At 47.7% G+C, this 288,358-nt stretch overlaps 2 protein-coding genes across 3 annotated transcripts in view; both read left to right on the top strand.

Moving 5' to 3' along the window:
• The window catches only part of slc12a8 (solute carrier family 12 member 8), a 247,400-nt gene extending 224,305 nt beyond the window's left edge, over positions 1–23,095 (top strand). For both annotated transcript variants that reach the window (XM_038789779.1, XM_038789780.1), the window contains exons 12-14: positions 5,411–5,528; positions 17,369–17,429; positions 21,776–23,095. In XM_038789779.1, the coding sequence (XP_038645707.1) occupies positions 5,411–5,528; positions 17,369–17,429; positions 21,776–21,941 (345 nt within the window). In that variant the 3' untranslated portion in view covers positions 21,942–23,095. The remainder of the gene's footprint in view (positions 1–5,410; positions 5,529–17,368; positions 17,430–21,775) is intronic.
• A 36,956-nt stretch (positions 23,096–60,051) lies between these two features.
• On the top strand, positions 60,052–215,313 carry heg1 (heart development protein with EGF-like domains 1). Its single transcript, XM_038790297.1, has 13 exons — positions 60,052–60,549; positions 155,374–159,531; positions 183,209–183,322; positions 188,324–188,446; positions 193,916–194,001; positions 197,568–197,626; positions 197,757–197,914; positions 200,083–200,217; positions 201,097–201,139; positions 201,236–201,273; positions 206,082–206,169; positions 208,830–209,007; positions 211,012–215,313. The coding sequence occupies exons 1-13, from the start codon at positions 60,279–60,281 to the stop codon at positions 211,153–211,155; spliced, it is 5,595 nt and encodes a 1,864-aa protein (XP_038646225.1). The 5' UTR covers positions 60,052–60,278; the 3' UTR covers positions 211,156–215,313.
• The last annotated feature ends 73,045 nt before the right edge of the window (positions 215,314–288,358 follow it).

Here is a 288,358-nt window from a genome sequence, read left to right as displayed (position 1 = left end):
CCCTGGAACGTTGGCCATTTGGGGCTGGTTTAGCTCACAAGGCTAAATCGCTGGCTTTTAAAGCAGACCAAGCAGGCCAGCAGCACGGTTCGATTCCCGTACCAGCCTCCCCGAACAGGCGCCGGAATGTGGCGACTAGGGGCTTTTCACAGTAACTTCATTGAAGCCTACTCGTGACAATAAGTGATTTTCATTTCATTTGAGAATTGAGAAAACAAGACCTGGCAAGAAGGATGTTTTTCAGCCACTTATGTCCAGTCCATCAAAATTGATTTTGTAGGAGTTTTGCCTGAAAGCCTGGAAACCTGAATTCAAGAAGGATACTAATGTTTGTTCAATGGCCCTCATATTGAATCCAGAAGATGCGGTGAAGGCATTGCTGATGGAATTTATCTCGCACTATTATGTGTCGCTGATCTTCTTAGACAGTCCTTTGGGACCAAAGATGACTTGCTTCCTAAAGATAAAGAAAAATAAATGCTTACTAAAAATAAGGTCTCAGGTGACCAGGGAGTCCTAACGGGTGACCTACAGTCTCTGTCACAGGTGGGGCAGATGGTGGTTGAAGGAGCAGATGGATGGGGTTCCCAGGTTGCCGCATGTTCCTTTTGCTATCACTGATATTCACTCTAGATCTTATTATGGGTCAGGGTTTAGAGAACACCAAAGTATATCATTGAGTTCACCTGACCCACAACTTTTAATAGATTTTGGTTATGGAGAGCATAAGGACCCACTTTACAGGTGTGATGCAACAGAGATCTAAAGTATGTTTAAACAAAAACAATATTTATTCTATGAATCCAGATAACATTTTATAAACACACAGTAAACATCTTATCAACTACCAACACTGATAATCGCCACAGATACAATACTTTATAGATAACCCTTAATAACTTACCGAACAACATCCATAAGTCAAAAACCCTTTTAATAAAGACAGTAGGTTTGCATTCCTTACAGAAATAGGTATTACTTTAAAATCATCAAGTAATCTGGAGACATTCTTTAGTAGGCAGAGAAAGAGAGACCTAAACACCTCCTTGATTTAAATGTAGCTCCCCAACTGAAAATGAAACTAAAACTCAGAGTCAAAAAACAGCTTCCAGCTCAAACCGAAAGTAAAAAGCCAGAAACACAGCTCAGCTCCACCCACACAATGGCATCACTGCAGCTATTTGATAAACACACTTTTCTTAAAGGAACCCTCACATGACAGTCTCAGTGCAGTACAAGAATGTGGTGATGACAACTGTTCTATACACTAGGACTTATGTTGATTTTCGGAGGTCTTTGTTTTCAAACATTCGCTGCTATAGTTTGTAGAAAGCTGAGCTGGCACAGCTGATCCGGTGTTGGGTTTCCTCACCAATGGTGGACCTTTGAGGAAGCTGGTTGCCAAGGTATGGGAAATGCACAATATATTCCAGAGCCTCTCCTTCTACATATATAGCAGGTGGAATATTTAGCTGACCAGGTGTGGGTTAATATGAATTTGTTTTTGCAATATTCAAGAATAGGCCGTGTCTTGTGTGTGCAGAATTGAAGAGAGGATGGATTGCTCCTCTGGTGCTGGGTGGGTAATGACACTGCAGTCATCTGCTAATTGTAGATCATGTATGCCCATTGAAGCCAGCTTAGTTTTGACACGGAAGTGACTTAAGCTCAAAGAATTTTCCATCTAGGTGGTATTTAATACTGATACCAGAAGGCAGTTGAACTTTGATGAGGTAAATAGACACTGTCAAGTAGATTGTAAATAGTATGGGGACTATCAAACAGCCTTGCTGGACCCCGGACGGACTTTGAGGGCTTTTGTTTCAGAACTCCCACTGAATACTACTGCAATCTATTATAATGAAGCAATGGCAGGTTTGTAGTGAGGATTCTTGGACATCCTAATATTTGGAGCATAATCCACAAACCTCATGACTTACTGGGTCCTGACTCCCCTTGTCTAAGTCAAAGTCAGGAAATGGCAAGGAGAATCTTCCCACCCGGAGTCCAATTGAGCTCCTTTTCTTTCCAGTTAATGGGTCTCATGGTGCCATCACTGGCATACAACCAGGACAGAAGGGCCATAGACTATGCGGGGAAGCTGCTCATGAGACCATAAGACACAGAAGCAGAATTAGGCCACTCGGCCCATTGAGTCTGCTCCGCCATTCAATCATGGCTGATATTTTTCTCATCCCCATTCTCCTGCCTTCTCCCCATAACCCCTGACCCCCTAATTGATCAAAAACCTATCTATCTCTGTTTTAAAGACGCTCAGTGATTTGGCCTCCACAGCCTTCTGCGGCAAAGAGTTCCACAAGTTCACCACCCTCTGGCTGAAGAAATTCCTCCTCATCTCTGTTTTAAAGGATCGTCCCTTCAGTCTGAGATTGTGTCCTCTGCTTCTAGATTTTGCTGCAGGTGAAAACATCTTCTCCAGGTGCACTCTATCCAGGCCTTGCAGTATCCTGTAAGTTTCAATAAGATCCCCCCTCATCCTTCTAAACTACAAGGAGTATAGACCCAGAGTCCTCAACCATTCCTCATACAACAAGCTGTTCTTTCCAGGGACCATTCTCGTGAACAGTGGGAGAATTGGACACCCTGCGGCCCATGGAGCCCCCCCTTGGTGGGAAGGGCTGGCCCTGCTGAAGAAAAACCTTAGTTGGGCAAAGATGCATCCTCTCCCTTTCACTTGAGCCTGCACAATGAGCCTGACCAAATTGTCTGTACATTGGAGCCTCCTCCACGAGGCTGATCTGGGGCCTTCGGTTGTACCAGCAATGGCCATCACTCTTGTTGGCACTGCTGGAACTGAAAAGCTAACCGCTCTCTGAATGGCCAGCAGCTCTTCGAGGTGGAATCTCTGCTCTTAAAGGCATGGAAGTCTGATCAAAAGCAGTTAACTAGCTGATTGTCATTGAATTCTGTCAGGGTTTTTGAAAATGGTCATGGCACCTAAATTCAGCCCTGTATTTCTGTCACCTCCTTATCAATCATTCCTGTTATTCTGAAAATGTCCTCATTATTTTCTGGAAAAGCAATTCTCACTTCCAGGAGAGAGTCAATGAATTCTTGCATTGACATAAAATTGTTCAGGATATTTGTCATTTCATAGTTACCCTATAATGCAAGGGATTATGGACTGCACTCTATTTTGGCTGCCCCAAAGGTTTGTCACCATCATCCATGATGACATGCAAGCCATGATCCTGACCAACGGATCCACCACAGACCCAATTCCCGTTGGACTGGGGTCAAGCAAGGCGGTGTCATCGCACTGACGCACTTCTCAATCTTCCTTGCTGAAATGTTCCATCTCACCCTCAGCCAGCTCCTCGCTGGAGTGGAGCTAAACTACAGAACAAACAGAAATCTAAATCTATTCAACCTCCACCTCCTGCAGGCCAGATCCAAGGTAATCCCATGCTCTGATAATGCTTGCATTTGCGCACACTCAGAGGCCGAGCTCTAAGCCATCATCAAAACCTTTGCTGAGGCGTATAAGAGCATGGACCTTACACGAAACATCTGGAAGACAAAGGTCCTCTACCACCTTGCACCTGCCACATAGCAGTGCACCAAAGTTATCAAACTCCACAACAAGATCTTGGACAACGTGGACCATTTTCCTTATCTTAGGAGCCTGCTGTCAACAAGGGCAGACATTGACAATGAAGTTCAAAACTGCCTTACGTTTGCCAGCACAGCATTTAGTCACCTGAGGAAGAGAGTGTTTGAAGACCAGGCTCTCAGTCCCGGCACCAAGCTCATGGTCTACAGCGTAGCAGTGATACCTATCCTCCTTTTTGTATCAGAGATATGGACTATGTACAGCAGGCACCTCAAAGCCCTGGAGAGGTTGACAGCACCGCCTCTAAGATCCTGCAAACCCATCAGCAAAATGGGCGCACTGACATCAGTGTTCTCGCTCAAGCCAACATCCCCAGCATTGAAGCATTGACCACATTCAATCAGCTCCTCCGGGCAGTCCATGTGGTCCACGTGTGTGACATGAGACTATCAAACAAGCACTCTGCTCTGAGCTTCAACTGGCAAGCAAGCTCCAGGAGGACAGAGGTAACCCTTCAAGGATCACCCTCAAAGACTCCATGAAAAAGTATAACATTCCCACCGATACCTGGGAATCCCTGACCCAAGACCACCCGAAGTGGAGGAAAAGTATCCGGGAAGAAACTGAACACCTTGAATTTCATCATCAAGAGCAAACTGAAGCCAAGCGCTGACAATGAAAAGAGTGTATGACAACCCAGGCACCCCATCCACCCGCTCCTCCAACCATCCTCTGCCCCACCTGCGACAGAGACTGTAGTTCGCACATTGGACTCCTCAGTCACCTGACAACCCATTTTTAGCCTGAAAGCAGGTTACCCTCAACTCCAAGAGACTACCTAACAAGAAGAAGCCCCATACTACATCCTGTCAGTTCCTTTGAAGAGCCATGCTATTTCTTTGTCTTTCTACTAGCCTAGATTCTCTCATTGAAGCCTCCTACGATTTCACTGATCAATACCTTTAGAATTTCGGTTTCTGACAAGGCAGAATGTCTCAAGGTGCTGGTATGCTCTATTTCTGAACAACAAGATTGGGTAGTAAGGAATGTATCACACTCTGCTGTGGAGAAACAGTGATTGCTACCTCAATCATAAATAAAATTCGTCAAAGTTGAACAGCAGTCTGTATGTCGGATTGATTCTCTGGGGTCATGAAGCATTTAACTGCACGTCAAACTGGAAAATGCTAGAAAATGATGTCATGTACGACATCCATCAGGCGTTTTTGCTTTTATTTTGTATGTTTGCGGGAGAAAGTATAATTATTTATAGGAAATACTATAAATTACTTGTATGTCCAATTTCAGTGCTAGGTGTTGATTAAATATTGGTGATCTTGTCATGTTGATTTTTCTGTATTTAGAATTGTTGCAACACAAAATTTAAACTAGCTGGATAAATACAAACCATTCGTTACCCTATAATGCGAGGAAGACTCTTCTTGTTGAGATTAAGCCTTTATCAGATAATTTTAGTTGTAAACACTGTCTGTATATCTGTTCAGAGAAAATGCATAGCATTGTACGTACAAAAAAGGCTTATTTTTTTAAAAATGCATATTTCACGTATCTTCAATTTTTTTTATCACAATTCCCTAAAAAGCATTGTGTAATCGGCTCAACTATTTCCGTGAAGAGTTAATTGGAACAAAAATTGTAATCATGCCTTTAATTTCTGCAAATAACTTGAATGTCTGCATAAATATTAGTGATGCTTCTAGACATACTTCTATAAAAAACTACATCCCAAGATTGCTCTTTGTGTACATAATTGGGCAAAGTCAGGTTAAAACACTGCATTTTCTTAACTGATTTTATTTCATTGTTTTTTCATAGGCAATAGTGTCCATTGTAATCATGTTTGTGATCCATTGGATTTATGCCTTAATTAATATTGCTGTGGCATTTTTCATCTACATTTATATTGGACAAATGAGTCCAGGACTTCCACCCGGTGAGTATATTTAATAAATTGTATACACTGTTTTTTTTAACATATTGCAGATTTCATTATTATCTTGCAATTCTATGTGTTTCTTGTGCAATTAAAAGATCATAAGATAGTAGGAAATGGGAGCAGCAGTAAGCTATTTGGCCCATCGATCTTGCTCCACCATTCAACAAGATCATGGCTGATCTGATTGTGGCCTGACTTCACTCTCCTGACCCGTAATCCTTGACTCCCTTCATTCTTCCATTGGTCATAAAGGTAACACTCATAAAATAATGGTGTAGTCATACCGCAACACTCTTTATCTTTGGTTCAGCCATTTGTTTTCCAAGTTAATCCAAATCACTCTTCCAGGTTCGAATACAGTCTTTCGTTTGAAGAAATTTTAGTTTGCAATTTTAAAAAAAAACTTGCTTGCAGAAACCATCCTCTGTTACCATTGTTTAGCTCTGATGGTGTCTCTAATAAAAAGCTGGAAAGCAAGTCTTGACTTCAACTGTGTTCTACAATTATTTCTCATCCAACACAACAATGCTATAATATATATATAAAAGTATATGTATATATATATATAATTGGCATTGGTTCACAGTGTTTAATTGAACTGGAAGTGGGACAAGCACTCTGTTAACAACAGAGTTACTGGAGGGAAGTGGTGGTGAGGTGACACTGGGTGTTTGTAGCATACATGTAGTACATGACATATGTCTTTGAATAATGTCTCCAGTCTAGATGAAAATGAGGAGGCCAAGGATAAGTACACTGGAGACTTCAAAAATACTGGGGGTGGGGGGTTAGAGAACCCAATTGAGCAGTTTCTCTGATTATGACTGGATAAGCAAGAATCTTGCTGTTGATGGTCCCATTCAGTTTGATGAAAGAGGAAGCAGTTCACAGAGGATGGTGAAGTCAGTCATATCAAAGACCACACAGGTTGAGATGAATTATCGGGGATAGTGCATCAGGTCAGCACGGTAGCACAGTTGCTTCACCGCTCCAGTATCCCAGGTTCGATTCCCGGCTTGGGTCACTGTCTGTGCGGAGTCTGCACATTCTCCCCGTGTCTGCGTGGGTTTCCACCAGGTGCTCCGGTTTCCTCCCACAGTCCAAAGATTTATTTACGCAGATGCTGGGAGAATGTGCGGACTTCACACGGACGGTGACCCAGAGCCGGGATCGAACATGGAACCTCGACGTGGTGAGGCAGCAATGCTAACCACTGTGCCACTGTGCTGCCTCCCACAGTCCAAAGATGTGCAGGTTAGGTGGATTGGAGCGACCCCCGAGCAATGGCGTAAATAGCTACGCGACCTCTGAGTGATGGGAATAGAGGAATACGGACCCCGGAAATGTAGAAGATTTTAGTTTACACAGGCAGCATGGTCGGCGCACGCTTGGAGGGCTGAAGGGCCTGTTCCTGTGCTGTACTGTTCTTTGTTCTTTGGACTTTGTAGGTCAACAAATCTGTCTAACTCAGCCTTGAATATGTTCAATGACCCAACCTCCATTGCTCTGTGGGGAAGAGTCCAGTTGTAGCAAAGGCTAGATTATGGGGGCGATTCTCTGACCCCCGCGCCGGGCTTGCACATGTCAATATGTCTGGGGTCATTTTCCAACTTGGCGCTCTTGGTGCAGTGTCTCACCTGCCGCATAGCAGACTTTCAGGCATGTGCTAATTTTAAATGGTTGAAAAATAATACGTATACTTGAATTTTTAACATGTGTTCCTCAGCATACAACGTTCCTTGCTGGGAGCACAAAGCATAAAATTACCCTCTATGTGCATCAACCATCATCTTCTAGGAATTAGCACACTAAAAGATTTGTTTCTTGGGGGTTGGTTTGCAGGATTGAAGGAGCTGGGAGCGAAGTATGGGCTGGAGCAGGAGGAAATATTTAGATTCATGCAGGTTCGAGATTTTACCAGGAAGGAGATGCAGAGCTTCCCGGTAGAGCCGGCCTCCACATTGCTGGAGGAGGTGCTGACGACAGGGGGACTGGAACAGGGGGTAATGTTGATGGTTTCTGGGGCTATTTTGGAAGAGGAGAAGGATGGGATCAAGGCAAAGTGGGAGGAAGAGTTGAAAATGAAATGAAATTAATGAAATGAAATGAAAATCACTTATTGTCACGAGTAGGCTTCAAATGTAATTACTGTGAAAAGCCCCCAGTCGCCACATTCCGTCGCCTGTTCGGGGAGGCTGGTACGGGAATGGGAGAGGGTATGGAGGAGGGGTTCTGATGTGAGGAGCCGCTGGAGGGTGAATGCCTCCACCCTCATGTGCGAGGTTGGGCTGATAGAGTTAAGGTTGTATATAGAGTACACCTTACAAGGGTGAGGATGTGCCGACTCTTTGAGGAGGCAGATGTTGTAGCCTTCACCTTGTTGATCGCCGAAGGCAGATCCTGTTGGGATGGAGATCAACCTCTCCACCCTGTGCCCTGGCGTGGCAGGGGGACCTGCTGGAATTCTTGACTCTTGAGAAGGTCAAATTTGAACTGAGGGGAAGGATGGAGGGGTTCTGCAAATCATGGCCATTATTCATTATGCACTTTCGAAAATTGGATTACATCGAACATTAGGGGGGGGGGTTTTGGGAGAGTTGGGGGGAAGGGGACTGTATGTATTAATGGTGACTATGGGTGGTTCCTGATTCCTTTTTGTTATTTGTTTATGTTAACATGCGGGCCAATATTTGGGGGGATGGTGGGGGGATGGGATTGTTGTTATTGATATAGGGGCCGGGATTCTCCCCTACCCGGTGGGGCGGGGGGTCCCGGCGTAGATGAGTGGAGCCAACCACTCCAGCGTCGGGCCTCCCCAAAGGTGCGGAATTCTCCGCACCTTTAGGGGCTAGGCCCGTGCCGGAGTGGTTTCCACTCCGCCCGCCAGCGCCAAAACTGGCACCAATGGCCTTTGGCGCTACGCCGCCCGGCGTCGGGGCTGGTCGAAAGGCCTTCGCCGGTCCGCGCATGCGCCGGTGCGTCAGTGGCCGCTGACGTCACCACCGGCGCATGCGTGGTAGGGGGGGGTCTCTTCCGCCTCCGCCATGGTGGAGGCTGTGGTGGCAGCAGAAGAAAAAGAGTGCCCCCATGGCACTGGCCCGCCCGCCGATTGGTGGGCCCCGATCGCGGGCCAGGCCACCGTGGGGGCACCCTTCGGGGTCCGATCGCCCCACGCCCCCCCCCCCCCCCCCCCGGGGACCCGCTCGCGCTGCCAATCCCGCCGGCACCAGAGGTGGTTTAAACCACGTCGGCGGGATTGGCCTGTCAGCGGCGGGACTTCAGTCCATCGCGGGCTGGAGAATCGCCGCGGGGGGCACGCCGATCGGTGCGGGGGGCACGCCGATCGGCGGGGCGTGATTCCCGGGTGATGTAGCATTCCGGCCAGGGCGGGGGCGGGATTTACGCCGGCCCCGGGCGATTCCCCGACCCTGCAGGGGATCGGAGAATTCCACCCAGGGATTGACATTGCATTCGTTACTGATTATTGTTTATTGTTGGTGGGTGTAAATTTGGGAGAAAATGTGAAAACGGAGGAGAAAAATAAATAAAACAGCATCTTCTATATCTCTTAACAATTTGTTCACTCCTTTGTGGGGCCAGGCTGCAATGGGAATATGTGTGGCCACTTTGAGAAGAAACTACTTCGATCAAATCTTTCTATAACCCTGTCACTGATGTTAGGGAATGCAGACAGGAGGCCTATGGGCTTGTGAGAATAGTGCTGCTCCAGTATGGTTGAAAAATGTTATTTCTACATACATACATAGATATATAGAAGATAGGAGCAGGAGGAGGCCTTTTGGCTCTTCGAGCATGAACATAGTACATTGAACATAGTACATACAGTGCAGGAGGCCATTCGGCCCATCGAGTCTGCACTGACCCACTTAAGCCCTCACTTTCACCCCATCCCCACAACCCAATAATCCCTCCTAACCTTTTTGGACACTAAGGGCAATTTATCATGGCCAATCCACCTGACCTGCACGTCTTTGGACTGTGGAAGGAAACCGGAGCACCCGGAGGAAACCCATGCCAACACGGGGAGAACGTGCAGACTCCGCACAGACAGTGACCCATTGGGGAATCGAACCTGAGACCCTGGTGCTGTGAAGCCACAGTGCTAGCCACTTGTGCTACCGTGGCTGATCATCCAACTCAGTAGCATAATCCTGCTTTCTCCCCGTAGCTGATCACATTCGCCCCAAGTGCTGTATCTAGCCGTCTTTTGAATATATTCAATGTTTTAGCATCAACTACTTCCTGTGGTAATGAATTCCACAGGCTCACCACTCTTTGGCTGAAGAAATGTTTCCTCATCTCTGCCAAAATGGTTACCCTGAATCCTCAGACTGTGACCCCTGGTTTTGGACGCACCCACCATTGGGAACATCTTCCCTGCATCTACCCTGTGTAGTCCTGTTAGAATTTTATAAGCCTCTATGAGATCACCCCTCATTCTTCTGAACTCCAGCGAGAACAATCCTAACCTCGTCAATCTCTCCTCATATGACAGCCCCGCCATCCCTGAAATCAGTCTGGTAAACCTTCGCCGCACTCCCTCGAGAGCAAGAACATCCTTGCTCTTCTAGTCTTTTCAATCTGGCAGACAGACTCCTGTAGGTACCTATCCAAGATCGAGGAGGTAATGACTGTAAAAGACAGTTTTTCTAATTCACTCACTGCTTTGGGATTCTTGGGTGAAAAGGATCTGAAAATGCCACTAGTTCCCAGGAACAAGTGAGAAAATGATCTTGAACTGACATCTGGGCCGGGATTCTCTGAAATCCCAGCCAAGTGTTGACGCCGGCATGAACACCAGAGTGGTCTACGCCGGAGTCAACGAGCCTCCTGGCCCAGCAATTCAGTGGCTTTCAGGGGGCCAGCACGGTGCTGGAGTGCTGCGCGCTGCTCCGCGCAGAAAGGCGGCCCTGCATTGGAATGTCAAATTTCTCTCTTCCATGATAAAAAATTCCATAGATTTTGAAAATAATGAAATTCCTTTTTTTAAAGTTTATGTTATTTCAGCTTCTATCTTCATCCACATCTTCACTCCAATAACTATAAAAAGTGTGAAAATGCTCTCGCGTCAACAGCTGATGTGCTCTGTATGTAATAAAATATACTTGTCACCTCTCAGTTTTACTCTCTGTCAGAATTCTTCAATGTGATTGGCTGCTTAGCCTGTTGGTGGCATCATTATTGCCAAATGGTAGAAATCCCCTAAAGCTGGTGCCAGGAATCCAAGTGACATTTGGGAAAGGTGAAATACATGCTGCAGAATTCACTAAACCTTTGTCAGCAGCTTTCATCGAGGCCAGTGACAAAACCCCTCATTTGCTACCGACTACAGAAAACATCAGGGGTGGGATTCTCCGAGCCTGCCCCAGGTCGGAGAATCACCAGGGAAGCGGGAAATTCCCGCCACGCCGCTCTGACGCCAGGATGCAATTCTTCGGCGATCGGAGAATCGGCGGCAATTGCACCCACGCGGTTTCCGCAGGGCCGGTCCAGTGGCCCCCGCACCGATTCTCCGCGGTTAATTGGCCGAACTCCTGCTGAGTCCCACCGGCATGGTTCCAACCCGGTACCACCCGGCAGTAACTCGGACCCCCGGCCGCGGTGGACGTCCTGGTGGGGGGAGCGGGGTGGATCTGACTCCGGGGGGGGGGGGGGGGGGGGGGGGGGGAGGGGGGGGGGGGGGGGGGGGGGGGGGGGGCTCCACGGGGTCCAGGCCCGCAATCGGGGGCTTCCGATTGGCGGGTGCCCGTGATCTGGAGGGGGCCTACTTCCTTCCGCGCAGGCCCGCTATAGGTCTCCGACATGTTGCGCGGTGATGCATTTAAGCAGAAGCGATAGGGAGAGGAAATATAGAATTAATGGCACAATTCTAAAGACTGTGTTATGGAACAGAGGGACTTGGAGGTCCATGTGCGTAGATCTTTGAAGGTGGCAGGACCTTTTCAGAGAGTCATGAGCGATGTATATGGGATCTGATGCTTCATAAATAGAGGTACCTGTATTGAGTGCAAAAGCAAGGATGTCATGCTGAACTTTTGTAAACCTGTTGCTCTGTTTACTTGTTATAAATATGGCGGTTAATAAGGTCGCCTTTCTTAATTCTAATTATAAGTATACTTTCAGAGTCGCCAGGTATCTCTCGATACCGCCACAAGGTTCAACCCGAATACCGATCAAAGAGCCAATACACCAGTTAGTTAGTTCAAAGTCAATACTACTTTATTTACACAGTAAGATCTCCTCATGCACAATAACACTACGGGCTAAACTATATCTATCACTAACACCTATACTTAACCTCGGGTGCTCACCTAGGTTGTTCGGATCTGAGGCTGTTGGGTTCGAAGAGGTAACAGGAGTACAGCTAAGGTCGTCCATCTGGTAGCGAGCGTTGACCTTGAACTTACTTGCTTCTGGTGATGCTGGTGGAAGGGTCTCTCCGCTTGAGAGCTGAATCCAAGAGGCTGAGGGGTTTTGCGTCTGTGAGGCCTTCAAGCCATCTTTAGATATTTTGGGGCAACCAGAGCTTGAGCCTCTGTCCTACCAAACACTTCCAGGTCAGAGCCCTGCTGCAGCTTCTCTCCTGAAAGTCAGTTTCACCCCCTTTGACTGTGAGCAGCCTCCAGCTTCATAGTTGAAGGCTATTTCAAATGAAATGAAAATCGCTTATTGTCACAAGTAGGCTTCAAATGAAGTTACTGTGAAAAGCCTCGAGTCGCCACATTCCAGCGCCTGTTCAGGGAGGCTGGTACGGGAATTGAACCGTGCTGCTGGCCTGCTTTCAAAGCCGGCGATTTAGCCCTGTGCTAAACCAGCTCCTAGGATTATATGAAATGAAGGATTAGCCTTGATGCAAAGTGAGAGCACATTGCTCTCCTGAACTCTCAAGTGCCTCCTTGAAGGTGCAGATGCCATGTCACAGAGGATGATTAGTGCACTGCATGTCCAGCAATCTATAATGCCTGAACAGTGTGCCTGAACTCTAAAGAGCATCAGCACCATTGAGGCAGCTGCCAACAATCAAACACGAAAGAGCAGGACTTCACTACTGAGATCTCTTTCCCGGCCAAAGAGTACGTGCGTGGATGAGCGCAGCCTCTCTAATGCTCCTGGCAGAGGTCTGAGGTCTAGGGGTTCCGGGGCCGGGGTTGAGTGTACAGGGTGAGGTTTGCCATCATAACTGGTTCGCCGGATGACATTCTGAGAGAAGGTGGGACAGTCATGGTAAGGGTGGCGGGGAGGTTTGGGGATTTGAGGGTGGCAGGATGAAAGCCCGAACTAATTGTCATTGTCCCTCCTCTAATTTGTTCCAGCTATAATAATGATTCCTGGTGTTGATCCCGTGGAGGCTGCCCTTGCGTTGCTTGTGACAGCCCAGGCAGGCAGATACCGTAGAAGGCGGCAACACCAACTCAGGCTGGAGGTGGTCCCCGATATGCAGGGGGGTACACACCCTGAAGACCCAGTCGCCCATCAGGCTGACGACGGACCCAGAAGGGGAGACCAGTAATAACCCAAGGTGTATAGGCACCGTTGGTCATTCAATGACCTGACGAACATCATGTGCCGCAGAAGACTGTGCCTCAGCAGACAGACAGTGCGGTACCTGTGCAACCTCCTCGCGGACATGGCACCTCATGGAGGAGGAGGACACCGGCTTCCGGTGGCTGTGAAGGTCACCGCAGCCCTAAACCTTTGTGCCACCAGGTCATTCCAGGGCTCGGGCAGGGACCCATGTGGCATATCGCAATGTCCAGCCTAAAGGTGCATCCAGGAGGTGATGGATATTCTGTATGCCCAGGCATCAGAATTTATCATCTTCAACCTGGACCAGACCCATCAAGATGCCCGGGCTGCAGGACTTTCTGCCATCGCCGGGATGCCCCATGAACGGGGACGATTGGTGGCACGCATGTCGTCCTGTGCACACAGGGGCATCAGGTAGTGATGAATGTTCAAATCAGTTGCAACCACCATCTCAGAATCATGCATGTGTGCACGCTTCTCTGGCAGCGTGCATGACAGCTATATCTTGGGGCACCCAGAGATACCCGGATGACTGGTTGGCTCGTGGAGGAAAAGGGATACCCGCTGAGGACATGGCTAATAATGCCGAGGCGGAGGACTGAGACCAAGGCGGAAACCCGTTACAATGAGGCCCATGTTGTCACCCGTGTTGTCGTTGAGCGGAGCATTGGACTGCTCACGATGCGGTTCCAATACCTTGGCTGCTCTGGCGGTGTCCTGCAATACACCAACCAGAGGGTCTCCCACTTCTTGGTGGTCTGCTCAGCTCTCCACAATCTGGCACTGCGGCAGCACGACAAACTGGAGGAAGAGGTGAAGGGACGGGTCCAGGAGGGGCTGAAGGATGAGCCCTTACCTTTCTGTTGCAGGCCAACCTCACTGTCGGAGACTGTTCTCTCCTCAAGCAATCCCGCAATTTCCAGTACCCTTTCCTCATAGGGAGTGAGGACTCAAATCTCTGGGATTCCTCCCCCTGTCTTGGCACTTTCACATTTATTATGGGCTATCTTCTGCGGGGACAAGAGAGGGCACATTGGGATCCGCACACTTGATGGGTCGGGGGGTCTATAGTAGGTGGCATGTGTGGGCACCGCACCTGGGATATGAAAGAGTTGTGCTGGTGGGAGTCTGGGTTTTGAGGAACAAACATGATGATCGGATGTGGGGAGTGTGTGTGGTGTCAGCCAGTGGATTGGGGGGGCGTTGGGAATTTGAGGGGTGGCAGGCGGAACTGATGCCAGGAGAGAGGTGGTAATTTACCTTTGTAGCTCAGTGGAGGCCATTGGTCTTCTTTCGACTTTGGACGGTGTCCTCCTTGACATGCTGCCTCCACTGACAACCACTGCCTCCTAGGCGGCATTGCTGACCCTGCTGCTGGTCCTCCAATCCGCTTTGGAGGTCAGCCTCCCATCCACAGCCTGGGGAAACCTTGTGAAGTCGGCATCCTGAAAGCGAGGAGCAGGTCTGTGCGCTGCCACATTTGTGTCTTGACTGGGAGTAAGTTGTAATGGAGTGTTTAAAGGCAGCCATTGTTAGCGGCAAGCTGCAGAACACAAATAGGGCGAATCAAACGGCGGTGCCAGAAATGTCGTGGTGGTCATTTTTGCGGCTAAGTGCCATTGAATACAGGCTGTAATCTCGTCAACAGGGCCATTGCTAAACTCCCCATCAAACATGCCCAAAACCGGACTTTAACATGAGTCCGCTAAATCATGGCCGATAATGAATACGTATAAACTAAACATGAGAGATATTTTGATCATCTTGCAAAGTAGTGTAAAAGAACTGAGCTATGAGGTCTAATTAAAGTAATTTGAATTTTAAATTTTAACAAAGTTTAGGGGAGAGCATGCTGCAGTATAAACAGTAAATCTTCATGTAGTGTAGATAAGGTAAACCAGAAAGTAGGGTTAGAATTAGTACACAATACACTAAAATACACAAGGGGAAAAATCACTTAATTTTGAATGATAAACATATGGAACAACCTGCCAAGAAATATATATGGGTCAAATGACCTTTTCTCAACCTTGATTTTAATGCTTTGATGTTCTTTTCTGACCATGCTTTCCTTGTGGCCTGATTCCTTCCATGGTCCATTTATCATAGTTAAGACATTACATAGGAAAGGAGTCCATTGGTAACACAGAACAACTGAGGTGACAAATTAAAAATACCAGGCATCTATTATATGAAATCAGGCCATTTTAGAGCAGTCAAGGTTCAGATGTGCCTTGCTTTCATAATATAATAATAATCGCTTATTGTCACAAGTACGCTTCAATGAAGTTGCTGTGAAAAGCCCCAAGTCGCCACATTCTGGAGCCCGTTCGGGGTGCCCAGTACGGGAATTGAACCTGCGCTGCTGGCCTTGTTCTGCATTACAAGCCAGCTGTTTAGCCCACAGTGCTAAACCAGCCCCTTGGTTACAGAAGAAAGCCATTCAGCCTAATTTCTTTCTAATTTACTATTTCATGGATTAGTTATGGTGGGTGTTATTAGCAGGGCCGGTATTATTGCCCATCCCTAATTGCCTGAACAGAATGGCTTGTTAGGCCATTTCAGAGGCCAAGTGACAACCATTGCATTGACGCCAGACCAGGTCCTGTACTGTCCTTAAACGTTAGTGAAACAGATGCTATTTTAGGAAAATCAATAATTATTTCATGGTCATTATTACTGAGATTAGCTTTTAATTCCAGATATTATGAATTACATTCAAATTCCACCAGCTGCTGTGGTGGCCTTTGAACCCATGACCCCAGGACATTAGTCTGGACCTACCTCTGGATTCACAAGTCCAGTAATATTGCCACTATACCACCACCACGTTTCCCCAGGTGCCTCAATTCTGGCAAATGCCTTTGAAAGAAACCACATACTCATTTCATTCTCTGGGCTTAACACATACAAACCTAACAATATGTTTCATGCTGAATGGGTGTAGCTTTCTAATTAATATCAGCAAAATTAAAGTTGGTGCAAATGTTAAACAAGGACAATACAAACTAATATTATGATGCTGAAGTTTTACATCTCTCAATCGTATTTTAAACACATTGCTGGCGAATGCAATCTATGTAATTAAACAAAATAAACCTTTAGAGCCTTTAAACAGTTAGAAATTGCATTTAACAAAAATTGTACTTGATTGCTAACAGTTCCGAAATAAGTAGATGGAAGAAATTGGCAAATGTAACATTTGTTTTTGGTTCTTCTGAGTCACATTAATAATTAAAATGTTGCACTAGGTTATTGCCTGTCAGTGAATGGCCAATTGTAATTAACAGACCAAATATTAGCCACAGCGTCTACATGCAGATGACCTTGTTCAGCCTGCATGGGTTCCCCTCGAACAACTTGTTGCAGGAGTGCCGGTAAAGAGAAACTCTAGGCCAGAATTCTCCGGCCGTTGCGATTCACTGTTCCCGCCAGCAGTGGACACCCGTCTGCAGGTTTCCAGGTGGCATGGGCTGGTTTCAATGGGAAATCTCATTGAAAAGCAGCAGGAGTGGAGAATCCCCTCACCAACAAATGGCGTGTCACAGAGGAACACTCGGCTGGGGAACTGGAAATTCAAGCCCCTAATATCATCTCAGGAAAAATTGTAAGGTATGAAATTAGTTCAGAAAATTACCTTTCATCCTGAGAAATAAAGATAATTTAAGAAAGATAATTAACATGATTGGGGTGTAATAGTAACTGGTTACGTTCATGAAGCATTATGCAGAGCAGCTTCTAACCGCCCCCCTCCCTCCACCTCTGTCTCACCCATGCCCCCTGCAGCCATTTTCAAATTCTAGTAATGAGTTTGATGAGTTTAGGATTGATGAATGTTGTGCAATCCTGCTGTGCGTATTATTAAGGTTCTTTGAGATCCACCAGCAATAGGAGGAAAAGATGCTTGCAAAACAGAATGTGTCAGTTTCCCATTGATTTTCATTTGAAGGTTGTAACACAGCCTGTGGTTGCAATAAAACTTGAGTTTTGCCCTTGGGATTTGTGCTATATTCAAGAGACATGTTGTGATCTTGTAACATACTGTGGTCATTAGCCTGCACACAGTGGGCTGGATTTTAAAGTGCCGATGTGCTGGGAGAAGTACAGGGTCGACGATAGTGTGTGGGAAATCCAGAAGCGTGTGCAGCGCAGATAACAGGGGCTTTTTAACTAAATCATCTTAGTATCATTTTACTGCTGCGAGTAATCTCAACTTTTGTAATTGTTGAGCTTTGATTTTTAATCTGTTTCTCCTCTACAATTATAATTTTTGCATGTTTTCTCCGCAGGGCTCGGTAATAACTTCAACTTTTTTTCTTGGATTCAGACGGTCTTCAGTGAGGCAATGAGGTTTGTAATAGTTTTGCATTTGTAACTTGGGCAAAATATGGAAACAAACTATTCAGAACCTGATTCGGATCATGTTAAAACATATTCATCCGTATGTGGCTCTGCTCAAAGTCAGGTCCTTGGCTCACTGTCAGCTGGTGCGTCATCCAGTGCAGTTTTATTGCTGCTTTTGTCAGTGCCTTCTACTCCCTTTTGATCAATCAGGGGATCGGGGTTATGGGGAGAAGGCAGGAGAATAGGGATGAGAAAAATATCAGCCATAATTGAATGGCGGAGCAGACTCGATGGGCCGAGTGGCCTAATTCGGCTCCTATGTCTTATGGCCCCTTAGGAGCCGGCCAAGGGGGTAGGTCCCGAGACTACCCCAGCCAAAATAGGAATCAAACCATGCTATTAACCTTATTCTGAACCACATGCTAGCCATCTAGCCAAATGAGTTAACGGGCCTCCATTGATTTCTGTAGCCTTTGAAGCTGGTGTGCAGATTAAAATAGGTGCATGTGAATAACTGGACATCCCAGATCATCATAATCGTCTTTAAATCATGCACCGATGATAATATGCAGTAATTGTGTTCCTGAGCATTTCACAATGCCAGTTCATCACTTTACACCCCAACAAATTCTCATTCTGCCATTTGTATGTGCCAGATGGTGCTGTAGAGATATCAGCGAAGAAATTAATTCTATAACAGCTTCATTAAAATACTTGGTGAATTGATTAGGATTTGAGCTTTAATGTGAAGATTTCCTGCAGGATTTGCGATTGCAGAGTTGTGCCATCATTGAATATTTATTATCGTGCTGTCTTTTTGATACATCACCGCGATTTTGAATCTGCATTCTGCGTCTGTGAGAAGCTCAGTGTGGGCTCGAATTCTGGAGAGCATCAAAAAACGTGATTCTCTCCGGTGTGATTGGGTTTTGGAATTCCCCCCCCCCCTCCACCCCCATCTCTGGTGGAGTAGCGCAAATAGTGTTGCAAGAGCCCAGGATCCGCATTTTAAGACATTAGCATGTCATTAACAAATACTCTCTCCCGACCTTCCCTCCCCTCACGGAATATTAATTGGGTGCTGGTGTGATGCTACAACAGGTTTGGCCAGATTTGAGGTGGTCGAGGAGATCCTCCCGAGGGTGCAGACGTAAATATAGCCTGGGGGGGGGAGGGGGATAAAGGGGTAAATGGACATGCTCGGCAGTGCCAACATGTGTCTTGGGCAGATCTTAGTGGGAGCTCCATGAGGGGTGTATGTATGGTGGTTGGGGAGGATGCCGCGATGAATTCCGCGGGGGACAAGGTGCCACCAGTGAATTTTGGGTAATGCATTTTGGGTTGCCGAGGGCCCCCGAGATTTCCGTGATGTGGGCTGGGGTCGTTAGACTACAGCACTGGATGGAGTGCCCTTTGATGATGGCGCCCCGATCTGTTTGGGGCTGGTTTCTGGCTCTTTAAGAGGTCCCGCCTTGCCAGAGTGATGGTGTAAACCACACCTACTCATTTCTTTTGGCAAAGAGGCTCAAACTTCCATGAGAAAGCTGTCGGTGGGATTTGCATTGTATTTTTCACCGGAACTAACACTTTGCCATTTTCTGGTAAGATTCTGAATGATTTGCCGGGAAGTATTCAACAGAAAATGTAACTATCGCGAACACCACAAATATTTTTATATTTCTGTTAGTTGTGGAAATACCTCCAAGCAGTCTTCCTTAACCAAAAACATACATATGACTATGACTGCAATTTTCAAACACCAATTCATCAAGTATACTAAACCTACAGGTAAAAATAAATCACTCTGCCCTCAGCAAGTGTGTTGTCCTAACACAGGATGAGAATTTAATGTTTTTTTGTGTTGGCTTGTCTGCTCACAGTATTTGTAGAATATCAACCTTAATAAAAGTCTTAGGGCAGTATTTTCCGTTCACCCGCCGACCAGATAATCTCGTCTGAGGGCAATGGATTTTTCCATTCCACGCGGCACGCCTGTGGCATTCTAGCGAGGGGCGAGGTGGGAGAATCCAGCCCTTAATTTTGGAGCATGCTTCCTTGTTCCTATTTTCTCTGTCACAACTTTGATTCGCAATTTTATGTCAAACCTTAACATTGTAAACGTATAATGGGAAATCTCTATAGAATGTGCAGAAATGTTCAATGTACGCATATCTATTACTATTAGAAGACATAAGATCAAGATGGTGGTGCACAATTTCCCAATATCCATTCTTTGACCACGATTTCCCGACTCCATTGTGGTGTAACCCACTGTGGGAATGTGGTGGTCAATCCTGGTGGTTCGCCTGGTGGAAAAACCCCACCCATTGAGTGCACTTAGAGCAGAAGCAGAAACGTCACCTTTTCATTGTTCAAGTTAGAAACCAGAACCACTGGAAATGGTGAGAACAGTGGAGACACACAAGAAGCTGCTGATTGGTGAAGGTGTGATGGGAACAATGGCTCAAAAGGAGCCGAGGGCATTTTTGGTACATTCTTCTGGAAAACCCTGTGTCCTCAATACTGTCAAGTACTAGGACCCCAGCCCATCTCTCCTGCCTCACCTTACCTCCCTTCCTTAAACATTTATTTCTATACCCTCCCCCACAGGATTCTCTCTGTACTGGCAAAACTGAAATGACTAAATTTTGAAAAGCTATTTCAAGAACTACCGGACCGTGAGATTTAGGAGGAAAAGTAGACTATTTGGCCCATCGAGCCTGCTCCACCATTCAATGAACTTCTGACTGATCTGATATGATAATCCTCATCTCCACCTTCCTGCCTTATCTACTCTTGATTTCCTTACTGATTAAATATCTGTCTGCCTCAGCTTTGAACATACTTAACAACCAACCCTCCACGGCCTTTTGCAATAAAGAATTCAACAGATTCACCAGCCCCTGAGAGAAGAAATTCCTCCTCATCTTCAAGCCCCCTGAGAATTCTATATGTCTCAATAAGTTTGCCTCTCATTCTTCTAAACTCCGATGAATACAGGCCCAACCTATTCATACTCCCCTCATAAGAAAATCTCTCCATATGTAGGATCAACTAGTGAACCTTATCTGGACGGCCTCCAATGCCAGTATACCTTTCTTTAGATAAGAGGTCCAAAACTCTTTACAGTTGTCAGGTGTCCTAGTTAGCGCCTTGTATGGTTTTAGTAAGACTTCCCTTCATTTATACTCCACTCTCTTTGAAATAAAGCCCAACATTCAATTTGCCTTCCATATTACCCACGAATCTTGCATGCTAACCTTTCTGTGATTTATGTACGAGGACATAAAGTGCAAAACTTCACATTTTCCTACGTTATATTCCATCTGCCAAGTTTTGCTCATTCACTCGTGCTTGTTCCAAGATCCTGGAACCAACTTCAGTGCAAGCAGCCATATAATTAAGCCATTTGTATGGTGCATACTTCCTGACCAGGAATCCACTAGTGAATCAAACCTTATATTTAAGTCCCCCAGTTGTGTCAAGTTCCAGATACCCCTTCAAAATAATATCAGACCATGCTCACAATGGGGTGCAGCCACTTTAGATTTTGGCATCCCATATGTCTTACTGCAATTATTATATATTGCACTGTCTTGTTGTGTATTCTCAGTTTTAATCCCATTCAAAGCTGAAAGTTAAAAGGAAAATGGGTAAATACATTTACATCTTTCACAAGATAATGGAGATAGCTGTAGAATTCATTCTCTATAAACGCCTGGAATACCCTTTACTATATATAACATTTTACTAAGTTAGTCATTAGAAATCAGTGCCTTTTATTCCTATGTCATAAACACCCTAATCTTATGAAACTGTGCATCTTCTGGTTTAAACAAAAAATAAATCGCTGGAATGGTGAAATCCTATTTGGCCTATTTTTCCTCATTTACAAGGTGATTTATTTTTTAAACTTGCTGTTTGACTGTCAAGAGACACAACAATCAACTCCTTGTATTTATAAAACATAAACAGGTCACCGGGTGTCTAACGTCTTAAAAGTTATTCATATACCTATTATTATCACTGATCAGTCACTCATTGTTTCCATTTTCTTCCCAATTATCTTGGTCTCCATGAGTATTGAAATAGCAAACATGGAGATGGATGACTTGTTTTCAAGCCCCTGCCAATGTCACTTTGACATAGCTGCTAAGAGGCTCAGGAAGTCAGCCTGGGCACAACATTTGCCATGATTATCCCTCCTCTTTGGGATGCTATGATGCTATGAAGCGCAGGTTTGCTGTTCCTCGTCTCTATAAATCAGTTCAATTGGATTTTGTTTTACATGCTGGAATATTGTGTTCGCATTTATGCTCAAATATTTAATGCAATTTATTTAATGGTTTCAGGAAAGAATCGCCATATGAAAAACAGGTTATAGTGACACCCACATTTACAACAGTTGGCATGGCAACGACACAACTAACTGAAGAGAATACTGACTTTGCCTCACGAGACCGCTACCATCATTCCTCAGTTATTAGTGGAGAAGTTCTCAGTCGTCATTTGAACTGAATATCAACTCGCTGTTGATTTTGTACCTTTGTAACACGCTGTCTTTGATTGGCAGGTCTTGAAGATTGTTAAAACTGCTATAAAGTTTGCACAGATTCACAATATGGAAGTACATTTTCTTTTACGCAACTTGAGTAAGAATAGAATGAATAAAATATTGGGGTAGTTACAACATTATTACAGAGGAAAGCAGCTATTTTTTACCTAAATCTTTAACAACTGTGAATGTGTGAATTGTTTTATGTGATATTTTATTGTGGGGTTTGTCTTAATATATATATAGATATACTATCATGATTTAATTAAGGTTTTTGCCAAAATATTTGGAACAACTTGAGCAGAAATACCATAACATATTTTTCTATCATCTTCGCCAACTATACCACTAGTAGAAGTTGGCGTATTGCTAAAGTGCATGATGTTAATTTTGGCAGGATTGCTGGCCACTCCTGATTTTGTGGGGGGTTATAATTTAGGGGTCAAAATAAAGCAGACCTTCAGTGTCAAGTTTTATTTTACAAAAATGTTTCAATTCATACTGTGGGCAGGGCTTGAGCAACATGTATTCATGGCAATTTGGGTGCAGGGAACCCTTCTTATTGATAAAATGTCTTTATTCCCACATGTTGTTCCTAGGCTGGTTCTTCCTTTCCTAGTCTGAAGGTGTGAGAATATCTGAAGCCATAATAAAAAAGGAAACATTCAAATAGATTCTATACGGATCTGGAGACCAGATAAAGTTCTCCAGCATATTAAGAGCGCCACTCAGTGAACTCCCTTTACTTTATTAAATGTTGAATATAATAATATAGATATTCTGTAGAACGAATGTGCCGGAAGTGCATCGACACAGTGTGACACTTGTATGAGTGTGAGTAGATTGCAAAATAATTAATTAATAAAATAGAGAACTTTTAATAATATTTACTTTTGCAGTGTACAATACATATTAGAATTACTAAGATAATGTTGGCAGCAAATGTTTCTAAACTTCTTCTCACTTTATGTACATAATACAGGAAAAGTCCACATGAAATGAATAGAAGTAACTCCAAATGTAAGAGGTTTTGCATCACTTTTAAGTGCAATATTTCCGTTACCAAGTAACTGAAATTATCTGGAAAATAAATAAAGGAGAGCAATATTATGAAAAACTGATTTCATGTAGTTCATTGTTCTACAGATGGAAATGAATATTTTCACAGGTTAATGACACTTAAGACGGAATTTTCCGTTCCATTCGGATCGGGCGGGTTTGCCGTCGAGAATGGAAAATATCACGAGAAGGCCAAAGTCTTGTTTCGTGCCAATCTAAAAGCAGTAAGCGGTTGTTTCCTCCCTACATCAGTGAAGGGCCATGTTTCCCAACGTTCAATGTTGGTAACCTTATTTTAATAAATTAACATATAGTTATCAGGCCCATACCCTGGCATCATACTCTACGCCAAAAAATCCATTCATACTGGCGTGATGTCAGAATAGCATGAAGCATGACTGGTGTCAGAAGGTGTGCATCTGGTGAGCAGTACTTAGGGCGAGCTCGACGGTGAGTATAACAGGTGAGTATTACTATAGCTGGATGGTGTACATTGCCAAAAATAAAATGCAACGCCTCACTCTGAACTCAAATTTTCTGTAGCATGCTTCAAATCTCAGGTGCTATGTTCCACAATGCAAGAAGATGAAGTATGTGAGCAATCACAGTTAACAAAAGCATACTAAAATGAATTACAATTCAATAAACTTACTTTGGTTTTATCCCTCTTTTCAAAGTAGGGCATAAATTACTTCTACAATATTTGCATATTCTAATGAATCTAATCAAGATTATCAGTCGGGCTCAGGGCGTGGCTCACGTACACATACTGGAAGCGACATATATTTACAAACAGGGCCCTGTCCTTTGCAGACAGAAGGAGCATGTGCACCCATTGCACCTTTTTCAACTAAAGAAAAGCTTGGAAGGAAATGATTCATTCCCCTTGCCAATTCCTTGACTAATCAAAGCCAACATGTCGTGTTTGAATTTGAGCCAAAGCTTGGCATTTAACTGTTCCCTGCTGCATTCTACATGGCAATGCCCCTCCAATTAGAGCTCACTGTAGCCACCTGGGGTGACCACTGCCCAACACAAAATGGAAGATTGCAAGGAATGCAGGGAAATTGGACATGTTGTAAAAGCAAGCAGCTTGCAAAGCGCTTGTATATTCAGACTACTGCAGAAACCAGTTCTGACTGCTGCAGAAACCAGACAGCACTATGAAAAGAAACCAGTTAACATACTAATGAGGCAATACCGGGTGATCCCCAGGCACAATGGAAACAAGTTAAACACAAGTCGATACATTGAATGGAAGGCCAGACTTCTCGGCGCCAAAGAAGTCCAAAACAATAAGTCCCAAGAACCGCCCCACTGATCGAGCTACTGCCCCGTTATTGGGGAATTCAAATCGATCGATTGGGAAGAGACCCAATCGATTGCGAGAGTATAGAGGGTCCGCCCAGGTGGGCGCAAGACCCTGAGAGGAGTATAAGACAGAGACCACGACCCCAGCTCGCTCTCTCTACCAGCCTCTCCTTGACCAGCCAGCCCTCCCAGCAGAACACCGTTGCAGCAGAAGAACCTTGAGGAGGAGAGGTCTGGACAGTAGCCGCCAGCAAGTAAGTGTCACAACGCACGCTATGAGAGTAGACACTCCTGACCCCCTTTAGTCCATAACTACTGGAAGCCTGCGGACCCATGACAAAGCTAGAGGATGTTGTTCCCTGATCCGGCAGTCCCCTTATCCAGATAAGTATTTGGCCTATTAGTGGTAGGATTAGCCTAGTTTTATAGTTTTATATGCATGATTAGTAGATTACTGTAATATAATAACCGTGTCTTGTTTGAACTTACTAATTGGTGTATGGATTTATTGCTTTGAACTTGAACTTGAAACTTGTGGCGGTATCTTAACGATACCTGGCGACTCCAAAGCTAACGAACGAAACCGAGCCAAATTGAGTGTTAAGCACACTCACCCAGAACAAGCAACATCACTTGCCAACCAATCAACACAATCTCCTCATGCGGTATAAATTGTTGTTCCCTTTACTGTTGGTATTCTTGCAAACTGTCCTGCTGAGTGCAAGATGAAAAGCTTTGACGGCGTGTCTCTTTTTTCAGCGATGCTAATCAAGTTTCCACCCTGCCACAGAACTGAAGTTGCTCGAATGAAAGTCATGAATTACATTATCTGTGACAGTGACCTTGCACTTTCCTCCCTTATTCTCTCTGCATCCTTTCACACAATCAACCTTACCAACCTCCTACAATCCTTCTCCTTTAATGTATAAGATTTCTATTCTTTCCAATCTTACGTATCCGATCATAGATCGAGCATTTCCAGCATTGGGGTCTTTTCTTATCCCATTTCCTCTCCAGTCCCTGGGTATCTATCATTGGCCCCCTTCCCCCTCGTCTACCTGCTACCTCTTTGTAATGTTATCTAAAGACACAGAGTTAGCTTCTACATGTAGACTGATGACACTTCCTTTCCTCCAGCTCTAATGATGCCACCATCACCTCGATGCTATCATACAGTTTTTTAAATAAATATTTTTATTCTCCTTTTTCACATTTTCTCCCAAATTTACACCCAATAACAAGAAAGAATAAGCAGTAACAAATAAAATGTCAATTCCCATATCAACAACAACAATCACATCTTCCCACCAACTCCCAAACAGCAGCCCGCATGCTAACATAAACAAATAACAAAAACGAATCAGGAATCACCCATAGTCACCATTAACACATAGAATCCCCCCCAACCCCCCCCCCCCCCCCCCCCACCCCCCCATGTTCGATGTTATCCAATTCTTGAAAGTGCATAATGAATAATGCCCATGAATTGTAGAACCCCTCCCTCCTTCCCCTTAGTTCAAATGTGACCTTCTCAAGAGTCAAGAATTTCAACAGGTCCCCCCCCGCCTCGCCGGGGCACAGGGTGATCTCCATCCCACAGGATCCTCCTTCGGGCGATCAACAAGGCGAAGGCTACAACATCTGCCTTCGCACCCGTTTCCAACCCCGGCTGGTCCGACATCCCGAATATGACCTCCCGAGGACCTGGGTCCAGTTTCACGTGCACCAATTTAGAGATTACCCTAAAAACCTCCTTCCAGTAATCCTCCAGCTTTGGACAGAACCAAAACATATAAACCTCCCCCGCAACGTTCACACACATCTTCCACCACCTCAAAGAGCCGGCTCATCCTCACCCTCGTCAGGTGTGCTCTATATACCACCTTCAGCTGTATCAGCCCCAACTTCGTGCACGAGGTGGAAGCATTCACTCTCCGGAGTACCTTACACCAGAACCCCGTCTCCATACCCTCTCCCAACTCTTCCTCCCACTTTGCCTTGATCCCTTCCAGCGGTGCCTTCTCCTCTTCCAAAATAGCCCCGTAAATTGCCGACACTACCCCCTTCTCCAGTCCCCGTCTTCAGCATCTCCTCCAGCAATGTGGAGGCCGGCTCCACCGGGAAGCTCTGTATCTCCTTCCTGGCAAAATCTTGAACCTGCATGTATCTAAACATTTCCCCTGCTGCAGCCGATACTTCACTTCCAGCTCCTTCAATCCTGCAAACCGACCCCCTACACAAACTCTCCTCCATTCTGACCCACTGTGAATCAACCCTCTGACCCAGCTCTGCACCTTCTCCACATTTGCCGCCCAGTAATAGCACATCAGGTTCGGAAGACCCTACCCTTCTGTAACAGCACCTTTCTAACTCTGACCACCTTCCCTCCCCATATGAACGAGGTAATGATTCCTTCAATCTCTTCAAAGAATGCCTTTGGCAGGAAAATCGGCAGGCGTTGGAAAATAAACAGAAATCGCGGCAACACGATCATTTTCCGCCTGTACCCAACCTGCCAGTGACAGAGGGAGACCATCCCACCTTGCCAGATCAGCTTTCACCCTCCCCACCAACTAGAAATGTTGTACCTACGGAGCATCCCCTCAATCTCAAGCAACCTGCAACCCCAGGTATCTAAAGTGAGTCCCTGCCGAACGGAATGGCAGTGACCCCCCACCCCTGCCTCCACTCCCACTATTATACTGTTTGACCACTACACAACTTTGGGTGCTCGAAGCCATGATCTTCTGCCACAAATCCGTACCCTTCTCACCTTATCTATTCCCCTCCTGGTCTCAGGCTGAATAGGATTATTCACAACCTTGATTCTCATCCACCTCCTTGTAACTTCTAAACTCGACAACTCCAAATTGATCTGATACCCAGATGTCTACTTTCTACACTCTGCAAATTTCAGCTGACACAACACCTTGGGCTAGATTCTCCATTTCAGCGGCTAAGTGCCAGTGCCAGCGGATCATGTGTGGCCTTTTACAACCAAAAATCGACATGAAACCCTCACCGATTTCTGGACTGGTGAGGGGCTAGCAGCGGCGCTGGGTAAAACACCAGCCTGAAGCACCGAAAACGACCCTAGAATGGCTGGGCCCAAGCCATGGGCACGGCAGACGACCTGCAGCGGTCGCGCCATACAACATGGTGTCGGCCGTGCATGGACCGGACCCACCATCTGTGACCCCACAGCTGCCCCCTGGCCTCTCCCAGCCCTCGCAGAAGCCCCCACGGCCGCGTGTGGCAGCGCTGGGCACAGTCCGAAGTCACCACGGGAGTTCCTGCATGACTGAGACCACACGTGTCCCGCGCCATTGGGAGCTCAGCCCATCGGGGCTGGAGCATCGCGGGAGTGCCGGCTGATGACGCGGCAATGCCGTGGCAGCAGTGCAATTATGCCATTTTGGATGGGATGGAGCATGGCTGACCGACGTCAAACTGGTGCCGGCCACGATTTGGGTGTCAGAGCCCGTTCTCTGCCCGATCACCGAACACGATTTTGCCATCGGGCAACGGAGTATCCTGCCCATGTTTTTATGTTGCCCTGTCCATGTTCTCATAGAATCACAGCCCAAAGATGTGCAGGATAGGTGGATTGGGCATGATAAATTGCCCTTAGTGTCCAAAAAGGTTAGGTGGGGTTACTGGGTTATAGGGATAGGGTGGAGGCGTGGGTTTAAGTCGGGTGCTCTTTCCAAAGGTAGGTGCAGAATCAAGGGGCAGAATGGCCTCCTTCTGCACTATAAATTCTATTCTCCGCTGCCCAAGACAGGGCGGAGAATAGCGGGAGGGCCTTCCCGACATTTTTCCCGACCTCCCGCTATTCTCCCCCCCCCCCCCCACGGCCGCCCCACGACACGGATCGCTGCTCGCCGTTTTTTACGGTGAACAGCAATTCCCCCCTGGCCGATGGGCCGAGTTCCCAGGCCTTTACGGCCGTTTTCACGAACGCAAACACACCTGCTCTCACCGTTCGTGAAAATGGCCGCAAAGTGCCGTCCCGGACAACCATGGCACCGATTGGCACGGCCGCACCACGGCCGTGCCAAGGGTGGCATGGGCCTGCGATCGGTGGGCACCGATCGCGGACAGCGGGTCCGATACCCACGCACCTTTTGTTCCTCCGCCGCCCCGCAGGATCAGTCCGCGGGGCGGCTGAGGGGCATGCGCGGGTTTTACGCATATGCGTGATGACGTCATCCGCACATGCGCGGGTTGGAGCCGTCCAACCCGCGCATGCGCGGCTGACGTCATCGTGCGCGTCAGCCGCCGTGACGCTTGGCGCGCGGGCTTAGCGACTGTCGCTAAGCCCGCGATGCCGTGCTTCACGGGGCCGCGCTGCTAGCCCCGACCGGGGGGGAGAATCGGGTCCCGGGAGGGGCGCGGAGGCTGCCGAAACGGCCAGTTTCACGGCAGCCTTTACGACTCTCCGCATTTGCGGAGAATCGCGCCATATGATTCTATTTGCACCAAATTCTTCTCACTGATCACTCCTGTTCTCATTATCCAACATTGTCAATGCCTCCAATTTAAAATCCTCGGCCTTGTGTTTAATTTCCTTCAGCCTCAGTCCTCCCCATCTCTTTATCCTCCTAGGGCCCCACAACCTTTGCCATTCCTCTCTCTGACTCACACCACTTGGTGCACTTTCTATCTATTGAGATCTGCCTTCAGTGATTAACTCCCACTATGGAATTCCTTCACTAAATCCCTTCTTCTCTCCACCTTTCTTCCTATAAAACTCTTTTTAAAATGTACAGTTCGGACCAAATTTACTTTGGGTTAATGTCCATTTGTGTGAGCTGGCCCTCTGTGAAATGCGGGCACATCTTTCTACATTAACGGTTGTGGTGATATAACCACTATAGTGATGTGTACTTGCAGTAGGGGGATGTATGCCTGTACCTGTAATACAGGTTCCTTCGGTAAGCCCCTGCCGGCTAGCTCCGCCCACAGGGAGCTTGTGTATAAATATGCGTGTGAGTCACTCAGACCCTAGTCTACAGTTGCAGATGGAGGAATAGCATTGCACAGCAATAAAGCCTCTATTATACTTGTCTCTCGTCTTTGAGTATAATTGTTAGCGCCATAATTTATTGCTGTGTGATTTTCAGTTCACCATGGACATCAGAATCAAGCCTGACCGTCTGCAGCTGGATCCGCAGTCGCCTCATGCCAGAAAAGACTTTGTTCACTGGCTCGCAGTCTTCGAGGCCTACATCTCTTCAGCGGACCCTCCCCCGACGGAGGCTCAGAAAAAGCAACTCCTGTACTCCACACTTAGCTCCAGTGTCTTTCCGCTAATTCGAGATGTGACTGACTACACCGCAGCTATGGGACTGCTCAAGGAGAACTATGCACAGTCGACGAACACCCTGTTTGCGAGGCATCAACTCTCTGCTCGCGTCCAGCAGCCGGGTGAGTCAAATGAGGACTTCTGGAGGGCCCTTATACCTCTGGTACGAAACTGCGACTGCCGGGCCCTCACTTCCACGGAACACTCTGACTTACTCATGCGCGATACCTTCGTTACAGGCATTGCATCGGACCCCATCCGGCAAGGACTGCTGGAAGTGCCCGCCCTCGACCTCGTGGCCGCAAAGGCTCTGGCGCTTTCCATGACGGCCGCCTCTCGTAGTGCGCGATCTTACTCCGCTAGCCACTCGGCCCACCCGTCCTACCCCTCGTGGACCCCGCAAACGGACACCCAGGCCCACCCGTCCTACCCTTCTTGGAAACCGCAAACAGCCCCCCAGCAGTGGCCCCCGCGCACTACGCTTGCGCTGCTCGCCGCATCGCGCTCCCCGGGGGTCCCCACTGTTACTTCTGTGGTCAGCAGAAGCACCCCCGCCATCGCTGCCCGGCCCGCACCGCGACCTGCAAAGCTTGTGGCAAGAAAGGCCACTTTGCAGCGGTGTGTCAGTCCCGGACGGTTGCCGCTATTGCGCCCCTGGTCCCCTCGCCTCAACTGCTCGCTCAATGGGCCCCGACGTCGGCTCCCCCCGAATCCACGTGCGATCAGTGGGTGCCGCCATCTTTCGCCGTCCCGTCACGTGCGCTCCATGGGCGTCGCCATCTTCATCCACCACCACCATGTGCGTTCCATGGGTGCCGCCATTTTGTCCACAGGTTCTCCAGACGCCGCCATTTTGTCCTCCCCCGGGACACGGGTCGCTGCCGCTCCTCGTCGGAATCATCTGACTCGACCGCCGATCGCCCGCTACTCGCCTCCATTACGCTCGACCAGTCGCGTCCTTGCAACCTGGCACCTCTTCCACATCGGTGCTGGTCAATGGCCACATGACCTCATGCCTCATCGTCTCCGGGAGCGCCGAGAGCTTCGTCCACCCTGACACAGTAAGGCGCTATTCCCTTGCGGTCCATCCCGCCAACCGGCAGATCTCTCTCGCCTCTGGGTCCCACTCTGTCCCGATCCAGGGTTTCTGCCTGGTTAAACTTACTGTACAGGGCGTGAAATTCGACCGTTTCCGTCTGTACATTCTCCCCAACCTCTGCGCGTCACTCTTACTAGGCCTGGATTTCCAGTGCAATCTCCAGAGCCTCACTCTCAAATTCGGCGGACCCCTACCTCCCCTCACCGTTTGCGGCCTCGCGACCCTCAAGGTCGAGCCTCCCTCACTCTTTGCCAATCTGACCGCAGACTGCAAGCCCGTCGCCACCAGGAGCAGACGGTACAGCACCCAGGACAAGACCTTCATCAGGTCCGAAGTCCAGCGGCTGCTTCGGGAGGGTATTATCGAGGCCAGCAACAGCCCTTGGAGAGCCCAGGTGGTAGTGGTTAAGATCGGGGAGAAGCACAGGATGGTTGTGGACTACAGCCAGACCATCAACCGGTACACGCAGCTCGACGTGTACCCCCTCCCCCGCATTTCTGATATGGTCAATCAGATTGAACAATACCGGGTCTTCTCTACTATTGACCTGAAATCCGCCTACCACCAGCTCCCCATCCGTAAATCGGACCGTCCCTACACTGCCTTCAAGGCAGACGGTCGTCTGTACCAATTTCTTAGGGTTCCCTTCGGCGTCACGAATGGAGTCTCGGTATTTCAACGAGAAATGGACCGAATGGTTGACCGGTACGGACTGCAGGCCACCTTCCCGTACCTCGACAATGTCACCATCTGCGGCCATGACCAGCAGGACCATGATGCCAACCTTTCTAAATTCCTCCACACCGCATCTCTCCTTAATCTCACGTACAACAAGGAGAAGTGCGTGTTCCGCACAGACCGCTTAGCCATCCTCGGCTAGGTAGTCCAAAACGGACTACTGGGACCCGATCCCGACCGCATGCTCCCCCTCATGGAGCTCCCAATTCCCCACTGCCCCAAGGTCCTCAAACGCTGCCTTGGGTTTTTCTCTTATTACGCCCAGTGGGTCCCACAATACGCGGACAAGGCCCGCCCACTTATCTAGTCCACACATTTTCCCCTCTCGGCCGAGGCACAACAGGCCTTCGCCCGCATTCGATCTGATGTAGCCAGGGCCGGGATGCACGCAGTAGACGAGACTCTGCCTTTCCAAGTAGAGAGCGACGCTTCAGATGTCGCAATTGCCGCCACGCTGAATCAGGCAGGCAGACCCGTGGCATTCTTTTCACACACCCTCCACGCCTCTGAAATTCGGCATTCTTTTGTTGAAAAGGAGGCCCAGGCAATCATTGAAGAAGTGCGGCACTGGAGGCATTACCTCGCCGGCAGGAGATTCACTCTCCTCACTGACGAATGGTTGGTAGCCTTCATGTTCAACAACACGCAGCGGGGCAAGATCAAGAATGACAAAATCTTGCGGTGGAGAATCGAGCTCTCCACCTTCAACTACGAGATCTTGTATCGCCCCGGCAAGCTCAACGAGCCCCCAGACGCCCTCTCCCGAGGTACATGTGCCAGCGCATAAGTGAACCAGCTCCGTGTCTTGCACGAGAGCCTTTGCCTTCCGGGGGTCACTCGCTTGTACCATCTAATCAAAGCCCGCAATCTGCCCTACTCCGTCGAGGAAGTACGGACAGTCACCAGAGACTGCCAGGTCTGTGCCGAGTGCAAGCCGCACTTCTACCGGCCAGATCGCGCACGCCTGGTGAAAGCGTCCCGCCCCTTTGAACGCCTCAGCGTGGACTTCAAAGGGCCCCTCCCCTCCACCGACCGCAACACCTACATCCTTAGTGTGGTCGATGAATTTTCTAGGTTCCCCTTCGCCATCCCATGCCTGGATATGACGTCTGCCACTGTCATCAAGGCCCTGGATTCCATTTTCGCCCTGTTCGGTTTCCCCGACTACATCCACAGTGACAGGGGATCCTCGTTCATGAGTGATGAGCTGCGTCATTTCCTGCTTAGCAGGGGTATCGCCTCCAGCAGGACGACCAGCTACAACCCCCAGGGAAACGGGCAGGTAGAGAGGGAGAACGGGACGGTATGGAGGGCCGACCAGCTGGCCCTACGGTCCAGGAACCTCCCAGCCGCTCGCTGGCAGCAGGTCCTCCCTGACCCGCTCCATTCCATTCGGTCGCCACTGTGCATCGCAACTAACAGTACACCCCATGAATGTGTTTTTGCCTTCCCTAGGAAGTCTACATCCCGGGTATCGCTCCCGACGTGGCTCACGACTCCGGGCCCAGTCCTTCTCCGTAGGCATGTCCGGCACCACAAGGCGGAACCCCTGGTGGGCAAAGTACGCCTTCTCCACGCCAACCCTCAGTATGCCTACGTGGAGTTCCCCGACGGCCGCCAGGACACAGTCTCGCTCCGGGACCTGGCTCCCTCAGGTGCCAATCCCATGCCCACGACCCTTTTTCCCCCTGCGCCACCCTCCTTCTCCCCGGCGTCCCCCTATTCGTCCCCACCAGGTCCATCCATCGTCCCCCTGCCCACACTGGAGGACACGGAAGATTTCGGCTCGCCTCGGAGTCATCCCGCCAGCAGCCAGCACCAACACCGTCAGCACCTGCACCATCGTTGCCATCACCGCCTGTGCTGACGTCGCTACCACAGCTATGCCAATGACAGCGGAACGGCCGACCGCCGATTCGGCTCAACCTGTAACCTGCTAACCGGATGGACTCTTGGTTTTCTTTGTTTGGACCCTCTTGTAAATATATCATCCTTTGTATTATAGTTACATGTCACCCCCGCCGGACTCATTTTTTTACAGGGGGTGAATGTGGTGATATAACCACTGTAGTGATGTGTACTTGCAGTATCCTGCCCATGTTTTTATGTTGCCCTGTCCATGTTCTCATAGAATCACAGCCCAAAGATGTGCAGGATAGGTGGATTGGGCATGATAAATTGCCCTTAGTGTCCAAAAAGGTTAGGTGGGGTTACTGGGTTATAGGGATAGGGTGGAGGCGTGGGTTTAAGTGGGGGGCTCTTTCCAAAGGCCAGTGCAGACTCAAGGGGCCGAATGGCCTCCTTCTGCACTATAAATTCTATGATTCTATTTGCACCAAATTCTGCTCACTGATCACTCCTGTTCTCATTACCCAACATTGTCAATGCCTCCAATTTAAAATCCTCGGCCTTGTGTTTAATTTCCTTCAGCCTCAGTCCTCCCCATCTCTTTATCCTCCTAGGGCCCCACAACCTTTGCCATTCCTCTCTCTGACTCACACCACTTGGTGCACTTTCTATCTATTCAGATCTGCCTTCAGTGATTAACTCCCACTATGGAATTCCTTCACTAAATCCCTTCTTCTCTCCACCTTTCTTCCTATAAAACTCTTTTTAAAATGTACAGTTCGGACCAAATTTACTTTGGGTTAATGTCCATTTGTGTGAGCTGGCCCTCTGTGAAATGCGGGCACATCTTTCTACATTAACGGTTGTGGTGATATAATCACTGTAGTGATGTGCACTTGCAGTAGGGGGATGTATGCCTGTACCTGTAATACAGGTTCCTTCGGTAAGCCCCTGCCAGCTAGCTCCGCCCAGAGGGAGCTTGTGTATAAATATGCGTGTGAGTCACTCAGATCCTAGTCTACAGTTGCAGATGGAGGAATAGCATCGCACAGCAATAAAGCCTCTATTGTACTTGTCTCTCGACTTTGAGTATAATTGTTAGCGCCACAACGGTGCAATATAAATGTAAATTGCTATTGTTGAATTGCACAGCATCATTTCTAAAAAAAAAAGTGATTATTTCCGTGACCACTTGCATTTTAATTTGTGGCGGTGCACAAATCATCTGGAACACTGTCAAAGCTCTTACATGAATACTGACATTTTTGATTTGACCGTAAGAAATGGGAACAGGAATAGGCCATTTGGGCCCTTCAGCCTTCTCTGCCATTCAATAGGATCATGGCTAATTTGACATTCCTCTTGCCCACATTCCTGCCCTTTCCCGTAACCCTCGATTCCCTCACTTATCAAGAATCGATCTATCTCAGCCTTAAACGTATACAAGGATCCTGCGACCAGAGGTCTCTGTTGCAAGACATTCCAAAGACTCACAACCCTCAGAGAAGAAATTCCTCCTTGTGGTGAATTATAAACACTAATAATCTATACTGTATTGTACAACATGTGTTGAGCCTGTACCTTGTACTAGGTCATGTGTAGTTGTGCGGCTCTACCCATAGGGGGAGATGAGGAGCTTGTACTGGGCTCCATCTTTGGCTCCGCCCATGGGTCCACCCATGGCTCCTCCCCCTAACCGGAAGTATAAAGGTTGCTGTTGTGAGCCTGCCTGCCAGTTCATCTAGAGTTCATCTCGTTACAGGCAGGCTCTGTTGTAAGACGATTAAAACCACTGTTCACTTCTAACCACGTGTCGCGTGAATTGATGGTTTCATCAATTTAATCGTCTTAAGAAACAGTAAGGAATGACCATGGAATCAGCCCTCAAACCTGATCGACTGGAACTCGACCCACAGGATGCAGAGGCGAAAGAAATCTTTTCACACTGGCTCCGATGTTTTAAGGCCTACCTAGCTGAAGCAAATACTACAGAAACTACGGAGGAGCAGAAACTCAGCCTACTGCAAGCATGGGTGAGCCATCGTATATCTACTCAACTTAATTGTACCGGCTCATATACAGAGGCCCTGGCCCTACTCGTCATAATGTACGTGAGGCCCATCAATGAGGTCTATGCGCACCACGTTTGTACTACACTACTCACCCCACAGAATCGCTAGAAGAAGTCCTAAAAGACTTAAAAACCTTATCCCAGGACTGTAATTACCAAGCTGTAAATGCTGCAGAACATAGGGAACTCGCTGTCCGCGATGTATTTGTTGCAGGCCTCAGATCCAATTACGTGCGCCAGCGGTTGCTTGAGAAAGGGGCCCAAAACTTAGAAGACACTGTAGAACTCGCCACTACTATGGAGGTCTCGTTCCGCAGCCTCACCTCGTTCCCTGCGGACTCCGCGACCCCGTCATGGGCCCCCGACCAGCGACTACCCCAGGCCTGCGCCACGCGGCCACCCAGCCACTATGCTACTCCAGCCTGCCACTTTTGTGGCCAGCCCCAGCACCTGCGGCAGCACTGCCCGGCCCGCAACGCGACCTGCAGCAGCTGCGGTCGCAAAGGACTCTATGCCAGAGTATGTCTGGCGAAGAAAGCCCCAGCCTCTAACCCTCCCGCAGCTCAGAGCACCCATTCCCTGAATTTGCAGGCCCGCAGGCCCCGTAACGCCGCGGCCTGTACTCCGACTCCGCCGCCACCCACCACGTGCGACCCATGGGGGCCGCCATCTTGGCAAACCTCCACCACGCAGCCGGCCACGTGCGACTCATGGGGGCCGCCATCTTGGACGCCATCTTCTTCGCCGCCCACCACGTGCGATCCACGGGGGCGGCCATCTTGGGCTCCATCCTCTCCAATCTCAGCAACCCAGATCGAAGACTGCGACCTCAGCAGGCATTCATCACAGGGCCACTCCAGCTCAGCTGATCGAGCCGCCGACTACCCACAACTCAGCGCGGTCACGTTGGACCAGTCGCGTCCGAAACACCTCCACAACTCCATGATGACCGTTAAATTCAACGGGTACAGTACACCGTGCCTCTTCGACTCTGGGAGCACCGAGAGCTTCGTACACCCAGATCTGGTAAGACGCTGTTCGCTCCCTGTTTTTCCTGCACGGCAAACTATCTCCCTCGCTTCGGGCTCCCACTCTGTTCACCTCCATGGGCGCACCGTCGCGACCCTAACGATCCAAGGCGCTAGCTACTCTAATTTTCAACTATACGTTCTGCCTGAACTCTGCGCCCCACTCTTACTGGGACTCGATTTCCAGTGTAACGTCAAAAGTCTCACCCTCCGCTTCGGCGGACCCCTACCCCCACTCACCATCTGCAGCCTAGAGACGCTGCGAATCTCCCCCCCTCCACTCTTTGCCAATCTCACTCCGGACTGCAAACCCATAGCCACTCGCAGCAGGCGGTACAGCCTGCAGGACAGGGTGTTTATCAGAACCGAGGTCTGGAGGCTCCTACGTGAGGGGATCACAGATGCCAGTAACAGCCCCTGGAGAGCTCAGGTGGTGGTCGTCAAGACTGGGGAAAAATTCCGCATGGTCGTGGACTATAGTCAGACCATTAATCGGTTTACGCTCCTCGACACGTACCCCCTCCCCAGGATTGAAGACATGGTGAATCAGATAGCCAAGTATCGTATTTTCTCCACGGTGGATCTGAAGTCTGCATACCACCTGCTCCCAATCCGCCCGGAGGACTGCCACTACACGGCGTTCGAGGCCGATGGCCGCCTCTTCCATTTCCTCCGGGTTCCCTTTGGCGTCACAAACGGGGTCTCGGTGTTCCAACGAGCAATGGACCGAATGGTGGACCAGTACGGGCTGCGGGCCACGTTTCTGTACTTGGATAACGTCACCATCTGCGGCTATGACCAGCAGGACCATGATGCCAACCTCCATCGATTTCTCCAGACGGCCCAGAAACACAACCTCATTTACAACGTGGAGAAATGCGTTTTCTGCACGACCAGGCTAGCAATCCTCGGCTATGTCGTGGAAAACAGAGTCCTGGGCCCCGACCCGGACCGTATGCGCCCCCTCTTAGAACTCCCTCTCCCTTCTTGTCCCAGGGCCCTCAAACGGTGCCTGGGATTCTTTTCATACTATGCCCAGTGGGTCCCTCAATATGCGGACAAAGCCCGCCCACTATTTAAGCCACACTTTTCCCCCTGTTGGCTGTGGCTCGCCAGGCCTTCAACTGCATCAAGGAGGACATCGCCAAGGCCGCCATGCGGGCGATGGATGAATCCGTCCCTTTTCAGGTTGAGAGCGATGCCTCTAGAGGTCACTCTTGCAGCCACATTGATTCAGGCAGGGAGACCAGTCGCATTTTTCTCCCGAACCCTCTCCGCTTCAGAACTTCGACACTCCTTGGTCGAAAAGGAAGCACAAGCCATTGTGGAGGCTGTACGTCACTGGAGGCACTACCTCACAGGTAGAAAGTTCACCCTCATCACCGACCAAAGATCGGTTGCCTTCATGTTTGACAACTCGCAAAGGGGCAAAATTAAAAATGAGGAAATCCTGAGGTGGAGGATCGAACTCTCCACCTACAAATACAATATCATGTATCGACCGGGGAAGCTCAACGAGCCCCCAGATGCCCTGTCCCACAGCACGTGCGCCAGCATGCAGAGCGACCGCCTGAAAGCCATCTACAATGACCTCTGCCACCCGGGGGTCATCTGGCTCGCCCACTATGTCAAAGCCCGAAATCTACCTTTCTCCACTGAGGAGGTAAAAGCCATCACCAGGGATTGCCCGATCTATGCGGAGTGCAAACCGCACTTCTATAGACCAGACAGGGCCCACCTGGTCAAGGCTTCTCGGCCCTTTGAACGCCTCGTCATCGATTTCAAAGGGCCACTTCCCTCGAATAATCGGAATGTGTACTTCCTGAATGTCATCGACGAGTTCTCCCGCTTCCCTTTTGCTATCCCGTGCCCCGATATGACCTCCCACACAGTCATTAGGGTGCTGCATAGTATCTTCACCCTGTTTGGTTTCCCCAGCTACGTACACAGCGACAGCGGTTCGTCCTTTATGAGCGACGCGCTGCGTCAGTACCTGCTCGACAAGGGCATCGCCTCGAGCAGGGCTACCAGCTATAACCCCAGGGGGAACGGGCAGGTGGAGAGGGAGAATGCGACGGTCTGGAAGGCCGTCCTCCTGATCCTCCGGTCCAGGAGTCTCCCGGTTTCCCATTGGCAGGAGGTCCTCCCCGACGCGCTCCACGCTATTAGGTCCCTCCTATGGACCGCTGCCAACCAGACCCCTCATGAGCGGCTCTTTTTTTTCTCCAGGGGCACTACCACGGGGGCTTCGCTCCCAGCATGGTTGAAGACACCGGGCCCGGTACTCCTCCGGAAGCACATCAGGGCACACAAAACTGACCCACTCGTAGAGAAAGTGCTTCTACTACACTCAAACCCCCAATAAGCCTTCATAGAGTACCCTGACGGCCGTCAGGACTCTGTATTCCTCCGGGACCTAGCGCCGGCAGGATCGAATCCCACTACCACCGCCGAGGTACCCCTCACACTACACCCCACCCAACTCGTCCCAGCTCGGACAGAATCACCCCCTGAATCCGCCATCGTACCCCAACCAACCGTGATCGTCCAGCCACCAGAAGAGGCTGCAACCCCGGTGCTCCGCCGATTGCAACGGACAACTCGACCACCGGACAGACTCAATTTGTAAGCCATCACCCCCGCCGGACTTGATTTTTTCACAAGGGGTGAATGTGGTGAATTATAAACACTAATAATCTACACTGTATTGTGCAACATGTGTTGAGCCTGTACCTTGTACTAGATCATGTGTAGTTGCGCGGCTCTACCCATAGGGGGAGATGAGGAGCTTGTACTGGTCTCCACCCTTGGCTCCGCCCATGGCTCCACCCATGGCTCCTCCCCCTAACCGGAAGTATAAAGGTTGCTGTTGTGAGCCTTCCTGCCAGTTCATCTAGAGTTCATCTCGTTACAGGCAGGCTCTGTTGTAAGATGATTAAAACCACTGTTCGCTTCTAACCACGTGTCGCATGAATTTGTTTTTTTTAAAATAAATTTAGATTAGCCAATTATTTTTTCCAATTAAGGGGCAATTTAGCGTGGCCAATCCACCTACTCTGCACATTTTTGGGTTGTGGGGGTGAAACCCACGCAGACACGGGGAGAACGTGCAAACTCCACACGGACAGTGACCCAGAGCCGGGATCGAACCTGGGACCTCACTGCCGTGAGGCAGTTGTGCTAACCACTAGGCCACCATGCTGCCCTGCGTGTCACGTGAATTGATGGTCTCATCACTCCTCATCTCAGTCTTAAATTGGCATCCCTTTATTGTGAGGCTATGCCTTCCCTGGTCCTAGTCAGCCAGTCCCTCTCAGGAGGGGAAACATCCTCTCAGCATTTACTCTGTCAAGCCCCTTAAGAATCCTCCATGTTTTAATGAGATCACCTCCCATTCTTCTAAATTGCAACGTATTTATCCTTTTCTCATATGACAATCTCTCCATGCCAGGGTTCATCCTAGTGAACTTTCTCTGAACTGCCTCCAATGAAATAATATATTTCCTTAAATCAGGGGACCAAAACTGAGTTCGGAGTGGATATTTATTTATGTTGGAGGGATGGAGAGAGTAGGCGGGGGGGGGGGGGGGGGGGGGGGGGCGTGCAGGGATAAAGAGGGAAAGTTTGGAATTCAGCACAAGATGTGGAGCTTTGAATGTGATTTAAAGGAAATCTGTTAATTAGAAACAGTTTTTCTATTAATATATGTACATCAGAAGTCACTGATGCTAGTCAGTTGGGTTTTATTATCACCTCGATATTCCTTGGATCAGAAGGGAAGAAGTCAGTCTGAGTTTCTTTGTCGGACTGCAATTCAGGGATCTCTGATGAAAAATGTATATGTGACTGTTATGCAATCAAAGGATTGGAGTTATTGTGATCTCCATAATCCATTGCTTGCTGACACTGGGTGAAACCTGAAACATGGCCATTTAGGCAAGTGATCAGAGGGCTATTTGTGATTGTGGAATGCTAACCCAATATGACACAGGCTGTTTATAGAGAACCAGAGAGAAATCTGAGTAAAAATTGAGCAGTCATTCTTTAACTTGATATTCTAATGTCTGGCAATGCATGATAAAGGTTAACGTGACTTGTGAGTTCTTCATTGGAGAATTCTTCAAATAGTTTATATTAAATATAAGTGTGAATACAGCTTCCACAGTAGACTAAATACAAATGTTGTCACAGCAATAAAATAATCTTGGAGAGAATGACCATCTTTGCTTAGGCTAAGAATGCAGTGAATAATTACTGTCTAATGGTTGCCAGATTCTCCCCCGTATCCTTAACTTTCTCTCTCTTGGAGTATATTACTTCAGCCTGTGCTTGACCAGAGTACCGAACAATCTAATTTTTTTTCTACTTGTCAAATTACTTCCATTCTTTGCAATTATTTCTCAATAAAATTTTGCATCATAATTGCGAACCTTTAGTGCAAATGCATTCGGCATCTTTGTGCTTCAGTTGTACAGGGCACTAGTGAGACCACATCTGGGGCATTGTGTATAGTAATGGTCACCTTATTTAAGGAAGGATACAAATGCTTTGGAAGTTGTTGAGAGAAGGTTGACCAGACTAAGATCTGGAATGGGTGGGTTGTTTTATGAGGAAAGGTTGCACAGGATCTACATGTATCTGCTGGGGTTTAAAAGAGTAAGAGGTGACTTGATTTAAAGATAGAAGATTCTGAGGGGTCTTGACAGGGTGGATGGAGAGAGGATGGTTCCTTTTGTGGGAGAATCTAGAACTAAGGGTCGCTGCTTAAAAATAAGGGGGTGCCCATTTAAAACAGAAATGAGGGGAAATGTTTATTCTCAGAAGGTTGTGAGTCTTTGGAACTCTCTTCCCGAAAAGGTGGTGGAAACAGAGGCCGGAATTCTCTGGCTGTTCTCTGGTGCCGCCGGCAGCGCACCCCCACCCTTGGGTTTCCCAGCAGCATGGGGTGGCTTCAAATGGGAATTCCATTGGCAACAGCGGGAACAGAGAATCCCACTGCCTTTGGTGGTGCGACGCCTCCTGTTGCCGAGAAACATGTGGCTGGGTGGCTGGACAATCCCGCCAGGATCTTTGAATATTTTTAACAGAGGTGGATAGATTCTTGGTAAGCAAGGTGATATGTATAATGCAGATTTGAGGTTATTATCAGGTCAGCCTGGATCTTATCAAATGGCTGAGCAGGCTTGAGGGGCTGAATGGCCTACTCATGTTCCTTGTTTGTATGTTCACATCTGTATTGGTCTCCAATTGCAGCAAACAGGCAGATCCAGATGTGAATAAACCACCCCAAGAATTTCAATGGGCAGGTTATAAAAGAAATGATGAGTCGAGTGGTTTGAAAACTAAAATTGAATTTGTCGATTGAAATGAAAATGAAAATTGCTTATTGTCACAAGTAGGCTTCAATGAAGTTACTGTGAAAAGCCCCTAGTCACCACATTCCGGCGCCTGTTTGGGGAGGCTGGTACGGGATTGGATAGCAGTTATGGCAGCTTTGCTCTGTCACAGCTCCATCACATATTTGTTATGTAATAATAAGGGCAGAATTCTTCCAAAAAATGACTAAATAAGATCTCCGGTGGGCAACGTGATGCAATTTCCGTCGGGTGGGTTGGCGTGATCCAGATCGGAATCCATCCAATAGAATTTACCGTGCAGAAGGAGGCCATTCGGCTCATCGAGTCTGCACCAACCCTTGGAAAGAGCACCCTACCTGAGCCCATACCTCCACCCCATCTCTACACCTCCACCCTATCCTCGTAACCCCACCAACCTTTTTTGGACACGAAGGGCAATTTAGCGTGGCCAATCCACCTAACCTGCACATCTTTGGACTGTGGGAGGAAACCGGAGCACCCGGAGGAAACCCACGCAAACACGGGGAGAACATGCAGACTCCGCACAGACAGTGACCCAAGCCGGGATTCGAACCTGGGACCCTGGAACTGTGAAGCAACTGTGCTAACCACTATGCTACCGTGCTGCCAGGGAGGTGGGCAGGGAGATGCCCGAGTTGCGAGTCCTAAACCCTATGCGGAAAAGGCACTGAAGATCACGATGGGAGGGTACAGATCTTACAGTTACTGACAGCGAGGTTGGCCTGCACCAGAGAAGTGATGATCCATTGCACCTTCATCCAGGTGACCTAAGTGCATTGTTTACCTCCCAGATCCACATCCTTTCCATTCACTGAACCCAAGCTCCTTGTCTTTCAGAATCTCCATCAGATGAGTCCGGGCCAAGTGGAGTCGCTGTTCCCCATGCAACCCAAGAGAGCACCTCAGAGGAGAGTTGTGAGGAGGACACCGATAATGCATCACGGCTTTCCATCTACCAGCCCAGAGACGCACACCGCGGTGGGCAAGATTAGCTGACATGTTTATGGGTCACTAGCTGGTGAGCACCACACTGCTGCTGATGCACATCAGGTGAAGGCAGGAACTTTGAAGAGAGAGGACAGTCAGAGGTCTACCTCCCAACCAGATGTCGAACTTCTGGAAAAGTTTCTCCCTCAGCTGCTGGAGATGCAAAAGCAGATCCATGAAATCCAGGAGGGGGTTTAAGTGACACTCCAGCAAGTGACAACGGCAAGGCCAATTGGAAGAGTCTGAAAGCCTTCAGTCACAGGAGATTGTGCCAACACTGTGTGGCACCCAGGCCAGTCCATTAGAAGGGTGGCGGTTGCAGTGAAAACCTGGGGCAGCATGTCGAAGCCATGAGTGGCGATCTCTCAGGCATGGCTCAGTCACTGAGGACCATAGTTGAGAACTTCAACAGCATGGCCCAGTCACAGAGGGACATGTCGCAGACACAGGTGAATACAGGTGGATAAAGCAGACCAAGGCAGGCCAGCAGCAGGGTTCAATTCCCGTACCAGCCTCCCCGAACAGGTGCTGGAATGTGGTGACTAGGGGCTTTTCACAGTAACTTCATTTGAAGCCGACTTGTGACAATAAGTGATTTTCATTTTCATATTGCTGAGGCACTCCAGAGCTTCGCCCATTCACAGAGGACCATGCTGAGGGATCAGGCATCATGGTACAGACAGTGGCAGGCACTTCAGGTCTGCCAGTGCCAAGTGAGTCAGATGCTTCTTGAACTTACTCAAGTCGCCCCTCCATCCCATGGAGAAACCCAGGGGCTCACGAGCACCTGAGGGAGCATGAAGAGCTGGAGCCCATCCCAGGACCTTCCACCAATGAGACCCAGGAAGTCTCCAGCCCTTTTGATGCCCCCCTCTTGACACCGGCACACTTCAGTGGCAGCGAGAAGAACAAGATGGCACAGTGACAAGATTGACACCTGTAAGTCGGCCTGTAAGTCCAGAGGACGCATGCCAAGAGCATCACAGGCCACAGGGTGCATGAGGTATCTCAAGTTCACCCTGGGGAGACACCTAGACATGAAAGATTAAAAGGTTATTCGGGCACAGAGCGGGCACTGGTGAGGTGGGTCACTGTAGTTAGGGATTGGATAATTGAAACTTGAAATGGTTACCACTAAAAATGTTGCATCTGCAAGCTGCAACGTTTCTGTCTTAGACCCTTCATGTTGGAAAAGGGTGATGCACTATCAATTACGACGAGACGAGAGTAGAATGTAATCGTGGCTTTATTACACAGAGATGGGTGGCCTCCTACAACAGCTGACGAAATGGCTGCCGTACGGGGAGCAGACATATTTATACTCTGCCTACTGGGCGGAGCCAGCAGGCAGGGGTCTACTCCCATACCTGTAGTACAGGGGCCTTACCGTAAAACCCATATATATATACCGTATATACATCAGTGGTGACTACCACATTCACCCCCTGTTACAAAATGAGTCACGCAGGGGTGGTGGAGCACTATATACAGACAAGTTACATTTAAAATCACAGAGAATATTGCAAATTCAGGCTGTCCGGTGCCTTGATCTGCCGTCGAGAGCGTCGCAGTGCTGGTGGCGACTCAGATGGCGGATTGGTCTTCGGTGACTCCGGGAGCGTGTCGAAATCCTCTTCATCCACGGGTGAGAGCAAGGGGAGGATGGATTGTCCTGGAGCGGGGGATGCGGTGGGGTGCGCCGGGGGAAGGGAGGGTGGCGCCGGGGCAGAGGGGGTGGTGCGTGCGGAACCAGCTGGTGCCAGGTCCCTGAGGGAGACTATGTCTTGGCGGCCGTCGGGGTACGCTACATAAGGGTACTGTGGGTTGGCGTGGAGTAGCTGTATCCTCTCAACCAACGGGTCTGCCTTGTGGAGTCGCACGTGTCTACGGAGGAGAAAGGGTCCTGGAGCTACCAGCCACGTTGGGAGCGAAACCCCAGAGGTGGACTTCCTGGGGAAGGCAAAGAGACGTTCATGGGAGGTTTTGTTAGTCGCGGTGCACAGGAGTGACCGAATAGAGTGGAGTGCGTCAGGGAGGACCTCCTGCCAGCGGGAGGCCGGGAGATTTCTGGACCGTAGGGCCAGCTGGACGGCCCATCAGACCATCCCATTCTCCCGCTTCACCTTACCGTTTCCCCTGGGGTTGTAGCAATGCCCCTGTAGAGCAGGAATTGGCACAGCTCATCGCTCATGAATGAGGATCCCCGATCGCTGTGGACGTAGGCGGGGAAACAGAACAGAGCGAAGATGGTGTTGAGGGCTTTGATGATGGTGGCAGACGTCATGTCGGGGCATGGGACGGCAAAGGGGAACAGGAAATATTCATCGACCACACTGAGGAATTACGTGTTTCGGTCGGTGGAGGGTAGGGACCCTTTGAAGTCCACGCTGAGGCGTTCAAAGCGGCGGGAGGCCTTCACCAGGCGCGCACGGTCTGGCCGGTAGAAGTGCGGTTTACACTATGCGCAGACCTGGCAGTCTCTGGTGATTGCTCTGACCTCCTCGATGGAGTAGGGCAGATTGCAGGCCTTGATGAAGTGGTAAAAATGGGTGACCCCTGGGTGACAGAGTTTGTCGTGCAGGGTCCGGAGTCGGTCCACTTCTCCGCTGACACATTTACCTCGAGATAGGGCATGGGGGGGGGGGGGGGGGGGGGGGGGGCTCATTGAGATTACCGGGGTGATACAAAATCTCGTAGTTGTAGGTGGAGAGCTCGATCCTCCACCTCAAGATTTTATCGTTTTTGATCTTGCCCCGCTGTGTGTTATTAAACATGCAGGCAACCAACCGTTGGCCAGTGAGGAGAGTGAATCTCCTGCCAGCCAGGTAATGCCTCCAATGCCGCACAGCTTCAACGATGGCTTGGGCCTCTTTTTCGACGGAGGAGTGCTGAATTTCAGGGGCATGGCGGGTGCGGGAAAGGAATGCTATGGGCCTGCCTGCCTGGTTGAGGGTGGCGGCCAGAGCGACGTCTGATGCATCGCTTTGGCGATGTCGGCCTTGATACGGTTGAAGGCCTGGTGAGCCTCGGCCGTCAGGGGAAAAACGGTGAATTGAATGGTTGGGCGGGCCTTGCCCGCATAGTTTGGGACCCACTGGGTGCAATACGAAAAGAACCCCAGGCATCGTTTGAGGGCCTTGGGGCAGTGGGGGAGGGGGAGTTCCATGAGGGGGCGCATGCGATCGGGTTGGGCCCCAGAACTCCGTTCTGAACCACATAGCCGAGTATGGCCAATCGGTTCATGCTAAACACGCACGTCTCCTTGTTATACGTGAGGTTGAGGAGAGTGGCGGTGTGGAGAAATTTGGAAAGGTTGGCACCATGGTCCTGCTGGTCATAGCCGCAGATGGTGACACTGGAAAGTGGCCCGCAGTCCGTACCGGTCAACCATTCAGTCCATCTCCCGTTGGAAGACCGAGACCCCATTAGTGACGCCGAAGGGAACCCTAAGAAAGTGGTAAAGGCGGTCGTCTGCTACGAACGCAGTGTATGGGCGGTTCGCCTTACTGATGGGGAACTGGTGGTAGGCAGATTTCAGGTCCACTGTCGAGAAGACCCAGTATTGTGCAATCTGATTGACCATATCAGATATACGTCAAGTTGCTTGTACCGATTGATGGTCTGACTGTAGTCAACGACTATCCTGTTTTTCTGCCCGGTTTTCACCACCGCCACTTGGGCTGTCCAGGGGCTGTTGCATGCCTCGATGATACCTTCCCGAAGCAGCTGCTGGGCTTCAGACCTGATAAAGGTCCTGTGCTGGGCGCTGTACTGTCTGCTCCTGATGGTGACGGGTTTGCAATCCGGGGTTAGGTTTGCAAAAAGGGAAGGCGGGTCGACCATAAGGGTCGCGAGGCCGCAAATGGTAAGGGGTGGTAGGGGCCCACCAAATTTCAGGGTTAGGTTCTGAAGGTTGCACTGGAAGTCCAGTTCATGTACCAAGGCACCGCAGAGGTTGGGGAGGACGTAGAGGCGGAAGCCACTGAACTCCACACCCTGGACAGTGAGGGTGGCGATGCAGTACCCCCAGATCGCCACGGAGTGGGATCCCGAGGCCAGGGAGATTCTCTGGTCAGCGGGGTGTACCGCAAGGGAGCAGCGCCTTACCATATCGGGGTGAATGAAACTCTCAGTGCTCCTGGAGTCCAGCAGGCAGGGGATCTCGTGCCTGTCGACCTTCACCTTTGTCGAAGCGGTCGCCAGGTTGTGCGGTCGAGACTGGTCAATCGTGACCGAGGCGAGACCGCTGGTCGGCGGCAGTTGCAGGCAATGAGCGGCCTGATGAGGTGCCCGACGGGCAGGGGACCTGTGGCAGGTAAGATGGCGGCGCCCACGGGCCGCACATGTCCTGGGGGAGGCACAATGGCGGCGCCCTCAGGCCGCATGTGTCCTGGGGCAGACAAGGTGACGGCGTCCATTGGTTCTGAGGCAGGCAAGATGGCGGCACCCACGGGCCGCACGTGTTGTGAGTAGAGCAAGATGGCGGCGCCCACAGGTTGCACGTGGTCTGAGGAGGAGAAGATGGCGGCGCCAACTGGCCGCACGTGGGGGGTGCCGGGACAATAGCGGCGATTGAGCAGGCCTGGCACACTGCAGCGAAATGTCCCTTCTAGCCACAGTCCTTGCAGAGGGAACTCTGCGCCGGGCAGCACTGCCGGGAGTGTTTTGACTGTCCACAGAAGTAGCATTTGGGTCCCCCGGGGTTGGTTGGCTGCCGCTCGGCGCAGGCGTGGGGTTGGCTGGGGACTGTCGCTGATGGGGTCCATGATGGGGTGGCCGTCGACGGGGTCCACAATGCACAGGGGGGGGTGAGCCGCGCGGTCGGGCGCATATGCCTAAACGTTGCGTGAGGTGACCTTAAGCGAGAACGCTAGTTTTTTGGCCGCCGCGAGGTCAAGCTTGGCCCCTTCTAAAAGGCGCTGGCGAATGTATTCAGACCCTATGCCCGTAACAAACGCATCTCTCATCAGCAGGTTCAAGTGTTCAGTGGCCGAAACGGCCTGGCAGTCACAGTCTCTAACTAGGGCGAGCAGGGCATGCCAGAAATCTTCCACTGACTCACCGGGAAGTTGGCGATGCGTGGCTAGGAGGTGCCTGGCGTAGATTTTGTTGGTCTGCTGAGCGTAGTTTTCCTTCAGTAGCGCCATGGCCTCTGCGTAGGTCGGTGCATCCTGGACGAGGGGAAAAATGTTGAAGCTCAGCTGCGTGTACAGAATCTGGAGCTTCTGTGCTTCTGGGATTGGGTCTGGCGCAGACCCGATGTACGCTTCAAAACAGGCTGGCCAATGTTCAAAGTTCTTTTTGGCGTTGTCTGCTTGAGGATGCAGCTCCAGGTGATCCTGTCTAGGTGATTCAATCTCACCTACATCGCGCCCTGGCTTCGGGCCTGCCGCCTCGACCTTTGTTTGGCTCCGGCCCTGCTGCTCTGGCCTTCGAGCACGCTGGGCCCAACGCCTCAGCCCCCGCCGCCCGACACCCGCGTGGAGTTCCTCGCCGGTTTTCAAACCGGCCCCACTGGCTGCCCGTGACGGCCCCAAAAGCCGACAATAGTCGGGGGGCGGAGATCGAAAAATCTGGGAAACTCCCGAAAGCGCCGCAAATCATCGCCAGCAGCGGGAGCTTGATGCAGCCGCCCCGCTCGCAAACGCCACCGGAAGTCCGCAATTAGGCTTACATTAACACTGCAATGAAGTTACTGTGAAAAGCCCCTTGTTGCTACATTCCGGCGCCTGTTTGGGTACACAGAAGGGGAATTCAGAATGCCCAAATTACCTAACAGCATGTCTTTCGGGACTTGTGGGAGGAAACCGGAGCACCTGGAGGAAACCCACACAGACACGGGGAGAACGTGCAGACTCCGCACAGACAGTGACCCAAGCCGGGAATCGAACCTGGGACCCTGGAGCAGTGAAGCAGCAGTGCTAACCACTCTGCTGCCCTTAATCTGTAATTACAAAATAATCTATAGAATTCGTGGATTTGAAACTTCCAGGTGGGACGACTGATCTTTGAGACTTTGAAATTTTTAAAGAAAGTTCAGTTCAAGAACTTTTCAAGTTACATGCTCTCACTAATGTTTCGTTTATCAGTTTTACTGCCATGTTATCTGTCTTAATTTATCGAAGATACCTTAAATGTTAGTAGAAGGCTGGGAAGGCTCATTTACAATCAGATTGCTGTTGGTGTGTTTCAATTACACATGAATAAAAGAACCAATCAGTGAATGTTGACATGTTTGATTACATTCTTGTTGCTGCAGCAGTTACGAGGGGAATTCCTGTTTGATAAAATATCTTGCAAGGCATTGTATTAAATTTGAGAGATAGCCGATTACTTGCTGATTTTAAAGTATAAAAATGCAACTTTTAAAATTCGAAACTGACCGCAGTTCGAGTTTGTCACAATCGATTTCCTGTGCATTATCTGTGATCTTTTATGAAGCCATAATGTAATTTGCAGGTAAGCTCAACAGAAGTGATGTTAGAAGATGTGATGGACACAAAAATGGACAGGGACCTGGTGGGTTCATGCAGCATTTTCTTTAAAAAATATATACTTTTGTCTATTCTAGTTTTTCGAGAGTAATAGCTCAGGTGTACTTCGTATTTACAAATGAAGTAATTTGTCATACAGAGGTTTTCACATGTGGTCCCCTCCTTCAGCTTCATCTCCCCCCCCCCTCTCTCTCTCTCTCTCTCTCTCTCTCTCTCTCTCTCTCCCCCCCCCCCCCCCCCCCCCCCCCCCCCCCCCCCCCCCCCCCCCCACCCCCTTCCTTTCCTCCATTGGTAGCTTAATTTCCCTCTTTGTGCTGACTTCTGCCCTGGGCATGACATTCTGCAATCCACTTCTTTCTGTTGTGGTTTTTAGATGTTGTTGTCGGGGGTCTACATGGTCCTTCCCCTCCTCCCTTCCCCCCACCCCATGGTTCGTTCTGTGATTCCCTTGGGTTCACTTCCTTCTCCTTCCCCCTCTGCTCATTGTCCCTGGGTGTATCCTCCTTTGTTTTTCCTCCTTTCATCTTCCCCCCCTCCCCCACTTCTCTTCCTAGTCGCTATTGGCCTTGAACCAGGTCTTGGAACAGGCTGATGAGTGGCTCCCATGCTTTGCGGAAGCCCTCGGCCAACCCTCGGATGGTGTATTTAATCTTCTTGAAAGCAATTATGCAACTTCCGGAAGTGTTCGTACCCATCTCGGGCTACATATTCAATGTGGGCAAAAGCGAGGGAAACCCAGTGAACCCGAATGGGAGAGGGACAGAGCTGGAGGGACTACCATTCAAACTAGCCCAAAACAAACTCTGCAACCTGGGGATCCAGATAGCCCATGACTGGATATGGAGACACAAGTTGAATCTGACTAATTTGACGGAGGAAGTCAAAAAGGACTATAGAGATGGGATGCACTCCCACTTTCCCTGGTGGGGAGAGTGCTGACGATCAAAATAAACGTGCTGGCAAGGTTCCTCTTCGTCCCCATGGTCTTTTTCCACAAGGTAGACAAAATGATCATGCCTTTTGTCTGGGGGGGGGGGCGGTAAGAATACCCATGTAGCATTTTCTATCTTAACAGAATGCGCAGCCTCTAATTTCCCGATGCAAACCGAAGGAAGAGTCTCACCTATGTCCAACTTAGCAGGGAGATTCTACTGCCAACTATTTTTATTCTGGCAATGCAAACAGCCTTTTTGTAATCATCACTCAGCAGTTCGAGTTGTAGAATCATAGAGGTTTACAACAGTGTTTTCAAACATTTTGTCCCGGGACCCACTTTTACCAGCCAGCCGGCCTTTCAGACTCACGCCGGCTGACCTTTGCGACCCACCCTGGATGACCTTCATGACACACCATTTTTGCTTAATTTTAAATAAACATTTTATTGAGGTATTTTTGGTATTGTAACCACAACAAAATAATTAATGTACATGAAACTATAAACAGTGCCAAAGCTGTCTCTTTTCCTTACAGGTCCCACCTTTATTAACCCCCTACTCTAAGCTAAACTAACCCCCTGATGCACGATCAATTGCACAAAGACGAGAGTTGAATACAACTGAGGCTTTATTATTCGAAGATGTGTGGCCTCCGACAGCAGCTGATGAAATGGCTGCTGTACAGGGAGCACATATATTTATACTCTGCCTACTGGGCGGAGCCATCAGGCAGGGACAACCCTGTACCTGTAGTACAGGGTCTTACCACACATCTCCTAATATACACAACAGTGGTGATTACCACATTCACCCCCTGTTAAAATTGAGTCCGGCGGGGGAGGCGGAGAACTATATACAGAGCAAGTTTAATATACAGAGGCAAAAAAATGTTTTGGAGTCCAGTACATGGTGCTTTAACAGTCCCGAACCTATTACAGGTTTAACCGGTCCGGGACCTTGATGTGACGTTGGGAGCGACGCAGTGGTGGCGGCGATTCCGGTGGTGGTCTGACCCTCGGTGACTCCGGGAGCGTGCCGAAATCCTCTTCATCCTCGGGCGTGGGCAGAGGAAGGACGGATGGTCCTTGGGGGTGGGGGGATGCTGCTGGGTGCGCGGGGGGAGGGGAGGGTGGCGCCGGGCCGGAGGTACGTGTGTGGAACCAGCGGGTGCCAGGTCCCTGAGGGAGACAGTATCCTGGCGGCCGTTGGGGTACGCCATGTAGGCATACTAGGAGGTAGCGTGGTGTAACTGCACCCTTTCTACCAACGGGTCCGCCTTGTGGAGTCGTACGTGCTTACGGAGGACTACGGGTCCTGGAGCTGTGAGCCACGTCGGGAGCGACACCCCTGATGTGGACTTCCTGGGGAAGGCAAAGAGATGTTCATGGGGTGTGTCATTCGTCGCAGTGCTTAGGAGCGACTGAATGGAGTGCAGAGCATTGGGGTGGACCTCCTGCCAGCGGAGATTTCTGGACCATAGGGTCAACTGGACCGCCCTCCATACCGTCCCGTTCTCCCTCTCCACCTGCCCGTTTCCCCGGGGGTTATAGCTGGTTGTCCTGCTGGAGACGATACCCCTGCTGAGCAGGAACTGACGCAGCTCATCACTCATGAATGAGGATCCCCTGTCACTGTGGATGTAGGCAGGGAAGCCGAACAGAGCGAAGATTGTGTTGAGGGCTTTGATGACGGTGGCCGATGTCATGTCGGGGCACGGGATGGCAAAGGGGAACCTGGAGTACTCATCGACCACACTGAGGAAGTACGTGTTACGGTCGGTGGAGGGGAAGGGCCCTTTGAAATCCACGCTGAGGCTTTCAAAGGGGCGGGAGGCCTTCACCAGACGCACGCGGTCCGGCTGGTAGAAGTGCAGTTTGCACTCCGCACAGACCTGGCAGTCTCTGGTGATTGCTCGGACTTCCTCGACGGAGTAGGGCAGATTTCGGGCCTTTATGACTCCCGGGAACACAGGTTGTCATGCAGGGTCCGGAGGCAGTCTATTTGTGCACTGGCACATGTACCTCGGGATAGGGCATCTGGAGGCTCGTTGAGCTTACCTTGGCGATACAAAATCTCATAGTTGTAGGTGGAGAGCTCGATCCTCCACCTCAAGATTTTATCGTTCTTGATCTTGCCCCGTTGTGTGTTGTTGAACATAAAGGGCGCAATTCTCCGGACTTACAAAACATCGGAGAATAGCGGGCGGCGTAAATTTTTACGGGCATGCTGGTCCGACGCCCTTTTGCTATTCTCCCCCCCACGGCCGCCCCCTGACACGAATCGCTGCTCGCCGTTTTTTTACGGCGAGCAGCGATTCACCCCTGGCCGATGGGCCGATTTCCAAGGCCTTTACGGCCGTTTTTATGAACGTAAAACACACCTGGTCTGACCGTTCGTAAAAACGGCCGTAAAGTCCCGATCTGGGGAACCATGGCACCGATTGGCACGGCCGTACCACCCCGCGCACTCTTTCTCCCTCCGCCGCCCCGCTGGATCCATTCGCGGGGCGGCTGAGGGGCATACCGGCCCGCGCATGCGCGGGTTGCACGCATATGCGTGATGACGTCATCCGCGCACACGTGGGTTGGAGTCGTCCAATCCGCGCATGCGCGGCTGACGTCATCTGACGCGTCAGCCATCGCTAACTTTGGCTAGCGGGCTTAAAGAAATTCGTTAAGCCCGCGATGCCGGAGTTCATGGCCGCGCGATGCTTGCCCCGACTGGGGAGCAGAATCGGTTCCCGGTCCGGGGGGGGGGGGGGGGGGGGGGGCGGAGGCTGGTGTCAAACGCGCCCGTTTTTGACGCCAGCTTCCCGCTTTTTCGTAACTCGGGAGAATCGCGCCCAAAGGCTACGGACCATTGGTCAGTGAGGAGAGTGAATCTACTGCCGGCCAGGTAATGCCTCCAATGCCGCACAACTTCAACGATGGCTTGGGCCTCTTTTTCAACGGAGGAGTGCCGATTTTGCTGAGGCATGAAGGGTGCGGGAAAAGAATGCCACGGGCCTGCCTGCCTGATTGAGTGTGGCAGCTAGAGTGACGTCTGATGCGTCACTCTCCACTTGAAAGGGCAACGTCTCGTCGACTGCGTGCATCGCAGCCTTGGCGATGCCGGCTCTAATACGGTTGAAGGCCTGTTTAGCCTCGGCCGTCAGGGGAAAAAGAATGGACTGGATGAGTGGGCGGGCCTTGTCCGCATAGTTTGGGACCCACTGGGCGTAGTAAGAAAAGAACCCCAGGCAGCGCTTGAGGGCCTTGGGGTAGTGGGGAAGGGGGAGCTCCATGAGAGGGCGCATGCTGTCGGGATCGGGCCCCAGAACTCCGTTCTGGACCACATAGCCGAGGATGGCTAAGCGGTTTGTGCTAAATACGCACTTCTCCTTGTTATTGGTGAGGTTTAGAAGAGAGGTGGTGTGGGGAAATTTGGCAAGGTTGACATTGCGGTCCTGCTGATCGTGGCCTTCGATGGTGACATTATCTAGGTACGGGAAAGTGGCCCGCAGTCCGTACTGGTCGACCATTCGGTCCATCTCCCTTTGGAAGACCGAGACCCCGTTGGTGACGTTGAAGGGAACCCGGAGAAAATGGTAGAGGTGGCCATCTGCCTCGAAGGCAGTGTATGGGCGGTGCGCCTTACGGATGGGGAGCTGGTGGTGGGCGGATTTCAGGTCCACAGTTGAGAAGACCCGGTACTGTGCAATCTGATTGACCATATCAGATATGCGTGGGAGGAGGTACGCGTCGAGCTGCGTGTACCGATTGATGGTCTGGCTGTAGTCCATGACCATTCTGTTTTAACGACTACCACTTGGGGCTCCCCAGGGGTTGTTGTTGGCCTCGATAATGCCTTCCCAAAGCAGCCGCTGGACTTCGGACCTGATGAAGGTCCTGTCCTGGGTGCTGTACCGTCTGCCCCTGGTGGCGACGGGTTTGCAATCCGGAGTTAAGTTTGCGAATAGGGAAGGTGAGTCGACTTTTAGGGTCGCAAGGCTGCACACAGTAAGGGGTGGTAGGGGCCTGCCGAATTTCAGCGTTAGGCTCTGGAGGTTACACTGGAAGTCCAGGCCGGGTAGCAAGGCAGTGCAAAGGTTGGGGAGGATGTAGAGGCGGAAGCCGCTGAATTCTACGCCCTGGACCATGAGCGTGGCTATGCAGTACCCCCAGATGTCCACATAGTGGGATCCGGAGGCCAGGGAGATTCTCTGGTTAATGGGGTATACTGCGAGGGAGCAGGGCCTTGCCGTATCTGGGTGGATGAAGCTTTCAGTGCTCCTGGGGTCCAGCAGTCAAGAGGTCTCGTGCCCATCGATCTTCACGCTTGTTGAGGTGGTGGCTAGATTGTGTGGGCGAGACTTGTCAATCGTGACCGAGGCAAGTCGCGGCTGGTCGTCGCTGGTGTCAAACGATGGGGTGCCCGGGGGGCATGGGTCCTGGTATGATGGTGGTGCCCATGTGCCGTGGGGGAGACAAGATGGCGGCGCCTGATGATCTTGGGGATGGACAAGATGGCGGCGTCCACGGGCCGCATGTGGCGGGGGTTGACAAAGATGGTGGCGCCCATGGGTTGCACGTGGTCCGAGGAGGGGAAGATGGCGGCGCCCAATGGCCGCGCGTGGTCCGAGGGGAAGATGGCGGCGCCCACTGTCCATATGCGAGGGTGGGTCGGGGTGATAGCGGGCCTGACACACCGCAGCGAAGTGTCCCTTTTTGCTGCAGGCCTTTCAAAGGGTGCTGCGGGCCGGGCAGCATTGGCGGGGGTGTTTCTGTTGCCCGCAGAAGGAACATCGGGGCCCCCGGGGTTGGCTGGCTGGCACGTGGCACAGGCGTAGGATTGGCTGGGTGAGGCCCATGGTGAGACGGCCGTCTGTGGAGTCCACGATGTGTAGGAGGGATGGGCCGCGCGGCTGGAGGTGTCGGCCTGAATATTGCGCGAGGTGACCATCATCGATAGCGCCAGCTTTTTGGTTTCAGTGAGGTCGAGCGTGGCCTCCTCTAAAAGTCGCTGGCGTATGAGGTCTGATCCTATCTCCGTAATGAAAGCGTCCCACATGAGGAGGTTCGAATGTTCCGTGGCCGTGACGGCCTGACAGTCACAGTCTCTGACTAGGGGAATTAGAGCACGCCAGCAGGCAGGGACTACCCCAGTACCTGTAGTACAGGGTCTTACCATACATCTCCTAATATACACAACAGTGGTGATTACCACGCCCCTCCCCTTCTGCTGACGATTAATTTTCCGCGAAGAAATCGACGAACGGTTGCTACCTCGATGCGAACCCTAACAGTGACCCTCTTAAGGCGAACTTGATTTTCTCCAAACAGAGAAAGCTAGACATGTCCGATAGCCAGGTCTCAGTCTTCGGGGGCTTTGAGTCCCTCCAAGCTAATAATATCCGTCTCCGGGCTATCAGGGAAGCAAAGGCTAGAACATCTGCCTCTTGTCCTGGATTCCCGGGTCTTCTGACACCCTGAAAATCACCACCTCTGGACTCCGTGCCACCCTTGTTTTTAACACCGTGGACATGACATCTGCAAACCCCTGCCAAAGTCCCCTCAGCTTCGGACATGCCCAGAACATGTGGACATGGTTCGCTGGCCCTCCCGCACACTTTGCACATTTGTCTTCCACCGCAAAGAATCTGCTCATCCGGGCCACTGTCATGTGAGTCCGATGAAAGACCTTAGATTGTATCAGACTGAGCCTGGCACATTTTGCGGACGTGTTGACTCTACTCAACGCATCCGCCCATAGACCATCCTCTATCTCCCCTCTATAAACAAATCCCCCATTCTCTCAATCCCCACTCTCCACCATATCCGCAATCCCCCATCCATACTTATTACAGATTGCGGACCAGACCAATGTTCCCTCTGCTCCCGCATGTCTCCTCCATTGCCCCCAGACTCTCAGGGCCGCCACCACCATGGGGCTGGTGGAGTACTGTGCCGGCGGGATCGGCAGAGGCACAGTTACCAACGCCCCCAGACTGGTGCCCTTGCACAAACCCGCCTCCATACGCTCCCATGCCGACCCCTCCCCCACCACCCACTTCCCAATCATGGTTATATTCACCGCCCAGTAATAGTTGCTAAAACTTGGCAGCACCAGCCCGCCCTTTCCCCGACTCCACTCAAGCATTACCTTTGTCACTCGCGGGGTTTTGCCCGTCCAAACGAAGCCAGTGATCACTTTGTTGACCCATTTAAAAAAGGACCGCGGAATAAAGATGGGGGACACTGAAATACAAACAGGAATCTCGGGAGGACCGTCATCTTCACCGTCTGCACCTTCCCAGCCAGTGACAACGGAAGCCCGCGCCATCTCTGAAAATCGGCCTTCATTTGGTCTACTAGCCGGGCCAGATTTAATTTATTCAGCCGGTCCCATTCCCGTGACACTTGAATGCCTAGGTGCCTAAAGCTTCCCCCTACTAATCCAAACGGCAGCTCCTCCAACCGCCTCTCCTGTCCCCTCGCCTGGACCACAAACATCTCACTTTTCCCCATATTTAGCTTTTACCCCGAAAACTGGCCAAATTCCCCTAGAATCCTCATGATTTCTTCCATTCCCTCTATTGGGTCCGATACATACAGAAGCAGGTCGTTTGCATAGAATGAGACTCTGTGCTCCATCCGCATCCTCCGGACCTGCCCCTTCCAGCCCCTTGAGGATCTCAGAGCAATTGCCAACGGCTCTATAGCTAGCACAAACAACAGCGGGGAGAGGGGGCATCCCTGTCTCATCCCCCGGTGAAATCTAGAATAGTCCAATATTGTCCTATTCATCCGTACGCTTGCCACAGGAACCTGATACAGCAACCTGACCCAATCAATAAAGCCCCGCCCAAATCCAAACTGTCCCAGTACCTCCCACAGATAATCCCATTCTACCCGATCAAAAGCCTTTTCTGCATCCATTGCGATCCTACCTCCACCTCCCTACCTTCCGGGGGTATCATGATCATTTTTGCTTACCTTTAATGCAACAGGTGAGCCTGCTTGGTCCTTATGATCTCATTTGCTTTGTCATTCAATGTTGCATTTATGCTAAGGATTTCAGTTGATGATTTAAGTTCTCTCTGCATCCTTTGTGAAAGATTAAGAGGTTTGTCCTCAAACTTACCATGCTCATCTTCAAATGCCTTTGAAGTTTTGAGGGTTCTAAACTCTCATTTGCCAGTACTTCCTTGCATATAACATACATGTTGCACCCTGATTTGCATTGGTACAATTAACAAAGCCATACCTCAAGAAATCATCTTTATACTGCTTTGTACTGGATTTCAGTTTTTTATTTCTTGCCTAGTCGCCAGACGCTCTGGAGCTCTGCACAGAGCTAACACTAACACTAATTTGTCCTGTCATAGACACTCCTGTGCAGCTCTCTCCAGCAGATTCACCTGTGAGATCCTGGCCTGATTGTGTTTCTGGTCCTCTCTTCCTTATCGATCCTTGTTCAGTTCTTCAGTCCTGTTGACTTGCTTGCTTGCAGCTAGAAAATGTAGGAGTCTCTCCTCTGATTTTTTTGTGCCGAAAGCACGGATGTACCAGGTGTGTGCTGTCAATGTATGTGCCAAGCCTGTGACCTGCTCTCTGCCACTGCTTCTGGCAGGAAGACTCCATTGTTCACATTTAAAACGTGGTCACAGCCAGCATTCTCTTTTTGTAATCCATTTTTATTAGGAATGCCAAAAATTACAACTTTAGAAATCACAATCAGACACAATGATTGCACCTCAGAAACGTGGCACTTCTTTTTTTGAAACTGTTAAAAATTGTTAATTGGGCCAATGAAAGAATGCACATCACGAAGCTTTAGGCACTAACATGTCAGCTGTATTATATAGAACATAGAGTGCAGAAGGAGGCCATTCGGCTCTTCGAGTCTGCACTGACCAACTTAAGCCCTCACTTCCACCCTATCCCCGTAATCCAATAACCCCTCCTAACCTTTTTGGTCACTTATGGTAAATTTATCATGGCCAATCCACCTAATCTGCACATCTTTGGACTGTCGGAGGAAACCCACACAGACACAAGGAGAACGTGCAGACTCCGCACAGACAGTGACCCTGTGGGAAATCGAATCTGGGACCCTGGCGCTGTGAATCCACAGTGCTATCCATTTGTGCTACTGTGCTGCTCAGGTTTCTTCAATCCCAGGTTTCTATGAAGATTCTAGCTTCATTTTTTCAATGTAGTCAGGGAAAGTCTAGAATTTCTGCCTTGATTCTGAGATTCTTTGCATCTTGGCCAGTTTTCCAAATCCACCTCTGCCAGCGTCATAATCTGCGCTATATTCATCACGTACCTGACCACCAGATTTCCCTCACCCAAACTGTCTGCCTTCTTTGAAGCCAGTATCCCAATCTGTTCTGATTATTCCATCATCCAAGCATGTTCCATTAATAAATCTAATGCACTGTTCAGCATCACTATGTCTGTAATATTCCACAAACCAGAAACCGCATGAAGTTTCCTTAATTCTGTCCAAACCCATGATGATTCGCTTAACATCACAGCTTTTTCAGAAGAGTTTATACATCTGTTCCTCGGAAGTATAAAACGGCAGCTCCATGTCAGAGTCACTGTTGAGGACGTTCAGCACCACAGACATGGCGGCGGAGAGGAGAGCCACGGTGGTTAGCAACCAGAGCAAGGAGATCATCCACCCGTGACTGGAAACCAGCCCCTCGTGGCCAGCATTCTGAACTTTAAAAGGCTGACTGTGGGCAGCATTCTTTAAAACTAGTGACACCCGTTGGGTGCTTCTCCCGCGAACGGGAATGTCACGCCCGATCGTTCCGTGACCCTCCCGACACCAGCCCATGGGTCATGACCCAAGTTTGAAAAACCCTGGTCTACAGCACGGAAAAGGCCCTTCGGCCCATCAGTTCTGTGGCGGTCAAAAACACCATCTAAGTAATCTAATCCCATTTTTCAGCACTTGGCCAATAGCCTTGCATGCTTTGGCATCACAAGTGCACATCTAAATACGTCTTAAATGCCCCCGCCACCCTTTCAGACAGTGAGTTCCAGACTCCCACCAACCTGAAAATGAAATGAAATGAAAATCGCTTATTGTCACAAGTAGGCTTCAAATGAAGTTACTGTGAAAACACCCTCTGGGTGAAAAGGTTATTCCTTACATCCCCTTTGTAGTTTATGCTGTAGTTTGCCCGGAAAGCCAACATGGTAGACTTTCACTGCTTTACTAAGAGGCTTCAAGTCACATGGGGAAATGAAATAACACTTAGAATGCAGATATGTTGCAATATGAACAAAACAACAGCAAAATATTGCAGGTGCTGGAACTTGCGTTGTGCAAGGCTGACACAATTAGAGCTTTTAAAAAATCAGATCGTGGGTTTGTACTGATTGGTACATTTATAGTTTGAAGGTTTTCACTTCAGTATTGGAAAGCTATTTGAGCTGGTTCCAATTTGATTTCAGAGATTTTTGAAGTTTAAAGGAATCAGGTGCAGCATTGTGAATCCGTGCAGAAATGATACCCTCCTGAGCCTACAATATATGGTTCACACCCAGCAGTCCACCTGTATTTATTTCGCAAGAAAAAAAATCACATTGCTCGTTCCCAGGACGATATATCTTGGAAATGAAGTTCCACATTCTCCACTGAAAAACAAATGCATCTCCATCCTCCTAAGGCATGTTTTTAGTTCCTATGTAGTTTATTTGAGTTTCTGATATGTTAGGATCAGCGTGGCTTCAACTGGAAATCAGCACCGACCCCTAGGAGGAGTCAGTCAGTCAAATCGGCCAGCCTGTCTCTCTGTAGTCACTCGGATGCAGCCGGATGAGTTTTAGTTCAAGATGGATTTTTACCCTGGATTATATCTACATCGGAGCTGCTAAACTAGCTGGGGAATGCGGGGCCAGCTCTGTAAACACACAAACTCAAGATCGACTGTTTGGCACTCACAGATTTGGCTTTAAGGCGTTTTATTCGTGTGTGTGTGTGTGTGTTTTTGTATATTTGTTTGGCTTACGGAATCCAGAGCTCCCGAAGCGAAAAGGCATCATCATGGCAACGTGCGCTTTGATTTGCCCCATCAGTAGCCTGATGCTGCTGCTCCTGTCCAAACCCCTGCACGGCGGAGCGTACCGCTCCGCTTCCACACACCCCCCCGACTCGCCGGACAACCCCGGGGCTGAAAGCACAAGCTGGGAGGAGGAGAGCTCTCCACAGAGCTGGCAGCCCGGCTGGAGGGCTCGCAGCCCCGGGGCGGACTCACTCTTCACTTCGGACCCGGGCTCTATTGATCGGCGGCAGTCACCCCCTCAGCCCGCTGGCGGTAAGTGAACCGACGTGGACAATTCTCTCTCTCTCTCCACCGCAACCACACTTCACATACCCAGCCCATCCTCTGTAACACCGCGACCCCACAGCAGCTGCGCCTGTGTGGGTTTGTTTAAAATCCAAAAGTAACTTTTGTTTACAAACTATCTCGCAGCATGCTTCACCTCTTCATAATCTACTAATAGGCGACGATGTAAAAGTTAGAAATGGGATATCTTTAAAATGAACCTAGAATAGTATTTAGTTGGTGTGTATGGATTATGCTCATCCATTGTCCCCCACATTGCTAACAAGTTGTAGGCAAAGAACGCCAGCAGTTTGCGATGCTGGCACGTAATGTACTTTCTAAAGAGAGTCATGTTCAAACTATATACAGTCCTGAAGGCTTTCTGCACCAAACACACTGACTGGGGATATCCCTCATCCACCAGGACCAATTCACCAGTGAAAGAGCCAGGCATGGACCACATTCTCATTTAAACCCTCCAGAGAAATCAATGGGAATTTTAAAATATCAATTAAAAGTTAGCGTTTGAGGTGATCTTTTGTGTGTGCCAATCAAGTTGTTTGTGACAGGCCAGCCAAAGTACTACAACATCCCAGAAGTTTTAAATCCTGCAGAATACAAATTATATCCAAAGATTTATATTATTGATGGTGTCTTGCCCCTGACCATTTGGCCTTGTTTACCCCGTATTTAATTTGGCGGCGCAGATTTAAACCAAAATGGCTTTTACTTAAACGCTACAAGTACGAGTTATTTTCTCCTGCGATTGTTTTAAGAAAACACAAGTGTAGGTCAGAAACAGAAGCTGAAGATGACGACACTCGGTATTTGAGAGGGAAAAGGCAACCTACCCTTTTAGGTGGAAGACCCTTCAACAGAAATGCTCAACATTCTGCTTCAGATTTCCAGCATCTGTAGTTTGTTTTTATTAATTTGGCTGGACGCCCCTCTAGACTGTCATATATTCTTTCATGCGTGCAAATGAACTTGGAGTTCTATATTTATTTCAGAGGTCGATACAATTACGAACCATTTGTGTAAAATAAACTATGCTCCTGTGCAGTACTTTTACTGTGTGTAGGCGGAATTGGTGGGCGAGTATAGTGTGGTGAATGGATTTGGTCACTTTAACTTAGTATAAACTTGTGCCGGGCTCTTTGAGTTGGTATTTTCATTTGAACAGAATATATACATTAGAGGCTGGGCCTGTTGATAAAGTCGGCACCGTGAGCCATGTCTCCAACTCCTGCCTGATCCATTATCTAGTGAGCTCCTATGGGGAAAGTCACTCTGTGGATATCTGGTGAAGGATGTATGTATTCAGCTCTGATGCTCCTTACTTTCTCATAGCTCCACCAACACTCTGCCCGAACTCACACATTAAACTTCTTGGGCAAGGTGTGAGAGAGCAAATTATACTGTTGTGCACAAACCCCAGCATCTCAGTACTTTGAGTGGAAAAGATACTAATCAAAAACTAAGCAATTGTCTGGGCAGTTTGAAGCATGCCATAGCTGGCAAGCTAGCAGACAAGTTTCATTGGTGACCTCACAACAGAAGATGTTGGAAGATTCTTGAATCATCTTACTTGCTGCGTTTGGAAACAGAAGTAAATATGCAACTTGGCTTGAAAGCTGTGGGTTTAGAATTGTTGACAATAGGGATCCTGGCAGCAAGCATCTGTGAAAGGGTAGACAACATATACCTCCCCAGTGAAGCTCAACGGCAGCACAACAGCACTCCAAAATAAATAACTTGCACTTGTATCACTTACATTATACCATGTCTTCAGGCCATTCCAAAAGGTTTTGCAACCAATGAAGTATGAAGTTTTGAAGAATTATCACTGTTCTTCAGCTAAACTTGTTAAGGTGGCAGTGTGGTGGTAATGTCGCTACATTAGCCATCTCGGAGGCTCATGCAAATATTCTGGGGCCAAATCCCACAGCAGCTGGTGGAATTTAAATTCAATTAATAAATCTGGAATTGAAAGCTAGTCTCAGTAATGGTGATGATTAAATCAACTTCAATTGTCTAAAAACCCATCTGGTTCACTAATGTGCTTAAGAGAAGGAAATCTGCCTTCCTGCCCTGGTCCGGCCTACTTGTGACTCCAGACCCACAGCAATGTGCACCTAGCAAGCCACTCAGTTGAAGGGCAATTTTGCCAGTGGCATCCACATCTCTTGAGAAAATATAAACAAACAATTTGCACACAATAAGATCTCATAATTATCAATTAGTCTGGTTTGATTGTGTTGGTTGAGGAATAAATGCTGGCCAAGATCCTTCTTCAAATAGTGTCTGGGGATTTTTAAATATCCACCTGGATTGGCCAGATGGACTTCAGTTTAATATCCTATCCAGAATGCAGTCAATGCAAGACTCTTCTCAATGCTGCACTATGTGGTATTTTTAAAGAGTAGGCTTGCAGACCACAAAGGTACAAACAACCAAGAGCTTTATTGGAAAGATGTTTACTCAGCAGCTGTTAGGATAGTCTGCCCATTTGCCCGTGCAAACAGTCAATGATGTCATTAATACGCCACGTGATCGGACTCTTTAGGCGATCTTGTTCCAATTAGGAACAAACATGAATACACAACGCTTTCCTCCCCCTTTATATTAGAGGTTCCTGCAATGAAACATTATATAACAGTAACAGTCAAAATTTACATTGTGAACAATTTATTGTCACAAAAGTCAATAAGTTAGACATTTCAGAGGACATTGATTTCAGTGTTGGCAAACCTCAGGCGCCTGCATTTTCATGTGTGACTGCAACCTTTAGTGTTCCTGGTGTTGTTTGGACGTCATCCATAGTTCTCTCAGCCAGAGTTGACGTAGGTTTGGAGGTTGACTCGGTGTTGAAGTGTCCTCAACTGGAATACTATCTTTCCATACTGGCCTCCCCGAACAGGCGCCAGAATGTGGTGACTAGGGCCTTTTCACAGTAACTTCATTGAAGCCTACTTGTGACAATAAGCAATTATTATTATTCCAAAGTTGTTTCTGGTATTGTCAGGTCCTTAGGAATGTCTAGGTCTTCACTTGGCACAGTTTGCTTCAGCCTCTCAGTTGATTCTGTCTCTGGCAAACTAGTTATGGTTGATAAAAGTTGCTCAACTTTTCAACTCCCCACTATATCGTCCCAAGTTTGAACAGTGTAGGAGACTGGTCCTGTCTGTGCTAAGACAATGGCAGGTATCCACTTCTCAATGGTTGCATAGTTCCTTGCCAATACATCCTTTCTGAAAAACACATAATGTAGCCCTATTCTCACATTGCAAAATCTGGCTTTGCTGTTTCCCCTCAATAATTTCTCTTGTCAGGCAGCACGGTGGTGCAGTGGGTTAGCCCTGTTGCCTCACAGCGCCGAGGTGCCAGGTTCGATCCCGGCTCTGGGTCACTGTCTGTGTGGAGTTTGCACATTCTCCCCATGTTTGCGTGGGTTTCACCCCCACAACCCAAAGATGTGCAAGGTAGGTGGATTGAAATTGCCCCTTAATTGGAAAATAAAATGAATTGGGTACTCTAAATTTATAAAACAAATAATAATTTATCTTGTCTTAGGTAGCCTCAGCAGATAAAATGCTGTGCTTAACTAACGTTTTATCATGAGTAAATGCCAGAGAACTTTGGGCTGTTGAATATGTTGTATTCTTGTGTGTCATCAGGAATTGGCTTAGTTGTTTTGACAATGATCCCTGTTCACGAGTTACCTTCAATAAATGCGTCATTGTCTGAACGAACTATTCAGCTAGCCTATTTCTGTCAGGATAATAAGGAGCGGATCAGATGTGTTGGATTCCGTTCTCCTTTAGATAACATGTTCATTCTTGCGAAATGAACTGTGGCCCCTTGATATTCAGGGTATCTGTACTTGCAAAAATCTCACCCAGTCTTTCTATCGTTCTCTCCAAGATATAGTCTTTATAATGGTGACTTCAGGCCATTTCGAATGCACATCTATCACAATGAAAAATATTTGTCCTTTGAATGGTCTGGAATGGTCAAGGACTGGGACTGATGTCCTTGAGGGGGTACTTGTTAGAGTGGTTGGAGAGGGTTTAAACTAATATGGCAGGGGGGGTGGGAACCTATGGAAGAAAAAAAGAAAAACAAGAAAAAAAGACGGCTGGGAGAATAAGAAAGTGATAGGCAGAGGAATCAAGGGCCAGAATCAGATAAGGACACAGTTTTTTTTTTATAAATGTTTTTATTCAGTTTTCATATTTTATATTGAACAAATTACAAATTGTTAGGAGAAAGAAAAAAGAAAAAAAACAAACACGCAAACATTAACATACATATTTACAGGTAAGCATCTTCGTAGTAGTAACTGCGCCCCCCCCCCCCCCCCCCCCCCCCCCCCCTCAACATGTTTATTTAGTTTGGTTTTGGGCCTTAGCTAGCCATCGAACCCCCGTAACGAACCTGTAGCCCCCCCCCCCCTCCCGCTACCTTCCCCCGACTATTCTTCCTCTTGTACATTGGCCACAAATAGGTCCCGGAACAGTTGCATGAATGGCTCCCACGTTCTGTGGAAGCCGTCGTCTGACCCTCGGATGGCAAATTTGATTTTCTCCATTTGGAGAGATTCCGAGAGGTCGGACAGCCAGTCCGCAGCTCTGGGCGGTGCTGCTGACCGCCAGCCAAACAGGATTCTACGGCGGGCGATCAGGGAGGCAAAGGCAAGGGCGTCTGCCCTCCTCCCCAGGAATAGATCTGGCTGTTCTGAAACCCCGAAGACCGCCACTATCGGGCATGGCTCCACCCTCACTCCCACCACTTTGGACATTACCTCGAAGAAGGCTGTCCAGTACTCCACGAGTCTGGGGCAAGACCAGAACATGTGGGCGTGGTTGGCCAGGCCTCTTTGGCACCGTTCACATCTGTCTTCCACCTCCGGGAAGAACCTACTCATACGGGTTCTTGTTAGGTGGGCTCTATGTACCACTTTTAGTTGCGTCAGGCTGAGCCTTGCGCACGTGGAGGTGGAGTTGACCCTATGCAGTGCTTCGCTCCAGAGTCCCCACCCGATCTCCATCCCCAGGTCGTCCTCCCATTTCCTCCTTGTTGCGTCCAGTACGGTGTCGTCCCTATCTACCAGTCGGTCATACATGTCACTACAGTTCCCTTTCTCTAGGATACTTGCGTCCAGTAGGTCTTCCAGTAGTGTCTGTCGTGGCGGTTGTGGGTACGTCCTTGTCTCCTTTCGTAGGAAGTTTTTGAGCTGCAGGTACCGTAGCTCGTTCCCCCCAGCTAGCTGAAATTTCTCTGTCAGTTCGTCCAGTGTTGCGATCCTGTCGTCCGTGTATAGGTCCCTGACTGTCAGTGTCCCCCCGTCCTGCCTCCACCTTTTGAAGGTGGCGTCGGTCAGTGCTGGTTTGAACCTATGGTTGTTGCAGATGGGAGCCCTGTTCGACATTTTGGTCAGGCCAAGTTGCTGCCGCAGTTGGTTCCAGGATTGGAGGGTGGCTGTCACCACTGGGCTGCTGGAGTGTTTTTTGGATGGGGATGGGAGTGCTGCCGTGGCGAGGGCCCGGAGGGAGGTTCCAATGCAGGAGGCCTCCTCCGCACGCACCCACTCAGCTTCTGGCTCCTGGATCCATCCCCTTACTCGCTCGGCTGTTGCTGCCCAGTGGTAGAATTGTAGATTCGGGAGGGCTAACCCTCCCCTGGTTTTTGTTTTTTGTAAGACCTTCTTTGGGATCCTAGCATTTTTACCCCCCCATACGAACGCCATGATGAGTTTGTCCAGCGCTTTGAAAAAGGCCTTGGGGATGTAGATCGGAATGGATCTAAACAGGAAGAGGAACCTGGGCAGTACGTTCATTTTGATCGTCTGAACTCTCCCCGCGAGGGAGAGCGGGAGTGTGTTCCATCTTTGCAGGTCCTTTTTAACTTCCTCCGTCAGGCTGGTGAGGTTCCATTTGTGGATCCCTTTCCAGTCATGGGCTATTTGGATCCCCAGGTAGCGGAATTTATGTCGGGCTTGTTTGAACGGCAGCCCCTTTAGTGCTGCCCCCCCCCCCCCCCCCTTGCGGGTGTACTGGGAAGATCTCACTTTTGCTCATGTTGAGTTTGTAGCCCGAGAAGGCTCCAAACTCTTTCAGGAGCGCGATGATTCCGTCCATGCTGCTTTGTGGGTCCGAGATATAGAGGAGCAGATCATCCGCATAGAGTGAGACTCTGTGCTCTCTACCTCCCCTTCGGATCCCCCTCCAATTTTTTGCTGCCCTGAGCGCGATTGCTAGCGGTTCAATTGCTAGTGCGAACAGCAGCGGGGACAGTGGGCATCCTTGTCTGGTGCCCCTGTGCAGCTGGAAGTATTGGGGATAAGGACACAGTTAAAAAATAGTAGCAATCAGACAAGGAACGTTAAAAATACTAGCCTTAAGGTTTTGTACCTGAACGCTTAGAGCAATCAAAATAAAATGGTTGAATTAGTTGTGCAGATAAATGTAAAGGGATATGATAGAGTTGGGATTAAGGAAACATGGCTCCAAGGTGACCAAGGATGGGACCTGGACATCGAGGGCTATTCAATGTTTAGGAAGGACAGACATAAAGGAAAAGGTTCGGGAGTTGCATTGTCGATTAAAGAAGATATTGATACAATATTGAAGGAAGAAGGCAGATTATTACTTGAATTGGTGTAAATTAAGAGAGGTGGATAGTCAGCGAAACCTTGGTGTTCTGGTGCATCAGTCACTGAAAGTAAGCGCACAGGTACAGCAGGCAGTAAAGGAGGCAAATGGCCTTCGTAGGATTTGAGTATAGGTATAGAGATGTTTTACTGCAATTGTACAGGATGTTGGTAATGCAACACCTGGAATATTGTGTGCAATTTTGGTGTCGTTATCTGAGGAAGGATGTTCTTGCTACAGAGGGAGAGCAGCAAAAGTTTACCATGCTCATTCCTGGGTTGGCAGGACTGTCATATGAGGAGAGATTAAGTCGGTTAGGATTATATTCATTGGCGTTTAAAGTGAGAGGGGATATCATAGAAACTTATAAAATTCTAACAGGGATAGACGGGTTAGATCCAGAACAAATGTTCCCGATGATGGGGGAGTTCAGAACTAGGGGTCATAGTTTGAGGTTAAGGGGTAAACCTTTTAGGACTGAGGTGAGGAGAAATCTTTTCACCCAGAGAGTGTTGAATCTGTGGAATTTGCTACCACAGAAAGTAGATGAGGCCAAAACATGTGTGATTTCAAGAAGGAATTAGAAATAGCTCTTGGGACTAAAGTGATTAAGGGCTATGGGGGGAAGGCGGGACCAGGGTATTGAATTTGATGATCAGCTATGATCATAATGAATGGCAGAGCAGGCTCAAAGTGCCAAATGGCCTACGCCTGCTTCTATTTTCTATGTATGTTTCTATATATAATCTACAATCTATATGAACTCATTTCCACAACCCTTCTGGTCATTCCCATGGATGTCATGGTGCTAGTGGTGGCAGGTTTTGAACCTTGCACAAACCAAACACATCTATAGAACATACAGTGCAGAAGGAGGCCATTTGGCCCATCAAGTCTACAACGACCCACTTAAGCCCTCACTTCCACCCTATCCCCGTAACCCAGTAACCACTCCTGACAATAAGCAATTATTATTATTATTATTATTATTAATATATGGCTTCAACTCCGGGTTAGATCCTGTGGTCTTGTCACAAAGTACTATGTCCATAACTTCTGACAGTCGTGGATTATTTATGCTATACTTCTTCCTTGTCCTGTTGTTATCATCTTGTTAGAAATAGAAAATATTACCACTCGAATTATTGATTCATGACTGGTTAGGTAAAGGTAATCTAGGGAGTCCATAAGCATTCCCATGAGGATTTGATTGACAATATTGTATTGTATGTGCTGACAACATCAAAACCCGTCCCTGCATTCGGCTCACTGCTGGAGATGGAATACCGGTGTGAAGCCCCAGTATCGTCAGTGGTTGCGGGTCTGTTAGTAAAGTAAACTTTCATGCATATAGATATTGGTAAAAACATTTGATTCTGAAAATGATGCCTAGAGCTTTCTTCTCTATCTGTGCATAGCTCATTTCTGCTTTGTTCAAGGATCTTGACGCAAACGCTGCTCTTTACCATTGGACATTATGTGAGAAACTAGAACTCCCATCCCATAAGGTGATGCATCGCTAGCCAGTTGCAATGGTAACTTTGGGTCAAAGTGTGTCAGGACTTCTGGCTTTAGTAGAACCATAGAATCCCTACAGTACAGAAAGAGACCATTTGGCCCATCGAGTTTGCAGCAATCCTCTGAAAATAGACCCACTCCCCTGCCCTAACCCCGTGACTCCACCTAACCTGCACATCTCTGGACACTAAGGGGATATCTTTTAACATGGCCAATCCACCTAAACTGCACATAAGATCATAAGACGTAGGAGCAGAATTAGGCCACTCTGCCCATCGAATCTGCTCCGCCATTCAATCATGGCTGATATTTTTCTCATCCTCATTCTCCTGCCTTTTCCCCATAACCCTTGATCCCCTTATTAATCAAGACCCTGGGTGGGATTCTCCGTTGCCCGACGCCGATATCGTAATCGGCGAACGGGCGGAGAATCCATTCCGACGCTGGAATCGGGCCTGGCGCAGGTTTGCGAGTCTTTGCCCGTTCCAAACCGTCATCATCGTGATTTGCGCTGCGTGCAGTTGCGATACCGTTGGTGCCTCATTGGCCAGCCCACTCTGGATGCTCCACCCCCGATAGGCCGAGTTCCCAATGGCGTGGGACACGTGTCCTCACAAAAATCGTGAACTCAGCGTGGCGGCTGCGGACTGTCTCCAGTGGCGCCACATCCGTGCCGCTGGCCAAGGGTCCTTCAGCGAAGGCTCGGCGGACTAGTGGGGTGGGCACGGGGTGTCCTCTTGGGTCGCACTTTGCGGGTCGGGTCAGCGCACAGCCAGCGCCATATTGCACTGCGCGACCACTGCAGGTCGTCAGCCAAGCGCATGCGCGACCTGGGACCCAGCCATTCTCTTGCAATTTTCTACGCGATCCGCGGGTGTTTCACACGGTGCCGGTGCTGGCCCTTCACCGGTACCGGAATCGATGAGGGGTTTGCTCCAATTTGCCAATCATGAAACACCACGGTTCAAACGCCGGCGTCGGCACTTAGCCGCAGAAATGGAGAATTCCTCCCCCTATCTATCTCTGTCTTAAAGGCACTCAGTGATTTGGCCTCCACAGTCCTGCATTGACCACCTCACTTCTCATACTTGTCACCTTTTTTGCTCTGCCTGAGGTTAGATTCCTGCCACCTTCTTTACTCTCTGTTCTATTACGTGGTCTGGAAACTTTACTAACTTCTCCTGAGCCCTCAGCTCCTTTAACTGGTTGAAAGGCGTCATCATTAATCTGCACTTCTACCCTCTCCTTTAACTTTGATTTTCTAATTCTCCATACAACTGTACCCTCCCCCTGGCTGTTTAGTTTAAAGCCCTATCTACAGCCCTAGTTATACATCTTTGGACTGTGGGAGGAAACCGGAGCAACCGGAGAAAATCCACGCAGACAGTGGAGAATGGAATTTAACCCAAATCCCTGGCACTGTGAAGCAGCAGTGCTAACCAGTATGCTACCATCCGCCCCTAAAGAGTGCCTCTTTAGCTTTCAAGAATGCCTTCTTGCACTGCTCCACCCATTTCCATTTCCTGTTTTGACACAATAAGTTGTGTAAAGGCTTGAGAATAGTTGCTGGATTAGGGACAAATATTCCATAATAGTTTAATGAACAAAGCCGATTTACATTTTGAGGTGTGGATTGCCTCAGTTATGGCTTTTACTTTTACTTTTGAGGGTGATTTGTGCAGTCCCTATGCACCTATGACATGCTCCAGGTAATTAATGGAAGTTTTGAAGAATTCATATTTATCCTTCCGTAAACGTAGTCCATACTATTCTAGTCTCTGGAGTGTGGCATTTAAATTTTGAAGATTCTCTTCTTCATTCTGTCCAGTATCTAAGATAAGTCACTGGACTAAATAAGTCACTGGACTTTTTCAGGTCTGCTTAGAATTTGATCCATGCCACATTGGAACAATGCAGGTGCGGACATGATGCAAAATGGAAGTCTTTTATATCTGAGTAGCCTTTCGTGTTGTTGCTCATTATGTTCTCGCTTTAATTGGCTCTGTTTATGATGGTTAATATGGTCGCTGTCCTTAATTCTAATTACGTTTACTCAAGAGTCGCCAGGTACCTTTCGCTACCGCCGCAAGGTTCAAAACTGAATACTGATCAAAGACTCGATACACCAGTTAGTAAGTTCGAAATCAATACTCATTTATTTACACACACAGTCAATTATACCCATGCACAAACTCTACCAACTAAACTGTCACTACTACTAAAGCCTATACTTAGCTTTGGGTGCCCACTCAGTCAGAGGAACAATGGCCGTTGTCCGGTTCTGAGGCTGTTAGGATCGAACTTGTATGGAATAGTAGCTAGGAGCGTCTATCTCGTAGCGTGCGTTGACTTTGGACTTACTTGTTCTGGTGCAGCTGCTAGGCCGGCCTCTCGTCGCTGAGAGCCAAGGCCAAGAAGAACAATTCTCTCTTGGGGGCTTCTTCTTATACCCAAAGGGGCTTCGCGCGCTTTTGGGCGGTCCTTGAACTTGGTCCCAATTAATTGGACCATATCCTGATCATTGGTATCAATTTCCTCCAATAAAGTGGTGGCTGCACTGATTGCTGGGCGGGCCCTAGGTGGCTGTTGGCTTGGTTTGTTCTAGTCTCCTCTGGAGCCGGGGTGTCTGCTTTGGTATCATTTGCTTAAATGTTTCTCTTTTGTCCCCGGAGATGGCTCATTAGTATGCTAATGGTTTTGCAGTATCGGTCTTGTCTGGGAGCTGCAAACTCCAATCAACAGACAAACCTTGCACCTGCTTGCTTTCTCAGCATTGTCCATTTTTCCCTTCATTCTCTGCAAGTGTCCATGTTGTAATCGGGATGTGGACACCCCAGGTGGCTACACTGTGTCACAATTGTCAAATATTGTTGGCCTCCAGCCAACCCAACAAATAAATCATCAATTAAAGGTGAGTGTACTGTCTGCACACAGAACCGGATTGATGGTGACTTTAAAATCACCGCACATGAAAATGAAAAAAATGAAAATCGCTTTATTGTCACGAGTAGGCTTCAATGAAGTTACTGTGAAAAGCCCCTAGTCGCCACATTCCGGCGCCTGTCCGAGGAGGCTGGTACGGGAATTGAACAGTGCTGCTGGCCTGCTTGGTCTGCTTTAAAAGCCAGCGATTTAGCCCAGTGAGCTAAACCAGTACATGTGTACTGACCCATCTTTCTTCATCATGGGTACAATGGGTATGGCCCAATCAGTTGCATGAATGGGTTTGAAGGCCCCACCTTGATCAGCATCTCTAATTCTGCCTCGACCTTTGGCCTGATGGTGTACAACAACAACCTAGCCTTTAAGCACCTTGCTTGGCCTTTATCCTTAATCTTTAGCTTGACTCAGATCTCTTTCATGATTCCCAGCTTTCCATTAAAGACCATGGAATATTTCTTTAAAATCTTCACTAGGCCTGCTTTGGACTCTGAGATGAGATTCACCCTGACCCAGTTTACATAGAACCCCTACAGTGCAGAAGGGGGCCTCTCAGTCCATCACATCTGCACTGATCCTCTAAAAGATCACTTTGCCCAGGTCCACACCCCCTTCCACTTCACCCCGCAGATTGATCATGGCAAATCAACCTAAACTGTGCATGTTTGGATACTAAGGGATAATTTAGCATGGCCAATCCAACTAAGGTGCAAATCTTTGGACTGTGGGAGGAAACCAGAGCACCCAGAGGAATCCCATGTAGACACGGGGAGAATGTTCAAAGTCCACACAGACAGTCAACCAGGGCCGGAATAGAACCTGGGTCCCTGGTGCTGTGAGGTAGTAGTGCTAACCATCATGCCACCAGTTTAGCTTGATTCTCTCCAATCATCCTCCCAACTAGGGCTGGATAGTTACCTTTAATTATGTGCAGGGACAACTCTGTTGTCTGTTCACTTCGTTGTACAGTTGATTGATACAGCCCTTCAATGGAACTACTTTCCCAGTACATGTTTTAAGAGTTATCTTTGAGGGTTTTAAGGTGATGGCTCAGGTGGCTGTACGAGGGTCCACTTCCTTTTTCACGGTTTTCCTCCAGTAAATGAATGACCTAGTAACGGTTTGTTCTGCCCGCAGTGGCCAGTACATTCAATGACAGTTTGTCATCTGACTGTGACTCTGGTCCCTTTTTGTGCCTTTTTTGTATCACGTGTATCTATTCCGTTTTCCATTTGATACATTTGGTTCTTGCTTTTTATAGTTCTTATTTGAAACCTGTTGCTTATTTCTTCAACATGCACATTCAGTATGCCCCTTTTTACCACAATTCCTGCATTTAGCATCTTTTGCACCAGCAGTCTGCTGCTGCATGATCAGTTTTTGCACATCAGTGGCAATTTCAAGCCTGTGTCTGTCTTCAGATCTCAGCCAACATTGAATGCATTTTAGTGCTTGAATTTAGTTGTTGGGCTTCCTTAACTGCTAATTCATAGAAATTGTGACTTCTAAAGCCTTCTTTAGGTTTAAGTTGCTTTCTGTTAGCAGCCTTTTTTTGGGATAGCTTCACTCCTTAACCCACTCACTAGTCTGTCTCCAATGGTGTCATTCAAGACATCTCCAACTTCACAGTATTCAGCTAATTTCTTGGAAGCAGTTGCAAATAGTGCAATCGATTCACCTTCTTGTTGGTTACATTGGGCTGGATTCTCCGCCCCACCGTGACACATATCTGCCTCGACCCGCCGGCGGGATTCTCCGTTATGCCGATCGGTCAATGGGGTTTCCTATTGTGGGGCAGCCCCACGCCATCGAGAAACCCCCGGGCGCCGGCAAAACGGAGAATCCCGCCAGCGGAGAATCCCACCTATTTATAGAACCCGAACCTCTCAGTGATGGCCAAAGGTTTAGGTAAGAAGTGGCCCTGAAATATCTCCACAATCTCAACATAGATTTTTGAGACTCTTTTTTTTGGCAGCACCAGACTTTGCAGGAGGTTGAAGGTTCTCCAGCCAACCCCCCACCCCCACCCCCAGGAAAGTTGGGACTACAATACCTACTGTAATTTTATTAATTTGAACAAAATAATTGAATCTTTCAGTATATGAACTCCACTTCGCGGTGTTCGCATCATACGGTCCTGTAGTGCCAAATGTTACTGCCATTTTTACTGCAGAAAGGGCTTGCATTAGTACGGTGTGCCACAAAATCATTTTCAAACAAGATACCCCCTGAGCTCAGTGGTTTCCTTCCAACTTTTAGAATACCCCCAGGTCTAAACTGTTGTTGCAGAGTACTTGCTCTCTGTATTGTTCCAGATCTTTCCAGGCAGAGCTTGTGGCAGGCTTCTTTTTGATATTGTTTTCTCCAACATGCATGTTTAAATGTTGGTTCCTTCGATGGCTGCCATCCCTCCATTGCCAGCTTTGGTGTAACAACGTTTTTTAGCTTCTTAATCCTTTTTGGATGTCTGCGTACGGAATAATGATTTTTCTATATATTTGTTCTTCTCTGGGAGTCTACCAATGTGGTTCCAATGTCCTCGTCGCCAGGTTTCTTTGTGATATTTTTAAAGGATAGGCTTTCTGACCACGAGGTACAAACAAACAAGAGCTTATTTGGAAAGTTGTTTACTCAACAGGCTGTAAAGATAGACTGCCCGTTAGCCTGCGTAAATGGCTGATGACATCACCAATATATCACGTATTTGGGCTCTTAAAGTGACCTTGCTTCAACTAGGAACATGCATGAATACGCAACATACCGAAGCCTAGATTATGTTCTCAAGCACCGGAGTTGTAATAAGTTGACCAGCATGGAAAGGGATCAACTATCCCGCTGAAAACCTTTAAGGGAAAATTGATGCATATTCCAATCTATCACAATGAGGTGCTCTTGATATATCCATACTATATTTGATCCCCAACATAGAAAGATGTCACCAGTCTTGGCGAAATTCTTAGCAAGAGGCAGATTATTCCCATCCAAAGCCAGGCAGAGAAATTTCACTTCGTGCATCAAAATAAATAACTACAAATTAAATATTTCCTCTGGGACCCAGCCAATTACCAGTACCTGAAGTATAAGTCAAAGTCCTGGAGATAAAACCCCACCGCCCGGCCAGATACCTGTCTCCACACTCTTTGTACCATTTTATCTATGTGTGAAAAAAAATATACAAAGGATCTGGGAGTGAGATTGAGATTGTCAAGTAACAAGAATGAAGAGATAGTACAAGCTGGCCCTACCACATGCAGCAAAATGAGCAAGAGCCTTCTCGGGATAATACAATGCATTCTGCTCACACGCAGACACTTCTGACATTCTGCTCTTACTTTGCACGTGACTGTTCGAAAGACATTAGAAATGGTGTTCTTCTTTTGCTTTTATCCCTACAATCAAGCATATTGTGTGTGAAAAAAAATATACAAAGGATCTGGGAGTGAGATCGAGATTGTCAAGTAACAAGAATGAAGAGATAGTACAAGCTGGCCCTACCACATGCAGCAAAATGAGCAAGAGCCTTCTCGGGATAATACAATGCATTCTGCTCACACGCAGACACTTCTGACATTCTGCTCTTACTTTGCACGTGACTGTTCGAAAGACATTAGAAATGGTGTTCTTCTTTTGCTTTTATCCCTACAATCAAGCATATTGGAGTATTTTCTGGGTGGAGATGGGCAACATGGCAGGCCTGCTAATTCCTTCAGAGCTGGATATTTGTTGATTGGGCCTACCCATTGGAGAGGGAGGTAGCCTTCCATCAGCTGAACTAGTATAACTGTCATTACAGGAAGACTTAGTGGTCCAACTGGATTATATCCCACAAATACTTCACCAATCCTTGTTGTGGGGAGAGTTGCAGTTCTGGAATGGCTAATGTATGAGCTCTGCCTGGAGTTTTCGGTCTACCTGCTTTGTAGCTCTTTGCTGGAACTCCGATCACTCCAGGTAATAATGGGTCAACTCAAAATCTAGTGGCTTCCTCCAGAATCCCTGCAAATTGCACTGAAATGACTTGTTCTGACCGCTGACTATATGGAGGATCTTTAGGTCAGCCCAGAGATCAAAGCCCAAATTATCTTACCCAAACAACAGTGATCAATGTGACCTTTCTGAATACGAATGGCAATTTAGTTCAGAATTATAGGAAATATGTCCATTAAAAACAGAATTTAAATTTCTCAGTGATCATCAGAAGTCTGAACTGTATTGAAGATTCATGGATGAAAAGACAATGTGCTAACGCCCACACATTCCAGTATTTCCAATTATAGTTTGGATGTTGTAGATAAGATTAATGCATTCATGCATTTTTGTTGATCAGGGTTAGACTTGGTGAACTCAACTCACTTTTTAATTCATTATTAAGGACACTTATATTGCTATTTTTTGCAGTTGACAGTGACAGATTTTAATGGTTACAGCTGCAATGGATTGGAGTCACCTTAGATGTCTGTTTAAATCAATGACAACGTATATGCAGCTGAGATTCTTAAGGCAACTTTGCAAGTTACATGGACAGTTGCATATAATTGTGAAGTCAGTGTTGTTGTTTCTCGTCCCCTATCTAATCATGCACAAGGCAGATATTTATCTTTTCAATAGTGAGTTTTTACCAGAAACAGGCCACTACCCTATCACTCCACATCAAGCATGGCTGACCAGGAGTCTCTCCTGCTCTTACCACTTACCATTTGTGTGTTGGAAGGGTTTTGCAGGTTGATATTCAACCTGTTAACCATTTTACGAATGCATCTCCCTTGGCCATTACAAAGAACAAAGAACAATACAGCACAGGAACTGGCCCTTTGCCCCTCTACGCCTGCGCCAATCATGTGGCCTATAAAGACCAACCGCCTGTATCCTTCTATACCTCGTCTGTTACGTTCTGGGTTGGTCCTTGAACCCAGAGCCTCTAGCTCAGAAGCAGGGACACTACCCACTGCACCCAAGGCCCCTAAGTCCAAGTTGTATAGATTATTTATATTGATCATTATTTAAATACTGAATTAAACACATTTGAACTAGTACAAGGGGGTGCCTGCAAAGCAAATTCCAAGGTGGTCATTATCGACATAACTAAAATATTAAAAATCAGAAAATGTTAAGACTTATGTTTCCCGGCAGTCAGGTTCAAATAGTTTCTCAGAATGCAGAGAAAAGCCAAAGAGACAGACTCGAGCCTCCTTTATTATGGTGCTGACATATTTTAATGCTCCTAATAGCTCTTGAATTCTTACTTACTATTGTAATACAACGACCACTCCCTTTATTATGTTGCCTTTGGGAGCCAGTGGAAAACTATGCTTTAGCCCAGTGAATGTTCCACAGTGGATTTCTTGTATGCTTCATTAATTAAGAAACTGCATGTTATATCAAACAGTAATTATATGTAATTATTCCTTTGATCCGTTATGGTTTAATTTGACATCCTTGTCCTGTGGATAGGGTTCTATGCATCAGTTGTAAATATGGGATATGGAAAGAAAAACCAAATTCCCAATCATTCATTCATCTCACATGGCAGAGTACATTATTTGTATTCTGTGCAAGTATTACCAAGTACTAAATGTTCAGTCTTTGGTGGTAGCACACTCAGCTTTGAATTAAAAGGTTGTGAGTTCAACTCTCACTCCAGAGATCTGAACATTTAGTGGTGTGCATGAGGAGTTACTGGGGCTGGTGTCTTTAAGATAAATGCAAAATGAAAACTCCACAATTTGACGAAGAGCGAGAAAATTCTCCCCACTCTCCTGGCCCCCTTTTATATTATGTTGTTGTTACTTGAAATTGGACACAATGTTTCCCACATTACAATGGAAACTGCACTTCAAATGAACTTAATTGGAAGTAAAGTGCTTGGGGATTCAAGTCTCGTCGGGGTGAAGTCATGAAATGCAGATTTTTTTAACTTTGCAGCTCTGGAGCATCACATATAGATCAGTTCAAATGATGCAAAAGCAACAAACAAATGCAAGTGGTACTTTGAAGCTTTCACTATTAAAGCTGTTTTATTTTTCTGTTTTGAATTTTTACTTTCTGGCCGAGATCAAAGTCCCGCTGACCCTATATTCACTGGCCCAAAGAAAATGTCTCATAGAACATACAGTGCAGAAGGAGGCCATTCGGCCCATCGAGTCTGCACCGACCCACTTAAGCCCTCACTTCCATTCTATCCCCGTAACCCAATAACCCCTCCTAACCTTTTTGATCACTAAGGGCAATTTATCATGGCCAATCCACCTAAACTGCACGTCTTTCGACTGCGGGAGGAAACCGGAGCACCCGGAGGAAACCCACGCAGACACGGGGAGAACGTGCAGACTCTGCACAGACAGTGACCCAGCGGGGAATCGAACCTGGGACCCTGGTGCTGTGAAGCCACAGTGCTATCCACAGTGCTATCCACTTGTGCTGCCGTGCTGCCCCTCCTGGTCTCCTGCTACCTAGTGTGCTTCCAGCAACTTTATAAAAACAAAATGTTCCACAGATTATTGCTTCTTCCGCATTGTTGCATCAAGTTAAGAAGCTGCAAAAAATGGCCAATCAGCTATTGTAGTTTCCTTCTTTTAAAAAAAATTTAGAGTACCCAATTATTTTTTTTCCCGATTAAGGGGCAATTTAGTGTGGCCAATCCATCTAACCTGCACGTCTTTGGGTTGTGGGGGTGAAACCCATGCAGACACAGGGAGAATGTGCAAACTCCACACGGACAGTGACCCAGGACCGGGATTCGAACCTGGGTCCTCAGCGCCGTAAGCAGCAATGCTAGCCATTGTGCCACATGCCGCCCCCGTATTGTTTCCTTCTTGAGGATATTTAAATATTTAAACAACGGTTATTATGTGGCAATTTTCTCCTGCAAGCATTGGTGAACTGATCGATCCCGTCTTCTCCCCATGGAAGGGCAATGAGATGCCTTGGATCCCAGTAACCTGATGGTTTTTGGGCAGTTGACTTTTATGTTATATATTTTAAGAAAAGCATAACTGAACCCCTAGGTATTAAATTATGTGGTGCGGAACTGTCCCAATTGCTTCATGGAATTATCTCAGCAATTGGCTCTCTTGAAGATGTTTGGTATGATTTAACAAAATATCGTTAGTTGTTACCCATGGAGGAATTGGTTCCATTGACTAATTGAATGAGGTCGTATTGTAATGCAAGGTAGCTGCAACATCAGTTTTTCTCCATTGTATGAAATGATATGTGAACACTAACACTTTACAGATGGCAGTGCAAGCTATTGCTTTTGCTGACAGTTGGCTGCAGTGTGGGCCAGTGGGTGTGTTAGCTGCTGTAATAATCACTAAATCTGTTTTATATTTTAGTTTGATCTGTAGGGAATGGCGTGTTATATGTCCATCCATAGATTGACTAGATGTTTGTCTTAAAAACAAAAATGGGATTTCATGAGAAGCTCCTGGGTGGATTATGTTGTCACACAGAAAACCTGCTACTTAAGTTCTTCAGGCTCCAGGTGGCAAATTTTAATTTGCGCACATTCCTGCTAAATGGTGCTTTCCAGTTCCGGAGGCGGGCTTGGGGAGCAAGTCCTGAATTTTATACAAAAAATTGCTTTCTAGTTAATTTATAGTTATAGATTTTTAATATTCAGCTATGTTCATCAATGTGAAGTCATGATGTGCTGCTGGTCATGACAATATCTTGAAACAATCATTCAGGATTATAATATCGGGGTTCTCTGGAAATTCTCTCAAATCAATGGAATCATTCAAATAATTGAATTGGTGAAACATACAGCATAAAAGGAAGCTGTTCAGCCTGTTTTGATTTATTGGTTCTTTGAAAGAGCAATTGTGCTTACCTCTACAACCCAACTTTATGTCTGTAACCCTCTAAGTTCCTCACCTTCAAGTGCAAGTTAAATTATTTAAGGAATCAACCTCCAGCACTTTTTCAGATGGAGCATGGGAGATCCTGACAATTCTCTGAATGAAAACAAAATCTCATCTCAACCTGTCATCAGTCCTTTGAATCTATGACCTCTATCAATTGGCTCATCGAACAGAGGGAATAGTTTAATTCTGTCCACTCCTTCAAAACCTCATCATCTTGAAATCCTTTGATTCGATTACTTTTTAATTTTTCTGTTTCAAGAATTGTCCAAACTTTTCCAACTTCCTTTCATAACTGAAGTCCCTTACTTCTGGTAACATCTTTGTAAATCCTCCTCTGCAACTTTCCTAAGGCCTTTATACCTGAAACAAAATGTGTTCCCTGGAATTGTGTACGATATTCCAGCTGAGGCCTAACCAGCGATTTATAAAGTCCTAGCATAATCTGGTTTTTATATTCTCTTCCTCTATTTTTTAACCCCAAGTAGCCTACATGCTTTTTAAACCACGTATCAACTTTCCATTCCATCTTTAAAAATTTGCGCATATGGACTCCCAATGTCTCTCTGCTCACCTGCACTTCTCAAAATCGTAGCATTTATAGGATGTCAACTAACAACATTAGTCCCCTAGAAGGTGTTAAGGTGAACAGGTAGGGTAGATAGAGGGAAATTACTTCTGCTGGCTGGGGCGTTTAGGACTGCAGGGCAGCGTTTAAAAATTAGACTTTCGGGAGAGAAATTAGTGAACAGTTTCACAAAACAAACTGTGGTAGAGGTTTGTAATGTTCTTCTGCAAATGACAATTGACGCTAGACCCAACTGTTAATTTTAAATTTCAGTTTTAAAGCTCAATTTGACAGCAGTTTGTTGTCCAAAGCTATGAAGTGACAAGGGTACATGGTGTTAGGTTGCTGGTCAATCCTGTTTTTATTCTTACATTACATGACTTTGCTGACAAATCTGCACATCTAAGCCCTTTTCACTGTTTGGAGCCTGTTAAAGGTCCCCCTCTACCCAAGCCAAGAGATTTGACCATCAAACGATCTTGAATACCCCTCCTATTTAGAACATCAGGTGGAATTTAGTGGTCCTTCCTGCCCAAGATGAGTTATGATCTAGATTGAGGTAGATCTATATTAGGTACTTGGAAGAAAGAACTGACTATCTTATATTTGCTGACGATACAAAGATAGATAGGAAATCAAATAGGGAGAAGGATGCAAAGAGCCTGTAAAGGGATACAGTTAGGGGTACCTTGGGGAAGCAGTGGTGTAGTGGTATTGTCACTGGACTAGTTAACCAGAGTCCCAGAGTACCGTTCTAGGGGTCCCGGTTCAAATCCCGCCAGTGTGGATGATGAAATTTGAATTCAACAAAAACCTGGAATTAAAAGTCTAATGATGGCCATGAAAGCCTTGTCGATTGTCATAAAAACTCATCTGGTTCACTTTAAGGGAGGAAATCTGCTGTCCTTACCCGATGCACCATTAAACGCATTATTTCTGGTTGTATCACAGCTTGGTATGGGTTTCCTTGTATTTGAGTCACAAGAGGTTAGCATCCAGGTATAGCAAGTAATTATGAAGACAAATGGAATGTTTGCCTTTATTGCAAAGGAAATGGAGTATAAAGGGAGGAAAGGTTGTTAAAGCTGTACAGGGCATTGGTGAGGCCACACCAATAGCTATGTACAGTTTTGGCCTCCTTACTTAGAGGGAACATTATACTGGAAGCAGTTCAGAGAATGTTCACCAGGCTGATGTCTGGGATGAAGGGGCTAGCTCATAAGGAATGATTGAGCAGGTTGGGCTCAATGGAATTGAGAGGTGATCTTATTGAAACATGTAAGATTCTGAGATGATTTGACAGAGTAGACACTGAAAGAGTGTTGCCCCTTGTGGGGAAAATTTAGAACTAAGGGGTTCATTAAAAAAATTTAAGGCAGAGAGTAGGGGGAATTTCTGCTCTCAGAGGACCATTAGTCTTTGGAATTTTTTTCCGCAGAGAGCAGTGGAGGCTGGGGCATTGATTATGTTCAAGGCTGAGTTATATTTTTGATTGACAAAGGAGTCAAGGGCTAATGCGGGCAGGTTGTAAATTGGATTAAGGCCACCATCAGATCAGCCAAGTTCTTGTTGAGTGGTGGAGCAGGTTTGATGGGCCGAATGGCCTGCTCCTGCTTATATTTATTATGATCTAATAGTCTTATGTTTCAACAGGCGGGCGAGTAAATGAAAATGAAAATCGTTTATTGTCACGAGTAGGCTTCAATGAAGTTACTGTGAAAAGCCCCTAGTCGCCACATTCCGGCGAGGCTGGTATGGGAATCGAACCATGCTGCTGGCCTGCTTGGTCTGCTTTAAAAGCCAGGAAGTATTTCTGGCTTTTAAAGATATTATCAGGTACTTACTTATCTTGGCAGTGTTGGGCATCCTGTCAGGGTAGAATATATCACAGTGAGGAGGGTGACAGTGGCAGATACCACAGTAGGGTGAAAATCACACTCCCAACAGCCAATCTGACACCAGCACCTCTCCAGCTCCTGCAGCACCACACCACCAAGAGTGGTGGCCACTTTCTGTATTACACTAAAGCATGCAGGAGGGATTGGTCATCCATCTCCAGACAGAGGTGAGTGCGGTTAAAATGTGTGTTGTAGGGAGGCTAGGGTCAGGAGTATGTTTTGCCGAAGGGAAGATGGTGGCTTCCTACCCTGACAGGATGCCCAACGCTATAATAGCATCAAGCCGCCAAGTGAGACGAGGGGTGTCACACCAGTTTATCCAGCGCTGGGCAAGACTCCCGTCACATTCATTAAATTCTGCCCTTTATCATCAATTTATTAACCAATATTGACGTCCCGACCCGGCTCTACCTTTCATTCATGAATGCTATATAATCAAGAATATCAAGAGCAATTTCCTAGCCTTGTTTAAATTATGTCTCAGTTAATGTAACCACATTGTAATCTGAGGTAGCAATCAGTGCCTGCAGCTCATCAACCTTATTAGTTACACCACAGACATTGATGTACATTGCTGGCTTTTAAAGCAGACCCAGGCAGGCCAGCAGCACGGTTCAATTCCCGTACCAGCCTCCCCGAACAGACCCCGGAATGTGGCGACTAGGGGCTTTTCACAGTAATTTCATTTGAAGCCTACTTGGGACAATAAGCGATTTTAATATTTCATTTCAGTATGTAATTGAATGCCTCCTTTGTCATTTTTGGTATTTTCATCAAACTAGGCCTGACAATTTTTTGGATATTTCAAATTTTACTATTTTTATACCTCACTGGCTTCTGATCTAATTTCTGATCCATTCTATTTTCTGGTTCCCTTTCCACCCTACTAATTTAGATGACTGTACTAACAATGCATGTTTACCTGCAACTAAATCATCTGAAATCAAAGACTCAATTTTCTACATATTTAAAAAAAATGTTAGAAAGAAAGCCAATACAGCAAATATCTTAAACATGCTGGGAAAGAAGAAGTAGTCTTAGAAAAGTCTTCTTCTCTCATCGCAGCCCCTCATTCCTCTCCCTCTTTTTGTCCTTTGCTCATTGAAGGAAGGCTGCATATTTTACCCGAACTGATTGCACCCATTGTTCATTCATTTGGTGTCACCCTCAGAGGATTGTGTATTGTGTACAATAGAGTAAGAGGACACATTTTAGCCACAAGAGTATTTTCCACCTCAGGAGATGCCGCCCAGTTTCCCTTGCTGTTCGTGTTCAGTCTATATTACTGTTTTGGCGCATAACATTATATTCAGGAAGCCAAGTAATTCTATAAATCCCATTTATATCTGGTTTAAAGAAGTACCATACTTTTCAAAGTGCTGAAAAACTCTGAATTCTCCGCAGCCCAGTGCCGAAATTGTGTTTTGCGCGAGGGTGGAGAATCCATTTTTATGCGGGGATCACGGCCGGCGCCGCTCCCGCGATTCTCCAGTCCCTGGAGAATTATGTGACGCGGCTAGGGGGCCATTGACAGAGGTTCTCCCAGCGATTCTCTGGGAAAAACTGGCTGAGTTCCCGACGGTGTGATTCTAACCACGTATTGCCTGTTAGGGACATCTGGTGGTGGCTGCGGACTCAGTCCACGGCAGCCCTGGTGGGGGACAGGGGGTGATGAGCAGCAGGGGGTGGAGAGGGGGGGCTCATGTGCGGCCGGGGCGGCGAATGGGCGGCTCGGATCCGTGGCTGCTCCTCGTCTCGGGGGGACCTCATTTTGCATGTCGCTCCGCGGTCCGAGTCCTCCATGCCGCACGGCGCTGCCAGATCTGTGAGCAGTTCCCCAGGGCCCTGCTCGCCCCCTGCAGGTAGAAGAATCACTCTTGACTTTTTGAAGGAAAGTCAAGGATGAAACACCAGCGTAAAAGGGACATCGCCCCATTTTTGGAGATTCCAGCCCACTAAGCCTGACTGTTATTTCAGAAAATATTAAAAAATTCAATTATATGGAATATCTTGTATATTTTATTCAAAAACTGCAACATTTTTGTAAGATTGGAACAAAGAATGCTGAGGGAGTGACTTAATTGAGGTGTACAAAGTTATGAAGGGAAGAAATATGGTGGACAAGATACAATTGTTTTTCCTGGTGGAGAATTCTAGGACCATAGAAATTCAAGATAAGAGACAGAAGGTGTAGAGGGGACATGAGGAAAACCTTAACTTGGCAAAGGGTGGTGTGAGTCTGGAATTCACTGCCGGAGTTGGTGGTAGAGGCAGAGACCCTAAACTCTTTTAAAAAGTACCTGGATCTGCACCTTACGTGCTCTAAGCTACAGGGCTATGGACCAGGTGCAGGAAGGTGGCATACTTTTCTATGATTTTATGATCGTTATATTTTTTACCACAAGAAATTCATGACTCTGAATTCACATCAAGTAATTCTCTAAAATATAAAGGGCAGGATTCTCCATTACCCGACTCTGAAATCGTATTCGGCGATCGGGCGGAGAATCCCTGTTTGCGACCGAATCGGGGCCGGCGCGTTTTTCAGAAGCTCCGCCCCTTCCAAATCGGCATTGTTGAGGTGCGTGCCGCACACCGTTGCGACGGCATCAGCGCATTGCTTTGAGATCCTCCCCAGTTAAATCACTTGAATAGCATCATCCATTCACTTTCAGTTCTGGTTTATTAATGACTCTATTTGAACAGTAATTTTGAGAATTTGCCTTGAACCTTTGACTTATTTTGATTTTTAAGTTAGTCCTGAGTGTGATGTGGGCAGCACATGTGGCTGCAGGTACCTTGAAACAATGGAAAGCCAATGGAAAGTTGTAATAATTTCCAGATGTTGCTGGGCAAATTCATTTCAAAGGATGCATCCGGTGTTTTGCAGGGAAATATATTAATACACAGTGCAAGAACTGTAGGAAATGATTATCGAATAATTCCTCAGATAACACTGCCTTTTAAATAGAGTTGCATGGTTTCATATAGTCGGTTAATGATTTACATAGACGAATTTTACGTTTGTTTCCTCAACAAAATATTGACTCATGCACTATGCCATTGATGTGGAATTAAATGTATTTATCAGTATGTATCCTGAAAGAAATGTGAATCAGAATCAATATTCTAGGTTAAAATGAGCAATTAAATGTGACCTGAGATCAGTGAGTCAATTCTATTTAACAGCAAACATTTTGGTCCAGTTAATACATCTGAAAGAAAATAGATTTTGCATTAGCTTGGCAATATTTTGTAGAATGATCTTTGTTTAGGGAAATTGCTCTGGCAGCAATAAATCAAGTTGCTGCCAGGTTACCAGTTCCATTCACATTCAGTCTAAACTCAACGGTGATCAAAGCTATTTTATCCAGCACATTAGACATCGCCGGTGGTTTTACTGGGGTGGATACAGAGCCATGATGATGGGATTCTCACTCTTGCAGCCAGGCTTACAGAATAGGTTCCCAGGAACTTTTGGCATGATGGTGGTAATGAGTCAATGACACATGGGGGGCGATTCTCCAATATTGGGCCCAAGTGTTCGCGCCTGGGTACGATAGATTCTGGCCCGGTGCGGGGCTCGGAGAATTGCCCCTGTGAATTTCTTAGAAATTGTAATTGCATGCACCGTAGGATGCACATTTCCAGAAAATTCCTCAGAAGCGTAATTGTAAACAGTCAAATTGTGTATTAGAAGTACTTTTTTCTTCATTTGCTTTTCTACTTTGTAAGATTCCTGGGCAGAATTCTCCGAAATTGAGGCACAGTGTCCGCGCCGTTGTGAACGCCATCGCGTTTCACGACGTCATAAAACGGGCGCGGGCACTACTGGTGGGGGCCAGTACAGCACTGGAGCGGTTCATGCCGCTCCAGCCTCCCTTCCCGGTGCCAACTGTGTGCCGTGCCAACCCGCGCATGTGCAGTGGCATCGCGCCAACCCGCGCATGCGCGGGGGATTTCCTCGACGCGACGGCCCCGACGCAACATGGCACGGGGGTTCAGTGGCCAGCCGCGTAACAAAATAGGGCCGGGGCTGGAGATGCCGGCCCGCTGATCGGTGGGCCCCGATTGTGGGTCATACCCCATTGGAGGACTCTCCCAGTAAAGAACCCCCCGCATCCCCCCCAACAGGCTACGCCCTGACCCTGCGCGCAGAGTTCCCACCGGCTGCGAGCAGGTGTGGACGGTGCCGGCGGGACTCTGCAATTTCCGTACGGCCGCTCGGCCCATCAACTCTCTGAAGAAGGAATTCACTTCTTCAGATTGTTGTCACCAAACGTGGGCGGGATCATCCAGCCCCACCGCTATCAATGGGTTTTGCCATATTTCGCATCCTCCACCACCAGGAAACCCATGGCATGGCTTTGCTATCAGCAGGACCAAAAGATCCCACCAGCAGGAATGGCATGGCCTATTTGAGTTGAGTACTTATTGTTTGGGAAGTATAATTGGATTGGATTGGATTGGATTTGTTTATTGTCACGTGTACCGAGGTACAGTGAAAAGTATTTTTCTGCAAGCAGCTCGACAGATAATTAAGTACATGGGAAGAAAAGGGAATAAAAGAAAATACATAATAGGGCAACACAAGGTACACAATGTAACTACATAAGCACCGGCATCGGATGAAGCATACAGGGTGTAGTGTTAATGAGGTCAGTCCATAAGAGGGTCATTTAGGAGTCTGGTAACAGCGGGGAAGAAGCTGTTTTGAGTCTGTTCATGCATGTTCTCAGACTTCTGTATCTCCTGCCCGATGGAAGAAGTTGGAAGAGTAAGTAAGCCAGGTGGGAGGGAATCTTTGATTATTCTGCCTGCTTTCCCCCGGCAGCGGGAGGTGTAGATGGAATCAATGGATGGGAGGCAGGTTCGTGTGATGGACTGGGCGGTGTTCACGACTCTCTGAAGGTTATTGCGGTCCTGGGCCGAGCAGTTGCCATACCAGGCTGTGATGCAGCCAGATAGGATGCTTTCTATGGTGCATCTGTAAAAGTTGGTAAATGTGGACATGCCGAATTTCCTTAGTTTCCTGAGGAAGTATAGGCGCTGTTGTGCTTTCTTGGTGGTCGCGTCAACGTGGGTAGACCAGGACAGATTTTTGGAGATGTGCACCCGTAGGAATTTGAAACTGCTAACCATCTCCACCTCAGCCCCGTTGATGCTGACAGGGGTGTGTACAGTACTTTGCTTCCTGAAGTCAATGACCAGCTCTTTAGTTTTGCTGGCATTGAGGGAGAGATTGTTGTTGCTACACCACTCCACTAGGTTCTCTATCTCCCTCCTGTATTCTGACTCGTTGTTATTCGAGATCCGGCCCACTATGGTTGAATTGTTAGCAAACTTGTAGGTGGAGTTGGAACCAAGTTTTGCCACGCAGGCGTGTGTGTACAGGGAGTAGAGTCGGAGGCTAAGTACGCAGCCTTGCGGGGCCCCGGTATTGAGGACTATTGTGGAGGAGGTGTTGTTGTTCTTTCATACTAATTGTGGTCTGTTAATCAGAAAATCGAGGATCCAGTTACAGAGTGAGGAGCCAAGTCCTAGGTTTTGGAGCTTTGATATGAGCTTGGCTGGGATTATGGTGTTGAAGGCAGAGCTGTAGTCAATAAATAGGAGTCTGATGTAGGAGTCCTTGTTGTCGAGATGCTCTAGGGATGAATGTAGGGCCCGGGAAATGGCGTCTGCTGTGGACCGGTTGCGACGGTATGTGAATTGCAGTGGCTCAAGGCGTTCTGGGAGTATGGAGGTAATGCGCTTCATGATTGTTCTCTCGAAGCACTTCATTATGACTGAAGTCAGGGCCACCAGACGGTAGTCATTGAAGCACCTTGCCTGGTTCTTCTTTGGCACCGGTATGATGGTGGTCTTCTTGAAGCAGGTGGGGACCTCGGAGTGGAGTAGGGACAGGTTAAAGATGTCCGCGAACACCTCTGCCAGCTGGTCCGCACAGGCTCTGACTGCACGACCAGGAATCCCGTCCAGGCCCATCGCTTTTAGGAAGGCCGACCTGACTTTGGAAGCTGTCATGGTGGGTATGGATGAGTTATGGGCTGCTGGGGCACTTAACAGTGGATTGTTGGTTACTTGCTCGAACTGCGCATAGAATGCATTGAGTTCATCAGGGAGGGGTGCACGGCTGCTGGAGATACTGCTTGGCTTCGCTTTGTGGACTGTTATGTTGTTTAGTCCTTGCCACAACCGCCAAGAGTCTCTGTGACTCTAGCTTGGTTTGATATTGTCTCTTGGCATCTCGGATGGCTTTGTGGAGGTCATACCTGGATTTCTTGTATAGGACAGGGTCGTCTGCCTTGAACGCCTCAGATCTGTCCTTCAGTATGGAGTCAATCTCGCGATTGAGCCATGGTTTCCAGTTCACGTACTGCTTTCTTTGGCACGCAGTCGTCCACACATTTGCTGATGAAGTCTGTGACGGTGGTGGCATGCTCATTTAAGTTGGTCGCTGAATTCTTAAATATGGACCAGTCCACTGTCTCTAAGCAGTCACGGAAGAGCTCTTCTTTTCCTCGGACCAGCACTGCACGACCTTCTTTTTTTTTTATAAATGTTTTTATTCAGTTTTCATATTATATATTGAACAAATTACAAATTGTTAGGAGAGAAAAAAAAACAAACACGCAAAAATTAACATACATATTTACAGGTAAGCATCTTCGTAGTAGTAACTGCGCCCCCCCCCCCCCCCCCCCCCCCCCCCCTCAACATGTTTATTTAGTTTGGTTTTGGGCCTTAGCTAGCCATCGAACCCCCGTACCGAACCTGTAGCCCCCCCCCTCCCGCTACCTTCCCCCGACTATTCTTCCTCTTGTACATTGGCCACAAATAGGTCCCGGAACAGTTGCATGAATGGCTCCCACGTTCTGTGGAAGCCGTCGTCCGACCCTCGGATGGCAAATTTGATTTTCTCCATTTGGAGAGATTCCGAGAGGTCGGACAGCCAGTCCGCAGCTCTGGGCGGTGCTGCTGACCGCCAGCCAAACAGGATTCTACGGCGAGCGATCAGGGAGGCAAAGACAAGGGCGTCCGCCCTCCTCCCCAGGAATAGATCTGGCTGTTCTGAAACCCCGAAGACCGCCACTATCGGGCATGGCTCCACCCTCACTCCCACCACTTTGGACATAACCTCGAAGAAGGCTGTCCAGTACTCCACGAGTCTGGGGCAAGACCAGAACATGTGGGCGTGGTTGGCCGGGCCTCTTTGGCACCGTTCACATCTGTCTTCCACCTCCGGGAAGAACCTACTCATACGGGTTCTTGTTAAGTGGGCTCTATGTACCACTTTTAGTTGCGTCAGGCTGAGCCTTGCGCACGTGGAGGTGGAGTTGACCCTATGCAGTGCTTCGCTCCAGAGTCCCCACCCTATCTCCATCCCCAGGTCGTCCTCCCATTTCCTTCTTGTTGCGTCCAGTACGGTGTCTGCACGACCTTCTTAGCTGGATTCTCCCGCTTGAGTTTCTGCTTGTATGCTGGGAGAAGGAGCACTGTATTATGGTGCGGTCAGGGGATGGAACGGTAGGCGCCCTTGATTTTTGAGTAGCAGTGGTCAAGAGTGTTGTCGCCCCTGGTGGGACAGGAGATGTGCTGGTGGAATTTTGGCAGTACACTCTTTTTTTTTATAAATTTAGAGTAGCCAATTATTTTTTTCCAATTAAGTGGCAATTTAGCGTGGCCAATCCACCTAACCTGCACATCTTTGGGTTGTGGGGGCGAAACCCACGCAGACATGGGGAGAATGTGCAAACTCCACACGGACAGTGACCCAGGGCCGGGATTCGAACCCGGGTCCTCAGCGCCGCAGTCCCAGTGCTAACCACTGCGCCACATGCTGCCCGGCAGTACACTCTTGAGGTTGGCTTTGTTGAAGTCTCCGGCCACGATGAACAAGGCCTCCGGGTGTTCTGTTTTGTAGCTGTTTATAACTGTGTACAGTTCGTCCAGCGTCTTCTTCACTTCTGCCTGGGGTGGGAAATGTAGACCGCTGTGATAATGGCGGAAGTGAACTCACATGGAAGATAGTATGGGAGGCACTTCACGGTCAGGTATTCCAGGTCCGGGGAGAAGTAGGCTGTCAGGGTCGCCACAATCAAGCACCAGGAGGAGTTGATGAGGAAGCAAACCCCTCCACCCTTTGCTTTGCCTGATGACGTGGTGCGGTCCGCCCGGTGAATTGAGAAGTCTTCAGGTTGTATGGCGCAGTCCGGTGAGCCAGGGGTGAGCCACGTCTCTGTGAAACAGAGCCCACAGCAGTCTCTTACTTCCCTCTGAGAGGTAAGTCTGGCGTTAAGTTCATCCAGCCTATTTTCGATCGCTTGGATGTTTGCCATACTTTAGGAGTATGCTGGGGAGAGGGGTCTTGAAACCATGTTGCTTCAGTCTAACCTGCACTCAGCCGCGTTTTCCTCACTTCCTCGGTCGGCGGCTGTGGCTAGATGATCCTGGGATCCGAGGGGAGAAGTCTGACATTGTGGAAGGTAGGTGGTTGCGTCTGGCGGGGCCCAGGGTGCTGGTTGAGGTAGAGGGGTTGCTAGGGGGGCATGTTTGCAATCCGGTAGTTTGGGGAAGTTTGCATCCTCCAAATTACTCCATGACTATGTAGAGTGCGAGGTTGCTTGGGTATCTTAACCATGGCGAAAAGGTAGTCCATATTTGTTAAATCAAATATTGTGTCCAGGTTCAAATATATGGGGTGGGATTCTCCATCCCGCCACACAGTTTTCTGATGCGGCATTTCCCCTCAGGCAGCGGGATTCTCCATCCCGCCACACCAGTTTTCTGATGCGGCATTTCCCCTCAGGCAGAGGGATTCTCCATCCCGCCACACCAGTTTTCTGATGCGGCACGCCCCCTCAGGCAGCGGGATTCTCCATCCCGCCACACCAGTTTTCTGATGCGGCACGCCCCCTCAGGCAGCGGGATTCTCCATCCTGCCACACAGTTTTCTGATGCGGCACGCCCCCTCAGGCAGCGGGATTCTCCATCCTGCCAGCCAGCCAATGGGATTTTCTATTGTGGGTAACCCCACGATGTCAGGAAATTCCTGGGCGTGGGTGCGCTGCCGGCGCAAAGGAGAATCCCGACAGCGGAGAATCCAGCTGAAATACTTATATAATTTGAATTTGCTTTTCTTTTTTTTTCTTTTAAATTTAGATTACCCAATTATTTTTTCCAATTAAGGGGCAATGTAGCGTGGCCAATCCACCTACTCTGCACATTTTTGGGTTGTGGGGGTGAAACCCACGCAGACACGGGGAGAATGTGCAAACTCCACACGGACAGTGACCCAGAGCCGCGATCGAACCTGGGACCTCAGCGCCGTGAGGCGGTTGTGCTAACCACTAGGCCACCGTGCTGCCCTGAATTTGCTTTTCTAATGGCCTGACTGAAAATTAAATTGAGCTAATACCTTTGCCATAATGATACCATGGGCGAGATTCTCCCATATGGGGAGAAATCGTAAGGCTGCCGTCAAATCCGGGCGGGTTTGACGCCAGCCCCCCCCTTCCCGACCGGGAACCGATTCTGGTCCCCGGTCGGGGCTAGCAGCCCGACGCCGTAAGCTCCGGCATCACGGGCTTAACGAATTTCGTTAAGCCCGCTTGCCCGAGTTTGCGCCGGCTGACGCGTCATATGACGTCAGCCGCGCATGCGCGGATTGGAAGACTCCAACCCGCGCATGCGCGGATGACGTCATCATGTATTTGCGCGAAACCCGCGCATGCGCGGGCCGGGTTGCCCCTCAGCCGCCCCGCGAATGGATACTCCGGGGCGGCGGAAGGACAAATAGTGCGCGGGCATCGGGCCCGCTGCCCACGATCGGTGCCCACCGATCGCGGGCCCATGGCACCCTTGGCACGGCCGTGGTACTGCCGTGCCAATCGGTGCCATGGTTATAAAATGCGAGTGTTTACGGCCGTTTTTACGAACGGCCAGACCAGGTGTGTTTGCCGTTCGTAAAAACAGCCGTAAAGGGCTGGGAACTCGGCCCATCTATCAGCTGTGAATCGCTGCCGGCTGTAAAAAACGGCGGCAGCAATTCGTGTCGGGAGTTGGGCGTGGGGGGGGGAGATAGCGGGAGGGCGTCGGAACAGCGTGGCCGTAAAATTTTACGAGCCACGCTATTCTCCGCACCGTCGGGAGTGCGGAGAATCTCGCCCCATATTTTTGTTGGTTTGCATAAAGGTGAACTCCATTGTTGGGGATCTATCAGATAACACCGTAAACAAAAGGAGTACTATCATTAGTATGATAAGTCAAAAGTACCTCAGTACTTTTACAAGACTAAATAAAGTTGGTTCAATAAAGTCTCCCCCATCGACCAGTTTACATGGTGTTTCTGCAGAATGAAAGTACAGTCTCAATTATTTCAAAGAGTTCTGAAACATCTTCACACATTTTTCTTCATTCAAGCTGCTATCTAATTCCAAGTTGTTAGTAACTAGTGTCTGGAATCATGTGTATTTCTGGACTATACCTAGCTATTATTTACTTTAATTAGATGAATTTAATTAAATTTAGTTTACATTAATTACTAACTAATGGGACAAAAAACGATTTGTTGTTCAGTCATTTTCAGGTTTCTGGCACTGGAAATGATTATTGTTTTGAAAAGTTTGGCTAAGAATAGCAGAGAAGGGAACAGAACATAAGAAGGTAGCACCGTTACTGTGGGTGCATGCAGAGAACTGTTATATCTCATTTTCTCTTGGATAACTGATAATAAATAGCTGAAGGACCTGCTGAACCTTGAAGGATTGACAATTTCTGGACTCAATCTTTCTTTGTTCAACTGGCTATAATGGAGATGCGTTAGGATATTTGAAAATATTTATAATACTGTATTAACAACCCTGTTGATGTTACCTGTGAGAGTGTTTCAAAACCCCGAAGGATAATTTCTTTGGAGTAATGTGAGGAATCATGTATAACCCAGCGCAGAGCCAGATCAGTCATTATGTAAACAATATGAATAGCTAAACATACCATTTTATATGAAGTTATCTCCTGTTCGCAGAATATACCCACATTTCCTGAACTCACTGAGACACCCCTTTTCCCAAGTAACATCCAATTTTAGTAACTCTATAGGTCAAATCCAGTTAATAGTTACCACACAACTGCTTAGGTGATCAGGTCTGGGGAAACTTCTCTTCCTGGTTCAGCATAAAACTACATTGTTTAGAGAATAGCTACACTCTGCTGTAGCTCTAAATATTAGCTAGAACAGGCCTCCGTGGCTCACATATGGAGCTGGCCTGTCTGATTGTTGGATGGAAAATTAACCTGCTTCCCCAATGCGGATGTTAACAGTTATACTGTTCAGTCTCTTTGACATCCTATCCTTTGGATTCGGCTGTCTACTTCTCTCAAATTCCTTGCCTTTATAAGTTATTATTTTTATAGCCCCACTGATCTCTGGGGGTAAACAATATTTCTGATATGGCTATTCATATCTCAATGACCCTAGACTCCTACTAATCTTGTTACTTGGAAAATAAATCTCATTATTCCTCTAGATGCTGCTAGTCTTGTTATTTGCCTGTTATTTTAATTTAATCTCAAATTCACTATTTATGTCATTAACATCCCAAATTCTTAACAATAAAAATAGATTTATAATAGAAATTGTAACAATCATTAAAAATAGATTCAATTCAGTTTTATCTAATCTATCATTCACAAGTTAACAGTTTCTTGGTAGAACAGAACTTGAACATTGTTGAAAGGAGTTAAGGGTGGGATTCTCTAACCAACCGTGCTGAAATTGCACTCGGCACGGGAGCGGAGAATGTGGCGTCAGACCCGTGATCGAGTCCGCCGCCTTCCCGCAATTCTCCACGGACCGGAGAATCGCCTCCAGTCGCATGTGTGCGGTTGACGCAGTGCCGGTCGAGGGCCACTGAAAGAGACCCCACGACGATACTCCGCCGGCAACTGGCTGAGTTCCGGCCAGCGTGGTTCACTCATGGTTCTACCCGGCGGGAGCTCAGAGTGGCAGCTGCGGACCCAGTCCGCGGCCGCCCTGGTGGGGGAGGGGGGATCCATCACCGAGGGGGGGGCCTCCAGGATGGCCAGGCTCACGATCGGGGGCCTCCGATTGGTGAGCTTGCACGATCTGGGGGCGGTCTATATTTACTGGGCCGGCCCACTGTGTGAGTCCGCCATATTGCGCGGGGCCGCAGCCGCAGGTGGCTGCCATGTGCATGCGCGGACCCGCAGCTGAAAGTGCAGGGCCCCGTATCGGCAGCCAGAGCTGCATGAACTACTCCGGGGCCCTGCTAGCCTCCTCCAGGTAGGGGAATCACTCTGGACTTTCTCCAAGAAATCCAGAGTGATTTGTGTAACTTTTCTCGTAGGCGTGGGGACATAGCCTCATCATTGGAGAATCCTGCCCAATATTTCTCCTAATATGGGTGGGATTTCTCATATTGGGCTCGAAATGTTAACACCCTCTATCTCTCCACAGATGGGGGGGGGGGGGGGGGGGGGGGGGGGGGGGAGGGGGGGGGGGGGGAGGGTGCGTGCCAGGAAGGAGGGGGGCAGGGGTTGGGGAGGGTGCGTGCCGGGGAGGGTGCGTGCCGGGAAGGAGGGGGGCAGGGGTTGGGGAGGGTGCGTGCCGGGGAGGGTGCGTGCCGGGGAGGAGAGGAGGGGGGTTTGAGTGGGTCTGTGCCGGGGAGGATGCGTGCCGGGGAGGAGAGGGGGGGTGTTGGGGAGGGTACGTGCCGGGGAGGGGGATGTCTGCCTGGCCATGTGCGAGCTGGCAACAGTCGCGACCATGCAGCGCATGGCACCTGGCTGCAGGCGGGGGGGAGGGGCGGGTGTAGGGTAGGGTATGGGCAATGGTGACATGTCGTCTATCCCCCCCACCCCAACACCCACCCCCTGCAGGCCGTTATGTTTGGTCATCACCCAGCGATGTTGGCTGCTGTGATGGGAGCCGCACTTCTACATGTTGCCCTGGGGGAGCAGGAGCAGGAGCATGCCAGGGAGGCGGCGGAGGCTGCCGAAGAGGAGTGTGCCGCAGGGAGGCAGGTGGCAGCCACCCAGACTGGAGGGCCGCCCGCACAACAGGACAAGGAGGAGAAGGAGGTGGTGGTGGTGCCACGGCGACGGAGACGCCAAATGAGGCCCCGTGTGTACCGGCCCCACTCGCCGTACCAGGACCTCACGGACCGGGTGTGCACGAGGAGACTCCTGCTGAGCCGGGAAACCGTGGCACACATCTGCCACCTGATGGCACACCTGTCACTGCATGGCACGGGGGGATGACACCCTCTCCCTGTGGCCGTCAAGGTTATGGTGTTATGGTGGCCCTGATGTTCTATGCCACGGTGTCATTCCAGGCACCGATGGGGATCTGTCCGGCATCTCGCAGGCATCGGTGCACCTGTGCATCCGTGCAGTGACAGACGCCCTATATGCCATTGCAGACCGCTACATCCAGTCCCCTGTGGACCGGGCCAGCCAGGATTCCCGGGCAGCGGGCTTCGCTGCCATGGCCAGGATTCCCATGGTCCAGGGGCAATCGATGGGATGCACGTCGCCGTGCGGCCACCTGCGGATAACAGGGTCGTGTTCACGAATAGGAAGGGGTCCTATTCCATGAACATCCAGGTCGTCTGCGACCACCGCATGAAGATCCTGCACGTCTGCACCCAGTACCCGGGCAGTGTACATGACTCATTCGTATTGGTGCAATCTTTCATCCCCACCATGTTCGAGGGACACCCCCCCCCCCCCCCCCCCCCCCCCCCCCCCCAAGCTGAGGGGCTGGTTGCTGGGCAACAGGGGTTACCCGTTGCAGTCGTGGCTGATGACGCCTATACGGAGGCCACAGACTGACATGGAGAACCACTACAACAACCCCCATGCAGCGACCAGGGGTGTGATAGAGAGATGCTTTGGGCTGTCAAAGATGCGCTTCAGGTGCCTGGACTGCTCTGGAGGGGCCCTCCAGTACCCGTCAGATAGGGTCAGCCGCATATCGTTGTGGTTTGCTGCATCCTGCAGAACATAGCCCAGCAGAGGGGCGATGTGCTGCAGGCAGAGGAGGGGGAAGGGGAGGAACAGTAAGATGAGGCGCAGACCTCCCCAGATGAGGAGGATGAGGGCAATGGTCAGGGCAGACGGGGTGGACATGGGCGGGAGGCTGCCCACAGTTACCGGCTGTGCCAGCGGGCACAGGACAGGCCAATCGCCGCCCGGTTCACGGACTGGGGGGCGTGGGAATCGCCGAGTATGGGCACAGACTGCACAATATGGCGCCAGCCTACCACCCTCACCCACACACCCAATACCAACAGCCCTCACCCCGCCCACCCAACACCAACCAACCGCACCCCACCCGCATGTACACCACCCCTCCATTGCACATCCACCTGCGGCCAACGGGCCGGGCTCACACGGTCGCCGGTGGAAGCGCGCCTACTGCAGGCCATGGAGGATGATGACAACCCGCTCTGCGATGAGCTCTGGGCTCTACATCGTTGGACAATGTCTGACCCATGGCCACAGTACCACCCTCCACAAGGACTGTCCCTGCATGCGGCCGTCCCTGCACGGTCCCGTTGTCTGTCCGGGGGGATGGTGAGGGTGACCCGGGGGGAGGGGGGGCACACTCACCTGAGGCCGACGTTCTATCACCCCTCACACACACACTGGTGCTCACCTCACACCAAACCCCCGCACGCATCCAATAGAGCACAAAGGCAGCTTCTGTAGGTGTGAAAGTGATGTTAATAACAAACAGTTCATACACATGCTCTAGCCCCAGAACTAATCTGTGCCCTGCACCCGTGCCAACTTACTCAGTGTCTAACTTTTTGGCGTTACGGGCCCTATGACTACGTCTAGGTGGTTCCTCAGACGGTACAGCAGGATTGGAGGTGGACTCCTGTGATTCCTGCCCTGTGACTCAGGATCCCTTTGGTGGCCGTTTCCTGGGGCGGCCCTGCCTTGCTGGGCCAGGCTGCGGCTCGGGCAACTGGGATGACGAGCTGCCAGCCTGTCCTGCCTGTTGCCCACCAGATGCACCTGGGACGGAAGGGTGGGGGGGGGGGGAGTCTAAGGTGTCGCAGCTAAAGTGCCCAACCGAGGTGAGTATCTCTGCGATGGTGGAGGGTGTAGGAGATAGCACTGGCGTAATGACATGCTCCTCATCTGACCCAAAGTCCGCATCCCCTGGAGTGGTGATTCCTGTCCATCCGTCCTCCGGGTGTGTGGGTGTCGTGTGCGTCAGTGTCCTGGGCATCGGTGCCCTGTGTGTTGGGGTCCTGTGTGTTGGGGTCCTGTGTGTTGGGGTCCTGTGTGTTGGGGTCCTGTGTGTTAGGGTCCTGTGTGTTGGGGTCCTGTGTGTTAGACTCCTGTGTTTCAGTGTCCTGTGCGTTAGTGTCCTGTGTGTTCGGGTCCTGTGTGTCGGTGTCCTGTGTGTCAGTGTCCTGTGTGTCAGTGTCCTGGGTGTCAGTGTCCTGTGCATCAGTGTCCTGGGTGTCAGTGTCCTGTGCGTCAGTGTCCTGTGTGTCAGTGTCCTGTGTGTCAGTGTCCTGGGTGTCAGTGTCCTGTGCGTCAGTGTCCTGTGTGTCAGTGTCCTGTGTGTCAGTGTCCTGGGTGTCAGTGTCCTGTGTGTCAGTGTCCTGTGTGTCAGTGTCCTGGGTGTCAGTGTCCTGTGCGTCAGTGTCCTGTGTGTCAGTGTCCTGTGTGTCAGTGTCCTGGGTGTCAGTGTCCTGTGCGTCAGTGTCCTGTGTGTCAGTGTCCTGTGTGTCAGTGTCCTGGGTGTCAGTGTCCTGTGTGTCAGTGTCCTGTGCGTCAGTGTCCTGTGTGTCACTGTCCTGGGTGTCAGTGTCCTGTGCGTCAGTGCCTGTGTCAGTGTCCTGTGTGTCAGTGTCCTGGGTGTCAGTGTCCTGTACGCCAGTGTCATGTGTGTCAGTATCCTGGGTGTCAGTGTCCTATGCGCCAGTGTCCTGTGTGTCAGTGTCCTGTGCGTCAGTGTCCTGTGCGCCAGTGTCCTGCGCATCAGTGTCCTGGGTCGGCTGCGACGGGGGCCTATTGCTGTGGCTGCCCTCCTCGTCGCTGGGTGTGGCCCGCCGGCGTCGCCGCACTCGCACTAGATGTGGGCGGCGTCCGCCTGTCTCTGGTTCGTGGCCGCCCTGGAACGCGCTGGGGCAGCGTCCGCCTGATGGGCCGTGTCTGTCCTCCCTTCCTCCATGTCCCCCCTCCCCCACATCCCCCTATTCCCCCCTTCTGCCTATCCCCCTTCCCCATATCCCCCTTCCCCCATATCCGCCCTTCCCCATATCCCCCCTCCCATATCCCCCCTTCTCCCATATCCCCCTTCCCCATATCCCCCTTCCCCCATATCCCCCATCCCCACTTTCCTCATATTCCCTTCCCCATATCCCTCTTCCCCATATTCCCCTTCCCCATATTCCCCATATCCCCCTTTTCCCATATCCCCCTTCCCCCATATACCCCTTCACCCATATCCCCCTTTCCCCATATTCCCCCTTTCCCCATATTCCCCTTCCCCCATATCCCATCTTCCCCATATCCTCCCTTTCCCCATATCCCCCTACCCCCATATCCCATCTTCCCCCATATCCTCCCTTCCGCCATATCCCCCTTCCCCAAATCCCCCCTTCCCCATATCTTCCTTCCCCCATATCCCCCCAAATCCCCCTTCCCCATATCCCCTTCCCCATATCCCCCTTTCCCCCATATCCCCCATTCCCCCATATCCCCCCATATCCCCATTCCCCATATCCCCCCTTCTCCCATGTCCCCATCCCCCATATCCCCCTTCCCCCATATCCCCCTTACCCCATATCCCCTTCCCCTATCCCATATCCCCGTTCCTCCATATTCACCCCCTTCCCCATATCCCCCTTTCCCCAGATCCCCCTTCCCCCAAATCCCTCCATATGGGGGATATGGGGGAAGGGGGATATGGGGAAAGGGTGATATGGGGAAGGTGGGGTGGATATGGGGGAAGGGGGGGTATGGGGGGGTATGGGGGTCGGGGGATGTGGGGAAGGGAGATATGGGGGAAGGGGGATAGGGAGAAGGGAGGATGAGGAAGGGGGAAAGGGGGGCAGGCAGTGGGGGCTTCACTTGGCGCTGCGTGGCGGGTGGCCATTTTGCCAGGTCTCCGGAGGGGGGGGGGGGGGGGGGCGGGGGGGCATTTTTTGTGCAGTGACGCCGAGCGTGTCACATTTTTTTAAAATTAGATTATCCAAATATTTGTTCCAATTAAGGGGGCAATTTAGTGTGGCCAATCTACCTACTCTGCATATTTTTGGGTTGAGGGGGCGAAACCCACGCAGACACGGGGAGAATGTACAAACTCCATACGGACAGTGACCCTGAGCCGGGATCGAACCTGGGACCTCAGCGCCGTGAGGCAGCTGTGCTAACCACTAGGCCACCGTACTGCCCTCGAGCGTGTCACTGACGGCGTTCACGTCCGTGACAGGTGACAGTCCCTCAAATGGCGTCACGCAGCTATTAGCGACGTTTCAGGGCACCCGACACCGGAGTGATTCAGGCCGTTTTTGGCACCAGTTTCAGGCCATCGCGCCGATTCACGGAGAATCCCGGCCGCTGAGTTTTTCCAGCATTCCTTGGGTGGGAATCCTGCCCCCGTTGTGCCCCGAATTGTCCGCTCCCCGGGATTCGGCGGGGGCGGGAATTGCGCCGCGGCGGTCGGCGGGCCCCCTGCGGCGATTCTCTGGCCCGCGATGGGCCGAAGTCCCGCCGCAGACCGGCCTCTCCCGCCAGCGTGGATTAAACCACCTACCTGACCGGCGGGATTGGCGGTGTGGGCGGGCTCCATGGACCTGGGGGGGTGTGCTCTTTTTCTTCCGCTTCCGCCATGGCCTTACCATGGCGGAGGCGGAAGAGACCCCCTCCCCTGCGAATGCGCCGGTATGACGTCAGCAGCCGCTGACGCTCTGGCGCATGCGCGGACTTATGCTGGCCGGCGAAGTCCTTTCGGCCCCGGCTGGCATGGCGCCAAAGGCCATTCACACCAGCCGGCGGAGTGAGAACCACTGCAGCGCAGGCCTAGCCCCTCAATGTGAGGGCTTGGCCCCTAAAGGTGCGGAGAATTCCGCACCTTACGGGCGGCCCAACGCTGGAGTGGTTCATGCCACTCCGACACGCCGGGACCCCCCCCCCGCCCCGCGGGTTGGGGAGAATCCCGGCCCTTATTTTTATTTCAGATTTCCAGAAACTACAGTATTTTTCTTTTATTTAAGTGGAGAAAGATTTTCCCATGGTTTGGCAGATAATCATATGTAACCATTCTATTGCAATCAAAAAGGTAGTAGGTACCCCTGAGGCGTACTCACAGAAAAGCAACAAGGATGATTTTGATATTTCGGATTTAGCTATTAAAACATTCCTTTTTAAGTCATTTTTTACAAGGGAAGATTCAGGGGAACATAATCTAGGGTTTGAAAATAACAACTTGTGTGGAACAGATCTAAACAACTTCTTAAGTAGCAGCTCAGACTTTGAGGATAGTGCTACAGGGCAATCACAATTCATAATAGTACCCGACAAACTTAGCAGTACTACAATTGTCTCTGTCGATTGGTAGATTGATTACAGGCCTCTCCACTGCTAAATTGGTATGGCTTGCACCTATTTCCTTCCAACCCCAAAATGGGATGCAATATTTACTTACTTCAAGATCTGCTGCAGTTTGAACTTCCAGTGCTGCCGATCTAACACCAGGTTAGTTGAATTTTGGAGTAGACTGACCATAGGTTTTGGCAGCATTGGTCTTTCCCAAAAACTCCCATTCAGTTGACCATTCATTTTACTTTTTTATTTAAAATAAAATGAGAAGGCAGCCACTTTAATTTGCACTGCATTATTCTATGAAATGGTGGTGCTGTGAACATAATCTGTTTTTACCACACTTTGGCATGTATGTAGCTAAGCCCTGGGTGTCAGGAATGTGGGAAATTAATGTGATTAACAGTGACCTTGTGATGGAAATTTTTATGGACCACAAATGAGCCCGGACCGAGACGACTTAAGAAACCTGGATTATTAACGCACACTATGGATGCGATTCTCCGCTCCCCACGCCGGGTGGGAGAATCGCGGGAGGGCCCACCGACTAATTTCACGACCCCCGGCACCCCCCGCGTTTCTCCCACCATCCGCTCGGAAGAATCGGCGCTCGCTGGTTTTCACGGCGACCGCCGATTCTCCGACCCGAATGGGCCGAGCGGCCTGCCGTTCGCGACCGTTTCACGACGGTAGCAACCAGGTGTGGTTGCCGCCGTCGTGAAACGGTCGCGAACGGCAGGCCACTCGGCCCATCACCGTGAGATGCCCATTTTGGGGCTTGTAGGGGGCCTGGTGGGGAATGAGCACCACGACTGTGCTCAGGAGGGGACAGGCCCGCGATCGGTGCCCACTGATCGTCGGGCCGGCGTCTCAATTGGACGCACTATTTCCCCTCCGCCGCCTCGCAAGATCAATCCACCACGTCTTGCGGGGCGGCTGAGGGGATGACGGCCACCGCGCATGCGCGGGTTCAAGCTGTCAGCCGTCGTGACATCAGCTGCGCATGCGCGGGTTGGAGCCGGTCAACCTGCGCATGCGCGGCTGATGTCACATAGGCGCTGCTGTCGCATCACTCTTAGCGCGCCGCCCGGCAGCCGAGGGTTATGGAGTGCCGCTCCTACCCCCGCCGGGAGGGGAGAATAGGGGGCGAGGAGCGGCCTCCGCGGCCGTCGTGAAACTCGGCCGGGTTCACGACGGCCCTCTCGATTTTTCCTGGGAGCGGAGAATTCCGCCCTATATATTTACAATATATGCCAGATCCCAACCGAGTCTGAAACTGTCGGTACCAGACCAGGGTTCCCTGCCACTTTAGCGGGGAGCTTGTATTCGGTGAGACTCACGGGAGTTTGATTGATCCAATCCCAGAGGTCTCATACGGGTTATAACAGAAATAAGATCAGCAGGAGTCTAGGGACATCGAGGTGACAATGGCCATATCAGAAATATTGTTTACTAACGATCATTGGGGTTATACAAATGATACCTTCTAAAGGCACAGAATTTGAACGAGATAGACAGCAGAATCCACAGACGGGAAGAGTGAAGAGATGGAACAGTATAGCTGCTGGCACCCTCAGTGGGGAAGCAAGTTAATTCTCTACCTAACAGTCAGACAGACAATTCCATCTGTGATACGAGCCATAGAGACTCGGTCACCTTGGATTGGATTGGATTGGATTTGTTTATTGTCACGTGTACCGAGGTACAGTGAAAAGTATTTTTCTGCAAGCAGCTCAACAGATCATTCAGTACATGGGAAGAAAAGGGAATTAAACAGAATTCAAGAAAATACAAGAAAATACATAATAGGGCAACACAATATATACAATGTAACTACATAAGCATTGGCATCGGATGAAGCATACATGGGTGTAGTGTTAATGAGGTCAGTCCATAAGAGGGTCATTTAGGAGTCTGGTGACAGTGGGGAAGAAGCTGTTTTTGAGTCTGTTTGTGCGTGTTCTCAGACTTCTGAATCTCCTGCCCGATGGAAGAAGTTGGAAAAGTGAGTAAGCCGGGTGGGAGGGATCCTTGATTATGCTGCCTGCTTTCCCCCGGCAGCGGGAGGTGTAGATGGAATCAATGGATGGGAGGCAGGTTCGTGTGATGGACTGGGCGGTATTCACGACTCTCTGAAGTTCCTTGCGGTCCTGGGCCGAGCAGTTGCCATACCAGGCTGTGAGGCAGCCCGATAGGATGCTCTCTATAGTGCATCTGTAAAAGTTGGAAAGGGTTAATGTGGACATGCCGAATTTCCTTAGTTTCCTGAGGAAGTATAGGCGCTGTTGTGCTTTCTTGGCGATAGCGTCGACGTGAGTGGACCAGGATAGATTTTTGGTGATGTGCACCCCTAGGAATTTGAAACTGCTCACCATCTCTACCTCGGCTCCGTTGATGCTGACAGGGGTGTGTACAGTACTTTGCTTCCTGAAGTCGATGACCAGCTCTTTAGTTTTGCTGGCATTGAGGGAGAGATTGTTGTCGTTACACCACTCCACTAGGTTCTCTATCTCCCTCCTGTATTCGGACTCATCATCGTTATTCGAGATCCGGCCCACTATGGTCGTATCGTCAGCAAACTTGCAGATGGAGTTGGAACCAAGTTTTGCCATGCAGTCGTGCGTGTACAGGGAGTAGAGTAGGGGGCTAAGTACGCAGCCTTGCGGGGTCCCGGTATTGAGGACTATTGTGGAGGAGGTGTTGGTGTTCATTCTTACTGCCTGTGGTCTGTTGGTCAGAAAGTCAAGGATCCAGTTGCAGAGTGGAGAGCCAAGTCCTAGGTTTTGGAGCTTTGATATGAGCTTGGCTGGGATTATGGTGTTGAAGACAGAGCTGTATGCAATAAATAGGAGTCTGATGTAGGAGTCCTTGTTTTTGAGATGCTCTAGGGACGAGTGTAGGGCCAGGGAAATGGCGTCTGATGTGGACCGGTTGCGACGGTATGCGAATTGAAGTGGGTCAAGGCGTTCCGGGAGTATGGAGGTGATGCGCTTCATGATCAGCCTCTCGAAGCACTTCATTACAACTGACGTCAGGGCCACCGGGCGGTAGTCGTTGAGGCACGTTGCCTGGTTCTTCTTTGGTACCGGTATGATGGTGATCTTCTTGAAGCAGGTGGGGACCTCGGAGTAGAGTAGGGATAGGTTAAAGATGTCTGTGAATACCTATGCCAGCTGGTATGCGCAGGCTCTGAGTGCACGACCGGGGATCCCGTCCGGGCCCATCGCCTTCCGTGTGTTCACTTTCAGGAAGGCCGATCTGACTTCGGAAACTGTGATGGTGGGTATGGGTGAATTATGGGTTGCTGGGGCACTCGATAGCGGATTGTTGGTTACCTGCTCAAACCGAGCATAGAATGCATTAAGTTCATCGGGGAGGTGTGCGCTGCTGCCAGAGATACTGCAGTATTATCTGGTAACTGTTAACTCGATTTGACCTATAGAGTTACTAAAATTAGATGTTGCTTGGGAAAAGGGGTGTCTCAAGTGAGTTCAGGGAACGTGGGGATATTTTGGGAACAAGAGCTGACTTCAGATAAAACAGGGTGTTTCGGTAAATTATGTACTAAGTGTCATAGTTTATATTAGTCTTTTGTTGTGTATTTTTTCTTCTCTTTTACTTTAATAAATATTCTTTATTCATTGTTTACACGAGTGGACTGATTCGTCACATTATTGCAAACAAAAATACACAGCAAAGAATCATCGTTTCAAGTTATCCTTTGGGAGTTTTGAGGCACTCTCACAGGTAACATCAACAGGATTCGTAACACTGGGCAATCCATCTCACTTGTATATTAAAGGCACAAGCTTTGTGCTGCACTTTGACCAAGGGGCTGGTTTAGCACACTGGGCTAAATCGCTGGCTTTTAAAGCAGACCAAGGCAGGCCAGCAGCACGGTTCAATTCCCGTACCAGCCTCCCCAAACAGGTGCTGGAATGTGGCGACTAGGGGCTTTTCACAGTAACTTCATTGAAGCCTACTCGTGACAATAAGCGATTTTCATTCCATTTTTCATTTTTCAATTTGATGTGCGTGTGCATTTTATAAGGGTAGTTTAGTGCCATTTGTAGAAAATGTAATGAATGCATTCATCATAGACAATGCTTGGTTGAGACAATGGTGCAAGGTTTCAGTACCTCTCTTGGTTTCCTGTAAATTTAGGAAAGCAGATTTGAAAATCCCGAGTGACTAGACAGGCTAAAGTTTTTCATCTTCGAGCAAAGAAGATTTAGGAGAGATTTAATAGAGGCATTCAAAATTCTGAGAGGTTTCCATAGATTGTATGGAGAGAAGTTATTTTCATTTGCAGGCGGATCAGAAAAAGGAAGTAGAGTAAAATAATTGGCAAGAAAAGCCAAGGGAGAGATGAGAATTTTTTTGTTCTGTAAGTTCTCACCTTCTGGAATGCAGTCTGAAAATGTGGTGGAAACAGATTCACAAGTAAATTTCACAAAGGAGCTGGATATATATATAAAAAGGATAACATTTGCCGGACAATAAGGAAAGAGCAGGGAAGTGAGACTAATTGGTGACTTTTTCAGGGAGTTGATACAGATTGGTTGGGCCGAATGGCCTGTTCATGCTGTGCGATTCTTTTGACAAGGGAATAATGGGCGAAATTCTCCGACCCCCACGACGGGTCGGAGAATAGCGGGAGGGTCTTCCCGACATTTTTCCCGCCCTCCCGCTATTCTCCCCCCCCCCCGCCCAACTCCCGACACGAATTGCTGCCGCCGTTTTTTTTACGGCCGGCAGCGATTCACAGCTGTTCGATGGGCCGAAGTCCCAGCCCTTTACGCTGTTTTTACGAACGGCAAACAGACCTGGTCTGGCCGTTCGTAAAAACGGCGGGAACAACTCGCTTTTTATAACCATGGCACCGATTGGCACGGCAGTACCACGGCCGTGCCAAGGGTGCCATGGGCCCGCGATCAGTGGGCACCGATCACGGGCAGCGGGCCCGATGCCCGCGCACTATTTGTCCTTCCGCCGCCCCGCAGTATCCATTCGCGGGGCGGCTGAGGGGCATCCAGGCCCGCGCATGCGCGGGTTTCGCGCAAATACGCGATGACATCATCCGCGCATGCGCGGGTTGGAGTCTTCCAATCCGCGCATGCGCGGCTGACGTCATATGACGCGTCAGCCGGCGCTAACTCCGGCAAGCGGGCTTAACGAAATTTGTTAAGCCCGTGATGCCGGAGCTTGCGGCGTCGGGCTGCTAGCCCCGACCGGGGACCAGAATCGGTTCCCGGTCGGGAAGGGGCGCGCTGGCGTCAAACCCGCCTTACGATTTCTCCCGTTTTGGGAGAATCGCGCCCAATATATTGGGCAAGGTCTTCCAGCTGTTTACGCCTGCGGAACCTTCCAGTCCCCCCGATGGTGCACCCCGCTGCGGTTTTCCCGATTGCGTGGGGGATTCAATGGGAAATCCCGTTGATAGCAGCGGGACTAGACGATCTCACTGCAGGTAAACGGTGGGCAATCTCCCGCTACCCCAAAATAGGCCAGGGAATCTTGCACAAAGAGAGCTCTATTTTGGAATTTTATCCTCCATTCGGTTTAATATTTAAAGAGCTTTGCAATGAACATTTCTGGATTTATATTGCGACTGAATATCAGTGATCATCTCGGTCAGGCTTAGTTTAACTACAGAATCCCTCGTGCGCAATGCACAGTTTCTGGTAGTCAGTTTGTTGGAAAAAGGTGCGGGCATAGTGGTATGCCAATCTTCAAGGTTACATGTGTTAGCAGCTCTTCCAGAGTTAGCTACCCAGTAATGAGTTGGAGATGAATTGGCCTATTTTGTGATTGCATCACAGGTAGAATATTGCAAAATAATGTGTTCCATATGTAAGCTTTTAGCTTATGCTGAATTCCTGATTTAACGAAACAAGTAATAAACAGAGGAACAGTGAAGCATCAGCTCACAATCCTGGGATGTGGATTAATAAACACATTTGCCATATGGTAGGGCCCATAGCCGTTGGAGTGGCCACTTCGAAGTTAATTGACCCTTTGATTGCTATGCATCACGCAACCTTTTTGATTACTTAGTTTTCAGATTTCTCCATGGCTTCGCCCTTCCCAACTCTAATTTTGTTCAGTCCTACAAGGCTTTAAGATGTTGGCATTCATCCCATTCTGGCCTCTTGTGCATCTGTAATTTTAATTACATCACCATTGGCAGCTATGCTTTCAACGGCACTGACCATACACTCTGGAATTCCTTCCCCACACCCCTCTGCCTCTCCACGTCTCTCTTCTCCTTTAAGGTGAAGTTGTGATAAGAAGCATATAAATCCATGTTCTTATAATTTTTTGGGACTACAGAACTTGTGTATTGCTCAAAAAAGACACATGCTGTCAAAGCTTTTCACCTTGAACTCATCAGGACAATACGTGGGGAAAGGAAACATAAAGGGAACAACAATTTGTACTGCATGAGAAGAGGATGCTGATTGATTGGCAAGTGTACTCTGAATGGTAGAGACTTTGTGAAGGAGAATGCACCAGTTAACTGATGACTGACTGTTAGCTGCCAAGCTTTGTTTAGATTCAAGCCATTGTCCCTGGGGAATGACCCAGGGAATGGCTGTCATCTACTTTGTTTAGCTGAAAGAAGTTCAACAAGTTCCCTCTTGTAAAAAATTGTTTTCTATTGCTGGTCAAAATCTGCCACCTCCATCAAAATTGCAGATGACTGGTCGAAAGGCTTACTTCCACAATGGTGCCAGCAATATTGGGACAGTAGCATGTGGGCTCCGGCATGGCCCCTTTCCCACACGATAACAATTTCCAGTACTGTAAACGGGACAGGAATCCCAAGTCTGGTTCCCAGCCACCTTTTATAAAGGTTGCCTGATGCACTTTAGATGGATGGGAAAATCTGGGCCCGTGTGTTGAAGTCCTGATGTGGGGCTCAAGCTTACAACCTTCCAACTCGCAGACAAGCAGGCCGCCAATTAGTTATCATCAGATGTATTTCTGTATTCAGGTTCAGTATTTTGTAATTTTCGTGTTATAGGTCGTGTGGCTGAACCATTCATATCTTATCCTGGATTACATCAATTTTCAAGCTTGGTTCACGTGATTCAACTGTTAAAAATGCTGCTTGTGGTACTCTTGCAGCTACACGAGTTTTCCTCCTGTTCTCACGATAAGGGAGGATTTGAGTCATCTTTTATTGGGGCACATTTAATGGCCCTATTGACCACATAAATGGGGTGCTTTCAAATTTATGAGTGAATAGTGTTGAGTTATACTGTCCTGCAAGCTATATTCTCAGTCAGACAAATTCCCCTTCCCCTCCTCCACTTCCACCCTCCAGAGGGGTGGGGGGAGGGGGGGGGGCATGGGGCATGGGCCTGGAAGGTGGAGGGATTGACGGAGTGGTGGGAATGAGCTGTGGATTTATGTGAGGGTAGGTGGAGGGGCTGGGGGAGTGAGTGGGAAGAGTGGGGGAATTGATGGGCGGGTGGGAGAATGGTGATCGTGTAAGTTGAATAACTACAGTAATATCTACGTTAGAATGATCCTGATCATTCACAGCGTCACATTGAGGTACGGGAATACTTCTTAATTAAAATTGGTGATTTTGGCATCATCTTCCAGGGACAGTTAGTTTATATGACCCTGAATTACTTCATTCATTTCATTGAGGTTCTTTCAGGTAGTGATGTGCAATTTTTGAGTTTCCCAAGTTGGATCTGGTAGTCGGGGTTTGGCCACATAGTCGTTTGTTACTTTGGGGGTTGAATCAGAAGTGGTGAATTCGTTGTGACAGCACCAGGATGCCGCAGAGTGAGAAGGAAATTAAGGTAAATAAATAGTTTACTTCCGTTATTCTAAGTAACTGATTGGCCTCTAACTGCATTTATTCTTTTCTGGTCTGCCCCATCCCATGTGAGGACATAGCTATGGTGAGGAGGATGGGAAGACTAGGTGGGAAACATGAAAGTGCATATTTCATTTTTTAAATTCACTAGTTTAAAAAAAGAGACAAGTAAAAAATAAAAATAATAAGAGTGAAGATTGACAGCAAACATTATTGCTGAGTTGTGGATACCGGTCCTAGGTAGTGAGATTGTTTTCACAGAGAGAAGGCACAGTGCACGATAAAACCCCGCCCCACAGACAAACTGTATATTTATAGTGTGATAAGATTATATGGGTAAAACCTCAATAAATGTCAACACGGGGAGTTCTAAATTGGTACAAAACGTTTAACAGAAACATGAAAACAGGATGTAAATTTGTGCAGACACGAGGCATGTACAGATGTACGATGATTAATTGGTTATAAAATTATCTGCCGCTCTATTTACTCCCTCACACCCACCGGAGAAAAATGCTCTAATCAGACTGCTTTCTTTGTCCATTTTTGACTGCTTTGGGTGAAGGCAATGCTCTGGTTTGTATTTTAGTTTTGGCAGCAACAGTCCTCTGCTGTCCAGTGTATATACACTTATTCACCATGTATAATGATGTGGAGATGCTGGCATTGGATTCGAAACAAACCTGTTGCACTTTAACGTGGCATTGTAAGACTTCTTATTGTACCATATATAATGCCACAGAATGTGCACAAACTGATGAAAAGGGCTCACTTGTTTGTTAGTGCTCTTCTTACACGCAGAGGCGGGTAAAGCAGAGTGCATCAACCTTTGGTTGTTTAAACTTTAATATTAAGCACAATGATTTTCAGTTTAAGCGATCCTAATTCATCGCTTATTCACTAAGTGTGCAGATCTTGCCTCGTATCATGAATGGTCGGGTCTGTGGCATGCATAGGTTTCGTGGGACCACTGTTTTATTTGGCTACTTGTTTTACACCCTTGTTTGCTCAGTTTTCTGTGGTTTGGGCCTTGAATACTATGGTTTTCTATTGGATCAAAAAAGATAGTTTCACATCATGAGGTGACATTGTGCCACCTGTTTTTTCTTTCCTCTCCTGTTTTTGGCTTGCTCGATGTGAATACAAGCACCACAAGCTGTAAATGAATTGCTGCCATTCAAGTGGAATCAGTAGGGCCCACACAAACAGTTCTCCACTATTCCACAGAATGAAAACCTCTTCAAAATAATCCAGCAACAGGAAAAATTAACAGTCTGCTGGTTGCTCAAGGAATCTAAACTTCGGAAATATGTGACAGAGTGAATTTGAAATGGTAGAAATCATGTGGCGAAGAAGTTAGTCCGCATGCACTCCTGAACTAAGAGGCCTGAGGATTGATTGAAATTTGCCCTCAGGTTTCATCTTTGTACTTGGGTTAGTCTGTGTTGTCCATAAATAGCTCGCCTTATCTATCAAAAACATTTAAACCCATAGTCCTCTGGGAGTGGGGGAAGTCTGTGGGATGGAGTGGTGGGGGAGAGCCAATCCAGTCTCTGGAGTCGGGGGAATTGTCTCGCTCCTGCTAGCTGCGCAGGAAGGGTATTTCTCCTGGAATAATTCTTTCAACTTCCCTTTAATTGCTGTCCTTGTGAGCTTCAGAAAAATAATGGTGCCTCATCAATTACTCATTTTACAAAGGGGTTCTTCGACTTCTGTGAGGCCCCTGATTAACTAAATTAACCTGCAGGTGGTCCACAGCTGAGTCCATTCCTTCCCAATACGTTTTGAGATGATTTAATGCAAAGTGCTACTGAGGAATTGAGTGTTTATATTAGTGGAATGCGTCTCTTCTGGTTTGTTTAAACTGAGGGGCTGATCCTATGAAAGTAATGGCTAGGGAAATTAAACAAATCAGTCAGTTTGTTTTGTGGACAGAAAGGGTGGTTCACTAATCTGCGGACAAATAAACACCACAGGATGCGGCTGAGGTTAGGCCAATTGCAAATGTTGCTCAGGACGACACATCTGCAATTCTACACTCTGGGTTCAGTCCATCATATTTTTAATCACTTGTTACAACTTTTCCCAGTAAGGTCAGTTTTATTTTTTTCATGCATAGGGTACCCAAGGTTGAAGTGCACCTTCTCACAAAACTGTGGGTTAAATGCTGCAGGAATCGAGTTCTTGTTCGAGTTCCTTCAGCCGGCAGGCTCTCAGCTAGTCACATTCCTCCAGCTGCCGTGTTTTTATAGCACGGATGTTTTTCCTCCCCTCTGCCTCCATTGTTCTAATGACCCATGACAGCTTTCTTAGAGCTGAGCTCTGCCAACAAGCTTTCCCTTCACAGAACTGCAGGAATTGTAATGTTGGCTCAAGATCTGAACAAAGTTTCTGTCGGCTTTTAAGCCCATTAATTAAGAACTGTTTTAAGAAACATATAGCAGTGACTGTTTTTTAAAAATTTGTTTTTATTCAAAACTTTAACAAAATTTTACAAACCACTACAGAAAGAAAACAACAAAAAACATAATAATAAAGAAAAGCGAATTAACAACTTAACAAAGCAAGGTGGGATATCTGCCCTTTACAAGTAAAATCTATCCACCACCCATAGCAGTGACTGTTTTATGTAACAATACAAATGCTTAACACACATTTGACACTTGAGTTCAATTCTTAGCTTTCCATCTGTGGCACATCAAACAGACAATTCTAACAACATATTTATACCTGGAAGTGTTAGGCTCCAAATTAAATCAGGCAAGGAGATATAGGGTAGAGATTGGTATACATGCATCTGTTTTTCAGATGTAAACTGAGCACAAAATGTAATAATTGGACTGTAGGCCCATGTCCTGTTGTGGGTGTTGGTTTCATTGCCAAATTTGTGGGGGCAATCTCAAGTTTCCTACAATCGCATAGCATTACCTGCAGCTCACTAGTTTCATTTATATGAAGTTTAAGACTCTGGCCACGATCTACTGGCTGTTCAGGTCGGCGGGATCTTGCATCCCACCCCGGTGGCGAGGGGTGCAGTCAACTGAAAATCCTGTTGACAACCACAGGGTCGATAAATCCCAGTGGTGGGTCGCCACTGCTGCCAAGAAACACGTAGCAGGTTGGTCAGTAAATCACGCCCTCAGTTTCAATTGGTGTCAAGTGAAATTCAAGTCAGAAAAGATGTAGAGGGGCAGCTTTCCAAATATTATCAGCAATAGTTAAATTCACCCGTATTATCTCCTCACTGATAGTAACGGATCCGAAGTAAAATTTGTTTGAACAATCTCAAAATAGTGCCGAGAAGTTTCTGTGCATCACTTCTTGGAACATGCTTGGGGGTAAAGGAATGCACATCATTCCTTCTCACATCTGCTCAAGAAAACACTGGTGTGAATGTAAGACCATAAGAAAGAGGTGCAGGAGTAGGCCACATGGCCCTTTGAGTATGCTCCTCCAGTCAATAAGATCATGGCTGATCTTACAGATCCAAATTCTTACATCGAATACCATCTACTTCCACTTTTTTTAACATTGCTCGACTTTGTGCCGTGCCAACTTATTTGCTGCTGTAACCCACATCCTTGCCATTGTGTCTCTAGATTCGACTATTCCAACAGACAGCCGGCTGGATTTCCCATTCTAGCCTCTGTAAACTTGAGGTCATCCAAAACTCTGCAGCCCATCTCTTAACTCACAACAAGCTCCAATCCCTTATCCTCTCTGTGCTCACTGACCTACATCAACTCCTGGTCAAAAGATTCTCATCCTTCTTTTCACATCCTTCCATATCATCACCCCTCTCTATCTCTGTAATCTCCTCCAACCGCACAGCCTTGATATCTGAAATCCTCCATTTCCGGTCTCTTGTGCTTTCCTAATAATTGGTTGCCGTGCCTTTAGTTGTCTAAGCTCCAAGCTCTGCACGTCTTGACCTCACTTGCATCTCTTGGGGAAACTTCTTAAAACGTACTGATTTGACCAAGTCTTTAGTCATCCGGCTCAATATTTCCTTATGTCGCTCGGTGTCACACTTCGTTTTATAATACTCCTGAGTAGTGCCTTGGGACGTTTCATTACGTTAAAGGTCCTGGCTAAATATTCTCATCAACAGAGCAGCCACAGCACTCTGGGGTGGGGATGTCTTGTCAGTCCTAAATGTCAGATTCCTAGTTCTGGAATCTGCAGACAGGGGGAGCATTCTCAGCATCTACCCTGTCAAGCCCCCGAAAACTTTTTATGTCTTTACGATATTATGCCTCATTCTTTTAAACTACAGAGGATATACATCCATTCTGCCCAATTTCTCCTCACAGGACTAACTTCTCATCCCAGGAATGAAATGAAATGAAAATTGCTTATTGCCACAAGTAGGCTTCAATGAGGTTACTGGTGAAAAGCCCCTAGTCACCACATTCCGGCGCCTGTTCGGGGAGGCTGGTACGGGAATTGAGCCCGCACTGCTGGCCTTGGTCTGCTTTACAAGCCGGCTGTTTAGCCCACTGTGCTAAACTAGCCCCATGGCCAAATGAATCAATCAATTGAACTGAATTCACCGCCTCAAAAGCAAATATTTCCTTCCTTAGCTGATGGAGGGCAAAACTGTGATCCTATAGGAACTTTCTGCGAATCGTGCACAAAGACATTCAATCCTTTTAATATCAAATTTAGTCGTGTCTCAGCTTTCAGAAAATATTCTGTTCTATTCATCCAGCATGGGCAGCGCAGTGGCACAGCGATTAGCACTGCTGCCTCACAGCGCCAGTGATCTGAGTTCGATTCTGACCTTGGGTGACTGTCTGTGTGGCATTTGCACATTCTCTCCAAGTCTGCATGGGTTTCCTCCGGGTGCTCCTGTTTCCTCCCCCAGTACAAAAATGTGCAGGTTAGGTGGATTGGCCACACTAAATTTCCCCTTAATGCCAAAGGTGAGGTGGGGTCACGGGGATAGGGTGGGGATCCGAGGCGGAATGCTCTTTTGGAGGATTGGTGCAGACTAGATGGGCCAAATGGCCTCCTACTACACTGCAGGTATTCTATGGGCATGAGGAACACCCCGTTGAGGCCGCAGGTACCCCATTATATCTCTCGACCCCCCCCCCTCCACACCGCCTGCTCTCACCCCCCTCCCCTTCCCCAACTTAACTCTTTTTTTTTATAATTACTTTATCTTAGTTACACAGCCAGGGCTCAGAGTGTGGACAGAGGCGAACCCCCAAACCAGCTCCTTGCCCGCTCCAAAAAACAATTCAAACTGAATCCAATTTATGGTCCCCACAAAGGAGACATACCAGATCTGAGCCAAAAGGCTCAATCTACGCTCAATCTTAGCCAAAAGGCCGAGAAGCGGTACCCCAACTTAACTCTTAGGGGTTCCTTGAGACCCCCCTCACCCAATCTCTTAAGGGCAGGGAACCCTGGGGCCCGATCTCTGGCGCTGCCAGGGTGCCCGGCAGGCAGTAGCAAGGTGCCAGGCTGGCAGTGCCAAGGTGCTCAGGTGTCAGTAGGAGTGCCAAAGTACAACTCTACCCAGAGCCTGACCACCTGGGGGTCTCCGATGGCCTGGGAGACCCCCCCCTCCGTTTCCATTATGACTGGTCCATGTTTGTGTGAACCAGTGTTAAATGGCGCTATGGCGAGGTCTCCCAGGCACGGGCATTAGTTCCCGGGCCTCAGGAGAACCGGGCGCAGACATATTTCAAGGCTCATTTAAGTATGTTAATCTGGATCTCTCCTAGCGAGGCATTCCGAGCGTCGCAGGTCTCGCAAGAGATTTAACAGCCGAGATTTGTGTCACTGAGTCGGGCTCGACAAGGCCATTCGATCTGGAAATGGAAAATAGAAATGGAAAATTTCACAGAGTATGGTCGTGGACAGAAAACTAAACAGTAAATGATACTATTGATTTTAAATAATATCAGAAATTACAAGAAAAACTCAACCGGTCAGGCAACATTTGCAGAGAGAGAAACAGAATTAATGTTTCAGGTCCAGTTCTGATGAAAATGCATCGATCTGAAACTTGACCAGTGATGAGGTTTCCCTTCTGGTTGTACAAGGTGTTGGTGGAGAACACACTTCCGGCAACAGTGCCCTGCACAATTTAATGCTCCAACAAGTGTTAATTGGCCAGAGATTGAATTTTCGCCCCTCACTCCGCAGGACGTTATGTCTCAGAGAGCTGCTGCCCAATCTGACTGGCCATAAGCTGTTCAGACCCTGCAGCACCGGAGAAAGCAGGGACAGGACTGAGCCAGCAAATAGTGCCCACAGTCTGAGCCTTGGGAGTCCAGGACCCAGGTAAGTGTGTGGGGGTCTCTGGAGGGGTGGGGTGTTGAGGTGCAGGTGTGTGAGAGCACCTGCAGGGGCCAGACCTTATAGAGGGGATCGCAATGTTAAAAAGAAGCTACTGTTTCAGGTGCACCTCCCTCCCCCTGACTTCCCGCCCAAGGCCTGAGCAGGGGAGGTTTTGGGCTTCCCCCACCCCTGAACCACGCTCGCCAGCCTGAAAATTAAGGCTGTGCAGGAAATGACCTCTAAGTGGTCAATAATTGGCCACTTAAGGGCCTCACATGGGGTAAGGGTGGGTGGGCCTAGGCTTTCCTGTTTAAGCATAAACTTACTGAAAGGTTGGGTTGAGTCGGAGTCTGATGAGAAGGCCATCTGAGAAATCTTGCGACAAACTCGCTGTCAGTGAACAAAACATTCTGTTTGATAGCTCTGTTTCTGTCGCCACAGATGCTGCCCTGACCTGTTGAATATTTCCAGTGTTTTCTGATTTATTTAAGATTTGTAGCATCCTTAGGCCAGGATTCTCCGACCCCATGCTGGGGGGGGGGGGGGGGGGGGGGGGGGGGGGGGGGGGCGACAAACGCACCACACCGCCCCGAGGTTGGCTAGCCGATTTCCTGTGTCGATTCTCGGGCACCCGCAGGATTGCCACCGCTCCGGCTGGGGGCCCGCCGAGTTTGGCCGGTGTGGGTCACATATGGTCCCACACGTCAGGACCTGGAAGTTCTGTGTGTGGGGGCCGTCCTGGTTGGGGGGGGGGAATCCGACCCTGGGGGCGGCCTCCACAGTGGCCTGGCCTATGATCGGCGCCTACCAATCGGCGGGCGGACTGGTTCCGTGAGGGCCTACGTTCCTCCGCGCTGGGCCCCCGTAGGGCTCCGCCATATTGCCTGGGGGCTGGCATGGAGACGGGAACCCACGCGCATGCGCGAACTTGCGCCAGCCATAGCGCGTATGCACAAACTTGGGGTGGCCGTACTGCGCCGACTGGAGCAGCGGAGACCACGCCGGCGCCGACCTAGCGCCGTGAATACCTGATAATCGAGGACCGTTGACACCAGAGTGGTTCATGCCACTTTTCACACCGGCATCAGAACTTGGCCGCAGGATTGGAGAATCCCGGCCTTAGTCTTTTTGATGTTAACTCCACTGTATCGCATTTTCTGGTCAACCTTTACAATTTGATTTATTGGGGAGATTCATTTGGTCTCTAATATGTGATGCCATATGCAGTTGCTATTATTATACTCAGAGTACAGTTAAAGATGCCAGATGACCCACCTAGTTCTCATCTATCATCTCAAGCAGCTGTGTGGTTTCTAGATGACTGGATTTTGCTTGGCGTGTTGGGAATGGGAGGGGGAGTGGGGTTTGATCCAGTGCTAGAAATCCAGCAGTCAGGACTCCACTGCACTCTGTGAAGCTTTATTTTGAATTCTAGCCAGGCAGGAAGCTGTCCAGGGGTTGCCAGAGGATCAGGTAGATATGTGCCTGGGTGGGGAGGGGTCGATCTCGAGTTGGTGGGTACTTCCACAGTCCGGGAGTGTAAGTTGAAGGCCTTGTGGGGTGGGGGGGGGGGGGGGGGGGGGGTGGGGGAGGGGGGGGGGGGGGGGAGGGGGGGGGGAGGGGGTCGGTCAGAGGCTTCAGTGTGGGAAGAAATGAGGAGGAATCAGAGTCCTTGCAGAGTCAGTGGCCATTTTCGAATTGGAAGGTAAGGGGAAGGTCAGAGTTCTGCAAAAGGATTGTCAGAGGCTTGACGAGGAGTGGAGGAGTGGTGTTTGGAGACCAGGTTGGTATTGGGGATGTTGGATGTTTGAGAGAGTTTTGGAGGTCTAGCCAGTCAGATTGGAGGTCTGGGAGAAGGATGGAGACCCTGTGCAGGAGGTCAGGAAGGAGATTGGCTGGTCCTGTTGAAGGCAGGAGTGAGGAATGTCTAATTGTAGAGGTCGTCCAGGCAAGTACACTGGATGCAGCAGTCTTCACCTGGCTATAGCTGCTTGATTTACCAAGATACGGGGAACCTAGTGTCCAGAATTACTTAAGTATTGAATACAAATGAGGCTCAGAATCCCTTTATAGTATTTAAAGAGTCAACTTGCCTCCAGAAAGTCACTCATGTTTCCTCATCTGTTATTCATAGAATTCCTGCAGTGCGGAAGGAGGCTATTTGGCCCATCGAGTCTGTATTCACCCTCTGAAGAGTACCCTACATAGGCCCACTCCCCGCTCTATTCCTCAGTCCATTATACCACCTAACCTGCATATCATTTGGACTCCAAGGGGCAATTTAGCAAGGACAATTCACCTAACCTGCACATCTTTGGAATGTGGGAGGAAACCGGAGCACCCGGAGGAAACCCATGCAGACATAGGAAGAATGTGCATTCTCCACGCAGACAGTCACCCAAGGCCGGAATTGAACGCGGGTTCCCGACGCTGTGAGGCAGCATTGCTAACCACTGTGCTGTCCCACATGCCTGGTTAAAACCAGGACGCAGTTAGGGGTCTGGATTCCAATTTGTAACACTTTAACCTCCATGCATGACCCAAAACCATTCATATTTTGAGATTAAAATCCCCCCCCCCCCCCCCCTCTGACCTCCAGGTCTCCATTCAAAGACTGCCAATTCTGGGAAGTTGCTGGGCCTGGGATCCAGGGAGTAAAGCTGGAAGGCTTGGAATTGGGAACCTCAACAGGCAGGTAGTAAATAATCCTGCAATTATATTAGCAAATAAATGTTTCCAGAAGATTCTAAGTTATTTCTACAGTTGTTAATGTGAAAACTATTTAAAAAAAATAATCATATTTGAACAAAGTTTATGATATCTCCATTGAAGCACTGATGAAAGTGTCCTTAGTTTATTGCACACTATCTAACAGATATGCTCACATGGGCTCAGGTAGTTCACTCATTCAAAAACGTAGCTTGTTTTGAATATTGTGTGAAGAAAAGTTTCAGACTCCCTCAATTCTTTTTGCCTTAAAAGCAACACACAAAAGGTAATGAGTAACACACAGGTAGTGGGAGGTAGGTAGTGAGAAACCTTAACAAACTTCCTCTTATACTCAAACTAGTCTCCAGTGGCCTATGATTCTTAATGTCTGCTGCTAGGTTTCACTGCAGCTTGCTTCACCACACAATAACGGTACTATATTTTAGATTTGCCTTTTCTCATGTTATCCAGTCTGCTTGTTGCATCTTACATCATGCATCATGCTTAGAATATTTGACTTGAAACAGAAAGAGCTCAGATTCCATAGCAACAATTAAGACTTCAATAACTTCAGATCAAAGGTATTACGTCACTGTATTCCAGGACTCCACAGAAAGACCTGCCCTGGGACATTCTGCAGGGATTATTCCAGTTTACCATTGCCACGTCATCAGACTTCTTCCAAAACAGGTGGTATAACTGCAGATGCGCAAACGTCTTCCCATGTGCCTTTTGGAATTTTATCTGTTTTAATTTAAAATGGGCTAAATGTAATACATTCTTGATCTATATTTGGCTGACACCTTTTGATTTAAACAAGGCTTAATGCATAATGTCACTGAAATTTGTCCTTTTACGCCAGAATGTTTCCTGCCCTGACTGGAGTGACAATGGGCTGGCAGTATGATTCAGCATGGTTGGCTTGTGTGACTGTAAAAGTTGGTATTTCTATGATGGAGCACAGACAGTATAAATGCAGTATAAAACATAATGGTTACTCAATCAGGGAGCTACTATCTGACCATTTCAAGTAATGAGCGCAAGGGCAAGTTTTTTTTAGTAGGATTAATTGTTGATTGCTCTCACACCATTTAAAAACCGCATATAAACTGACCCTTTCCTACGTTGCTTAGCAGATTTACTTTTCCCATTTAAATGTCCTTTTGACTTCTGGAAACACTGAACATTATTTTTCTGTCGGGACTGGCTCATGTATTCCAGTTCATGGGTATGGCAGACAGGAAACAGGAGCAGAGCCTTTTAACAATGTGTCTACATCCCTTTTGTGCATATTGGCAGCCCAAGGAAGGGCGAGGTGTGGTAGAGACGGGTTGGGGAAAGGTAGCTCCTGCTTTTAACCAGACAGTACCTTCATTTGATATCCATGTTATGTGACAGTACATTTTGATGCACTTTGGCGCAGCTCATTTGGTAGCACCAATGTGTCTCCCAGTTGGAATCTTTTACCTTTCTTACATCATGGTGATCAACAGGCCACAAAGTCCTAATAACCACACCCACCAAGACACCACCAGCACATTTACCAGCTCTAACATGTCTACCTAGCAACCGCTATGAAGAAATATCTTCACAAAGTTTAGGTCAGCATGGAACCACAGTCAGAGCTGTGTCAATCTGTTTTAAGGATATCCATTGCAATTGGAGTTGACATAGTCAGTAACAGAAGTGGCCTCAAGCCTGAGCACGGAGTTTCCTTTTCTCTTCACTTTTAGCTGATACTTTGCAACCCCCTGCTACTTCAGCCTTGGCAAAGGCTGCTAACCGGATCCATGGGGAGTGGCTGTATCAGTTCCCACCCAAAATTCCATTCCGGCCTGCTTGGCACTTTAGATGGGCAGCAGACTGTGGCATGAAGGTGGTGCCTGGGCATTATATTTGCTTATAAGGTAAGGACGGTTTGGCACTCAGCTAACCCCAAGTGTGCACGCCAACTTCCATTAAAACTGAGGCTTATTTATCTGCAAATTCAGAAGGCTCACTTCTGGCAATGCATTGTATTTTCTTTTCTTAGATCTTTTGAGTTTTCTTTTGTCTACTTCCCTTTTTAGTTTCCTAAAATACTGCCTGCTGTCCCACCCTTCCTCCTTCAACTGGATTATGGACATCTCCATGGCAACCGTTGTGCTCAGTAATCAGCCAGTGGGTCCTGAAGGGCCGCACTAATCTGCCTCCTGTGATAGAGCAACTACTGCTGTGTAACCCCGTCGTGACCTGGCTGAGAGAAGGCAATTCTTGTGCAGTGACGGCATGCAAGTTCGAATCCCAGCTTCTCAGTAAGGGTGTGCAAGTGCTGAGAAGCAACCTACTGCTGGGCTTTACTGGGACATCTCACAAACTACATTGAATAGTGTGAATAATGTAAGCTGCGACGTGAAATCAAAACAAATATTTTACATTAGCATTCCAAAGATTTCCAAAGCAGAATTACATTCCACCGACACTTCCATATTGCATAGTAATCATTAGCAACTTGTATTGTGCAAAGTGTGATTCTGCAACGCATACAACCTTCCAAGCAACCGGACCGTGAATTCCATTTTAACCACTTTCCCACATGAACCCAGATCACCACTGGCCAGCAGTTTCACCATTTAGTTTGCTGCTGTTTTTACGACTGAACTAGACGAACATCTGTTATAAATCACGTAACCAACTTGTAACATAAAAAAATAATTTAGGTCAGAGGTTATCATCAAGTGTATTTACCCTTAGGATTTGTAGGGTCTTTTATGCTCATACTTTCCGTTGAATTATTTTGCATTTAATGAACATTACTAATTGGTTATTACATTCTCTTAAGACGATAGTATTTATTGAAGCTTCTTTCTTTGTCAAGTTGTTTCATTTTCCAGGTTATTTCCAGCGGGAAAGTTTCTGAATTACAACACTGAAAGAGTTTTTCTGGGATATTTATAAGATTAGGCATATATTCCAGAGGGACAAAGTGAGACCAGTTTGACAGAGTGTGGACCATATGCTACATATACTTGCAGTAATACTTTTTGGCATAAATCTATGTGTAAGGTTGAGCAGATTGTCTCTCTGGTTGATGTACAGTAATTCGGCACCATGTTCCTTTTGCACTGCGCTCCCAGCTGTGTGACAGATGAATTCAGCTTTACAACAATTAAAAATACCTAAATAAATAGTAATGTCTCGAAAACATTCAGGTCAATGACTGGAATGTCTTTGCGTTTGGGTGAGTGCCTCTTTTCTCCAAAGGTGTTAAATTTTCATTCAGTAAAACTAATTTAATACTGTAGTAGTTCCGATTCTTCAGACATTTAAAACATTGTATTGTATATTATGAATTAAATGTTCATGTAGAAAAGGATCTTTTTTTTTCAGTATTGATTCTCTAGATATGAGTGGGGGCAGCACGGTAGCATGGTGGTTAGCACAAATGCTTCACAGCTCCAGGGTCCCAGGTTCGATTCCCGGCTGGGTCACTGTCTGTGTGGAGTCTGCACGTCCTCCCCATGTGTGCGTGGGTTTCCTCCGGGTGCTCTGGTTTCCTCCCACAGTCCAAAGATGTGCGGGCTAGGTGGATTGGCCATGCTAAATTGCCCGTAGTGTCCTAAAAAAAAAGTAAGGTTAAGGGGGGGGTTGTTGGGTTATGGGTATAGGTGGATACGTGGGTTTGAGTAGGGTGATCATTGCTCGGCACAACATCGAGGGCCGAAGGGCCTGTTCTGTGCTGTACTGTTCTATGTTCTATGAGTGTCATTGTTTTTTAAAATAAATTTAGAGTACTCAATTCATTTTTTCCAATTAAGGGGCAATTTAGTGAGGCCAATCCACTGACCATGCACATCTTACGGGTTGCGGGGGTGAAACCCATGCAAACACGGGGAGAATGTGCAAACTCCTCATGGACAGTGACCCAGAGCCGGGATCGAACCTGGGATCTCAGCACCGTGAGGCAGCAATGTGCCACCGTGCTGCACATGAGTGTCATTGTTAAGGCCAACATTTATCGACCATCCCTTTTGGAGGCGGTGATGAGCCTTAATTTTTGAGCTGCGGCTGTCCATGTGATGATGTTACTAGTAGCGAGAAATTTCTGGAATCATAGAACCCCTGCAGTGCAGAAGGAGGCCATTCGGCCCATCGAGTCTGCACCAGCCCTCTGAAAGAGCACCGTATCTAGGCCCACACCCCCACCTCATCCCCGCAACCCCAACAGGGGCAATTTAGCGTGGCCAATCCATATAACCTGCATATCTTTGGATTGTGGGAGGAAACCGGAGCACCCGGAGGAATCCCACGCAGCGAAAATGAGAATGTGTAAACTCCACACAAAGTCACCGAGGTTGGAATCGAACCCGGGTCTCTAGCTCTGTGAGACAGCAGTGCTACCCACTGTGCCAACGTGCTGCCACAGGTTTTGACCCAGCTACGATGAAGGAATTTTGACCCAGCTATGATGAAGGAACAGCACGACGTGCATTCTAAGTGCCATGTATGACAGGCTTTGCTGGGAGTTTCACCCCGGCTTTGTCGGCGAGACCCCACCGCTATCTATCCATACTTATTCACCTTTTTGGGCCCTGAGTTTCTCCCCAGTTCAGCCCACACTTTGAAAGAATTATTTCATCACTGGGGAGCTGAACACGCTAGCCAGACCGGCTCCTCAGGGATTCGCCCACCATTTTCAAAGGGTGTCCCGATCTCTAAGTGAACTTGTGGTTCCCACACCCCACCCATGGGCAATGTCATCCCCCACACAAATGGGCATTGCCGCCCCACCCTCCCCCCCAGTGATGGCCCTCCCACATCCCTTTACAGGCCCCTCCCTTCTTTCAGGCCACCACCCTCCCAGAAATCGCTTCCTACCTACCCTGCCCCCCCCCCCCCCCCCCCCCCACCTTCATAAGCCATTTTCGACCCTCCTTTCATGAGCATGGCCCCCGTCAGCCCTGACCCTTGACAGTGGCACCCTCGCACCTGGGCACCCTTGCACTGCCACCCTGGCACCCTGGCAGTGATCCTGCTGGCTTTGCAGTGCCAGCCGGATACTTGAGCAGTGCCAGGGTGCGCACGTTCAAGGGGGAGGGACAGGGAGCCAACCTGAACTGTCCATGACCCCCCAAGGGCCTCCGATGGCCTGGGAGACCACCTGGGTGCAGTTCTGCCTAGTCTACGTTTGGGTGGTCCAGTACTGAGCGGCCACTGCCTGGGGAGGCCGCTAGGTCCCGGGTGAGCTTGCTTAAGGAGGTTTAAAATATACTTAAAGCGAGCGTGGCTTGGTCATGCCCATTGTGGGCAGAATCCTGATCTCGACGCCTCACGGGATCTGGGTCGATCTGGCTGCTGGGAAGCCCACGGGAGCTTCACCTGGCATCTACTGGCCATGGCATGTTCCCATTTGTGCACGACGCAGCCGGTATATCGCGTCCTATATGTCTGAGTCTAAAGGGTGCATCAATTGGAGGGAAACTTAGAGCTGTTCTGGTTCCCATGTACCTTTTGTCCTAGTCCTTACAGGTGCTGGATGCTGAGAGTTTATGATGTGCTGCAGAAGAAACCTCTGTTATTTGTTGCAGTGCCTCCTATAGTCAGAATTGTGTTTATGTTTGCCAGATTGATAGAACTTTTTACTCCATTTTTGTTTCCAATGTTTTCGGATTCTGCTGCTTTTCCCCATGAACTTGTATAGAGTTTAGGTACATATTAACCGGGATGAATTTTAGTGACTCCCATTGATTTGCAGGGAAACCTGGAACTTGAAAGCACCAATTCCAGTCCCACAGTCAGGCCTATCTCTCCAGAATATCAGTGCTGAGCCTGATTGTGTTCATTCTCAACAGTGCCCTGGTTTTACTGGTAGATTATTGTCAAAGAGCCTGACTTGGTTTCAAACTATCATCCCAGAGATATCACAGTCACCTCAACACCGAAAACTAACTCACTCCAATGGGGATAGTTGTTCATTGATGAATCTTAAATTATTTTATAGGATATGGGCTTTGCTGGCAAGGTCAGCATTTGTAGCCCATCCCTAGTTGTTAAATTGCTCGCTGGGTCATTTCAGAGGCAGTTAAGAGTCAACCATATTGCTATGGGTCTGAAGTCACATGTGGGCCAGACCAGCTAAGGATGGGACCAGAGGGGCTTTTCCAGATTGATGTTCAAAGTAATCATCTCCATCACTGAGACGGAAACAAGCTTCCAATTCCAGATTTATTCAGCTGCCGTATCCCTTGTCCCAAGAACATTAGCCTGGGCCTCTGGATTACCAGTCTACTGATGGTATCACTCCATCACCATCACCTGCAAAGTTTTTTTTTAATAAACATTTTATTGAGGTATTTTTGGTTTTACAACAACAACAAAATAAACAATATACATGAATTTATAAACATAGTGCAAACGCCGTCTTCCTCCCTTACAGGTCCCACCTTTATTAACCCCCTACACTAAACTAAGCTAACCCCCCCTCCCCCCTTCTGCTGACAATTAATTTTCCGCAAAGAAGTCGACGAACGGTTTGCCACCTCCGGGTGAACCCTAACATTGACCCTCTCAAGGCGAACCTGATTTTCTCCAAACAGAGAAAGCTAGCCTTGTCATTGAGCCAGGTCTCCGACTTCGGGGGCTTTGAGTCCCTCCAAGCTAATAATATCCGTCTCCGGGCTACCAGGGAAGCAAAGGCCAGAACATCTTGCTCTTTCTCCTCCTGGATTCCCGGATCTTCCGAAACCACGAAAATCGCCACCTCTGGACTCAGTGCCACCCTTGTTTTCAACACCCGGGACATGACATCCGCAAACCCCTGCCAAAATCCCCTAAGCTTTGGGCATGTACAGAAAATGTGGACATGGTTCGCTGGTCCTCCCGCACACCTAGCGCACCTATCTTCTACACCGAAGAACCTGCATATCCGGGCCACTGTCATGTGAGCCCAGTGAACAATCTTAAACTGTATCAGGCTAAGCCTGGCACATGTTGTGGACTTGTTGACCCTACTCAGCGCGTCTGCCCAGAAACCGGTGATTATTACAGATTGGAGACCAGACCAATGCTCCCTCTGCTCCCACATGTCTCCTCCACTCCACCCAGACTCTCAGGGCCGCCACCAACATGGTGGAGTACTGTGTTGGTGGGAACGGCAGAGGCGGCGTTATCAGCGTCCCCAAGCTGGTGCCTTTGCATGAAGCCGCCTCCACACACTCCCATACCGACCCTCCCCCCACCACCCACTTCCTGATCATGGCTATCTTCGCCGCCCAGTAATAATTACTGGAGTTTGACAGCGCCAGCCCGCCCTCTCCCCGGCTCCGCTCAAGCATCCCCTTTTTAAATCGCGGGGTCTTGCCCGCCCATACTATGCCAGTGATCACGTTGTTGACCCGTTTAAAAAAGGACCCTGGAATAAAGATGGGAAGACACTGAAAAACAAACAGGAATCTCGGGAGGACCGTCTTTTTCACTGTCTGGACCCTCCCAGCCAGTGACAATGGGAGCGCGTCCCACCTCTGAAAATCATCCTTCATTTGGTCTACTCGTCAGGCCAGATTTAGTTTGTGCAGCTGTTCCCCTCCCGCGCCACTTGGATGCCTAGGTACCGAAAGCTTCCCCCTACCACTCTAAATGGCAGTTCACCCAGTCGCCTCTCCTGTCCCCTTGCCTGGACCGCAAAGTCACACTTTCCCCCATATTTCGTTTATACCCCGAAAACGGGCCAAATTTCCCAAAATCTTCATGATTTCTTCCATCCCCTCTGCTGGGTCCGATACATACAGGAGCAGGTCGTCTGCATAGAGCGAGACTCTGTGTTCCACCATCCACTGGACCAGCCCCTTCCAGCCCCTTGAAGCTCTCAGAGCAATTGCCAATGGCTCTATGGCTAACGCGAACAACAGTGGGGAGAGGGGGCATCTCTGTCACGTCCCCCGATCAAGCCTAAAGTAGTCCGATGTTGTCCTATTTGTCCGCACACTCGCCACAGGAGCCTGATTCAGCAATCTGACCCAGTCAATAAAGCCCTGCCGAAATCCGAAGCGTCCCAGTACCTCCCACAGATATTCCCATTCTACTCGATCAAAAGTCTTCTCTGCGTCCGTTGCGATCACTACCTCCACCGCCCTACCTTCTGGTGGCATCATGATCGCGTTTCACAACCTTCTTACGTTGGCCACCAACTGCCTTCCCTTAACAAACCCCGTCTGGTACTCCCCAATAATGTCCAGCACACAGTCCTCAATCCTAGAGGACAAAATTTTGGCCAGCGGTTTGGCGTCCACATTTAATAGGGATATCGGCCTGTAGGACCTACATAGCTCCGGATCCTTGTCTCGCTTCAGAATCAGCGGAATCGTGGCCTGTGACATCGTTGGAGGAAGCAGCCCACGCTCCCTTGCCTCATTGAATGTCCTCATCAACAGCGGCCCAATATCCCAGAGAACGTTTTATAGAACTCCACTGGGTACCCATCCGGCCACGGGGCTTTGCCCGCCTGCATGGTCTTCAGACTCTCCGCTCTCTCTTCCATCCCGATCGGGGCCCCCAGCCGTCTACCAGCTCCCCGTCCACCATCAGGAACTTCAGCCCCCCTAGGAAGTGCCTCATCCCCTCCGGCCCACCTGGAGGTTCAGACCCCAACAGCCTACTATAAAATTCCTTGACCGCCTTATTCACCTCTGCTGAGTGTTCAACCAGGCTCCCGTCCCCATCCTTTACTTTCCGTAATTTGTTTCCCCTCGCCAACCCAAACTTCTCCTCCAGCGCCCTCATACTACCACAATCTCGTTTACCAGTCCTTCCGACTCTGCTCTGTGTGCTTTCTCCCTATGGGCCCGTATCGAGATCAGCTCCCCTCTAACCACCGCCTTCAATGCCTCCCAGACCACCGCTGCCGAAACTTCCCCCCTGTTGTTGACTTCCAGGTAGGTCTGAATACATTTCCTCAGCCGCCCGCACACCTCTTCATCAGCTAAAAGTCCCACGTCTAACCTCCAGTGCGGACGCTGGTTATTGTCTTCATTAACCTGTAGGTCAAGCCAGTGCAGGCATGGTCTGAGATTGTGATCACCAAATACCCCGTGTCCACCACCCCGTCAGTAGAGCCCTGCTCAAAATGAAAAAATCAATCCGAGAGTACACTTTATGCACGTGAGAGTAGAAGGACAACCCCATCACTCTCGGCTGCCCAAATCACCAAGGGTCCACCCCCCACATCTGCTCCATGAACCCTTTTAGATCCTTTGCCATTGCTGGCACCTGCCAGCTTTTGAGCTTGACCGGTCTAACCCAGGGCCAATAACTGTGTTGAAGTCCCCTCCCATGACCAACTTATGCAAATCCAAGTCCGGTATCTTCCCCAGCATCCTCTTTATAAACTATACGTCGTCCCAATTTGGCGCATACACATTTACTAGTACCACCTGCAACCCCTCCAATTTCCCACTCTACCATAATGTACCGGCCTCCCACATCTGAAACTATTCTTCCTGCCTCAAACACCACTCGCTTGTTGATCAGGATCGCAACCCTTTTAGTCTTCGAGTCCAGTGCCGAGTGAAAAACCTGTCCAACCCATCCCTTCCTCAATCTAATCTGGTCAGCTACTCGAGGGGCTGGTTTAGCTCACTCGGTTAAATCGCTGGCTTTTAAAGCAGACCAAGCAGGCCAGCAGCACGGTTCAATTCCTGTACCAGCCTCCCTAAACAGGCGCCGGAATGTGGCGACTAGGGGCTTTTCACAGTAACTTCATTGAAGCCTACTCGTGATAATAAGCGATTTTCATTTCATTTTTCATCATTTCCTGTAGCATTACCACTTCCGCCTTCAGTCCTCTCAAATGCGCGAACACGCGTGCCCTTTTGACCGGCCCATTTAGCCCTCGTACATTCCATGGGATCAGCCTAGTTGGGAGGCTTATCGCGCCCCCCCCCCCCCCCCCCCCCCCCCCCCTTCGCCTTCTGCAAAGTTAATGATTGAACAACTGACCAGCACTGGCTTGTGCTCTTGCTAGATGAAAAACAAATATTAGGAGCTCCTTATGAGCAACATGGTGAGCCAGAAGATGTGTGAGTGCATTGCCACAGTTCTCCTGACCACACTGTGGACACTACACATTTGATTGTACATTCCTTCTTCCAGTTAGAGGTGTTGAGCCTCAGCAGCTGCTTCTTAGCAACTAAATCATCACTGAACTTTGTATATATAGGGGTGTGTTTGTACTCACTGACTCCAAGTCACAGATTCCAGTAGCTATTAAGCCAGGTCTCAAGGTTTGCACATTCGGCACTTGCTTTCAGCATGTTGGAAGGACCTCACACAGCAAAGCTTGTTTCAACCCAATGCCATACACCTAATCAAACTTCTCATGGGCGGGATTCTCCCCTACCCGGCGGGGCGGGGGGTCCCGGCGTAGTGGAGTGGCGCCAACCACTCCGGCGTCGGGCCTCCCCAAAGGTGCGGAATTCTCCGCACCTTTGGGGGCTAGGTCCGCGCTGGAGCGGTTGGCACCACGCCGACTGGCGCCAAAACCAGCACCAGCGGCCTTTGAGACCCGCCACCCGGCACCAGGGCTGTCCGAAAGGCCTTCGCCAGTTTGCGCATGCGCTGACGTCACCACCGGCGCATGTGCGTTGGGGGATTCTCTTCCGCGTCCGCCATGGTGAAGGCCGTGGCGGCGACGGAAGGGAATGAGTGCCTGCACGGCACTGGCCCGCCCGCCGATTGGTGGGCCCCGATCGCGGGCCTGACCACCGTGGGGGCACCCCCCGGGGTCCGATCGCCCCGCGCCCCCCCCCAGGACCCCGGGGACCCGCTCGCGCCGCCGATCCCGCCGCCACCAGAGGTGGTTCAAACCTCGGCGGCGGGAGAGGCCTCCCAGCGGCGGGACTTCGGCCCATCGCGGGCCGGAGAATTGCCACGGGGGCTCGCCGCTCGGTACGGCGCGTTTCCCGCCCCCGCCACTTCCCGGGTGGTGGAGAATTTCTGCCACGGCGGGGGCGGGATTTTCGGTGGCCCGGGCGATTCTCCGACCCTGCATAGGTTCGGAGAATTTCGCCCTGGACAAAAAAGGATTAAGATGCCATCTGATCTAAAAACTAGGACCTATGAAACTCAATATGCTGCAACCTTTTTTCATGTGCTTCAGGGTCTAATATGTTCAGCAGGAGGAGGGTACTCATTATGAGCCAAGAGCGCTGCACCTGCCTATTTGATATATAGCCATAAACAGGCTCATGGAGCCCAGACCTGAAATACATATTGAAGTTCCTGAATGTGCAAATAAGAGACGTCGACAAGATTTAAGTTCTGAATAGAATACTTTGATGATGACAATATACTTCATACATTCCGGAGATATATTACATTAACAAGATTGTTGCAAGTGGTTAAAAAAATAAAAGAAAGAATTGCATTTGTGAAAGTCATCGAGATCCCAGAGGACCACAGGCTGCTCTCCCCTTTGAGAGCTACTGGAGATGTTTTAACATGAGGGTCACCACATATCAAGGTGAAGAGCAAGGTTGAGAAGGCAGGGCCTTGATGGATAGCCTCAGCCGATACAGGAATTAAACCCACGCAGTTGGTGTCACTCCGCATCATGAACCATCCATTCAGCCAACTGAGCTTACAAACCCTCAATTTGGGTAGCTCAATTGGCTGAATGGCTGGTTTGTGAGTCAGAGTGATGCCAACAGTGTGGGTTCAATTCCCGTACTGGCTGAGCTTTTTCATGAAGGCCTCACCTTCTCAACCTTGTCCATCGCCTGAGGTGTGGAGACCCTCAGGTTAAATCACCACCAGTCAGCTCTCAAAGGGGAGAGCAGCCTATGGTCCTCTGGCATTATGGCGACTTTACCTAATTGCATATGTATAGCATCTTTGACAACCTCCGACTATCCCAAACTGCTTTATAACCAATTAAGTACTTATGACATATTGCAATATAGGAAACACACCAGCCAATTTGACCCCAGCAAACTCCTTCAAATTTCAATATAATAATGACAAGATAATCTATTTTTAGTGCTGGGTGTGATAAATATTGGCCAAGACACAGTGGAGAACTCCCTTTCTTCAAAATAGCACCAGAGGATCTATTATATTCCCTCGAGAACATACATGGCCTCAGTTTAGTATCTCACCTTGAAGACAGCACCTCCAACAGTGCAGCACTTCATCAGTGCTGTATGGGATAGTCAGTCTAAAGTTACGTGCTCGAGAATCTGGAATGGGAATTGAACCTACAACCTTCCAACTCAGAGGCAATGTGCTGCCAACTGAGCAATGTCTAACATTGTACCAATGTCCAAATCAAAATGAAATCGAAAAATGGTGAAATACTGGAAACCAGATTCTCATCTTTTCAGTAATGGCCATTTGGAAAAATTGTAATCTTATCAAAATTACCAAAGTTCCCACGTCATTTCAGGACAAATACCAAAACAGGAAATTATAAAAAAAATAACTCAAACTTTGGACATGAATGAGTGCTATTGCTAGAAATGTTAACCTGAGGAATACAAGAAATCTTGAACTTCTTTCTCGCTGCTTCTCCTCAACTCCTGTTGGTCTGAAATATGAGAGGAATATCCATTTTTTAATGAAGATTTCTCATCACTGTCTCTGTACGAACAAACGATAGGAAGGAAATCTCCAATCCCCTTGCACTGAGTAACCTCCGTATTTAGTGCTGGAGCTTTTGTTAACCTAGACCCCCTATTGCTGCCAATTGTTCCCCACCCTAATCACCACATCCGCAGTACGTTTTCAAAACAGTGCACTGCAAGGGTTTCCTGTCCGTTGACAAATAGCCACCACAGCGCCACCTTCTGTGGCAACATAAACTGTACATGTTAAAGATGCAAAAGCTAAATCTCCCCACACACTACTGCGGCGGGTCAGTGAATACAACACTGGGGTGGTAGTTCCACTGACCACAGAAAAAATTAATACTGAAACCATTTTGATTTTATTCAACCTCTCTGTGCTCCAAAAGTCAGTTCAATCATATTTTCCACAAGGGTTTCAAATATTTTGTACACAAGAGTTTAGTTAGATATCAACAACATGTATGTAGTCAAGTAAGATATATGTTCCAAGGACTGAAGTACAAGGATAGTTAACTTTATTTCCATTTACCTCATTTTACATTGATTTTTTCCCTCTTCTAACTCTTTCTGTGACATAAACCATTCCCCAGTGCAAAGGATGAGCTATGGCTGAATACTTGGCTTTTGTAGATAGCAATCTCGGATTAAATATGAGTGCACAAGAATGATGTGACTCTTTTGGTTTTCTGTCAGTCTCAATAAGGAATGTGCTTCTTTCACACAGTCTAAATGGATAAAAATTATGGTTTATATTTAGATAGACAAAATATACCCATTCTTCCCAAGCACAGCATTAAAATATCTGCTACTGAGTAGCTGTTCCAACAACAAGACCAAACAAATATTATTTAGGTATATGTTGCACATACATAGGAAGGATCATGTAATTAATAAATGATTCATCTTAATTTTTTCATTCATATATAATATTCATCTTCCTTAAGAAATAAATGCATTCATTTTAATTAATTTTTTTGAATAGTTTGACAAGTAAATGTTTATGGAATCAAATACTGATCAGTCAACAGCTAATCTTTGAATGAACTGAGCTTGTGTTTATTTAACCACTGTGGACCTTTAAGCCTAAAAGGGAGACCACTCCACCTTAGTAGCAGAATAATAAATTGTGTGATCCTTCTTAAGTAACATATGATCAACCAAAAAAAAGCAGATTTGGGAAATCTGAAATAAAACAAGAAAATGCTTGAAATACTCAGCAGGTCAGGAAGCTTTTTTTTTAATAAACATTTTATTGAGGTATTCTTTGGTATTATAACGACAACACAATAAACAATGTACATGAAACTATAAACATAGTGCAAAAGCCATCTCCCTCCCTTACAGGTCCCACCTTTATTAACCCCCTACTCTAAGCTAAACTAACCCCCCCTTCTGCTGACGATTAATTTTCCGCGAAGAAGTCGACGAACGGTTTGCCACCTCCGGGCGAACCCTAACAGTGACCCTCTCAAGGCGAGTTTGATTTTCTCCAAACAGAGAAAGCTCGTCATGTCCGATAGCTAGGTCTCCGACTTCGGGGGCTTTGAGTCCCTGCAAATGAATAGTATCCGTCTCCGGGCTACCAGGAAAGCAAACGCCAGAATGTCTGCCTCTTTCTCCTCCTGGATTCCCGGGTCTACCAACACCCCAAAAATCGCCACCTCTGGACTCAGCGCCACCCTTGTTTTTAGCACTGTGGACATGAGAATAGCCAATGTTGTTCCTTTGTTTAAGAAGGGTAGCAAGGATAATCCAGGGAACTACAGGCCGGTGAGCCTTACGTCAGTGGTAGGGAAATTACTGGAGCAAATTCTTCGAGACAGGATCTACTCCCATTTGGAAGCAAATGGACGTATTAATGAGAGGCAGCATGGTTTTGTGAAGGGGAGGTCATGTCTCACTAACTTGATAGAGTTTTTTGAAGAGGTCACAAAGATGATTGATGCAGGTAGGGCAGTGGATGTTGCCTATATGGACTTCAGTAAGGCCTTTGACAAGGTACCTCATGGTAGACTGGTATAAAAGGTGAAGTCACACGGGATCAGGGGTGAGCTGGCAAGGTGGATACAGAACTAGCTAGGCCATAGAAGGCAGAGAGTAGCAATGGAAGGGTGCTTTTCTAATTGGAGGGCTGTGACTAATGGTGTTCCGCAGGCATCAGTGCTGGGACCTTTGCGATTCGTAGTATATATAAATTATTTGGAGGAAAATGTAACTGGTCTGATTAGTAAGTTTGCAGACGACACAAAGTTTGGTGGAATTGCGGATAGCGATGAGGACTGTCAGAGGATACAGCAGGATTTAGATTGTTTGGAGACTTGGGTGGAGAGATGGCAGATGGAGTTTAATCCGGAAAAATGTGAGGTAATGCATTTTGGAAGGTCTAATGCAGGTAGGGAATATACAGTGAATGGTAGAACCCTCAAGAGTATTGAAAGTCAGAGAGATCTAGGTGTACAGGTCCACAGGTCACTGAAAGGGGCAACCGAGGTGGAGAAGGTAGTCAAGAAAGCATGCGGCATGCTTGCCTTCATTGGCCGGGGCATTGAGTGTAAGAATTGGCAAGTCATGTTGCAGCTGTATAGAACCTTAGTTAGGCCACACTTGGAGTATAGTGTTCAATTCTGGTCGCCACACTACCAGAAGGATGTGGAGGCCTTAGAGAGGGTGCAGAAGAGATTTACCCAGATGTTGCCTGGTATGGAGGGCATTAGCTATGAGGGGAGGTTGAATAAACTCGGTTTGTTCTCACTGGAACAACGGAGGTTGAGGGGCGACCTGATAGAGATCTACAAAATCATGAGGGGCATAGACAGAGTGGATAGTCAGAGGCTTTTCCCCAGGGTAGAGGGGTCAATTACTAGGGGGCATAGGTTTAAGGTGCGAGGGGCAAGGTTCAGATGAGATGTACGAGCCAAGTTTTTTACACAGAGGGTAGTGGGTGCCTGGAACTCGCTGCCGGAGGAAGTGGTGGAAGCAGGGATGATAGTGATATTTAAGGGGCATCTTGACAAATACATGAATAGGATGGGAATAGAGGGATACAGACCCAGGAAGTGTAGAATATTTTAGTTTCGTCGGGCAGCATGGTCGGCATGGGCTTGGAGGGCCGAAGGGTCTGTTCCTGTGCTGTACTTCTCTTTGTTCTTTGTGCTTTGACATCTGCAAACCCCTGCCAAAATCCCCTAAGCTTTGAACATGTACAGATCATGTGGACATGGTTCGCTGGTCCTCCCGCACACCTTGCACACCTATTGTCCACAGCAAAGAACCTGCTCATCCGGGCCACTGTGATGTGATCCCGGTGAACAACCTTAAATTGTATCAGGCTGAGCCTGGCACATGTTGCGGACGCGTTGACTCTAATCAACGCGTCCGCCCATAGACCATCCTCTATCTCTCCTCCCAGCTCCTCCTCCCACTTGCGCTTCAGCTCCTCGGTCTGCGTCTCCTCTGACCCCATAAGTTCCCTGTAAATGTCTGAGACGCTTCCTTCTCCTACCCACCCTCTGGAAACTACTTTGTCTTGAATCCCCCTGAGCGGTGGGAGCGGGAAGTTTGACACCTGTTTACGTTGGAAGTCCCACACCTGCAGGTACCTGAATTTGTTTCCCCTCGCCAACCCAAACTTCTCCTCCAGAGCCCTCATACTCGGAAAGCTCTCCTCTATAAACTATGGAGTCTGCACGTCCTCCCCCTGTGTGCGTGGGTTTCCTCCGGGTGCTCCGGTTTCCCCCCACAGTCCAAAGACGTGCGGGTTAGGTGGATTGGCCATGCTAAATTGCCCGTAGTGTCCTAATAAAAGTAAGGTTAAGGGGGGGGGGGTTGTTGGGTTACGGGTGTAGGGTGGATACGTGGGTTTGAGTAGGATTCTACACTACCTCACGGTAGCATGGTGGTTAGCATCAATGCTTCACAGCTCCAGGGTCCCAGGTTCGATTCCCGGCTGGGTCACTGTCTGTGTGGAGTCTGCACGTCCTCCCTGTGTGTGCGTGGGTTTCCTCCGGATGCTCCGGTTTCCTCCCACAGTCCAAAGATGTGCGGGTTAGGTGGATTGGCCATTCTAAATTGCCCGTAGTGTAAGGTTAATGGGGGGGATTGTTGGGATACGGGTTACGTGGGTTTAAGTAGGGTGATCATTGCTCGGCACAACATCGAGGGCCGAAGGGCCTGTTCTGTGCTGTACTGTTCTATTCTATACTGTTCTATTCTATGATCATGGCTCGGCACAACATTGAGGGCCGAAGGGCCTGTTCTGTGCTGTACTGTTCTATGTTCTATGTTCTATGTTCTATATCCCCCATCCTCTCAATCCCTGGTCTCCACCATATCCAGAACCCCTCAACCATACTTCCCGGAGCAAACCGGTGATTATTACAGATGTGGGGCCAGGCCGATGCTCCCTTTGCTCCCACATGTCTCCTCCGTTGCTCCCAGACTCTCAGGGCCGCGGAGCTGGTGGAGTACCATGCCGGCGGGAATGGCAGAGGCGCCGTTACCAATGCCCCCAAACTGGTGCCCTTGCATGAAGCCGCCTCCATACGCTCCCATGCCTCCCCCTCCCCCACCACCCACTTCCTGATCATGGCTGTATTTGCTGCCCAGTAATAGTTACTAAAATTTGGCAGCACCCGCCCGCCCTCACCCCGACTCCGCTCAAGCATTACCTTCCTTACCCGCGGGGTCTTGCCCGCCCAAACTAAACCAAAGATCACTTTGTTGATGAGTTTAAAAATGGACCGCGGAATAAAGATGGGGAGACATTGAAACACGAACAGGAATCTCGGGAGGACCGTCATCTTCACCGTCTGCACCTTCCCAGCCAGTGACAACGGAAGCCCACCCCATCTCCGAAAATTGTCCTTCATTTGGTCTACTAGCCGGGCTAGATTTAATTTATGCAGCCGGTCCCATTCCCGCGCCACTCGAATGCCTAGGTTCCTAAAGCTTCCCCCTACTAATCCAAACAGCAGCTCTCCCAATTGCCTCTCCTGTCCCCTCGTCTGGACTGCAAACATCTCACTTTTCCCCATATTTAGCTTATTCCCCAAAACTGGCCAAATTCCCTTGGAATCCTCATGATTTCTTCCATCCCCTCTAATGGGTCCGATACATACAGAAGCAGGTCGTCTGCATAGAGCGAGACTCTGTTCTCCACCACCCACTGGACCAGCCCCTTCCAGCCCCTTGAGGCTCTCAGAGCAATTGCCAATGGCTCTATAGCTAGCACAAACAACAGTGGGAGAGGGGGCATCCCTGTTTCGTCCCCCGGTGCAATCTAAAATAGTCCGATGTTGTCCTATTCATCCGTACGCTTGCCACAGGAGCCTGATACAGCGACCTGACTCAGTCAATAAAGCCCCGCCCAAATCCGAACCGTCAGGGGCAGGGGATGGTTTAGCACACTTGGCTATATCGCTGGCTTTGAAAGCAGACCAAGGCAGGCTAGCAGCACGGTTCAATTCCCGTACGAGCCTCCCCAGACAGGCGCTGGAATGTGGCGACTAGGGGCTTTTCACAGTAACTTCATTTGAAGCCTACTTGTGACAATAAGCGATTTTCATTTCATTTTTCAGTACCTCCCACAGATAATCCCATTCTACGCAATCAAAAGCCTTTTCTGCATCCAATGCAATCACAACTTCCACCTCCCTACCTTCCGGGGGCATCATGATCACATTTAACAACCTTCTTACATTGACCACCAACTGCCTACCCTTAACAAACCCCGTCTGGTCCTCCCCAATAACATCCGCAACACAATCCTCAATCCTGGAGGACAAGATTTTGGCCAGCAGTTTGGCGTCCACATTCAACAGGGATATCGGCCTGTAGGAGCCACAGAGCTCCGGGTTCTTGTCCCACTTCAAAATCAGCGAAATTGTGGCCTGTGACATCGTCGGGGCAGCACCCCTCTTTCCCTTGCCTCATTAAACATCCTCATCAACACTGGCCCCAATATCCCAAAGAAATTTTATAAAACTCCACTGGGTACCCGTCCGGTCCCGGGGCTTTACCCGCCTGCATGGCCTTCAGGTCCTCCACTATTTCTTCCAACCCGATTGGGGCAGCCAACCCTTCTACCAGCTCCCCATCTACCTTTGGGAAATTCAGCCCCCCCAAGAAGTTCCGACCTGTACAGCCAAATGTAGAAATCCCGAAATGCCTTATTCACCCCTGCTGAATCTCCAACCAAGTTCCCATCTCCGTCATTTACTTTCCCTATCTCCCTGGCTGCCTCCCTCTTTCTAAGCTGCTGTGCAAGCATTCTGCTGGTCTTCTCTCCATACTCATAGATCGCCCCCCTCGACTTTCTCAGCTGCTCCACCGCCCTCCCTGCGGTTAACAAGCCGAACTCCGCCTGTCGCCTCCGCCGTTCCCTTAAAAACGCTGCCTCTGGGGTCTCCGCATACCTCCTATTGATCTGTAGTATCTCTGCCCTGTCTACCTTCTCCCTGTGGGCCCGTATCGAGATCAGCTCCCCTCTAACCACCGCCTTCAGTGCTTCCCAGACCACCATCGCTGAAATTTCCCCCGTGTCGTTGACCTGCAGGTAGTTCTGAATACATTTCCTCAGCCGCTCGCACACCCCTTCGTCAGCCAAAAGTCCCACATCTAACCTCCAGTGTGGGCGCTGGTTACTGTCTTTACGAACCTGCAGGTCAACCCAGTTCGGAGCATGGTCTGAGATTGTGATCGCCGAGTACCCCGTGTCCACCAACCCTGCCAGTAAGACCCTGCTCAAAATGAAGAATTCGATCTGGGAGTATACTTTGTGCACATGTGAGTAGAAGGAGAATTCCTTCACCCTCGGCTGCCCAATCTCCATGGATCCACCCCCACCCATCTGCTCCATGATCCCTTTTAGTTCCTTTGCCATTGCTGGCACCCAGCCCGTTTTCGAGCTTGACCGGTCCAAGCCAGGGTCAATAACTATGTTGAAGTCCCCTCCCATTACCAACCTGTGCGAGTCCAGGTCTGGTACATTCCCCAACATCACCTTTATAAACTCCACATCATCCCAATTTGGCGCATACACATTTACTAATACCACCTGCACCCCCTCCAGTTTCCCACTGACCATAATGTACCGACCTTCCACATCCAAAACTATTCCTCCCGCCTCAAACACCACCCGCTTACTGATCAGGATTGCGACCCCTCTAGTCTTTGAATCCAGTCCCGAGTGAAAGACCTGATTGACCCAGCCTTTCCTCAATCTAATCTGGTCAGTTACTCTAAGGTGTGTCTCCTGCAATATTACCACGTCCGCCTTCAGTCCCCTAAGATGCGCGAACACGCGTGCCCTCTTGACTGGCCCATTTAACCCTCGAACATTCCAGGTGATCAGCCTAGTTGGGGTGCTCATCGTCCCTTCCCCCCTTCGCTAATTAGCCATCCCCTTTTTTTGGGCCCGCCTCCAGCTCATGCTCCGCGCCTCCACCGCCCCGCCCCCAGGCAGCCTCTGCCCCAACCTCTTCTCTGTCCCTTGGCCCAAGTCCCTCCCTCGTCAGCAAAACATTCCCCCCCCCCCCACATTAACAACACGCTGTAACCCAGCCCCTTTGATAAACCGAACATATGCACACCCCCCACTGAGCTTCCATGAGCTAGCCCGCCCAGTTAGCTTGGTGCCCTCATCACTGGCGCCGGATCGTCTCCCACCTATTATTCCCTCCCCACCCACTCCCCCCCGCTCATACAAACATACTCCAACATCAAACAATCCCCAGACAATTGCCCGACAGAAAAACACCAAAATCTAAACAAGCACACCTCCACCCCCCAACAGTGCAAATGAAAACCTTAACTCACTCAGCTCTGCCACTGGTCCCAAATCAATACAGAAAGCATTATAAACAGCTTCCACAAAACGAAAAATTAGAAACTTTTTTTTGAAGAACAGAGAAACAAAAAGAAAAAAAAAATGAATGCTTCAGCAAAGTTCAAAAGTTCTCAGTCCACCACCAGTCCTTTCCTTTTCACGAAGTCCAGCACATCCTCAGGCGACTCAAAATTAAAGTGCTGTTCCTTGTACATGACCCAGAGACAGGCCGGATACAACAGTCTGAACTTAACCTTTTTCTTAAAAAGGATCGACTTACTCTGGTTGAAGCCTGCTCTTCTCCTGGCCACCTCCACACTCAGGTCTTGGCAGACCCGCAGGATACTATAGTCCCACTTACAGCTGCATGTCTGCTTGGCCCACTGTAGAATGTGTTCCTTATCCAAGTACCTGTGGAATCTCACCACCATTGCCCTCGGGGGGTCACCCGTTCACGGCTTCCTCGCGAATGCTCTGTGAGCCCTGTCCACTTCCAAGGCTCGGGAGAATTCCCCACCCCCAGCAGCTTCTCAAACATATGTGCGATGTATGCCCCAGCGTCTGCTCCTTCGGACCACTCCAGGAGCCCAACGATTCTCATGTTCTGCCGGCAGGACCTATTCTCTAGGTCCTCCATCTTCTCCAGGAGCTTTTTCTGCTGGTCTCTCAGCATCCCCACTTCCAACTCCACCGCAGTTTGATGTTCCTCCTGCTCAGCCAGCGCCTTTTCCATCTTCTGGATCGCCCAATCTTAGGCGTCCAATCTGAGCTTCAGCCATTCAATTGACTCTTTTATCGGTTCCAAGCAGTCCTGTTTCTGCTTAGCAAAGCCTTCCTGAATAACTTGCATCAGCTGCTCCGTTGACCGCTGGGTCGACAAACCAGAGGTCTGGTCCTCCGCCATGCTGTCTCCTGCTGCAGCTTCAGCCCAAGCCTTTTCTGTCTTTCTGTTTCTGCTTTTACGAGCACTTCTAGTCCTTCTCTCCTTGCACCGATGTGGGAATTCAGTACACAATTGCCTCTGTCTTCAGTTTTACAGTTCAAGTCCAGTAGAAAATCTGGGGGAAAGATCCAAAAGTCCGACCCGAGTGGGAGCCACCAAATGTGTGACTTCCTCCTTCATAGCCGCCACCGGAAGTTGCCAGGTCAGGCAGCTTTTATGGTGAGAGAAACAGAGTTAATGGGCCAGGTTGGGTTATTCAATATAATCACCGCTCAGTTACAGATTTTTGATCCCCAAGGCAGTCCAGGGTTAAGGGGGACTGGCAAATTGGAGTCAAGAACTCAGTAAGCAGATTTATTCTGAATTCCGACCCAATATTTCAACTGCTTTGCTATTTTAAATGATGCTACTTTTAAATTTAAATACCCGGATTGGACAGGAGGTGAACTTGGCACCCAATCAATGGCACCGAGTACCTCCAGGAGGTGCGAGCTGCCTGCCTAGTGCCAGCACTAAGGACAGGTAGCAGCCATGTTGGCACCTGTTGCTTTGTTATCGAAGAAAGAATGGGGCTCATCAGTAGGTCAGGGAGGCTAACCGATTTCTCAAGACAGCAACTGGGCCAAACCAAGGTAATTCGTATATTTCTGCAAGATTATCCAAGGGTCTGTCACAAGATGGAACCTTTCTTTGGTCCCATGGCTATTTGTTAACATGCACCAGACTTTTTGGGTTTGCCAAAATTAAAAGTGGAAATATAATTTCTCATCACACGGGCCTATAAAAAGCTCCTAAAATAGTTGAATGGGAAGTTAATTTGTAGCCAGTGAATATTCTGCCCGCCAGCCATCAACTCTTTAAAAAAAATCAAACTTCTTCTGAAGACATCTGCATCCCTTGAGGGCCTCCTGGATCGCGATTTTCAGTTCAAGCCCATACTAGGTCTCAAGGCCACTGCCATTTAAAAATCCAGTCCAACGTTTTGGTTTGTTCATCTTCATTTGTTTTATGTGTAGTACCACGTCACCATGGGCAAGTGCGCGGTCAATTCCAGCCCAGCTTGTCTTGGAATCACAAGCGAATTAACCAATAATTCATTTAAAAATACATTGGCTCTCGACTGCCCAATAATTACAGTCACCAGGTTTGTAAGTTGAAACACAATTATTGTTTATTTATAGGCAGAACAAATATAAAATATGCAGTAAAACAACTAGTTAGTGGTGAGCGGATACCGGACTTCCTCTTTAATTGCCCCAACTTCTACCCACACACATAAGACAGACAAACACAGAGGGGAGTGGAAAGGGTGGAAAAGTAATAAGGATTATGTTGAAAAAAGAAGCCCTTGCTTCAGATGGTGGATCTTTTAGTCGCCTTTGCTTCAATCCCGCTGGTTGAGCAAAGTCACTGGTTTACAGTTGGCAATGCCCTTCCTTGCAGAATCATTAATTGAAGGGCCCCACAGGTTAGAGAATGTAGGACATACAGGCAGCAGATTTCCAGAGAGTCACTTTAGTTCTTATTAAGCTGGGTCCTCAACTTAAAGGTTCATATTTAGGCCTACTTCTTTCTTGAGACACTTAATTTCATATCAAACCCCGTCTTCAGCACTTGGTTTGGTTTTAATTGTCTCCAGTCGCAAGAGAACTATTCCCAGTCTTGCTAGAGAGAGAAAAGCGCTCTTGAATTGGATTGGATTTGTTTATCGTAACGTGTACTGAGGTACAGTGAAAAGTATTGTTCTGCGTGCATCTCAGACAGATCATTCCGTACATGAAACGAAAATACATAATAGGGCAAATATAAAATACACAATGTAAATACATAGACACAGGTGAAGCATTCAGGAGTGTAGTACTACCCGGTAGAGAAGATGTGTGAAGTGTTCAGATCAGTCCACAAGAGGATTGTTTAGGAGTCTGGTAACAATGGGGAAGAAGCTGTTTTTGAGTGTGTTAGTGCGTGTTCTCAGACTTTTGTATCTCCTGCCCGATGGAAGAAGTTGGAAGAGTGAATAAGCCGGGTGGGAGGGGCCTTTGATTATGCTGCCTGCTTTCCCCAGGCAGCAGGAGGTGTAGATAGAGTCAATGGATGGGAGGCGAGTTCACATGATGGATTGGGCAGTGTTCACGACTCAATGTCATTTCTTACGGTCTTGGGCTGAGCAGTTGCCATACCAGGCTACGATGCAGCCAGATAGGATGCTTTCTATGGTGCATCTGTAAAAGCTGGTAAGAGTCAATGTGGACATGTCAATTTCCTTAGTTTCCTGAGAAAGTATAGGCGCTGTTGTGCTTTCTTGGTCGTGGCATCGATGTGGGTGGACCAGGACAGATTTTTGCACACCTAACTGGATTTCGAGAGAAAATTCATCAGACCTTTTGGAAAGAGTTGGAACTCCTCCATCTAGGCTTCAGAATCAAAGTGAAACCAACTTCAGCCTTGTGACACTGAGGCATATGTCAGTGAGATCAGAACCAATGACCACTGGTCACCGGTCAGGGCATGGATATTTGAGCCAATTCAAGAGTCACCAGCCAAGGCAATCAAAGCGAGGTATCACTGATGCTTTCCTGCTGCTGCAGTCCTCTGATCGAATTAAAGGCTCAGGCCACTTAAAAGCTGTTTTGCCTTAAAGTCACGTCCATTAATCCTCCACGGATCAAAAATGTAATAGCAAAAATGAAAAGAAAGAGGCAATGAGGGACTAAACAGGAAATAAATAGGAGGGCCCTTACAATAGTTAGCCTACCCTGAGCAACACTGCTCATACGTGATTGCGTAGAGACAGTGGACTGGTCCATATTTAAGAATCCAGCGACCAACATAAATGAGTATGTCACCACCGTCACAGATTTCATCAGCAAATGTGTGGACGACTGCGTGCCAAAGAAAGCAGTACACACGTTCCCCAACCAGAAACCATGGCTCAATCGCGAGATTGACTCCCTACTGAAGGACAGGTCTGAGGCATTCAAGGCAGACGACCCTGACCTATACAAGAAATCCAGGTACGACCTCCGCAAAGCCATCCGAGATGCCAAGAGAGAATATCAAACCAAGCTAGAGTCACAAACAGACTCTCGGCGGTTGTGGCAAGGACTAAACAACATAACGGGCTACAAAGCAAAGTCGAGCAGTATCTCTGGCAACAGCGCACCCCTCCCCGATGAAGTCAATGCATTCTATGCTCGGTTCGAGAAGGTAACCAACAATCCGCTGTCGAGTGCCCCAGCAGCCCATAATTCACCCATACCGACCATCACAGCTTCCAAAGTCAGATAGGCCTTCCTGAAAGTGAACCCTCGGAAGGCGACGGGCCCGGACGGGATCCCTGGTCATGCACTCAGAGCCTGCGCGGACCAGCTGGCAGAGGTGTCGTGGACATCTTTAACCTGTCCCTACTCCGCTTAGAGGGGTCCCCACCTGCTTCAAGAAGACCACCATCACACTGGTGCCAAAGAACCAGGCAACGTGCCTCAATGACTACCGTGCGGTGGCCCTGACTTCGGTCATAATTAAGTGCTTCGAGAGATTGATCATGAAGCACATCACCTCCATACTCCCAGAACGCCTTGATCCACTGCAAATCGCGTACCGTTGCAACCGGTCCACATCAGACGCCATTTCCCTGGCCCTACACCCATCCCTAGAGCATCTCGACAACAAGGACTCCTACATCAGACTCCTATTTATTGACTACAGCTCCGCCCTCAACACCATAATCCCAGCCAAGCTCATATCAATGCTCCAAAACCTAGGACTTGGCTCTCCACTCTGCAACTGGATCCTCGATTTTCTGACCAACAGACCACAATCGGTTAGAATGAACAACAACACCTCCTCCACAATAGTCCTCAATACCGGGCCCTGCAAGGCTGCATACTTAGACCCCCACTCTACTCCCTGTACACACATGATTGCGTGGCAAAATTTGGTTCCAATTCAATCTACATGTTTGCTAATGATACGACCACAGTGGGCCGGATCTCGAATAACGACGAGTCAGAATACAGGAGGGAGATAGAGAACCTAGTGGAGTGGTGTAGCGACAACAATCTCTCCCTCAATGCCAGCAAAACTAAAGAGCTGGTCATTGACTTCAGGAAGCAAAGTACCCCTGTCAGCATCAACGGGGCCGAGGTGGAGATGGTTAGCAGTTTCAAATTTCTAGGGGTGCACATCTCTGAAAATCTGTCCTGGTCTACCCACGTCGACGCTGCCACCAAGAAAGCACAACAGCGCCTATACTTACTCAGGAAACTAAGGAAATTCGGCATGTCCACATTAACCCTTACCAACTTTTACAAATGCACCATAGAAAGCATCCTATCGGGCTGCATCACAGCCTGGTATGGCAACTGCTCATCCCAGGACTGCAAGAATCTTCAGAGTCCTGAACACAGCCCATTCCATCACACGAACCTGCCTCCCATCCATGAACTCCATCTACCCCTCCCGCTGCCTGGGGAAAGCGGGCAGCATAATGAAAGATCCTTCCCACCCGGCTTACTCACTCTTCCAACTTCTTCCATCGGGCAGGAGATACAGAAGTCTGAGAACACGCACGAACAGACTCAAAAACAGCTTCTTGCCCGCTGTCACCAGACTCCTAAATGACCCTCTTATGGACTGATCTAATTAACACTACACCCTGTATGCTTCATCTGATGCCGGTGCTTATGTAGTTACATTGTATATCTTGTGTTGCCCTATTATGTATTTTCTTTTAATCGCCTTTTCTTCCCATGTACTTAATGATCTGCTGAGCTGCTCGCAGAAAAATACTTTTCACTGTACCTCGGTACACGTGACAATAAACAAATCCAATCCAATCCAATATTCTTAGAAGGTTCAAGTCGAAATATAGAGTACAATTTTCAATCTAAATTTGTGCACAGAACAAAGAACAAAGAACAATACAGCACAGGAACAGGCCCTTCGGACCTCCAAGCCCACGCCGATCATGCTTCCCGACTAATCTAAACCCTTCTACACTTCCGAGATCCCTCTATTCCCATCCTATTCAAGTATTTATCCAGATGGCCCTTAAATGTCACTATCGTACCCGCTTCCACCACCTCCTCAGGCAGCGAGGTCCAGGCACCCACTACCCTCGGTGTAAAAAACTTGCCTTGCACATCTACTCTAAACTTTGCCCCATGCATCTTAAACCTATGACCCCTAGTAATTGACTCTTCCACCCTGGGGAAAAAGCTTCTGACTATCCACTCTTCCCATGCCCCGCGTACCCTATCCACTCTGTCTCAACTTCCATCGTTCCAGTGAGAACAGACCGGGTTTATCTAACCTCTCCATGTAGCTAATGCACTCCAGACCACAACATCCTGGTAAACCGCTTCTGTACCCTCTCCAAAGCATCCGCATCCTTCTGGTAGTGTGGTGACCAGAATTGAACACTATATTCCAAGCATGGCCCAAAAATGGCCACAGAAGGGCCTTGATAGGCAAATAGGCACAGCGAACTGTAAATTGTGCCTGGATCTCGGCGGGAGGGCTTCGCAAGGGGAGTCCTGTCTGTTCAGTTTTAAGCTTCGCCACCCCTACCCCCAGCCTCAGAACTCACCTTTTACGGGGGGGGTTAGTTACTGCAAATTAATGGGATTCTGAAGTTAAACTTTCTACGTTGCCCCACAGCCTCCAAGGTACATCCCACAAGGTCTATGAAGTCTTGAACATCTCTGTTAGAGTCCAGCTCTATCCTACCCAGACATCTGTGTGGGTGCATCCAAGCATATTGAGGGAAGTGCGAATGGAAATTGCAAAGGCACTGTGATAATTTTCCAGTCTTCCTTAGAAACAAGGATGATGCCAGAGGACTGGGGAATTGTGAAATTTACACCCTTGTTCAAAGAGGGGTGAAAGAATAATACCAGGAACAACAGGCCAGTCAGTTAACTTCTGTGGTATGGAAATTCTGGAAACTATATTATACTCTGGAAACTATAGACACTTGCTCTTCCTGATATAAATTAAAGCCCTAGACCAAGTTGATGTGGTCATGATTTCAAAATTTGTAGATGATATGAAGATTGGAAACGTCACTGTGATGAGGATACTCTTGAAGCTTCGAAAGGACACAGACATCTTAGTGGATTGGGCAGTCAAGTGGTAGATAAAGTTCATTGCAGAGAAGTGTGAGTTGATTAATTTTGGCAGGAAGCATAATTAGAGACAGTATAAAATAAAGGGAGAAACTCTAAAGGAGATAAAGGAACAGAGGGGCCTTATCTGAGGCATTTTTAATAGGGGCATTGAGTACAAGAGTAAGGAGGTCATGCTGAACTTGTATAAGGCACTAGTTAGGCTTCATTTAGAGACTGCATCCAGTTCTGGGTACCATATTTGAAGAAGGATGTGAAGGCATTAGACAGACTACAGAGGAGATTCACAAGAATAATTCCAGATATAAAGAACTAATCTTGTGAAAGAGACCCAAGCCCGTTCATCCTCTCCTGTGGTAAACCCTGGAGTCATCCTAGTAAATCTAATTGCACCCTCTCCGGTGCTCCTGCATCATTTTAATAATACGACAACCAGAATTGTAAACAGTACTCCAGGTGTAGGCTGGAAAAGTTTAATAAAGATTAGCTTACCTTCTTTATTCATCAACTCCACCCCTTTGGAAATAAATTCTAGGGTTGGTTTACAGCCTTCTTAACCATTTATACTTCCACATCACTTTGCTCCTCTGACTCATTTAGATTCCTATCATGTTAAAATCCATTTGTCAATTGCATTATATTACTTAAAGCTTGGTCAGAACAAACTACCAGTTAGAGCACACATTTACAAACAACCTTGGCCTTCCATTGAGCGAAGTAAGATTTGTAGTCAGTACATCAGCCTTTCTTGTTTAACCTTATTTAGAGGAAAGAGATCATGGCAAACATTTGTGAAAAAAGTTTATAGTTACTCTTCATCGCCTGAAAATAACAGAGTGTAAGCTCTGGCATGTCAATCAATCGCTTCAATCTACATTATTCAATTGTGCCGAGTCGGAATCCAGAAGTGACATTTCCATTATCCTAGCAGGCACAACTAGAATGTTCTATAATGTATCTTGACGGTGTCTGTCTATCCTTATCTCCCTAACTTTCAATCCTAAACTCACCTAGAGTTCCTCTGACTCGTTTTCAAAAGAGGAAACTAAGGGCGCGATTCTCTGCTCCCCGGGCGACTCACGACACGCTGCCCTGACACCCCCCGCGATTCTCCCACCCCCTGCTCGGAAGAATCACCGCTCGCCATTTTTCACGGCGATTCTCCGGCCTGGATGGGCCGAGCGGCCTGACGTTCCCAACCGGTTCACGATGGCGGCAACCACACCTGGTCGCTGCCGTCGTGAACATGGGCGCAAATGCTCGTTTGTGGCTTGTGGGGGGCGGAGAGGAAAGTGAGCACCACGGCCGTGCTCGGGAGGGGACTGGCCCGCGATCGGTGCCCACCGATTGTCGGGCCGACGCCTCCAAGAGACACACTCTTTCCCCTCCGCCGCCCCGCAAGATCAAGCCGCCACGTCTTGCGGGGCAGCGGAGGGGAAGACGGCAACCGCGCATGCGTGGGTTGGAGCCGGCCAACCTGCGCATGCGCGGCTGACGTCACTTAGGCGACGCCATCGCGTTAATCTTGGCGCGCCGCCTTGACGCAAGCGCCAAGGCCCGGCGGCCGAGAATAACGGGGCGCCGCTCCTAGCCCCCCGGGTGGGGGTGAATAAGGTGTGAAGAGCAGTCTCCGAGGCCTTCGTGAAACTCGGCCGAGTTCACGACGGCCTTCCCGATTCATCGCGGGAGCGGAGAATTCAGTCCTAAGATTTTTGACACAACTTCCAATGCAGCTCCGTTACTCTGCAGGGGAAAGAGTATTTTCTCTTTTTTTGTGGTTTTTACCATTTTGTGCAGGTCTATAATAGGAAATTGGTGGTTTCCACATCTTGCCTCACTTTGGCAATAATTCAAATATCAGTCAATAGTTCAAATGGAATGACAACAAGTGAATTCTACCAACTTTATGTGTTCTTAGAACTAAGATTCGGATTTTGCAGCCCCACCCAACGTAAACAGATTATTTTCTGTTCTGTCCAGCCTGGGATGATTTTTGCCACGGGAAGGACCACACAAAGATCGCCCTAACTCACTAGCACATAGAGAACTGTGTCTTCTGAGAAACCAGTTAACGAATGCTCAAATCATAGGGAGTTCATAATAAAAAGCCCTCTGTTCCTGCGGTTGCTCGGAACAATGCACAAGAATTCTGTATTTATATTCCTAATTAAATTGTTATCTCCTTCTGCCTGGAGGTTTTTTGAAATAAGATAGTTAATTGAATACTGGCCATTATCACAGTTTTTTTTATGCCATCTGCTTTAACTATTTTAATTATGTAGTCCTTCAATTTATAATAATAATCATCTTTATTGTCACAAGTAGGCTTACATTAACACTGCAATGAAGTTACTGTGAAAAGCCCAGATCAGATCTGGGGCGAAATTCTCCGACCCACAGCAGGGTCGGAGAATCGCCCGGGGCTGCCAAAAATCCCGCCCCCGCCGTGGCAGAAATTCTCCGCCACCCAGGAATTGGCGGGGGCAGGAAACGCGCCGCACCGAGCAGCGAGCCCCCTGCGGCGATTCTCCGGCCCGCAATGGGCCGAAGTCGCGCCGCTGGGAGGCCTCTCCCGCCGCCGAAGTTTGAACCACCTCTGGTGGCGGCGGGATCGGGGGCGGGAGCGGGCCCCCGGGGTCCTGGGAGGGGGCATGGGCCGATCGGCCCCCGGGGGTGCCCCCACGGTGGCCAGGCCCGCGATCGGGGCCCACCAATCGGCAGGCGGGCCAGTGCCTTGGGGGCACTCTTTCCCTTCCACCGCCGCCACGGCCTCCACCATGACGGACGCGGAAGAGAATCCCCCAGCGCACATGCGCTGGTGGTGACGTCAGCGGCAGCTGCTGCTGATGTCACCACCAGCGCATGCGCGAACCGGCGAAGGCCTTTCGGCCAGCCCCGGCGCCAGGCGGCGGGCATCAAAGGCCGCTGGTGCCGGTTTTGGCGCCAGTCGGCATGGTGCCAACCGCTCCGGCGTGGGCCTAGCCCTTCAATGTGAGTGGTTGGCGCCACTCCGCTACGCCGGGACTCCCCACCCTGCTGGGTAGGGGAGAATCCCGCCCCAGATCTTTTTAAGATATGAAATCCCTGAGTTTTCCAATTCCACCCCCCCCCCCCCCACCCAGAAATGCACAATATCAATAGCTGAAAATATTGGCATATGGTTCCCTTCTTCACAATCACGCTAAACTTCATTCCCATGATGTCTAGGATTAGCTCTGCTTTTGACTTTGTTTATGTTGGTGTTTAAAAGAGGGATTGTTTTCCATCCTGTAACACGTATGAATGTGTCCGCAATTATTTAGATGTTTCTGATAAATATTTGGAAAGCGGCAGGCCTAGGAACGTGAATATGTTGTACATTCTCACGCCTATCTTGTTTTTGACAAGATGTAAAAAGTCCTTTCTTCTCTTTTTTATACCTCTTCACTTACAAATGTACTCCTCAGTGATGGAGACCATTAATCCAGGTCAGCAGAGAGTCACAGGAACCTGTGTGAAATGTCAATTAGATTTCAGGCAAGAAGATATAAGGAGTAATCTTACGTATTTGGAATCATGCCGTGAAACTTTTCCTGCTAAGGATGGATATTGGGAATGTTTACAGGGAAATCAACAGGCCCGGCCACTAAAATCCTGCAAGTCCTTCCCAATTATATCCAAGTAGGAGAACCCTGTGCTGAGAGTCCAAATTCCAAACATTAGCTTCAAACAGGACATGAATGAATCAGTAATAATTATACTTTTTCTCTCACGTTATTCAAGTACAAAATACCAAACTCTCTCCCCCCCCCCCCCAACCTAGTTTCTTGCATCTAGAATTACAGGGTGAGATATTGGTACCAGCACAGTCTTTTTCCTTATTTTACAGCGGTGACTGCACTTCAAAAAGATTTAATGGGCAGTAAAAGTGCTTTGAGGATGTGCAGTTATTGTGAAAAGCACTTTATACATGCAAGTCTTTTCCTTTTCTTTTTAAAGAGTTAGAATCGGGGGGGGGGGGGGGGGGGGGGGTGCAATTTAGTTTCATAATCTTTTATGTGAAATTCCACCACAACCACGGAAGTGCACAGGCCGAAAACAGGCATTAGAACCACTGAATGTGTAATCAGGGGCCCATTAGAATGCCGTTGCCAATTTGGGAAGAGCATGTTCTGCTCATACTCTACTCACTTTTTGTGGGTATATAGAGGCATAGAAAGCGATTATGAAAAGCTAAGTGAAGCGTTTTTCACAAACATCAATGTGGAGTCAGGAGGAGCATAATCACAGGCCGCAATCTTGCGTTCTGGTGTCTAGGTTCGGTGGTGGGTGTGGAGATGGCAGCCATTTCCACTGAGGGGGTGCAGGATGGCTGACCACATGCGGCCTTGCACAGTTCAGCTCATTACATATGTATTCGTAAGGAGCTTGCCAAATCTTGCAGCAAAGGTGGGAGGTAGCAGATACAAAGTTACTGTCCCTGCCATTACCTCATGGGATTGAAGGTCTAGGCACCATATTTAAAAGGCACCCAGTCGCTCATTCCTTGGCTGTAAACCAGGAGCTCCAGACACTACCAAGACGAGGGTGTGGCAGACCAGACAACATGTGGCACCACAATTCAGCAAAACTTCCCTGGAGATTTTCATCCAGGAGAGGTGTGAAGCAAATCAGACTCTCCAGGGCAGCAACAGAGGACGACCTGGGAAGGGATGGAAGCCGTGAGGGTATCCAACGATATAGGGATGGTGAACAATGTCTTGCTTCTTTCCTCTGTGGCTCCTGTGTTCGGCTGAGGGGGCTTCTGAGTAGGGATGGTGGGAGAGAGTTGGTCCCAGACGGTGGAGTTGGTGCTGTCTGCGGTGGAACCCTAGGGATTGAACTAATGGTGAGGGAGCAAACAGTTACCGTGAAGTGGGGAGGGAATCGGTAGTGAGATGCAGTAGGGTGGCAAATCCAGGGTGATAGTCGGGTAGCTGAAGGTTTCATGGTGGGGGTCGCATAAATGGAAAAAAGCAGGTGGCTTGTGTTATGTTCTTGTACAGAGACAATTACTGAGTCGGCGTACTAAAGAACATCTAGTTTAAGACGAGTTGATTTCATTATAGTATACCAAACCGTGGGTAGGAAATTAATGCTATCAAACTGGAACTAACACAAACACGACTGACCACAATGGTTTCTCCTCCACACTCCCTCCATGATGCAGTGCCACATGCTATTACTTGCCTGACACCTACTGGTCGGACGCTCTACATATTTACACATATACTTGTTTATGCAGATCACTACAGCTTGGATAATGAGAGGTGGGCATGGGGATGATAACGGATATAGGCTCAGAGTGGAGAGTAGGCATATGGAGGATGATAGTTATAGGTGCAAAGGTAATGGCGGACGTTCAAGGGTGTCAGAAGGAAGAGGATTGGTTTGGTGGGTCCAGTGTGTTGGGAGTTTTGATTGTTTAAAGTTGGTGGTGACAGGGGGAGAAGGTGGTCGAGCAAATTTAGAATGTGGTGCACTGTTGTCACTTTCTCTGCTGTACAATGCTGTCACACTGAAATTGCGATTCCTCAAAATGGGAAGCGAGTCTTGACATGGGATGAGAACCAAGCTCAGGAAAACGTAATTGCTAAAATGCATCTGTTATCGGGAAACTGATATTTGGCCTCCTGCCGAAATTAAATTCCTTTACCCACCTAGCTTTCCGCTGCTAGTGGGGCCAGAAGATTCCGTCCCGAGATCCACAACAATCCTGTGAGCTGTTGCCATCATACATTTGCCCCGTCCCATAAAATTCTCTCTCCCAACCCACTCCCCATGACTTACCTGTAGGCCAGCCCTGCTGAATTTTTCAATGCTCTGACTGTCATGCTCCATGTGTATGCCGGATTGATGTCTACAGCTCATTGGTTTGATGTAAATAATTTGAGACTTCAGATTGATGTCTTTGCATGTTCCAGGCGTGTTGCCCATTTTGTACCAGTTTCTGATGCAGAAATAAGTAGTCCACCAATTTAATAAACATTTTGACCCATGAACTCCGAGCCTTGGGGCATTGTTATTGGAGGGTACTCCAAAGATGCGCTTGGGAAGACCCCACCCCTGGGAGGTCCCCAGGTGAGGATTGCATGGCAATTTCCTGAGAAGCTCAAACTTCCATTGGGCAATTGCCCTGCAATGGGAATCACTCCAGGAAGTTCATGAAAATATTGTCACAGCAATTGAAGCTAGATCAGTTGTTTATTTTTAATGAGATGGATTTTTGTTAAACAATGATATATATATATTTTTAATGTTTTTATTCTCAATTTTCACATTTTCCTTCAAAATTGACACCCCACCAACAAGCAGTAAACGGTAACAGATACAAAGTCAATCCCCTTAACATCAACAACGATCCCATCCTCCCACCACCCCAACCAACGGCCCACCTGTTAATATATGCATCAAATAAAACAAACCCTCCCACGGTGGAAAAAAAAACAAAGGCGAAAAAGAGAAAGGAGTCCGGAATCGCCCATTGTCACCGTTAACCTAAAGAGTCCCCCCCACGACACTCAATGCTATCCAACCTCTAAAAGAGTAACGTAAATGACACCCAAGAGTTGTAAACCCCCCCCCCCCCCCCCCCCCCCCCCCCACTCCTCCCCTCCACTTCCTCTTGTGAAAATCCTCCCCCCCAACCTCGGTTCCTTCCCCCCAACTTTCCACCCCGGCTAGACCCCTCGGACTATGTTCTGCCAGGGGATCATCCCCCTCCCCCAATAGTTTCGCAAACATCGTGGCAAAATACTCATTCGGCCTCGGTCCTTCCACTCCTTCGGGCAGCCCCACAATCCTCAAATTTTGTCGCCTGGATCTGTTTTCCAGGTCTTCCATTTTGCCTCGCAGATCTTTGTTAATCTCTATCACCTTCCGCATCTCCTCCCCCATCGAGGTAAGTTGATCACTGTGCTGCAGTAATGTCTCTTCCACTTCCTTCAGCGCCTCGCCTTGTTCCCGCACCTCCGCCATTGCGTTCGCCACCGCCGTCCTCACCAGGGTAATCGCCTCCTCCACCAGCACTTTCAAAACCGCCCCATCTCCTTCCTCATTGCCTCCATGTGTTTTGTAAACTGTCTTCCGACTTCCACGGCCATCACCTTAGTTATTACTTCAGCCGTAAGCATTGTGGCCTCCCCTGCTGCTCCAGCCTCCATTTTCTTTACTGACCCCGCGGTGACCTTTCCACTCCCCGACGGACTTTCAGCCGCTGTCTCCCGACTTTTGCTGCCTCCGCTGCCCTTAGGACTTGGCGTTACCCCCCGACAATTCCATTCCTGAACGGGAGCCCTCCAACGCGCGGCTGCCTCCTGCCTGCCATCATCGGAGTCCCGTTAAACAATTATATTAAGGGATATTGGCCAAAGGCAGGTATATGGAGTTAGGTCACAGATCAGCCATGATCTCGTTAAATGCCGGGACAGGCTCAAGGGATTGAATGGCCTACTCGTGTTCCTATGTTCCTATGATAGCAAATATAGATTGTACGGTGTCTGTGTTCTGTTGTGTGTGAGAAATCATTAACTTAGCCACAGATGTTAAAGAAATATGAATGATCCCAAGCAGACAGTTGAGTAAGACCATTTACTTGTTATTTTTATGTCCTATATTTTACAGCATTAAAACGTATTGTTGATATTCAGATAATGTCTTGCTACTTTTGATGTACTGGGAGAGAATCAAAAGTGGCACTAGGTTTGGATAACAAGGGGATCAAGATCAAGGATTAAGTGATGTGGGGAGTGGTTTAAGATTGATCTAGAGGTTACAACAAAGATTAGGTAGCAGATCAATGATCAAGGCTGGGTAACATGCAACAAGAATACTGTAGAGTTTAGGATTCAATAATATTGAGGAATGGATCAAGATCAACAATTTTCAGTTCCAAGATCTTTAAAGTTTTACTCTATCTAATTAATGGCTTTATTATACAAGTTCATCATCATTAGCACATGTACAACAGTGTTATTTTGTTTGATAACCATGTGCAGAAATAATCTAGTTGCTATTCAATACAAGACAGTGATATTTGAATCATCATATAATATACATTCATCCATCTTAAAACCTGAAATTAAATTGACAAAATTTTACAATGGTATGAATGTAAGCACCCTTGACTTCATAGAATTTACAGTGTCGAAGGAGGCCATTCGGCCCATCGTGTCTGCACTGGCTCTTGGAAAGAGCACCCTACCCAAGCCCACACCCAGTAACCCCACCGAACACTAAAGGCAATTTTGGACACTAAAGGCAATTTAGCATGGCCAATCCACCTAACCGGCTCATCTTCCAACTGTGGGAGGAAACCGGAGCACCCGGAGGAAACCCACGCACACACGGGGAGAACGTGCAGACTCCGTACAGACAGTGACCCAAGCCAGGAATCGAACCTGGGACCCTAGAGCTGTGAAGCAATTGTGCTAACCACTGTGCTACCGTGCTGCCCACATGGTAGTGACATGATTTTTAGATATTATTTTATTAGATTTTTTCCATTTTTTCAAATAACGCTACAAACCCTCAAAACTGGCATCATAGTGCATAAATGCTTCTGCGTACATTAATTAAAAAAAATATTTTAGAGTACCCAATTATTTATTTTCCAATTAAGGGGAAATTTAGCATGGCCAATCCACCTAACCAGTACATCATTGGGTTGTGGGGGTGAAACCCATGCAGACACGGGGCGAATGTGCAAACTCCACACGGACAGTGACACAAGGCCGGGATTCGAACCCGGGTCCTCAGCCCCGTATCAGCCTCCCCGAACAGACACCGGAATGTGGCGACTAGGGGCTTTTCACAGTAACTTCATTTGAAGCCTTGTGACAATAAGCGATTTTCATTTCATTTCATTCATTTCATTTCATGTGCTGCCCTTTCTGTGGACATGAATACAGAAGAAGACAAAACAAAACCCAATGTAGTTGATTCAGCTTAATCATTAAACTTGGTGCCTCTGACTATGCTATAAAAAAATATAAACAGATAAGTTAAAGGACGGGAAGAGGACGATAAAGCCATGAAAACATGGTAATGTGATGTGCACCCTCACGTGTAGCAAGTTTAAGACGGTACTTCAGGAGGACCAAGTCAGAAATGGGATTAGGCTATTGAGTTGGATGATCAGCCATGGTCGTAATAAGTGGGAAAAAGACTTGAAGGGCCAAATGGCCTCTTCCTGCTCCTATTTTCTATGTTTCTATATTTCTGATACGGAACCTATAAATTTGAGATAGGGCACCCAAACCTTTTGGAATGCATCGGATCTTTAACAGAGTATACAAGTTAGGAACTCCATAGGGATACATTCCATGATAATGTTATGTCAATTCTGAACTGAAGGATATTTGCCGCTAATCCATGAGCAAAGGATATTCTTCGGTGCTGCAAAAGTTAGGATATTTTACCGCCTTTTTTCATGAGCATCAATAATTCTTCTATCAGGGAGCCCCAGAGTTAGGAACAAAGGATCAAATTCTAAGGCCATAATGAATATCTTCTCAACCCTTTAAATAAACCAGACCAATGGGATTTAATTTTGACACAGGGCCACACACAGTATATGTAGTCTCCCTCAACTCCCTTGCACCTTTGACACAGCAATGATATAGAGAGGCTAAACCTGTGTCTCAGGCTTGGTGTGAAATGCAGATGGTGTAATATTTTGAACTGAGTCACCTTTGTTCTGTTACAGACTGAAATCTCATTAGCATTTTCCCATATATTACCCAAGGTCTCCTCAACAATACTGGCTGTGAAGTCTTTTTCCCAAGATCTCAGTGTTTCTAATATACCCTAACAGGATCTAGAACATAAAGTGTCATAAAACTTGCTGATTAATTGCTTCGGTTTCGTAGAGATCAGGATTTCTTCCCAATGGGGAGACAGAAGCATCAAAATGCATACTGTCTTATTAAGCATAATGTCTCTTGAGTTGCAAATATTTGAAAAAGGAATATCTTGGTATAGCAAACTATTGGCACAGCTGTTCAAAAGATGACAAGGTAACACTACTAAATAGATTGCTCAGCCTTCAAATATCTATCCCTCCAGATAGCGAATCCATGATCCATAACACCTGGTGGGAAACAGGGTTGCCCTTACAGAGAGAGCGTATGTTAATTTTGATCTCCCTTTCAGCTGACAGACCAGCCTCCATGCTCTTAAGAGTGTTGATAATTGTAGGATTTCAACACTTCACAGACCCAGCCTTGAAATTGAAACATGATGTATTTATTATTGCACATTTGGCATTCTGAATATACGCCTAAAATAATATATTCTGGAGCAATTCTTCTTCTTACAAACTTAAATTACTTGACATTTTCAAATGTTACTGTTATATTATCCCACTGCCTGTGTATAAAACAAAAAGGTACATGGAATTAACCACAGTGCTTTTTTTTTTCATTGTTTTTAGGGCCTGGGAGGAGAAATCAGACAAACAGCAGCGTCACACCAGAAAGTTGGATACACGATTCTGAAAATAACAGCACATATACCTCCAGGACTAGAGAAGTGGAACTGCATATGTTAACTAATAGCACATTTATGGAAAATAGTGAAGTGTCCACTTCCTTCATACCAGTTACCAACAGTTCACAAAGTCCTTTACCGACCCTGACTTCAACATCAGAATTTGAAGAAAGTATTAGAACTGATTCTGAATCAACTAATCATTCATATTCCACAATACCTTCAAGAGATATCATATCTACAGATCTGTTTGATTCTAGAAGTCACCCTTTGCCATCACTTTTGGACAATGAGGCTTCAAGGGCAGTTGAAGAATTTAGAAGCTGGAGTCATGACAAAATGTCAAAAGGGACTGATAATCTTGAAAGGTTGTTAACTACTTCATCTGCCGTTTTTGAAGGACCTTTATATACGGAACCAAATGTTTTAAAAATGCCTTTAAATACCTTGCCAAATGTATCTAAAATATCTTTAAGTACTGAGCAGAACAATTCAGAAAGATCTTCAAGTATTTCACCAAATGATCCTGAAGTAATGAGTATTTTGCAAAATATTTCTGAGAGGTCTTTAAATAGCACGCAGAACTATATGAAATGGTCTTTAAGTACTTCACCGAACGATTCCGAAAGGTTGAGTGCTTCGCCAAATTATTTCAGAAGATCTTTAAGTACTTTGCGAAGTGATTCTAATGTATCTATAGTTCGCGCCCAAAATGGTTCTGAATGGTCAAGTACGTTGATTAATGTTTTTGAAAAATCTTCAAACTCTTCAAGTGATTCTGAAAAATCAACTACTTCACTGAATGATTTTAAAAGATCTTCAACGACTTTGCCAAATCATGCTAAAGTATCTACAGCTAGTGCTCAAAATGGTTCTGTATGGTCAAGTACATTGATTAATGTTTTTGAAAAATCCTCAAACTCTTCAAGTCATCCTGAAAAATCAACTACTTCACTGAATGATTTAAAAAAATCTTTAGGTACTTTGCCAAATTATTCCAAAATATCTACAGATAGTGCTCAAAATGGCTCTGAATGGTCAAGTACGTTGATTAATGTTTTTGAAAAATCTTCAAACTCTTCAAATGATTCTGAAAAATCAAGTACTTCACTGAATGATTTTAAAAGATATTTAACAACTTTGCCAAATGATTCAAAAGTATCTACAGATAGTGCTCATGGTTCTAAATCTTCAAGTACATTGATTAATGTTTTTGAAAATTCCTCAAACTCTTCAAGTGATTCTGAAAAATCAACTACTTCACTGAATGATTTAAAAAGATCTTTAAGTACTTTGCCAAATGATTCCAAAATATCTACAGATAGTTCTCAAAATGGTTCTGAATGGTCAAGTACATTGATTAATGTTTTTGAAAAATCTTCAAACTCTTCAAATGATTCTGAAAAATCAAGTACTTCACTGAATGATTTTAAAAGATATTTAACGACTTTGCCAAATGATTCAAAAGTATCTACAGATAGTGCTCATGGTCCTAAATCGTCAAGTACATTGATTAATGTTTTTGAAAATTCCTCAAACTCTTCAAGTGATTCTGAAAAATCAACTACTTCACTGAATGATTTTAAAAGATCTTTAAGTACTTTGCCAAATGATTCCAAAATATCTACAGATAGTGCTCAAAATGGTTCTGAATGGTCAAGTACATTGATTAATGTTTTTGAAAAATCTTCAAACTCTCCAAATGATTCTGAAAAATCAAGTACTTCACTGAATGATTTAAAAAGATATTTAACGACTTTGCCAAATGATTCAAAAGTATCTACAGATAGTGCTCATGGTTCTGAATCGTCAAGTACATTGATTAATGTTTTTGAAAATTCCTCAAACTCTTTAAGTGATTCTGAAAAATCAACTACTTCACTGAATGATTTTAAAAGATCTTTAAGTACTTTGCCAAATGATTCAAAAATATCTACAGAGAGTGCTCAAAATGGTTCTGAATGGTCAAGTACATTGATTAATGTTTTTGAAAAATCTTCAAACTTTCCAAATGATTCTAAAAAATCAAGTACTTCACTGAATGATTTAAAAAGATATTTAACGACTTTGCCAAATGATTCAAAAGTATTTACAGATAGTGCTCATGTTTCTGAATCGTCAAGTACATTGATTAATGTTTTTGAAAATTCCTCAAACTCTTCAAGTGATTCTGAAAAATCAACTACTTTACTGAATGATTTTAAAAGATCTTTAAGTACTTTGCCAAATGATTCCAAAATATCTACAGATAGTGCTCAAAATGGTTCTGAATGGTCAAGTACATTGATTAATGTTTTTGAAAAATCTTCAAACTCTCCAAATGATTCTGAAAAATCAAGTACTTCACTGAATGATTTTAAAAGATATTTAACGACTTTGCCAAATGATTCAAAAGTATCTACAGATAGTGCTCAAAATGGTTCTGAATGGTCAAGTACATTGATTAATGTTTTTGAAAAATCTTCAAACTCTTCAAATGATTCTGAAAAATCAAGTACTTCACTGAATGATTTTAAAAGGTCTTTAGGTACTTTGTCAAATGATTATAAAGTATCTACTATAAGTGCTCATAATGATTCTGTAAGTTCAAATACTTTGACAAATGATTTTGAAAGCTCTTCAAATGCTTCACCAAGTGATACTGAAAGATCTTTAAGTACTTCACCGAATTATTCAAAAAGGCCTATAAGTGCTCCATGGAATGATTCTGAAACAGTGAGTACTTCACCAAATTTTTCTGAAAGTGCTTTAAATAGTGCTCAAAATTATTCGGAAAACTCTCGAAGTACTTCACTCAATGATTCTAAACATTTGGTAAGTTCTACAACAAATAGTTCCGAAAACCCTTTAAGTACTCCATTGAGCCATTCTAAAATACTCAGTATTGCAACAAATAGTTCTGAAGAGACAATTCATTCACATTTAACATCCATACCGATGGAAATTGATGATGTTACTATTGGGTCGAATGTAGTAGGGTCACTAAGTATATCTTCCACACAGTCAGTTGATACTCAGACAAATGGTTCAAAGTCGACAAGTCGCTCCCTTTTCATCTCAGGCGCTGAAACTATAACAGCCGTCACAGCAACAAGTCATTTACTTCCCAGAATTACAGATGGTTTCTTAACCACTACTGTTCTGTCTGAAATATACAACATTGAGAACTTGATTACAACAACATTGTCTTCGATACATTCAGATTCTGAAGGCTTAGTGAATGATTTCACAGAGTTAAGTTCCAACTTTACAGCAGCTAATATTTCTGAACTAGATTTAGTTGAATCAGAAACCAAGGATTTTGTAAAAACACAAATTGCAACAACAACGCCAAGCACTACTCTGAGGAGTGTACTTCCTGAAGGAACACCAGACAATTCTAGAACTTCACTGCCTATGACAAGTGTCCATTTGTCATTTTCTACCATGGAACTACCTGTTAGAGAAGTAGAAAGAATATCCTCGGCGCCAACTGTAATAACACCTGGGTCTCAGACCAGAAGATATACTACAATTTCGCAAGTTTCATCTGTCACACCAAATCCTGCAATAATTAGTACAACAGGGACTGGATTTGCCACTGAATGGACTAATCCACCTATGTTAATGAGTACTTCAAAAGGAGTCAAAACTCCGACAACTGCTGTTATTAAGACAACTAAACAAACTAGTACAAGAACTTCAGTTAGCATGAGGTTTTTGACCAGCACACGGTCTTCAACTAGCACAAGGACCTCAACCAGCACAAGGACCTCAACCAGCACAAGGGCCTCAACCAGCACAAGGACATCAACTAGTACCAGGCCCTCAACCAGCACAAGTACCTCAACCAGCACAAGGACATCAACTAGTACCAGGCCCTCAACCAGCACAAGGACCTCAACCAGCACAAGGACATCAACCAGTACAAGGTCTCCAATTAGTACAATGATACCAACAAGCACACAAATTTCAGACATTACCACAGATATTCCAACTACTCCCACAAGGATGCTGGCAAGCACACAGCCTCCGACTACGAAAGGAAGAGTTACTTCTGAGCCAATGACTGTGATTCATGTTACAGGTACAAGTATACCTGACATCTCCAAAGCAACCACAGGTAATTTAAAATGGTGACTGTGATTTATGTGAAAATAGCATACTTAAGATTCGCATCATATACAGGCAGTGGTATATTTTGTGTTTTCCTAACCAGATCTGGTTAATCGATAATTACTGAAATTCCAGGCCGTCGTTTTGTTGGCAGATAATAATTATTTTATTAGCAGGGGGTTGGGAACCTGAATTGTAGCTCCAGTGTACAGGAGGTTGAGAGTAGTGAGGTCATGAGTAAGGCTTCAAGGTTGCAGGAGTGTACCGGCAGGTAGGAAGGTGGTTTAAAGTCTGTCTACTTCAACGCCAGGAGCATACGGAATAAGGTGGGTGAACTTACAGCATGGGTTGGTACCTGGGACTTCGATGTTGTGGCCATTTCGGAGACATGGATAGAGCAGGGACAGGAATGGTTGTTGCAGGTTCCGGGGTTTAGATATTTCAGTAAGCTCAGGGAAGGTGGTAAAAGAGGGGGACGTGTGGCATTGTTAGTCAAGGACAGTATTACGGTGGCAGAAAGGATGTTTGATGAGGACTCGTCGACTGAGGTAGTATGGGCTGAGGTTAGAAACAGGAAAGTAGAGGTCACCCTGTTGGGAGTTTTTTATAGGCCTCCGAAAAGTTCCAGAGATGTAGAGGAAAGGATTGCAAAAATGATTCTGGATATGAGCGAAAGTAACAGGGTAGTTGTTATGGGGACTTTAACTTTCCAAATATTGACTGGAGACGCTTTAGATCGAGTACTTTAGATGGGTCCGTTTTTCCCAAATGTGTGCAGGAGGGTTTCCTGACACAGTATGTAGATAGGCCAACAAGAGGCGAGGCCACATTGGATTTTGTACTGGGTAATGAACCAGGTGCTAGACTTGGAGGTAGGTGAACACTTTGGTGATAGTGACCACAATTCAGTTATGTTTACTTTAGCGATGGAAAGGGATAGGTATATACCGCAGGGCAAGAGTTATAGCTGGGGGAAAGGCAATTATGATGCGATGAGGTAAGACTTAGGATGCATAGGATGGGGAAGGAAACTGCAGGGAATGGGCAGAATTGAAATGTGGAGCCCGTTCAAGGAACAGCTACTGCGTGTCCTTGATAAGTATGAACCTGTCAGGCAGGAAGGAAGTGGTCGAGCGAGGGAACTGTGGTTTACTAAAGTAGTTGAATCACTTGTCAAGAGGAAGAAGGAGGCTTATGTAAAGATGAGACGTGAAGGTTCAGTTATGGCGCTCGAGAGTTATAAGTTAGCTAGGAAAGACCTAAAGAGAGAGCTGAGAAGAGCCAGGAGGGGACATGAGAAGTCTTTGGCAGGTAGGATCAAGGATAACCCTAAAGCTTTCTATAGATATGTCAGGAATAAAAGAATGACTAGGGTAAGAGTAGGGTCAGTCAAGGACAGTCGTGGGAACTTGTGCGTGGAGTCCGAGGAGATAGGAGAGGTGCTAAATTAATATTTTTCGTTAGTATTCACGCAGGAAAAAGACAATGTTGTCGAGAAGAATACTGAGATACAGATTCATAAGGCAGAGGTGTTAGCAATTCTGGAAAGTGTGAAAATAGATAAGTCCCCTGGGCCGGATGGGATTTACCCTAGGATTCTCTGGGAAGCTAGGGAGGAGATTGCTGAGCCTTTGGCTTTGATCTTTATGTCATCATTGTCTACAGGAATAGTGCCAGAAGACTGGAGGATAGCAAATGTTGTCCCCTTGTTCAAGAATGGGAGTAGAGACAACCCCAGTAACTATAGACCAGTGAGCCTTACTTCTGTTGTGGGCAAAGTCTTGGAAAGGTTTATAAGAGATAGGATTTATAATCATCTAGAAAGGAATAATTTGATTAAGGATAGTGAAAGGTCTGAAGATGGTTAAATTAGCTGGACAGGATGGGCTGCACCCTAGGGTTCTATAAGAGATAGCTGAGGAGATTGTGGAGGCATTGGAGGCAGGAAGGATTCCAGAGGATTGGAAAGTGGCTAATGTAACACCACTGTTTAAGAAGGGAGGGAGGCAGCAGACATGAAATTATAGGCTGGTGAGCCTGACTTCAGTCATTGGCAAGATTTTAGAGTCCATTATTAAAGATGAAATTGCCGAGTACTTGGAAGTGCATGATAAAATAGGACTGATATGTACATTACATTTTTCTTGCCCGCGCTAATTTGCTTTATTTTACAGAGAGGTTTGTTTTTTCCTTCATTTGACTAACTGTACGTACATTTTGTTGCCCTCTCTTCCTCCCCGAGCGGTCAGCAAGCCAGTCTGCAGATTTGGGTGGTGCTGCTGATTGCCAGCTGAGCAGGATTCTCCGGCGTACGATTAGGGAAGCGAAAGCAAGGGCGTTGGCCCCCTTCCCAATGTGTAGTTCTGGCTGGTCCAATACCCCAAAGATTTCCACTATTGGGCATGGCTTCACCCTCACCCCCACAACCTTGGGCATTGCCTCGGAGAAGGCTGTCCAGAACCCAGCAAGCTTGGGGCAAGCGCAAAAATGTGGGTGTTGTTGGCCGGGTCCCTCTGGCACCGGTCACATTTGTCCTCCACCTCCGGGAAGAACCAGCTCATTCGGGTTCTGGTCAGGTGCGATCTGTGCATCACTTTGAGCTGCATTAGGCTTAGCCTTGCACAGGGGGAGGTGGAGCCCACCCTGCTCAGTGCTTCGCTCCCGAAACCCCATCCTACCTCTGTCCCCAGTTTATCCTCCCATTTTTGTCTGGTCCCGTCCAGTGGTATTTGGGCTCTGTCCAGTAGCTGTCCATATATTTTCCCACGTAGCCCCACCTTCTTTCAGCTTTTGGCCGGGACCTTTGCGAGTATTTTCACATCCATGTTCAGCAGTGAAATGGGTCTGTACGATCCACATTCCGTCAGGTTTTTATCTTTTCTGGGTATTAGTGAGATTGTGGCCTGCGCTAGCATTGGGGGCAGAGTGCCCCTTGCCAGTGAGTCCGCGAACATGTCCCTTAGGTGTGGGGCCAGGACTGAGGCGGATATTATGTCAACGTCTGCCGGGAACACGTCGGGTCCCGGTGCCTTCCCCACCTGCATGGAGCTGATGCTCTCCATGATTTCTCCCCGGTCTATTGGTTCTTCCAGCTCCTCCTGTCTGTTGTCCCCCACCACTGGTAGTTCCAGTCTGTCTAGGAACTGTTTCATTCCCACATCCCCGTCAGGGGGCTCGGAGGTGTCCAGTCTACGGGAGAAGGTCTCGAATGCCGATTGACTTCCTTTGGTTCTGTTATAGTCTGCCTCTGCAATCCTTCACCTATGCTATTTCCCTAGTGGCTGCCTGCTTTCTCAGCTGGTGAGCCAATAGGCTGCCAGCCTTGTCTCCGTGTTCGTAGAAGGTCCCCCGTGTGTGGCGGAGTTGGTACACTGCTTTCCTAGTGGATAGCAGGATAAAGTCCATTTGCAGCTTTTTCCTCGACACAGCAGCTCTACGGTCGGGGCAATGGAGTACTTTCTATCGACTTCCAGAATGGAGTCCACTAGCTGCTGCCTGGCCACCCTCTCTTCTCTATCACTACTTGCCTTGTAGGCTATGATCTCTCTTCTGATCACAGCCTTCATTACCTCCCAAAACCTGGAGGGTGAGACTTCCCCGTTTTGGTTGTTACTAACGTAATTGCCTATGGCCTGCGATATTTTTTGGCAGAAAGCCATGTCGGCCAGGAGGTCCGTGTCCAGCCTTCATGTGGGCCCTGGGCCCGGCCTGTCTCCAACCTCACATCCATATAATGTGGAGCGTGGTCGGAGATAACGATCGCAGAGTACTCCGTTCCCATGATCCCTGGAAGCACCGATTTCCCCACTGAAAAGAAGTCGATCTGGGTGTATACCTTGTGCACCTGCAAAAAGAACAAGAACCCCTTTCCCCCCGGGTGCAGGAACTTCCATGGGTCCACCACTCCCATTTGTTCCATGAAGGCCCCTAGTTCCCTAGCCATGCAAGATGTTTTCCCCGTTCGGGGGTTTGATCGGTCGGTCAGTGGGTCCAGCACGCAATTAAAGGCGCCCCCCCCCATAATCAGTCAGTGTGTATCAAGGTCGGGGATTTCTGCTATGGTCTTCTTTATGAATTCTGAGTTATCCCATTTGGGAGCGTACACATTTACCAGTATGACAGGTGGCCCATCCAGGACACTGTTGACCATGACATACCTTCCCGCTGGGTCCGTAACTGTCTTGGATCCCGTAAACCTCGTCCTTTTGCTAATTAATATTGCTACCCCTCTAGCCCTCGTCCCGTAGCATGAGTGGTATGTCTGTCCTTACCAGCAGTTGGTCCTTCTCCCTCAGGAGCGTCTCTTGTAGGTAGATTATGTCTGCTTTTAGGCTTCTTAGGTGGGTGAGCACTCTGGACCTTTTCACTGTGCCTTTGAGTCCCCTTAAATTCCAGGTAACAATCCTGGTGGGTGGTTTCTGACCCCCTGGTCCTGTGGGATCACCCATACTTACCTGTTGGACGCACCCCTGCACTTCAGGGTTTCCCTTTGCTAGGGGGCCGCCCAAAATGTCCACGGTCACCGATCTCATCATGGGTTTGGGCCCCAGCACTTAGGGGTTTCCCTTTGCCCAGGGGGCACCCAATGTGGCCACCAGCTGTGTGTATGCCACACGGGTGCGCCCCTGCGCTCCGGGGTCTCCCTCGCCCTGACGCTCTCTCAAGTGGCTGTTTGCGGCGCCCTCTTGGTTCCTCGCCCTGCTCCATGCCTGCCATGGTCTATGTCTGTACTGCTTCACTATCTCACCCTTCTCTTTGCTTCTCTTTTGTTCTGCGTTATCCCCAGACTCCTCTCCTCCCAGCCCCTGTCCCTTTGTCCCCCCCCATGTGTTCCCCCCCCCTTCTGACCCCCCCCCCTCTCTCCTTACCAGCCTCCCCGGACAGGCGCTGGAATGTGGCGACTAGGGGCTTTTCACAGTAACTTCATTGAAGCCTACTCGTGACAATAAGCGATTTTCATTTCATTTCATTTCATTGTGCCAGGCGCTCCCCCTCCCCTGAGAGGGGCGTCATGGCTCTCTTTCCTTCCTGCCCTCCCGTGCTGGCCCTCCTCGCTAGTACGGTGGCCCTCCTCCCAGTATTCGCCCAGTTCTGGCCCTGTTTAACCTTTCTCCTACTAGCTCTTGTCTCGCCCTCCTGTTTGCTTTCCTCACCCTCATTTCCCTCGCTCCACTCCCTCATATTGCATTGAGAGAGGAGATAATCTCTGAAACAAAACAGCACAGCCCCGCGCAAGGCATAATCCACATGTGCAGAGTTCATGAGTCCATTGTCCTCATTTGCGGTCTGTCCTCCGCTCTTTGTTCTGGTTTTCCCTTCCTTTTCCGTCGCCATGTCTTTCATTGCAGTTGCGTGTGCTCCTCCCCCAGCTTGTTCGCTCTAATAAACTCATCAGCCGCCGCTGGGGTGTTAAAATACAGCTCTTTCCCCTCAAATGTTACCCAGAATTTGGCCGGGAATAACATCCCAAATTTTACCTTGCTTTTATGCAGTGCTGATTTGGCCTTGTTGAATTCAGCCCTTTTTTTGGCTAGGTCCACCCCAATGTCCTGATACACCCTTATGGTCTTCCTTTCCCACGTGCTCTGTTTCGTTTGCCGGGCCCACTTTAGGATTCTCTCCCGGTTTTGGAACCGGTGCAGCTTCGCAATAATTGCTCTGGGTTGGTCTCCGGCTTTGGGTTTGGGTCGGAGCGACCTGTGCTCCCTGTCTATCTCTGGTGGGTTTGGGAATACCTCCTTTCCCACTAGCTTGCCCATCATTTGGGTGATGTAGCCAGTTACGTCTCTGCCCTCTATCCCCTTTGGCAGACCCAATATTTTAATATTCTGACATCTGGAGCTATTTTTCTGGGCCTCCACTTTCCCTCTTAGACTCCCCTGGGCTGTTACTAACCTTTTCACCTCGGCTTCTAGGGTTATCACCCTGTCGCTCTGGTCAAAGGCGGCCCTCTCCAACTCCAGAATCGTTTTTTTCGGCGCCTTCACTTCCCTTTCCAGGCCTTCGATGGTTCGCTGCATTTTGTGCGTTGTCTCCTTCATCATTGCTTGGAGCTCCGACCAGAGCGTCTCCTTTATGCTGGTCGCTGCATCCTGCTCACGCTCTGCTGCTTGGTCCGCCATCGTTTTTCCTTTCAGGCTCGCCTGTACCTCCATCTCGTCTTGTGGGGCCTTCGGCCTGCGCGTCCGGCGCTCATGCGCCTTACCCTCGCTGCTGCTGCTGCTTGTGTCTCGCTGTCCCTTTGCCTTGGTGTTTTTCTTTCCTCCAACCATCAGTCTGTCTCTCTTTCTTTCCTTGCTGCTGTTCCTTCCCCTGGGGTTGCTCTCACATCCCCCGCTCCTCTGCTCTGCTCTCGCTGGGTCTGCCTCGGGCTTCGGGTTTCCCTTTTCTTTTTGTTGGGGGGGGGGTTTGTGGTTGGTTACCTTTCTCCCTCCCTTTCTCTCTTTCCTTGACTCTTTATTTATTTATTTATTTATTTACTTTTATTTTTCCCCCTTCTCCTTCACTTCCCCCCCCCCCCCCCCCCCCCCTTCCTTCTCACTGGGTCAGGAGGGTTTGGGAGAGACGTTTCCTGCTCCGGACAAAGTCCCTCTGTGTCTCACCGCTCACCATGTGGTCGCTGCGTGGGTTCTTTCTTTTTTTTAAATAAAACACAAGAATAAAAATACTCCCGGGACTAAACAAACAAAACAAAAAAACCCCCCAGAAAGTTTAGTCATTTAGCGGGAGCTGCCCCGTGCCCGTCTTCCCCTTCCAGAGCTCTACCATAAGTCGTTCACGATTCTCTTAAGGTTAACCTGCAGGTTCAGTCGGCAGTTAGGAAGGCAAATGCAATGTCAGCATTCATGTCGAAAGGGCTAGAATACAAGAGCAAGGATGTACTTCTGAGGCTGTATAAGGCTCTGGTCAGACACCATTTGGAATACTGTGAGCAGTTTGAGGCCCCGTATCTAAGGAAGGATGTGCTGGCCTTGGAAAGAGTCTAGAGGAGGTTCACAACAATGATCCCTGGAATGAGGAGCTTGTTGTATGAGGACCGATTGTGGACCCTGGGTCTGTACTCAATGGAGTTTTGAATGATGATGGGGGACCTTATTGAAACTTACAGTTTACTGCGAGGCCTGGATAGAGTGAACTTGGAGAGGATGTTTCCACTTGTAGGAAAAACTACAAGGAGAGGACACAATCTCAGACTAAAGGGCCGATCCTTTAAAACAGAGATGAGGAGGAATTTCTTCAGTCAGAGGGTGGTAAATCTGTGGAACTCTTTGCAGAGGTAGATAGGTTCTTGATTAATAAGGGCATCAGGGGTTATGGGGAGAATGGGGATGAGAAAAATATCAGCCATGATTGAATGGCGGAGCAGACTCAATGGGCTGAGTGGCCTAATTCTGCTCCTATGTCTTATGGTCTTATGGTCTTATTCAGAGTGAACAGTAAGGTATCCTTTTCTCAGGGATACCTGAGAAGTAAATAATTTGGATGTAATGAAAGAGGGAAAGTCCCAGAATGAATTGGAAGTTAATTTCCCTTATCTAAATGCTCGATAATACAAGAGTTTGTTAAAGAGCCCTAGACTGACATAAAAAGGACAAATTACTCTACAGCGATATGAATGGTATGTGAAAACAAGAAAGTTGCTCTAGAGGAAATAACTAAGAAACCCCAGTTTTATTGAATAAGAATTGACAAATGCAGTGCACAAGCTTTTATGACTGACTGCACATAAGGAAGCAATGGAGGCAATTTTCATTTGCATCAGGTAAGGATGGAGATAATGGACAGGAAATTTGTTACAATATCTCTGGAGGATAAAGACCCCAATTTGATGAAGCTTAACATGACCTGGGGTCAGAAGTAGCTCAGAAGAGGATATAGAATTTTCAAAGGACTAAATGTGATGGAATGAAAGAACAAATAAAACAATTGACAACATTTGTTCAACAACCCATTTAAGAACACATACAGAAAATAAGTGGAACAAATTCTAAGTTATAACATTGAATAGGCAGGATAAAGAAATAGTGATAAACAACAAGTTCAGACAAAACAATGTGATCCAAAATGGATTAACGGACAATTTAGAAATGCTATAAAGAGGTAAAATGTCTCTAGATATTCAAGAGAAAGACAAATTGAGGTTCAGCAGGATAAATGTAGAAACAAGTTAAAAGAGTGACCAGAAATTGAAAAAGTAGAACAGTAGAAATAATGCATAAATGAAAAAATTATTTCAATTCTTTAACAGTCAAAGGCAACCAGTAAGAAGTAAAAACCTTCAAAGATTCAAAAGTAATCAAAATTGAGAATGAGAGTGTCATAGATGACATGTTCTCTCCAGTAGGAGATAAACAAAGTAAAACTAATGACCTTAATAAGGAATGAGATGTAAGTCCCAGCGAAGCTAAACACACTCTACCAGCATTGATGATATTTAACGGAAAAGATTTGTGACACACTGAGAGCCATTATAAGGCAAGTTGTCGGTTAAAAGGAAAATCCAAGTATATTTGAAGTAGGCTAACATGGTGCCCATATTTAAAGTGCGCCTTTAAAAATAAAAACATGCGTCTGCATTATAGTCCCATCGGTCTTACCTCTGTTTATTTGAAAAATAATGACATTGATTATCAGGAGAAAACTTGAAAAGTATTGCATAGTAATTGGGCTCGATCCAATGACCACGCTGCACCGGAACAGCAGCTCATCGTGGCACAGCGTAGCCGACATAAGCAGGGAGACCTCGCTCCGGATCTACCCATCTTGCAACACCTCGCAAGATCCAATGCGATCTTGTGAGACATTGCAATGTAAATCCCGTCCATTATGGGCGGGATCACTTTTTGGCAAATCTGCATATTAGAGTGAGACAGTAAGCCTCACGCCAATGTACAGATTTCCGGGGTACTTGAGACTCTGGGATTCATCCTCTTCGCCTCGGAGACTTGGGTGAGTGCTCTTCAGCACTGATTCCCACAAACCAGACGGAACATTACTCCTGGGGCTCTCAGGGGATCGGAGACACCCAGCTACATGCCCTTTGGGTAGGATGGTTACCTGGCACTGCTTGTGCCACCTGGGCACCCTGGTGGTGCCAACTGGTGCCTGCCTGGCACCGCTAATGTGTCAAGCTGGCATTTTCTATGTGTGCGCGCGCGCGATTGGGCCAGGTGTGCGCGATTGGCCCCGGGGGTGCCCTGCATGGATGTCGGGAGGGGGGGGGGGTGCTGCATGGGGGCTGGGGGCCCTCCCATAGTGTGTTCAGGCTGTGGGGGGGTGGGGGGGGGGGGGGGGGGGACAGTCGAGGATTGCTTTGGGGGATTCGGAGATTCGGATGTCATTTTTAAATGGCATCCCGATCTCTCGCTACACTGGGGAGTTCCGGCGAGCGGATCTCCTCACTGTACAAAACAAGGCTATGTGTGGTCTCGGCCGCGCACTCCCTGTTCAGGCCCCTTATACACCGCAAGTTCCCTGACAGGGTCTGCAAAAGCATTCCTGTTTCTGATGAGGAGCTTCAGTTATGTAGGTAGATTGGAGAAATTGACAAATTGGCATTGTTCTCCTTGGAAAAGAGAAGGTGGATAGCAGATGTGATGGAGGTATTCAAAATCATGAAGGGTGTGAATGGAATAGATAGGAAGAAACTGTTCCTATTAGTGAAAGGATTGAGAACAAAAGGGCACGGATATAAGGGGCGCAATTCTCTCCTACCCGAAGGGGCGGGGGGTCCCGGCGTAGCGGAGTGGCGCCAACCACTCTGGCGTCGGGCCTCCCCAAAGGTGCGGAATTCTCCGCACCTTTAGGGGCTAGGCCCGCGCCGGAGTGGCTCCCGCTACGCCGACTGGCGCCAAAACCGGCGCCAACGGCCTTTGGCGTCGGCCGGCCGGCGTCGGGGCTGGCCAAAAGGCCTTTGCCTGCTGGTGTGAGTCCGCGCATGCGCCGGGGCGTCAGCGGCCGCTGACGTCACCACTGGTGCATGCGCGGTAGGGGGGTCTCTTCCGCCTCCGCCATGGTGGAGGCTGTGGCACGGCGGAAGAAAAAGAGTGCCCCCACGGCACTGGCCCACCCGCCGATCGGTGGGCCCCGATCGCGGGCCAGGCCACCGTGGGGGCACACCCTGGGGTCCGATCGCCCCGCGCCCCCCCCCAGGTCCCCGGAGGCCCGCTCGCGCCGCCATTCCTGCCGGCACAGAGGTTGGTTAAACCATGTCGGCGGGATTGGCCTGTCAGCAGCAGGACTTTGGCCCATCGCGGGCCGAAGAATCGCCACGGGCGGCATGCCGATCGGCACGGGGGGCACGCCGATTGGCGGGGCGTGATTCCCGCTCCCGCCGATTCCCGGATGGCGGAGAATTCCGGCCTTAGCGGGGGCGAGATTTATGCCGGCCCCGGGCGGTTATTCGACCCTGCAGGGGGTCGGAGAATTCCGCCTAAGACATTGGCAAAATATGAAATGGCCAAATGAGGAAAATCTTTTTCATACAGCGAGTGGCGGGAGTCTGGAATGAACTGCCTGAGAGTGTGATGGAAGCAGATTCAATTGAGGCTTTTAGAAGGGAATTGGATCGTTATCTGGAAAGAAAAAAATGCAGGGTTGCAGAGATAATGCATGGAGTGAACTGCTCCTTCAGTGAGCTGGCACAGATATGAAGGATTGAATAATTTCATGTGCTTCTCGTGTGCTGTAACCATTCTATGATTCTATTAATTTATAATAGGGTCAGTGACATAAGTCCCAGCTTGCATCACTTTCTATTGCACAAAGGCACAGTTGGAATTTGGGGCCACAACTTTGTTCTTTGTGAAAATACTCAACAGCCCATTCCAAACATTACCACTCTTCGTCAAGCTTCGCTTTTGGTTATGTTTATATTTATATCCCAATACTTGATACACGGTAGGAAATTATATTTGAGTGTTAAACATTGCACTGCTCTCTTATAAAACTAAACTTTCCTCACCAGTTGTTACATCACCTATTGTCAGAATGTCAGATTGAGGGAAATATTCATCATTCTATTTTGATGTGCTGAAGCAAAAAATACTGTAAAGTTATTAAGCTTCATTAAGAATGTTTTTTTCATGTGATTTAGTAATTAGTTCTTGGTTTGTAAGATGGAACAGTTCACCTGAAGACTCAGAAAGACCAATGTTTGCTTTAATTTAGGAAGGACACGAACCTTGACTTGTCCTGTTTAATGAAGAGCAATATGTAAGCATAGCATTTCATTGAAGTGAGCAAGCAAGGGGACCTGGTATTGTCCATAGTCCTCTCCTCCATGGTCCATATAACCCTCAGCAATGGCATCTCACCCTCAGTCTATGCCTTCCTGTGGAGGTTGTGCACCCATTTCTCCTGCAAGGACAAGAGGGAGGAGAAAGGTCTCTGCAGAATGAATGGGGAAGGGTAGCTCCTTTAATAAAGCATTTATTTATCAGCAGCCAAACCCATAGACACAGGGTACTGCACCATTGTCCTCTGCACAATCTCCAATCTCCTTGAACATTGAGGCATAGCATTCACCCTGTGTCACTCTGCTGCTGTGCATATTGCAGGCTGAGAGCCAGTGGGAAACACTGAATAGCTGGAGGTCTCACTCACCTTTACGAACACAGCAGGCCATGAAACCTCTTTGCCCCCATTTTGTCAGTGGTCCTTAGAGTCACTCACCACCTCTGTGATTTGGAACCAAACCCTCTTGGTGAGCATGAAGGTCAACTGGAGGCCGGACATGTCCAGGATGTCCCTCTTGTCATTAACGTCTTGCAAGAATAGATCGAGGTTCTGGTTGGAGAATTTTAGAGTGACAAACCCCAGCTCTCCAGGCTGTTGGTTTGCTGAAACACTCTGACATTGGCGTAGATGACATACATGGGTCGGTTTGAGTGTTCGCTTCATGTGAGGTACATCTTTAGCTTGCAGGATTACATGATAGTGACAGGCTAGTAAGTTTTGGCTTGAATAGCAGTGATGGGCTCGACATCTGTAGGCTCGGTGACCTCACCGTTGGCGTGTGAATGCCAATGTGGCATGTGTTGATAATATACAGCAGTATTCTTGGATTCTCAGAGCTCCGATGCACTATCAATTACGATGAGACGAGAGTAGAGAGTAATCGAGTAATGTAGCCTCGCGCAGCTGCTGAAATGGCTGCAGCTCGGTGAGCACACACATTTATACTCCACCTACTGGGCGGAGCCAGCAGGCGGGGATCTACCCCCCGTACCTGTTGTACAGGAGCCGTACCGTATTACATCTCACATGTGATATATACAACAGTGGTGACTACCACAAGCTCCCTGAGGGATACAGATGAATTGAGATCATGTGAGGCCAGGCGTAACCAGGGGACTGTTCAGTTGTTTCTCTCCTAGGGATAGTAGGAACTGTGGGGAGCTGCAGAGTTGAGAGCTGACTGTGGGGAGCTGCCCCTGAGCCGGCAGGGTTGGTGTGCAGCATTGTATCACTGTGCTGGGACCTGCTGTAGCTGCACAAGCCAGAGTGCAGCCACTTGCAGGGGACTGCAGAGACAGATTAACCAGTCCCTCAGAGCTGGGTGGCTGAGGCAGTGGAGCAGGAACTCAGGAGATCCTGCAATGATTTGGGAGCATACTGCGAGGTTCCTTTATGCTGGGCCAACTATAACAAGAAAATCAATCAATTGGCCAGCAACGATATCAACAGTGACAGTTACTACTTACAGTTTGAATTTCAGCCAGCATTTCTGAGGATTTTTGACACCTTCACTACAGACCTTTAAACTCTTGGAGCACAGAGATGGCGGTGGAGGCGGACATTTTACCAGACTTCGCTGGAATTATCTGGCTCTGCTTGTACCACCATGCTGGCGCAGGAGGCACCAGACGCACCATATGTGGAACGTAATGCATAATTGAGTGCCCCTCTGCTCATTTTGAAATCTGAATCGTATCGAAGGTACGGCAGTGTCACGCAGAGGGAAAAAAGAGTTGAATAAAATATTGGAAAGGGGCAAAGAATTACCTATCGATGTCTCTAAGAAGAAATGTTTTTTTACTTTTTTAAATTAGTTCTGAGTTGCCTTGAATAATGGGATTTTTGTTAGCACATTTTTAGAAGAAAATAGGAAATTATAATCTTCCTTTTACTGCAATTTAGCCTTAGTAGTAATAACATTATAAAACCTGGTAGAAGTCATTGTCATTCAAATTATGAACTTAGTGGGGTGAAACAAGATATGCCCCATACCCAATGATTTTTGTCATAGAATTGCTACAGTGCACAAGTAGGCCATTTGGCCCATCAAGTCTGCACTGGTCCCTGGAAAGCACACCCTACCTAAACTCTGCACCCATCCCCGTAACCCAACAACCCCAGTTAACCTTTTTGGACACTAATGGCAATTTATCATGGCCAATCCACCTAGCCCACACATCTTTGGACTGTAGGAGGAAACCAGAGCACCTAATGGAAATCCACGCAAACATGGGGAGAACGAGCAAACTCCACACAGACAGTCACTTGAGGCCAGAATTGAACCCAGATCCCAAAGCTGTGAGGCAGCAGTGCCAACCACTGTGCCACCCATGCTCAGTTTTCACTAGTTTATCAAAAATGTCACTGTAGAATTTGACTATCTAGTTCCAGTCAAATTTGACATTGGTATTGTGGGATGAAAATCACTCTTGGACATCAGTGCGGTTTGAATCAACCTATGGGTAGTTCTCTTGCCGTTACCCAAGAATTAAGGGCCTTGTCAGAGACAGGCGATTAAATTCTCTGCCGGCCAGATTCTCCGTCCGCCGACAGCGCACCCACACCCATAGTGTTCCCAGCAGTATGGGGTAGCCACAATGGAAAATCCCATGGGCCGGGATGGGAACAGAGAATCCCGCTGCCATCGATGGCACGCAGCCAAGGAACACGTGGCTGGGGAGGTGGTGAATTCACCCCAGGATACCATTACATTTTATTTTCTCACCTGTGAATGTTTACAACATGGACATTATGGATATCGGAAGGATGATATTAAATTTAGCTTTTAAACATCACTAAAAGAGAAAGTTATAAAACTGTGAAGGTAAATAAGCATGAATACGCGTCCAAAAAACTCCTTTGAGGTATAGCTGATCAGCTGCTGCTTTGACAATACTTCAAGCCATGTTGGCTTTAATCACGTCATGTTGTAAAGTTCCACATAGGTGACTGAATGTGGTAGTGGGCGAAATTCTACGTTTGGGAGATAAAGGGCAGGATTCTGGCGTTTGGGAGACTGGCTCAGACACAGAAAGCACCACGCGTCAATTCCAGGAAAGAGAAACCAGTGACCTGTATTTAATCCCTCAGATCCTTGAGCTGCAAGCCATTCATCCATTTCCCTTACTGGGCTGTGATTGACAGCTTCCACTGTCTTTCCCGGTGACGAAGGGTGCAGTCAACCAGAAATCCCCTTGACTGGCGGGCCATCACTGCTGCTAGAAAACGTGTGGCGGGGAAGTTGGTAAATCCTGCCCTCAAAGTGTCATTTGTGGTTGTTTGTTTTGTTGGGGGGGGGGGGGGGGGTTTCCTTCGGCTCTCTCGGAGAATTCCCCACCGTAATCTTAACAACATTTAGTCACTTTTTTGGGCCCTGGAAGTTTGTCACCGGTTTAGCTCACATTTAAGGGTGGGATTGAACAATCAACCCGCTCCATGTTTTTCCGTTGACTGCACCCCTAGTCGCTGGGAAACCCGTGCGCTGGCTTGGGACCGGAATATCCCATTGGCAGGAACAGCCGATAAATCTTGGCACCTGGGCATCCCTTCACTGGCACCTTGGCAGTATTCATGCCAGCTTGACAGAGAAACCCAGGGTGGCAGTGCCAAGGTGCCAGCCAAGCAGTGCCAAGGTACCCGTGTTCCAGGGGGAGGGCCGGGGGCCACCTTCCTGGCCACTCAGGCCCGATGGGCTGGGAGACCCCAGGGTGTTGTTCCGCCTGGTCCACGTTTGTGTAGACCAGTACTGAATGGAGCTCGTCTGCAGTCTCCCTGGGGACTTGGGTACCACGGGAGGCTTCACCCAGGCTCAACCGGCAGCATCGCGCACCCATTGAGGTGTGATGTGGCCGGTAGAGCATGCTCAATGAATTCTAACGGAATTAGACAGGGAAGATTCAGGAAGAATGTTCCGGATGCTGGGGGAGTCTAGAACTAGGGGTCATAGTTTGAGGATAAAGGGTAAAACTTTTAGGACTGAGGTGAGGAGAAATTTCTTCACTCAGGAGCGGTGACTCTGGGAAATTCACTATCACAGAAAGTAGTTGAGGCCAAAACATTGTGTAATTTCAAGAAGGAATTCATTAAAAAAAAAGATCTTTATTGTTACAAATAGACTTAACCAGACTGGGACTGGTTTAGCACACTGGGCTAAATAGCTGTTTTTTTAAAGCAGACCAACAGCACGGTTCAATTCCTGTGCCAGCCTCCCCGAACAGGCGCCAGAATGTGGTGACTTGGGGCTTTTCACAGTAACTTCATTGAAGCCTACTTGTGACAATAAGCAATTTTCATTTCATTAACACTGCAATGAAGTTACTGTGGAAAGCCCCTAGTCACCACATTCCGGCACCTGTTCGGGTACACTGAGAGAGAATTCAGAATGTCCAATTCACCTAACAGCACGTCTTTCGGGACTTATAGGAGGAAACCGGAGCACCCGGAGGAAACCCACGCAGACACAAGGAGAACGTGCAGACTCTACACAGACAGTGACCCAAGCTGGGAATCGAACCTGGGACCCTGGAGCTGTGAAGCAACAGTGCTATCCACTGTGCTACCGTGCTGCCCACAATTAGATATAGCTCTTGGGGCTAAAGGGATCAAGGAATGTGGGGGGAAGACGGGATCAGGGTATTGAACTTGATGATAAGCCATGATCATAATGAATGGTGGAAAAGGCTCAAAGGGCTGAAAGGCCTCCTTTCGACTCTGTTTTCTATGTATGTTTCTATGACCCACAGCACCATGCCAGTGAGGAATGCAGGGGCGCATGTAGGCTGCAGACTCGAGCCTGCCCTCCTGAGCACTGCCTGTAAGGTGGTGGCAGAGGCAGCCAGCACTGCCAGTCTCGCCAGGAGGAGACAACTGGTGACCCAGAGGGGCGGGAGTCACTGGTAAGCCCTCTGCCCTGCGAGGGGCAGAAAACCAGGGAGAGTTCCAAAGGCTCTGGTGCAGGTGTCCTCTGGTTGGGTCGAACTCTGCTGACCTCCTGTTTCCTCTGCAATGGGGCAGTGCTTCTGAGGAGTTTCAACACCTGGTGGGCCCCTGATTGACTTTGGCCCTTGATGATACAGCTGGGATATGAGGGTGTCCAGATGGGCAGCTTGGATGGACTCCCAGATGACCAGAGGCCTTCTGAGCATTTGAAGGGCACAGGCAGTTTTCAGCAGTGTGAGCAGCCAGGAGCCTGTAGCACCAAATGGGCCAGGCCATCCCATTCCTGAGGCGGACACCGCGAGTCCACGAACTTGGCGCCAAGTCACTGCCCGTGACTGCCCCGACCCGGGCAGCCATTCCTCAGCAAGCCCGACAGATTTAAACGGTTTTTCAGTTTTCTTCTGCCTCCCGCTCTCCCTCCGCAGCCATGGAGCCCAGTCCACATTTTTCAATACTTGTAGTAATTCACGCCCGCGAGACCTCCGCCCGAGCGAAGCGGAACATCGTGAAAGGGTGGGGCCTATAGTGTCCAACCCGCTAATCATATTTAAATGCATGCAAATGCCTGTTTTGCTGCCGGTGCGGGGCACAAACCTCATTATCGCCTGGACTGGAGCATGGTGTCTGAATCGGCACCAGGCGTGAACCTCGATTTTGGCCGCATGCTTGATAGATTTCCACAGTGCTTTGTTATGAATATGTAATGCCGGGTAAATGTGAATTAATTGAGTGATTTTTGCAGTTTAAATGTGTCTCCAACCAAAACTTACATCTGAATATTTCACTGCTGCTGCAATACTGGAAGGTTTTAATAATATTTTCCTCCAATGCATTTGCGATTTTTTATTTTCATAGACTGGAGAGTCTTTGGATAATATTGATATTCACAATAATCTGCAGTATTACTGATATGTCGCCAAATATAATACAACTGACTCCAGAAACATGGATTCCTGATCCAAACATGGAATTCCAGTCTACCAGATCACTTCCCATTCACTCCTTTATATTTAATTCTTATCCAGATATGTGGAGTTTGCACATTCTCCCTGTGTTTGTGTGGGTTTTGCCCCCACAACCCAAAGATGTGCAGGGTAGGTGGATTGGCCATGCTAAATTGACCCTTAATTGGAAAAAAATAATTGGGTACTCTAAATTTATTTAAAAAAAAAGAATTCTTATCCAGATACCACACATTTACATAGTAGGTATGATCCAAATGTATAATGCTCCTTGTTATTAATGCTCCAAACTTAGCAACCATTGTCAAGACCATAATACCATAAGTATACAAAACTGCCCCCAAACCATCAAGATCCACAATGAGCTCATGTACAATGTGGATCACTTCCCATACTTTGGGAGCCCTCCTCTCAGTGTGAGAAGACATTGACGACAAAATCCAGCATCGACTCCAATGCACCAGTGCTGTCTTTGGACGACTGAGGAACAGAGTATTCAAAGACCGAGACCTCAAACACCAGCACCAAGCGCATGGTCTACAGAGCAGCCGTGGCCCCCACCCTCCAGTATGCATGAGAAACATGGACAATGTACAGCAGACACCTCAAATCCTTGGAGAAATATCACCAAAGAACAAAGAAAAGTACAGCACAGGAACAGGCCTTTCGGCCCTCCAAGCCTGCGCCAACCATGCTGCCCGTCTAAACTAACCTAAAACCAATGCTGCCGCTGCAAAGTCCTGAAAACCCACTGGCAGGATAGACGTACCAATGTGAGCGTCCTCTCCCAGGTCAATATCCCCAGTATGGAGGCAATGCTCACACTTGACCAGCTGCGATGTGCGGGGCCACATTATCCACATGCCCCACACAAGACACCCAAAACAAGTAATCTACTCTGAGCTCCACAATGACAAACAATCTCTAGGAGGGCAGAGGAAACGTTACAAGGACACTCTGAGAGCCGCCCTAAATAAATGCAACATTCCCATTGACACATGGGAATCACTTGTCTTAGAACATACAAACTGGAGAAAAAGCATTCCCGAAGGTGCCAATCACCTTGAGCACCGTAGGGTGGAGCATGCAGAGGCCAAGCATAAACAGCAGAAGGAGAGTACAGAATGCAGAGCATCCCACCCAACCAGTTCATCAAGCAACACCTGCCAAACCTGTGGCTGAGTCTGTGGTTCCAGGATTGGACTATTCAGCCACCACAGAACCCACCTCCCGGAGTGGAAGCAAGTCATCCTCTACGTTGAGGGACTGCCCAAGAGAGAATAGAGAGAGCAGCAGAATTAGGCCACTCGGCCCATCGAGTCTGCCCTACCATTCAATCATGGCTGATATTTTTCTCATCCCAATTCTCCTGCATTCTCCCCATAACCCTGATCCCCTTATTAATCAGGAACCTATCTATCTGTCTTGAAGACATTCAGTGACTTGGCCTCCACAGCCTTCTGTGGCAAAGAGTTCCACTGATTCACCACCCTCTGGCTGAAGACATTTCTCCTCATCTCTGTTTTTAAGGATCATCTAGATCTGTGGCCTTGGGTTCTAGTTTCTCCCGCTAGTGGAAATATCCTCTCCACATTCACTCTTTTCAGGCCTCTCAATATTCTGTAAGTTTCAATAAGATCCCCCCCATCCTTCTAAACTCCATCGAATACAGACCTAGAGTCCTCAAACAGAGATTACCATGATTTTTCACATGCTACCCATCTTTATACTGCACCCCACTTTGTTTCATGGAGTTCATGATGGGCAAAGTCTTTTATTGAAAAAATATTCCATAAATAGACGTGTAACAACGCGATCATTTCAAAGTGATGTCATCACAAAATTTCAGTAAAAATATTGTTGAAAATTAAAGTGATGTCATCACATCAAAATCAACCCATGCTTGTAAAACAGTTCATGATCAACCTTAATGCATATGGCGGAGGATAGTGAAGGGGGGGGTGGAACATTGGGTCTCGCTCTATGCGGATTATTTGCTCCTTTATATTACAGACCCATTGGACGGAATTGCAGGAATTATGGGGATACTGGAGGAATTTGGCCGGTTCTCAGGTTACAAACAGGAGTGAGGTTTTTGCGATCCATGCAAGGGGGCAGGAGAGGAGACTGAGGGAGATGCCGTTCAAGGTGGTGGGAGGGAGCTTTAGGTATCTGGGGATTCAAGTGGCAAGGGACGGTCAGCTTCCTAAACTAAATTTGGGCAGGTTGATTGAGCAAATGAAAGGGGACTTCCGCAGGTGGGACGTGCTCCTGCTGTCACTGGCGGGGAGGGTACAGACTGTGAAAATGACAGTCTTCCCAAGATTGCTACTCGTGTTTCAGTGTCTTCCAACCTTAATCCCCAAGGCATTTTTTAGGAAGATGAATGCGGCGATCTCGGGTTTTGTATGGGCCAGGAAAGCCCCAAGGGTGAAGAATGTCCTTCTTGAACAGGGGCGAACTTTATTAATTACCACTGGGGCAGCAGGGTAGCATGGTGGTTAGCATAAATGCTTCACAGCTCCAGGGTCCCAGGTTCGATTCCCGGCTGGGTCACTGTCTGTGTGGAGTCTGCACGTCCTCCCCCTGTGTGCGTGGGTTTCCTCCGGGTGCTCCGGTTTCCTTCTACAGTCCAAAGATGTGCGGGTTAGGTGGATTGGCCATGCTAAATTGCCCGTAGTGTCCTAATAAAAGTAAGGTTAAGGGGGGGGGGTTGTTGGGTTACGGGTATAGGGTGGATATGTGGGCTTGAGTAGGGTGATCATGGCTCGGCACAACATTGAGGGCCGAAGGGTCTGTTCTGTGCTGTACTGTTCTATGTTCTATGTTCACTGCGCGGTTAATATATCGATGGTTAGGAAATGGGTACTGGGGGAGGAGTCAGTGTGGGAGCGAGTGGAAGCGGCATCTTGCAAGGGCATGAGTCTGAAAGCTTTGTTAGCAGCACCTCTGCCGTTCTCGCCGGCTCGGTACTCCACAAGCCCAGTGACAGTGGCAGCCCTGAGAGTGTGGGAGCAATAAAGGCACCACATGAGATTGGAGGGAGCGTTGGTGTGGTCACTGATCTGTGATAACCACCGGTTCGTTCAGGGGAGGAGCTGGACGGGGGCTTCAGGAGGTGGCAGCGGACAGGGATTGAGAGATTTGGGGACCTCTTCATTGAGGAGGTCTTCCCGAGCCTCGAGGAGCTAGTGGACGAGTTTGAGTTGCCGGGTGGGAATAGGTTTCGGTACCTGCAGGTACGGGATTTTGTTCGGAGGCAGGTCCCAAGCTTTCCTCTCCTCCCACTAAGCAGGCTACAGGATAAGGTATTGTCTAAAAGAGGGGTTGGGGAGGGAAAGGTCTTGGAAATATACAAGGAACTGATGGAGTGGGTTAGTGTGTTATTCCGGGGTTCTTGCGAGTGCTGGATCTCAGTTTAAAATGTTAAAATTATAAATGCCTCAATAAAATATTTTCTATACAAAAACCTTACTCTTGATGCAGGATTCCAAATGTGCATCGTTTCCAGGAATAAAATAAATTCTTAATTGAAGTATTTAAAAATAAAATGCATTGCGATGCTAATACTTTCAGTTGGTTGATTTGTGGGGTATACTTCAAGTATATACAGTACTGTATTCATTTTTGGAATGCACTGTACCTCCAGGTTACTTCAGAATATTTCTGAGCTATAAAAACAAAATTACTTAAACTGAAAATGTTCACAAATACGTAAATCTAAGTTGCCACTTAACGCAAATAATCACGTTATTGCCAAATTGCATTACTATGAAACTGCAAAGGTCAAATTTTACCATCATTCAAAAGAGTGAGCGTGCAATTTATCACTAAGTTAGATCATAGCCTCAGAACCAGCATGGAGAATGTGGGTGATTTATGCTGAGATCAAAGGCCCATAGATTTCTGGGGGTCCATTTCTTACTGAAAGGATTATAATTCGGGGACAAAAATGTTATCAATCTCTATAATGTTTTAACCCTTAAATTAATAATCAACAATTGTCGAACCATTATAAGTTCCTGTTTAATCAGAATTTGCTAGTATTAGAAAGTGGCTGTTTCACTTTTTGACTGGTCGATGGATATTTTGATCCATGTGTAATTCATATTGAAAAACTCGTTTATTTATTCAATTAACGATATCACTGATAAAAAGTAGATTTTTTTAAAATCACCAACTGAAAAAAAACCGAAGCCATACCTAACAAAGGTAAGTATTGCAGAAAAACAAGTTTTAAATCTTTTTAGTAACAATAATTGCTCACAGTATATTAGCCAGAGGGCATCCCCCAGTTACTAGCAACATTTCCTTGGTCTCCCTCTGCTGAACACCAACCGACAATTCATTAACCATCTCGTGTGCAACAAATTTTAACCGTGCTATTTGAGTATTACTATTTTGTCACTGACATGTTCAGATTCTGTTCTTGATAGAATGAAATCTGATACGATTCAGATTTTATTTCTAATTTTATTGAGGAGTGTTGGTTGCAATCTTCTGTTAGATACCATGTGAAAGGTTGTAAATGGATTTCAAAAGCATCCCCTGTAATTAAAATTTGCCTGCAGCAAAGGGATTGGCAGAGGCATCAATATGAAATCGGCCAATGCAATTAGAATCAACACATCTATAAAGCCGTTTCATTGGTAAACTGGTCATGGGAGGCTGGAGGGAAATTTTATAAACTAGGTTTTTCCTGAGCTAAAAAATGCTGTGTGTTCCAGTCATAGGCAGATATGGCACAAAGTCATCTTGGAAAATAACCTCGAGGTATGTACTAAAGCTATGGATGACTGGACAGATGTAGCACTGGTTAGGATGCGATGCTGCATCTACCTCCATGCTAGTGCCTCTTTGACAATGAATACGTGGGAGGGGATCAGAAAGTGGAAAGGTTGCTGTGGTGAATCACTGTGTGCACCTGTATTAAGGGATGTAAGGTAGGACCGGCACTACAGGTTCGCCGGTAGCCCCTGCCGGCTAGCTCCGCCCACAAGGAGCTGTATAAATATGCGTGTCCTCCTTCTGATCAGCCATTTCGCCAGCTGCAGTAGGAGGCCACGCATCTGACTGTAATAAAGCCACAGTTGTACCAATCTGAGTCTTTTGTGCAATTGATCGTGCATCAGTTGCAGAACGACATAACTACTGCAGCAACCAATCAACTTGAGCCAAAGTGTCTGACAGTATAACCAGCCTGAGAAGAATACGATTCACAAATGATCACCAGATCAAACTTTTGAGTGCCCAGTTTTTTTCCAATATATATGAATCCAGTTGTTAGCTCGTAGCTGCTGATGCTGAAGTTCGCAGTATATTTAACTCTGTTGCTTTTTGAATGATGATATTTTCATACAATGAATTCCCACCTTTTTAAAGCAGAGTCAAGCTGCTGAAACAATTTTGTCAAGCACTATTTCCAGCCGCTGTTGAGGTGTGACATTTATCCGTAGCATTTGGGTTAAATTGGGATTTACGTTGCTAAAGATATACATATCAGAGGGCAATATTTAAATCTGTCTTTGCAACTGGATCATGATTCACTCTATGTTATCACCTTTTGTGATGCAATATAAAAAGTAGCCTGAAACTGTCTGAGAAGGATCCTTTTATTCACAATACTTTTACTGTTTGCTGTCTTTATTTATAAGACATCCTCAGTTTATGTTGCCTGTAAGATTTCATTCAGAAATGTTCACAAATAAATGATGTCTAGAAGGGTGAACTTTATTTGAAAACTGCTAGTTTCTATATATTTATGTACCATTATTACTATAATCAATTTATACAAATACCTAGAAACTTTGGGGGTGATTTTCAGGCTGCAATTGCCATCGGAGAGAACGGCGATCTGGGTGGAAAATCCAGAGAGAATGAGAACCAGGATTCTCTCCAGATAGATAGTGATTCCTGATTTTCCTCGCCTCTCAACGGCGACCCCATGAAGTTGATGCCCACAGAGACAGAAACCTCATTTAAACGGATTTCACATAATTCCCTGACACGGGGATTGGAGAATCGTGGGAGGCTGGAGCATAGAGTGCTGGGCCCGCTAAATACATGCAAATAGATCATTAAGACCCATTTGGATTTATTTCCATGCCAACCCCGATTTTGCCCCGATGCCCAATTCTCCGTCCCAAGATGGAGAATTCCATCTATTACCTGTCATTTTGTCAGCTCAAAATTCTATATTTAATGACAGAACCTGATTAATCACTTATGATTTTGGTTTGAGTACTCTGTTTGCTAATGTAACATCCCACACAAGACTTCTGGGCTGGGAATGATTATCTTACTGTGGCTCTCATGGAGAACGAGCTCCCCCACTGAGGGGCAGGGGAACTCCATTTAGCATTGTATAAAAGGTCGGCCAGTAAGGATCTACCGGGAAATGTATCTACCGTAATTGTAAATAAATCAATGTTCTTTATTTTACTTCGTTTGGACTCCCCATGTCCTTATTAAAGCTAATGTTACAAATATATTAGAACCTTGTCAAGCAACTAGATGTTAATAAATTCTATTTTTTCTTTGAAACAGAGAATCTCTGCAAATCAAATCCTTGCCTTAATGGAGGCACTTGTGTCAATCATTGCAATAATAACAAAAAGTGTGCATGCCCACCCAACTGGCAAGGAGTGAACTGCAGCAAAGGTAACATATTCTGCTGTGATACAAACATATGAATTATGAGCCGCGGAAGACAATTTGGCATCTCAAGGGTGTCTTACCATTTGATAAGATCATGGCGGATCTGAGCATGGTAGCACAGCGGTTAGCATTGTTGCTTCACAGCGCCAGGATCCCAGGTTCGATTCACAGCTTGGGTCGCTGTCTGCGCCAGGATCCCAGGTTCGATTCCCAGCTTGGGTCGCTGTCTGTGCGGAGCCTGCACGTTCTCCCGTGTCTGCGTGGGTTTCCTCCGGGTGCTTCGGTTTCCTCCCTCAAGTCCTGAAAGACATGCTTGCTTGGTGAATTGGACATTTTGAATTCTCCCTCTGTTTACCCGAAAAGGTGCCTGAATATAGCGACTAGGGACTTTTCACAGTAACTTCATTGCAGTGTTAATGTAAGCCTACTTGTGACAATAAAGATTATTATTATTATTCCAATTCTACTTTCCTGTCAACCTCCTTTGACTCCCTTGTCAGTCAAGACTCTTTGGGCGGATTTCTCCGCCAGGCCCGACGCCATAGTGAAATCCGGAGAGGTTCAGAACGGCGTCGGAGGCCACTCCTGGCCCCCTATTCGCCCCCCGCCGTGGAGCTAGGAGGGCCGTGCCTTGAATCTCGGCCGCCGCGCCTTGTCGCTGGCGTCAAGACCCGGCGCGCCGAGAATGACGCGGCCGACGCGCCTAATGACATCAGCCGCGCATGCGCAGGTTGGCCGGCTCCAACCCACGCATGCGCGGCTGACGTCACGATAGATGACGGCTCAAACCCGCGCATGCGCAGTTGCCGTCTTCTCCTCCGCTGCCCCGCAAGACGTGGCGGCTTGATCTTGCGGGGCGGCAGAGGGGAAAGAGTGCGTCCCCTTCAGACGCCGGCCCGACGGTCGGTGGCCACCGATCGCGGGCCAGTCCCCTCCCAAGCACGGTCGTGGTGCTCATTCCCCTCTCCGCCCCCAACAAGCCACAAAACAGCTGTCGGCGCCATGTTCACGCCGGCAGCAACCAGGTGTGGTTGCCGCCGGCGTGAACCGGTCGGGAACGGCAGGCCGCTCGGCCCATCCGGGTCGGAGAATCGCGGGCCGCCGTGAAAAACGTTTTTCACGGCGGCCCACGATTCTCCGAGCGGCATGTCGCAAAACGCGACATCGCCATTTTGGGGGGGGGTGGGAGAATCACGGGGGGTGTCAGAGCGGCCCTCCCGCGATTCTCCCACCCGGCGTGGGAGCGGAGAATCGCGCCCTTGATAACTCAATCTTAAACATTTTCAGTGGTACTGCTCACTGTGAAGAGAATTCCACAGAGTAACAACTCTCTGGGAGAAAAATAAAATCTCTTCGTCATTGTCTTAAATGGGAGAAACCTTTTTTTTTTAAAAAAACTGTGTCCCAAAGCCTTGTCTTTCCCATAGGGGGACCATTCTCTCAGCATCCACCCTGCCAAGTTCCTTAATGTTTCAGGGAGATCATCTCTAATTCTTTTAAACTCCAATGGATAGAGGTCCAATGTGTCAATTTTTCCTCATAAAATAACCCCTTCATGCCGGAAATCAGTCAAGCGAACTTTCTCGGAACAGCTTCTAATGCAGTGATATTACTTCTTACATAAAGAGAGCAAAACGGTACACAATACTGCAAAATTGGTCTTAGTAAAGCCCTGTACAACTATAGCAAAACTTCCCCACTTTTATGTTCCATTTCCCTTGCAATAAATAACAACATTCCATTTTTCTTCCTAATCACTTGCTGTACCTGTATACTAACTTTTTTGTGTTTTGTGTACTGGCACACTCAGATCGCTCTGCACCTTAGAGTTCTGCAGTCTCACTTTGTTTAAATAATATGCTGCTTTTCTATTCTTCCTGAAAAAGTTAACAAGTTCACATGTTTCCACATCATACTTCATCTGCCAAAGTTTTCCCCACTCATTTAACCTATCTATATCCCTCTGCAGACTCTTGCTGTCTCCTCACTACTCACTCTGACCTATATTTGTGCCATCGGCAAATTTAGCAATCACACGTTTGGTCCCTTTATTAAGTCATGAACATAGATTTTACATAGTCGAGGCTAACTGTCATGTAGTTTTCCGCTTTTTATCTCCCTCCTTTCTTAAATAGATGAGTTACAATTGCTATTTTCTAATCTAGAACATAGAACATACAGTGCAAAGGAGGCCATTCGGCCCATCGAGTCTGCACCGACCCACTTAAGCCCTCACTTCCACCCTATCCCCATAACCCCTCCAACCTTTTTGGTCACTAAGGGCAATTTTATCATGGCCAATCCACCTAACCTGCACCTCTTTAGACTGTGGGAGGAAACCGGAGCACCCGGAGGAAACCCACGCAGACACGGGGAGAACGTGCAAACTCTGCACAGACAGTGACCCAGCGGGAATCGAACCTGGGACCCTGGCGCTGTGAGGCCACAGTGCTATCCACTTGTGCTACCATTCTGCCCACAATCTGATGGGACCTTTCCAGAATCTAGGGAATTTTGGAAACTTACAACGGATACATCTTCTATCTCAACAGCCATTTTTTAAAAGACACTAGGATTCATGCATTCAGGTCCTGGGGACTCTGGTTGGTTCTAGAACATGCTGCCCTATGAAATTGTTCTGAACACACTCTATGAACTCATCTTCCAGACTGCCTTTGCCAATCTGATTCGCCCAATCGACATGTTGTTGCTTAAAGCCAACCATGAACCATGATTATTTCAGTACCTTTCTTACAAGTAAGGTACAAGTACCAGCATGGTAACACAGTGGTTAGCACAGTTGCTTTATGGCTCCAGGGTCCCAGGTTCAATTCCCTGCTTGGGTCACTGTCTGTGTGGAGTCTGCACGTTCTCCTTGTGTCTGCATGGGTTTCCTCCGGGTGCTCTGGTTTCCTCCCACAGTCCAAAGATGTGCAGGTGAGGTGGATTGGCCATGCTAAATTGCTCTTGTCCAAACGGTTAGGAGGGGTTATTGGGTTATGAGGATAAAGCGGATAGGGTGGAGGCGTGGCTTAAGTAGGGTGCTCTTTTCCAAGGGCCGTGCAGACTCAATGGGCTGAATGGCCTCCTTCTGCACTGTAAATTCTATGTCTACAAGCCCCCATTATTTACTCTTCAATACTCTGTCTGTGAAGCACAGTTACTGCTAGGGACCCTACTCCTACAAGTGATTTCTTACCTTTGCTATTATTGCTTATCCCTATTCGAACTGAGTCTTCATTTTAGAACTAAGGTTATCTCACATTATCGTCCTAATGTCATTATTAAAAACAGAGCTACCCCACAATCTTTTTCTAACTTTCTTCCGAAATGTCACGGTTCTAGAATATTCAGATCCCAGCCTTGGTCATCTTGCAGCCACGTTCTGTAACAACTATAAGATCATGCAAATTTATTTCTATTTGGGCTGAAAATTCATCCATTTTGTGACCAATACTATGCACATTCAGATACAGAACCTTTAGTTCTGTCATTTTCCTGCTCCTGCAAACTCTATCTTATTTTTTGGTGCCACATTGTACACTCGACACCTTCCTGCCTTGCTTTGATTATCGTGAGCGTTATTATCACCGTTCTCAATTGCCTTGTTACTTCCCTTTAATTTACCACACATTCCTTCAAGTCATCCCTCCCCCCAACCCCCATAACTGTTTAGTTCAAAACCCTTTCTACAGCCCTAGTTATATGATTTGTCAGAACACTGGATCCAGAACAGTTCAGATGAAAACCATCCCAATGTTGCAGCTCCCATTTTCCCCAGTACTGGTTCTGATACCCCAATAATCAAACCCCATTTTCAGCCAAGCACACAACACCCCAATCTTAGTTACCCTACGCTAATTTGGTCATGGCTCATCATCGTTGTTCTGATTTTTAATCTAGCCCCTAGCTGCTCACGCTCACTAAGCGCAACCTCTTTCCTAATCCTATTTATGCCATTGGCACAAACATGGGACACAACAGCTGGATCCCACCCTCCTACTGCAAGTTCCTCTGTAGTCCTAAGCAGATATCCGTGGCACCGGGCAGGCAACGCAGCCTTCTGGACATTCGATCTTGGCTACACAGAAGCGTGTTTATCCCCCTGACTATTCTCTTTACTCCCACAACATTGCTATTTATTCTCCCCACTTGAACGACTTCCTGTACTGCAGTGCCATGGTTATCTTGCTCATCCATACAAGCAGAAAGAACCTGATTCCTGATTACAGCTTGTCCACTCTGATCTTCTCAATCACCATACCTTCCTCACTTGCAGTCACATCCTCCTGTCCCTGACCACTGACCAAATCAAAAGACCCTATACTAAGGTTGCAACACTTCAATTTTAAAATTCTCATCCTTGTTTTCAAATTGCTCCATGACTTTGTCACTCCTTCCATCCCTCTATGACCCTTCAAGGCAGCTTCACTCTTCTAATTTTGGATTCTTGAGCATCCCCATTTTTGATTGCTCCACCATTGGTGACTCTTCCTTCAGTTAGATGGCCCACAAGCTTTCAATTACCCTCCCTACACTTCCCAGTCTCTATATTGCTTTCCACCTTAAAGCTCTCCTTAACACCTACCTCTTCGACCAAGCTTTTGGCCATCTGCTCTAATATGCTCTAATGTGGCTTGTTGTCCATTCTGTCTTTATAATGCTCCTGTGTAGTGAATTGAATGCTTTATTACATTAAAGATGCCAAATAAATGCAAGTCTTTGTTGCTGCTGCAGCACCAACAGATGGTGCAGCAAGTTAGCTGTTCGAAATTTTGCCAGAGTTGAGGATACCAGAGGGAAATTAAGAGCAAAACAAAAAAATCATCATCAGCCAATATTGGTTAATCATGATATTGCATCTTTACGAAATTCACATACCATCATATTTTGGTTTGTATTATCATGTTGTCAGTGACTTGGGAATGAAATATAACGTGCTTTCTTTAAACTTCCAATCCAGTTTGAATTTTTACTCAGTAATTTGTTGTTCTCTTCAAGCAGATGTGGATGAATGTCTTTCCAATCCATGTCCATCTCGGGCAAAATGTGTCAATAATTTGGGCTCTTTCACCTGCAAGTGTTACCCTGGTTATTATCTTGAGAAGGGAACAAGATGCACTTTGGGTAAGAACATGATTTGCCATTCTGGAGATGCAATGGATGAAAACCTTAGCTTCTGACCTTTACTTAGCTTTCCGGAGAAGCTGTTTTTCTTCAGTTAAATTTAGTTTGAGAACAACACTCATTCAAGTGGTCTTAACACTACGTAAAAAGATTCTGAACTTTACATTCGGCTGACTTGCTCACCTTGAAAGTCATCCCACTGGCACAAAGCCATGAACAATAATGGCCCAATTCTCCCGATTAGCATCCAAACAATTCTGACTGATACTAATGACAGGAAAACATATTGCAAGAATTTTTAAGGTCTGATTTTCAATCCTTGCCACCCCCATCATAGATAGTCAGTCAGGATTTGGTAGGAGATGTTAAACCGTGTCTTCTTTTTGTGGCATTAGCCGCCATATTCTGGGAAGTAAGAATTTAAATGTCACAAAGCTTGTGTTAATTGTTTCACAGATCTGTTTCACAGTAGAAAATGTGATTTTTCAATATCTACAATTATTAAATAACTCAAGGCCAGGATTTCTAAATCAAATTACTTACAATTCTTTGAATGAACAGGCCGAGATTGAGGGAAAAACCTATGGGTTTAAAATTGCCTCGAACTGTCAAATTGTAAAACTGCACAGCCTCACCCTAGTGATGGTACAATTCCCCCCTCATCCCCAACAACGTCCACTCCCTCACAGCCCCTGACAGCGTGCTCCTCTGTCCCTCACTCCTCCGACAATGATCTTGCCCCCTCCCACGTTCTCCCCAAACTATCCCCCTTCCTTCCCACCACACCCCCGACAGTGTCCTCTGACCTACCTCACGCACCTGGACAATATAAATCCTGTACCTCACCCCCCAACAGTGTTCTCCTCCTTTGCCACCCCTCTGATGGTGTTCTCCTCTCCCTCACACCCTCAAAATTGTTCACCCCCACCCTCGCCCGACAGTGTTCTCTCCCTCACCCTCCCGACAGTGTTCGCCCCCTCCCTCACACTCCAACACTGCTCTCCCCCTCTCTCACCACCCCGACAGTGCTCTCCCCCTCTCTCACCACCCCGACAGTGCTCACCCCCTCCCTCACTGCCCAACAGTGCTCTCCCCCTCCCTCACTGCCCAACAGTGCTCTCCCCATCCCTCACCCCCCGACAGTGTTCTCCCCTCCCTCACTGCCCAACAGTGCTCTCCCCCTCTCTCACCCCCCGACAGTGTTCTCCCCCTCCCTCACTCCCCCGACAGTGCTCTCCCCCTCCCTCACTGCCCAACAGTGCTCTCCCCCTCCCTCACTTCCCAACAGTGCTCTCCCCCTCCCTCACCACCCCGACAGTGCTCTCCCCCTCTCTCACCACCCCGACAGCGCTCACCCCCTCCCTCACTGCCCAACAGTGCTCTCCCCATCCCTCACCCCCCGACAGTGTTCTCCCCCTCCCTCACTGCCCAACAGTGCTCTCCCCCTCCCTCACTGCCCAACAGTGCTCCCCTCCCTCCCCCCAACAGTGCTCTCCCCCTCCCTCACTGCCCAACAGTGCTCTCCCCATCCCTCACCCCCCAACGTGTCTCCCCCTCCTCACTGCCCAACAGTGTCTCCCCTCCCTCACCCCCACAGTGTTCTCCCCCTCCCTCACTGCACCACATGCTCTCCCCCTCTCACCCCCAGTGCTCCCCCCTCCCTCACTGCCCAACAGTGCTCTCCCCCTCTCACCCCCCGACAGTGTTCTCCCCCTCCCTCACTGCCCAACAGTGCTCTCCCCCTCCCTCACTGCCCCCGACAGTGCTCTCCCCCTCCCTCACCCCCCGACAGTGCTCTCCCCCTCCCTCACTGCCCAACAGTGCTCTCCCCTCCCTCACTGCCCAACAGTGCTCTCCCCCTCCCTCACTCCCCCGACAGTGCTCTCCCCCTCCCTCACTGCCCAACAGTGCTCTCCCCCTCCTCACCCCCCGACAGTGCTCTCCCCTCCTCACCCCCCGACAGTGTTCTCCCCGTCCTCACCCCCCAACAGTGTTCTCCCCGTCCTCACCCCCCGACAGTGTTCTCCCCCTCCTCACCCCCCGACAGTGTTCTCCCCGTCCTCACCCCCCGACAGTGTTCTCCCCCTCCTCACCCCCCCCGACAGTGTTCTCCCCCTCCTCACCCCCCGACAGTGTTCTCCCCCTCCTCACCCCCCCGACAGTGTTCTCCCCGTCCTCACCCCCCGACAGTGTTCTCCCCCTTCCTCACCCCCCCGACAGTGTTCTCCCCCTTCCTCACCCCCGACAGTGCTCTCCCCCTCCCTCACTGCCCAACAGTGCTCTCCCCCTCCCTCACTGCCCAACAGTGCTCTCCCCCTCCTCACCCCCCCCGACAGTGTTCTCCCCCTCCCTCACTGCCCAACAGTGCTCTCCCCTCCCTCACTGCCCGACAGTGCTCTCCCCCTCCCTCACTGCCCAACAGTGCTCTCCCCCTCCCTCACTGCCCAACAGTGCTCTCCCCTCCCTCACTCCTCCGACAGTGCTCTCCTTCTCCCTCACTGCCCAACAGTGCTCTCCCCCTCCCTCACTGCCCAACAGTGCTCTCCCCCTCCCTCACTGCCCAACAGTGCTCTCCCCCTCCCTCACTGCCCAACAGTGTTCTCCCCCTCCTCACCCCCCCGACAGTGTTCTCTCCGTCCTCATGCCCCGACAGTGTTCTCCCCCTCCTCACCCCCCCCGACAGTGCTCTCCCCCTCCCTCACTCCCCCAACAGTGTTCTCTCCCTCCTCACCCCCCGACAGTGTTCTCCCCCTCCCTCACCCCCCCGACAGTGTTCTCCCCCTCCCTCACCCCCCGACAGTGTTCTCCCCCTCCTCACCCCCCGACAGTGTTCTCCCCCTCCCTCACCCCCCGACAGTGTTCTCCCCCTCCCTCACCCCCCGACAGTGTCCTACCCCTCCTCACACCCCCCGACAGTGTTCTCTCTGTCCTCACCCCCCGACAGTGTTATCCCCCTCCCTCACTGCCCACCAGTGCTCTCTCCCCTCCCTCACTGCCCAACAGTGCTCTCCCTCCGTCACTGCCCAACAGTGTTCTCTCCCTCCTCACTGCCTGACAGTGCTCTCCCCCTTCCTCACCCCCCGACAGTGTTCTCTCCCTCCTCACTGCCTGACAGTGCTCTCCCCGTCCTCACCCCCCGACAGTGTTCTCCCCCCTCCCTCACCCCCCGACAGTGGTCTCCCCTTCCTCACCCCCCGACAATGTTCTCCCCTCCCCCCCCTCACCCCCCCGACAGTGTTCTCCCCCGTCCTCACCCCCCAACAGTGTTCTCCCCCTTCCTCACCCCCCGACAGTGTCCTACCCCTCCTCACTGCCTGACAGTGTTCTCCCCCTCCTCACCCCCCGACAGTGTTCTCCCCTTTCCTCACCCCCCGACAGTGTTCTCCCCCTCCTCACCCCCCCGACAGTGTTCCCCCCCGTCCTCACCCCCCGACAGTGTTCTCCCCTTTCCTCACCCCCCGACAGTGTTCTCCCCCCTCCTCACCCCCCCCGACAGTGTTCTCCCCGTCCTCACCCCCCGACAGTGTTCTCCCCCTTCCTCACCCCCGACAGTGTTCTCCCCGTCCTCACCCCCCGACAGTGTTCTCCCCGTCCTCACCCCCCGACAGTGTTCTCCCCCTTCCTCACCCCCCGACAGTGTTCTCCCCGTCCTCACCCCCCGACAGTGTTCTCCCCCTTCCTCACCCCCCGACAGTGTCCTACCCCTCCTCACTGCCCAACAGTGCTCTCCCCCCTCCCTCACTACCCAACAGTGTTCTCCCCCCTCCCTCACTGCCCAACAGTGCTCTCCCCCTTCCTCACTCCCCCGACAGTGCTCTCCCCCTCCCTCACTGCCCAACAGTGTTCTCCCCCTCCCTCACTGCCCCGACAGTGCTCTCCCCCTCCCTCACTGCCCAACAGTGCTCTCCCCCTCCCTCACTGCCCAACAGTGCTCTCCCCCTCCCTCACTGCCCAACAGTCCTCTCCCCTCCCTCACTCCCCCGACAGTGTTCTCCCCCTCCTCACCCCCCCGACAGTGCTCTCCCCCTCCCTCACTGCCCAACAGTGTTCTCCCCCTCCCTCACTGCCCAACAGTGCTCTCCCCCTCCCTCACTGCCCAACAGTGCTCTCCCCCTCCCTCACTGCCCAACAGTGCTCTCCCCCTCCCTCACTGCCCAACAGTCCTCTCCCCCTCCCTCACTCCCCCGACAGTGTTCTCCCCCTCCTCACCCCCCCGACAGTGCTCTCCCCCTCCCTCACTGCCCAACAGTGCTCTCCCCCTCCTCACCCCCCCGACAGTGTTCTCCCCCTCCCTCACCCCCCGACAGTGTTCTCCCCCCTCCTCAACCCCCGACAGTGTTATCCCCCTCCTCACCCCCCGACAGTGTTCTCTCCCTCCTCACTGCCTGACAGTGTTCTCCCCCTCCTCACCCCCGACAGTGTTATCCCCCTCCTCACCCCCCCGACAGTGTCCTACCCCTCCTCACCCCCCGACAGTGTTCTCTCCCTCCTCACCCCCCAACAGTGTTCTGCCCCCTCCTCACCCCCCGACAGTGCTCTCCCCCTCCTCACCCCCCCCGACAGTGTTCTCCCCCCTCCTCACCCGCCGACAATGTTCTCCCCCTCCCTCACCCCCCAACAGTGTTCTCCCCCTTCCTCACCCCCCGACAGTGTTCTCCCCCCTCCTCAACCCCCGACAGTGTTATCCCCCTCCTCACCCCCCCGACAGTGTCCTACCCCTCCTCACCCCCCGACAGTGTTCTCTCCCTCCTCACCCCCCGACAGTGTTCTCCCCCTCCCTCACTTGTGCAGATCATGGTTTGACAGACAGGAAATGGGATGAATGACCAGTTAAATAAAATACTGCGAATGCTGGAAATGTGAAATAAAAACATAAAATGCTGGAAAGATTCAGCAGGTCTGGCAGCATCTGTGGAGAGAGAAAAACAGAGGGCGCCATTTTAAGGGAAAAAACAGAGTCCCCGTTTTGGACAGGTTTAGCATCGTCGTTCTCGGCGCATGTAGCATCAGGAATGAGCCTGCTATCGAACCAGACTCAGTTATTGTTTCGGGCCTCAGCGGGTCGTGGCCAATAAATCACGCCCAGAGTTAACCTTTTGAGTCTGTGTCATAGAGACTGGAAAGGGTAAATCTGCTTCTCTCTCCACAGATGCTGCCAGACCTGCTGAGTCCTACCAGCATTTTCTGTCTTATTTATTTATGAAAGACCAGTTGACCTGTTTGTTGATAGTGTTGGCTGAGGGAAACCTGCTGGCCAGGACACCAGGAGACCTCTCCTGATTTTTTGTGAATAGTGACGAGATTTATTTTTGGGTATCATTACAGGCTAATGGGTCCTTGAATTAACATCCGATAGAAAACACCTCTGACAATGCAGTATCCCCCAGTGCTGCACTGAGGAGTTGAATGATTGTTCTGCTTTGCAATTGTTCACAATAGTTGTTTCAATCTATTTTCATTGCTCCATAGCTCGGACATTCGCAGGTGTTTTCTATAATGACAACAAATCCCGAATTACAGGAATGCAGGAGTTAGAAGGAGATATTTTAAAAATGGTAAGTTTAGCTTGAAAAAGAGTAATGATATGAACAATTAATACTCTGTAATGCAGATTTTGAAAAAAAAACATTTTAAATAATTATTTTTTCTGTTTTGTGTCTATCATGATTAACATTGTTAATCTAGTTTACCTGTACACATTTCCATAATTTACTGTTGTCTAGTCACTGAATTGTTAACTTACCTTCTATCCTTAATTAAAATTTTGAAATTATGAAGGATTGACTTTTAAATCATCAAAAAAAGGAGAGGATTTCCCCCCCCTCCCCACCTTCCGCCCTCCACCCATTTATTTGTGTGAGATCAGTGTTTGCTGCATTTAACATAACAGCCGTGGTATGCTATGGCATCTGGGTCTATGCTATCTATTTGTTGCCTGTAGCTTGTACCATCTTCCTCATGTTTTCTTTACTCTTGTCCTTCTCCTGGACGATCTTTTGCGTTATAACTTTCCTACTTGATTTTGGTATCTTCTTTTCTTGGTTCTTTTCAGACCTTCCAATCTAAGAAAAATGTTCTGAGGTTGAAGATGTTGCCAAGTACCAAAGGTGTGAGGCAATCAGGTTGGCTGAGGTATTGAAGGCTGCCTCAGGCACTGCACATTTTACATAAAAAGTGCTTAAGAGAATTGCTGATTGGGGAAGAAGCTAGACATGACGTTTTATTCCAGATTTAAATAGCTGAAGGGATTTTGTGGTCTGCTGGGCAACATTGGTAACATTTTATATTGGCCTCGTGCATACATTTTCATGCCAAGGTGAAGGCAGATTCTGAGGCAGGAATGCTGAGAAATTCATGGCATTGATTGGCACGATGGTTTCCTCATACATTCCCACATTGCAACGATTTTGGTGGAGGAATCTTTTTGGTGGTCGTAGCAGCAACCCAGCCAAAGTGACGGGAGTGAACAAGCGAGTTGGGAGCTTGCAGCAAGACAGAATGAGTTTATCAAGGTGACACGGGTTCAGCAGCACGACCAGGGAGAGGAGTCGGCTGCGCAGCGGAGAGCCATTCACCTAAGTCGGAGCAAGTCCTGATGCTGCATAAATGGGAGAACATTCAAAGAGCAGCTCATGCATTGGCACACAATGGTTATTGTGCTAGGAGAGCTTGCAGAGCAGTTTAGGTGGAGGCACTGAGGTAATTGTGGGGCAGTGCTCTGCTGGACAAAGCAGAGATGTTCAGGCAGACATTCCCAAGTAGTTGGTGGCAAATGAGGCTACCCCGAGATCGGAGGCTCAGTTCTCCGAGGCCGTGAAATATAGTGATGAGGAACAGCTTTTCCAGCAACACAGATAGCACTTTGGTGCAGAGAGTCGCAGAGCTGATACCCAAGGGCAGAGAGGGCAGAGAGGTGAAACGCTCACCATCCCATGTATCGCTAAAGTCCCCGTTTCTGGGACATGCTGGAGCAACATTGCTACTGGAGGCTGTGACTATCGAGGCCCGTGGTTTCTGATTGTGTGCACCCATGAATGAGGTCTCACCAGTTGCATGGGCCCATCCTAGCAGTGGCCGGGTAAATAACAATAACCTTAAACTTCTTTGCCTCTGGGTAGTATCTAGGAGGAGCAGCGAACCTGCGTGGCATTTTACAAATGGTCACCCATCAGAGCATCTGGGAGGTGACAGCTGCCCTGTATGAGAGGGCATTGGAGTTCATTGACCCATGAATTTAAACCCTTTCCTGCCACACCACTCTTTGACCCATGCATTTAGCTCTCATCTCATTGACCCTATGTCAATTTTCTTGTTGCACAGGTAGTAATCCTTACTTTGTGGTTCTGCTTTTTAATTTAGTCCCTGGCTGCTCATATTCCCTCAACATAACCTCTTTCTTAGAACTAACTGTTGTTGGTACTGACATAGCTCATGGCAACGAGATCTTTCCTGTCGTATTTCAAAATCCTCGATAGCCCTGAGGAGATGTTAACCATGGCACTGGGTGGGCAACACAGCCTCCGGGTCTCACACCGTCAGCTGCAGAGAACAGTCCCTAACTCCCTAATTATATTGTCCCTTACCATGACTACATTTCATTTTATTCCCTCAATTTGAATAGCCTCCCTGTGCCATGATGCTGTGATCAGTTTGCTCATCCACCCTGCAGTCCCTGTTCTCATAAAGCCAGACTGTAAGAACCCCTAACCTATTGGACAAGTGTTAAGGTTGAGGATCCTCCAGTGCTACCTTCTGGATCCCCATGCCTGCTTCACTCACAGTCACACCCTCCTGTCACTGACAGTGGACCAAATCTGAAGTACTTAATCCAAGAGATGTGATCATACCCTGGAAAAAGGTATCCAGATAACAGTCACCCTCCCTGATATATCACAGTGGCCGAAGATCAAACACCAGTTCATCAACACTGAACTATAAATTCAACAACTTGAACCTTAAGCTGCAGACATATACTGCAGATGTGATTGCTGTGGCCCACACAGGTGCCCATCAGAATCCACCTTTATTGCCATCTTTATTGTGATTTTATTTAACTCACTAGGTTTTCAAGTTTTGAAAATTACTTAATTGTCTATCCATAGCTTTTAATCTCAGTAAGCATCTTGTTTAATTTATTACATTTAGTTATATGCTTTATGTCTTCATCATAACTTCACCCACAATCCAAATTTAACCTTATTTGTTTATTTTTTTATGTGCATCAAGCAGAATCTCTTAATTCCACCTCACTAAATTCCTTTGCACTCTGGTGAAATCTGCATTCGGCCGAATTTGGATGGATCATAGGATCCCTATCCTCTCATAGAATCCCTACAGTGCAGAAGGGGGCCATTCCACCCATCAAGTCTGCACCGACCCTCTGAAAAATCATCCTACATAGGCCCAATCTCCTACCCTATCCCTGTAACCCCAGCTAGGGCAATGTAGTATAGTCAATCCACCTAACCTGCATATCTTTGGACTGTGGGAGGAAACCGGAGCACCCAGAGGAAACCCACACAGACATGGGGAGAAAGTGCAAACACCACACAGTCACCCGAGGTCGGATTCGAACCCGGGTCTCTGGCGCTGTGAGGTAGAAGGGCTAACCACTGTGCCACCATGGTGATCCCCATACATGGATTTTGCATCCAAAGAAAAGGCCTATGACTCGAATTGATGACCTTGAAGTTTCAACTCTTTGAATGTTTGACTGACTTGTGTTTTTCTGTGAGCATCCCTCCGTCATTACAGTGATCAGAGCTGAGAATTTGATTGATAGTTCAGTCCCGTATATAATTTCCTGTTTAGACTGTCAGTCACAACATGCCAGCCTGTTTCCGTGGAAGAGGTGGAGAAAAAGGGTGCTCTGGAAGAATTACACTAATCTTGGAGAAGTTGTTCAACATAAAATCACTATGAAACTGGTATCCAAGGATAACATTTTTCTGAATGGAGGCCAATTCCTAACTCTCTGTTTGGATGTTGGAGCCAAGGAAAATGTCGTTTAGAGTCGAGATAGTCTCTTTGGGTCTGGTTTGAGAAGTTATTTGGTTTAGGAAGTTTTGTCAAACAAGTACAGTCTTTAGCTATTACATTTATGATGTTTTTCTTCCTACAGCTTAATGCTTCTCTCTTTTTTCTGAATGGTTACCACACATCTGTTGTTGCAGATTTAAGGTAAAGTAAAACAGAATATTATATACTGAATTATTGAGAGCCACAATATGATTTGACAATCACTTAAATATTTTATGGACTTCTAACTAAACTGGGTGACAATACTAACAATCTAACATGTCATTTACAGTGAGGCTGACGGCAATGTGTCTGTCTTGAACATGTTTATACTCTCATCCAATGTGACGAACCTTGAGGTATTGAGCAGTGTGCAAAATTACATTACAAGCTGCAGATCTAACACTGGAAGTTGCCAGTTTGTGCTAAATCATCAGCTATCGTATAAAGGTAAAAGCCAGCTTTTCAGGCAGCCACTTTTACTGTCAATCCAGTCAATCATGTTTTACTTAGCAGTTGTGATTACTTAATTACGGATTAAATAATAAATTTATCCAATAGACTTTGACCGCCTACTATAAGTTCAACTACAGTTGAAAGCAGAGTAACTGTCATCGACAGACTTCTCTGTTTCCATTCAATGTTCAATAGCAACAAAACAATATTCAATTCTGGCTGCATTGGCCTATTTAAAATTTAAATATCGAGTGAAGTCGGACAATAACAATGTGTTATGAGATTTCCAATCTCCTGTAGGCACATTTAAAAGGGTTTGGACCACAACGATACATCAATCTAATGCATCATAACTTGTTGTGCCTTCATGCCGACAAAATGGACACTTCTGTTTTTCATGCCAGCCACCCCTCCAAATGGCACCACAAATTCTACACTCATTTTCTGCCAAAATATCAGTTTAGTGTTGTTGGTCCATGCTGACTAATGCTAAGTTGAGACCATTCAAAACATATTTTATGTCGGACCTTTAACCTCAATTTCGTATGATTCAAAAACAGATCCCTGAATGAAAGGACAATCAACTCCACGTGTTATCCTTGGTTGGGAATTTGCAGAAATTCCATCTCACGGAATTACAGAACGTTTAAAGCGCACTCCTTGCTGTCCTCTCTGCGGGAGCAGCTCACTTAGTCCCGCTACCGCACTTTTTCTCAGGAGCCCGGAAAATCTTTCCTCTTCAGTTGATTACTAACTCCTGTTTTGAAAGCCACAATTGAATCTGCCTCTGCTACACTCTCAGATAGCGCATTCCAGATCCTAACTACCTAATGCATAAAAAGGGTTCACTTTGTATAATGTCACTTCTTCTACCGATCACCTTGAATCATTGTCCTATGGATCTTGACCCTTCCTTCAATGGGAACAGTTTTCCCTATCTGCTCTGTCCAGACCCTTTATGATTCTGAAAACCTCTAACAAATCTCCTCTCAATCTTCTCTCCTCTAAGGAGAACAGACCTAATTTCCCCAATCTATCCATGTATCAGCGAATCATGGTTGTAGCACAGAAGGCGGCTATTCAGCTTGTTGCTGCCTCTCTGTAAGAGCAGTTTAGCTATGGGTCCCTTTCATCATAGCCCTGTATGATGAAAGGGACCCATCTTTCCCCTACAGGTGCCTATCCAGTTGCCTTTTGAAAGCCGTCCTTTTTGGACAGGATGATTTTTTTTTTGTGCTCAAGATAATACTTAGGTGTGTAATAAAACGGACAGTATTGTCGATTTATTCCAGCATCCATGATTATTTGCATTTTCACAGTAGCAATAGAATGAATTTGATTCAGGCTACGCGCTGACCAACCGCACACTTTGAACTCAGAAGTTTACTTCTTTGCCACACCAATGTGGCACTTCTATTTCCCAACACCAGCAGTCTTTTTGGTCTCTTTAACTGTGATATTGAGAACTCAGTGGCAATAGATGAAAAATTACACCAACAGGCTTCAATGATGCCAGTCAACAAATGCATACATTTGAACAAAAGTAAATCCTCTTTCAAGAATTCTAAAAATCCTCTTTCAAGGATACTAAAACAAAAATGTACATTGATTCCTTCCCTCCTCTCCCACAAATTACAAATTAGAATTCCTATCCATTAATTTCCATAATGTGCATTTTCTATCTTTTTTGATGTGTTGGATAATTTACACAATGAAAAGTGAAGAATATAACTGTTCCATAGGTAATATGAGCATTGAGGTATTGAATTGCGCTATCCAGGAATGTTATTCAAATTTGTTAATGTTACAATTGAAGATGTCACCTTGTCATTGAACCTCAAAGAATTGACACTGCATAAAAGTCTATGTTTCTAATAATGAATGCGCACCAAATCGTAATTTTAATGCTGTTATTATATTATATTGGATGTTATTTACATTAAATAGCATTTTTATTTTTAATGGATTTGTTTATGATGGTCCTAATAGTCGATCAGTGAATCCACCAGAGTATTGATTGATGGCCTGGGATTTGAAATTAATAAATTAAATGTACTAAAATTGACCAGTAGATTATAGAGCCGGCAATTAACTAGGGGCTACTAAATAGGTGAATACGCTTTTAAATATTTTGCTAAATCAACACTTATTTTCATTCACAGCTGAAAAGTTATGCCGCGTGAAAGTGCCCAAATGTGACAATACAACTGCAGAATGTAACGATTATAATGGGATTGCAGTCTGCCAGTGTAAAGGTGGTTACTTCAAATACAATGCCATGGATCATTCATGTAGAGGTGCGTTCTGCTAGCAACAGATCTATTTATCATCTATAAACCTTTCCCCAGGGCAGCAGTCAGTGATGCTCTTTGGTCTGTGGATAGGAGTGGTATCTTCCTGGAATGAGAATAGGAATTGCTGGCTGTACCTACTTCTTAAAATATAACGCTGCTGGTGTTGCTCCACAATTCTCCATCTTGCAGCCCTGTATGAGTTTGGAAGATTTGTCCAGAGTCAGACAGGCAAGTTGGAATATTTGTTGGGGCTGGTATCTGAATACCGGTTTGAACAGATGTATTGATCTGTGACCCAGAAGCAGAACAGTAAGGAAAATTTGCAATTTTTAAAAAATGTTGGAAAAGGACTTTTAAGATTTTGCATCAGTTGCAAAGAGATCAACTTCAATTTTCTTGAATAATGAGAAATACTGATCCACGTGATCTGGCAATTTTCTCCAAAGTCAGTCGTACGACTTGTTTTTGGTGACGATGGGCGAGATCTAACGGCGGTTCACGCCAGTAGGATCGTCCGGTCCCGCCAATCGGTGCACCCCCTCCCCGGATCTCTCGGCAGCATGGAGTGGATTCAATGGGAAATGGGAAATCCCATTGAGAGCAACGGGGCCCGAAGATCCAGCAGCTGGCCAACAACGGGCCTCCTCCCGTTGCTGAGAAACAGGGCGTGCGCGGCGACGTCAGAGAATCTTGCCCTGTTTGTGAGAAAGGGAAGTGCATTAGAATTCCCGTTACCATGCATTTTTACAATTCTTTCTGCTAAGAAAATGTAATCGGTTTGAGTCTTTGACAAAATGATTTTACTGAATGACAGCACACGGAAATTGTTTGAATATTTTGGTAGTAGCAGCCAGTAATGTCTATGCTTTCATCTTACTGCAGCATGTGATGATGGTTACAAGCTAGAGAATGGAACCTGTTCACCGTAAGTAGACTAAAATAATCCTTATCTTGATCGCAGATGTAAGAAATCATTGACCTGTGGGAAAACCGATTGATTTCTCTTTTTTGTATTTAACAGTTGTATTTTTGGATTTGGTGGATTCAACTGCAAAAATCGTAAGTTTCCTTTTTCTTTAATGTTCTATATAATGTGAAAACACTGGTCAGTGTTCCCTCGCTAGCTCATTCATAATACATCAACATATAATGAGGAGTCATGGGACATAATTAATTTCCATGAATTGTCAGTGTTACTGCCCAAAGGTAAAGTTTTGAGCATTCTGGCTCGCACCATAATGATTTACAGATGCGATTTAACCACCGCGTTGCGTCCGGCACGGATCTGGGCGGGAAAGGCCAAAATCGAGATTCACGCCGGGTCTGAACCAGTTGGCAATTTACCCGGCCCGCTCCCGAGGGCCAATACCAGATCTCATATCAAAATGGCGAGCATATCATTAACCCTCGTTTGCATTAATTTAAATCTCTTTCACGAGATTGAAGTCGCATGCAGCGACCTCCCGGGAATTACCCAACTCCCCACCGGGAAGTCACGCAGGCGTTGTTTACTACTCCTTTTCCAAAGCGTCAAGCTGGCACAAAGGCTACTGAGGGGGTGAGGAAATTAGTAGCCATTTCCATTTTCCAGCATGCAGCTCAAGGGCACCGGAGCTGATGCCCCAGTGCCCGGGGGTGGGGTCACCTCAGGGCTGTTGGGCTTGCTCAGGACGCTGAAGTGTTCCAAATTGGGGGTCGCCCGTGGACCAGAGTGGGGGGGGGGGGGGGGGGGGGGGGGACCTCTGGGAGGCCTTCAAGCCATCTTTAAATATTTTTTTAATATAGAGTACCCAATTCATTTTTTGCCAATCAAGGCGCAATTTAGAGTGTTCAATCTACCTACCCTGCACATCTTTGGATTGTGGGGGCAAAACCCACGCAAACACGGGGAGAATGTGCAAACTCTACACGGATAGTGACCCAGAGCCGGGATCGAATCTGGGATCTCGGCGCCGTGAGACTGCAGGGCTAACCCACTGCACCACCGTGCTGCCTCCATCTTTAAATATTGTGGAGACTCATAACAGGGCAACCACAGCTGCAGTCTGTCTGTCCTACCAAACACTTCCAGGACAGAGCCCTGCTGTGGCTCCAATGCTGAAAGTCAATTTCACTCCCTTTGACTGTGACCAGCCTCTACCTTCACAGCTATTGCAAATGACAAATTTGCCTTGTTAGTTGTGAGTGCACTTCACCCCCCTCAAGGGCACACATGCCATGTCTCAGAGGATGATTACTGCATTGCATTTCAAGCAACCTTTGATGTCTGAATAGTGTACCTGAACTCTAGGAGTGTCAGCACCATAGAGGCAGCTGCTAACAATCAAACACTCAAGAGCTGGGCTTCAGCACTGGGGTTCATCTCGCAGTCAAAGGGTAAGGGGTCAGGGGAAGGCCCTGAGTATGGTCTCCATAACGTTCCCGGCAGAGCTCTGGGGTCTGGGGCTCCTGATGTGACGGAGGTGAGTGTGCAGGGTAAGGTTTGCCAAAACAACTGGCTTGCTGGATGGCACTCTGAGAGAAGGTGGGACACGTAGGTGCAGGGGAGGCTTGAGTGATTTGAGGGTCCCAGTATGGAAGCCCTAACTGATTGTTGGTCTATCTCTTTCTCCAATTTCTGGTGTTGGTCCCGCAGCATCTGCCCTCGCGTTGCTGGTGGCAGCCGAGGCAACCAGGCGCCAGAGAAGGCAGCAGTGACGATGCAGGCTGGAGGTGGCACCCCATGTCCAGGGGTGAACCTTGTCCAGAGACTCGGCACCTGCCTGGGACCCAGCTGAGTCCTGAGATCCAGCATACCTCCGATTGCTGATTCCCTTGGATGATCCTGTCTCCACCTGATGTGCATCAACAACTGTGTGGTGCTCACCAGATTGTGCCCCAGAAGCCTGTCCACTAATGTCGCCCACCGAGGTGTATCACTGCGCTGGTGGGGGTGAGCTGTGATGCCTCAAGGTGGTCTCCTTAGAGTTCTCCTTCGAAGTGGTATCTTGGGTGGCAGGGGAGGGAATGACTCCAGATGGCCTAGCTCATCAGATGAAGATCCTGTGAAAGAATGGACATGTGGTTAGTGAGAGGAAAGGATCATTTTGTTTGACATGAACAACTCACTTGAGACAGGTCATCTGGCTGAAGGGACAGTGGATCCTCACCTCTCTGGCACAGGCCAACCTCGCTGTTGGTGACTGCCCCCTCCTTGATTAACCCTGCGAATTCCAAAGCCCATTCCTCACAGGAATAGGATTTCAGGCATCCCACCCCCGCCTTGGCCCTTTCCCGCTCTTTATGGGCTATGTTCTCCTGCGGGGACAAAGAGAGGGTATTGTGAGCCGCATGCTTGATGGGTTGGGGGTTCTATAGCAGGTCGCATGTGTGGAAACTACACATGGACATGAAGGGGTTGTGCTGGTGGTGCCAGCTGCTGCCACTGCCTCCCAGGTGGTATTGCTGACCCTGCTCCTGGTCCTCTGACCCCCTCAGGGGAACAGGATGTCCCGCCTCTCATTCGCAGCGTCGAAAAGCCAGGCCAGGTTGGCAACACCAAAGCAAGGAGCAGGTCTGCGTGTTGCCATGCTTGCATGTTGAGTGGGAATGAGTGGTGAGGGAAAGTTTAAAAGCAGCTCCCTCTTGTTAGCGGCGAGCTGCTGAGGCACAACTCTGGCGAATCAGACTTGGCCAGGATTGGCTAAAGCTCATGGGGGCTCATTTTCGGCACTAAGTGCCATAGAACACAGGCCAATGGCCATCGGGAAATAGCCCTGCAAATACACCCAAAATGTCACTTAGAAATGTTCCCACTGATTCGTGCCCACAGATTGACTCCCACAGCTCTTCATTGGTAATCTGTCTGTGCCATGTACTGGGCAATGTTTTTTTTGTTGTGATATGAGCATCGCTGGGTAGACCAGCATTTGTTGGCCATTAAAAAGGTACTGCTGAGCTATGGTCAGTCCACCTGGTGTAGATACACCATTGTGCTGTTAGGGTGACAGTTCCAGCTACAGTGAAGTAATAATGATTTTGTTACAATAGGATGGTGAGTGTCTTGGGGGTGGATCTTGCAGGTAGTGGTGTTCCCATGCATCTGCTGCCCTTGTCCTTCTAGGTGGTAGAGGTCACAGGGTTGGAAGGTGCTGTTGAAGGCACCTCTTGATGAGTTGGTGCCGTGCCTCTTGTGGATGTTACACAGTGATGCCACTGTGTACTGGCGATGCTGGGAGTCAATGTTGAAGGTGGTGATGGATTTACAATCAAGTGGGCTGCTCTGCCCTGGATGGCATCAAGCATTTTGGGTTTTGTTGGTACTGCTGGTACTGAATACTGTGCATTCATCAATGAACATCCCCACTTCTAACCTTCGGCACACACCTGGCCCAGAACAAGTGAGTAAGATTGATCGGATCCTCTGACAGTGCTTTGGGGCATAGGGTGTGGATCTGGATATTCCGTGGTTGGGAAAGAGCTGCTGGGATTTCTACCGGTCCCAACTTTCCTCATGGCTTTCAAAAGAGCACCACCCCACAAATTAAAATGTGGACATGTTTACTTTTTTTGGGCCTCCACTATTCTGTAATTTTCATTGGTTGACGAGGCACAGCTCTGGCGAGGTCAGTGATGGAAATCACGAACACGGAGATGCACATCTGCAAATTTTCAGTCCCAAAGAGTTTCAACCTGTCCTAATGTATCTCACTGGTTTCACCACAAGAGGGAGGCAAATTCACAGTTTTGACATAAAATGATTGGTGTGGACGTTCTGATGCAAAGATCAGTGTTGGATTCTGCACTGTTTCTACATAAATGCTTTGTCTTCAGTAACGTAAAGGAATAATTTAACTATGTTTTGACATATGTTTTATCTAATCAATTTCCCCTTAAACATGACTTTGTAAACACTGGTGGTGTAAATATGCCTGCTTTGTGTTTCACCAAATGTCAGATTTGTAAATGGCAGAGCAAGCTCGGGAGGCCGAGTGGCCCACTCCTGCTCTGAGTTCAGATGCTCATTTTTTTCTTCCCCTAGAATTTACAGATAAATAAGGTTGGACAGTAGAGCACCCATAGGTAGTATTTGGACTGAGTAGATTTGGAGCTTGGCTGCAAAGTACCTAAAAGAGAACTGGGGCGCACCTTTAAAAAAAGGCATGCTTACTGTCACTCGTGAGGCAGAAAATACTGGGGGAAAGAACCGGGGTGGGGGGAGAAAGAATCTCTGTCAAAATACAGCTACGAAGCTTACCCTATTTAAAAAAGGGATTACAATCCAGCATCCTCTCTACGTGGGTGACGAAGAACAGTAAAGCAGTTGAGGCAACGAGGGATTATTATGGAACCGACACCCCATTAATATATTTTGTGCAGCGTTGATGAGGCTAAGAGTACATCAGGTGCACCAGGTGCTCCTCAGCGCACCGGGAAATGTCATTGTCTATGAATATACACAGCAGGCCCTGCTACTCTGTGCCATTGAACAACATGTCATGCTAGCAGCTCTGAGCATTGAGGGATCAACTCCAATATCATACATGTTTTGCACGATGGTTTTACGTGCTCCGCTACAGATTAGGCAGGAGCACGTGAGGTGTTTAGCTTCGATTGGTCGAAACAGGCCTTCACTTTAAGCGACAAAGAAAAATGAGAGAACTCAGCATTACTGATTTGAGAAGCGAAAGCCAAATTTCCCACCCTAAACTTTACAAGTAAGTTCTATTCCACAAGATCATCAAGTAAAGAAGATTAAACACATCTGTGAACTGTAGGCTTTATGCTCCTGAGCTCTATGCACCAGGGACTATTGTGTGATAGAAAAATAAAAATGTTATTTTCCCCTGCCTTTATGTATTTTAAAAAAAAATATCCCTTATTTTTAGCCTACAAGCTCATCACCGTGGTGATTGCGGCAGCTGGAGGAGGATTGCTGCTTATCTTGGGCATTGCGTTAACTATCACATGTTGCAGGTGTGTACAAGGACTCGCCCTTTGCCCCATCCGACCATTTCCGTCACAGCCTATTGACGTGACCAAAAAACAAATAGCAGCATACATTCAGGAAGGCTTGTGCAATATTTACATAAAGTCATCTGGACTTTGGAATAAGGTTACGACACACTTTAGATATCTCAATAATCCATTGAATCATAAAAGCAATGATTATGCTGTTTACATACCCATTTAAATTTTCCATTTGTATGACAGCGTTGGAATAGCGCTAAATGTAGTTGAATCTCACAAAACGCTGTATTTTCTATTGTTCTCGACCATTTTAATCCATGGACTACTTAGGTGATGCAAGAGACCACGTGAATCATCTACCAGTCCCATCTCACCCATTTCCACTTGCCACCATAAAAAAACTCATCAGAATTAATGGGAATTCATGGAAGCTATAATTATTGTGCTGCTTTTCCGTGACTGAATTTAATAAATTGTGCATTAAAAAAAATTAAATATGATAAATAAATTAATAATTTATGCCATAAGACATAGGAGCAGAATTAGGCCACGCGGCCTATCGAGTCTGCTCTGCCATTCAATCATGGCTGATATTTTCTCATCCCCATTCTTCTGCCTTCTCCCCATAACCCGTGATCCTCTGAACGCTAATATATGGGTTGAAGGGTTATGCAGAACGGGCAGGACAGTGGCGTTAAGGCCAGGATGAGGTCAGCCGTGATCGACTGGCGGAGCACACTCGATGGGCAAATGGCCTATTTCTGCTCCTCTATCTTATGAATCTCACGATACTGCAAGAGAACATGTTTATTTGAAACATTCTAATAAAATACTACAATAGATCTTCTTCTGAGAAAGTAATATTTATCTTCCAGGTATGTTAACCAAATAAAATCAACTGTGACATAAGTCTCGCTTATAAAAATACATTATTGTTCGTGTTTATGACAACTCCCGCGGTGCACATTGGAGCCAGTCTGGTTCTGTGATGTCAAATGATTTGTGGGGATGAGGATTCTGGTCTGTTTTCTCATGTGACCTCTCCCGTCATGTTGCACCTCAGTCTTGCATTCTTGATAATTCTGTGGACCGCTAGTGGTTTGCAGACCGTACTTTGCGCCCCACTGACCTGTGCTGTGATGGTGCAGAAAGTTTCCAGTTAGTTTCGTCTTATATAATGAGAGACTATGAAAATATGTGGCTGTAGAAATAGGTTCACTGGGATCAGATGAAAGGAAACAATTGTTTGAAGAGTTTCTACTGCAGAATCAACCTTAGTGCTGGAACTGCTTCTGATAGTATAATAAATCTTGCAGCACATTGACTCAAGATGTACAAAGTGAGAGGGAAACACAGCGTCTTCTTCTGACCTTGAAATATTCTGGAAAATGTTGTGAAAATAAGATGAGGCATCAAGTAGCTGCCGATCCAGAGAAAAGTCCTGTAACAAATAAATTGATTACAGGAATTACCCAGGCATTTAAAGAACAAGGCAAGCTAAACATTAAAATTATACTCTTGTTCTCAAACTAACTGTGACCAACAACATGGACAATCAAATAAACTAATGCTTCATAATAGAATATTAACAGATCAAAAACGTTCCAGCATTAACGAATGGGGCCTTCATATACTTTATTATGAGATCTACAAAGTATTTATAGTGCATCTTGAATACAATAAAAATCCCAAGGAACTTCACAGGGGCCTTTATAAAGCAAAATATCGCATTAAGCTATATTAGGAAACATTTGGCTGGATTCCCCGATCCCCCAGCCTTGTGTTTCCCGGCAGCACGTTGCTTGTCGATGGGATTTCCCATTGTAGCCACTCCACAAGGGCGGGTGCACTGCCGACGGGAACAGAGAATCCCAATGTCCGGAGAATTTGGCCATTAGGTCTGATGACCAAAAGCTTGGTTAAAGATAAACAGGGTTTAAGGAATGTCTTAAAGGAGGAAGTGAGGAGGAGAGAGATGTAGGGAGGCTGTTCCAGAGCTGAGGGCTGAGACTAATAATAGCACAAAAACCAAAGGTGGAGTGATTACCATCAAGGATACTCAAGAAGCTATAATTAGATGAGTGCAGATATCTTGCCGGGTTGTGGGGCTGGAGAGGTTACAGAGACATGGAGGGATTTGGAAACAAGAAAGGAAATTTAAATGAAGGTGTTGCTTGACTCGGTGTAGGTGATCAGGGCACTGGGTTTAGTGCAAGTTAAGACACAGACAGCAACGTTTTGGATGATCTCAAGTCTGCAGAGTATGGAACGTGGGCGGACAGCCAGGAGTAAATTGGAATAGTCAAGTTTAGAGGTAACGGAGGCATATTAAATAAAAACTAAAACAAATATTATATTAAATAAAAACAAAAAGATGGAAAATAGATGGCAGAACAACTAGGGTATGTAAGGTTCCTCACATGATGGGTCCGTCCCTTTAATCAGAACTGATGACTGAAAGTTTATAACATTAGTTCAAAGTAATAGTGAGCTACAAATCCAGACTCCCAATCCAGTTCTGAGGAAATACGTGGTGATGGCATAACACTGTAATAGCTAAAAACAACAGTGCTGGTGATGGCAATTTTGTTATTTTCCAAAACCTTGCTCTGTATGAATGTTGTCCATGTTACTCAAACTTTTGTCCTGAATTTTCTTTCTCTCAGGAAAACCAAAAATGACATCAGCAAATTGATCTTCAAGAGTGGCGATTTTCAGAGATCCCCTTATGCCGAGTTCCCCAAAAATCCTCGGATATCTGTAGAGTGGGGCAGGGAAACCATTGAGATGCAGGAGAATGGGAGCACAAAAAACCTGCTGCAGATGACAGATGTGTACTATTCGGCAAGTATCAAAGCAAAATGAGAGCGTTGGACTGTTTTACATTCGGGGTGAAAAAATGAGCACTAATCAGATATTGATCGTCAGTTATTCAATATTTTCTTTCCTTCCTTGGGTTTCTATCTAAATTCAACTGAAATTTGAAATTACATGAGAGATACATTAAAGCATACAGAATAAATCATTACGCATAGAAATTTATATGGACTTGAGTGCCCAGGAATAGAATCCACAATGAGTTGGATTTTGCAATCAGCAGCAAAGCAACGGTGCTCTCCTTTACCTTGAAGAAGTTGCCCTCAAGATCTAGTGATCTATGTGGCACTGATTTCCCCTTTCCTGATAGCAATTCAAGCCTGGTGCCAAGTAAACAGGGCGCAATTCTCCCATCGGGAGACTAAGTCCCGACGCCGGAGGCAGTGCAGCGAAGGTTCACTTGATTGGCTCTGGGGTTGAAAGGGCTGTTCTACGATGAGAGGGTAAGCAACTTGGGCCTGCACTGTTTGGAGTTTAGAAGAATGATTGGATTGGATTGGATTTGTTTACTGTCACGTGTACCAAGGTACAGTGAAAAGTATTTTTCTGCAAGCAGCTCAACAGATCATTAAGTACATGGGAAGAAAAGGGAATAAAAGAAAATACATAATGGGGCAACACAATGTATACAATGTAAATACATAAGTACCGTTCATAAGAGGGTCATTTAGGAGTCTGGTAATAGTGGGGAAGGAGCTGTTTCTGAATCTGTTCGTGCGTGTTCTCAGACTTCTGTATCTCCTGCCCGATGGAAGAAGTTGGAAGAGTGAGTAAGCCGGGTGGGAGGGGTCTTTGATCATGCTGCCCGCTTTCCCCAGGCAGCGGGAGGTGTAAATGGAGTCAATGGTTGGGAGGTAGGTTTGTGTGATGGACTGGGCGGTGTTCACAACTCTCTGAAGTTTCTTGCGGTCCTGAGCATTTGCCTTACCAGGCTGTGATGCAGCCAGATATGGTGCTTTCTATGGTGCAAATGTAAAGTTGGTAAGGGTTAATGTGGACATGCCGAATTTCCTTAGTTTCCTGAGGAAGTATAGGCGCTGTTGTGCTTTCTTGGTGGTAGCGTCAACATGGGTGGACCAGGACAGATTTTTGGAGCTGCGCACCCCTAGGAATTTGAAACCCGTTGATGCTGACAGGCGTGTGTACAGTACTTTGCTTCCTGAAGTCAATGACCAGCTCTTTAGTTTTGCTGGCATTAGGGGAGTGATTGTTGTCGCTGCACCACTCCACTAGGTTCTTGATTGAGAGGTGATCCCACTGTAATATGCAGATTCTGAAGGGACTTGACAGGTTAGACATTGTTCTCCCTGGCTGGGGAATCTAGAACATGGGGGCACAGTCTCAGGATAAGAGGTTGATCAATTAGGCCTGAGATGAGGAGAAACTAGTTCACTCAAAGGGTTGTGCAACTTTGAAGTTCTTTACTCTATCTTTATTTGACTATATTCAAGGCTGGGATAGACAGGCCGCCCTCACGGCCTGGACTTCCCGATGCTGTTGACAGTGAATGAAGTTTTGGCTGGAACTCCAAATTTTTTGTTCTCACCCACAACGGTTCCTGCCATGGATGAGAGTGGAGAATTCCACCCATGTTTTTGGTCTCTCAGAGAATCAAAGGATATGGGGAGTGGCAGGAAAGTGGAATTAAGGCCGAAGATTAGTCAAGATCGTATTGAATGATGGAACAGGCTCAAGGGGACATTCTTATCTTCTTAAACAAACTCTGGTTGTTGTGAAAACAGAATCACAGTGAAACAGGCATCCTATTTTGGACCGAGAACACCCTCCTGGTTCTCGATTGAGAGCATGGAAGATATATTTTTTGCTGACCTCAGTAACAAAACTGTGAATAGATTTAAATTTGACCAGTTTAAATCTTATTTAATAACTTTGCCTCTTTAAGAAAGTAAAGATTACATACAAATGCCAGCCTTGGAGTGCTTATGGCTTTTTGTTTTCTTTTCCCCCCAGTCTGGCCTAAGAGTTTCAGAAGTGGATCGGAATGGCTTGCACCCTTACAGTGGCCTACCAGGCTCACGCTACTCTTGCATCTACACTGGACAATACAACCCATCCTTCAGCAGTGAAGAAGCAAGAAGACGAGACTATTTTTAGCCAAAATAAAATAGAGATTTATTTTTGTGTCAGAACAAAATGTGGGATATATGAAGCAACATGAGGAATTACTGCAGAAAAGCTGGATTCCGAACATTTATATTAATGGACCGGTGGAATGTGAAGGTGAAGCTGGAGACAGCGCAGTGATCACAGCAGCTACCACAGGTCACACTGTGACGGACGAGTGATGGAACTGACACCATCCGCTGTATTGAATGGGCTTAGTTGCATCAGCACGTGAAAACTTTTCTTACAAATGGACAATATACGCTATGTATTTTTGTGGTTCATGTTTCTAGTTTGTTAATAACTTTTAAACAGCTATAGTGTTTTCAGACTGGCCAAATGATAATATTGCACAACTGTAAGCAACACTAACTGATGAACTTGTAGACAAACTGGTCACTCCTGACCTGGTGTTGTCAGATTGCTCTTGTGAACTGGGGCATTGAGATCTATCAGGATACAAGCCTTATTCACGCTGGAAACATTTCTGAACACGCTGGCCCATTTCTCAATCCTTTGGTGTACCTCTGGTGTCTGGGTCATGTAGCATTCTGAGTTTTTCCTCAATTTTTTCTCTTATCAACTACAATAGATCTTTCAGATCCAAAAAAAAAAGCTGGAATGGACAATTTATGATACTGTGGGAAGTGTGAATAGAGCCGTCCCTTTTTTTAGTTGAAATGTTCTATTCGGAGCTTTTTAGCAGCCCGTTGGGAAATGAAAATGAAAATCGCTTATTGTCACAAGTAGGCTTCAAATGAAGTTACTGTGAAAAGCCCCTAGTCGCCACATTCCGGCGCCTGTTCGGGGAGGCTGGAACAGGAATTGAACCGTGCTGCTGGCCTGCCTGGTCTGCTTTCAAAGCCAGCAATTTAGCCCAGTGCTAAATCAGCTCCTTGATGAATGCTAGAATCTGGTTTTGATTCTCATGAGGTTGCTTTCATTGCAAGTAATTTCAGAAGATTTGGAATCTTTTCATACCTTCTCATTGCAAACCATTGAAATTGCTGCACCATTTCCATCGAGTGGCTGAGTGGGTACCACCACAAGTACTACTGCATTACTCCAATTGGTCCTGATTAATCCACAACTATAAAATGACAATACTCTCCCTGTTGCCTCCCCTGCCTTTGCTGTACTTGTTCATTTTTCTTTAAACACAGCTGGCATCTGTGCTCCCAACATGTTGAGAACTAAAGGTCTTTCTATAAAGCAGTAAAAGACAATTAAGACTAACGAACCTTGTTCATTTTGATTGATCACAACCTAATTTACAGATAAGTCACACCTTTTAACCTGGGGTTAAAGACCGGGCTTGAGACAATTCACACCTCTTTAACCTGAGGTTACCCCTATCTCTGGATCTGTAAAAACTTAATTACCTGCAAATGCTCGCATTCTAAGCATTGTCTGGCATCTGTGGCTTTGTCTGTATATATGTTTCTGGAACTAAACAGAAATGGAATCTGAACAATGCCTTTTGTAGCAACAAAATAACCTCGATTGATTTTTTTGATTCTGTTCATTTGCTAATGTAGCCGATAGAGAGCTGAAACCCAGAAGTAAAATTGTAATTAAAATTCAGTTAGTTAATTATTAACTGTGAGCAAAATCTACAGAATGATCTGTGTCAAGCCCGAACGGGAGAGACAACAGGAGCACACGGTAGGGTAGAAATGAACAACTGGTGTATTACAGTATACACAAAGCTATAACTCCTCTCCCTGAAGGGCCACCCTCCCTAACCTGCACCCAGTCAGGGATTTTATACCGAGTAGCTTCCCCTTGTTCAGGGGAAACCCCACCCCCACTTACTGGGTGAGTTCATACTCAGCTGTGTAAGGGGGGAATCATATGGAGCACATCCTTGCCCCCCCCCCCCCCCCCCCCCACACACACACAAGGGGCCATAACAATCTGAGTGAATTTTAAAATTGCAACTAAGCACTGTGCGAATCGTATTCTTGGCCCAGTTACCAAAACTATACCAATACATCTGGCATCACCACATTGATAATGGTTCTTTATTTTAAAGCAAGTGCTTGCCCTATTTTAAGACTTCTTTGCAGTTTGAGAAATTTTCATATACATCTATCTATCTATGTATCTGTCTCTATCTCTCTCTATCTCTATTTTTCTCCATCTCTCTCTTTCTCTATCTCTATCTCTATCTGTATTTAACTCTGCCTCTGTCTCTCTCTCTCTCCATCTATCTATTTAGCTATCTATCCATCTTTTGCTTTAGTTGTTTATTTCATCTTGTCATTAGTATGCACCTTGTCAAATCCAAGGATATACCAATTGCATTATCCTGGTCCCCTATGTCCGTTATTTGGAAAAAAACAGTAGATTATATAAGTGTGACTTCCTACTGGTAAACCTTGGTGACTAACTCTTAAAATCATTCGATTTGATCAATGACTAGCCTCCCCCAAAGTCATTTTGTAGATTTTACTTACAACTAATAATTAGCTGATTAAACAATAGTTTCCATATACTCATTTTCTCTATTGATTTTTACCTCTGCAGCACCAAATGTTAATGTCTCTAGCCATCAATAGTCACATGGCTCACAGTTTCAATCGATGTGCATGCCTTCCATGAAGTAGAAGCAACAGGAAACAAAATGAGCCAAAACGCTGGGAACATTTGCTCCAACAATGAAAATTTGCTCCTAATATCTTTACTCCAGCAAGGCATGTGGGATAGTACAAGTCATGAACTACTGCAGATCAGCCCTCAATGCTACTTTATAATGGGACAGTAATAGATAGAGCTGTAATAGCAGATTGAAGAGGAAAATCAGTGTCCATGCTCTCCTATTCTCCCTCAAAAGTGGCAACATATTAAACAGTTCAATCTACTGGGTCGTCTGAAGTTTAATGTAAGACTTTGAAAAACTAACACTTATGTTCAAAATATTAGACTACATCGAAACCTTAACATTGCAGCATATCTGTTGGAGTCTATACTGCTCACTGTCCAGCTCATTTCTGAGTGCATTCAACTCTTAGAATTTCAAAATACGAATTGTTAGAAATGTGTAAAAGATGGTTCTTGCAGCTTTTACGTTGTGTCCTTTGAAAACGTTCGGAAGTTCTCCCAATGTTTTCAATCTAAACATTCAGAAGGGAATTCCTGTTATCTGAACAGGAAAACGTGCAGGATTACAGGGAAAAGGTGAGAGAATCAATTGCTCATGTGGAGAGACAGTGCAGACAAGATGGGCCAAATGGCCTCCTCCTGATCTGTAACAATTCTGTGACTCAGTTAAAGTACTGTGAATAATAGAGTTTTTTGATCTTAAAACAGATGAAAAAATTGGGAGAGGTCCTTATTTCCAGTTACTTTTCTACATAGACTTCTTAAAACATGACAATGTCTCTAGCTTATAGGATATATTTTTGTTACATGGAAATTTTAAGGTGGTTTTATTCTTTTATCAGAGTTCGGCAGCTAAGCCAGGAAATGTTCAACACCTGTTCAACATAACACTGAAGGCCGCCACCAAACTCCTATTTGAAAAATGGTTACCTCTAAGGTCACCTTTCTTTTGCTCCTTATTTATAGTGTCAGACCTTGCACTGGAAAACCAGGAGCAAGTGGCAATTACTGCTGCTCCAGCCATGTTACTTTAAGGTGACCACACCAAAGATATGTAGGAAATCCTTGGGAAACTATGGGCTCAGTAGATACCAGATGGTGTTACTGGACAATCTAAAAGTCCACCTGCCTGTCCCAAGTTACTGCATCATAAGTTTCACTTTCTTATTTTTAATGACTGTGGGTGAGATTCTGAAAGCCAGCACGATAATAAATCTACCCAGCTTTGTGCTTTAAGTGTGGACTCTTGTAACTACCCATGCATTTATTGATATGATTCAACACTGGAAATGTCATGTGAACCCAACAAATTATGTTCTTTCTGTCTAAATTATTGTTGCTTCTGGTTTTTTTTTGCTGTGTCTTTCTGATCGACAGCGGCTACCTGTGTATACAGTACAAAGAATACTGAATACTTTGTTTGGAGTGAACTATATTTGCAGCTTAATGTATTTAGAAAATGAACATTTGTTTTTCCAAAGGAGTTTCAAAAACTGGCGTTCTAGTCAGGATTGCATAGCAGAAAAATAAAATACTTGTCTGGATGATTGTTCTCTTTTCTGTGGGCACAGCAAGGAACCATATAATTTGCTGCAGTCGGTAGCACGGTAACATGGTGAATTATGCTGAAGTGTTGGTACTTCACAAGTGAAAGAAACTTTTAAAATTGATATTGTCATATGGGTTTAATAATTACACAGTGGGTTCATTTGCTATCTGTTGCAGTATTAAGAACTGAGCTGTAAAATGTATAAAGGCCGCAGATTAACCACTCGGGCGTCAATTTTAACAGTTTTTTATCAGGTAGCTATTGGGCAATAAAAGGTTGGATGCCTGTTTTACATTCTATCTTCCTTTCCATTGATCAATACAAAGGAAAATCAGGCAGGGTGTCAATAGGTACCAATGGAAATGGTTAAAATAAACCCTTTGGTCTGTGCTTCATTAAGTGATTCCAACCATGGTATCTTTCGGGGCTTCATAATTTGCCTTTATGTGTCCCTAATTGATTGTTAGGCGAATGTGGAAGGTGTATGTGTGAGTGCCTGCCAAAGACTGGATGAGGCTCACATCTGATGGTACCAAAATTGAATAATTATTCAAGCATAATAGTTCATATGGGTAAGCGTGCTCTGCATGAACCAGCACAAATGAGGAGAAAAATCGAAACATACAAGCTGAGAAATTAGTAGAAGGAGACCATTCAACCCTTCAATCCCCCTCCGCCATGTGTTATGATCATGGCTGATCATCCAACTCAATAGCCTGATCCTACCTTCCCCCCTTTGGAGTGAGACCCTTTCAAGAGCAGATTCTGTCTTGTCACAATATTCTGATCAACCTAACAGTATTTGGTAAAAGAACAAAGAACAATACAGCACAGAAATAAGCCATTCAGCCCTCCAAGCCTGTACTGGTCATGATACCACCCTTGGTCAAACCCCTCAGCACTTACTTGTGGCATGCCCCTCTATATACATCCTATCCATGCATTTGCCAAGATGCCTTTTCATAGAATCATAGAATTTACAGTGCAAAAGGAGGCCATTCGGCCCATCGAGTCCACACAGGCTCTTGGAAAGAGCACCCTGCTTAAGCCCACGTCTCCACCTTATCCCCGTAACCCTGTAACCCCACATAACCTTTTTTTAGACACTAAGGTCAATTTATCATGGCCAATCCACCTACCCTGCACATCTTTGGACTGTGGGAGGAAACCGGAGCACCCGGAGAAAACCCACGCAGACACGGGGAGAATGTGCAGACTCCACAGAGACAGTGACCCAAGCCGGGAATCGAACTTGGGACCCTGGAGCTGTGAAGCAACTGTGCTAACCACTGTGCTACCCTGCTGCCCGTTAACATAACTGCTTCCAGAACTTCCTCTGGCAGCATGTTCCAGGCACTCACCACCTTCTGTGTAAAGAAACCTGCCTTGCACATCTCTAAACATTGCCCCACAGACCTTAAACTTATGCCCCCTACTGACTGACCCCTCCACACTGCGAAAGAGTGCCTGTCCGTCCACTCTATCCATGCCCTTCATAATCTTGTAAACCTCTATTATGTTACCCCCTAATCCTCTGTCGTTCTAATTAAAACAGTCCAAGTCTATTCAGCCTCTCCACATAGTTAACACCCTCCAGACCAGGCAACAAAACTGCAAAATACAGACAGACCTGGCTCCTCCCATTAATTACATCATAGAAACATAGAAAATAGGAGGAGGAGGAGACCAGTCAGCCCCTCAATCCTGCTCTGCCATGGCTGATCATCCAACTCAATAGCCTGTTGCTGCCTTCACATATATCCTTTGATCCCCTTCACCCCAAGTACGAGACCTAACTACTTCTTGAAAACATAATGTTATGGCCTCAACCACTTCCTGTGGTAACGAATTCCACAGGCCCACCACTCTCTGGGTGAAGAAATTTCTCCTCATCTCAGTCCTAAATGACCTACCCCATACCCTCAGACTGTGATCCCTGATTCTGGACAGCCCCATCATCAGGAACAACCTTCTTGCATCTACCCTGTCTGCTCCTGTTTGAATTTTATAGGTTTCTATGAGATTCCCCCTCATTCTTTTGAACTCCAGCGTATAAAATCCTAACCAAATCAATCACTCCACATACGTCAGTCATGCCTTCTCTGCACACCCTGTATAACAAAAAATCCTTCCTCAGATAATCAAGACACTTTCTAAATTTCCCTCTAGCCAACATCTGCATGCTCACTCCTGAAAGACTGAGCGAGAACTGAGATATATGTGCATGTGTCACAGAATCATTGATGGTCTCAGATAACTCTGCTGCAATATAGCTTAACCCAGAAATAATGTGCTGTCTATAGAACATCTGCTTACCCTCAATCGATGTTTTGTTAATGAAGCCATTTCAATGAAAAACTATAAATGTAAAATTATGCACTTGTGGCAGCTTTTCAACAATTTAGCAGACTTTATATTATCCTATTGTACCAAACAGTAACATTAGAAATACTTGGTAGTGATAGGTAAAGATGTTAAATGCTAGATATGTGTAAGACTTGATTGTGAAACTTGATTGTCATTTAATTCTGAGATTTATAGTTGACTAATTCCGCACAAAGCTTCCTCTTGCTGGTAAAGAGAAACAAAATTTATGAAAATCTTCTGCCGTTAACGTCATTTGTCACTGAAATTGCTGACAGGAGGTTAATGATTGACAGAGGCTTGAAATACTCATTTATGAGCTGTGTGACTGAATGTAGTTATATGGCCATAAACATGAGATTAGGTGAAGTTAGAAATTCCCGAATGGGTTTTAAATAAAGTTCCTTTGAACAGGTTTTGTTTCTTTCTGTACATTGGCAGGATGTTTTCCAAGCTCAATTTTAATTTGGGGAAGACAGTAGGAAAGGGTGATCTGTGAGCCCCAATGACATAACTAGTGCGATGCACAGCCGAGGTTACTCTCCGCCTAATTTAACAAGTCTTCCCCTTTGATCATGTCAACAAATGTGTACCAAATTGATTCATGCTGTTTGCTTTCTGATGGCTACTCAAGGCTTAACTAAAACAGTACCTTCCAACCTTGCTAACAAGCCTAATTGGCATTTATTTATTTAAATATGGCAGCTGGGTTGCTGATTTTGGCACCCGCCCACCCAGCATATTATGGGGCACAGCTCATGATGGACACGAAGATGGTGGGCTCGCCACTCAACATATTTTGCATGCTGCCCCATTGAAAACTCGACAGATCAGAGAGGAGGGGTGTAAAATCCAGCTCTTGCTTCTTCTCCAGCACACAATAGAACATAGAACATAGAACAGTACAGCACAGAACAGGCCCTTCGTCCCTCGATGTTGTGCCAAGCAATGATCACCCTACTCAAACCCCTGTATCCACCCCATACCCGTAACCCAACAACCCACCCGTAACCTTACTTTTTAGGACACTAAGGGCAATTTAGCCTGGCCAATCCACCTAACCCGCACTAACCCGCAATATATGCACTAAGTATACAAGCCCTTCACATCTCCACTTACCCATTCACCAACCCCTCACTAATTCTCACTCTTTTTTTCTGTGGGAGTAGAGAGCACAAGATCAGATCCTGAATCTTTTATTTATTCTTGTTTCTCCATTTCATCCTTAGCAACAAGGCTGTCCTGAAGAGGGTAATAACCGTAAGGATGCACTGTCACTCTGCAGCTACATTAGACAGCGAGGGAGGGATCTGCATGTGGTGAAAGACCTCCAGGAGCAGTTCCTTAAGCTAAGTGTATGGAATGTGAAATACGAAGAGTCCTGGGAGGAATGGCTGCTTCTACAATTGCTTGTGTTGTGTTATGCTTCTTCATGTAGCACAAGCTGCTTCCTTGATGTATACTCTAACAAAGGAAGGTTCAGACTTGGAGATAGGTTTAACACATTTATTGAACAGTTAACAATTCTCCTACTTGAGTTTGACTCTCCTGCCAACCTTGCTATAGTAACTCAATCTAACTAACCAGTCTGCTCTAATCCACGTGTGGTGTGATGCTTCTGATCTGCCCCTGTGTCTCTGAGTGCTGTCTATGGAAAGAGGACGAGCATGTGTGCCCTGTCCTTTTATATGGGTAGCCCCCTTGTGGTAGTGTCACCTCTGTGTGTGTCTTGACTGCCCATTGGTCATGTCCTATTGGTTGAATGTCTGTGTGTCATGATGCCTCTGGTGCTCCCTCTAGTATTTACTCAGTCCGAGTGTATCTACATTAATCCGTTGTGTATCTAGAGTGATACATGTCACCACATGCCCCTTTTTTTGTTTTACATGTTTTCTGTACAGTGTTAAAGAAAATTGAACAAAATAGGTAGTTAATTGATGACATGTATAAATCATGATGACAGTGATGATTATACAATACCAAATAAAATGTATGAGTCCAAAGTTCATGAATTAATATGATTGAGTGGCTTTCTTGTGCTATTACGTAAGTGGTGATGTTGAAAGTGGCATGTCCTTGTGAACACTGTCAGAGTCCCTGTGCTTAAGGAACCAAGAAGTCATCAAATCACCTCGTTGTCCGATTTGGCCTCTTTTTTTCTATGCTTGTGGTAGCGATGCAGCATGTCATCTGCCTTGAAAGCTGGTTTGCTTGTTGGTAGTGGAGCAAACTCGGATTGGTGAGATTTGCTGTCATGCCATGGTATGGCTGTAGTCTTGCCAGTGTTAGCTGTGCCGTTACATTGTCCTGCATTTGCAGAGTTGCACCATGTTGTACCAGTCGTTGTTCCAGTGTTGTTGGTTTTGTTGTGCATGTTGTTGATGTTGGTGCCTTTGGTATGCTTCTTGTTGTTGTCTTTGTTGTTGTTTTCGTAGGTTTCGTTGTTGTGTTTGCTGCGCTCAATGACCGCACCGAGTGGAGAATTCGAGTCCTTCACAAAGTTACTTGTGTCAGTGTCCTTTGTGGCATCTGCAGTTTCATTGAGCGTGCCGTCTCTGATTCCTCGCCGCTCCCCATCTGGAGTCATGTCCGGTTCACTGGAATCATCTTCGGCTTGTCGATGCTCCCTGTCTGGAGTCCGTTCTGGTTCACCTGAATCAGCTTTGGTTTCTTGACACTCCCCATCCGGAGTAATTTCAGGTTCACTTGAATTATCTGAGGTGTCACTTGAATCATCTGAGGTGTCTTGATGCTCCCCATCCGGAGTCAAAACGTTCAGGGATGCATTTTCTTGTGGAGAGGCTCGAGTGGATGAGGTTTGAATTAACGTGGTGTCACTGGAGTCACTAGTAACCTCACTTTGACTGTCGAGTGCCTCTGTACATACTAGTGGAGGTCTGTCAGTCCCGCTGAGATGACGCACATCTTGAATGGGAATTGTGAAGCCTTTGTCACTTGTCGCACATACAGTGGGTAGACCTTCAGTATCTTCTTGCTGGTTAAATGAGCTGGGTAGACTGTCAGAGAATTCTTCTGGCGGCTCAAATATTCTCGATGGATTGTCGTAGTTGCTTTGAGGTTCACGTGAGCGTGGTAGACTGTCATAGTCTTCTTGCTGTTCACTTGAGCATGGTAGACTGTCATAGTCTTCTTGCTGTGCACTTGAGCGTGGCAGGCTTGCATCGTCTGCTGCTGGTTGCTCAGTTAAGGTTGCTAGACCTTCATGGTCTTGTCCCTGCAAGGACTGTGCTCTGGAGTCTTGCGTTGCTCCCATTGTGGAGTCTGTCAACAAGCTCTCTGTGGAGCCTGGCATCATTCCCTGTATTGAGTCATGCAGTGATCTCGCTGTGGAGTCGATCTGTGTGCGTGGACCACTCTCTGTGTGGAGTCGGGGACTCTTCGTGGTGCATGGTCCACTGGTGTGGCATCAGACCGCTCTCTGTGGGCTTGTACCGTGCTTTGTCTCTTGGCGTCAGGCCACAGCAGAATCCTGTACTTCTGGGTTAGGATGTCATCTGTGCTGGGCTGAGGATCCACAAATCCGAAGAACTCGTCTATGTCCATCATCTTCCAAGTCGTAGTCTTCAAGGACCATATCATCACTTTTTATGTCGGAGATGTCATCGTGCTCGTGATGTCCAAAGAAGTAATCAACGTCTGGTCAGGGTCTGAGTTGTAGTCTTCAATGACTAAATCATCTCTTTGGGTGGTGCTAACTGCTTGTTGCAGTGTTCTGTGGAGGTTACTTTCAGCAACTGGTCGAAGTTCAGGCATTGTGCTGTCGTTCCAGGTGAAAGAATTGCGTTTTCTGGCTTACAATTTAAAAAAAAACTATTTTGGGACATTTCCCTTTTAAGTGGGCGTGGTCCGGGGCCTCTGACATCACAACACTTGTGACGTAGAGCGTAGGAATTGAATTTGAATGCGCAGATCGCTTTTCCTTTACGCTCTTTGCGCAATTGCGCATGCGCAGCTTCTTGCGCATGCGCAAACGGACCTTCCTGTTCTGTGCGCACTTTGCGAGAAGCCGCGCATGCGCAAAACACTGTTTTGCCGGTTCTTGTCTTCTGGAGAACTGCGCATGTGCAGCTCCTTTCTCAAGATGGCTGCCAATCAAAACTGCCATTTTCTGCATTTGCAGGCCTACCTTTGCCTCGTGCTGTGTATTGGTATCTCTTTTACCATTCTTTCTCGTGTTCTCCTTGCAGTATGTTTGAATCTTGTCCAGGACTATCTGGAAGTCGCTCTTGTCTTGCCCTTTGGAGTTCTTGAAGGTCTTGAAGATTTCTGCTGCACCATCACCCGCAATGGTGAGCAGGAGCTTTATTTTCTCTGCATCCGCCATGCTATCTAGGTCAGACGCTACCAGGTAGATCTCAAATCTCTGCCTGAATGCATGTCAGTTTGCACTGAGATTGCCTGAGCTACTGAGGAACCGGAATCTCGAACATCTTGCCTGGGTGCTGTTGCTGGTAGCCACAGATTTGTTGAGTTGAACTATAGAGATTCAACAGAGCACTACTGGTACCATGGTGTGTTATGCTGCTTCATGCAGCACAAGCTGCTTCCTTGATGTATACTCTGACAAAGGAAGGTTCAGACTTGGAGATAGCTTTAACACATTTATTGAACAGTTAACAATTCTCCTACTTGAGTTCGACTCTCCTGCTAATCTTGCTGTAGTAACTCAATCTAACTAACCAGTCTGCTCTAATCCACGTGTGGTGTGATGCTTCTGACCTGCCCCTGTGTCTCTTAGTGTCGCCAATAGAAAGAGAATGAGCATGTGTGCCCTGCCCTTTTATATGGGTAGCCCCTTTATGGTAGTGTCTTGACTGCCCATTGGTCGTGTCCTATTTTACTGACCTATTGGTTGAATGTATGTGTGTCATGTTGTCTCTGGTGCTCCCTCTAGTGTTTATTCAGCCCTAGCTATCTACATTAACCCCTTGTGAATCTACAGTGATGCATGTCACCACAGCTTGGATGTGAGAAATACGTGTTGTCAGTGTGTGAAAGCCCTGGGCAACCATGTGTGCGGAACGTACCACTGACTGGTGCAGCTCAAGCTCTGGGTGTCAGAGGTAGGGTGCTATTTAGGATGGGCCGAATGTTATCCGTCTAAACTGTAGGGATTCAATGAAAGCAAATTTTCAGGGGGCAGCAAGGGCTGTAGCCACCGAAGTTGGCCATTCCCTCAATACAAAATGGAGGGACACAAAGCTTGCAGGGTAAAATGGACAGAGTTCGCAGCACAAGCAGGCTGCAACAAGCCACTGTGTATTCTGTCTGCTTAGAGAGCAGACAGCACCAAAACGAACATTCCGCATACTAATGAGGCAATCTCCGGGACAGTTAACATAGTAATGGAACGATCCCAGGGACAATGGACACAAATAGGGAAGTGATTTCAACATTGTATGGAATACCAGAACCCTGGCAGCAGCGGGGTTCGAAGACAAAGCACCTGAAGGCCCGCCTCAGTATTGGGGGGATTCAAACAAATCGATTGGGAAGAGACCCAATCGATCCCCAGCAGATAGAGGGTTCGCCCAAAAGGGCGCGAAGCCCTGGGACCTATAAAAGACAGGTCCCAAACTTAGTTTGTTCTTCTTGACCAACCCTCCTCTCTTGTCCAGCCCTCTCCACCAGCTTTTACCGAAGAAGACCTTGACCGAGAGAGAGGAGAGGTTCGGACAGCAGCCACCAGCAAGTAAGTGTCTCACAACGATCGCTACCAGAGATAGACACTCCTGACCCCTTTTTAACCCGTACCAACCTGAAGTCTGCGGACCCAGTGCAGAGCAAGAGGCCTTGTCCCTGATCCGGCAGTTCCTTTTAAGAAGTATTGGTTTATTTAGTGGTAGGAATAGTTTAATAATCTTAGCGTGTGCATGAGTAGTTTATAATTGTATTATAATAAACTCATTTGTTTGAACTTACTAATTGGTGTATGGTTTTATTGCTTTGAACTTGACCTTGAAACTTGTGGCGGTATCTTAACGATACCTGGCGACTCCAGAGCTCAGTAATGAAACAGAGCCAAATCGAGTGTTAAGCACACTCACCCAGAACGAGCAACATTTAGTGGCGACATCCGACGGGACTCGATTAGAAGTGGCCCCCCCACTCCGAGAGAACCCAGAAATTTGAATCTGAAATCCAATTGGGAAAAGGAAAAACCACAAGTGTTCAAGGAGTTCAAATCAATATTCATAATTTGGAAGTGTGTTTTTGCATGCGTAACTAACAGGGTTGTAAGGTAAAACCAAGAGATTTTTGTTGCGACAAACTGTCGGGAGTTTTATAAGTCGGAACATAGCGAAAGCCGTACCCGTATTTTATAAGCATTGCCTTATTATCCCTTGTTCCAAATTTAAGAGAGCATAGGAGAAAAAGAAATGGCCATGCAGGCAATGGAACGCCTCAAGAACCCAGAGCAGTTCGTGGTCGCAGCAACCAGCAGCAGCAGAGTAGGTCAGTGTCCCGTGTGGGAGCTGGAACTCAGGGAGTACCTCAAAGGGAAAGGATGGCCCCTTTGGAGTGAATTTTGTGTGAATGAGGAGACAGGTCCCGGGAGTATAGGACATACTTGGTGGGAGAACCTATCTCAAATTCATAAAAAGAATTTAGGAAAAGCACGCAAGCCGATGGCAATTGTGTCCTGCTTGGCACAATTGCGAGGCACAGAGGAGGTCGTTCGGATGCTCCGCAAAGAATTAGAAAAGAGGAATAGAATGAGCAAAGTCGACATTTGCGATGTCAAAAAGGATAACATAGAATTAAGAAGGAAGTTTGCAGATAAGGATAGAGTGGTGGATGATGCCAAGAGGGCACATCAGTCTTGTCTAGCTCATCTGAGCAGCTCCCAAGCCCAGTATGAGAAAGCCTATCAGGATGTGCAGCGCGCAGTTCTGATAAGAGAAGATTCAGAGAAGCAGGTAGAGGCACTGCAAAGGCAATGCTCTGACCTAAAGACAGCTTTAAGGGCACTCCATGCTGCCACCACTGAGCAAAGGCAAAGCACCATAGACCATGCGAAATGTAGGAAGCAGATTGCGCAGCTGCAATCTCTGCTTTCTGTGCAGAATGGGTTCCAAGAGATATTTGGAACACAATTAGATGAAGAAAATGCCCCAGATTGGCAGGAATTAAATGAAACCGCGCAGCGCTATGTTCAGGGAACATGTGCGCCAACAGCGCAACAGAAAAGGAAAGCGCCCCAACCCCCCAGAGATCAGATAGCACCCGCACCAATGAACCCAGTCGCCACCCAAAGAACAGCAACCGCAGAAGGCGCACCCGAGGTCACATACACCACCCCCGTAACCGTAACACAACTAAGGGACGCATGTGAGAAAATCACCCCGTTCCTCCCCACTGCAGACTCCCACCAATTTTTCGCACGAGTGAAACAGCAGGCGACCATGTACGGCCTGGATGAGCGAGAGCAGGTGAACCTCACAGTTTTGACTTTAAACTCATCAGTTGTAGCAGCCCTCCCCGACCCACAGAACGTTGGTGGAGGCACCCTCGAAGAGATGCATACAGCTATTTTAGACGTGATAGGGTACAACAGAGGAGACCCAGTCAAAGGCCTAAATAAGTGTAGGCAGAAAAGGACAGAGCACCACACAGCATTCGCAGGAAGGCTGTGGATTCATTTCACTGGCGTTTTTGGTGATTTAGACCGCGCACATTTAACCCGAGCTAATATGGTTAAATGGACCCGCACAATAATCTCCCACTCCACAGTGCAGGACAGAATGTCTGCAGCAATTATGACCCCTCAGAAGAGGCCTATAATTAAAAATGGGTATTGAAAAGATTGTCCCACGCTTGGGAGCAATCTATCCAATGCAAGATAAAAAATACAGAACCCCGAAGAAGCTCAGGCTGCAGCAGATATTCAGGCAGTGAGAGCGCACCAAAACCCCGCATGGGTAAATGAAGGAAAGAACAGCCCCCCACAGAAGTCACAAGAATGTTAGAACTGCGGACAGTTAGGGCATTTTGCTAGGGAATGCAACGGCCCACAGAAATCTCAGAGAGGTCAGCAGACAGGCACTCTGACCAAGAACAAAGCAAAGCCTATCCATAGTATAGGGATGCAGTCAGGACAGACAAATGTGGACGGAACGGACTGACGGTGTTCGGGCTCCCCCACTTGGGTCTATGACACCCTCTGGGGCCAATCCGGAAGACCGGTGGTCACGGCGAAAATTCGGGGAAAGCCCAGAGAATTACTTTGGGACACAGGAGGGTCCCGCACTACCATTAATTCCTCCACTACACCACAGGCAGACACGTGGCCCACTACATCCACAATTACAATCAGCGGCTTTACAGGTCACTCACAGCAGGGACACATTACAGCCCCTGTATCAATCCAACTAGGGAATATCTCCACCAGACACCCCGTTGTTTTAGTTAATCTGCCTCGCACAGCAGAACACATACTGGGTATTGACTTTATGAATGCCCACAGCCTGTCGTTCGATCCAGTAAATCAGTGCGTCTGGCGAATGGCGAAATCTGACATAGCACCCGCAACGCTCACAGTAGGAGAGTACGCACATAGGATTAGCGCAGTAGGCGACTATTGTTTTGACCCGACCACACTTAGCATGGACAACAGGTTAGGGCAGTTTTGAACAGACACAGGACAGCATTTTCCAGTCACCGGCATGACTGCGGCAGAATGACTGGACAAGTTCAAGTTACTGGACCTGACCCGAGACCACAGAGACAGTACAGATTTCCCCTAGAAGCAGAGGGAGAAATTGGAAAGGTTATAGAGAGCTTATTAGAGCAGGGTGTACTTAGGACAGCAGCCTCGACTAATAATGCCCCTATTTGGCCAGTGAGGAAGCCCGACGGATCATGGCGTCTGACCATTGATTATCGGGAACTCAACAAAGTTACACCAGCAGTAGCCCCCACGGTAGCAACAAGTCCCGAGACCATGCTCAAGCAGGGACTCCACTCCAAATATTTCACGGTATTGGACATTAGCAACGGCTTTTGGTCAATCCCATTGGCAAAGGCGTACCAGTACAAATTTGCCTTCACATTCAAAGGACAGCAGTATACGTGGACATGCCTCCCACAAGGATTCCACAATTCCCCCTCCATTTTCCACCGACAGTTGGCAAATGGACTAGCAAAATTTTCCCGACCCGAATGTCTGGTACAGTATGTGGACGACCTATTACTGCAGACAGACACCAAGGCAGAGCACATCACGCTTCCGTCCGAACTCCTGGAACTATTGCAAGACATTGGATGTAAAGTTAACCCCAGAAAGGCCCAAATATTGGAGAATCAAGTGATGTATTTGGGTACAATCATCACACACGGCAAACGCGAGATCGAGTTCAAAAGAATTGACTCAATCGTCAAATTGCCCCTTCCCCAAAATGTTTCAGCCCTCTGGTCATTTTTAGGACTGGTTGGGTATTGTCGGCACCATATAGATGGTTTTGCAACCAAGGCAGCCCCACTATCAGACCTCCTTAAGAAAGGAGCCCCTTGGGAATGGCTTCCGCAGCATACAGAGGCTGTGGAAGAGTTAAAGAAAGCCCTTAGCGCAGCACCCGCGCTACAAGTTCCAGACCAACTCTCCCCCTATGCAATAGAGGTAGCTAGCACTGATCTGACCCTCTCGGCCGTGCTCCTTCAGGAACGGCATGAGCAGCTACGACCAGTGGCTTATGCCTCACGACTGTTAGACCCCGTGGAGCAAGGTTTCTCAGCCTGTGAAAGGCACCTGCTCGCGGTATTCTGGGCAGTACAAATTTTTCCTACATTACCGGAATCAACCCCATCACCATTTTGACTGAACACACCCCCACACAGTTACTTTTAGACGGACGACTGAAGGACGGTTCAGTAAGCCAGATAAGAGAAGCTAGGTGGACACTTCTGTTACAAGGACGGGACATAACAGTTAAACGGACCACGACACACACATTTTTAGCGGACAACCTACAGTATCCAGGACAACCCCATGAATGCGAAATAGTAGCACCCCTACACAATACAGGACCCTTCATTGCTAAGATGCCCCCCAGGAAGATAGGAAATTTAAGTCAGAGCCCCCAGCACACAGACACGTGTGCCCCCTTGAAGATCTATGTGGACGGTTCATCCACAGTTTTAGATGGCGAACACATTACAGGATGCGGTATTTATGTGGAAGATGCGCAGGGACGCGCACTAGAGGAGATAGCACTAAAGTTACCCGGTCACTTAGGCGCGCAGGCAGCAGAGCTCGCGGCCATAGCATACATAGTGGACCACCCAGATTCGTTCCCTAGCCCAGCAGACATATATTTGGACAGTCTATATGTATGTAACAGCCTCACAGATTTTCTACCCCTGTGGAGGACAAGAGGTTTTGTCTCCGCGGACGGGAAGCCCCTTCCATCAGCCCCATTACTCTGCCATATCCTAGAGAAGGCAAAGGATAGGACGTATGGCATCATTAAGGTTAGAAGCCACCATCGATCATCCCCCCGGAAATGTAAAAGCCGACGCACTGGCTAAAGCAGGTTCCAGGCGAGGTCACTTTTGGACACCCCCAGCTAGCGCACCAGCTAGCGCCCCTGTGAGTTCAGTTCAGGTCTCACAGACAGACATCGAGGATTTAGTACAGGCACAGAAGCAGGACGAAAATCTCCGGGAGATTTTAAAAGGAAACTTTGTGGCCCAGTACGACAAATTCAAACACGCTTTGACCACACATGAGGGTGTGATTATCAAAGACCAGTTGTATGTGGTTCCTGAGAAAGACAGGAATCAAATGATTGCCTTATTCCATGATGGTCATTGACACCAAGGGATCGACCCTACCACAGCACACCTTAGACAACTCTGTTGGTGGTCCAACTTAAGAGAAGATGTTACCCACTACATAGAGAACTGCTTAATTTGTGCACAGAATAACCCGTAGAGGTATTCAAGGAAGGCACAACTCAGCCACACTCACCCCTGGACAAACCTCCAGATCGATTTTATAGGTCCATTGCCCCCTTGCAGGAATGGCTATAAATATGTTCTGGTGGTCATAGACACGTTCACAAAATGGGTAGAGGCATTCCCATCTCGTACGAACACAGCAAAGACAGCCACAAAGATCCTGACCCACCACATCTTTACTAGATGGGGACTCCCCAGAAGTATAGAATCAGATCAGGGATCTCATTTTACAGGACGGGTCATGAAGAATGTCCTGACCATATTCGGCACTAAACAAAATTTTCACATTGCGTATCACCCCCAGTCAAGTGGGATAGTGGAACGCATGAATCGGACTCTAAAATCGACCCTTAGAATGATGGTACAGGAGAACAATTCAACTTGGGATTCAGTGCTCCCATTCGCACTTATGTTTATAAGAAACAGTTTCAGCATCAACAGGTTTCACCCCACACACACTCATGACCGGACGCCCTATGAAAGGATCAGAATTCCTTTTAGGACTCGACATGACCAGCCCAGAAGTGACGGCCCTCACACACGAGAAAGCAGTAAAACAATTAGTTGCGACTGTAAGGTCTGCTCAGCTAGCAGCCGCAGTAAAATTGGGAAAAAGGCGGAAACAGAGCAAGGCCTGTTTCAACAAAAATGTCCACACCACAGAATTTCAGGTTGGGCAACAAGTAATGTTGTCTGTGTATAACCCCAGCACGTTTTTGGCACCAAAATTTTCCGGCCCGTACTCAATTTCGGACAAAATCAGCCCGTCAGTATATCGGATAAAGTACCCCAACGGTAAGACTGCGTGGTTCCATATTAACCAGCTAAAGGCTTATGGAACACAGTCAAACCACTCGCACCATGTCCTGCTAGACGCAGCAGAACACCTCGCCCCGCCCACAAGAGACACATTTCCACCCTCCCCCTCACAGACCAGTTCCTCATCGGACTCGACCTCGACTCCGCCCACCGACTTTAGGACATGCCCTGGAACGCCCACAAGCTGCCACAGCAGAGACAGCGCCTGTGATTTGGACGACAGCCGCAGCACTCCCCTCTACTGCCCAGATTCCACGGACACCACACACAACACTTACAACACCGACTACAGTGATTTAGAGATCACTTACATTAGAAATCCAGACGCACACCGAAACCCACCACCCAAAACTGATGACCCCGACAACGTTCCTTCACATTTAGACCACACGATTTGGCACAGGGACAATTCATGGAGACTTGTCCGAAATGATGAGAGTGACCCCCGGTCACACAATGCCAAAATTGCATGCCTGATCCATACAAGGGTATGGGATCCGGGAGAAGAGGATGACTTGATGTCTGACCCCCGACACGGCAACCCCTTTGCGACCCTGTTCGCAGAGACTGATGAGAAGTGAGGTGTCCAGATGATGTAAAAAGAGGAACCGCTTGAGAGATAAACGGTGTCTACTGATGGAACCTGCATGCATGTTTAGACGTTTGTTTGTATGTTAAGTGTTTGATATGGAGATTTGTGACCACCTCACATGCACGTTAGTTTGTCCGCCGATATTTCTGAGAACTTGACTCAGCTGCAATGTCTGGAGCCCAACTTAAGGCTTCACCCTTCACCCCACTAGGAGCATCTTGGCTCCCCCTTTTTTTAGGTGCCCCTCTATTCCGGGAATAGAGGCTGCAATTCAACAATGATTACATTCATGCCCGTTCGTTCCAGGTCGCTCAGGCAGTGGAGGAACAGCATTGAGGACCCGCCCTGTCTGAGGACCCCCCCTTTGGTCAGCTAAGCTCGGGTACAGCACAGTACGCCCTACCCGGGGATCCCATACAACTCTTACCCGTCGCCGCCCATACGCAACTCATTCGACCTTTCTCATTTCTAAAGCTTGGTTTCATTTTGTTTAAGGTAGCCCTTCGGCCGCCACTCCATATGCTATTTACATCCAGGAACATTTTGGGATGGTAAATTGCAACACTCTGTGAGACGGCTCACACTGGTTTAGTAGATATGTATACGTCTGGTCCTAAATCAGCTTTTGAAAAACAAAAAATGAGGGAGTCACATGGAGGTGACCATCATAAAGGGAAATTTGGAACAAGAGGACAGATATACTTAAAGTCAAGATATTAAGCTGAACACTAACAGATAATATGCTTGATTCCATAGCTTTCGGATGTTCGGGAGAGGAACCAAAGCAACAGCATAGCAAGATCCCAGGAAGGGAAGAGAAGAGAAGAGAGAGAGAAGATGAAGAGCACTCCAATTGCAATATTTTTAGCTTTTGTGGCATCTGTGTGGTTGCGCGTGGACGCGAACCCCCTTTCCCACAGTACAACGTTTGCTAACTTCTCCCAAACCCAGACCACCCCCAACCCAGTCAATGTTAACAGTACCCCGACCTGGTGTACCAGATTTCTGACATGGTACTCCTTGTCGTACATTATAGAATCACTTTTAGCAATAGCGATCATCTGCATTATAGTCCAAACCCTCAGGATGAGGAAATGGAGAAGGAGAGCCGACCGCTCTCGTGCCTCAACAGTGTATAGAGTGAGATCCCCTATTTTTGGATTCCACCAGTCCCCCAAACCCCTGGAAATGTAATCAAGTATTTATTTTACACTCGATGCCTTTGTAAAATAAAGAGATTCTTTCTATTAATGATGTACCTCTGAGCTCGACTGCCGAGCCAGAGAGAATGAAATATAATGATGCTGCTGTGTGAATGATTAAGGATTTAGAATGTTGAAGAATGTTTAAATATGAGATGAGAGTAGTTTATTGAAGATAGTTAGAGGTTCCCAATTCCAATTGATAATGCATGTCCCCTTTGACATAGCGCCAATCAGAAATTGTTAGTTAAAATTTATTGCCATAATTGAGGAAAGTACAGAAGTCATGGAACTCGCTGAGGTCAGTGAACCCAAAGACACCAACCTTGGGTGATCCTTCATGATTTCTCATGAGGATCACAAGGAGTGAGAGTAGCCACCGAAGTTGGCCATTCCCTCAATACAAAATGGAGGAACGCAAAGCTTGCAGGGTAAAAGGGACAGAGTTTGCAGCACAAGCAGGCTGCACCAAGCCACTGTGTCACCAAAACGAACATTCCGCATACTAATGAGGCAATCTCCGGGACAGTTAACATAGTAATGGAACGATCCCAGGGACAATGGACACAAATAGGGAAGTGATTGCAACATTGTATGGGATGCCAGACACCCCGGCACCAGCGGGGTTCGAAGACAAAGCACCTGAAGGCCGGCCCAGTAGCCGAGGGACAGTCTCAGTATTGGGGGGGATTCAAACAAATCGATTGGGAAGAGACCCGACCGATCCCCAGCAGATAGAGGGTTCGCCCAAAAGGGTGCAAAGCCCTGGGACCTATCAAAGACAGGTCCCAAACTCAGTTTGTTCTTCTTGACCAGCCCTCCTCTCTTGACCAGCCCTCTCAACCAGCTTTTACTGAAGAAGACCTTGACCGAGAGAGAGGAGAGGTTCGGACAGCAGCCACCAGCAAGTTAGTGTCTCACAACGATCGCTACCAGAGATAGACACTCCTGACCCCTTTTTAACCCGTACCAACCTAAAGTCTGCGGACCCAGTGCAGAGCAAGAGGCCTTGTCCCTGATCCTGCAGTTCCTTTTAAGATAAGTATTGGTTTATTTAGTGGTAGGAATAGTTTAGTCATCTTAGCGTGTGCATGAGTAGTTTATAATTGTGTTATAATAAACTCATTTGTTTGAACTTACTAATTGGTGTATTGGTTTATTGCTTTGAACTTGACCTTGAAACTTGTGGCGGTACCTGGCGACTCCAGAGCTAAGTAACGAAACGGAGCCAAATCAAGTGTTAAGCACACTCACCCAGAATGAGCAACAGGGGTAATTTGTGTGTGCGTGTGTGTTGGGGGGGGGGGGGGGGGGGGGGGGGGGGCGGGGGGGGGGGGGGGGGGGTGCAGTGAGGGTTAACTTCACTGGGGTAAGAACAGATCTGGTAAATTAGAATCAAAGCTTGGCAGGCAAAACCATGTTGAAGCAAGGAGATGGTTCAAATCCAGACAAGGTGTATCCCACAAAGGCAAAAGGTAGAACTAAAAATGCCAGCTTTGTAGGACCACTACTTGCAGTTTGCAGGTGACCCAAAACTTGGAAGTGTGGGAACTGTAAGGAGGATAGTGAGAGACTTCAAGAGGACATAGGCACTGTTGGAATGGGTGGACATGTAGCAGATGAAATTTACTGTGTGAAGTGATAAATTGTAGAAAAAACTAGAAGAGGAAATATAAATCAAGGAGAGGATATCGGTGTACGAATCATTGAAGGTGGCAAGACAGGTTGAGAAAGTGTTTAAAAAGACATATGGGATCCTGAACATTATAAATCAAAGAAAAACAAGGAGGCTATTGTGAACTTTTATGAAACACTGGTTCAGCCTCAACTGCAGGATTGTATTCAATTCTGAGCACCACACTTCAGAAAGGGAGATGTTGGAGACATAAGAAAATATAGAAACATAGAAACATAAAAATAGGTGTAGGAGGAGGCCATTCAGCCCTTCAAGATTGCTGTGCCATTCACTATGATCACGTCTGATCATCTAACTCAATCGTAATCCCACCTTCACCCATATTCTTTGATCCCCTTGTCCCCAAGTGCTATATCTAACTGCTTCTTGAAAACAATGTTTTGGCCACAACCACTTCTTGTGGTAACAAATTCCACAGGCTCACCACTCTCTGGGTGAAGTAGATTTTCCTAGTCTCTGTCCTTAATTATTTACTCCGTATCCTCAGACTGTGACACCAGGGCCGGGATTCTCCCCTACCCGGCGGGGCGCGGGGACCCGGCCCTGGTGAACCACTCCGGCATCGGGCCGCCCCAAAGATGCGGAAGTCTCCGCACCTTTAGGTGCCAAGCCCCTAAAGCTTGAGGGGCTAGGCCCGCGCCGGAGTGGTTGGCGCTCCACCGGCTGGCGTGGACGGCCTTTGGCGCCACGCCAGCCGGGGCCAAAAGGACTTCATCGGCCGGTGTAAGTCCGTGCATGTTCCGGAGCGTCAGCGGCTGCTGACGTCACCCCGCGCATGCGCAGGGAAGGGGGATCACTTCCGCCTCCGCCATGGTGAAGACCATGGCGAAGGCGGAAGGAAAAGAGTGCCCCCATGGCACAGGCCCGCCCGCCGATCGGTGGGCCCCGGTCGCGGGCCAGGCCACCTTGGGGACACCACCCGGGATCAGAATGCCCCCCCGCACCCCCCCAGGACCCCGGAGCCCGCCCACGTCGCCAGTCCCACCGATAGGGTAGGTGTTTTGATTCCCGTCAGCGGGAGAGGCTTGACAGCGGCGGGACTTCGGGCCATCGCGGGCCAGAGAATCGCCAGGGGGGGGCCCGCTGACCGGCGCGATTCCAGCCCCCGCCAAATCTCTGGTGGCGGAGAATTCGGGACATGGCAGGGGCGGGATTGACGCCGGCCCCCGGCGATTCTCCGGCCCAGCGGGGGGTCGGAGAATCCCGCCCCTGGTTCTGGCGCTGCGAGAGTTTGCACATGCACAGAACCGCCGCCGTGTCCTGGCGCATGCGCAGGGGTTTCTTCTCCACACTGGAGCGGAGGGAAAGAGTGCCCCCATGGCACAGGACCGCCCACAGATTGGTGTGCCCCGATCCCGGGCCAAGCCACCGTGGGGGCCTCCCCTGGTGGCTGAATCCCCCCGCACCCCCCCGAGGACCCCGCTAGCCGCCCTCCAAGCCAGGTCCCGGCGGGGTGGACCATGTCCATTTCACGCCGGCGGGACTGGCCGAAAACGGAAGGCCGCACGGCCCATCGGGACCCAGAGAATTGCCGGAGAGGCCGCTGCCAATGGCCCCCGACTGACGCGGCGTGATACCCGCCCTCGCCCCCACCCGAAATCCGGCGCTGGAGAATTAGGCAGCCGGCTTCGGAGCGGCAGGGTGGGATTCCCAACCCCCCCGCCGATTCTCCGACCCAGCGGGGGTGGAGAATCCCGCCCAATATTCCAAGTGTGGTCTCACCAAGTTCCTGTATAATTTCAGCAAGACTTCCCTGCTCTTGCACTCGAATCCTCTTACTATGAAGGGCAACATAACATTTGCCTTCTTTACCCTGTACCTTCATGTTTACCTTCAATACCTGGTGTACGAGGACACCCAGGTCTCCTTGCATATTCCCCTCTTCTTATTTATGGCCATTCAATTAATAGTCTGCTTTCCTCATAGTTAGGGATCCTCTCGGAAGGAGCGATCACAATATGGTGGAATTTAAAATACAGATGGAGGGTGAGAAAGTAAAATCAAATACTAGTGTTTTGTGTTTAAACAAAGGAGATTACAAGGGGATGAGAGAAGAACTAGCTAAGGTAGACTGGGAGCTAAGACTTTATGGTGGAACAGTTGAGGAACAGTGGAGAACCTTCCAAGCGATTTTTCACAGTGCTCAGCAAAGGTTTATACCAACAAAAAGGAAGGACGGAAGAAAGAGGGAAAATCGACAGTGGATATCTAAGGAAATAAGGGAGAGTATCAAATTGAAGGAAAAAGCATATAAAGTGGCAAAGATTGCTGGGAGATTAGAGGACTGGGAAATCTTTAGGGGGCAACAGAAAGCTACTAAAAAAGCTATAAAGAAGAGTAAGATAGAGTATGAGAGTAAACTTGCTCAGAATATAAAAACAGACAGTAAAAGTTTTTACAAATATATAAGACAAAAAAGAGTGGCTAAGGTAAATATTGGTCCTTTAGAGGATGAGAAGGGAGTTTTAATAATGGGAAATGAGGAAATGGCTGAGGAACTGAACAGGTTTTTTGGGTCGGTCTTCACAGTGGAAGACACAAATAACATGCCAGCGACTGATAGAAATGAGGCTATGACAGGTGAGGACCTTGAGAGGATTGTTATCACTAAGGAGGGAGTGATGGACAAGCTAATGGGGCTAAAGGTAGACAAGTCTCCTGGCCCTGATGGAATGCATCCCAGAGTGCTAAAAGAGATGGCTAGGGAAATTGCAGATGCACTAGTGATAATTTACCGAAATTCACTAGACTCTGGGGTGGTCCCGGTGGATTGGAAATTAGCAAACGTGACGCCACTGTTTAAAAAAGGAGGTAGGCAGAAAGCAGGAAATTATAGGCCAGTGAGCTTAACTTCGGTAATAGGGAAGATGCTGGAATCTATCATCAAGGAAGAAATAGCGAGGCATCTGGATAGAAATTGTCCCATTGGGCAGACGCAGCATGGGTTCGTAAAAGGCAGGTCATGCCTAACTAATTTAGTGGAATTTTTTGAGGACATTACCAGTGCAGTAGATAACGGGGAACCAATGGATGTGGTATATCTGGATTTCCAGAAAGCCTTTGACAAGGTGCCACACAAAAGGTTGCTGCATAAGATAAAGATGCATGGCATTAAGGGTAAAGTAGTAGCATGGATAGAGGATTGGTTAATTAATAGAAAGCAAAGAGTTGGGATAAATGGGTGTTTCTCTGGTTGGCAATCAGTAGCTAGTGGTGTCCCTCAGGGATCCGTGTTGGGCCCACAATTGTTCACAATTTACATAGATGATTTGGAGTTGGGGACCAAGGGCAATGTGTCCAAGTTTGCAGATGACACTAAGATGAGTGGTGAAGCGAAAAGTGCAGAGGATACTGGAAGTCTGCAGAGGGATTTGGATAGGTTAAGTGAATGGGCTTGGGTCTGGCAGACGGAATACAATGTTGACAAATGTGAGGTTATCCATTTTGGTAGGAATAACAGCAAACGGGATTATTATTTAAACAATAAAATATTAAAGCATGCCGCTGTTCAGAGAGACTTGGGTGTGCTAGTGCATGAGTCACAGAAGGTTGGTTTACAAGTGCAACAGGTGATTAAGAAGGCAAATGGAATTTTGTCCTTCATTGCTAGAGGGATGGAGTTTAAGACTAGGGAGGTTATGTTGCAATTGTATAAGGTGTTAGTGCGGCCACACCTGGAGTATTGTGTTCAGTTTTGGTCTCCTTACTTGAGAAAGGACGTACTGGCACTGGAGGGTGTGCAGAGGAGATTCAATAGGTTAATCCCAGAGCTGAAGGGATTGGATTATGAGGAGAGGTTGAGTAGACTGGGACTGTACTCGTTGGAATTTAGAAGGATGAGGGGGGATCTTATAGAAACATTTAAAATTATGAAGGGAATAGATAGGATAGATGCGGGCAGGTTGTTTCCACTGGCGGGTGACAGCAGAACTAGGGGACATAGCCTCAAAATAAGGGGAAGTAGATTTAGGACTGAGTTTAGGAGGAACTTCTTCACCCAAAGGGTTGTGAATCTATGGAATTCCTTGCCCAGTGAAGCAGTTGAGGCTCCTTCATTACATGTTTTTAAGGTAAAGATAGATAGTTTTTTGAAGAATAAAGGGATTAAGGGTTATGGTGTTCGGGCCGGAAAGTGGAGCTGAGTCCACAAAAGATCAGCCATGATCTAATTGAATGGCGGAGCAGGCTCAAGGGGCCAGATGGCCTACTCCTGCTCCTAGTTCTTATGTTCTTATGTTCTTTATGTTCCTATTTTTGAAGCCAAAGTGGATAAACTTGCATTTATCCAAATTATTCTGCATCTGCCATTCATTTTCCCACTCACTCAACTTGCACAAATCACACTGAAGGATCACTGCAACCTCCTCACAGCTCACCCTCCCGCCACATTTTGTCTCATCTGCAAAGTTGAAGATATTACATTATGTTCCATCATCTAAATCATTAATATGTATTCTGAATAGTTGCGGTCCCAGCACCGATCCTTGCCAATTTGAAAAATACTCATTAATAAGATGTACAAAAAGGAATTTCAGTTAATTCAGGATAGATTGGAGAAGCTGAGCTGTACTCCTCAGAGAAGATTAGGAGATTTTACAGAGGTATTCAATGTTATGAGGGGTCTGTTCAGAGTAGATAGAGAGAAATTGTTCCCATTGGTTGGAGGCCAAGAACCAGAGTACACAAAATTGAGCCAAATGACAACCAAAGATGGCATGAAGGAAAATGTTTCATCTGTCACGTGGTTAGGATCTGAGAGTGTGTGGAGGCAGAACCAATCATGACTTTCAAAAAGGAATTGTCTAATTGTCTGAAAACGGAGCTGCAGGAAATGGAGAGTGAAGTGGGATTAGCTGACCTGCCCTTACAGAGTGCTTCAATGGGCATAATGGTCCAAACAGCCTCCTTCTGTGCAGTTATCCATTCTCTGATTCTATGATAGAGGTGCAAACGAGTGATTTTATGGAAGGGAAGAAGTTGTCAAGAATGGTGAGGAAGGGGGTGTGTTGTCAATTGTCATGAGAGCAATGGAGAGATGGCAATCCATGGGCAGAATTCTCCGTTAGCCGACGCCAAAATCGGGAAAGACGATTAGGTGGAGAATCGGTTCCGACCGACGCTGAAATCGCGGCATGTGCCGATTTGACACCATATTGCAATGCTCTAGCACCTCGACAGTGGAGTCAATGCATTCCGGAACACACGTACAGTAGACACCGTTTGCATATCATTAGCAGGCCCGACCCGGTATTCTCTGGGGTCTCTCAGCCTCCGATGGGCCGAGATCCCGATGGCGTGATTCACTTGTGCTTTTAAAAATCATGAAACCGGCCTGGTGGCAGCTGAGGGACAGAGAGGGGGTACGGAAAGTGTCCAACTTCACCACAGTTTGCTGACAGTTGTGCCGCTGGCCGGGGGGCTTCTGCCAGGGCCGGGGGGACTAGGGGGTGTGGTGCTTTGCATCACTGTAAATACACAAGGGGTTAATGTAAATACACGTAGACTAGATAGACACTAGAGGGAGCACCAGAGACATGACACAAAGACATTCAACCAATAGGCCAGCAAGATAGGACACGACCAATGGGCATTCAAGACACACACAGAGGTGACACTACCACAGGGGGGCATTACACCAACCCATATATAAGGACACAGCACACATTATCTTCCTCTTTCCAGTGGAGACACTTAGTGAGTACAGTCAGGGTTGATTTGAAACACATCACACCCAGCACATGGATTGTAGCAGACTGGTTAGACAGTCTGAGTAGCTATAGCAGGATTAACAGGAGAGTTGAATCCAAGTAGGAGAATCGTTAACAGTTTAATAAATGTGTTAAAACTATCTCCAAGTCTGAACCTTCCTTTTTGTCAGAGTGCACAGCAAGGAAGCAGTTTATGCTATGTTAAGAGAATAACAAAACATGGTACCAGTGAGTGAACTGTTTAAATCCATATCGTTACAACTCAGCAAACAGTGACAACCAGCAACAGCAGCCAGGCAAGATGTTGTTTGGGATTCCGGTTCCACAGCAGCTCAGGTACCATGGCAATCTCAGTGAAAACTGGCGTGCGTTCAGACAGTGATTTGAGATCTACCCGGTAGCGTCCGACTTAGATGATGTGGTGGATGTAGAGAAAATAAAGCTTCTACTTACCATTGCGGGTTCAAGAGCGGCTGAAATCTTCCAGACCTTCAAATTCTCAAAGGGGCAAAACAAGAGCGACATCCAGGCAGTCCTGGACAAATTCCAAGAATTTTGCGAGGAAGATACAAGAAGAAAAGGTAAAAGAGGTGCCAAAACTCACCACAAAGTAGGCTTGCAGCAACAAACAGCAGTTTTGATTTGCAGACATCTTGGAAAAGGAGCTGCACATGTGCAGTTGCGTGAAGAGCGCACAGAACGTGAAGATCCGTTTGCGCATGTGCGTGAAGCCACGCATGCGCAATTGCGAAAAAGGCCCCAAGTAAAGGAACAGCAATCTGTGCATGCGCAATCGCTTCCTACGACCTACGTCAGATGCTTTGTGATGTCAGAGGCCCCGGACCTCGGCCACTTAAAGCGGAATGTCCCAAAACACATAAAAAAAGTTTTAAAGCCGTAATACCTGATTCTTTCACATGGAATGACAGCACAATGCCTGAAATTCGACCAGTAGTGAAAGTAAACTCCGCAGAACCCTGCAACATGCAGTAAGCACCGCTCTAGAAGATGATATGGTCTTGGAAGACAACATTTCACCTTGGGAGGTGGCTACCCCAGTACCAAAGCCGGACCGCAACTAGAGGTGTTGTACATTGCAGACCCCGATGACGAGTTCTTCGGATTGGGGAATCCTCAGCCCAGCATATATGACATCCTGACTCGTGAGTGCAGGATTATGCTGCGGCCTGACGCCAAGAGACAGAGAGCGGTACAAGCCCACAGAGAGCCGCCTGACGCCACACAGAGAGTGGTCCACGCACCGTGAAGAGTCCCCGACTCCACACAGAGAGTGGTCCACGCACCGCGAAGAGTCCCCGACTCCACACAGAGAGTGGTCCACGCACCACAAACGGTCCCAGCCTCCACACAGAAAGTGACTCCAGTGACACAAGCCTCCACAGTGAGCTCGTGGACAGCTTCCACGATAGAAGCAACGCAAGACTCCAGAGTGCAGTCCTTGCATGAGCAAGACCATGAGGGTCTAGCAACCTCCTCTGAGCAACCAGCAGCAGACGATGCAGGTCTGCCACGCTCAAGGGCACAGCAAGAAGACTATGACAGTCTACCTCACTCACGTGAACAACAAAGCGACTATGATAGTCCACCCAGATTACTTGAGCCACCATAAGAACACTCTGACAGTCTACCCAGCTCAAGTGAATGACAAGGAGACACTGGGGTTCTACCCACTGTATGTGCGACAAGTGACAACGGCATCACACTTCCCATACAAGATGTGCAACGTGACAGACCTCAGCTAGTGTATACAGAGGCACTCGACGATCACAGTGAGACTGCTGGTGACTCCGGTGACATCACGTTAAATTAATCCTCATCCCCTCGAGCCTCTCCACAAGCAAATTAATTCCTGAACATTTTGACTCTGGACGTGGAGCGTCAAGAAACCAAAGCTGATTCAGGTAAACCAGAAAGGGCTCCAGACGGGGAGCATCGACAAGCCAAAACTGACTCAGGGGAAACAGACCAGACACCAGACGGGGGGCATCCACAAGCCAAAGCTGATTCAAGTAAGCCGGACATAACTCCAAACGGGGAGCGCCGCGGACTCAGTGACGTCACGCTCAAGGAAGCAGTAGATGCCACAAAGCACGCTGACATGAGTAACTGTGTGAAGGACTCGTATTATCCACAGATTGTGGTCCTTGAGCGCAGCAAACACGACAACAAAACCAACCAACACAACAACAACATCAAAGACAATAACGAGAAGCGTACCAGAGGCAACAACATCGACAACAAGCACGACAAAGCTAACAACAATGGAACTACGACTGGTACGACATGGTACAACTCTGCAAATGAGGGACACTGTTACTACTCAGCTCTGTACAATGACATACCATGGCAGGACGATGCATCTGACCAATTCACGTGTGCTGCACTACCAACAGGCAACCTGGCTTTCAGGACAGATGCCATCAAGAATGGCTACCCATAATGAAATTAAATGAAAAATGAAATGAAATGAAATGAAAATCGCTTATTGTCATGAGTATGCTTCAATGAAGTTACTGTGAAAAGCCCCTAGTCGCCACATTCCGGCGCCTTCCGGGGAGGCTGGTACGGGAATCAAACCGTGCTGCTGGCCTGCTTGCTCTGCTTTAAAAGCCAGCGATTTAGCCAAGTGAGCTAAACCAGCCCTTGATAAGCATCGAATAAAAAAGAAACAGACTCCAAATCTGCCAATGAAGTGATTTGAACACTTGAGCACCTCCTGATGACCAAACACCAGGGCACTGACGGCGTTCACAAGGGAATGACAACGTCATCATTGACACTTCTATACCAGGCCATATAAATTCATGAACTATTGGACTCATAACTTTTATTTTGTATTATTTTATCCTCAAAGTCATCACAACTATTATTTGGTCTAGTATACTATTATATAGTCATCACAGTCATCATAACTTGTACATAGCATCACTTATCTACCTGTTTTTGTTCAATTTTCTTTAACACTATACAGAAAATATGTAACACGAAAAAAGGGGGATGTGGTGATATGCATCACTGTAAATACACAAGGTGTTAATGTAAATACACATAGACTAGATAGACACTAGAGGGAGCACCAGAGACATGACACACAGTCATTCAACCAATAGGCCAGCAAGATAGGATATGACTAACACAGAGGTGACACTACTACAGGAGGGCATTACACCAACCCATATATAAGGACGCAGCACACATATGATCTTTCTCTTTCCAGTGGAGACACTGAGTGAGTACAGACAGGGTTGATTTGAAACACATCACACCCACCACGTGGATTGTAGCAGACTGGTTAGTCAGTCTGAGTAGCTATAGCAGGATTAACAGGAGAGTCGAATCCATGTAGGAGAATCGTTAACAGTTTAATAAATGTATTAAAGCTATCTCGAAGTCTGAACCCTCCTTTGTCAGAGTGCACATCAAGGAAGCAGCTTATGCTACGTCAAGAGCATTACAAAACAGGAGGGGTGGGCTGTGGGGTCGGGGTGAACGGGCACGGAACACCATTGCCGCAGGCCATGAAGCTGCGCACACCGCTAACAGCCCACTGTGAATGTACTGCCATGGGTCGTACAGCAACCCCCCCCCCCCCCGCCCCAAGCCACCCCCCTGGATGCCCTCTGGCCCCAGCTGAACCATCAGCTGTATGGGCACGCTCCAGCGCAACCAGTGCCATCTAGTTGGCTGGGATGAGTGTGTGTGGGGAGTGTAATGTGTATGTGCGGCTGTAGCTTATCAGCCTCCCGAGTGTCAATCATGGACCCGGCGAATTCCGCACCGTTTTTCATTGAAACCGATTGTCTTCCACCTGACACTGGTGCTAGCCCCTCAACGGCAGCGGATTCGGTCCAGGTACTCTGCTGTTTTTTCTGTCGTAAAAGTCCACGGATTCTGCTTTGGCATCAACACTCAGAAACGGACAACCCCGCCCTCTCTTTTTCCTTGCCAGTGGCTGGGACAGCTCAGCATGCAGCTCGCCAGAGAGAGAAGTCCTTTCGCAACTTTGCTGAACCGGATAGCAATGAGGAGTTCATGGGTCTAGATATTTTTCTTTCTCAAACAGTACTGTCACACATGGAAGACATTGGAAAATTTGAGGTGTAACGGTGAATCTATGTAATGGTGAACTGCGAGCAGGTATCCAATAGAAATCTGCTGGTTTCAGTTTGTTTCCCCTCTACCTGCAGCAGTAAGTTGCCAGAACAATTTTAACCACAGGGCATCATTACCTTGGTACCATCCACCTTCTGTAATGATGGGACGTGATGGTTCCGTTAGGGCGCTTGAGAGTTACAAGTTAGCTCGGAAGGATCTAAAGAGAGAGCTAAGAAGAGCCAGGAGGGGACATGAGAAGACTTTGGCAGGTAGGATCAAGGATAACCCTAAAGCTTTCTATCGATATGTCAGGAGTAAAAGAATGACTAGGGTAAGAGTAGGGCCAGTCAAGGACAGTAGTGGGAAGTTGTGTGTGGAGTCCGAGGAGATAAGAGAGGTGCTAAATGAGTATTTTTCGTCCGTATTCACACAGGAAAAAGATAATGTTGTTGAGGAGAATACTGAGATACAGACTACTAGACTAGAAGTGCTTGAGGTGTATAAGGAGGAGGTGCAAATGTTGTCCCCTTGTTCAAGAAGGGGAGTAGAGACAACCCCAGTAACTATAGACCAGTGAGCCTTACTTCTGTGTGGGCAAAGTCTTGGAAAGGTTTATATGTATAATCATCTGGAAAGGAATAATTTGATTACAGATAGTCAACATGGTTTTGTGAAGGGTAGGTCGTGCCTCACAAACCTTATTGAGTTCTTCGAGAAGGTGACGAAACAGGTGGATGAGGGTAAAGCAGTTGATGTGGTGTATATGGATTTCAGTAAAGCATTTGATAAGGTTCCCCAATGTAGGCTATTGCAGAAAATACGGATGCATGGGATTCAGGGTGATTTAGCAGTTTGGATCAGAAATTGGCTAGCTGGAAGAAGACAAATGGTGGTGGTTGATGGGAAATGTTCAGACTGGTGTCCAGTTGCTAGTGGTGTACCATAAGGATCTGTTTTGGGGCCGCTGCTGTTTGTCATTTTTATAAATGACCTGGAGAAGGGCGTAGAAGGATGGGTGAGTAAATTTGCAGATGACACTAAAGTGGGTGGAGTTGTGGACAGTGCAGAAGGATATCACAAGTTACAGAGGGAAATAGATAGCTGCAGAGCTGGGCTGACAGGTGGCAAATGGAGTTTAATGCAGAAAAGTATGAGGTGATTCATTTTGGAAGGAATAACATTAGTTCAGAGTACTGGACTAATGGTAAGATTCTTGGTAGTGTGGATGAGCAAAGAGATCTCGGTGTCCATGTCCATAGATCCCTGAAAGTTGCCACCCAGGTTGAGAGGGTTGTTAAGAAGGCGTACGGCGGGCAGCACGGTGGCACAGTGGTTAGCATTGCTACCTACGGCGCTGAGGACCCGGGTTCGAATCCCGGCCCTGGGTCACTGTCTGTGTGGATTTTGCACATTCTCCCCGTGTTTGCGGGGGTTTCACCCCCACAACCCAAAAGATGTGCAGGATAGGTGGATTGGCCATGCTAAATTGCCCCTTAATTGGAAAAAATATTTGGGTACTCTAAACTTAGAAAAAAAACCATTTTTTTTAAAAAGAAGGCGTACGGTGTGTTAGCTTTTATTGGTAGAGGAATTGAGTTTCAGAGCCATGAGGTCATGTTGCAGTTGTACAAAACTCTGGTGTATTGCGTGCAGTTCTGGTCGCCGCATTATAGGAAGGATGTGGAAGCATTGGAAAGGGTACAGAAGAGATTTACCAGGATGTTGCCTGGTATGGGGGAAGATCTTACGAGGAAAGGCTGAGGGACTTGAGGCTGTTTTCGTTAGAGAGAAGAAAGTTAAGAGGTGACTTAATTGAGGCATACAAGATGATCAGAGGATTAGATAGGGTGGACAGTGAGAGCCTTTTTCCTCGGATGATGATGTCTAGCACGAGGGAACATAGCTTTAAATTGAGAGGAGATAGATATAGGACAGATTTCAGAGGTAGGTTCTTTACTCAGAGAGTAGTAAGGGCGTGGAATGCCCTGCCTGCAACAGTAATGGACTCGCCAACACTAAATGGATTCAAATTGTCATTGGATAGGCATATGGACGATAAGGGAACAGTGTAGATGGGCTTTAGAGTGGTTTCACAGGTCGGCGCAACATCGAGGGCCAAAGGGCCTGTACTGCGCTATAATGTTCTATGTTCTATGTTTAGTCGAAGGGAAGTGGGCAGGAGTTTGGCTGCCATCTTCGGGAAAATCAAAAAGCTATGAGCAGCCTGCTGGAACTCAAGATTAGTGTGGAGTCCCAGGAGTGGGGTGGCAGTGGGAGGCACAGTCTTATACTAGGGAAAGGGAGATTCCAGGCTGGGAAATCTTAAAAATATATTGTGGGGCCCAGGGCTTTCTTGCTCCTCCAGGTCTTACAAAGTAAAGAAAAAACTTTAATGGGGGGGCGCGGGGTTGTCTTCTTAACTTCCCTCTCCTCTTCACAGTGATCTTCATCCAGTGGGAAAGCTTCCCTGGCTTTCCCATTCAAGCTAAAATGGCGGTCGGGATCTGATTAATATACATTAACGATCTGGAAGTAGGAACTGAAGGCACTGTTGCTAAGTTTGCAGATGATACAAAGATCGGTAGAGGGACAGGTAGTATTGAGGAAGCAAGGGGGCTGCAGAAGGATTTGGACAAGCTAGGAGAGTGGGCAATGAAGTGGCAGATGAAATACAATGTGTAAAAGTGTGAGGTTATGCACTCTGAAAGGAGGAATTTAGGCATAGACTATTTTCTAAATGGGAAATGCTTCGGAAAGCAGAAGCACAAAGGGACATGGGAGTCCTTGTTCACGATTCTCTTAAGGTTAATGTGCAGGTTCAGTTGACAGTTAAGAAGGCAAATGCAATGTTACCATTCATGCCAAGAGGGCTAGAATGCAAGACCAGGGAGGTACTTCTGAGGCTGCATAAGGCTCTGGTCAGGCCACATTTGGAGTATTGTGAGCAGTTTTGGGACCCTTATCTAAGGAAGGATGTGCTGGCCTTGGAAAGGGTCAAGAGGAGGTTCACAAGAATGATCCCTGGAATGAAGAACTTGTCATATGAGGAACGGTTGAGGACTCTGGGTCTATGCTCATTGGAGTTCAGAAGGATGAGGGGGATCTTATTGAAACCTACAGGATACTGTGAGGCCTGGATAGAATGGACATGGAGAGGATGTTTCCACTTGCAGGAAAAAGTAGAAGCAGAGGACACAATCTCAGATTAAAGGGATGGTCCTTTAAAAACAGAGATGAGGAGGAATTTCTTCAGCCAGAGGGTGGTGAATCTGTGGAACTCTTTGCCGCAGAAGGCTGTGGACGCCAAATCACTGAGTGTCTTTAAGACAGAGATAGATAGGTTCTTGATTAATAAGGGGATCAGGGGTTATGGGGAGAAGGCAGGAGAATGGGGATGAGAAAAATAACAGCCATGATTGAATGGCAGAACAGACTCGATGGGCCGAGTGGCCTAATTCTGCTCCTCTGTTTTATGGTCTTATGGTCTTATGACATTTGAGCCTAATTTGCAAATGTGGATTAGGATTCCACCTGCTTTGGGCAGTTTAAATTTTAAATGCCAGGAGCCATTTGGCTTTTACGGTAGTACTATATGCATTCTACTTGTCCATTCCTGAGTTGTGGACTTTGAAGGTGTTTCCTTCTCTTTGAAGATAACAGATCTCTGCCTCTGGTGTTTTTATTTGGCCTATAATGCAACCTACTGCCTCATCTTCCTGCATAGAAATAAAAGATGTGCCAAGATAACTGAAAATAGGTCAAAATGGTGACTTTCGAAATAGATCCTTAATTAAAGAAAAACTTCCTTCTATTAGTCTGAAATTGCCAATCTTAAATTCCTTCGGACGTTGACCCAATCACCGACTGTAATGTACTTGCTTTGTACTGAAGACCTCTATTTATAAAGCCTTTCGAACCACTTTTTCAGCCCTGCCACCAAGTCCCTCTGTTCCTAAACCCCCTTTAAAATTGTACACTTTACCTTGGTCTGTGTGGCATTTGCACATTCTCCCCATGTTTGCGTGATTCTCACCCCCACAACCCAAAGATGTGCAGGGTAGGTGGATTGGCCACGCTAAATTGCCCCTTAATTGGAAAGAAAAAATTAGATAATCTAAATTTATGTTAAAAAATTGTACACTTTATTTTATCTTGATTTTCATTGTTCTTGCTACGAAAATAGTTTCTCTCTGCATTAACTTCACCTGCTACATGTCTGCCTATTACACCAGTGCACCTCATAATCGTCTTCAGTGCTTACAGCATTTCCACATTTTATGACATCTGCATATTTTGAAATTGTGCCTCGTATACCCAAGTTTAATCATTAATATATATGAAAAGAAGCAGTGGTCCAAGTACAAATCCCTAGGAAACCCCATTAAAAACCTAATATAATATGAAAGCAAAATACTGCGGATGCTGGAAATCTGAAATAAAATCAGAAAATGCTGGTGAAACTCAGTAGATCCGGCAGAATCTGTGGGGAGAGAAACAGAGTTAATGGGCCGATTTAACATCTGCCCGCCACTTGTTTCTCGGCGGTGTGCCATTCACTGGTGGCGGAATTCTATATTCCCACCGCTTATCAATGGGATTTCCCATTGAAACCACCCATGCCGCCGTGGGCACAGTGTGCTGTCGGTGGGAAAAGTGAATCGCAACACCTGGAGAATTCCCGCAATCGCCTTAATCAATTTACATAGAACAGTACAGCACAGCACAGGCCCTTCGGCCCTCAATGTTGTGCCGAGCCATGATCGCCCTACTCAAACCCACGTATCCACCCTATACCCGTAACCCAACAACCCCCCCTTTAACCTTACTTTTATTAGGACACTACGGGCAATTTAGCATGGCCAATCCACCTAACCCGCACATCTTTGGACTGTGGGAGGAAACCGGAGCACCCGGAGGAAACCCACGCACACAGGGGGAGGACGTGCAGACTCCACACAGACAGTGACCCAGCCAGGAATCGAACCTGGGACCCTGGAGCTGTGAAGCATTTATGCTAACCACCATGCTACCCTGCTGCTCAAATTTGTACCCATTCAGTGTCTTAACTACCTCCTCTTTCACTATGGCCTTGGCAACATCTTCCATGGTAAATACAAAGTGTTCACTTAGTACTTCACACATTTCACCTGCCTCCATGTGTACATCCCCATTTCAGTCCCTGATCAGTCCCCCCCCCCCCCTCCCCTCCCCCCTCCCCTCCCCCCCCCCCATCCCCTCCCACCATTTCACTGCCTTTTTATTATTTATATGTCTACAGAGGTCTTTTGGATTAACTTTTAGGCTGGCTGTCCTATCTTCTCCATTCATGGGAATGTACCTTAACTGTACCCAAACCATTATCACTCCAAAGGCAACCCATTACTCAATCTTTGATTCCAATTTACCACAGACCGTTTTGAATCCACCGAAATTGGGACCGCTCCACTTAAGTATTTTTGCTTTGGATTCTTTCTTATCCGTTTCCATAAACTAATCTAAACCTATACTCACTGTTCCCTAAATGTTCTCTATCTGACCTTTGATCCATTTGATGCAACAGCTTTTCCAGAACCAAATCCAGCAATGCCCATTCCTCATTAAACCATCAATGTACTAATCAAGATACTTAATTCACTTATGAAACTCTTCTCTCTGTCATTTACAGTGTTATTATCCCAGTCTACATTAGAATAGCTGAAAAAAGCGGGCTGCACGATGATGCAGTGGTTAGCACTGCTGCCTCACGGCGCAAAATATCATCAAAGTCCAACTAGACCTAGGTTCGATCCCGGCCCTGGGTCACTGTCCATGTGGAGGCCTGCAATTTTCCCAGTGCCTGCGTGAGTCTCGTTCTCACAACCCTAAAGATGTGCAGGTTAGGTGGATTGGCCAGGATAAATTGCCCCTGAATTGGAAGAAAATAATTGGGTACTCTAAAATTTAAAAAAGAATAACTGAAAGAAAATAATAATAATGGGGGGGGGGGGGGGGGGCGCGGTCTCTGGCTCTTTTTGCTAGCGGGATCTTCCGGTCCCAACAACGGCGAACCCCTGTTGTGGGTTTCCCGGTGGCGGTGGTAGATTCGTGGGGATATCGCATTGATAGACGGGACTGCCACCGGCCAACAGCGAGCCGCTGAGAAATATGCCACAGGGAGCGCAGAAAATCCCCCCCATATGTTCTCATGAAGAGTCACATCAGTCTTAAAACATTAACTCTGTTTTTCTCTCCATTGATGCTGCCAGACCTCCTGTGTTTTTAGCATGCTCTGTTTTTATTTGGGAATAATTGAACTTCCTCACAATGACCTCTCTATAGTCATAGAATTTACAGTGCAGCGGGAGGCCATTCAGCCCATCGAGTTGACACCATTCCTTTGAAAGAGAACCCCACTTAAGCCACACGCCTCGACCCTATCCCCTCTCTCCCCGTAACCCAGTGTTGCCAATTTAAGGGAATACTATCCCACGAGCGTCGCCAATAATGTTGCCAATCGGCACCAGAGTCACCAATAATGTTGCCAATTTAATAATGATGTTCTTTAGAGTCGCCAGGTATAAAATGATACCACCACAAGGCTTTACCAGATATCGATCAAAGGACCACACAACCAGTTAGTCAGTTCAAGTTCAAAGATGATTTATTTACACACAAGGATTACTTCGGCATGCAACACAAAACACTACAAGTTAAACTACATCAAACAACTACAATAACCTATACTTAACTTCAGGGCAACCGGCTCTATGCAGGTGGACAAGGCCTTTGTCCGGATTTGCGTGGCTGGGTGGAAGAAGGGGCTCTGTTTCTGCTGGGCTCATCCGTCTGGTACCGATCTTTGGTCTTGAACTAGTCTGTCTGGTTGTTATGATGAACTTGGGTTGGCATAGGCCGGATCCAAGAGAGACCGAGCAGATGGTTGTGTCTCTTCTTATCCCTCTGGAATTTTGCGCTCTTTGGGGCGGTCCTTAACTTGGACCCAATAATTTGACAGGCTTCGATCACTGCCTTTAATTTTGGACAACAAAGGGGCAGGTGCCTTGATGGCTGGGAGTGTCCTTAGCGGTCATTGACCTTGGCTGTTTGGGCTCCCTGAGTAAAGGGAGTGGCGCCGATTAGTCTGTATCTGTATCGGTTACCTGAGTACAGTTCTTTTGTTCTGGGGAAATGGGCCATTAGAATGCAAACGAGCGGGGGCGGGTTTCGATCGGGTCTAGCTATCTGGGTTGCAAATACACACACAAGCTCTGAGTCTGTAAGAGTCCTGGGTTGAACTTAATTCCCATGGTCCTTTGCAGGTGGCCATCTGAGATGGCTACACCAGTAACCCAACTGAACCTTTTTGGACACTAAGGGCAATTTAGAATGGCCAATCCACATAACCTGCACATCTTTGGACTGTGGGAGGAAACAGGAGCACCCAGAGGAAACCCATGCAGACACTGGGAGAACATACAGACTTCACACAGACAGTGACTCAAGCCGCACCTTTGGGGAGCCCCATGCCGGAGTGGTTCTCACCACTCCGGTACGCCGAGACCCCCCACCCCGCCGGGTAGGGGAGACTCCCGGCCCTTGTCCTATTTAAATAAAAGTGTCTACTTTACACCTCTCTGTCAGTATATTCCTCTAACTCTGGTCTATTTTGTTTCCTGGAGTCCTTACTCGTCAGATAGAAATTAGGGGGTTTCTCTGCTTAAATTGACAAACTGCCAAATTTTATGACTAGTTGGACTTTGATGATATTTTGCAATAATTTATTTCAGGAAGTTACAAAGGTTAGATGAAAAAGATAAATGCAAAGGATCATCATATTCTTAGGATTAATGTTTGATGTAGTTATAGAGATGTGCAGAAGGAGATTTTACTAACTACAAGTTTTCTACTATTTTCACTGCAGCTTTACCTGCCCAGTATCTAAGTATGCTGCAGACAGGGCCACGGTTAAGATAATACTTGCACAAGGGCAGCACAGTGGTGCAGTGGGTTAGCACTGCGGCCTCACGGCGCCGAGGTCCAGGTTCGATCCCGCTCTGGGTCACTGTCTGTGTGGAGTTTGCATATTCTCCCCGTGTTTGCGTGGGTTTCGCCCCCCACAACCCAAAAATGTGCAAGCTAGGTGGATTGGCCATGCTAAATTGGCCCTTAATTGGAAAAAATGAATTGGGTACTCTAAAATTAAAAAAAAGATAATACTTGCACGATACAGCAGCTCACTGAATAGCTTAATGACGGTCGCACAGCGGTTAGCACTGTGGCTTCACAGCACCAGGGAACCGGGTTTGATTCACGGCTTAGGTCACAGTCTGTGCAGAATCTACACGTTCTCCTCATGTCTCTGGGTTTCCTCTGGGTGCTCCAGTTTAGAACAAAGAAAAGTACAGTTCAGGGGCAGGTCCTTCGGCCCTCCAAGCCTGTGCCAATCATGATGCCCGAACTAAAAACAAAACTTCCTGCACTTACTCGGTCCTGATCCCTCTATTCCCTCCCTATTCATGTGCCCATCCAGATGTCTCTTAAATGTTGCTAATGTGCCTGCTTCCAGGCAGTTACCACTCTATGCGTGAAAAACTTACCCCGCATATCTCCCCTGTAATTGAGACTTCCACACTTGGAAAAAGCCTCTGATTATCCATCCTGTCTCTGCCTCTCATAATTTTGTAGACCTCTATCAGGTCTCCCCTCAGCCTTCGTCTTTCTAGTGAAAACAATCCTAGTTTATTCAACCTCTCATAGCCAACACCCTCAAGACCAGGTAACATCCTGGTGAACCTTTTTTGCACTTTCTCCAAAGCTTCCACGTCCTTCTGACATCTGTGATTAAGGAGGGCACGATAGAGGATTCGAGCACTGAGGCAATATGGATAGAGCTAAGAAATAGGAAGGGTGCAGTAACATTGTTGGGACTTTACTACAGGCCTCCCAAAAGCGAGCGTGAAGTACAGGTACAAATATGTAGACAGATTATAGAACAATGTAGGAGCAATAGGGTGGTTGTGATGGGAGATTTGAACTTCCCCAACATTGAATGGGACTCATGTAGTGTTGGAGGCCGAGATGGAGCAGAATTTGTAAGGAGCAACCAGGAGAGTTTTTTAGAGCAGTATGTAAATAGTCCAACTCGGGAAGGGGCCATACTGGACCTGGTATTGGGGAATGATCCCGACCAGGTGGTTGACGTTTCAGTCGGTGATTACTTTGGGAATAGCGATCACAATTCCGTAAGTTTTAGAATACTCATGGACAAAGACGATAGTGGTACTAAAGGAAGAGTGCTGAATTGGGGAAAGGCCAACTATAACAAATTCGGCAGGAGCTCGGGAATGTGGATTGGGAGCAGCTGTTTAAGGATAAATCCACATTTGAAATGTGGGAGTCTTTTAAGGAAAGATTGATTAGTGTGCAGGACAGACATGTTCCTGTGAAAATGAGAGATAGAAATGGCAAGATTAGGGAACCATGGATGATGGGTGGAATTGTGAGACTAGCTTAGATGAAAAAGGAAGCGTACATAAGATCGAGGCGACTCAAAACTGATGAAGCTTTGGAGGAATATCGGGAAAGTAGGACAAATCTCAAACGCGCAATAAAGAGGGCTAAAAGGGGTCATGAAATATATTTGGCTAACAGGGTTAAGGAAAATCCCAAAGCCTTTTATTTGTATATAAGGAGCAAGAGGGTAACTCGAGAAAGGATTGGTCCACTCAAAGACAAAAGAAGGAATTTATGCGTGGAGTCAGAGGAAATTAGTGAGCTTCTTAATGAGTACTTTGCATCGGTATTCACCAAGGAGAGGGACATGATGGATGTTGAGGCTAGGGATGGATGTTTAAATACTCTAGGTCATGTCAGCATAAGGAAGGGGGAGGTTTTGGGTATTCTAAAAGGCATCTAAAAGGACATGTCCCCAGGACCGGATGGGATCTATTCCAGGTTACTGAAGGAAGCGAGGGACGAAATAGCTGGGGCCTTAACAGATATCTTTGCAGCATCCTTGAGCACAGGTGAGGTCCCGGAGGACTGGAGAATTTCTGATGTTGTCCCTTTGTTTAAGAAGGGTAGCAGGGATAATCCAGGGAATTATAGACTTGTGAGCTTAACGTTAGTGGTAGGCAAACTGTTGGAGAAGATACTGAGGGATAGGATCTATTCACATTTGGAAGAAAATAGACTTATCAGTGATAGGCAGCATGGTTTTGTGCAGGGAAGGTCATGTCTTACAAACCTAATAGACTTCTTTGAGGAAGTGACAAAGTTAATTTATGAGGGAAGGGCTGTAGATGTCATATACATGGACTTCAGTAAGGCGTTTGATAAAGTTTCCCATGGCAGGTTGATGGAAAATGTGAAGTCGTATGGGGTTCAGGGTGTACTAGCTAGATGGATAAAGAACTGGCTGGGCAACAGGAGACAGAGAGTAGTGGTGGAAGGGAGTGTCTCAAAATGGAGAAAGGTGACTAGTGGTGTTCCACAGGTATCCGTGCTCGGGCCACTGTTGTTTGTGATATATATAAATGATCTGGACGAAAGTATAAGTGGTCTGATTAGCAAGTTTGCAGATGATACTAAGATTGGTGGAGTTGCAGATAGCGAGGTGGACTGTCAGAGAATACAGCAAAATATAGATATATTGGAGAGTTGGGCAGAGAAATGGCAGATGGAGTTCAATCCAGGCAAATGCGAGGTGAAGCATTTTGGAAGATCTAACTCAAGAGCAGACTATATGGTCAATGGAAGGGTCCTGGGGAAAATTGATGTACAGAGAGATCTGGGAGTTCAGGTCCATTGTACCCTGAAGGTGGCAACGCAGGTCGATAGAGTGGTCAAGAAGGCATACAGCATGCTTGCCTCCATCGGACGGAGTATTGAGTACAAGAGTCGGCAGGTCATGTTACAGTAGCATCAGACTTTGGTTAGGTCACATTTGGAATACTGCATGCAGTTCTGGTCTCCACATTACCAGAAGGATGTGGATGCTTTAGAGAGGGTGCAGAGGAGATTCACCAGGATGTTGCCTGGTATGGAGGGTGCTAGCTATGAAGAAAGGTTGAGTAGATTAGGATTGTTATCATTGGAAAGACGGAGGTTGAGGGGAGACCTGATTGAGGCCTACAAAATTATGAGAGGTATGGACAGGGTGGATAGCAACAAGCTTTTTCCAAGAGTGGGGGACTCAATTACAATGGGTCACGATTTCAAGGTGAGAGGGGGAAAGTTTAAGGGAGATGTGCATGGAAAGTTTTTTACGCAGAGGGTGGTGGGTGCCTGGAACGCTTTGCCAGCGCAGGTTGTAGAGGCAGGCACGATAGCATAATTTAAGATGCATCTGGACAGATATATGAACGGGTGGGGAACAGAGAGAAGTAGACCTTGGAAAATAGGGGACAGGTTTAGATAAAGGATCTGGATCGGTGCAGGCTGGGAGTGCCGAAGGGCCTGTTCCTGTGCTGTAATTTTCTTTGTTCTTTTGATAATGTGATGACCAGAACTGCACACAATACTCCAAATGCGGACTAACCATGGTTTTATAGAGCTGTAACATGATTTCCCAACTCTTGTACTCAATGCCCCGGCTGATGAAGGCAAGCATGCCATATGCCTTCTTAATCACCTTGGCCACCTGTATTGCCACTTTTAGGGAAATGTGGACCTGCACATCCAGATCCCTCTGTATGTTAATGTTCCTAAGGGTTCTGCCATTTACAGTATAATTCATACCTAGATTTGATCCTCCAAAATGCATCACCTTGCATTTGTCCGGATTAAACTCCATCTGCCATTCCTGTGCCCAAGTCTCCAAACTATCTATATCCTGATGTATCCTCTGCCAATCCTCGGCACTACCAGCAACTCCGCCAATCTTTGTGTCATCCGCAAACATACCAATCAGACCACCTACATTTTCCTCCAGATCATTTGGATATACTACAAACAACAGAGGTCTCAGCACTGATCCTTGCGGAACACCCCTAGCTACAGATCTCCATTCAGAAAAACACCCTTCCACTGCTACTCTCTGTCCTTATAATCAAGCCAGTTCTGTATCCCTCTATCCAGCCCACCCCAAATCCCACGTGATTTCAGTTTTCATACCAGTTTACCATGTGGGACCTTTCCTTTCCTTTTTCCAATTTTCCTTTTCACCTCTTCAAAAAACTCAATCAAGTTGGTGAGACATGACCTTCCCCATACAAACATGCTGCCTGTCACTGACTAGTCCATTTTTCCCCAAATGTGCATAAATCCTGTCCCTCAGTACCTTTTCCAAAAGCTTCCCCATCACTGATGTCAGGCTCACTGGCCTATAATTTGATGGATTATTCCTGCTTCCTTCCTCAAACAAGGGAATAACATTGGATATTCTGCAGTCCTCTGGAACCTCGCCTATGGTCAAAGAGGATGTGAAGATACCTGTTAAGACCTCAGCTATTTCTCCCCTTGCCTCCCACAGTAATCTGGGTTAGATGCCATCCGGCCCGAGGGACTTGTCTACCTTAATGCAATTTAGGATATTCAACACTTCCTCCTTTGATACTTTGATGTTCCCAAGATCATTCACACACCTATCTCTGACCTCAACATCCGTCATGTCCTTCTCCCTGGTGAATACTGATACAAAGTATTCATTAAAGATTTCACCCACTTCTTGTGGTTCCACGCATAACTTCCCTCCATTGTCCTTGAGTTGACCTAATCTTTCTCTTGCTACCCTCTTGCTCCGAATATATGCATAAAAAGCCTTGGGATTCTTGTTGATCATGTGTGTTAAAGACATTTTATGGCCCCTTTTAGACCTCCTAAATCCACGTTTAAGTTCATAGAATTTACATTGCAGAAGGAGGCCATTCAGCCCATCAAATCTGCACCTGCCTTTGGAAAGAGCATCCTACTTAAGTCCACACATCCACCCTATCTCCAAACCCCACCTAACCTTTGTTTGGACATTAAGGGCAATTTAGCATGGGCAATCCATCTAACCTGCACATCTTTGTACTATGGGAGAAAACCAGAGCACGCGGAGGAAACCCACGCAGACACGAGGAGAACGCGCAGACTCCGCACAGACAGTGACCCAAGCCAGGAATCAAACCTGGGACCCTGGAGCTGTGAAGCAACAGTGTAACCACTGCGCTACCGTGCCGCCGTGCAACCGTAGGTCGAGTATGGGGGAAGTTCCTTCCTCCTCAAGGGCTTCATCAGTTTTTAGATGCGTAGACCTATTGAATGCTTCCTTTTTCCATTTGACTAAGCTTGCAATTTCCCTTGAATCATCCATGGTTCCCGAATCCTGCCATTTTTTCCTTCATTTTTGATGGGACATGCCTGTCCTGCGCTTCAATCAACTAGCCTTTAATAGCCTCCCTCATGTCAGACATGAATTTGCCCTCAAATAGCCGCTCCCAATCCATATTCTCCAGTTCTTGTCTAATTTGGATGTCATTGTCCCTCGCCCAATTAAGCACCCTCACCTGCGGGCCACTCGTCCTTATCCATGATTATTCAAAATCTTATGGAATTATGGTCGCCATGCCCAAAATGCTTGATGTGTTAGGCAGGTTGGTTCGACGTTGACTGCAACCGAATGCAGGGAAGCTAGAAACAAACGTCTGACACAGGAGATGATTCAACACTGTTTACGTTAACTATGGACTGCTGTACATGTTCAGCTGTGGGGTGAGAATCTACTAATTCAACTGATGACCTCTCTCTGGCTTGACCAGACTTACTAGCTACCCCATGGTAATAGTGCTCACTAGCTTGTGGACTCTGACTGTCTCAGTAGCTGGGTCCTGAGAGAGGGAGAGTCTTAATGCCCTCTGGGCTTTATAGTGGTGGTGTCCTGTCTGGTGATTGGTTGTTCTGTGTTGCATGTTCATTGGTCATCCTGTGTGTCAATCACTGCCTGTCTGCATCTCATTATATACATGAGTGGATATGATGACATCTCCCCTTTTTAAAAAATAAGTTTTGGAACGTGACGGTATATACAAGCCTGACTATGTACAAGTGGTGAGTTAACGAACATATATACATGGGAAGGTGTCCATCGTGCAGATACAGAGTGTGGTGAATGTAATATATATATATATGATAATTCACACTGTCTTTGTAAGCGCAGTAGCGCTATCCTACCACTAGGGGGAGTAGCTCTGGGAGTACTCAGGAACTTGTCCTGCGCTCCACCCTTGGCTCTGCCTATGACTCCTCCCCCTAGTGCAGCTGTATAAATACCCTTGTCCAGAGTCAGCCTGAGTTCACTAAGAGTTCATCAACGGGTAACAGGCTGGCTCTGAAGTAAGTCGATTAAAGCCTAGATTCATATCAGAAACACGTTCCATCACAGAGCAAACTGAACATAATTTACAAGAGTAAAGTCTACAGTTTCAGACTTTGAGGTCGGCGATGAATTCTTGTCGATCGCTGCAGAGGTGGAGCAGGAGATGCCGGCACTTGGACAGGCGGGTTTGCTGGCATTGCGGCGGTGTCATGGACAGGTGGGATCGCTGGAAGATCAGTGGCCTCGTGGCAGGAGACATCCGGAGGAGGCGTGATAACCGGCGGAGCAATGCGGTTAGGCGGTGGGCTGGGAACTCTCCGTGGCACCCTCCTGTTGCGCCGGAGAATGGAGCCGTCAGCCATTTGAACAATGAAAGACCTTGGGCGGCCTTTCTGACAACAACAGCTGGGGCTGACCAACCTCACTCAGGCAACTGGACGCGAACAACATCTGCTGGAGCCAGCGCAGGCAGATCCGTGGCATGAGCATCATACGTAATCTTCTGCTGGTCCCTGGATCGCTGCACCTTCTGCAGCACCTTGAGGTGGTCAAGGTCTGGAATATGGATGGCTGGAACAGTCGTCCTCAGGTTGCAGTTCATGTACATCTGCGCCGGAGACAAACAGTCGACAGAGGGTGTTGTCCTGTAAGCCAACAGCGCCAAGTTGAAATCGGAGGCTGGGTCTGCAGCCTTGCACAACAACCGCTTGACAATATGGACCCCTTTCTCGGCCTTCCCGTTTGATTGTGGGTAATGGGGACTGTAGGTGATGTGTTTGAAGTTGTAGGATCATGCAAAATCGGACCACTCCTGGCTGTAGAAACACGGACCGTTGTCACTCATTACTGTGAGTGGTATCCCGTGCCTGGCAAACGTCTCTTTGAAGGCTTTGAAGACGGATCTAGATGTGAGGTCCGACATAGAACATAGAACATAGAACATAGAACAGTACAGCACAGAACAGGCCCTTCGGCCCCCAATGTTGTGCCGAGCCATGATCACCCTACTCAAACCCACGTATCCACCCTATACCCGTAACCCAACAACTCCCCCCTTAACCTTACTTTTATTAGGACACTACGGGCAATTTAGCATGGCCAATCCACCTAACCCGCACATCTTTGGACTGTGGGAGGAAACCGGAGCACCCGGAGGAAAACCCACGCACACAGGGGGAGGATGTGCAGACTCCACACAGACAGTGACCCAGCCGGGAATCGAACCTGGGACCCTGAGCTGTGAAGCATTTATGCTAACCACCATGCTACCCTGCTGCCTTAACAGTTTCACCACTTCCTGGTAACTGGAGAAGTAGTCGACCAAGAGCACATAATCACGCCCATTGGCATGAAAGAGGTCTACCCCCGCTGTAGACCACGGAGAGGTCACAATCTCGTGCTGTTGCAGTGCTTCCTTGGGCTGAGCCAGTTGAAACTTCTGGCAGGTTGGGCAGTTGAGGACTGTGTTGGCAATGTCCTGGTTGATGCCCAGCCAATAAACCACCTCCCGAGCTCTGCGTCGACATTTTACGACCCCAAGGTGACCCTCATGCATCTGTCCGAGCACCATAGCTCTCATGCTTTGAGGAATGACGATCCTATCCAGTTTAAGAAGGATTCCCTCAATGACCATTAACTCATCCTTAACGTTAAAGAACTGGGGACATTGACCCTTTTGCCAGCCATGGGCGAGGTATTGCATCACGTGCTGCAGTAGAGGATCCTAGGCAGTTTCTTCACGTATTTGGACCACTCGTTCATGAGTGGCTGGTAGGTTGCTGGCACACAACTGCACCTGTGCCTCTACGTGGCAGATGAAGTCGCCCTGTTCACACGTCGTGGTGATGGACCGGGATAGGGCATCCGCGATGATCAGCTCCTTACCTGGTGTGTAGATGAGTTCGAAGTCATATTGGCGGAGACGAAGAAGAATTCGCTGTAGCCGTGGTGTCATGTCATTTAAATCCTTCTGGATTATGTGGACTAAAGGCCTATGGTCTGTTTCCACCGTGAACTTCGGCAGGCCGTATACATAGTCATGCAACTTGACTATTCCTGCCAGGAGACCCAAGCACTCCTTTTTGATCTGGGAATACCGTTGCTCGGTTGGTGTCATGGCCCTGGAGGCATATGCCACTGGAGCCCAGGACGAGGAGTCGTCTCGCTGGAGGGGCACCGCCCCAATGCCGTCCTGGCTAGCGTCAGTAGATATCTTGTTGTCCCTGGTTGGGTCAAAGACCGCCAGTGCTGGGGCTGTGGTGAGCTTCACCTTTAGCTCGAGCCACTCTTTGTCATGTGCGAGCAGCCACTGGAACACCGTTGACTTCTTTACGAGATGTCGGAGGGCCGTGGTGTGGGCTGCCAAATTGGGAATGAATTTCCCAAGAAAATTTACCATCCCGAGGAAGCGGAGGACTGCCTTCTTGTCCTCCAGGGTCTTCATGGCGTTGATCGCCAGCACCTTATCGGCGTCAGGTTGCATACCCTACTGTGAAATGTGGTCACACAGAAACTTGATTGCGGATTGACCAAATGAGCATTTGGCCCTGTTGAGCTGGAGGCCATTTTCATGAATCCTCTGGAAGACCCGGTTTGAGGCGGGCAATGTAATCCTCGGGCCCTGTCAGGCCGGACGATCTCGAATCGTAATGTTACCTTGATTGCCTTGTGAGATACCCCTAGCCGACATGATCCACTGGCAGCTATGGCATTGCCATTGTAGTCAAGGAGTTGGCAGGCTGGTGGAAGAATGCTTGGTTGGTCACGGATGCTGTTGAGATCTGACTGTGATATGAGGTTAGCAGACGTGCCGGTGTCCAGTTTAAATCGGATGCGAGCCTGGTTGACTGTGAGGATAGCACACCCTCGTCGTCGGGATCCACACTCAGGATCGAAAGGCGGGTTGTAGGTGCAGTGGAGACCAGCTCGCGTGTGGTTATGATGCCCACCCGATATGGAGATTCGAGGCAGTCAGCATCGGAGTCCAATGGGCTTTCGGGATCAGAATCCTGCATGTCTTGTTGTACCGAGCGGACACTTCTGCGCCGTATCTGGGATCGCTGGCTGATAATTGGTGGAGCGGACCTGCAGAAGGGCCCGTAATGGCCAGGCTTCCCACACTGTAGGCATCGCCGTCCTTTGGCTGGACATTGCCGCTTTAAATGTGCGGAGCTACAATTCGGACACGTCATAACGCTGACTACAGCGCGTTCCGTGCACCAACACACATGCGCAGTGCGGTCGGCTGATGTACCCATAATTACATGACTGCGCCAGGATGCAGAGATGGGTCAGGAAGGACTGAAAAGGTTCATCCTTACCCTGAAGCCTCTGTTGGAAGATGTACCGTTCAAAGCTCTCATGCACTTCAATGTCGCAGTGGCTGTCGAAGTTTACCAGAACTGTTTTGAACTTTGTCTTGTCTTTGCTATCGGCAACGTAAGCGAGTTGTAGATATGGATGGCGTGATCCCCCGCGGTCGAGAGAAATAGTGCAATCTTCCTGGCATCCGATGCTGCCTCGAGGTCGGGAGCCTCGATATACCTCGAGGAACTTTTGCTTGAAGATTTTCCAATTGGCGGCGAGATTGCCGGAGAGGCGGAGCTGCGGAGGAGGCTGGATGTTTTCCATTTCGCCGGATATCCAACTGGCTGGTCGTTGCAGATTCACTTGAGGTAGGTTCGGCAGGATTAATAGCACTCTGGTGTGTTTGGGAGGTTGGTTCGACGTTGACTGCAACTGGATGCAGGGAAGCTAGAAACAAACGTCTGACACAGGAGATGATCCAACACTGTTTTATTTAACTATGGACTGCTGTACATGTTCAGCTGTGGGTTGACACTCTACTAATCTAACTGATTACTTCTTACTGGCTTGACCAGACTTACTACCGCATGGTAATAGTGCTCATTAGCTTGTGCACTCTGACTGTCTCAGTAGCTGGGTCCTGAGAGAGGGAGAGTCTTAATGCCCTGTGGGCTTCATAGTGGTGGTGTCTTGTCTGGTGATTGGTTGTTCTGTGTTGTGTGTTCATTGGTCATCCTGTGTGTCAATCACTGCCTGTCTGCATCTCATGATATACATGAATGGATATTATGACAATGCTCCCCGACTGAAACATCAATCACCTGACCAGGCTCATTACCCAATACCAAGTCTAGTATGGCCCCCTCCCTGGCTCGATTGTCAACATACTGAATCAAAAATCCCTCCTGGACACATCTCGCAAATTGCTCCTTATCCGAGCCCCTGGCTGTAAAGGATTCCCAGTCAATATAGGGGATGTTAAAGTCACCCATCACAACTACCCTGCTTTTTTCACACCTTTTCAGTATCTGACTGGCCAACTGTTCCTCTGTCTCCTGCGGGCTGTTGGGAGGTCTATAGTACACACCCAACATTGTGATTTCACCCTTCTTATTCCTGAGGTCCACCCACAATGCCTCACTACAATGTGTCCTCCTTGAACACAGCTGTGATCTGCACAAGTCCTAAAAGGTGAATTGGACATTCTAAATTCTCTCTCAGTACCCGAACAGGAGCCAGAGTGTGGCAACTAAGGGATTTTCACATTAACTTCATTGCTATGTTAATATAAGCCGACTTGTGACACTAATAAAGATTATTATTATTATTATTGAAGCACCATATGATTATCTAAGACCCATTAACAGACTGAATAAGCTGCCAAGCACAGGCGTAACCTATAACCCACAATAGGGGCAGCACGGTAGCATGGTGGTTAGCATAAATGCTTCACAGCTCCAGGGTCCCAGGTTCGATTCCCGGCTGGGTCACTGTCTGTGTGGAGTCTGCACGTCCTCCCCGTGTGTGCGTGGGTTTCCTCCGGGTGCTCCGGTTTCCTCCCACAGTCCAAAGATGTGCGGGTTAGGTGGATTAGCCATGATAAATTGCCCTTAGTGTCCTAAAGAATAAGATTAATTGGGGGGTGGTGGGTTAAGGGTATGGGGTGGATACGTGGGTTTAAGTGGGGTGATCATTGCTCGGCACAACATCGAGGGCCGAAGGGCCTGTTCTGTGCTGTACTGTTCTATATCTATATCTATATCTAACAACTTGCATTTATGAAGTGCTGACAACATAATAAAATATTTCAAACTGCTTCACGGGAGTGAAATCAGGTTAAAAAATTGGCATTGAGTTGAAGAAGAAAACTTTAGATCAGGTGACCAATTGCTTGATCAAAGACGTAGGTTTTAAATAGAGACATAGAGGCAAGTTATCGGAGAGGTTTAACAAGAGAATGTATTGCTTTAGGGTCTCAGTGCCCGACTGTCATTGATGGAACAAAGGGCTTCAGGAAGCAAAGAAGCCATAGTTAGAGAAATGTAGAGTCCTTGGTGGATTGCCGTACTGGTAGAGCTTGCACAGGTAGAGAGGTACAAGATTTTGATCAGTATTCAATGTGAATCAGAAAATTATAGTAGTCATAAGTTAGTTTTATCCTTAATTCAAATTGAAACGATGAATCATTTTCCCTGATCTATTTTTCAACCTAACTGGAATCATAGAATTCCTACAATTCAGAAGGAGGCCTTTCGAGCCATCACCAACCCTTTGAAAGAGCACCCTACCCATGTCCACTCCGCTATCCACCCCACCCTATTCCCATAACTTAACCTAACCTGGGCACTAAGGGGCAATTTACCGTGGTCAATCCATCTAACTGTACATCTTTGAACTGTGGAGGGCAGCACGGTGGCCTAGTGGTTAGCACAACCGCCTCACGGCGCCGAGGTCCCAGGTTCGATCCCGGCTCTGGGTCACTGTCCGTGTGGAATTTGCACATTCTCCCCGTGTCTGCGTGGGTTTCGCCCCCACAACCCAAAAATGTGCAGTGTAGGTGGATTGGACACGCTAAATTGCCCCTTAATTGGAAAAAATAATTGGGTAATTAAATTTATATTAAAAAAAAATCTTTGAACTGTGGGAGGAAACCACAGCACCCGGAGGAAACCCACGCAGAGAAATTGCAAACTCCACACAGTCACCTCAGGCCGGAATTGATCCCAGGTCCCTGGCGCTGTGAGGCAGCAGTGCTCACCACTGCGTTACCTTGCTGCCCAATTAGAATCCTAAAAATGGTTGCTAAATTTTTAAAAAGCTACCATGTAACCTGCATGCGACACATGGGGCGGAATTCTCAGCAACGGCCGACGCCGTCGTGAAACCCGGAGCGCTCCTCGCTCCCTATTCTCCCCCCCTGGGGGGCTAGGAGCGGCGTTTCGTAAATTTCGGCCACCGGGCCTTGACGCTGGCATCAAGGCGGCGCGCCGAATGAGCAGCCGGCGGCGCCTAGTGACGCCAGCCGCTCATGCGCAGGTTTGGCGTGCCGTCTTCCGCCTCCGCTGCCCCGCAAGACGTGGCGGCTTGATCTTGCGGGACTGCGGAGGGGAAAGAGTAGCGTCTCTTGGAGATCCGCCCGACGATCGGTGGGACCGATCTCGGGCCATTCCCCTCCCGAGCACGTGCCGTGGTGCCCAATCCCGTCTCCCGCCCCCCACAGGCTCCTTTTGTGCTGATGTTCACGCTGACAGCAACCAGGTGTGGTTTGCCGCCGGCGTGAGCAGGTCGGGAACGGCAGGCCGCTCGACCCATTCGGGCCGGAGAATCGTGGGTGGGCCGTGAAAAAACGGGACCCGCGATTCTCCGAAGCGGCGTGGTTGCAAAAACGCGACATGCCATTTTGGGGGCGGGGGGGGTGGGAGAATCGCGGGGGGTGCCAGGGCGGTGCTCCCGCGATTCTCCCACCCGGCCTGGGCAGCGGAGAATCGCGCCCATGGGGTGGAATCTATTGTTTACCGCTTGTGGCTCGAGGAATATGAGATCGCCCTGATAACCATGACTGATAACCATGTTGTATAAAAGGTCTGCCAGATAGGAACAAATCAACAGGCAGAGAGGACCCGGTGTGGTAGAACTGGACCCCTTCTAAATATCACGGGCACGATTCTCCGCCCCCCGCTGGGTCAGAGAATCCATGGGGGAGCGGCGTGAATCCCACCCCACTGCCCCGTGCCGGCTGCCGTATTCTCCTGTGCCATTTTTTGGGCAGAGGCCGGCTCATGCCGCGCCGGTTGGGGGGCCGTTGGCAGCGGCACCCACCAGGCCCCCACAATTCTCCGGGGCCCGATGGGCCAAGCGGCTGTCCATTTTTGGCCAGTCCTGCTGGCGTGGGTAACGCATGGTTCCACGCACAGCAGGACCTGGCAGGTAAGTCGACGTGGGCGGTCCTCGGAGGGGTGCGGGGGGACGCAACCCTCGCCGTGGCCTGGTTCGTGATCGGGGCCCATCGATCTGCGGGTAGGCCTGTTCCGCGGGGGGCACTTCTTCCTTCTGCGCTGGCCCATGTAGGGCCTCCACCATGGCCGCCGCGGAGAAGAGAACTCCCTGCGCATGCGGCAAAATACACGGCCACTCTGCGCATGCGCGAAATCACGCTGGCCGGTCCGCGCATGCGCGAGATCACGACAGCCGTTCTGCACATGCACAAATTCACACAGTCCCTTCAGCGTTGGCTGAAGCGGCACCAACCCCTCCGGCATCCACCTAGCCCCTGAGACAGGTGAGAATACCTCACCTTGGGCCCCGTTGATGCCGAGCATTGCCGCTGGTTTTTTCCACCGGCATGGGACTTAGAAGGGAGAATTCTGGCCCACATTCTTATAAATAACATATTCTTTTGTTTATCTTCTGACTCCCCCCCGCCTTTATTAAACTGGCGATGAGGATAAACTGGAACTGTTGACATGCAACTCTGCTGACTACGTCGCTCACCGTGACTTTGCAAACCAGGAAATTAGTTCAAATTCTTGATTGATTATAGGCTGTGACGTGCAGGGGTAATCATTTGAAGAATTACTGAAGCAAAGTTCGTCATAAGAATGGGTTTCCTGTAGTTACATTTCATCAGATGTGTATTTATTCAGAGGCACACTCAACCCAATCAAAACCTGCAAGTCATTGAGTCATGGAGTCTATAGGATCATTTCCTGCACAATAAGGCTCATCAAGCATATTCTGATTTTCCACAGAACAATCCAACAGGTCCATTCCTTTGTTCTATTACCCCATCCCCTCACTAATGTCCTTGGGACAAAAATAGGAGAGCTGTCCCACAGGCAAGTTTGATATAGCCATACTTTCTGTCCCAAATCTTTCAAGCAAACACCCCGACTCCTCAATCACTATCATTTAGTATGTCCTGCCCCACTGGGAGGACAGATACAGCAGAGGTGGCGGTAACACTGTGGTATACTGTTGGGAGGGGGTAACCATGCGAGACCTAACATTGACTTTGGACACCATGATAATCGCCACCAAATCATTTCATTTTGTTCCTATTTGCGGCGTTAACTCATTAAGTTTGTTCTGCATGCTTTGTGCATTTAGATACAAGCTTTAAATTTGTTTCACCTGTTAAATTTCCCTACTCTTCTATAATTCCTTGGTGCATAAGAACATTCACACCATTCTGTCCTCACCTTATTTTCTGGTAACCATCCACCACATGCTCACACTGTACCTTACCTCCTACTTTAATTTGGGTTTCCAATTTCCCCTATGACTGAAACGCCCCCCCCCCGCCACCCCCAGCCCCCCCACATTCAGTTTAGAGCCCTATGTACAACCCTAGTTACACAATTTGCTAGGAGTCTGGTCCCAGTATGATTCAGATGAAGACCTTCCCTTCAGAACAGGTCCCTCTTCCCCCAGTACTGGTGTCAGCTGTCCCATGAATTCAAACCCATCTCTCCCACACCGATATTTGAGGCCACACAATTACCTCCTTAATCTTATTGACTCTGTCCCAATCAGGTAGTAATCCAGAGATTATTATCTTTTTGGTGCGGCTTTTTATTTAGCTCCTATCTGTTCATACTTCTTTAGCAAAACCTCTGTCCTTGTTCTACCTATGTTGTTGGTACCTAATAGACCACTGCAACTGGTTCTTTCCCCCCCACATCCAGGTTCCTCTGTTGCTCAGGGTGGATATCCTGAACCAAGCACCAGGGGGCAATCTAACCTTTGGGATTCTCGATCCTTTCTTTGGACATCAGCTGTGAGTTGTTGGATTACTGCCGGTTCTTGACTTGTGACCAAATTGTTCTGTCAGGCAATGAAGGCTGCTTGTTCTGTTCTGGAACATATTTCAGTATTGATTTCGTTGAACCAGTCCTGGTAACCAACAATGTTCAAAGGCCAAAGATCTGGGCACAGGAGTTTAGTACAGATGACTTTACTTGAATCCAGTGTTGTGAAAATGGAGTTGGATGTGTGAAGATTTCCAGATTGCTCGTGAGCTACACTTGGAATTTCTCCGTTTGATGCGACTGTTTTAGAGATGAGGCATCGATCTTCCTCTTTCGGGCCTTCCAATGTATTGGTGCTGGGACAATCATTCATCATTGATCAATTTGATGATCTGTTCAGCAGGGATCAGTCCCTTGCACAGAAAGAATAATTCAGACTCAATTGAACCCAGCAACGACATAACAGAGGAGGTTGCTCTGGATCTAGGATGCCTTCAATATGGTTTGGTATTTTTTCTTCCGGGGAAGATGTTTTTTGTTATAATGAGGCATGCTGATCACACTTTGTCAGCACTAGAATACCATTTGCATGGCTTTCCCACCCTGTTTTCACAATGTCCAGAATTCTCCCTTCGTTGCGATTCATTGTTCCCGCAAGAAGCGTGCCTCCCAGCAGCGTGGGAGTGGTTACAATGCGAAATCCCAAGCAGCGGGAATATAGAATCTCGCCGCCAGCGAACGAGGCACTGCTGAGAAGTGAGTGGCTGGGGGAGGCCCGCAGAATCCAGCCCAATATTTCTGCTCCAGACAGAGGAGCCATTTTGCTTCTTTTGGCATGGCAGTGAGGTAATCGAAAGTCAGAATAGAACTTTTTGTTAACATCTTTATCAAAGTCAAGGTTCGGGGCATTAGCGCTGATAATGGTGGCATATGGTTACAGCTGAGCTGTGGCTAAGTGTCATGAGTCTTCCATTTATACAGTTGATAATAAAATAGTTATCAATACATTCTGGATGAAGTGGATTCCGGTTTATTGACTGTTTTGCACTCTGGCATTGCATTCAGGATCCTATTTCAGATGGCAAATGGTTAGAAGTACAAATGTTTGGAAGATGTATACATTCTATATTAGAACTGATGAATTGCTGATAGCTTTCCATCCACCCTTTACCCACTTCAAACATTAGCTACCACAAGACACAAAAGAGAGCCCCAGCTCAGGTCCAGGACATTAAGCCCTCCCAATGTGGTTGGGATTTCCCAGGCACTCTGGTCCTACAGCAGTCATATTGCCCTGTGCACGCTACCTTTGTAGGGAATCCCAGGATCATACCATCCCTCCTTCAATGTAAAAATAATTGACAATGAGTTGTAAGCCTGATGAACAGAAAAAAAGGACCATAATCTCATGCGAGTGGTTCCAGGAAGTAGCATGATGTCCTCGATTAGTTCTAATTGACGATAGCAGAGACATTTCTGCAGTCAACCCTTCGGCATTATTCCTGTTTGCATTGAATTTGATATATGGGCACCAGTGCCTTTGTTGCATATAATGTTCGAGTATCTATGGATGTAAGGGCCTGTTTGTCCCACTCACTGCTTTCTTTTCTAATTTCATTGTCATGACACCAGGTAGAGGAAGATCAAGCATGAGATCGATAAATGGTGATGATTGGAGAGGGAAATATGTTGATAATAAAATAGTTTATCAATACATTCTGAAGTTGACTCAGGTTTATTGACTGTTTTGCACTCTGACATTCTTTTGTTCTTAAACATATCCTTGACCTTCCAATACTGAGATGATTTACTTTCTCTGCTCTTTTGAATAACCACCAGTTTGTTCAGGCAAATTAGGACAACTTGCCACACCAGGCGTAATTATAGAAACAGTGTCACATCTGAATTGAAGTTACCGATCAGCTTATATAATGAGTAACGTATAAAGGTTTAAAGTTCATTAATATCACTGATGCATTTTATTGCTTCAATCTAAATAAAATTTCCTGCCACACCCACTCGAGCAGCATTGCCACGTTCATGGTCTCAAAGCAAACTAGTTTTCAGTTAAGAATTGAAAGGTACTGTGAAGAAAAATGTTTCCAGTAACTTTAACCTATTCGGTGAGAAAAGTCATTCTTCATGAATCATTCTTGGCCTTTTATACAACTCGGTGTATTCTACGATGGGTAAGAAATAACGTTTACCTATGGAAAGAAGAAAATTATACTTACGGTTCAGTTTATTGTCTAATTTGCAACAACTTTCTATCTGATAAATGGTAAAGTGCTTGGAAATTATTTTAAAGTTCTAATTTATAAATATAAAGACATCTGGTTGCGGCTCATAGGTGGAGGTGGCTTGCTTGGTGGCTCCTGCCAGAGTTATCTTTTTTAGATTTGTTACATCCAGGTTTTGGGCAAATTCTTGTGTGAGAAATTGTAGGAAGGTCAGATACATTTCAAGAAAACAGTAAAAAAGAACTCGAGGAGGAAGGGAATGAGGGAAAGACTCCTGTCAAACATGGTGAGGTGTTCAGTGGGAGAAAGCTCATCCTGTGGGGCTGCGCGCCATCACGGTGGAAAAGCTAGCTGAAGTGATGGCTGCTTGAGTGGCTGCTCTCAAAACATTCAAAGTCATCAGTCAGAAATGATGACCTCGCTTAAGGAGTGGGTTGGTGAGACCTTTGCCCCGATGAGAGATGAATTGGTGAAGATTTGACGGTGATGCAGGAGCAAGGAGAGAAAATGAAATGGGTGGAGGAGGCATTGTCGCAGCTTAACGACCAGTTCACCTCGATGGGTGAGGAGTTGCAGAAGGTGGCAGAGATCATAGAAGGCTGAGAGCCAAATAGAAGATCTGGGGAACAGGTTTTGAAGGCAGAATTTGAGGATCGTGGTTGTGCCTGAGGGGGGTGGGGTCGGAGCCCTAAAGAGTACTTCGGCGAGATGCTGGCGAAGCTGATGGATGAGGTGGGGTGTCCTCCTATTGCGAATTGGACGGGGCCCACCGATCACTCCGGCCAAAGCTGCCGAGAGCTATGATCGTCTGCTTTCACAGTAGTTCAAGTGAAGGAAAAAGTGCTGAGGTGGTTGAAGTAAAGAGGGATGTGGAGTGGGACAGCAACTTATTGACCAGAATCTGACGGCGGAGCTGCTGAAGAAATGGGCGGCCTTCAGTCAGGCTAAGGAGGCGTTTTATAAACGCAATGTGCTGTTTGGTGTGTTCTACCCGCTGAAGCTAAGGGTCACGCATAACGGCAGGGACCACAACTTTTTTTCTTTTTTTTTAAATTTAGAGTACCCAATTTATTTTTTCCAATTAAGGGGCAATTTAGCGTGGCCAATCCACCTACCCTGCACATCTTTTGGGTTGTGGGGGTGAAACCCACGCAAACACGGGGAGAATGTGCAAACCCGACACGGACAGTGACCCAGAGCTGGGATTGAATTTGGGACCTCGTCGCTGCGAGGCAGCAAGGCTAACCCACTGCGCCACCGTGTTGCCCTGAGGGACTACAACTTTGAGATAGCATGGTGGCAGAGGTGTTTGTGAAGGCAGAAGGACTGGGGCTGGACTGAGTTTGGGCTTTGCTGGTTTTTGACTGAGTTTTTCTTTTATGTTGTTCTTTCCCCTTATGGATGTTATGGTTAACTGTTTTGTGTAAAAGGTATTTGGGTTGGGGTAGTTTGGCGAGGACGGTTGGGATATATGACTTGTTGGGACTTGTTTGGATGTCGGGTGTTGGGAGTTTGGAAGGGGTGGGTGTGGGGGGCTTTGCAGTTGGTTTGTTTTTTTGATCTGGGAGAGGGGAATCTGACAGGGACCGCTACGCAACCAAAGCAGGGGTTGGTTAGTAAATTGAAGCAAGGTGGGGTGGGGTCATGGCTGTTGGAACTTGTATGGGCAGGTGTCAGTGGGCCTGGGAGGTATGAATGATGGGGGGTTGAGGATAATATTGGGCGAGGCGTTTTCAAGAGGGAGTGGTGGTGGGGAAGGGGGAGGGGTGCAGGTGATGGTGACTAGGGCCGGATAGGCTCACGCCTGCTAAGGTAGGAAGGGTGCATGAGAGACCCCTGGTCAGAGTGGTGATGTGGAACATAAGAGGGTTGGGAGACCGATGAAAATAGTACGAGTTTTCTCGCACTTTAAGGGCCTGAAAGCGAACTTGGTGTTGACACAGGAGATTCATCTGAGGGTAAGGGATCAGACGAGGCTGAGGAAGGGCTGGATCAGCCAGGTGTTTCATTCAAGCTTCAACAGCAGGGCCGAGGGTAGGGGGAGGGGGGGTGGGGTGGGGGTACACTTGGAGATTTCAAAATCAGGGAGGGAAACGGTTTTCGTACTTTTCCCATGTCCAATGGGTGTACTCGCGCATAGATTTTTTGTGGTGAATAATTTCATTCTCCCGGAAATAGTTGGGGTAGAATATGGGCAATTGTGATCTCTGACCACACAACACATGGGATGGAATATTAGGTTGTGATTAAGTCAGTCTCAGGGACTCTCGAAGAGGATGGACCAGCGCTACTGACAAATGAAAGATGACTTTGTTCATTAAGGAATACATCAAGCTAAATCAGAATGGGCAGGTCTCACTCTCCACATTCTGAGAGACGTTAAAGGCGGTGATACCCAGGGGGAAGTGATCACATTAAAGTGCATAGGGACATGGTAGAGAGGTCAGAGAGGCAGCAATTGATTGGTGCAATTCTGGAGGTAGATCAATAGTATCCTGTGGCCCATACCAGGGAGGTCTTGGCGGAGTGGAAGATGCTGCAAGGGGAATTCAATTTGATGACGATAGGGAAGACCAGCCTTATAGAGCAAGGGGCATTTTGTATGAATCTGCTAGCACAGCCTGCTAGCACACTGTGGTGAATCACAATCCTAGTAATTCACACTGTGTTATATTGTATGTGTTGTGTCCTTGTAAGCTCGGTATACGAGCAGTTGCCCGGTTCTGCCCATAGGGGGAGATGAGGAGTTTGTACGGGGCTCCACCCTAGGATCCGCCCATGGTTCTGCCCATGGCTCCTCCCACTAACTGGAAGTATAAAGATCTGCGGTTGTGAGCCTGCTGCCAGTTCATCTTGTCGCAGGCAGGCTCTGTTGTAAGACTATTAAAACCACTGTTCACTTCCAACCACGTGTCTTGTGAATTGATGGTCACAATACACACCAACTGCAGTGATAAGCTGCCACAAGTGAGATAGTACAAGCGAGGGAAGAGGAAGAAGAATTGGGGTCGGTGCCAGAGCATAGTAATAAAGTGTTTTGAGTCGTTCTATAAGAAGCTAGACAGGTCTGGACCCGGGGGAGAGGGTTGAAATGCGTTTTTTTGAGGGATTGGTGTTCCTGGTAGTTGATGGGAAAAGTGGCAGAGACTGGAGGCTCCGCTGAGATCACAGAAGGTGATGGAGACAATTGGCACAATACAGACAGGGAGGGCACCGGGCCCGGATGTTTTTCTGGTTGATTTCTGGAGATGGTTTATGATGGAGTTGGCCCACATCTCCTGGAGATGTTCTCTGACATTTTGGCACGAGGGGGGGGGGGGGGGGGGGGGGGGGGCAGCCAGGGCGGGGGGGGGGGGGGGGGGCAGGGCGGGGGGGCGGAATTACCAGCCACACTGAGCCATCTATTTTGTTAATCCCCAAGAAATAAAAAGACCCAGTGAAGTGTGGATTGCACAGGCCCATCTATTGTTAAATACAGAGGTAGAAATTCTGGCTAGGTACCAGCACGATGGCTTGAAGGGTGTATTCCGGACGTGGTGTTGGGGGATTAGTGGCAGGGACTGGAGGCTCCGCTGAAGGGGACGTAGTTGTCTAATAATATCAGATGTCCATTAAATGTCCATTAAATGTTACGATGCTGTTTAAGGGCAGGGTGCTGGAGGTTGTGGTGGCTATGGATGCAGAGAAGGCTTTTGGTAGGGTGGAGTGGAGATATTTGCTGGAGGTGTTGGATAATTTCAGATTTGGGCCAATATTTATCTCATAATAATAACCAATCACTTATTGTCATGAGTAGGCTTCAATGAAGTTACTGTGAAAAGCCCCTAGACGCCACATTCCAGCGCCTGTTCAGGGAGGCTGGGCATGAGGCGGGCATGGGTGAGAATGTTGTATGCAGCTACACCACATCCAGTGATAGGACTAATTTGGTCACCTCGAGGTATTTCCAGCCAATTTAGGGGCACAAGTCAGAGCTGCCCATTGTCCCCATTTCTGTTTGTATTAGCGATAGAGCCTCTGCCTATTGCACTCCGGGCTTCCTGAGAGTGGTCAGGCATTGTAAGAATAGGAAGGGAGCACAGAGTGTTGTTACATTGCGGATGACTTGTTGTTATAGATATCTAATCTGCTGGGATGCATAGATAAGGTTTTGAGTACATTGGAGAAATATGGCACCTTCTCGGGCTATAACTTAAATATGACAAAAGTGAAATGTTAATGCACTGGGCAGATTTGAGTACCCTTCTATTCAGGCTGGCCAGAAGTCGATTCAGCTACTTAGGTATTCAGGGGGCACATGACTGGCCACGATGTATAAAATGGAATCTGATGAGCCTAGTGGAGTGGGTGACAGAGCATTTAAAAAGGTGGAATGCCCTTCCGCTTTCATTAGCTCTATGGGTACAGACCATCAAGATGAACGTCTTGCCTAGGTTTTTGTTTGTATTTCAGTCCCTCCCAATATTCCTGCCTCAGGCGTTCTTCGGTAAGAAGGATACTTAATTTGGATTTCATATGCTTCTGCTGGTGTTTTTACAAAGGAGCAGTGGTTGGAGGACTGGTGCTTCCTAATCTTTTATATTGTATTGGGTGGCAAATTACAGAAAGAATTTGGCTAGTAGTGGGGAGAAGAAGAATCGAAGTGGGTACAGGTGGAGGAGACATTGTGTAATGGGGCAAGCTTTGAGGTACTAATATGCAGCCCCCACTCCCATTTGCCCCAGGGAAGTACATGGAAAGTAAATGGTGATGTCTTCATTAAAAATCTGGAGCTTGTTCAGTTGAAGCCACATTTTTTGATTGGGGGTCAGTCCCCCTATTTGTGGAAATCACCGGTTCATCACAGGAGGGTTGATGCAACATTTTAGCGGTGGCAAAGGAAAGGGATGAGGACAGGTTGTTTTTAGAAGGTAGGTTTGCGAGCTTTGAAAAATTACAAGTAAAACACGAATTGCCGAGGGGGTTCGGAATTCAGATATATTCAGTTAGAAGAGTTTGTGCAGAAGGAGTTGTCCTCGTTCCTTCAACTGCCAGATCACAACTTTTTTTTTTCTTTATTATTTCATGGGATGTGGGTGTCGCAGGCATGGCTAGCATTTGTTGCCTGTCCCTAATTTCCCTCAAACTCAGTGGCATTTTAAAAATAATCAACCACTTTGCAGTGGATCTGGAGTCACATGTAGGCCAGACCAGGTGAGAATGGGCTCTGTCCTAAAGGACATTAGCAATCCAGATGGATTTTTACAACAATGGACACCATTGAGACTTTTAATTCCAGATTTTTATTGAATTCAAATTTCACCATCTTCTGAGATGGGATTCGAACCTGAGTCCCCGAGCTTTACCCTGGGTGTCTAAGTTACCAGTCCAGTGACAATACCACAATGCAACCGCTCCTCTGTAATTTGCTGGACTGATTACTCTTGCCAGCTGAGTGTTGGGGAATGGGAGAAGTGCGGAACATCTATGGGTGGCTGGTGGACTCAGGAAAAGCACCAATTGCAATAAAACAGGAAGCGGAGGAAAAATGGATATGCAGATGCATGTGGAGTGGAAATCATGCACCAGGTTAATGCTACACTCTTCATGTGTTAGAATGAAACTTGATAGAGTTCAAAGTGGTGCATAGGGCCCAAATGACAGGAACGCGAAATGAATGGGTCCTTGGTAGAAGCATACAGGGGAGTTGAGGCCAGGATGGGATCAGCCATGATCACATTGAAGGTGTTTAGGGTTTGGAGGCTAAATTGCCTACTCCCGCTCCTAGGTCATGTGTTCCAAGGGAGGAGATGCTCTGACTGATCTTGCATACAGCTCTTGGTCTGTAGCAATTGTAGGTAACAGACTGAGGAGCATATCAGCCATCAAAGAATGGCGGAGCTGACTCGATGGGCCGAATGGCCTAATTCTGCTCCTATTTCTTCTGAATTTATAATTTGGAGAAGTGTAGAGGGGGGGCGGGCAGCTACCTTGTCTATATGTTCTGGTAATATCTACGACTCGTGGGATTCTGGGGCTTAGTATCTGGGACACTAACAAAAAGTTGTGGGGGTGGAGATGCCACAGGCAATTTTTGGGGTGTTGGAAGTACCAGGGCTGATGGAGTGGAAGGGGACCGATGTGGTGGCCTTCGCAACATAGATCACCTGGTGACAAATTATATGGAATGGAAATCGGAGGAACAACCCAAAAGTGTTGATATGGTTGCGGGATGTTGCGGACTTCCTTAAACTGGGAAAGATTAAGTTTACCTTTCATGGATTGGATAGGAAGTTCTGGTCAAAATGGTTTTGCCTCTGTTTACGGATCTATTTGTTGCCAGCAGGTAGGGGGAGAGGGGTGGGATATTTGGAAGGGGGGGATGATTTAAGGAATAAAAAGGGTAAAAGTGTCAAATTAGGGAGATTATATTTTGTTTCTATGTTGTTCGCATGCCCTGATTTGAATACAACTAATTTAAATAAAAAAGAACAAGGGCAATTAAGGTGAAAAGTTAATGGTCCAACTAAAGGCTGCTTTCTGCCACTCCAAGGATAATATCCCTGCATTAAGAAGGCCCACACTGGTGGGGAGATTGCCAAGTAAACCCTGGCAGCCCCACTCAAGGCTCCTGGGTTCTCCATGGCCTACGGAGGGGCTGCCCAGTGACAATGGCTGCCCTCGTATCCAAGATAATGTGTATGCAGCTTGGTCCACCTCCCCCACCCCCGGCCACCCCCATGCCCCCTCATCCAGAAACACCTACCTCTCTTCAAGGTTAACCTGTCATTGAAGGGCATTTATCCTCAAGCTTCTGCCTCAGCACTGGATGCGGATAATGGTGGCACTTCTGAGGCTGCTGGCCGTCTGATTGGGTGGCAGCTCTGGGGAGGGGGGGGGGGGGGGTGGAGGTGGGGGGGGGGGGGAGTGGGTGTGGGAGCACAATTTGGAATTTGATGCCAACTTTGCCCTCTGAATACTCAGCTCAGCATGTTGGATTTTATTTCGATAGACCCGAAGAGCAGCGGTCCTGCTGTCGGCTTTGCTTATCCAAGCAGATGGTGGTTGAGTTGGCTGCACTTCTGCAGGATGATCCATTGCCTCAAGGTTGTGTAGGACCCCGTATGCCAGTAGCTGTCAAGTTTCCAGCTTCAGGTTCTTTTCAGGGGTCAGCATCTGAGCGCTGTGGGATCTTGTAAATGGGAGCTCACACCTGCAATGCCTCAGGTGATGGATACACTGTTTGAGAGGGTGACTGGCCTCATTGCCTTCAAGATAGATGTGGTCAGCCATGCATGGTGGGCCATGGGCTTTGCCTCAATGGCAAGAATCCCTCAGGTGCAGATCATGATTGACTTCATAAATATGACCATCGAAACCCTGCCGTGTCACTCCACACATCCATCGACAGGAAGGGTGACCACTCAATAAACAGACAGCTCATGTGCAATCATTGTAAATGCTTTCTTCTGATTTGTGTGAGGTTTTCTAGCAGCCGCTATGATTTATTCTTTCTGAGGTAGTGGTTGGTGCTGCAGCACTATATTCTACCACATGGCCTCCATAGATAGCTCCTGGTAGACAAGTGATACTTAGACCATAAGACATAGGAGCAGAATTAGACCACTCGGCCCATCGAGTCTGCTCCACCATTCTCTGATATTTTTCTCATCCCCATTCTCCTGCCTCCTTCCCATAACCCCTGATCCCCTTATTAATCAAAAACCTATCTATCTCTGTCTTAAAGACACAGTGATTTGGTCTCTACAGCCTTCTGGGGCAAAGAGTTCCACAGATTCATCACCCTCTGGCTGAAGAAATTCCTCCTCATCTCTGTTTTAAAGGATCATCCCTTTAGTCTGAAATGGTGACTTCTGGTTCTAGTTTTTCCTACAAGTGGAAACATCCTCTCCACATCGATTCTATCCAGGCCTCGCAGTATCCTGTAAGTTTCAATAAGATCCCCCCTCATCCTTCTAAACTCCAACGAGTACAGACCCAGAGTCCTCAACCATTCCTCATACACCAAGCTCTTCATTCCAGGGATCATTCTTATGAACCTCCTGATAGTGACCACAATTCAATTACTGTTTACTTTAGTGATGGAAAGGGATAGGTACATACCGCAGGGCAAGAGTTATAGCTGGGGAAAAGGCAATTATGATGCGATGAGGCAAGACTCAGGATGCATCGGATGGGGAGGGAAAACTGCAGGGGATGGGCCACAATGGAAATGTGGAGCTTGTTCAAGGAACAGCTACTGCATGTCCTTGATAAGTATGTACCTGTCAGGCAGGGAGAAAGTGGTCGAGCGAGGGAACCTGGTTTACTAAAGTATGTGAATCACTTGTCAAGAGGAAGAAGGAGGCTTATGTAAAGATGAGACGTGAAGGTTTAGTTCGGGCGCTCGGACAGTTACAAGTTAGCTAGGAAGGACCTAAGAGAGAGCTAAGAAGAGCCAGGAGGGGACATGAGAAGTTTTTGGCAGGTAGGATCAAGGATAACCCTAAAGCTTCTATAGATATGTCAGGAATAAAAGAATGACTGGGGTAAGAATAGGGCCTGTCAAGGACAGTAGTGGGAAGTTGTGCGTGGAGTCGAGGAGATAGGAGAGGTGCTAAATGAATATTTTTCGTCCATATTCACACAGGAAAAAGACATGTTTAGTCGAGGAGAATACTGAGATACAGGCTACTAGACTAGAAGGGCTTGAGGTTCATAAGGAGGAGGTGTTAGCAATTCTGGAAAGAGTGAAAATAGATAAGTCCGTGGGCTGGATGGGATTTATCCTAGGATTCTCTGGGAAGCTAGGGAGGAGATTGCCTGAGCCCTTGGCTTTGATCTTTATGTCATCTTTGTCTACAGGAATAGTACCAGAAGACTGGAGGATAGCAAATGTTGTCCCCTTGTTCAAGAAGGGAAGTAGAGATTTCCCCGGTAGCTATAGACCAGTGAGCCTTACTTCTGTTGTGGGCTAGAAAGGTTTATAAGAGATAGGATTTATAATCATCTGGAAAGGAATAATTTGATTAGAGATAGTCAACACGGTTTTGTGAAGGGTAGGTCGTGCCTCACAAACCTTAGTGAGTTCTTTGAGCAGGTGACCAAACAGGTGGATGAGGGTAAAACAGTTGATGTGGTGTATATGGATTTCAGTAAAGCGTTTGATAAGGTTCCCCACGGTAGGCTATTGCAGAAAATACAAAGGCATGGGATTCAGGGTGATTTAGCAGTTTGGATCAGAAATTGGCTAGCTGGAAGAAGACAAAGGGTGGTGATTAATGGGAAATGTTCAGACTGGACTCCAGTTAATAGTGGTGTACCGCAAGGATCTGTTTTGGGGCAACTGCTGTTTGTCATTTTTATAAATTACCTGGAGAAGGGCGTAGAAGGATGGGTGAGTAAATTTGCAGATGACACTAAAGTCGGTGGAGTTGTGGACAGTGAGGAAGGATGTTACAAGTTACAGAGGGGCATAGATAAGCTGTAGAGCTGGGCTGAGAGGTGACAAATGGAGTTCAATGCAGAAAAGTGTGAGGTGATTCATTTTCGAAGGAATAACAGGAAGACAGAGTACTGGGCTAATGGTAAGATTCTTGGTAGTGTGGATGAGCAGAGAGATCTCGGTGTCCATGTACATAGATCTTTGAAAGTTGCCACCCATGTTGAGAGGGTTGTTAAGAAGGCGTACGGTGTGTTAGCTTTTATTGGTAGAGGGATTGAGTTTCGGAGCCATGAGGTCATGTTGCAGGTGTACAAAACTCTGGTGTGGTCGCATTTGGAGTATTGCGTGCAATTCTGGTCGCCGCATTATAGGAAGGATGTGGAAGCATTGGAAAGGGAGCAGAGGAGATTTACCAGAATGTTGCCTGGTATGGAGGGAAGATCTTATGAGGGAAGGCTGAGGGACTTGAGGCTGTTTTTGTTAGAGAGAAGAAGGTTAAGAGGTGACTTAATAGAGGCATACAAGATGATCAGAGGATTAGGTAGGGTGGACAGTGAGAGCCTTTTTCCTTGGATGGTGATGTCTAGCACGAGGGGACATAGCTTTAAATTGAGGGGAGATAGATATAGGACAGATGTCGGAGGTAGGTTCTTTACTCAGAGAGTAGTAAGGGCGTGGAATGCCCTGCCTGCAACAATAATGGACTCGCCAATACTAAGGGCATTCAAATGGTCATTGGATAGATATATGGATGAAAAAAATGAATGAAAAAAAAAATGAAAATCGCTTATTGTCACGAGTAGGCTTCAATGAAGTTACTGTGAAAAGCCCCTAGTCGCCACATTCCGGCGCCTGTCCGGGGAGGCTGGTACAGGAATCGAACCGTGCTGCTGGCCTGCTTGGTCTGCTTTAAAAGCCAGCGATTTAGTCTTGTGAGCTAAACCAGCCCCTACGGGATAAGGGAATAGTGTAGATGGGCTTTAGAGTGGTTTCACAGGTTGGTGCAACATCGAGGGCCGAAGGGCCTGTACTGCGTTGTAATGTTCTATATTCTATGTTCTATGTCCTCTGGACCCTTTCCAAGGCCAGCACATCCTTCCTTAGATACGGGGCCCAAACTGCTCACAATACTCCAAATGGAGTCTGACCAGAGCCTAAAACAGCCTCAGAGGTACCTCCCTGGTCTTGTATTCTAGCCCTCTTGACATGAATGCTAACATTGCATTTGCCTTCTTAACTGCCGACTGAACCTGCACATTAACCTTAAGAGAATCGTGAACAAGGACTCCCAAGTCCCTTTGTGCTTCTGATTTTCTAAGCATTTCCCAATGTAGAAAATAGTCTATGCCTAAGTTCCTCCTTCCAAAGTGCACAACCTCAAACGTTTACACATTGTATTTCATTTCCCACTTCATTGCCACTCTCCTAGCTTGTCCAAATCCTTCTGCAACCCCCTTGCTTCCTCAATACTACCTGTCCCTCTACTGATCTTTGTATCATCTGCAAACTTAGCAACAGTGCCTTCAGTTCCTTCTTCCAGATCATTAATGTATATTGGGAAATATTGTGGTACCAGCACAGACCCCTGAGGCACAGCACTAGTCACCGGCTGCCATCATGAAAAAGACCCCTTTATCCCCCACTCTCTGCCTTCCACCAGTCAGCCAATCCTCTATCCATGCCAGAATCTTACCCTTAACACCATGGGCTTTTAAAACAGTCTCCTGTGCGGCACTTTGTCAACGGCTTTCTGGAAATCTAAATAAATCACGTCCACTGGTTTTCCTTTGTCGAACTTCCTTGTTTCCTCCTCAAAGAACTCTAACAGATTTGTCAAACATGACCTCCCTTTGACAAAGCGTGTGACTCAGTCCTATTTTACCATGCACTTCCAAGTACTTCCCGATCTCATCTTTAATAACAGAATCTAAAATCTTACCAATGACCGGCCTATAATTTCCTGTCTTCTGCCTCCCTCCCTTCTTAAACTGTGTTGCATTAGCCACTTTCCAGTTCTATGGGACCCTTCCTGCCTCCAGTAATTCCTGAAAAATCATCCCCATTGCCTCTCCAATCTCCTCAGCTATCTCTTTTAGAACCCTGGGGTGTAGTCCATCCAGTCCAGGTGACTTATCCACCTTCAGACCTTTCAGTTTCCCCAGAACCTTCTTCTCAGTAATGGTCACTGCACTCACCTCTGCCCCCTGGTTCTCCTGGAGCTCTGGCGTCCCACTGATGCCTTCCACTGTGAAGACTGATGCAAAGTCACTATTCAGTTCGTTTGCCATTTCTTTGTTTCCTATTATTACTTCTCCAGCCACATTTTCCAGTCGTCCAATGTCTATTTTTGCCTCTTTCTTACCTTTTATATATTGGGAAAAATGGAGCTGTATTTGCTCTATATCTGGCTCCTCCTCTTCCCCCTGCTCTTTCTCAGAGGAGGATGCTGATGGTTTGTACCTTTGTCTTCCTGAAGCTCCATTTTTCTCTGTGACATGATGGTGTCCAAGGCAATTAGGCCGAGCAGAAACATTCTGGAAAGCCTTGTCGGGGAATACTGAATGGCATATCCAGATCACTTGAGGAACTTGAATTGCATCTTCAACTGCCCAATTGCCTGCCCTATGATTGACCTTGATTGTCACGTAGCTCCTTTTGTAACCCTCCCCTTTATCAGTGGTAGGGTTCCCCATAGGGATCTTCAGCCAGGCCCTCAGTGGGTGACCCTTGACTTCTCAGCTGCCAGTCGCTCATGCTTTCTCGAGATGTGTATTTTTGTAGACAATGCGAATGCATGAATTATGGCAGCTTCCAGGATATCTTACATGAACCTGCACGTCTAACCTTCTGGTGGTCACATATGAATTGACCATTAAGAGAGCGGAATCCCTTCCGATTGACAAGTACTGCAAGCTGATCTGAGGATACCTTGACTGTCACATGTGTGCAATTAAAAACTCCCTGTTCCCATGGGAATATAGCCACTGCAGAGAACTGACAGCCCTCTGTATCTGACTGGCCTCACCCATGTGAAAGTGAACGTAAGTGGTGGTCTTGGTAAGAAAGGCATCAGTGACTCATGAGGTCCACATGTCACAGAGTATAAAATACTGTAAATGTCACCAGCAGATCCTTGGAAGGAGCCAGTGTTAAAGAAACTTAGGGCTCTGATCACCTTGATGGCCTATGCTGATGAATTCCACTTGCTCCTCTTGGTCATGTTGCAGGAGGCTACAGATGTTTACTCTATCTATTCCCCTGATCATCTTATAAACCTCTATCAAGTTGCCCCTCATCGTTCTCCGTTCTAATGAGAAAAGGCCGAGCACCCTCAACCTTTCCGCGTAAGACTTACTCTCCATTCCAGGCAACATCCTGGTAAATCTCCTTTGCACCTTTTCCAAAGCTTCCACATCCTCCCTAAAATGAGGCGACCAAAACTGCACACAATATTCCAAATGTGGCCTTACCAAGGTTTTGTACAGCCGTATCATCACCTCATGGCTCTTAAATTCCATCCCTCTGCTAATGAATTCTAGCACACCATAGGCCTTCTTCACAACTCTATCCACTTGAGTGGTAACTTTCAAAGATCTATGAACATAGACCCCAAGATCTCTCTGCTTCTCCACATTGCCAAAAACCCTACCATTAACCATAAGACCATAAGACCATAAGACATAGGAGTGGAAGTAAGGCCATTAGGCCCATCGAGTCCACTCAATAACCCTGTATTCCGCATTCATATTTGTCCTTCCAAAATGAACAACCTCGCACTTTTCAGGGTTAAACTCCATCTGCCACTTCTCAGCCCAGCTTTTCATCAAATGCCTTACTAAAATACATGTACACTGATGTAACCATCAATTCACAAGACACGTGGTTGGAAGTGAACAGTGGTTTTAATAATCTTACAATAGAGCCTGCCTGCGACGAGATGAACTGGCAGCAGGCTCACAACCACAGATCTTTATACTTCCAGTTAGTGGGAGGAACCATGGGTGGAGCCAAGGATGGAGCCCAGTACAAACTCCTCATCTCCCCCTATGGGCAGAACCGCGCAACTGCTCGTATACCGAGCTTACATAGACACAACACATACCATATAACAACAGTGTGAATTACGAGGAATGTGATTCACCACATTCACCCCCTGTAAAAAAATCAAGTCCAGCGGGGGTGATGTGTCTACAAATTACAAATTGAGTCGATCCAGCGGCTGAGTCATCCTCTGAGATCGACGAAGTACCGGGTTGCAGCCTCTTCTGGTGGCTGGGTGGTGGCGGTCGGCGAGGGAACCATGGCGGACTTCGGGGGTGATTCGGTCAGAGCGTCGTATCCGACTGGTTCGACTGGTGACGGGAAGCGGTGGAAACTCAATGGCGCGGGGGCGCGTAGCACGGGCAGCGAACCTGCAGGCATGGGGCGCCGGGTGCGGGGAGTTGGGAGCGGTATCGTGCGAGGGGTACCTCGGTGGAGGTAATGTCGGAGTTGGATCCTGCAGGCGACAGGTCCCGGAGGGAAACAGTATCCTGACGGCCGTCAGGGTACTCGATGAACGCATAGTGTGGGTTCGAATGGAGTAGGAGCACTCTCTTTACGAGTGGGTCAGTTTTGTGGGTCCGGATGTGCTTCCGGAGGAGAACCGGGCCCGGTGTCTTCAACCATGCTGGGAGCGAAACCCCCGTGGTAGTGCCCCTGGAAAAAGCAAATAACCGCTCGTGAGGGGTCTGATTGGTGGCCGTACATAGGAGGGACCTAATAGCATGGAGCGCGTCGGGGAGGACCTCCTGCCACTGGGAGGTCGGGAGCTTCCTGGACCAGAGGGTCAGTAGGACGGTCTTCCAGACCATCGCGTTCTCCCTCTCCACCTGCCCGTTCCCCCTGGGGTTGTAGCTGGTAGTCCTGCTCGAGGCAATGCCCTTGTCGAGCTGGTACTGACGCAGCGCGTCGCTCATAAAGGACGAACCCCTGTCGCTGTGTATATAGCTGGGGAAACCAAACAGGGTGAAGATGCTGTGCAGGGCCCTAATGACTGTGTGGAAGGTCATATCGGGGCACGGGATAGCAAAGGGGAAGCGGGAGAACTCGTCTATTACGTTCAGGAAGTACACATTCCTAGTGGTCGAGGGGAGTGGCCCTTTGAAATCAATGCTTAGGCGTTCAAAGGGCCGGGAGGTCGTGATCAGGTGGGCCCTGTCTGGTCTATAGAAGTGCGGTTTGCACTCCACACAGATCGGGCAATCCCTGGTGATGGATTTTACCTCCTCGGTGGAGAAAGGCAGATTTTGGGCTTTAACGTAGTGGGCAAGCCGGGTGACCCCCGGGTGGCAGAGGTCATTGTAGATAGCTTTCAGGCGGTCGTTTTGCGCGCGGGCGCATGTGCCGCGGGACAGGGCATCTGGGGGCTTGTTGAGCTTCCCTGGTCGGTACATGATATCGTACTTGTAGGTGGAGAGTTCGATCCTCCACTGTAGGATCTTATCATTTTTAATTTTGCCCCTTTGTGAGTTGTCAAACATAAAGGCAACCGATCTTTGGTCGGTGATGAGGGTGAACCTCCTACCTGCGAGGTAGTGCCTCCAGTGACGTATTGCTTCCACGATGGCTTGTGCTTCCTTTTCGACCGAGGAGTGTCGAAGTTCCGAAGCGGAGAGGGTTCGGGAGAAAAAGGCGACTGATCTCCCTGCCTGGTTTAGTGTAGCTGCGAGGGCAACCTCTGAGGCATCGCTCTCAACCTGGAAAGGGACAGATTCATCCACCGCCCGCATGGCTGCTTTGGCGATGTCCTCCTTGATACAAGTGAAGGCCTGACGAGCTTCATCCGATAGAGGGAAGAGTGTGGCCTTAAATAGTGGGCGGGCTTTGTCCGCATACTGAGGGATCCACTGGGCATAATAGGAGAAAAACCCCAGGCACCTTTTGAGGGCCCTGGGACAATGAGGGAGAGGGAGTTGTAAGAAGGAGTTGTAAGCATACGGTCCAGGTCGGGGCCCAGGACTTCGTTTTCCACGACATAGCCGAGGATGGCTAGCCTGGTCGTGCGGAAAACGCATTTCTCCGTGTTATATGTGAGGTTGAGTTTCTGGCCAGTCTGGAGAAATTGATGGAGGTTAGCGTCGTGGTCCTGCTGATTATGGCTGCAGATGGTGACGTTATCCAAGTACGGAAACATGGCCTGCAGCCCGTACTGGTCCACCATTCCGTCCATTGCTCGTTGGAACACCGAGACCCCATTCGTGACGCCAAAGGGAACCCGGAGGAAGTGGAAGAGGCGGCCGTCAGCCTCGAACGCCGTGTAGTCCTCCAGGCGGACTGGGAGCTGGTGGTATGCAAACTTCAGATCCACCGTGGAGAAGACTTTATAATGGGCGATCTGATTCACCATGTCTGCAATCCTGGGGAGTGGGTACGCATCGAGGAGCATGAACCGATTAATAGTTTGGCTATAGTCCACTACCATTCGGAATTTTCCCCCGGTCTTGACGACCACCACCAGAGCTCGCCAGGGGTTATTAGTGGCCTCTGTGATCCCCTCACGTAGAAGCCTATGGACCTCGGTTCTGATAAACACCCTGTCCTGCAGGCTGTATTGCCTGCTGCGGGTGGCTACGGGTTTGCAGTGCGGCGTGAGATTGGCAAAGAGTGGAGGGGGGTTGATTTTTAGCCTAGTGAGGCTGCAGATAGTGAGTGGGGGCAATGGCCCGCCGAAGCTGAGTGTGAGGCTTTTGAGGTTGCACTGGAAGTCGAGTCCCAGTATGAGTGGGGCGCAGAGTTCGGGGAGCACGTATAGCTGGAAGTTAGAGTAGCTAGTGCCCTGGATCGTTAGGGTCGCGGCGGTGCGCCCTTGGAGGTGAATGGAGTGTGAGCCCGAAGCGAGGGAGATAGTTTGCCATGCAGGGAAAATAGTGAGCGAACAGCATCTTACCAGATCTTGGTGTACAAAGCTCTCGGTGCTCCCGGAGTCAAAGAGGCACGGAGAGGTACAAAGAGTACCCGTTGATTTTAACGGTCATCATTGAGTTGCGGAGGTGCTTTGGACGCGACTGGTCCAACGTGATCGCGCTGAGTTGCGGGTAGTCGGCGGCTCGATCAGCTGTGCTGGAGTGGCCCCGTGATGACTGCCCTCTGAGTTCGTAGTCTTCGAGTTGAGTTTCAGAGTTTGAAGAGGATGGATCCCAAGATGGCCGCCCCCATGAGTCACACATGGCCGGCCATATGGAGGAGGATTGCCAAGATGGCCGCCCCCATGAGTCGAACATGTCGGGTGGGGGCGGAGTCGGCATACAGGCTGCAGCATTTCGGGGCCTGCGGGCCTGTGAGTTTTGGAAGCGAGTGCTTGGGCTGTGGGAGAGTTTGGAGAGGAGGATTTCTTCGCCAGACAGACTCGGGCATGGTGTCCTTTGCGACCGCAGCTGCTGCAGGTCGTGTTGCTGGCCGGGCAGTACTGCTGTGGGTGCTGGGACTTTCCGCAAAAATGGCACACTGGAGCTGCGCAGTGGGTGGGTGGCCGCACGGCGCATGCCTGGGGCAGTCGCTGGTCGGGGGCCCAGGATGGGGTCGCTTGGTCCGCGGGGAACGAGGTGAGCCTGCGGAACAAGACCTCCATGGTGGTAGCCAATTCTACCGTGTCCTCTAAATTCTGGGCCCCTTTTTCAAGTAACCGCTGGCGCACATAGTTTGACCTGAGCCCTGCCACGTACACATCTCTGACGGCGAGCTCCATATGCTGTTCGGCTGATACAGTTTGGTAATTACAGTCCCGAGCTAAAGTCTTTAAATCCCGCAGGAATTCATCCAACGACTCCGCGGGGCACTGGCGGCGGGTCGTAAAAATGTGGCGCGCGTAGACCTCGTTGATGGGCCTCACGTACATTCGATCTAGCATTGCTAGGGCCCCCGTATATGAGGTACTACTGTTAAGTTGAGTAGATATACGGTGGCTCACCCTTGCGTGCAGTAGACTGAGTTTCTGCTCCTCTGTAGTTTCTGATGTGCTTGATTCAGCCAGGTAGGCCTTGAAACATCAGAGCCAGTGTTGAAAGATTTATTTAGCCTCTGCAGCCTGCGGGTCGAGTTCTAGTCGATCAGGTTTGAGGGCAGATTCCATAGTCGTTTTCTTCAAGTTTCCTAAGACTATTAAATTGATGTGACCATCAATTCACAAGACACGTGGTTGGAAGTGAACAGTGGTTTTAATAGTCTTATAATAGAGGCTGCCTGCGACGAGATGAATTGGCAGCAGGCTCACAACCGCAGATCTTTATACTTCCAGTTAGTGGGAGGAGCCATGGGAAGAACCATGGGCGGAGCCAAGGGTGGAGCCCAGTACAAACTCCTCATCTCCCCCTATGGGCAGAACCGCACAACTGCTCGTATACCGAGCTTACATAGACACAACACATACCATATAACAACAGTGTGAATTACGAGGAATGTGATTCACCACATACACCACATCCACTGCTTTACCTTCATCCACGTGCTTGGTCACCTTCTCAAAGAATTCAATAAGACTTGTGAGGCAAGACCTACCTCTCACAAATCCGTGCTGACTATCCCTAATAAAGCAGTGTCTTTCCAGATCTCAGAAATCCTATCCCTCAGTACCCTTTCCATTACTTTGCCTACCACCGAAGTAATACTAACTGACCTGTAATTCCCAGGGTTATCCCTATTTCCTTTTTTGAACAGGGGCGTGACATTTGCCACTCCCCAATCCCCTGGTACCACCCCTGTTGACAGCGAGGACGAAAAGATCATTGCCAACGGCTCTGCAATTTCATCTCTTGCTTCCCATAGAATCCTTGGGTATATCCCTTCAGGCCCGGGGTCTTGTCTATCCTCAAGTTTTTCAAAATGCCCAACACATCTTCCTTCCTAACAAGTATCTCCTCGAGCTTACCAGTCTGTTTCACACTGTCCTCTCCAACAATATGGCCCCTCTCATTCGTAAATACTGAAGAAAAGTACTCGTTCAAGACCTCTCCTATCTCTTCAGACTCAATACACAATCTCCCGCTACTGTCCTTGATCGGACCCACCCTTGCTCTAGTCATTCTCATATTTCTCACATATGTGTAAAAGGCCTTGGGGTTTTCCTTGATTCTACCCGCCAAAGATTTTTCATGCCCTCTCTTAGCTCTCCTAATCCCTTTCTTCAGTTCCCTCCTGGCTATCTTGTATCCCTCCAGTGCCCTGTCTGAACCTTGTTTCCTCAGCCTTACATGAGCATCCTTCTTCTTCTAAACAAGACATTCAACCTCTCTTGTCAACCATGGTTCCCTCACTCGACCATCTCTTCCCTGCCTGACAGGGACATACATATCAAGGACACGTAGTATCTGTTCCTTAAACAAGTTCCACATTTCAATTGTGTTCTTCCCTGACAGCCTATGTTCCCAACTTATGCACTTCAGTTCTTGTCTGACAGCATCGTATTTACCCTTCCCCCAATTGTAAACCTTGCCCTGTTGCACGCACCTATCCCTCTCCATTACTAAAGTGAAAGTCACAGAATTGTGGTCACTATGTCCAACATGCTCCCGCACTAACAAATCTATCACTTGCCCTGGTTCATTACCAAGTACCAAATCCAATATGGCCTCCCCTCTGGTCGGACATACTTTGTTAGACACTTCCTGGACACACTGCACGAACACCACCCATCCAAACTATTTAATCAAAAGAGTTTCCCCTCAATATTTGGGAAGTTGAAGTCACCTATGACTACTACCCTGTGACTTTTGCACTTTTCCAATATCTGTTTCCCAATCTGTTCCTCCACATCTCTGCTGCTATTGGGGGGCCTATAGAAAATTCCCAACAAGGTGACTGCTCCTTTCCTATTTCTGACTTCAACCCATACTATCTCAGTAGGCAGGTCCTCCTTGAACTGCCTTTCTGCAGCTGTTATATTATCTCTAATTAACAATGCAAACACCCCCGCCCCCTCCACCTCTTTTACCATCCTCCCTAATCTTACTGAAACATCTATAACCAGGGACCTCCAACAACCATTCCTGCCCCTCTTCTATCCAAGTTTCCGTGATGGCCACCACATCGTAGTCCCAAGTACCGATCCATGCCTTAAGTTCACTCACCTTGGGCGGAATTCTCCGACCCCCCGCAGTGTCGGGGAATCGCCCGGGGGTGGCGTAAATCCCGCCCCCGCCGTGGCCGGAATTCTCCGCCACCCGGGAGCAGGCGGCACGAGCGGGCCCCGGGGTCCTGGGGGGGGGTGCTGGGCGATCGGACCCTGGGGGGCGTGCCCCCACGGTGGCCTGACCCGCGATCGGGGCCCACCGATCAGCTGGCGGGCCTGTGCCGTGGGGGCACTCTTTTTCTTTCGCCGCCGCCACGGCCTCCACCGTGGCGGAGGCGGAAGAGACTCCAACCACCGCGCATGCGCCGGTGGTGATGTCAGCGGCCGCTGACGCTCCGGCACATGTGTGGACTCACGCCGACCGGCGAAGGCCTTTTGGCCAGCCCCGATGGCGGGCGGTGTGGCGCCAAAGGCAGTTGGTGCCAGTCGGCGGAGCGGGAGCCACTCCGGCGCGGGCCTAGCCC

The sequence above is a fragment of the Scyliorhinus canicula genome, chromosome 2 (assembly GCF_902713615.1).
Source record: "Scyliorhinus canicula chromosome 2, sScyCan1.1, whole genome shotgun sequence".
Taxonomy (NCBI): Eukaryota; Metazoa; Chordata; class Chondrichthyes; order Carcharhiniformes; family Scyliorhinidae; genus Scyliorhinus; species Scyliorhinus canicula.
The sequence above is the reverse complement of the archived record's forward strand: the minus strand, read 5'-3'. Positions and strand labels throughout refer to the sequence as shown.

Bases quoted from the DNA above. Each gene is read 5' to 3' on its own strand.
- heg1 (XM_038790297.1), top strand. From the start codon at position 60,279: ATGGCAACGTGCGCTTTGATTTGCCCCATCAGTAGCCTGATGCTGCTG. The intron at 188,447-193,915 runs GTAAGAACATGA...ATTGCTCCATAG, and splicing joins GGGAACAAGATGCACTTTGG to CTCGGACATTCGCAGGTGTT. The intron at 201,274-206,081 runs GTAAGTTTCCTT...CCTTATTTTTAG, and splicing joins TGGATTCAACTGCAAAAATC to CCTACAAGCTCATCACCGTG.